Below are 288,358 nucleotides of genomic sequence, written 5' to 3'. Positions count from 1 at the left end.
TATTTGGCCTAAAAGAAATATCAAATTCTTTCATCCTTTCTTCTCTAATAAGCAGGAGAGAGTGTTTGTTATATGCTTTAGGCATACTCATTTGTTTGTTTTGAAAAACATCATAAACCCTGGTCAACTTCTTATTGACTCTATATGTCTTTGAGGAGTTTTTTTACAACATGTAGGAAGATTATTACCTTATTAAAAAGGCTGAGAGCAGACAACTCTGGCTCGATCCCATTTCTTGTCTAAGACAGCTTTGGAGAGTCTCTCACTCAGGACCAAACATGCGGACACGATCTGTGTTGATTCCTTTCTCGCAATCCATGAATGACGATGTAACAAGTACCACCTAAAACAAATCAGAAAGTGAAAAAAAAAAAAAAAATGAATAATACAAAGAATGGGGGTCATCTTAATAATATTACAAATAAAAAAGGGTCCCCTCCTATACATATTTTTTTTAGAAACCCAGGCGCTAAACATAATTATTTTTTTACTCAGCCTGGTGCAAAAGCACAATAGGCCAAGTGTCCTTCTGGCCACCTGTTCCTAGACCTCCACTGGAGGGCAATGGTTATTGACCACCATGATTGGTCAGATGAGATGCATGGAGGTACCAACAGACTGGGGGGGGGGGAAGTGCAAAAGATTAACGTTGGCTAGAACATTCCCACCGAGATACTAACTAAAAAATAGGCCAATGATTCCTTACAATTTACCCAAATTCTCAAAAACTACAGCACGTAAAATAAACAAGTAAAATTTAGGGGAAGCTTTCTACCATCAATAACTTCAAACCATAAGTAAGTTTAAAGGGAATGAAATTGTCAAAGACCAGTCATCTCACTAGCCAACATAATTAAGCATAAAATAACAAAATTTTAATAAATAATAATAAAATTTGAGCTAAATTGGTCATCAAAGTTGAGAGATAATCATGAGAGAAAAAAAAACATCCTTGTTGGATGAATTTATGTGCTTTCAGATAGGAATAAAAAGACTGCTGGTTTAGTGAGAAATTACCTCTTTCTCAAAATCTATGCTACTTCAGTGGGAGCCATTTCTCACATTGTTTTATACTATCAACAGCTCTCTAATGCTCGTTACCAAGTTTTTAAGCTATTTGTTTATAGTAATTACCAAACGTGTACCTTCCCTTTAATGCAAATCTGTGGACATTGTGTTTTGTGTCCTACAAACAGTCTGAACATCAACAATAAATTGCTACACATTGTAACCAGTTTTAAGAACTCTCAAACCCACGATTTGTCGTGAATGTTTCTGGAAAACAAGTAGTTTTTGTAACTCAAGGCAAACAAACCCAGTGGGCCCTAAATAAACTATGAAGAAGCATCACAGGTCATCTACATGTAGCAGTCTTGAAATTTAAGTCTGGAAACATCATGATGAAGATGTGACGTAATGCTTTATTCCATTTTTCTAACAACTGAAACCACCCACCCAGCCAGCCCTGTAAAAAATCATGATCTCTTCAAAACTTTGCCTCCTTGCATAACTATGAGAATGACCCACAGGATGAACTGCATTCCTGGGCCATGACTTAGCTTAATACAGGAAACAACTATAAATACAAAGGAATTATGCAAATGAGACCACTTGTGACTTCTCAAGTTCCAATAAACAATGACCTGGGCAGCTGGACCTGATTGGGGGTCAGGGGTGGAGGGGGCGGGGAGTCAGGGGTGGAGGGGGGGAGTCAGGGGTGGAGGGGGGGGGGAGGTGGCAAAAGATTAAGATTGGCTAGAACTTTCCCACAGATGCAATAAACTTTAATTTGAAATGTAGGACAATGGACGAATTTCTCCATATGGTAAACTCCTCCATGGATGGATTAACAATGGCATGAAAATTTAAGGAACGCTAAAGAATTGGTAAGAAACAAAATCGTGATGATCACAAATTTACATGAAATTTTACACGGTCTAATGATGATAGTAGAAAAATCCCATGAAATATTTCTGTCTGAAATGTCATATTTGATGAGAAATAAAGAACCTAATTTCGCGTTTGGAGTTTATCGCTCAGTGAGCGTTTTATTCATTTTTGTTTTGGCATCGATGCAATGCAAAATTTGTAATCGGTTTTCACTACTCTCTCGTGACCAAGATGGTCGCTCTCGAACTTCTACAGGTTTGTCACTTTAGGCATCGTGGATTACAAAAAAGTGCTTACATTGTCAGCAACTGTTTTGCCAGCAAAACCAAATCTGTAATGTTCCTTTAAGAGAAGAGAATTTACACTAATAAATTTACGGTCCTACTACTTGCGGTCAACTCGCTGTCTTGCCGTCAACTCGCTGTCAACTCATTTTCATGCCGTCAACTCATTAAATATACATGAAAAATCTATAAAAAGGGGGCACGGAAGTGTTAAGTCTGGGCTAAACTACATATTTCTCATGGTTTTCGGTACAAATTCATTCACAAAAACGACTTAGTGTTGATAAAAAAAAAGTACCAATCATTGACATCTTGGGCCAAGACTAATCATTGTGAAAAAGCAAGACGGCGGCCGACAGTTTTTCGGCTTCAAGAATTTTTTTTCACGAGAAAAAAACTCAATTTTGATTCCGAAACGTGACCTAAAACTTACGCGAATGCTCTTTGAGCTGATACTTTACAGTTCTATGCTTCTTTTGTGGATTTGAAATGTATATTGGAGGAGTTGACGGTGAGTTGACGGCGCAAGTGAGTTGACGGCGAGTTGACGGCAAGTAGTAGGACCCTAAATTTACACTCTTATGTATAGAGTAAAGCAATGGTTAGGATAATAGGGGGTTCACCTCTTAGTTAAACGTTAAAATCAAAGGGAACTATAATATAGAAAACAAAACCATACATTTCTGTCTGTCACACTCACACACACGAAAGTTACTAAGATTCTTAAACATTAACACGCATGCGTTTTTACTACAAAAATCACAATAAACACGACGGGGATGAAGGTAGAGTTAGACTCGGCTGACTTAAACAAAAAATTGTGTAGGAAATTAGACCTATCACATTAAGACCAGACAGTTGTACTATTTTAGTATTATTCTGAGGGTTTTTTTTTTTCGAAAGAAAAAATTCACTTCTTCAAAAACTTTAAGCGATATTCAAGATGCCGCAAGTACAATTTTACAGATCGATGAGTAAGAGTCTTTTAAGTGCAGATTCAGGACCACATCTTAGAATAGTCCACCAGCATCACATCTTGAAAATAAAATCAAAAAATTAATGCAGGAGCAAAAGTAACACCAGCACTTTACAGCAAAACACAGTCGACAAACAACGACAAGCAATATAAATAAACAAGCTTACCAAATCCATCATCAGCGACTAGGCCTATATACTTTAAAACATCAGCGAGTACTTTTATGAACCAAACTTGAAAGTGTTCATCAATTGGCTTCGGAGGCTTATAAAATTGAAGACATTTTAGAGGTACATGTACAGCACAATGCAAGTGACCAGACTTGCACTGCTGACCATGGAGCTATACATAGCTCCATGCACCATGCACTGACTACTGGTAGCCACAGTCCCCCTACCTGGACACTATATGAAGCAATGGGACACCAGGGAGTACAGATGGAGGTCTACCATTTGAGAGTTTACTGGTTATTACCATAAATTCCTGAGCAAAATACCACATTGGCTAGGTATGGTGAGAAATCTCAGAAGAGATTTTAAAGGAGCAATACTTTTAAAGGATGAACTACAATGCTGCATGCATAGCATGGTCTGCAATACGCACTGGACATGGTAAAGATTGTAGTATCCTTACACTAACACTGTAAAGTAACCCAATCTATAGACATGTGTTCCTCATCCACATTCCAATGTCATGATCCAACTAATGAATATGCATATAGAGACCACCACCCCACTCAGTGATTGTACCATTGAAACAGTAGCCAATTGATAAACTATATCTTACACTGTATGTGTACTATAAGCAAAACCTGTGAGACACAATAAACCAAGCAAGCATCAAAGCATACAGCTAATGTAGAACTCAACACATTACATAGATTACAATGTTAAAGGAACACGTTGCATTGGATCGGTCGAGTTGGTCTATGAAAAGCGTTTGAAACCATTTGTTACGAATTGCAAATGCCTAGATAGATAATTTAAAAGTAGAATATAATGATCCACACAAACATGCCTCAAAATTGCACGGTTTTCCTTATACGTCGCGAAGAAACACGTTCGGCCATTTATGGGAGTCAACATTTTGACTCCCATTAATGGTCGACCGTGTTAGTGCGCGACGTAAAAGGAAAACCGTGCAATTTCGAGTGATACTTGTGTGGATCATTATATTCTACTTTTAAAATATCTTTCTAACCATATATGCATTTCATAACAAACGGTTTCAACTGCTTTTAAAAGACCAACTCGACCGATCCAATGCAACGTGTTCCTTTAACATTGCTTAATACAAAAAGGTATAGTGATTATGTACTCCATGGCATTTCAGGCAAAAGGCTAGGCCTACAAATTTACATTCAACTTACACAGTTTGAAGATTGATAGTACATGTAGAAGGGTTCCCCTAAAATATTACTAGCTGAGGTGCTGTAGGCCTTGTTCATGAGAAATGAGTACAACAATGGGGGGGGGGGGTCATGAAAATGCAGTTTACATGCTTAAAGGCAGTGGACACCATTGGTAATACTCAAAATAATTATTGGCATACAACCTTCCTTGGTGATAAACATTGTGAGAAATGTCTCCCACTGAAGTGCCATAGTTTTTGAGAAAGAAATAATTTTCCATGAATTTGATTTCGAGACCTCAAGTTTAGAACTTGAGGTCTCAAAATCAACCATCTAAACACACGCAACTTCATGTGACAAGGGTGTTTTCTTCTGTCATTATTATCTCGAAAGTTCAATGACCGATTGAGCTAAAATTTTCAAAGGTTTGTTATTTTATGCAATGTTGATATAATAATATAATATCATAATAATAATAATAATATAATATATATAATGATAATAATAATATAATAATAATAATATCAAAGTCTTATATAGCGCACGTATCTACCAAACAAGGTACTCAAGGCGCTGAGTATATATACAAACTTTCAGAAAGATAGGTTATTGCAGTGATGAATTCTGAGACCCAATTATTTAGCACCTTATCATGGTTTACAAGGTGCTACGACGCATACAGCAGCCACAGCCAGGAACACCGGGGCGAACCCCTTCTCTTTTCGATAAGTGCACTGGGTTCTTTTACATGCGTTACACAACACATGGGACCAACGGCTTTACGTCCCATCCGAAGGACGAAGCAATGGTTAAGTGTCTTGCTCAAGGACACAGTGTCACGGCTGGGGATTCGAACCCACACTCTGCTGTGAAGACTAGTCTTTGACAATTACCAATAGTGTCCACTGGCTTAAATGATTTATTGTAGTGGTAAACTACACATTTTGAAACTACATTTAAATGCAAATTTATAGATAATTGGACACCAACAGAAAGGTAGGGGATACTGAGTTTGAGCATGTTGAGAGTGATTTAAAAACAAAAATTATTTCATAAAACTCTGTCCACACTGTCAAAAAAAAAGATTAATACTTTTGAAGTTAGAAGGCTTCATTCATTTACAATTTAAGTGTTACAAAACCAATACTACCATTCACAAAACTGTCTCTAAAAAGACAAACTTTACAGCAGTTTGCTAGCATGGACTTGGTTCCCTTTCTCCAGTGACTGCTGTTTTTAACAGCAGTGCAAAACCCCAGCCACAAAAAAACCCAAAACAAAACATTGACAGAAAGAAACTCTACCTAACAGAAACTCCCTCCTCCAAGTTTCATTTATCACAAAAAAACAACTTACGTACAAGGGAAAAGTTTCTGTATGGCGCCACCACTTTTTCATTCGATATGAAATAATATAGTATCTAATTTACCTCAATGAGATACCCCTTTTTGTAAAAAAGGGTGAAAAAGTGGTGGCACCACACGGAAAGTTATCCCAATATTACCCGAGTGCACAATGCCTTTGATTCAAATTGTTTTGCAAAAAAGTTTGTTTCATCATGGAGGAAGGAATATTTCTTCTCCTGAAAAAAAAAAAAAAAAAAAAAAAAAAATGAATCAAGTTTCTGTGGCACATTCTTTTTTGTTTGTCGGTTTATTCTTCACGTGTTATAAAAAAAAAATGCAATGTGGGAAGTAGTTTAATTATATTATGTGGTGGTAAATTAAAGTTGATAGATACAAAAATACAAATGACTATGATGAGTGAATGAGGATTATGGAAGGGTAAAAACACAACCAAATTTAATTACCTCACCGTGATCTGCATGCATGTCTTCCTGTAGCTAGCACGGTGTGCCCAGGGCCAGTGTGTGTATAACTTTCTTCAGCCCCTGCTTCACGTCACCCCCAGAGACGAGTCGTGATTCGGCATCCCGTGTTGTCAGTGATCACTGCCAGAACAATTTGACACAAGCATACAGGAGTTTCCTTCCTCCATGGCCCGATCATCATCACCACACTACACCCGCTGAGGTTCTTTTTACCTTGCTCGGCTACGACGAAAAACTGGCTACATTTTATGACATTGTGTGTGTACTAACTACTTATGTGGCATCAAGTGTCACCATGTGTCACGTCTCGAGTCTTCGCATAATGTTATGTTTTTTGGGAATTGAATAGACCTTTTCGCAAATACCGGGGCGCGCGCGTAAAGCTTGGAATTAGGTGCATTGTGGTCTAGCTGGTATCCAAATTTGATCCATATATATCCCACAATGCACCTCATTCAACAGACTGCGCTTGCGCATTGGTATTTGCGATAAGGTCTATAGACCTTTTCGCAAATACCGGGGCGCGCGCGTAACGCTTGGAATTAGGTGCATTGTGGTCTAGCTGGTATCCAAATTTGATTCATATCTATCCCACAATGCACCTCATTCAACAGTCTGCGCTTGCGCATTGGTATTTGCGATAAGGTCTATAGACCTTTTCGCAAATACCGGGGCGCGCGCGTAAAGCTTGGAATTAGGTGCATTGTGGTCTTGCTGGTATCCAAATTTGATCCATATCTATCCCACAATGCACCTCATTCAACAGTCTGCGCTTGCGCATTGGTATTTGCGATAAGGTCTATGATGTGTTCAGTTGAAATTTAGGGCGCCACCTCTTGACACCAAAACGCGGCGTCAAAAGGGGGCGGGAAGCGATATTTTTTTTTCTCGTATCACCGCACGCGGGCCACAATCAAGCGTTCTGAACTGTTGTCAGTTGGTGATGCATAATTATGCATTATGGGTCATGGTAGCAGAAAAGTAGAAAAAAATTGAAAAATTCATATACAAATCGAGATCTAGGCCTATGCGATACCCCATAACAACAACAAAACATAAAAGTCAATTCAAAACAATAATATTCCAGGTATTAATATTATTAGGCTTTAAACTAAATCGGAGTCGTCCATTTGCTGACTTTCGAGGGAATAATTTAAAGCCATAGTGACCTTTTCTTGTGATTGTTATCAACGTTTTGCAGAATTCTATACGCAATATAATGAGTGGGTGCCGCGCGAAGCATCCCGCTATTTTTTATTAGGCCTGTTTTACGGCACAATGAGTATCAGCAGCGGGCCTTAACTTGCAACTAAAACAATATAATACTAGTCATTTCTGATCGGCATGTTTTCAACGTTTATAGAAACAATTTGATCAAACTTTTAAGATAGGCCTGCTCTTCAAAATTTAACATAGTCTTCTGAAGACGAGCAGAGTATACTGTTCGAAACGTAGACCCAACCGGTTCTCCTCAGAGCCAACACTCACCCTAAGAGATTTACACGGCTGTACCCGCAAGTTTACTATTTATTTATAGTTTCTTCTTCTCTACATCATGCAAAGCTTCAAACAATAATTAGTCTCTTTTGTTATTGTGCCAACGCTGGCTTGGCGGCCAGGGCACCATACCCACGAAAAACAGCAAGCTGCCATTATTAGACAATTTCAGATACACGTCCAAAGCCACACCCCAAAGCCAGCGTGGCGGGGAGGAGGATTTCTTCGCTTGAATTTTATGAATGTATACAAATTGAAGTCTCATTGATGTACATAATTGTAAAACTTGCAAAATAGGTGTTGTTTGGAGCATGGATTTTTTCTTATCAATAATAAGCTTGTGGTGGTGTGAAATAAAAACAATTATAATATTATATATATTTTTAAACAGTAAGGGAGCATTTTATTTCCCCCTTTTAGTCAGTCGTACTCAATAAAAACTCATTATTTTTCCCCACATGAGACTAAATTTAAAAAGTCACAGAGGGCAGCAGACTGTTAATTTTACTCCCCAAACCACACTTTAATTTAGAACTGGGGAAAATTACTGTCTAATATTAATTTCAAAATATGGTTACGCCAATAAAATGAGCTCTACCAGGGCCCACTGTTCATAAAGCCTGCAAGGTAAAAACAAAATTGCTAAGCACAAAACTTATTTGCTTTAATAGCAAAAACAGGTTACCAACATACAGTTACCATTGCTGCGACTCCGGGTACCATGCTGTCATTTCTTGCTTAGCCAAGAAATTTCTGAAATTGGTCCCCATGCTGTTTCCTTCGGGATCGGAAGGCGGGGGGGGGGGGGGGTGCAGAGATTTAAGAGAATTTGCCCCACCCCCACTTCTAAAAATTGTTGTAATTGGATACTTTAGGGCATTATGGATAAAATGGTCATTATAAACACGGAGATAAAAATAGCTCAAGAAAAAATCCCCCACCAACCGCCCTCTTTCTTGATCCTTTCTTTCCCACTTCCCTAATCACATTTTATTTTATTTTTTATGACCCAAGCACCCAGATTTACGTGGGCATCGAAACCCATTTCTTTGTTTGTTATTGTCAACTATCCACTAGATAAAGGAAGTGACTGTAAACAAGATCAGACGAGAAGCCAGTGTGACCTTTCCGCCCCGGGTTTTGTCGTGGGCGAGCGGGAATTGCTTTGTGCAGTGCGCCGTCTTTAGACTCCTTTCAACCCATTGATAAAATTGAATTGCAGGACGCTACGTATACATAAACACGTAGTTCTTACGGGTGTGTGGGTTGCTTAGTACCAAGAGAGACTTGTTATTTTAGCATAATTCGATCGGTCATTATTATTGTTGGCCAAAAACATTCATTGCAGCTTTTGAACAAAACACAACAATTACAATTTGGAGGTGTGAATGCGGGGTTAGCCATCATCATTCCCTTTCAACAAAAAAAATGAAGTTAATTTCTTGGAAAAAGTTGGAAATGAAACACCTGAAGGTATATAGAAGGTAAAAACGAACGTCAAAATGATTGATCAGTCATTGCAATAATACTGTGGATCTTCAATAATAATTATTGTGTTGTTTGTTCATTTAAGATAAACCCGTTGGCGAATACAGAGCCATGTGAAATAGGACCTCCGGGACAAAGGCGGCTTTAGCTGAGTGACGGGGACAATTGTTTAGTTTTTTTGTTTGTTCCTTAATTAAAACTTTTCCAAGGAATGTGTAGGTTCACACGCCCTCGTTCAACAACACCCCTCCCCCATTAGCCACCCACTTTTAAAAAATCAACTATGACTGATTTTAAGATTGGACAAAATTAATGGCCACATTTTGTTATAAGTGTTCGTGAATGAGTTCGGGGGGTCTGGCCGCAGAACTTTGAAGGGAAGGCAAGTTATTTTTCACGCTTAACTGACTATAAACTTTTGGTTTATAGAAACCTACAATCAGCCTTCAAAAGTACTTTGAGAAGCATAGAACCCAGTAACGCTTCTCAGATTGTGTGTTCCTATTAGGGATTATTCTGCCTGCCTGACGGACTTTAGGAATTATCTTAAAAAATGCGTAGTTTTATTGTCTATTTTTATTATTATTTAGGATTAACACAATCACGGGGTTCAAAAAAACCAAAGGTATACTTTCCCTTTAAAGCTATTGGATACTTTCGGAACAGATTTTTGTTTTTTCAAGTTCACAGATTTACAAATAACTTACAGGGTTTACAGAAGGTAATGGTGAACGACTTCTCTTCAAATATTATTCCATGAAATGCTTTACTTACTTTTTGAGAAAACATTAAAACAATATCAATTCTCGATATCGAGAATAACGGATTTATTTTAAACACATGCCATGACACGGCAAAACGTGCGGAAACCAAGGGTGGGTTTTCCCGTTATTTTCTCCCGACTCCGATGACCAATTGAGCCTAAATTTTCACAGGTTTGTTATTTTATATATAAGTTGTGATACACGAAGTGTGGGCCTTGGACAATACTGTTTACCGAAAGTGTCCAATGGCTTTAAAGGCAGTGGACACTATTGGTAATTGTCAAAGACTAGCCTTCACAGTTGGTGTGTCTCGACAAATGCACAAAATAATAAACCTGTGAAAATTTGAGCTCAATCGGTCATAAAAGTTGCGAGATAATAATGAAAGAAGAAAACGCCCTTGTCACACGAAGTTATGTGGGTTTAGATTGTTGATTTCGAGACCTCAAGTTCTAAATCTGAGGTCTCGAAATCAAATTCGTGGAAAATTACTTCTTTCTCGAAAACTACATCACTTTAGAGGGAGCCGTTTCTCACAGTGTTTTATATCTATCAACCTCTCCCTGTTACTCGTTACCAAGTAAGGTTTTATGCTAATAATTATTTTGAGTAATTACCAATAGTGTCCACTGCCTTTAAACCAACTGTCCTATCTCGCCATTATGTTGATGGTCTGCATAGTCAATATCTTTGTTCAGGGGTGCCAGTCAGAAAACTTGTGGCTTATTTCATTTCATTTCATTTTATTTGCCAGAGGCTTATTATTTTATATGATTAATCAAGTGTCGATGCTCAGGCCTGGAATTTCATCTGATAACCTGTTGAAAGGGCACTCCCACTGGAAAATCTTAAAGTCAATGGTAAACCTTTGAAGGGGCACCAAGGCCAAGACCAGGGGCACAGGAGGGCGTGGCTTCCGTGGCCCTGAGTAATTCCATTCCTAAATGCTGAAACGTTAATGTCTTTAAATAAATTCAGTCACAAAGAAAACACAGAGAGAAACTGGAAATATCTATTACATACTCAAGTTTTATTTACAACTCGGACTTGAAAAGAATTGACTGAAACAAAGAACAGTATACAATTAAAAAAACATTCTCAAAGAAATTTAGTTACCACGATCTTTAGAGATGACATTCTAAGTCATTTCATATGCCCTTGGGTCAGAGGTCATTAGAGAGAGAGAGAGAGAGGGGGGGGGAGGTGTAAAATACATTGAGTTTTGACCCACATCCAGGGGTGAAAGTCATTACTAACGAAAAAGTCTGAAACTTGAATACAAATTCAAAGGTATGTTGAAATTATGCCACTATGGGAGGGGGTCCTCAAGAGTAGTTCTCACTGTTCAACCTCAACCATGTTGGAAACTTTGGACGGCCCCGATCCCGAGAGCTAAGTCACAACGTCAATTACTGTGGTAATATTAACATTTTAAAATTACATTTTTAAAGTGAAATCCATCCTAAGTATGATACCTACTAACCCATCCCAACCTCTATCCCCTTTCCCCGCCCACAAATCTAGAGATCTATTTACACTGTGCTATATAAGGACAATGTACAACATTGGTTTTTCCATTCATTTTTTCCATCAACCGAGCTATCCAGCACCCTTTAAAAAAAACACAAAGAAAAAACATAGCATTTGAAATGTGTCCAAATGGTTTACTTGAGAAGTACTGAAATTAACAAAAAAGACCAATGCTGCACTTTTCCTTACAAAGACACAACTTTCTTCAAGACACTGGGAGACTTTGAGACGCAATGTCACAGCAGACAGGCCTTCAGGATAAACTTTACAGGTATGATATTTGGTCCTCCAAAACCTCCAAAAATACACCTATGTAAGCTTTAGAAGACTTTATTCGGCTATTTAATAACACTTTTTCAGATTTGTCCAAAGAGCAAACAAAAATGGAAATCAGACCAAAGTAGGAAGAAAACTATGCTTGATTTAAAGGCAGTGGACATTATTGGTAATTACTCAAAATAATTATCAGCATAAAACCTTACTTGGTATAACAAGCAATAGGGAGCTGTTGATAGTATAAAACAGTATGAGAAACAGCTCCCTCTGAAGTAACATAGTTTTTGAGAAAGAAGTAATTTTCCGGGAATTTGATTTCGAGACCTCAGAATTTGATTTTGGGGTCCTGAAATCAAGCATCTGAAGACACACAACTTCATGCGACCATGGTGTGACAAGGGTGTTTATTCCTTCATTATTAGCTTGCAACTTCGATGACCAATCGAGCTCAAATTTTCACAGGTTGGTTATTTTATGCATATGTTGAGATACACCAAGTGAGAAGACTATAGTCTTTGACAATTACCAATAGTGTCCAGAGACTTTAACAGACCCTTCCCATGAAATATGCTAATTACATTCAGACATGCGTACACACACCACTGGATGGAACACGCCAGGGAGAGGTGCACTATGCAGACGCACAAACGCATCTGCATCACGCCCTCATCATCCCCATACAAAAAAGGCACGATGCTCCATCATTTTTTCCCAACCAAAGTGTTAGTGCCAATGCGTGGGTGCAATTTACATATTTCATGGGAAGGGTCTATAGACCTTTTCGCAAATACTCGGTAAGCGTGCTGTAGGCATTGAATGAACTACATGCTGGTCTAGCTAGCGCTCAAGTTTGATCACTAGCTAGACCAGCATGCACCTCACTCAACAGTTACCACTTGCACAATGGGTGCGTTCGTTTAGCTTCCCTGGGTCGACCCCTGTGTGTGGCGTTTTCTTTTTCCAGGACGAACATGTGCAGATAGTTACACACGTTCGTCCTGGAAAAAAAAACGCCACACACCGGGGTCGACCCAGGGAAGCTAAACGAACGCACTCTAGGGTATTTGCGAAAAGGTTTATTGCCCAGTAAAGGCCGAGTCACACTGCAGCGATAACGAAAACGATAACGATCACGACTTATTAAAAGAGATCGCATTCTATTGGTTGAATTACTCCACGCAAAATACGCCCACACTTATTCAAGCAGAGGGCGTGCATTTTTAACATTCTCGTTTTCGTTATCGGGGCCTGTGTGACCGGGCCTTAAGTCTGCTGCCCTCAATCGTCCCAAAAGTCTCCAAAATGACCTAGAAGATTCTAGAAGGCCAACTTCTTCATCAGGAGGTAAACGTGCATGTCTTGCTCCACGCCGTGGAGATTATTAGCATCACCCTGCAGTCTCATCAGCAGACCTCCATAGGATATGTAGGCTGATCTAATACACAGAAAGAAAAAAACAGAAAGAACGAAACTTGTTAATTATCAGAGTAGGATTTTCTCCTGAAGACGAGCAGAGTATACTGTTCAAAAACTACCGGCTCTTTTCACTCCCTCAAAAGAGATTTTATAGCGGTTGTACCTGGTAGTTCACTATTTAATTTATAGATCGTTCTTATTATTCACACCATGTAAAGCTTCAAACATCAGTTAGGATTTGAATTTTTACAAGGAGGGGGAATATAATTAGGTGAGTTTTGACAGTGGTAGCACCACAAGACAGGAGAACATAATGAGCAACAATACACAACTGCCATCATAAATTTGGTTGCAACTACGAAAATCTGCTGTTGCTTTTTTTAATTTTAGTTTTTAAAGACATTTTTTTTGTTTCAATATGTATTCCTTTCAAAAGGAAATATTACTCTAGGATGAACTTCAGTAGGCTTTCATAGTATTTTTGTCTTCTTCATCCTTACCAATCCTGTATACGTTTTGCAACACAAAACCCAATGACCACAGATTTACAGTAAACTTACACCGTTTGAAGATAATGAAAGGTAAAAAGCTTAAGTAAAAAGCTTACCTTAAAATATTACTAGCTGAGGTGCTGTAGTTTTTGAGAAATGAGTAATACAATGGCACGAAAATACAAGCTATAGTAATTTTCGTCTATAGAGACGAAAATTATTTTCGTGACTTGATTTTACTCCTTTCTCAAAAACCACAGCACCTTTTAAGGGAAGCTTTCTAATATCATTATTTTCAAACTGTGTGAGTTCCTTAATACTCTATGGTTTGATGTAAATCTGTACACATTAGGTTTTGTGTCCTACAAAAGTACCCAGACCCTTTAGAAAAGAAAAAACTGCCATGCACTTGCTAGAATGAGGTATCAGCCTAGCAATGTCATTAGTCATCCTTAAAGGAACACATTGCCTTGGATCGGTCGAGTTGGTCTCTGAAAAGCGTTTGTAACCAATTGTTACAAAATGCATATGATTAGAAAGATATTTTAAAAGTAGAATAATGATCCACAGTAAAAGGAAAACCACGCAATTTCGAGGCAAATTTGTGTGGATCATTGTATTCTACTTTTAAATCATCTTTCTAACCATACGCATTTTATAACAAACGGTTACAAACGTTTTTCAAAGACCAACTCGACGGATCCAAGGCAACGTGTTTCTTTAGTTTGCATGCTTAATACATACAGGAATGAGCTGACCACTCAGAACTAGTATGGCATGTACATGTACATAAGATGTACATGTACATCACAGTGACTTTGAGCAGGACAATAACCCCAGTGGACAAGTTGGTACATGTCAGATAATACTTCACTAATGACATGGATACTGCTGGGTCATGCAGAGTTCGAGTAGACATACAGGTATGACATAAATCAAGGGAAATATAACTACAAATATGTACAGTTTATTTCCCCCCCCCCCCCCCCCCCCCGACTTCAAATCACATTCACATAAAGTATTAGGAAACTGATTGTAGAAAAAAAGGTTAATGGCCTGACGTTTTGATCCTTAATAGCAGAGTTTTTCTCGAAGGCTAAAAGTCATGACAAGTCATGAGATAAGTGAGTAAATGAAGGGACAAAACACGTGGCAACTGCCAACACGTGTAGGCCTACAACACTTTTATGGTAGTAAGGATTTATTTGTTACTGTACAAATACTTTGCCTTTTTCCCAGTTTAACTCGAGTGAAACAAGTTGATACTTGCCCACTTGTGGTCCACCGAACTAAGGTACAACAAAAAAAACCTCCACTAAGAAAGAAAAGAATTCCATAGACCCCATGGTTCATGAGGGACATAGTTGGTCGTTGGATACAGCATGGTGGAGTACGATTGGCTTAGGTCAAACAATAGATAACAATTGGACAAACAGATTGCTGACTACCATGATTTAATGACGCTGGGGTCAAGCATCAATACACCAAGCATCAATACACGTGTGTTGAACATTGAACCATGGAACTTCACTAAATGTATGAACGAACGGTGTTATATCACCGGTAATCCCAAGTCAGGCATGTGAGTAACTATCCATGAAAAAAGAGGAAAAGAGACTACCGAGCAAGAAAAAAAAGATGAAAAGATACTATTCCTATACTTTTGTACACAGAAAGTGAAGAAAAAAAAGAGGAAAATCAAAACCCAAAACGAGGAAATCAGCTGAAAAGTGGAAGTCTCACATGCCTGTAATATGGAACATTTGTTTTACCCCAAAACATGGAGCTACTTATTTGAAGGAAAGGTGGAATTATACAGTTTATTTATTACAACATGGACTTTATGTTGTGGACTTTTGACTGGTTGCTTTTTGCGGTTTATCAATTCTTTCCTCAAAACTCTCAATAAAAAGCAATGTTCTAAGAAGAGAGAACTGCCCACCTCAAAATGGAAAACTAGAGCCTACATGTACATGTAGGTTTGGACACAGGGTTGCATCATTGTAGAAAGTTTGGAGTTGAGGAAAATCTCTTTGAAAGCAAAATCAAGTGTCAATGCTCAGGCCAGGAATTTCAACTTTAAACTTGTGGAAAGGGCACTTCCACTGGACATTTTTTAAGTCAATGGTAAACTTTTGAGGGGCACCAAGGCCAAGAGCAGGGGCACCGGAGGGCATGGCTTCCGTGGGTGGCCCTGAGTAATTCCAATAAATATTTGTTTGTGTTTGATATTAATCAGCTCGGACTGACTCATCGGACTGTTGCTACTCGAATCAGAAACAAACACCCTAAACAAGCCAAGCCACCCAAAACAAACATCAACATGGCAACAACAAAACCAGTCAAAGTCACAAGACGGAATATTTCATAGAGTGCTACACGTATGAGGCCATTTCTTCTGTTGCCCTGGTCGTTGCCATGGCACCCTTTCAAACATTCCCAGATTTACAATCTAAGAATAGAATATATAAGTAGGATTTGAAACTTTGCATGGTGGAAATACGATATTGTAAGGTTTACGGTAACACCATGTAATGATAACCTCTAAATGAGATGGTTCTTTTCTGAAGACTGACAAAAATGTTGTAGTTGTTCAAATGATTAAGTGCAAGTTTATATTGCTTATTTCAGTTAGGTAAAATGAAATACATGTACATTGTAAGAAACACTTGGAGTACAATCACACTGAAATACTTTTCTGAAATTAAATTTATAAAAAGTAAGCGCTGAATATTATTAAAACTATTATTTAATATCTTTCCCATCAGAACCAGTCATGATTCAAACTGTCAATACAGCTATCTAAGTAAAATGCTTTAAAAACATGATCAAAAGAATAGGCCTGCATGCAAGTGTTGTTCAGGAAGCTCTCCCAATTGTGACACCTTTGTTGTGTAACAAAAGCCTCATTACTGCATTATGCCACTTTTCTCAAGTGGGTATTCCCCAAGTTGGTATTGCGTTTTATGATGAATTGCCCAATAGCTGAGGGTGGTTAACCCACTGAGTAAATAACTCAACTGACAACAGTTTTATTCTGCAAGGTTTTTATCTTGATGCCGGTGCATAACTTGACCTTGGACATTAAGTATTGGGGAGACCTTTGAACACAAGTATTACGGAAAAATGCTAAGCAAGTTTATTGACACTAAGCAGAAATGATTAACTTAAGTGTGTAGGGCTTAGAACTTTTAAAAAGAGAAAAATAACCAGAAACTTAATTGCCGCTAAAAACACAAATGACTGCCCTAATAAGTAAGTGTAAATATACCAGGCTTATCTTAACAAGGGAAAACTAAACAGTAACCTGAAAAAAATACTAAGCAAATTAAATGCCACTTGAAGCAGGAGTGACTGCCCGAAGGCTGATAGAAAACCATTTTGCTGATTTATCGGAGAGCATACAAAATCAGAATCAGACAGGTAAGAATGTACTTGTATCATGCTTGCTTGAACAGATGAAATCAATCAATCAATTAGAGGGAATTTATATAGCGCCAAAATCAATCAAAGTTAATAAAACTAACACAAAACTTAGAGGACAAAATTGCTAAGCAATTTCACTGCCACTTAGCGTGACAAACACAATCTATGCAATAGGCCGCTCGTTATTCAAGAGAGACACAAACAAAATTCCGAAGCTGACTCATTCTCAGTAGTGACTACATCTGCTTTAGTCATCGTAGCTTGATTTGAATACACGTCATATTACAGAGTCACAGGCACAGTGCTTTATCGTGCCGAGGTACAGTATACAGCAAGGGAAATTAATGTTCAAAGCTTCTAGAACATTCACAAAATAAATCTGGGTATACTGAAGGGCACCGTTATGAGAAAATTGTAAATTTCTACTGGAGCATTTCAAGGGCACCAAGGCAATGACCAGGGGGCAATGAGACAATCACTTTCGTTGCCTCTAAGAAGTATCAGGCCTGGTATACAAGTTAAAAGAAAGAAAGAAGTAAACCAACCGAGAAGGCCCCAATACGGAGCATGGGCAGAAGGAAATGAATAACCAAATTAATAGGAAATTACTCAAACCATCAAGTTGGTCCTGGAAAATGTTTGCATTTTGTTTTGAAGTTAAGGCACTTTGACTGCAAACACAAACTTGCTTTCATTTTCAACATTATATATAAACAAGGTTTACTAAATTTTTTTAGCCTACATTTGAAAAAACACAACACCTTCTTGGTGCTGTTTGGTGACTACAATAAAACTGAGGCATTACGCAGACTGATTAAACTACACAGTCCAGTTACCCAATTGTTTCCATCCACTCTTCTCAAATAGAAATCTGGTTTCTGAGAGATTCCAAGAATAAACACCTACGCCACAAACAATATTTTGCTATTATTACATTATCTTAAAAAAAATGTAATTTGGTGAAATACCTCACACCTTGGGGTAAGATCAACCCACAAGACACCTACATGTACTCGTATCCTTCCCCCTTCTTCACATTTACCCTGTCAACAGAAAACAACCTAGTATGACAACCAGCCTTGTACAGCAAGAAAACAAATCCCAGAGAACCAAAGATTGTTTTATGCCAGGGGTTGATGAATCCATTAATAAGCTAACACCATGTTTGTCTAGTATAATTGTCTCTGCTTCACTGCACATCATCACAAATTACCAGCAATCAAAGGCTAATATTAATAGAAATCACACATACACAAAGCTTCTAAAAGCAATCTAGTGACATTTCCTTTGATGTCATAAATCATTGTATATTTGGAAAAGTCATATTTTCCGAACTAATTTGATAGAGGGTCGACTACCTAAGAGATTGCGACATGCAAGGTTGCCCAACTATAACCCCTTTCTACAAACACAAATCAAAATGAAACAAAGTGATTCAGAAAACCATGATCAAAACCTGGCGGTGAACTTTGCTATTAATCTACATCACAGATGTTGAATGTTGATACTAGTCGATATGCTTGTCTAATTTTGATAAACAAAGTAAATGGTTTCTGCAACTGTGAAATATTATATTATAATCTTAAAAAAGGGCGACGCGTGTTTGTCAGAAATAAACAAGTCCACTTAAAACCAAATTATGCAAAGTGGAATTTAAGTTGATATAGATTCAGATGCATGCAACAAAATGTCCAGAGCAATATTCATTTCTCAGAAAAATGCCGAGAAAAATACAAGTTCAATTGCAGATACATGTATAAATCTTTCCAGAAGTTTGTTTTGGTAAAACATAGCAAGACATACACAGAAAGTTCAAGTGCTTAAAAACAAAGACATTTAAAAAACGTAAAAAGTTCAGAGAGTAGTGTAAACTAGGGTTGTTATGTCGATGTTGAAGATTTTTGCGCTGGTTGAAGGTTAAGACATTAGCTGAAGGTTATGACGTTGGTTGAAGATTATGATGTTATTGAGCAATTAAGATGTGGGTTGAAGGTTATGATGTTGGTTTAAGCCTGTTTGCCCCGTTTTTTTCTCCTCAGTAAAGGGCACCCTACATGAATGAGGAAATTGTAAACTTCTACTTTTTCATTCAGTCGATGCGGAGCATCGGATGATGGCCCTCCAAACACGTTGGTCCTCCATTGCTGTACGTAGCTCTTCCCGACGCAGTCCAGAGTCCCGGCACAAGGTGTCCACATAGGTGGTTTGTGGTCTACCTCGGGAACAGTGACCTTGACCTCGGGAACAGTGACCTTGAGTAGGGGCCCAAAGCACAAGCTTGCTCGCTGCCAGCTCATCATGTCATAAACTTCTACTAGGGCATTTCAAGGGCATCAGGGCAATGATCAGGGGCATGGAGGCAATCGCCTTTGTTGCCTCTGTGAAGTATCAGGCCTGGTTGAAGATTATGATGTTCATAGTTGAAGGTTAAGACATTGGTTGAAGATGTTCATGGTTGAAGGTTATGATGTTAAGATGTGGGTTGAAAGTTATGATGTGGGTTGAAAGTTATGATGTTGGTTGAAGATTAAGATGTTGGTTGAAGATTATGATGTTGGTTGAAGATTATGATGTTTATGGTTGAAGATTACGATGATCTGAAGGTTACACAGTTGGTTGAAGATGAGTGGGGCCACCCTATAGCGGCTTTGTGAGTAGCCAGTTGGTTGAGAGATTATTACGGACAACCAGCTAACCACACTGCCACTACAGAATGGCCAGATCCAACGCCGTTAGTAGTGTCAAACTAAACTACACAAAGTTGAAGACTAATACACGACCTGTATGAGTGTTCAAAACATATATACATAAAAAACATGGTGTGCAATGGTAAAGGCAGTGGACACTACTGGTAATTACTCAAAATAATTATTAGCATAAAACCTTACTTGGTAACGAGTAGGCCCCCTAATGGGGAGAGGTTGAAAAAAAGCATTTTGAGAAACGGCTCCCTCTGATGTGACGGAGTTTTCAAGAAAGAAGTAGTTTTCCGCGAATTTGATTTCGAGACCTCAGATTTAGATGTTGAGGCCTCGAAATCAAGCATCTGAAAGCACACAACTTCGTGTGACAAGGGTGTTTTTTCTTTTCTAGTAATCTCCCAACTTCAACGACCAATTGAGCTCAAATTTTCACAAGTTTGTTATTTTATGCAAATGTTGAGTACACCAAGTGAGAAGACTTGGTTGGTCTTTGAGAATTACCAGTAGTGTCTTGTGTCTTTAAGTACGTAGTTGGGCATAAAATCTGCACGCTGGAGGCAACACCTTAACGTATTTCATATCAATATTTTCCACATTGAAAAAGAAGCTCTACAAAAACTTAGACCATTGCCCACCGTCCAGCCGAAAAAGGTGCTTAGCAAAATTAACTGCCAAGCCTAAATAAGCAGATAATCACTGACAAGCAACCTACATTACAGGGTACTTAGGTTGGTAACTTGGTTCTGTTAGGCAAGTTTTGCTGTTCCAAACCATGCCCGACAGGATTCTGAATTTTTCAAATATCAAAGCCACTGGTACAAATTAGAATTGTCATATAGAGTGCTTAAATTCCCCCAACCGAGAAAACAGAATAAAACAGTAACGCGTTTTTTTATTTTACATGCCAAAAAGGCAATTTCTTAGAATCCTAATTCAGTCTCTTCAACACTAGGCATGCTTGCCTTTGGGAGTATAGTCCCAGTCATCTACACAGACAGCACAGATTGACATGAACACAGTAAAGGGAAACCTTGCCTTTGATCGGGCGAGTTGGTCTATGAAAAGCGTTTGAAACCGTTCGGTATAAAATGCATACATGGTCAGAAAGATGCTTTAAAAGTAGAACATAACGATCTACACAAATATGTATTTGCCTTAAATACTTCGTAAACTAACACGGCACACCATTTTGTGGAGTCAAGTTTTACAAAGGACTGTCAAATTTCGGCTAGATACTTTAATCGTTGTTCATAAAATTTGTTCGTTGAAATTTTTGTTTTTTTAAAAATCAGCAATTAAGTCTCACCAACTTTAAATTAAATTAAGCAATTATTGAAAAGTTCCCGATCAGAGTACATGTTGTAAAAACATTATTAATGTTAAGACATTGGATTAAAGTTCACTGCTACAAGATCTCTTGACAATCTTACTCGAAGTAACACCAATCATAACACATGTACGCTGTATTCAGACGCTAGACACTGTCTGCTCCTTTAAAGAGTTGGGTTCATCTAAAGTTCAGCTATTCTCTGTACGTAGGTACGTATGAATCACCAGTAAAATGCACAAAGCAACAACATCCAAGCCGTGGTCGGTCTTTCCTGCCAATCTGACTCTACAGATCATCTCGTTAAGGATGAGAATAATAAAACCCAAGACACGGGGAGGACACTTTCGGGAAAATGTGGAACGGAGGCGAAGATGTTCGAGGGAAACAGCGGTCATCGTCGTGGGAGGACTGAGTAGGCCTCAAAGACGCGGCGAGAAAGACGACAAGACTGCGTGGATATTAGATAAAAGATGCTTTGAACACGACCACGCAACCGCAGCGAGGATTTACTTTCAGGACAGACGGTCAAGGCAGACGGAGTAAACAAATTCATGTTAATTTGATGTCAGAGTTAAGTAAGATGTCTGGTAGAAGAAGGATGGACGGAGAGACGAACAGGTGGTTGAGAGGATGAGTAAGGGGCAGGGTGAAGATTTCTAAATGATGCTGACTGACAATAATGCTGGAAAGAACTTTGTAAAAATTTATACTTGAGTTCCCAAATGGGTGCTCTTCGGAGGGAGGGGTCTTGCAGACTGACAAACAATGACAATAGAAGGTCAAAGGTCAGACAGAGAATAACAATGTCAGCCAGCAGAAAGTAAAGGAAACAATTATCCTGAACAAATGGACAATGGATTTCCCAAAATTAAAGGGCATTACAATAACCCGACCAAGAAAAGATCCACTGCAGGCCTAACATTTTTGAAAGGAGAATACACCATATTCTTTCAAAATGAAAATTCTTCAGGTTTGTTTTAAAAAGAATTTCAGGTCAAAACAAAGGGCAACAGAGAGCTAGGGCTCTGTTTCTAAGGGGTAAAATGGCCCCTGCTGCTACAGGTAAACTGACCTCTGTTGTTACGAGTACCACAAACTTTGTTGCCAGGTCTGCTTGGTTTTCAGGCTGTAAACAACAGTAGCAGGTAAACAATTTTGTTGACAACAATCAATTACCAAGCCTGTATGTTTCGTTTTTGAAAGGGCAAGGGCACCAAGGCATTACCTCTTTGAAAGGGCAAAACCTAGATGTCAACACTATATGAAGGAATTGTACATTTAAACAGGACCATTTAAAGGGCACCAAGGCAATGACCTAAGGGTATGGAGCCAATAGTCTTTGTTGCCCAGTTAAGTGTCAGGCCTGTATATTACACAATACAAACATGACTCGCAGAGAATGTGGGAACATCCAAAACAAAACCAACAGGGTTTACCGCCAACCCGACACTACTCTTGTTTAGAAAAGTATTAAACTGAAAGTAACACCAAGGAGAAATGGGCCTGGAAAGACAACAATGAGTGTGCACAAATATAAAAAAAAACACACCATATAAAGTATACACCCAGAGCAGGATGTGAAACTGCAACTAAATAATAGCTGATGTCACTACTAGTATCAACATAACAGGAAGTCCCAACAGTAAAACTTTGCTGTATTTATTTATTTTGTTTTAATGCTACGCCCTAGCGAAGTCACCCCATCCCAGTCAATCATTCAGGCTGGTATGAAAAAAGAACTCATCCCAATTTCATAAGGTTGTTTTAAAAACAGAAAATACGGTTTGACAAATTTCTTTGCAAAGGTAAAACCGAGTCGGGCAGCAGCCACAACAATGCAAACTCAATGTAATTTTTTTCACAAATATTTTAAAGCAGCCACTTTATCAACTTGATCCCCGATTACTATGCGAGACATAAATGTCATGACCCACAGGTCACGTACCCAGCTTGTGTCAAAGGTCACGATGATTCACCAATAATGATGATTCTATTGTTTAGTTCAACATCAATAAACCGCGTCAGAGTTTCAGACAAGTAAAAATGCAGATAGTTCTTTTCATGAATCATGCTTGAAAACTTGCTAACGAATCTGTAATGGCTCGTGCTAAATTCATTTGTTGATTCTGGATAGACGATTTGGTTAATCAGCGCTTGTCAAGTTTCCCAGATATCAAATGGCTTGATGAATTATAATATAGCTGTATAATTGACACTAGGCATGCCCTTATCAACTTGAAGCAGGTTGCTTCTACTAATGTGAAAAACATGCGTGACCGTTTAAACTGAAGTTGTGAATGATCATTATCGTCAAACTGGTGTCAGAGGGGAAAAGAAGAGGAATTCAGCTGGTCCAAGAAAAAGTTGCATGCATACACAACCAACCAAATTGAAAAAAAAACCCCAAAAAACAGGAAGAACTTCTGCATTTAACTTTTTTTCTCGAGAGAGACACTTCAGTAGAGAAGGAAGAGGATATATCGGACTTTCCTTAGATGGTGACACTTAAGGATGAAACATTCAGTCTGAATCACTTGCTGACTCATGATGTGGCATGACAACAACTTGCTCTCACTGAAAACGAAAACCCTCGACATGGGTTTAAACAAAGGTCATCATGGCGTGATGGCAAGTCTCTTCCATGTGGTAAATGGCTATACATGTAGATATGGCATATGGGTTATGGCTTATGGCTAGTGAAGCAACAAGATAGGCATTGATAATAGCAAAGCTACATGTAAGCTTGGGCGATATCGATTTATTTTATTCACGATATATCGCCGACAATATATCGCGATATTCGATATAATCGCGATTAATTAAATTTGACATCATCAGTCTTCAAACTCCCAGTGAAAGTTTTGGAAGAGACAGTCATAGCATAAGAGAGGTGTTCTAATGACCTATTCTTCTGGTTTTACTCCAAACCTATGGGTTGCAAGATGTCTCAGCTAGGAAATACATCGCGATATTGCGATACTTAGTCGATATCGCGATATATCGCGATATATCGATATTTAGATTAAAACCAAATTGATCCGATATCGAAATCGTTTCCAAATTAGTATCGCGATATTCGATAATATCGTGGTATCACTCAAGCTTAGCTACATGTACCAATAACAATCTCAACTTTTACTTCTGAAATAATTATTTGATGAATAAACAAGATAAAAAAAACTAGAAGCTGTCAAAACTTTTTGGGTTAGTGCAGGGGTCAATTTGGAAACAGCCAAAAGTAATGTGTTTACAGTTAGAATGGGCCAGCAAGTCAATAAACGTCAACACTCCTTCATATTGGAAAGAAACATCATAAGAACACAAAGTAAACTCTTAGAAACACTTAACTGAACATTAATTTATGAACATACGACGTAAAAAGTTGCATTGCGTATGTCAATAATCCAATATGGTTTGAAAATTTAACCTAACATTTTCCCCAAGAAAACCTCTGCCGACTGATTTACAATATCAAAAATTAGACCATGTGACGTTTTGACTGGTTCCCTGTCCATCGTGTAGCATCCACCAGACATCGCAATGGAACCAGCAGATGTATTCACATTGATTGATGTCACATGAGAACACTCTGTTGGTCCATAGCGCTGTTGGTATTGTCCTCTCTGCTTGTGCTCCTAAACTTTGGAACACTTTACCCAATAAACATCAGATGCTGTAGTGCTCTTCCATTGTTTAAAAACTTGCAGAAAACTCATTTATTTAAATCCTCATACACTTAGCTCGTTACATGTCTTGACAGTAGATTATTCATTGTATAATGTTTTATTGTGTTCTATATTTCTTTTTTTGTACACTTAGCTCGTTACATGTCTCGACAGTAGATTATTCATTGTATAATGTTTTATTGTGTTCTATATTTCTTTTTTTGTTGAATATGTATTGTTTTTTGTTCTGCGCCTTGGAATAGGGTCTTGTACACTAGATAGATGGCGCATTATAAATGCATTATTATTATTATTTATTATTGTAGACCGTGAACCTCTGGCCGTGTCATTGCGGCTATACAGCTATGACTACGGCTGGATCACCTTGTCATCATGCATTGAAGACTAGAATACCCTTGACAACAGCAATAGCTGTAGCCACAACTGTAGCCGAAGCTGCCAATTCAAATATGGCTTCACTCTCGGTAATGTAGTTATCAGAATACTGGCTTACTTCCTACTCTTCAGCGATGACGTTTGATGAACTTGTAATTTATGAAAATGGCTAATAGGCCCAAGATGTATTTTGAAACAATATCAACTATTTTTTTGTTCCTTTCTACTTTACATCTTCCAAGAAAAAGTAATGGCTCAAAGAAATTTTTTGGGGAAAACAAAATCCTGAAAAGATTCTACTTGTTGAGAAAGCAGGACAATGTACATATTTTCATAAAATGAGCCCGAATGCCATCGGAATGAAAATTCTTTGTATATTCCTGGATGTTAAAAGTGCAATCTAAAACTTCCGACTGCATTCCAAATAATATTCACATCGGAATGAATTTTGTTGGGGTATATTCCTGGTAGTCAAAGTGCAATCTAAAACTTCTGACTGCATTCCAAATAATATTCACTTCTGACAAAATGGTTTTATTGGACATATTATTCAGTCATTACCGTCTTTTTGACAAAAAGGCTTTTGGATAAAAATTTCAATTTTTTTGTTCAGGTCGTTACCAAAGTACGACCCTACCTTAAACTTGATCACGAATCTCAGTCATAAATTTGTATGAATGCATTAAACGTGGCCTCTTGAAACGAGAATGAGTCATTAGAAGAAAAACTGACAAACATGCAGTCATGCAGTCAGACACACAACCCAAATTAAATACTTCCTTATCAGACAACTGTGAACAATCCATACCAATTATCCCAACTACTTTATCCTTCGTTACTCATACTTGACATACGTCCAAGGACGCCGGCTCAATATTGGTAAGCATAGACAAATGTGCTTAGCATGAAGTAATCACAAGCCAACCACAATGTGTAGTGTATTATCCTTTATATCATTCATAGCTGACAAATGGGCTGAATGTCCTCAGCACAGAAAAATGTGCTTACCACAATTTATGAGTAACAAGCCAACTATATCGCGCCAATAATCCTAAAACAAACTCACTACCTAATTCTGCTAAGCATGGAATGTTTACAATGCTTCACAATTTAGGCTATAAATTAAAAAAGCAAACAAATAAAATAATGTTTCTAAACAGTAACAGTGTCGAAGGTCTATAAAGTACACACAATTTTATGGGTTAGATTTTAAATGGGTTCTTTACTTGATCCAGTGATAAACTCGTACTGAAGACATTTTCCATTGCAAAATGTTCCACCGATCATAGCAGGTCTGTCCATCATGGGGCTTTTTTTAAATTTTTGTTCTTGACATACGCAAGAAGAAGATGGGGCTGAATCATGATTTGTCATCTTTCTGAATCATTCAAATCGCGACCGTCTAGGGTTTTTCACTTTAATCTAATTACAGTTCAATTTCATTTCTTTCTAAAAATAGTCCCGGCATAAGTGTTTGACACAGCATTTTATTCTACCAATGATTTTGGATATGAGTCAATTTATTCGTGGGTCATTCGACTGCAATTCGTTCAAAAATTTTAAAAACCACTTCAATTATGAGATTTGATCTGTCAAAGTTTGATAAAACTGATATGCCTCATTGATAGATACAAAAAAATAAAAATAAAAATTAAGGTAGAATAAAATAAGTTTGATGCAAAAAAAACCCATAATAAATAGTGGAAGTGAATAAAATGTATATACAAAGGTTTGGATTGAAGCTGTTGGTAAGACTTATTTTGTGGTTGAGAAGTATCCCCAAAATAATGTCCATTCACTTTGTACCCCCTCTGGCACTGTTTATGGGGCAAGTTGAAACATGACTTTACAAGGACAAAACCATTATAAAGTATACCTTTGGTTTTTGGGACTGTTCACTTGTATTAATCCCATATAATTGTAGATATTATACAATAAAAATAGCCTATGATTATTTGAACTGAAAGGAAACAACCTGCCGACACCTATAATAATGTAGTACAAATCTGAGGCTTTTCAAAATGTTCACTTGATTTGATGCAACCATAATCAGCATGTTAAAATTACTATATCCACCTGCTACAAAGTCATCATTACTAAGTGTAAATTAGATTCAGGAAAAGGACATTGGCACTACAAATACAGCATATTCTAAAAAGATGCAACAAATCATTTGAAAGACAATTTGACTTAAAAAACTCCTCAACCACAGAAACAAAACTTGTACAGAAAAGTGCAACTTTAGAAAAAAACGTAATGACAAGAAAGGTCATTTCAAGGTTTCAAAGTTTCTAGGTGGTTTTAACAAAACAGCCTTACAAGAACTCACCAGAGATGACAGTGTAATGTTCCAATAAGCAATGCAAACACGTTGACCATAAAGTCTCCACAAATAACAGGCTGTCGAACCTCTCTCGCTGGCAGAGTCGATACAAGCTATGCATCATCATCATCATCAAAACACACACATGAGACAACCCTCATCATCACAGTGCTAACTCACAATGATTTCACCACGCAGGTTGCTGCTAGCTGCGAACAAGCCATCTGAACATTATGACCAGAAACTTGCCTGGACTTGTCTTTTATGCTGTTTAACTTCCTGCCTGCCCCAACACATACAGCACAATGCTAGTTATTCAGCTTATGCAAATGAGCCTGCGTGAGGTATGAATCACTGAGCTATTACACACAGCCAATCGGTGACCTAGATTCCCACTGTCTGCTTACAAGTGGGACTGGGTCATGAATATGTATGAGGGTAGGGAGACTTGGGAGTCACTGATTGGATAGGGGAAGTTTCTGGGATTGGGCTGGGACGAGGAAGTGGAGTGTGGTTTTTTTAAAAAATAATATTGGAGGAGGAAATGTGGTGCTTGGGTTCTTATCAACTGTGACCAGTATTTTATGCTTTTTATCAAACAAGCACACATTGCAAAGGGACTGTGTCCCATTTCTGAGTTAAATCATTTTACATTTAGGTGAGTCTACTGATATTAGAACAAAAGCGTTACAGGTAATTTTTCTAAGAAAACCCACCAAAATATATATTTTACAGCAATTACTTGTTGCTATTAATCCTAGCACTACAAGTACAGACTCAACTGAAATTAAAACCAAAGAGGTACAGGCAATCGTCCAAAAAAAAACAATAAAAAAAAAACATTAATAAAATATTTTAAGCAAAATTACTTTTTGCTTTTTATCCAAAGCACCTCCAACCACAGATATCATACAGGATTTTAAGAGCTGACGAAAAAGTTGCTGACAGTACTCAAATTTTCAAATCAAATTAAAACAAGCAGTACATGTACATGTATAGGCAATCTTGACCCCAAAAAAGCATATAGATCTGTGTACAGTACAATTTATTTATAGTTTACTCTCAATTACTTTTTGCTTTTAATCCTAGCACAGATGTGTACACACATCAAGCATATCATACAGGATTTGTAAAGAGCTGACAAAAAAAGTTGCAGACAGTGTTCATGTTTGCTGTGACCATCCATACACATCCAATATTAAACTGGTCAGTGAGAATGTTGGTTTATTCTGTTGTACGAGTCAGGGGGAAAAAAAAGGGAAAAGCCATGCACAATTTTCAGTTTGTGAACACATTGTTCTTTTCACAGAAAAAAATGATCCTTCATTAATACCGTATGAACTTAACGACCAATATTGGGGCTGGTATAAGTTTGATAACAAATTCGAATAAAAGTCTAGCAAAGCTCAAGAAAGCAATAAATATACTTACAATCTTGAGGCGGCTTCTGTGTTACTCTCATCTCCTTCAATGCGGTACACGATACCATACATCACATACTCAAAACTGTCTGCTCGAGTAGGCGTCCCGTCGTCAAGGGGTGTGTATTCACCATCATCAGGGCAACCATCTTCCCTTAACGTCGTCGCTAGAACCAGACGGAATTTATCACCTGTTGAAGATGATAATAATTCATGATAATTTGGGAGGCTAGTCATCCAGCTGAGAAGCTGAATTGCGAAGAACGAGGCTAAACGTGTTGGAGATGCAGCTGGCATGCGAGGGCGCCTAAATCAACCAACCAACGGAGCAGAGCCAGACATCGAAAGTGTAGCTTAGGAGAAAACCGTTGCACAAATCTACTCACATATATGAGAGGCGAGCTGAACCGAGAGAAAGCGGCTTCGTGTTTGAGATGCAGCTGGAATGCAAGGGCGCCTACGGCAGCCAGCCACATGAACCCATGAACATAGAGAAGAGCAAGACATAGAAAGTGTAGCTTAAAGACAGTGGACACTATTGGTAATTGTCAAAGACCAGTCTTCTCACTTGGTGTATCTCAACAATATATGCATAAAATTACCAAATTGTGAACATTTCAGCTCAATTGGTCACCGAAGTTGCGAGATAACTATGACAGAAAAAAACAACTTTCAGATGCTTGATTTCGAGACCTCAAATTCAAAATCTGAGGTCTCGAAATCAAATTCATGTAAAATTACTTCTTTCTCGAAAAATATGTCACTTCTCTAGATAGTTCAGTGTTGAAAAACATTTCTGTTGCATATGAAATACAGTAAGTTTGGAATTACACAGAGGCCATCTGGGTGTAATTTCATAGAGCTGCAAAAAAGTTTGCTGCAAAAATTTGCTTAGCATGAAATTTCTTCCTTGATAAAAACATGATTACCAACAAAATTTCCATTTGATGCATATTGCCCGTTATTGGTATTCAGCTGTTGATTGCTTATCCTGAAAATCACGTGGAAATTTGGTTGGCAATCCTGTTTTTATGAAGGCAAAAATTTCATGCTAAGCAAATTTGTGTGCTTAGCAGCTCTATGAAATTGGGCCCTATTGCCTCTGGTCTTGGCCTTGGTGCCCCTTCAAATTTTCCCTGTAGACTTTTCCTATAAGCCTTTTTGAGGTATGACAGTCGTGATAGGAGTGTACTCTTTGGTTTGGGTGCGTATACACAAAAATTTACCCAAACCTTATAGTTTTGTAGCATTGTGTCCGCCATATCTCAAAAAGGCTTAAATATGGAAGTGCCCTTTGCAAAAAAAAAATGACCCTGCCCTTTCAAATATGATTTCCAGACTTGTTACTGCCTTGTACAAAAGCTGGAAGACTAGTGAAATGACTAACTAGTTCCACAGTGGGGAAGGGGTTTTCCCCTGGTGTTTCCGCCAGTGGCTGCTGATTGAAGCCAGCCAGCAACTTGTAAACCAATCAACTAATAAAGGGAAATTCCCTACATTAAATAACAATTTAAGGGGAATAACTCCAGGAAAACTCATTCCACTCTTAAAGTATCCAAAGAACTTTTTTCTCTTTTTCTTCTTCTTTTCTTTCCAGAAATGAAACTCTGTGATAACCCCCCACAAAAAAAGGTGTGAGGGCAAAGATGCATTTATAAACAAATTTATGCTGAGCAATCAAACAGGAAACCAGTCACAAATGGTACACATGACATGACATTTTAGATGGTGCTTTTTCTGTTACAGGTAGGGTAATAGATTGGTATTTACTCCAAAAATTAGTGACGATAAAAACTTGGCCAGAGATGGCCATGGCGAGAGATGCGGTTGGTACTCACTGTCACATCGCTAAACGTGGAATGGATGGATTCAACATTTTTGTTAAAAAACTTGGCAGTTTTTGTCTTTTTCTCTACAAGTAGACTTTGTACTCTGCTGAAACTTTCACAATGTGACTTTTATTGTATCTTTTTTTGTATACCTTTGCCTATAAATAAGTACAGTGAGCAGAAGCACATTGTTTAGGCTTTTTTAATTCAATGAAGTATGTCATTGTGTGGTTGAAATGGACATCCCAAAACAGGGCAACCCTTTTCAGTGTTTGAACATTTTGATTTTTCTTTCAAAATGGTGGGCTGGTGGTTCAAAAGAAATAACTAAAAAATCTGAATTTTAAGAACAAAATTGAAGGCCTATTACATTTACAAAATCTCAAATCCTTTGTTCCGAGGCCCATATTGTTGTAGTAGGAGAGAAGCCTGCAAAAAAAAACTACTCAGGGCTGGTATGAAACAAGGAAGTCCATCAAACAAAAACAACGTCAAGTATCCCTAGAAATCTAGAAGGGAAGGAAAACCACAGGATGTTCATGTCGGACTGATAACAGAAATTGGAAACCTCTGGTTCAGAAAATGAAACTTCTCATATTATGGCTTTTTAGCAAGAACTGTTTCGAGAAATTTACCCAATTTAAATGGCAGCTTCTGCTTGTACGGCTGATAGATGTAACAGTGTGTTTTCCAAGATTATATGTTACATTGATCCAGAATTAGTGGTTGCTGATGAAAAACCAAATACTTATTGAATTTACCCGATCAGTGAGATGATTAGAATAACATTCAACATAATAGGGACAACCTTTTCCATAATCAGTGAGATTTTCACCTTTTGCTGTGTTTTTTTCTTCTTCAAGGCATGAACTCTCACAGAATGAAGCATGTTTTACAGTTCTGATCAATACTACATATAGGTTGCTGTCACTGAGGCGATCAAAGTCAAGTTGGCCAAGTCTCTTGCAGACCTTGAATTTTATTCTTGAAAGGGCACAGCAGTTTCCCTATAGAAGGGGCACTTCTATGAGGACAACTTGAATTTGTATTCGGAACTTTGAAGAGGGCACCGCAGCAAAACCACATGGCACCACTGCAATTGCTGAGGGTGCCATGGATTAATTCGAGGCAGTGCTCTTGCTTCTACACAATGTACACATCAGAACAAGGATAGATTGTAATAGATGTTAAATTTCCATCGGGATAAAGAATATTAATTTTGGTTTTTTACCCATACACCGATGTGTGTCTTAGCACTGTATACTCACTACTTTCCCGAATCTTGTGAAAACAATATCACAGGCATGTTACTCGGGTGGGATTCGAACCCACGGCCCTTGCAAGTACTGATGGATAGATTGGTTTATTTTCACTGAACTTTCTGCAGAATCAGGGAGAAATAGCAGCTCCGCATCTTAGCCACAGAAGGAAAAATAAAAAGGATGCATGTACAATGTACAAGATGGGCGGCCAAAGCAAAGCTTTTTGACCTGAGAGGGAGCCCTCTACAGTGCCGGAATTTTATCTTTAAAAGGGCATGGCCATTTTCATTTTGCAAAGGGCACTTCCATCGGGAAATCTTTAAGTCAATGAGAAACTTTTGACAGGGGCATCCGTGGCCTGAGTGTCATTCCAAGTCTGAGTCTTGTAAGGTATACGTACCAAGATCCACCGGGTACAGCTGGGTGTTCACGTCAAGTAAAAGGTCCATCTTGAAACTTTCACTCTCGCAGTGGAGCCGAGAAACTGTCAAGAAACAAAATACAAAAAAAAGGTGAGATTCGAAAGTTGGTTATCTCGTTTTAAAAGCTACAAAGTCTATGACATTTTAAAAGAAAAAAAAAAACCTTGGGTACGGACAATATTTCTCCTCAAAAGTGAGGAAAATTATACATGTTTACTACCCACAGAACAAAGATATTATAGGCAGGTGTGTTAAAGCCATTGGACACTTTCGGAGCAGAAAAAACGAAGTTCACAGACTTAAAAATAACTTACAGGGTTTACAGAAGGTAATGGTGAAAGACTTCTCTTGAAATATTATTCCATGAAATGCTTTACTTTTTGAGAAAACATTAAAACAATTATCAATACTCAATATTTATTTTAAATACATGTCATGACATGGCGAAACGTGCGTAAACAAGGGTGGATTTTCCCGTTATTTTCTCCTGACTCCGATGACCGATTGAGCCTAAATTTTCACAGGTTTGTTATTTTTTTATATATTAGTTGTGATACACGAAGTGTGGGCCTTTGGACAATACTGTTTACCGAAAGTGTCCAATGGCTTTTAGGCCAATTAACTCAGTTGGTGGGGCACTGGCACATTAACCCAGAGTTAGTAGGTTCATGTCCTGTCATAGTTAAGCTTGGGCGATATCACGATATTATCGAATATCGCGATATTATCGAATATCGCGATATTAATTTGGAAACGATTTCGATATCGGATGGATTTGGTTTTAATCGAAATATCGATATATCGCGATATATCGCGATATATCGCGATATATCGCGATAATCGCGATATATCGCGATAAACGCGATATATTGCGATATCGATTAAATATTGCGATGTATTTGCTAGCTGAGACATCTTGCACCCCATAGGTTTGGAGTAAAACCCAGAAGAATAGGTCATTAGAACACCTCTCTTAAGCTAGGACTGTCTCTTCTACAACTTTCACTTGGAGTTTGAAGACTGATGATGTCAAATTTTAATTAATCGCGATTATATCGAATATCGCGATATAATGTCGGCGATATATCGTGAATAAAATAAATCGATATCGCCCAAGCTTAGTCATAGTTAGGGCCACTGATTTTCCGTTTCAGAAAAGTGCAAATTCCGTTTGGCAAAAACATGAATTCCGTTTCAGGCACAAAAAATTCCGTTTCATGTTTTTTTAATTAGATAAAAGGTTATTTAATACCCAGGGACACACTTATAAAAATCAATTTGAGATAAGTTACACTGCTGACTTCGTAAAATGTTCATTTGAACTGACAAATTTCAAAAAAATACTTTAATTTTTTTTTTTTTTAATCGTGGATTATTTTGTATACTGCTTTTCGATGAAACAAAAACATGTAGTCAGGGTAAAAAGGTTGCACTGTGACTGCAGTATCAATGCACATGATGTGATAGACTTGATTCCAACTCTAAAACTACAGTTGATTCTCTGCATCAGCCACATCATAGGCTAATGACAGGAGTGTATCCACAAGAGGGCGCTGTTTCAGCATGATCAAAGACTTGGGAACAAGTCTATGCCCGTGACCGTTCTCCATCCACAAACAAAATGTCAGCCATTTTGTTTTCGCTTTGGCGACAGAATGTTGACAGTTTACGGTTTTATTTTAGACCTTTCCGAGATGAAAAAACATTGTATGTGTTCTTATAGATCATAGGTAAGCTAGTTTGTGTATTATTGTTGGTAAAAGAGAGGGAGAAAATGCAATTTGGGTGAACAAAAAATGTTAAAAACGTGCCGCGAATAATGCCCTTCGCTGAACCATGTTTACAACGTGTGTACATGGTGTGTGTAAACATGGATGATGGTGTGAAGTAGAACAGAATGATCCACGGTTGCGATCTCGTACTTTTTAATGGTCTGATTTCTGATGCTTTTTTAGTTTAACAAAAAGAATCTTAATAAAGAATGCAATTTCAATAGTTTTGGCGTCAAGAAAATAAAAAAAAAAAAAAAAAAAAATTTCTGAAATCCCGTTTTCCGTTTCAGAGGGCGGATTCCGCGAATTCCGTCCGTTTTCCGCGATCGCGGAAAATCAGTGGCCCTACATAGTCAACAAGCTATGTCCAGCATTGCAGACACACTCAGTTGATTGAGCAACGATAATCCGGAGGTCACAGGTTCATATCCCACTCTGAAAATATTTTCTTTGTTCAACCCCCCCCCCCAAAAAAAAAAAACAGAACCATGAAACAAGGAAGTTCTGAAACCTAAACAGGATGACAGAGTTTTTATTGGACTGTGTGAAATTAGAAACAAATATAACCAAGGTAAAATAACATTGTGATAAAGAATTAAAATGCACACTTGGAGTATTTTACAGACCCAAAGAGTCATCAAGTTACAATCATTAGGATTCTAACTTTCTGGTCATGAAGGTTTTTCAATAGACCATGTGAACCTTGTTTAGAATAAGTGTGACCTTGTACATTCTTTCAGTATTCTGGCAGGCACTGTACTACACTGGTCCTATGGGAAACCTGACATTTTGTGTCATAATTTCCACATAAAACCAAGAGTTAAAAGCTGGACAAGTTTTGAGATGTGCATTCTTTAATCATATCAAAAGTTGATAAGAATGAGACAGTGAAATCTCCATCAATTATAAGATTTGATGTTTTCTTCCATTGAGCTGTGTACAAATCATGCCTGCAGGAAGTCCAGGCTCTGTGGCTCTTTTGTAAACATGTGATGTCACAGGTCACATGTCACAGGTCACATCGTCTATAGAAGAGCACTTTTCAAAATGGAAATGACCTTGACTGCCGTCGATTTCACCAAACTCTTCCTAACTTAGGATTAATCTGAGGACTTCTGACGAGTTAAGTTCCGTAACCAAAGGCATAGGAGGCATTGAACCCATCCTAAATTACGACGAGATAGGATTCATCCTAGCGTTTTGTGAAAACGGCTGCCAGCCTGGGATGGAACAATTTCGGCAAAGAAAGACACAAATAATTGAAACGGTCATAATTTACTTCAAAATTTATTTTTGTAGCACATAGACTTTTCAAGTTTTCCAAAAAATAGAAGTGCCCTTAACAACAGTGGTCTCCATGAACAGTGGCCCATCTGGCCAAGCGCTAGTTAAAACACTTGAGGACCAGTCAAAGTTCTGGCTGGCTAGTTCAGTGTTGAAAGGCATGTCTTTTCAACATGAAATAAGCACTAGTGAAAACACTGTAGAAATGACAAGCTAAACGGCCCTGCTGACTAGTCCCTGAAATGTTAGCAAATGGAAAATTGCCTTGCACTCGAAAAGATGAAAATCCAGGCATTCATTTAACATGACACAAAGAAGAACCAGTAACATGCCTGTGATATTTTTCACAGGACTCGGGGAAAGTACTGAGTATACAGTACTAACACACATCGGTCTATGGGTAAACAACCAAAATTAATAAAGAAGAATCAGTTCAAAAGTAAGACTCCATCATAAAATCCCTTCTTAAAAAGATTTTTTTTTTTTTAAGTAATACTATAACCATCCTGATAAAAAAAAAAAAAAGGAAATAATCTTCCAGCACAGAGTCTTTGTTTTTTTATTCAGACACAATCAGTTTTGGGCAGCTGTCTCTACATGGATGCATAAGGTCTCAGAAACAAAAACTACCAAGGCCAAAAGACCAGGCTGGTTGGAGCTGTGGAAGGGAAAGAGGAAGTCCGTCCAGGCCTCTTTGTTATCTACAAACACCAGGTCTTGTGGTGATACTTCAACCACGCTCCAACTCTCAGGTCACAACTTGTACTTTGCATGTCGATTTTAAAGGGTCTGGGTACTTTTTGTAGGACACAAAACACAATGTCCACAGATTTACATTAAACTTACACAGTTTGAAGATTATGATAGTAGAAAGCTTCCCTTAAAGCCATTTGACACTTTCGGTACAGAATATATTTTTTTTTAAGTTCACAGATTTACAAATAATTTACAGGGTTTACAGAAGGTAATGGTGAAAGACTTCTCTTGAAATGTTATTCCTTGAAATGCTTTACTTTTTGAGAAAACATTTTAAAAAACAATATCAATTCTCGATATCGAGAATAACAGATTTATTTTTAACACATGTCATGACACGGCGAATCGTGCGGAAACAAGGGTGGGTTTTCCCGTTATTTTCTCCCGACTCCGATGATCGATTGAGCCTAAATTTTCACAGGTTTGTTATTTTATATATTAGTTGTGATACATGATGCGTGGGGCCTTGGACAATACTGTTTACTGAAGGTGTCCAATGGCTTTAACATACTACTTCCTGAGGTGCTGTAGTTTTTGAGAAATGAGTAAAACAAGTGACAAAAATAAAGTTTGTCTCAATCCTATAAAGTTGTAGACGCATACCATAAAACTAACATGTGAGAAGTTCATATAAAAACCAAGTGTATGTTTTAAAAAATATTTCTTTTCATTTGTTCTTGCACAAAGGGGGAAGAAATATTGACACTTTGTTATTCTATAAACCTACAGATCAGTAATGGCCGACTCTGAAGTAATTATCAAAATATTCTTTTAAATAAAGATTAATTACCCCCAAACTAATCCGTTGGCTACTCTGCCTAAGGAAATAAAGAAGTGTTTTTCATCATCTAGGGATGAGGAAGTGAGTTTTCACTTTCAACCAGAGTGGCTCCAACAGGCCTCGAATAAATGCGGAAATTGCGTGACTGCAAAACGCCTCTTCACTTTCATTTTATTTCTTTTATGAAACAATTTGTGACCATATTAAACTCGTTTGTATAGTGTTAGTTTTAAGGGTGTGTTCCTTTGTTATCTTTCAACACGTTTGAAACATGATTTCAGTCGGATATATTTCTTCGGAGGATTGGTACTTTGATCAGTGAGCTTTCTTAAATGTGGAAACTACATGTACTCAATTTTTGTAATCCCTTACTTAAGGCACTGGACACCTTTGGTAATTGTCAAAGACCAGTCTTCAGTGGGTGTATCTCCACAATATGCACAAAATAACAAACCTGTGAAAATGTGAACTCAATTGGTCGTTGAAGTTGCGAGAGAAGATTGAAAGAAAAAACACCCTTGCTGCACAAGTTGTGTGCTTTCAGATGCTTCAATTCAAGACCTTAGCCGAGGCCTCGAATTCAATTCAAATATTTTAGTGAGAAATTATTTCTTTCTCAAAAACTACGTTACTTCAGAGGGAGCCGTTTCTCACACTGTTTTATACTATCAACAGCTCTCCATTGCTCGTAACCAAAAGTTTTTATGCTAACAATTATTTTGCATCATTACCAATAGTGTTCAGTGCCTTTAACCTTACACTGCACCCACAATTGTCACTGACTTTGCAATCCTCCCTTTTTACTGTGAATTGCAGATACAGCACATTCCAGAATAAATTGACATTTCTGAGAGAAGATCAAGTGTACTGTACCCATGACCCAATCAAGAAAGTCATAATTTCTACTTGTGCTTTGAAAGCAGTTTTATCCGATAGTCAAATTTTGCTTTCGGTTTGCATCACACCAATTCCATTGCAACCGACAATAGGTGCTGTTTTACAGACCAACCCACGCGGTTCCTACAATCAAAGTAATAGCACATACAGTGGGATTTACCAGGGCCAAACGTGCACATTTAGCATTCCATTAACTCAACCACCTGTGACCAAAACATTGTCTGACAAAAATTGTGCCATACCTGTATTTGACTTGTGAATTCCACACCATATCACTTTTTCTACAACTCATGAGAATGAATGAAAGTCGGGTGTTCTTGTTTTGAAAGCCAAGAACCTCATTGAGGAATTCTTGTTGAGCATACATAGGGGTACTGCTTCTATATGTAGGGTACTGTTTGCCTTCGAGTTTGTAATGTTAGGGTTCAATGTACTTTGAAAGTAAACAAGGGTACGTGTAGCAACATGACAATTTCCTTGGGCTTGGGCCTTCTCTTCAGGGCCCGATTTCATACCTGATGGCTGCAGAAACACACAAAGCAGCTAAGCACGACAAAAACGCTTACGGGGTTACCAGACAAAATACCTCATCACATCATCTGTGACTTGTATCCTGCACAAATCATCACAAGAAGATCTGCTTCAAAAGCGAGTTCAAGTTGTTCAAGCGTTCCTTAAACTCGACCACCTGTGACCACGAACATTGTCCAGAAAGTTTTCCCAAACCTGTATTTGACTTGTGAATTCCACACATGTCACGTTTTCTACAGTCATGAATGAAAACAAAAAAGGGTTGTCTTGTTTTGAAAGCCAAGATCCTCAATAAGAAATTCTTCTTGAGCATACATGGGGGAGTACCTACTAATGTATAGGGTGATCTTTGCCTTTGAGTTCGTAATATTAGGGTTCAATGTGCTTTGAAAGCAACCATGTGTAGTACATTGTAAAACTTTCCACCCGAGTTTGACAATTTTCTTGGCTTGACTGGTATCTTGCACTAATCATCATAAAGAAGATCTGCTTTAAAAGCAAGTTTCAGTTGTTTTGTTTTTGTCACAGACAAATCATTTTGAGAAAACCAAACTCTCCAGAGTGCTGAACTAAGTCGAAAACAGAACATTGTCATTTAGTCGAGTAAGCGGCAATTGTCAACCACACTCAACTTTTTACAGTATTTTTTTTCCCAGTTTGCTATGGCATGCTTATCGGATGAAACATCCTGTTCTACAGGCCTCGCATCACTTGAGCCAACTTTTACAGGCAGCTTGGAGGCAACCAACTGCACGTCTACAGACAAATCCTTTTGAAAAAAAAACATCCTCCAGTTGAGAGCTGAACGAAGTCAAAACAGATATTCAACTTTGTCATTACTTGAAAACGGAAATTGTCAACCACACTCAACTTTGTACAGTGTTTAAAAATTTGCTATGGCACGCTTATACAGAAGATGCATCCTGGTCTACGGACCTTTTCACACAAGGCAACTTTAAAAGAACATGTTGCCGGATCGGACGAGTTGGTCTATAAAAAGCGTTTGAAACGGTTTTGTTCTGAAATGCATATGGTTAGAAAGATGTTTTTAAAAGTAGAATATAATGATCCACACAAGTATCACTCAAAATTGCCTTTTACGTCGCGAACTAACACGGTCGGCCATTTATGGGAGTCAAAAATTTGACTACGAAAAAAGGCCGACCGTGTTAGTCGGCCATTTATGGGAGTCAAAAATTTGACAACCATAAATGGCCGACCGTGTTAGTCGACGAGGTAAAAAGAAAACCACGCAATTTCAAGGCATATTTGTGTAGATCATTGTATTCTACTTTTACAACATCTTTCTACCCATGCATTTTATAACAAACGGTTACAGGACGCTTTTCAAAGACCAACTCGACCGATCCAAGGCAACATGTTCCTTTAACAGGAAACCATTTTGGGGCTGGTAACATGTTCCCACTAACCAAGACTTTTCTGTGCTCAGCAAGTTTTTGCGCTTACACTAACAGGCATTATGAAACTGGACCCTGATCTTGACAGAAATGAACTTTTTAGCAGGCTTGGTCATAGTGAGGACTTATAAAGTTCATGCCCTTTTACAGCATGTCAGGTGACTCATTGCAGAGTTTAGTGGACACTGATGATTCATACATGGTGAATGTTTTATATCTACAGTGTATTTAGAAATGTATACCTGGATACGTAGACTTTAAAGGTGAAAATGGACTGAATTTACCCATTGACCAATGGCCAGAGTCCAGTAATTCTAGCACTTGGCCAGTAACCCCAGAATATTGACCAAGTCCAACTAGGGATTGAACCACCCACTGGACCAGTGGCCAGAGAGTCAAGTAGTTTTAGCACTTGGCCAGTAATCCCACAATTGGGCAAGTCCAACTAGGGATTGAACCAGCCACTGGACCATGGCCAGAGAGTCAAGTAGTTTTAGCACTTGGCCAGTAATCCCACAATTGGCCAAGTCCAGCCAATGATTGAACCACCCACTGGACAACAGGCCAGTGTCCATAATTCTAGTACTTGGCCAGTAACCCCTCAGTCGACCAAGTTCAGCTTGGAACTGAAATATCCGCTAGACCACTGGCCAGAGTCTAGTAATGTTTGCAGTTTAATCAGTTACCACGGTTACCCTTAACCCGAGTGAAAACGACTAGTGAAATGACAAGCCAACTAGTCCTGCTGGCTAGTCACTGAAAAAAGTTATGGGTCAACACTGTGAAGTACCTGTGTACATAATCTCAGAACAATTGCTACCAGAACATACAGTTATTACAAAACCAATTTGATTGTCCCTTCCCTTAAAGGCAATGGACACTATTGGTAATTACTCAAAATATTTTTTAGCATAAAACCTTACTTGGTAACGAGTAATGGGGAGAGGTTGGTAGTATAAAATATTGTGAGAACGGCTCCCTCTAAAGTGGAGTAGTTTTCGAAAAAGAAGTAATTTTCCACGAATTTGATTTCGAGACCTCAGATTTAGAACTTGAGGTCTCGAAATCAAACATCTAAACGCACACAACTTTGTGTGACAAGGGTGTTTATTCTTTCATTATTATTTCCCAAATTTGACGACCGATTGAGCTAAAATTTTCACAGGTTTGTTATTTTATGCATATGTTGAGATATATTAAGTGAGAAGACTGGTCTTTGACAATTACCAATAGTGTCCACTGCCTTTAAAAGAAAGCAACATTTGTATCAGAAGATATCACTACAGAAGATATTTGATTATACTTCCAAAATATTCACAGTAACGCAGGAAATTCAAAAAGGTTTGCACATGTAACAGAACAGATGCATTTCATCATGCTCTTTGTATTCTTTAAGGGTGTGTAATTGTACCTTTCAAGCAGAGCTCCAAACAGAGGGTAGGTAACTAGTATCTTTTCCCCACGTTCATGAGGACTCTAAATCTATCTATTGGTAAATGAAAGCATCACATGACTCAATTGAACCTTGGAGCCACTCTTTAAGTTATAAGAAAAAAGAAAAAAAGAAAACCTTGCAGTCAGCAAGATTTTCAATGACAGCAACACATTTAAAATGATCACACTGTGTCTATACATATAAGCCAATACAATAAGTAATACGGTGCTGCTGTCAAACACGCAACTTTAATCACTAAATGTTTTTGAATGCACATTGTTGATTCACTCGTCACTGACAGATCTCAGTTCTTTTGTAAGTCCAGCTGTGTTTTCCAGTTGATTTGTTGTTAATTGTTTGCTTGTTTGATAATTTGTTTATTACAGTATTTACTTGATCTTTCTTGAGATGTTTGTTTGGGGTGCTGGGGTGTTTGTTTGTTTGTTTGTTTGTTTGTTTCTAATTGTTGTCAGAAGGACTTGGAATGTAATAATAGCCACATTTTTTCATTTAATCCAACCATCAGATTTAAAGGCAGTGGACTCTATTGGTAATTACTCAAAATAATTATTGGCATAAAACCTTACTTGGTAACAAGTTATGGGGAGAGGTTGAGAGTATAAAACATTTTTAGAAACGCCTCCCTCTGAAGTAATGTGGTTTTCGAGAAAGAAGTAATTTTCTACGAATTTAATTTCAAGACCTCAGGCTTAGAATTTGAGGTCCCGAAATCAAGCATCTGAAAGCACGCAACTTCGTGTGACAAGGGTGTTTTTTCTTTTATAGTTATCTCGCAACTTCAACAACCAATTGAGCTCAAGTTTTCACAGGTTTGTTATTTTATGCATGTTGAAATATACCAAGTGAGAAGACTGGTCTTTGACAATTACCAATAGTGTCCAGTGTCTTTAAAACAATATTAGTTATATACCTACATGTACTTGTAAAACCAACTACATGAATCATCCTACCAAGTAGGTGCTGAAGGCACAACAATAAAAAAACAAACTTACAGGTAGTAAAAACATAAAACATTTAAATTAAACTGTGCCGCTGTACAATGTTGGCTAATGTCATGGGGTCAGTTTTAAGGGAGGTTTTGAAAATGTTCAGTGACGAAACAAAGATTGAAAACACACAATGAAAACTCACACAGTTTGTAAAATCAGAGAATTTAGGCCTACACAGATTTCCTATTCAATCATCATCCCCACCCCACCCTACCATCTTATAAATATTACAAATTAACATTAACAGGTACCTTCATGTTGGGACCCTCAGATAACAGCACAACACTCTCTTCATCTGACCACTTCATCCTCATTTTTCAAAAGATCACAATCAACAGCTGCATCTTTAAATCAAGAATCCTTCAGCCTATAGAGTCAACCCATTCTGAACACTTTACCTTGCTCCGCTCGTTGACAACACAGTAATTATAGCCCGGGAGTGAGTTCATCTTTATTAATAGATATGATGTCATTCCCTCGCCACGTGTCTAGTCATTTTTGTAAGAGAGTCAGGCTATTCACTTTATACCCTTTGAAATGAGGAGTGTCCAGTCATACGACATCATGTAAATCAATGTCACTAGTTTTTCCCTGGCTGGGCCAAAGGAATGGAACAAATTACCCAAATTGATCAGGGAATCATCTTCTAACTGCCATTTAAAAAAAAAAAACTCAACACCTACTTTTTCAGTCAGCCTTGTCATTAATCCTTTGTTGTTCTGTTTGTCTTTCTTTCTTTGCTTTGTTCTGGTTTTATTTATTGTCCAGCGTGTTAATCTGTGTTAAAGGCGCTATATAAACACCTATATTATAGTTAAGTACACAATATTTATCAATATAAGGCATCTGAGAAACTTTCCATGAAAAAAAAATACAGGAAAAGAGAAAACCGGGCAAGAAAAAAAAGAGGACAAAATATTCCTATATTTTTGTACACAGAAAATGAAACAAAAAGAGGAAAATCTAAACCCCAAAAGAGGCAATCGCTGAAAAGAGAAAGTCTCACATGCCTGTTAATATAAAAGAAAAGAAAAATGAGTATCTACATGTAGCTTCTCCCTCGGCCATGTCAGCATCCTTTTAAAATAAACCAGGTCAAACAAAATCGGGAAAAAAGTACTCAGTAGGAAGAGTATCATGTAGAGTTTCCAGATTTTGTATTTCCAGATATTTAGAATTGAAATATAGAGGAAAATATTCCATAATAAAACCGCATGGTCAGATGTAAGATTGGTTTATTTCCTGGTAACTTCAAGCAGAATTTTTTTTGGGAGGGGGGGGGGGGTAGCAGACAACCATTTGTGAACCTCATCAAACCTCAAAAGATAACGTTAAAATTGGAACGGTTTGAATTTTCCTTGCCAAGTTTCTCGAGTGTTTGCCATGTCTACTGAGCTACTGAGATAAATGATCTTAAAGGATTTGTAGATCTTAAAGGATTTGTAGATCTTAAAGGATTTGTAGAACTGATAAAATAGTCGCAGGGTTAATACTTTGTGTAATCACCCATGTAAGAGTAACCTACGAAAAAATATATTTTAAAAACAATTGTGATGGTAAGGAGAAAATAGTAAAACACCGTGCGCCATTTTCTCACAACCAAAATCAGGATCCCTGATACAGTTTTCTAAATAATGACCTCATTTCAGAGAGAAACATTTTACAGAACAAACTGTTCCAGTGTGAACTTCATTTAAATATAATTAAAAGACATTTTGTTATCGTTACCCAACATAAATGGGCTTGCCATAGCATCATCACACTCATTGTTTAAAAAAAAAAGTGGCTGTTTTTTTCAAACACAAAAGGTTGCATATTGTGTCCTCACAAAAGGTCACAGCTTTGTAATAACCCATTCCACTTAACATCATCTTTAAAATAATCTAGGGAGTGTCATTTTGGGAGTTGTATTCCACTGTGTGCAAGTAGACTTGAGGTGATGCTGTGTTTAAAGCCATTACACACTTTCGGAACAGAAACAAAAAATAAAAGCTCACAGATTTAGAAATAACTTACAGGGTTTACAGAAGGTAATGGTGAAAGACTTCTCTTGAAATATTATTCCATGAAATGCTTTACTTTTTGAGAAAACATTAAAACAATTATCAATTCTCGATTTCGAGAATTACGGATTTATTTTAAACACTGTCATGACACGGCGAAACACGCGGAAACAAGGGTGGGTTTTCCCGTTATTTTCTCCCGACTCCGATGACCGATTGAGGCTTAATTTTCACAGGTTTTTTTATTTTATATGTAAGTTGTGATACACGAAGTGAGGCCTTTGGACAATACTGTTTACCGAAAGTGTCCAAATCTTAATTTTTTTTTTAAGGGTTTTTAGTCCATGGTTTTTTATTTTTAATTGTTGTCCCTTCCTCTTATCGCTGCGGTGTTTTGTTGTGGGTGTAGTTTTTTTGTTTTCAATACTCTGGTTTTGCTTGTGATTTAATGATTTCTTTTGTGTGATTTAAAAATGTTTCAGTGCAACCACCTTTTTATATTGTATAATTATATTTTTATCGTTGGCAGGGGTCTGGTTTTACACATCATCTGATGACAGTTGTATACTTTTGTTTTAACCTTGATAGCCCCTGTACAACTTGTAACTATTGTGTATGTCTAAAGATTTAAATAAATAAATAAATAAATAAAAAATAATCATATCATTACAGAAAATTTCCATTTCTAGTCATCAGAACATTTCAAGGGGCACCAAGGTTATGATTATGACCAGGGGCCTGGGGGTGGTTGCCTCCCCTACATATGTACACTCTGTGTGAAATTTCAGGTTTCCACTATAGACCGTATTGAAAACACCCTTTGCAGGTATGAAAGTCGCCATCTTGTAGGGCAAACCATATGCGTGTCTAAACGCGTACATCAAAGAAACACGCAGCACGCAGCTTTCCTGGTTAAATTTCTACGGCACAAGCAAGCACGCACACACACACACACGCACACAGACGCCATCTTGTAGAGCAGTTATTTGAACGGTGACATCATATTCAATACGGTCTATACTCTGTAAATATTGTCACCTTCAAAAAAAAGTAAAATAATTTTTGCCTAATTACTGGATTTAAACTCATTTGCTAATAATTCCATCTGAATTACTGTCTTGATGAAAAAAACATAACTGAAGACCCCACAAGTTACCATGCTTAATGTTGAAGCTTGACTGCTACTATACAGTTCCTGACACGACATTCAACGCTAGTCATTATTTTCACTAAAACATATGACAACCTTGTTTTCAAATTTAATATTTTCATCAGTTGATTTGATCACTGCTCAAGTAAGAATCCATCACACCCCTTTAATAATATGTAATTTAAGGTGTGCCCTAACCACAATATGTACGTAATTGAAGAGTTCACATTAAATAGTATTTGTAAATACCATGTTCCATAAGTTATGTTGTCATACATGTACATGAAAAACCACTTAAAGAGAGCTTCGACATACTCAGACTTCCCCCTCAGTTCATAGATCATGAATATTCAGCAGGAAAATATCTGCCCAACAACAGTGCAACTCGGCCAATGGCAGCAGAGTGATGTGTGCCTGGCAACAGCAACCGTACGCAGCCAGCCAATAAGGGGGCTGTTGCTAAGTGGGAAAGTTTTGCTAATTTGCATAATGGCCAGCATGATGAGTATTAGCTTCTATGATTCAGATTCGCCCACTGTTATACGGTGTACGCTTTTTGTGCAACCGACATGTAATGTAGTTTTGTCAACCATTGATCAAGTCTATCATTATATATCCAAGAATGTTATGTGTAAATCTCAGTTGAGAGGCCTGCAAAAGGTCACCGAGGTCAAGTGGTTAGACTGCAGGACTAGCAATCACAAGGTTGTGGGTTCGAATCCCCCAGCTAACCGCTGATTTCACAATGACTTGAACAAATATTGTCTTCTACATGTAGTTAATGAATCACAATTTCTTCATTTGTGTAATTCATAACCAAAGACGTTAAACCAATGTTTTTTACGAGAGAGATTGGCTGTTGCCAGCTTGGTGTTTATATCCCTTTGTGGGAGTTTGCCGAGTTCCCTTGATGATGGGAAGATCATTCAAAAAACAAACAAACAAACAAACAAACCCTGTCATTTGGTGGATGTTAAGTTTGAATCAGAGACACACAATTTATATGATTTAATTACATTACAATACAATACATTACACAAGTAGGCATTTGTATACCGCTATTTCATTTAGATCACAGCGGTTCGATGATACATGTATGTATGACTCAAGAAAAGTAAAGGGAATTAAGGAAAGGGAAAACATTATACCCATAAATTATGTGATGTACGTGTGCTCGGTACAATTTATTCCTACTGCTGAAATATAATTCAAACTGCCTAGTATTATTCCAGCAATCTCGAGCGGTGGTCTATTGGTAAAACACGGGGCAGGTAAAATGCCCAGCTTACTAGCCCGGTGGGGTATTGCGCAAGACCTGGGCCCAATTTTATTGAGCTGGTAAGCACAACAATAAATTTGCTTAGCATGAAATTTCTTCTCATAAAAACAGGCTTACGAACCAAATTTCCATTCGTTGCCTCTAGATTGTTACTGGTATTCAGCTGGTGTTTGCTTATATATACTGAAAATCACATGGACTTGGACATTTGGTTAGTAATCATGTTTTATCGAGGAAGAAATCTCATGCTAAGCAAATTGTTGTGCTTAGCAGCTCTATGAAATTGGGCCCTGGTCATCATCAAGTTCATCAGCCCAGACAATGCAAGGATACAATTCAATTAGGAACATCTTCCTGAGACCACCAAGTCACTTAAACGATCGTGGAACAATAGGAAATTATCAATTCATCCCTTAATTCAAACCACACCGTGTCTGGGAGCAAAGGCTACACACACCCAGTATGTATTTGACAGCTCAAACAGATTTCTGACTCAAGTGACGTTTGAGGCTTTTGCACGGTGTGGGGATAAGGAAGTGACTGTAATGCAGTGAACTTGCTGGTACAGGGGAGGATTTATGAATTCATTCATTCAATGGTTTATTAAATCAGGGAATCAATGTGTGGTGAAGAGGTTTTCAGCTAGTGGTTTAATCACAACGAGGCCTGGTTCTTGATAATTTTACCGAGACGAAGTCGAGGTAAATTATCAAGAACCAGGCCTCGGCGGGTTTAAACCACTAGTTGAAAACCGATTCAACACACTTTGATTCCCATTCATAAATACCTTTTCGGTCAAAAACATCAACACTTTTTGGTCAAAAAGTAAAACAAATGCAAAAATTATAATTGTTCAATGATTTCTTTCTACACAACACCCCTCCAGCTGTGAAATTGTAAAGCCCTCCACCGCCCTCGGGTAAACAACTCCTTATAAGGGAATGCTGTGCGCGTCGCGCGTAATGTGGCACAACTGTTTCAGCCGTTGCTCTCGACCAATAGGAATGAAGAAACTGTTTTATACGAACAGGTGCAAGCTCGCGTGTCACGCCCATGTTTCAACACTTTTTACTGGTCATAAACAAAGGTTTATACACATGACGCGCTCTCCACCAATAGGAATAGCGAAACTGTCTGAGGTATTTAAGAATATCTATTTAATACGCTGCCAGCAGCAGAATTACATGAACAGTTACATAATGAATTGGAGTAAGTAGCAACAACCGTTGGATGGGGGTAGAGGACCAACAATGTCAATGTGAATATGGCTAAATCTAGCGTCAGGTGTTGCAAAGGTACCTATCGGAGTCACTGTGTGACGATGTACCTTGGCACGTTGACACTGGATACAATGTTTGGTCCAAAGTCTTCTACCATCCTCATTAGACCGTGTAAGTTGTATGTAAATCTGTGATCTCCACGATTTTTTTTTCTCACCAATTCTGTAACATAACTTTAAATTTATTTTATCTATTTTGTTTAAAACAATGAGCATTGAGACCAGAAGGGCACACTTACATTTCTGGACTTTTTTCTTTCTTTTCTTTTTGGTCAAACGATCTAAGTGTGACTGCAGCTGCTGAGTACAGTACGCATTTGTTGGAACTGTTGGTTTAAAATATTAGTTTCAGTTGCAGTTCCTACATGATTGTGTACAGTACATTCCTAGATGAAGGGAGTTTTCATATTCAGAACGGATTATATTTAAAAGATATCACTTCCTTGTTTCATGTCTAATCTAAACAAAAACGATTTCAGCACTAGGCCTGCATCATATCATACAGTCCTTTGTTCTTCAACAAGTGGACATGGTTTGAGAGTCTATATTTACCATAGAGCTATATATATTGACTAGAGCGCTAACTTGCTCCGCGTTTTGAAGCCACCCTGAGCGCAGACATGTTTGATGTGTTGCGTGACTACAGAACGATTTTAATTTTAAGAGAACACACATTGCCGTTTTTTTTTTTTCAATTCGGCATGTGCGCTTTTGTACGCGACTGCCCATTCGCGCACGTCCGCGCTACGAAAACCGTAAGTTCGACTTGATTGATGTACTAAAAAAAGTATACGCGCTTTTTAAACATGACGCACATGACGCTCGCAGTTTTGTACGCTCATCAGCAGATTGTGCGTTCACATTTGCTGCATATTTTGGTTAGATGACACATAGAAAAGAACAAACGCACTATCATGCAAATAGCCGTACAAAGTTTCAAGCTTTTGTATTGGTTTGTACATAATCATGGATGCGCCCACACGGCTTCAAAACCTTAGTGCGTGTATAACGGGGTGTTAGCGCTCTAGTCAATCAATATAGCTCTATGATATTTACTAGCTAATTCAACTCTTATTTGAATAGGACCTAAAATACATTTACAACTGAAATACATCAAGTCTCTTTCATGTGTTAATTGTTTAAATACTCCATATTGTGTGCACTGCAAAATTGCAGTCAAAAATTAAGACATGCCAATGTGTTTATTAATAGAGTTTGTAAACGTTTGGTAAGCTGAAAGCATTTTGACAATGATTTCATTTTGAAAATGTTATGCGCAATTATATCAGTTTTATTCCCAATTTGTGAACCAAAGAAGCATTACTGGCAGAAACATTTCTCAGTGGTTTGAACTTTAAAATCAGTCAGCTTTTAGTATGGAACTACATGTACTTTTTAGTTTCCTGTTAATATGGTCATTCCTGCATTTTGTTATCAAAGGTGAAGGGGAAAAACTTTCTTGTCTTTAAGTTTACAAGTTTAACATGGTATTTTGCTCATCTTAACAAATATAAAAATATCTGTGAAAATGTTGATCTGGGCTTACATTTCCCCTTTTATTGGCAGTGGACACTATTGCTTATTACTCAAATTATTTATTAGCATAAAACCTTACTTGGTAACGAGTAATGGGGAGAGGTCGATAGTATAAAATATTGTGAGAAACGGCTCCCTCTGAAGTGACGTATTTTTTGAGAAAGAAGTTATTTTCCACAAATTTTATTTCGAGACCTCAGATTTAGAATTTGAGGTCTCGAAATCAAGCATCTGAAAGCACACAACTTCGTGTGACAAGGGTGTTTCTTCTTCCATTATTACCTCGCAACTTCAACAACCAATTGAGTTCAAATTTTCACAGGTTTGTTATGTTGTGCATGTATAGTGAGATACAACAAGTGAGAAGACTGGGCTTTGACAATTACCAATAGTGTACAGTGTCTTTAATAATACAAGGCACAACATGCTTTCCTTTTGGGGCTAAACGATACTTCTTACTAGTTTCATTTTCAGCTTTTGATTTAAAGCTTGCATTTTGCTGGCATCAGTTTCAACCACTTAACGTACTTTTAGTTTAGATCCAAAGAACTTTATTTGAAACTGAAGATGATATTATCTTTATTTATTGTCCTTTCCTTTTAGCCGACTAATGATTGATATTGATAGTACAATGTTTTTTTCCACTTGAAGTCACAAAGAGTTCAGCCATCGATTTCACAAAACTCTTCCTAACTTAAGACTAATCTTAGGACTTAGGACGAGTCCCAACCCTGCACTGTAGCATGCAGGCCTTAAGATTAATCCTAAGTTAGGACGAGTTACTCGTCCTAACTCGAGATAAGACGAGTCCTAACTCTTTGTGAAATCGACCCCTGTTGTTCATCTACACAGAGAATTGATTATGTAGCTGTGGTTGCAACTAGATGGATTTACAATGAATTGTGAAACTTCAAGCTGGTTCGAAAGTAAAAAAGGAAGAAAATTGTGAGCCTTTGATGTACAACATTATGTGGAATTTCAAGTTTGTTGGTCTCCAAAATTTCCATAAAAGGATCTTGAAAATCAAGTTTTTTGATACTCACAGTGAATGAAGATGTACGTATGTATAATTTACTTGTAGAAGTTTCAGCTTCATGACGAAGTCGTCAAATTTTTGAAGAAAAAAAAATGTTAACACAGCAATTTTGTTCAGGAGAGTCCTGTAAGTATGTTGTACATAATATGCTAAAATAACTTATGTCCCACTGAGACAAAACTTATTTTTATGACTTATTTTTACTCAATTCTCAAAACCCCTTAAAACAGCACCTTACATGTAGCAAGTAATATTCAAAGGGAAGCTTTCTACTATCATTACCTTTAAACCGTGTAAATTTAAAGTAAATCTGTGGTTGTGGACGTTTGTGTTTTGTTTTATACAAAAAGTACCAAAACCTTTTTCAAACCAAAGAATAATCGGCAAAACCAATTTAAATCAAGGGTAACTTTTTAAAACCATAGAAAAAGGTCCTTACTCTATGCTTTAAAACCAAGCTAAGAGGGAACCTTGCAGAAAGTAACTCCACATGGTGTTTGATTTCACTGGTACCAAACCCCTGGGCCTAGACCAGCCAAGGATGGGCCTGGCAGGATGTGGAGTAGTTTATCATCAGGAAACAGCTTTTAAAATGGCCTAGAACAAAGGATGTAACATCCTTTAGAAATTTAATCACCTGGTCTTAAGGAGTGTTTGGGAAAACCATTTCCCCTTTTCCAGATACTAGGGAGTTTTTTTTTCTAGGGGCCTGGATTTTGATTTCTAAAAGGCACGACATCCACGAAGCACAATTACCAGAAAAATCTTGCTTAGGAAAAGAGAAGAAAAAACCCGCTCATGGTACAAAAAAAAGTGACACGACAGGTGTTAGATTCATTAGGACAGTGACTCTCCAGATATGAACAAAACTTGTATCTTTAATTTGTTAAAGAACGTTTGTAAGTTTAAAGACACTGGACACTATTGGTAATTGTCAATGACCAGCCTTCTCATCTCACTTGCTGTATATCAATATATGCATAAAAAAAAAAAAAAAACTGTACAAACTTGAGCTAAATCGGTCATCGAAGTTGCGAGATAATAATGAAAGATAAAAAACCCTTGTCACACGAAGTTGTGTGCTTTCAGATGATTAATTTGTAGACCTCAAATTCTAAATCTGAGGTCTCAAAATCAAATTCGTGGAAAATTACTTCTTTCTCGATAAGTACTCCACTTCAGAGGGAGCCGTTTCTCACAATGTTATTATGCTAACAATTATTTGGAGTAGTTACCAATAGTGTCCACTGCCTTTAATAATTGTTTAAATTCTTTTTTAAGGATTTAGCTCAAAACTTTCTGTCTGAAACACATTCTTCACACAATTTGTTATTTTAATTGCCATACTACCGATTGTAAATAAAAAATAGTAAATACCTATTCAGACGTGACAGAAAAATGTTTATGTTGTCTGCTTTTTTTATTTGTTATTTGTTATTCTTATATTTTTTTTTACAGAGATATTGCCTAACATCACAAGGCCTGACAACCATTCTAAGGTGAGGGCTGCACTTCACTGATTTGGGCTATCAACCCAAATCAACTGTCACCAGGGGCGCAATGCCGCCAACTCCTGAGACTGAAAAAGGGTTACCCCCTACACAGTTGGCAAGGGTGTAGGTTCCAACCACTATGAGCCACTATAGAGCAAAATGCCATTTACCTTCGCAACTTCTAAAACTACTGTCAAAAGGATCTCATTTTTAGGAAGAATTTTGAAATGGTGGCATAAACACCTTTTGAGTAACCGCTGGAAGGACTTCAGGGAAAAGTATCTTCAGTACAAATTCAACAAAATCAAAACGCACGCATCCCTTTATTTTTTCCCCCAGGCAAATATGAAAATATCTGAATACCGGATAATTTATAAAAGTCAAACATTTCTCATTTACATGCATGCATCGGTTTATTAACAGGCCTAGAGTTGCACTGAGGCTAAAGCCTCTGTTGCCCCACGTCTCGGCCTTGGTGATCTTCAAAAGTTTCCAAGAAAGTGCTCCTTGGTTAGTGAAAAAAAAAGGGGCTTAGCCTATCAAAGATAAAATGCCATGCTTACAGTCCTGCATGCCCAATGTGCACAAAATCCCTGACAAATAATTCAATGTTTTCTTGAAAACGTACGCGGCCTTTTTGGACAAATTTGTGTACAAGTTGATTCAATTTCAAATAGGCCTACATGTACATTTAAAAGCAGTTTAAGGCGTTCTTATTTTGAGACGTAATGACTTGTCCTGAAAAAATAATTAAAACCATGTTGTTTTTTTGTAGACCAACAAATTTCTTCCCAAAAAGTCGCCGGTTTCACCAAACTCATCCCAACTTAGGATTAATCCTAGGACTTTGAACGAGTTCAGTTTCGTATCCACATAGACGTTAGGATGCATTGAGCCCGACGGGTAACTCATCCTAACTCAATATAGGATTAATCCTAGCGTTTCGTGAAATCGACTGCAGTACAATTAAATCCTCAAATTTAGGTGTCCTAAACAACTCAAATCATTATCAGCATCAGGCCTACTACTCTATGGAGGCAACGAAGGCGATTGCATCCATGCCCCCTGGTCATTGCCTTGGTGCCCTTTCAAAAACAAAGCATACAGGCCTGCAGCATCTATGGTAGAATACTTGAGCACTGCTTGGTGTGACAATGGATCAAGACACGCCCAATCGGCAAAAACAAGCCTGTCATGGCCATGTGACTTGTCCACGGTGTTCCACTATGATCATGTGATTCACTTGGCACAAGTCCAAGTTCATTTTTAGTTTCCTTGTTCCACTAGCTGTTGGGGCTAGTGGGCAAATACGTGTATGTTTGGATGCTCTTTGGTGAAAATGAACGAAATGTATGCACAGACTTAAAATACATTTAGACCTTTGCACAAAAGACCTCATGTATCGGGTGCCCTCGACCACATTTTAGATTTTCTTCCCCTAGGAGGGTGCCCTCGCCTAAAGTTCAAAAGGAGGTTGTTCATTGGCCAGTCCTGTGCGTGCTGCTGTTCATTGGCCAGTCCTGTGCGTGCTGCATACAAATTTATGCGTCTCCATTGTTTCGTCTCCGTGTTTTACCTCTAAGATTGCTGATTGATAAACTTAATGCATTGAGATTACAAACTATGGGACCTTCAAAAAGAAAATCACATGTAAAGGGTGAAACTTTGCCAAGTTTTTCAAAGCGAAATTTGCATGAAAACATATTTTTTATGGCATGTATGGAGAGTTGTGCATGTGGGGTGGGCCAGGGTAGGGGATTGACAAAGACAGCCACAAATATCTTTTTCCTTATTTCATCTTATTCAACCAGACTGGAGATTAGCCTTTAATAATATTATTATCGATAATTTAAAAACAATGTTCAAAATAAATTATGAAATTGCTTCTCATGATTGGGAAAAATTAGTTGACAAATAAAAGATCAAACAGTACAGGATATTAGAGTTGGTTTCAACTCTGTAATTGTGGTTGTTTGACTATACACTGATAGCAACCAATAAAGCATTGACTGAAATAGCGCCCTCTTGTGGCTTAACAATCAGACAATCATTGACATTCGGTCACTGACTTGGAAATCTTCTTAATTGGTTTGTACACACACCCTATGGCAAATTAGACCCAAACCTCGACAGACCAATCTGATTGGTCAGAATATCACAAAAACCTTTGATATGATTCAAACTTAACCGTTTTACCCTACTCTCTGTATCCTAACTTGCAACATTTGAACAAAAATCTAAACCATTCTTGTTTTTAAATTCAAAATGAATGAAAATTGATGAAGGAAAATTACTCTGAAATTCCATTCAGGCCATTCGTACACTGTATGAAACACAATATTTTGTCGAGTAAGAATCAGTATTTCGTTAGGATGGCCAGTTCTGGCCATTTCTGTGGCATTGTTGTTATATATAGTAAATTTCAGTTGTGGAATAAATGAATCCTGTATGCACAGGAGGCTCAAAATTGAGATCGCTAGTTAGAGCGTAAGCTAGTTAGAGCGTGTGATAGGCAGCCAATCAATGGTGGAAGTTTTGCGAGGCTGATTATAATAAATAACCGCACTGCGCAATCTCTGACTTTAAATCAAGTCTAGTTTCAAGCGAGGGCTGGATAAGAGAGAGTAGCAATACCCAGCCTTAGCCTCTTGAGGGCGGTATTTAACAAACTTGTGGTCACAGACAGAGCTTTTCTGCATAGAGCAGAATTTATCAGTTTTGTTAGCGATAGATAAAATTGAATGCTCAATTTTATCTTTCACAAACCAAATTGATAAATTTTAAATCTTGAAGGTCACAACCGCACAATAATAAACCAACAAAACAAAATATAACCTTTCAAAGCATAGATTTGCTTGGATTTTTGTTAGGCAGAGGTTATTTTTCTTCTACTAGCAGTAAAAGCTGGAACAGCACTGAATATGCATTCAGCAACAGTGACTGTTATGAGAGACTTTTGGGGACAACAAGCCGACAACGCCGACAACAAGTCCAGAGCGCCGACAACAAGTTTTAAATACCTCAAAAACGGCAAATAAACCATAGATATATTATAACTATGTGTGCTTTGTAATATAAACTAAAATTTAATAGAAAACTTCACTAAAAGTGTGAATTTTTAACCAGAAAAAAACTTAACTTGCACGGAAACAGTCGGATGCCATCTTGGCTTAAAAATCGTGTTTGGACCAGTCCATTACGACAAGGGTAGATTTAGCGCTTATCGTCAACATAGGGCAGGCGTCATGTGAAGACCTTCACTGCAGTGTGCACAGTTGAAGGTCTTTACATGACGCCCACCATCTATTAGTAGTCCTGTCTTACCCGCATTGTAATGGACTGGTCCAAACATAGTTTTTTAGCCAAGATGGCGTCCGACCGCTTTCCGTGTAAGTTAAGTTTTTTTTCTGGTTAAAAATTCACACTTTTCGTGACGTTTTTTTCATTAAATTTGTGTTTTTATTACAAAGCACACATAGTTCTAATATATCTATGGTTTATTTGCCGTTTTTGAGGTATTTAAAACTTGTTGTCAGCGTTCTGGACTTATTGTCTGCGTTGTCGGCTCGTTGTCGGCTTTTAGTAGGACATCTTTGTTACTGCTTTCACAAGGCATTCACAGGGCAAAATTCACTATTATATAATGAAAATTGGGTAAAAATAGACAGGCCAATCAAAAATGGTATGGATTAATATAGGCCTACCACAGTACACAGTTATGCAGTATACAGTTATACACCAGAACCAGGAATGAATGAGGACAGACAATGGGCTGGGGATTCCACAAATCGCATCCAATTGATTCAGTAATTTTAAGCGTATACAAACAAATTAATAATCAGCAGAATTTTGAAGTCTGCCACCAAGTGTGAGCGTCTACATACACTTACCTGGGCCATTTCACACCGTTTGTTGATCCGACCAGATAGAAGCAGTGTCCAGAAAAATACACCTTCTTGATCCGACCGATACTCACAGTCTTGGTTATTCAATATTCTACATGATCAAGATGACCGACAAGAAGATGACCGTAGCCGTAGGAATGAGACCATGCCTAGATCGACTCCTCCTCACATTGGAAGATGGGTAGACATCCTTCAATAGACCTTATGCATTGACGTCATCCAGCCGCCATCTTTGAGGTCAAACGGTGAGGAAACAATCGAAACGCACATAGATAGATTGGCCAATGAACAACCTCCTTTTGACCTCAATGCGGGGGCGCCGTACTGAAATGATGTCATGTGCATAAGGTCTATAGAGGTCAATGTTTTTTTACCCATTTTGCCATTATTGGTTGACACTTGACTGACTTGCAAAGCATTTGCAACTCAGTCAAGGCTATATTTGACTTTCATTTTGTTCACTGTTTTGGTTTGTAAATTCATTCATTCACTTACTTGTTTCTAACCAATGTCAATGATCTCATCACTCAGTGAATCATACATATTTCGGTGTCATGATGTAATGGTTGTTGTTGGTACACTGTGCACAATAACATTACAACATGGGATACATGTAGTCAGTGAAAGATTGACAGATTAATTATTGTTTGCACTTCGTTTCAGACCAGTGCAGTGGTGGTAAAAGTGAGTGAAGTGACAATTAAAATTAAATCGTATGATGACTGAATTTAACTGCAGAACTACCGAACAGTGCAGAAATAAAGCAGACAGTGTATGTGTAGTTACTTCGTGTCCAGTTCAGTCCAGGAACGTTTCAGCACCGTGAGAACACCGAGGAATTCTGCCCAGACAAGCCCTGACTTGTCCGCCTACGTTCAGTCATGACACACGCTCCAAGTATTTCCAACATGGCGCCGCCCATGGGCGCACACGAGGATCTTTCAATATATCCGACAATCGCCTAAAACTGACACTTAACCAGGGATTTTTACCGACAGGAATTGAGAGTGATTCAAACACTTACCTCTGTCGAATTTCTTGCCATCTGGATCAATGTCCTTCACGTCGAAAATATCCTCAAAAAGTACACCGGACATGTTATGACTTGCCCGTTCACACAGACCGTAGAACAACTGGTTGTGTGTGAAACACCGGTGTTTCTCGCGATACTTCGCGCGGCTTTACAAGCTTTTGTTGCCTGGACGATTATGTTGGCCACTAGAGGGGGCTATTGCAAACTTGCTCTCAGACGACATCGACACAGCTCAGCTTTCTGCACCCACAATATCAACTGGGTGCCATCCCACTAAATAAACTCGCATATCATACAGTGTAAAATGCTAGGAACAAAAATACACGCAAACAATTAAAAGCCTCCCAGCTGTTTATAGAAAAGGGGAAAGTTTTACATGGACCCTTAAGCATTCCTCCGCTCAATTTAATAATGGGAAGTCGAAAGGCCCGTCGAGTTATTCTTTCTCTTTAATACAAAAAATAGAGGGTCGAAACGTCAGGCCATTGTTTGCATCTATACCCTCGGTCCTTTTGGCTAGTTGTTTGCAACAGCTATATTATTTTTTTCTCTTTAAATATAGGGTGCGTTCGTTTAGCTCCCCTGGGTCTACCCCGGTGTGTGGCGGGTTTTTTTCCAGGACGATTGTGGGTAATTATCTGCACACGTTCGTCCTGGAAAAAAAACTCCACACACCGGGGTCGACCCAGGGAAGCTAAACGAACGCACCAATAAAACACCATACAAGTCAAGTACAAGGTGTAATTGTTTCCAAACATCCGAGGATCAATCTCATGTCAGGACAAATCAGGGTCCCCTCTAAAATACTTGGTGGAGTCATCGAACCCCCAGGCCACACTATTGGGCACATTTTTTATCTCCATCTTGGTCTTTCTCGAAAACTATGGCACTTCAGAGGGAGCTGTTTCTCGCAATGTTTTATACCATCAACCTCTCCACATTACTCGTCACCAAGTAAGGTTTTATGCTAATAAGTATGTTGAGTAATTACCAATAGTGTCCACTGCCTTTAATACAAAAAAATAGAAACGTCAGGCCATTGTTTGCATCTCATCGGTCCTTTTGGTTAGTTGTTTGCAACAGCTATATTATTTTGTTCTCTTTAAATAAAAAACACCATACAAGTACACCGATGTAATTGTTTCCAAACATCCGAGGGGGGGAGGGGGAGGGGGAGGGGGGAGGGGGGAGGGGGGAGGGGGGAGTCAATCTCATGTTAGGACAAATCAGGGTCCCCTCTAAAATACTTGGTGGAGTCATCAACCCCAAGGCCACACTATTCGGCACATACGCTGTATCCCCCATCTTGGGTTCACAAATCTCTCTATTTTAATAATGTTTTGCTGAGGTATACGCTCCTCTTTCTATCTATTTAAAGACAATGGACACTATTGGTAATTGTCAAAGACCAGTCTTCTCACTTGCTGTATCTCAACATATGTATGCATAAAACAACAAACCTGTGAAAATTTGAGCTCAATTGGTCGTCGGAGTTGCGAGATAACCATGACACACAAAAACACCCTTGTCCCACGAAGTTGTGTGCTTTCAGATGCTTGATTTCGAGGTTGACCTCAAAATTGTAAACTTGAGGTCCGAAATCAAACTCGTGGAAAATTACTTGTTTCTCGAAAACTACGTCACTTCAGAGGGAGCCTTTTCTCACAATGTTTTATACTAACAACCTCTCCCCATTTCTCGTTAAGTGAGGTTTTATGATGATAATTATTTTGAGTAATTACCAATAGTGTCCACTGTCTTTAAGTGGTTGCACCCATATAGCTCTATGGTTGCACTCATAGGTCAAGCATCAAGGACTGTATTTCCATTACTTTAATTCCAGACAGTTTTCGTTGAAGAAACATAATTATAAACAGCGCCATCATCGCCCGCAAAGACCTCTTGTAAGAAAAGTCAACACTTAGATTAATAACCTATAACTCAGGCAGCAACCGACCAAAGTGCTGTTGCCATGTGTGTTTGCTTCACGTGTGTTTGCTTGTATTCAGTATAGTAATATCATCCCCTTCCAGCGCTGTCAATACTCACCCCCAAAAAAATTTGATTCTGATTTTAAGGTACATAGAAACGGACTATCCAAACACAATACGGTTTATCTTCTAAGATACTGTTCATCAAAACTGACAAGATCAACTAAGACACGCACGAACTCGCGTTTGATCACGTCTCTGTGTTGTACTTGTAGGTTTACCATTGGATCATGGTCTATACCATTGTATATTTCAAAAGAAAATCACCCGGTGCAACGGTCATACATTGACTTTGTGTTGACAAAGTCATCAAAAAATGGAAAGGAGTTATACTATCAACAGCTCTCCATTTGCTCGTTACCAAGTAAGTTTTTATGCTAACAATCATTTTGACAAATAATTTAATTACAAAAAGTGTCCAGCTATAATGGTGTACACGGGAAACCTAGAGATAATGCTTGCAGGGAAAACCCACACTTGCCTCGAAGGCAATCGAATCGGGTCCCATGGCGAAAAGGGAGGAAAGAACCTAAGCACCTAATCTACGATTTAGTTTTTAATCGGTTAAAGGCAGTGGACACTATTGGTAATTACTCAAAATACTTATTAGCATAAAACCTTACTTGGTAATGGGGAGAGGTTGAAAGTATAAACCATTGTGAGAAACGGCTCCCTCTGAAGTGACGTAGTTTTCGAGAAAGAAGTAATTTTCCACGAATTTGATTTCGATACCTCAAGTTCAGAATTTGAGGTCTCGAAATCAACCATCTAAACACACACAACTTCGTGTGACAAGGGTGTTTTTTTCTTTCATTATTATCTCGCAACTTCGATGACCAATTGAACTCAAATTTTCACAGGTTTGTTATTTTATGCATATGTTGAGATACACCAAGTGAGAAGACTGGTCTTTGACAATATTACCAACAGTGTCCAGTGTCTTGAAGACTTATTTTCCTTTGGCAATAATTGTTATCGTACACAAAGGATTCTTATTTTGGTTTTTGTGTTTACTTTGCACCATTGACAATAACTACGATTATTTGTGTGCATAAAAGATGCTAGCCACCCCTAATTCACTGAAGAGTTTGGACCTTTCGAGACCACGGCTCATGTTTTGGCACTGTGTGTCACGAGAAGATTCTGTCCCCCAAGATGGCGAACTGTGTGGGTGCATTCGTTTAGCTACCCTGGGTCTACCCCGGTGTGTGGCGATTTCTTTTCCCAGGACGAGTGTGTGCAGATAGTTACCCACGTTCGTCCTGGTAAAAAAAACGCCACGCACCGGGGGTCGACCCAGGGGAGCTAAACGAACGCACCCTGTATAAACTTCCTCTGATTAGATAGCGCCCTCATGTGAATCTTCCTCCTTCATGTAAAATAGAGGGGACAGACTCTCAAGCCCCGGGACACAAACCTCTTTTTTTCACGGCCTTCGTGGCTTGGAGAGCGGCGATCCCAAGTGACTGGAACGGGAGACAACGCACGCGAGTGGCTTCGGCACTCAAATCGCCACTCAACTCGCGCACGTGTTCTCCGTTCCAGTCGCTCCGCCGTTTACGTCACGAAGACCTTGACACAAGGCTACTCTGGGACACCGGCTCCGGTAAAAATGTGACAGATAAGATGATGTTCTGTTCCGGACGGAGCACTTGGAGACAAAAAACCCTGAAATCCGTGGACATGACTTCTCATGGCATTTCGAAAAAAGTCCCATGCGTATGACCCCCCCCCCCCCACACCAGATGAGACTCTTTATCATCCAGGGTGTCATAAAACACAGCCAGTTCAGACATTGATTGCACACCGGAAAACACAGACATTTACTACCGTTGAGGCAGGAAGAAGATGTCATCAGTCATGATGTCGAAGCAGGGCTGGTCGTGTTGACGGGCTTCGTTAGTACCCGGGAAACGGATCGAATGACGGCCGCTGCTCCGCTGCGGCGCTCGGTTGAAACTCAACGGATGACAGCTAAATGTTTTCTTTCTTTGTACAGTAATTAGTAGCGGATATCAATTTGGAAATTATTACGAGTGATGGAAGGATGCATTGATTTAAGGATCGAGGTTGAAGGTGATAAAAATAATATGGGAGGTAAATGTGGACACGCGGTTTTTGTGATGTGCGGTCATTCTCTGTGCGGTTAACACACCAAACCGAGGTTGAAAGGGAAAAATATAGTCTGATCCTTTTTTTTTCGCATAAGGAGACGGTATTCAATGACAAGGTTTAACAGTCTGGGTATTATCACCTAGGTGTATTCGTAGCCTTTTGTGTACACGGCCCAATTTCATAGAGCTGCTAAGCACAACAATTTGCTAAGCACGAAATTTCTTCCCCGATATAAACAGGATTACCAGCCAAATTTCCATTTGTTGCATAGTGCTTGTTACTGGTATTCAGCTTTTGTTTGCTTATCCTGAAAATCACATGGAAATTTGGTTGGTAAACCTGTTTTTATCAAGGAAGAAATGTCATGCTAAGCAAATTTTTGTGCTTAGCAGCTCTATGAAATTGGGCCAAGCGTATAGCAATTAGAACGGGAGACCATGTGCGCGAGTCGCGAGTGGCGATCGAATGGCTAAGCGTGCGTGGTCTCCCGTTCCAGTCGCTTGGGGTCGCGGCTCTTTTCAAGCCACCCAGGCCTTTACAAAAGGCTAGTTTATCCGCTGATTATTTCACGAACTTTGATATTTTATGGACAACATCGACACACAACCCTATACTTTGGGTAATTGTCAGAGACATGTGCTCACTTGGTGTATCACACAATACAACAAACCGATGTGAGGGTTACCCTTAATAACTGACTTGAGCGAGCTGTCGACCTATTCACCAGGGGTCACGCTGCCTATGTAATTACTTAAAGGTCTACTCAGTGCACCATGAGGGAGCCCTCCTCCACCAACCCACCCCGATCATTTCGAAGATCTCCCCTCTCTCACATTGCCAAAACATCAAATACATGTGTCTGGTCACAACACTCTTGCTTGTTTGTTTGTTTGCTTGTTTGTTTAGATGATCTTCCGTCAAGGGAATTTGGCAATCGTTGTGTGACTGTGGAGCACAATAAAAGTACATTATGTATCATTACAGAGATAAAGGACAACAAAACCAGTAAATTTTAACAACGAAGAATTTTGTATAACATTTCCATGCGTAGGAGACTGCATGCTTACTTTTGTTCCCGTGTCAAATAATTGAGTTTATTCAATCCGAAACAAACTCCAGACTGCACTGAATTAGGGCCGATTCTGATTTTGTACAAACCGACGATGTATAGAGTGTTGACTTAAATGGTTAAATCAAGTTTGTTCTGGAAAGATTAATTAATTTATCTTTAAGTTATCATCTATAGTGCATGGTGTTTTGCAGCATGTTATCCGGTAACTATTAATTTAAAATATTGTTATTAGAGCACGTTCATGCGTCTTGTAAAATCAACTTTTTAATAAAACAATTTTGATCAAATCAGGTTTTCACGTTCACCATAGAAACTAACAATAATGCGTTCATTTAACTTTGCATAATTATGACGTCATAAGGCCCAAAACAGCACCCTCGTCTGTGGTACGCAGTGAATCCGGGCAAAGGTCACATAGAGCGTGAAGTTCACATATAGAAAATGAAAAATAAATCTTCGCTCTGATTAAAGACATGGACACTTTCGGTAATTGTCAAAGACCAGTCTTCTCACTTGGTGTATCTCAACATAAATTATGCATAAAATAACAAACCTGTGAAAATTTGAGCTCAATCGGTCGTCGAATATAACAATGAAAGAAAAAACACCCTTGTCACACATGGTCACACGAAGTTGTGTGCTTTCAGATGCTTGATTTCGAGACCTCAAAATTCTAAATCTGAGGTTTCGAAATCAAATTCGTGGAAAATTACGTCTTTCTCGAAAACTACATTACTTCAGAGGGAGCCGTTTCTCACAATGTTTTATACTATCAACCTGTACCCATTACTTAATGGTTTATGATCATTGTGGCAATGTTTATCAACATGAAGCAGCGCTAAGTATTAGCTGCCTTGTATCCAGGTGTTTGAAATGAATCACTTTCTCAAACTCCACCAAGTAATGACGAGTCATCGTGTTACCTTGGATCATGTTCCCTGTACACAAAGGGTTTTGGATACTGTGCAATACTCATCGTGTAACCAGACTAATGTTTGACAACCCCGTTTTCTAAAACATGGAAATGCTTTTTCCAGTGAATTAAAGCATATCCTTTTATTTATATCTGTCTTGAGATGATATTCATTGGCATAAGGTGTTGTTTTAATTTTTACAAAATTGTCAAGCCATTATAATAGGTAAGCCCTACACTATTTTTTTTACCAAGACACCGATTGCAAATTGTATTCGACAAACTCAATCACTTTATTCATCATTGACACATCGATTGTTTTTTGATATTATAACATTAATATAACTCCTATACATCAGTGTTTTTCAAAGTGTTGTTCATAAAGCGGACACAAAAATTAATATGTTTAGGCCTACCTTTGATTATGACTATGCACACATGCATTTAAGTTTAAAAGGATCATGGTCTTTTAAAAAGTTTATGGATGAGCTTCAAAATTTCTGTCTGATACTTTATCAAGCTTCTTCTTCTTTGACAAAATGAAAACCACACATGTTAGGTTTCCCCAACCTACACATGTTCACTCACTTTTTTTGTATATCTCTGATTGATGAAGACGGGACGAACTTAAGAATTTGGATTGTTTAAAGACATCGGACACTATTGGTTATTGTCAAAGACCAGTCTTCTCACGTATCTCAACATGCATAGAATAATATATAATAAACCTGTGAAAATTTGAGCTCGAGGTCGTCGGAGTTGCGAGATAACTATGAAAGAAAAAAACACCCTTGTCACACGAAGTTGTGTGCTTTCAGATGCTTGATTTCGAGACCTAAAATTCTAAATCTGAGGTCTCAAAAACAAATTCGTGGAAAATGACTTCTTTCTCGAAAACTACGGCACTTCAGAGGGAGCCGTTTCTCACAATGTATACTATCAACCTCTCCCCATTACTCGTTACCACAAGTAAGGTTTTATGCTAATAATCATTTTGAGTAATTACCAGTAGTGTCCACTGCCTTTAAAGGATTTGGGTACTTTTTCAAAATGTCCATAGATTTACATTAAACTTACAGGGTTTGAAGATAATGATAGTGGAAAGCTTCCCTTCAAATATTACTTACTGAGGTGCTGTAGTTTTTGAGAAATGAGTAAAAAAATGTCATGAAAATACGTTTGTAAATGATTAAAATAATTTTCGTCCCATGAGACGAAAATTATTTTCATGACATTGTTTTACTAATTTCCCCAAAACTACAGCACCTCAGCACGTAATATTTTCAGGGAAGCTTTCTACTATCAGTATCTTCAAACTGTAAGTTTAGTGTAAATCTGTGGACATTGTGTTTTTTGTCCTACACATTAAGTTACATAAACCCTTTAAGGTTGAAACAAACACATAGATAAATAAATCCCTTTGTGTATGCAGCTGCTCAAAATATTACCAGACTCATAATTTTTTTTTTTTTTTTGAGTGGTGGTTGTATAGTTTTCTCTTATTTCATTCATTTTGATAAGAAAAGACATAACCGTCGCCCATGTTACCATGGCAACATACGATGAAGGATTATTCAGAAGAAGATGCCGTTCTTTAGAGACACAATAATTATAAACAACTTTACAAACAGTGGCTGTTGATCATGATCAGTACTTTCATTTGGGACATTTTAATCAGGCCCGAAGTTTTTTTTTAGGCATCTGAGAGCACACAAAATATTGTGGAACAAGAATGTTTGTCTTTCTTTCATTGTTCTGTTGCAACATCGATGACCAATTCAGTCAAAATGTTCACAGATTTGTTATTTTATGCATAGATACACCAAGTGTTTGACAATTAAAAAAGGGGTTCAGTGCCTTATACCGTGAATTTGATTTCGAGACCTCAGATTTGGAATTAATTGAGGTCTCGAAATCATGCATCTGAAAGCACACAACTTCGTGGGACAAGGGTGTTTTTTCTGTCATTATTATCTCGCAACTTCGATGACCGATTGAGCTCAAATTTTCACAGGTTTGTTATTTTGTTTGCATATGTTGATATACAGCAAGTGAGAAAACTGGGCTTTGACAATAACGAATAGTGTCAAGTGTCTTTAACAAAATTGACGAATGGCTGCAACTAACATGCGTATGCCAATTTCACTGAGGCTCATTAAGATGATTAAGATCGAAAAATGGTATAGATAATGTCCTGACGTTTCGACTCAATCAGAGTCTTTCTTTTTGAGATGCCATTTCATTCTTTTTGAGAAAGATTCTGCTAGGATCAATACGTCAGGCCAGTGACTATTAATTGTTGTGATGCATACCATTATGTCCTTTTGGTTGGTAAGCAGTTTGCAACAGCCAACTCTTATTTCTATATTACAATCGAATTAACAACAACTCTCGCGGACTCAACCTTTCCCTCAAAATGACCCAAATTTACAGCAATTTGATGAGTTAATCATGAACAATTGCCTCCAAACATAAGCTTCGATGTTAACTCACCAACCCCATCTCCTTCAACCCAAGATTGAAATGACAAAACTTGCACTTATTGACAACCTTACAACGGACTTTGGATCTCAATTTAGATCTCCTCACAACATCAAATAATAATCAAAACCAGACCCAATCTATTTGTTCCGCCAATAGTTCAATCAATGACAACCGTCGAGGGCTACTTCACCAAATCTTGTCCCCTCGACTCTTGCATCCTCACCATCCTGGTTGCTGAGGTATTTAGACAAAATGTAATCAAAACTACAAACCGAAGTGAAGGGAATGACTTAATTAGGAGGCGATAGCTGACAAGACAGCAACATTTTGTGTGATTAGTGAACAGGTTTGTACAGGTTCTGAGCAAAGTGCAAACGGTAACCAAAGAAACTGCCAACAGTGTTTGAACTTGTGGTTTACTTGTGTCAAATTGAGCGAATCATGGGCTGCGGCTGAGCTAACAATGGTCAAAGCCATAAGCCATTGATAGTGTTAAAGGCAGTGGACACTATTGGTAATTTCTTGAAATAATTATTAAAACCTTTCTTGGTACGAGTAATGGAGAGGGATTGATAGTATAAAACATTGTGAGAAACGGCTGCTTCTGAAGTAATGTATAGTTTTCGAGAAATAGAAGTAATTTTCCACGAATTTGGTTTCGAGACCTCATATTTAGAATTTTAGGTCTCGAAATCAAGCATCTGAAAGCACACAACTTCGTGTGACATGGGCGTTTTTTTTATTTCATTTTATCTTGCAGCTTCGACAACCGATTGAGCTCAAATTTTCACAGGTTTATGATTGTATGCATATGTTGAGATACACCAACTGTGAAGGCTAGTCTTTGCCAATTACCTATAGTGTCCAATGTCTTTAAAACAGTTTTGTTTCGTAGCCAGTTTCTTGAATGTGATGATCTTGATACTCTCGGTCAGTTGCTCAGATTGTTCTGACAATCCTTTTGTTTCAATGAGTGTCAGGGTTATCCTTTCATCTGTAATTACGTGTTTATTTACCTTTTATTGTATGTAACATTTTATCTTTTCATCTTCTCAACTTTTGGAGGTTTTGAGGAAATAAATAAATAAATGATAAAATAACACCGTGACTTGGACACAGTTTAATTTAATCCCGAGTACTAAGTTTACGGAAGCGTATTGGCACCAAATGAATACAACACATACCTCTCTTATCGTGTACTTATATTAGCAACTTGTAAACCTTTATAAGGTGCATACATAATTGGGTCTCATAATTCATCACTTCAATAACATATCTTTCTGAAAGTTTGTGTCTCATAATTCATCACTTCAATACATATCTTTCTGAAAGTTTGTGTCTCATAATTCATCACTTCAATAACATATCTTTCTGAAAGTTTGTGTCTCATAATTCATCACTTCAATAACCTATCTTTCTGAAAGTTTGTGTCTCATAATTCATCACTTCAATAACATATCTTTCTGAAAGTTTGTGTCTCATAATTCATCACTTCAATAACATATCTTTCTGAAAGTTTGTGTCTCATAATTCATCACTTCAATAACATATCTTTCTGAAAGTTTGTGTCTCATAATTCATCACTTCAATAACATATCTTTCTGAAAGTTTGTGTCTCATAATTCATCACTTCAATAACATCTTTCTGAAAGTTTGTATATACTCAGCGCCTTGAATACCTTGTTCAAGGTACGTGCGCTATATTATAACAACGTACAACTTTGATATTATAACAACGTACGCGATAATTCCAAACTTGTATCGCACTGGTACCACGGTTTTGAGACCAAACTGGGCCCAGTTTAATGGCTCTGCTTACCGCCGAATTATGCGCTTATGTTAACCATTCTGCTTACTGTGCAAGCGCCGAATATTTGCGCTATAGCTGTGGTTGCGTTCGATTAGCTTCCCTGGGTCGACCCCGCGGTGCTCACTCGGGTGAGCCCCTGACAAGAGCTAATCGAACGACCACTCACCGCTCTCGTAGTGACGTCATGCACCTGGGGCCAGCCCCAAAGTGACCCACTTCACATGCTCTGGGAACTTGGGGCTGACCCGGGTGAGCCCCTGGAATGACGTCAAAGATGATTAGAACGCACCGGGGGCAGACCCAGGAAAGCTAAACGAACGCACCCATTGTAAGCGAATAATGTCTATACAAACGTACCATGCACACAAACAAAAATTCCATGCCAACTCGTAAAATACAAAATTGCTGTTTTCACTCACACCTGTGTTAGCACTGTATATCTCAGTAATTTTCCCGAGTCCTGAGAAAACATTTCACGGGCATATTACTCGTGAAATACGCTCGAGGTAAGCGCAGAAGTCCTTGATTCCGTAAGCGCTGATTATTTTCTTACGGTAATCACAGCCGTGAAATTTTGCCCAGTTCTCGCTTTGGTCGCGTGTTTATTTGAAGAATTTTTTTTAATCGCGGTGGGGTTCTTTGCCTCTGACTTAAAGAGAAGAAACAAGATTCAAGTACGATACGGCTTAATGAAGCATTCGATGACAAACATTCTATAGGCCCAAATTCATAAAACCTGTGAGCACAGATTAGTAAAATTACTTAGTAGCATGATTATAGCAGTTAGAATTGTTGTGGCTTGAGCCCGACTCAATTTTTGCTTAGTAAAGAAATTTGTCAAACAGTGTTTTCTGCTTATACAGTTTTATGAATTTGGGCCCTGATTTTCAAAGAAGCAAGCTCACATTGCTTCGGACTTTAATTACGTCTGTACGAACGATGATGTGTCCACATCAACTCATCCGGCAGCGCAGAGGTCTAAAAGAGCGTCAATTCAAGTCAATACAGCCACGCCTCTGCGCATACCATCCCGTCCAATAATGCCCAGTGTGATGTGGTGTCATTGTGCACGTGTATAGGTAGCACACACAGTTTGACGTTTGTTAAACAGTGCCCACCCATTGATCAATTCAGCATCATTGAGGTTTCGATAACTCCTTCAAGCCGTTTGTGTTTGCGCTTCATTACAACTCTCTCTTCTTTTCGGCCAAGAAGTGTTTTTGAGCGCGATGTAGCCAAGTGGAATACACTCAGCATCAAAGATCTGTGTTTTGCTTCGCTGTCAAGTTGTGTGGAACACGACTGGATTGGAATAAGAAATTGGTGGCAGACGAAGACTAGACGCACATCTCTTATTTGACGAAAACAAAACCGTGCGTTTTGTAAACCACTTACTTGTCATATTTTGGTTGCATCATGATGCCGTTGTGCTACTTAATGGACCCAGTGGCGGGAACTTAGCTATGAAATCCTACGTTATATCTCCAGTTACTCGTTGAACTTTGAATCATTGACATGGCACGATGAGGAAGACCAAGCTGATGTACAGTTTTCATAATCGTGACAGTAACGAGCACCGATTTTAGTTACGGTTTACATTTTAAAAGTTTCAAAAGAACACGTGCTCGTGCGCTGTGTTCATTTCTACACCAATCTAGTGACTTACTTTGTAAGAGATACACAACGGGTAACCACAATAGTTGTAATGCAAAGGTTTTTAGTTGCACTTTATGTAGTGTGACTCCTATTGGCTGACCGTGAAGCGGTCAAAGTTTTCAAAAAGGCAGAAGTAACTTTGTAAGAACTGCTCCGGTCCACCTTGGCGGTCTCTGCCCCGTAGCACCAGCTACCAACAGCCGTTTAATTGGTTTGCAAACGGTTGCAAACAACCGGGAGATTGTTTGCCTTTCGTACTGGCTTTACATGATTGTGTGGTAGTTAACTGAACTCTTATTTCCGCAATCTTAAAGACAATACCGCTGGGCACGCTTAATTTTGGAGGTTCAGCTCATTACTTTGAACGTATTTTGTGTAATAGGATTCACTCGCTTTTATTTCAACTACATCAGACTTTTACTGTTGTTTGCCGCAAAGGAGATTACTTCTATCGGGAAATTTGACTACAGCTGTGGAAAATATGTAGGAAAACTTCTACTGACATCGCAACATCATCCCAATTTTGGCAACTTCACGGCCAAGATGAAAACATCAATTATTCGTTTTCTTGGGACACTTTTGGTTGTGGTGAGTAAACGTTATTTATGGAAATTATTGCATATTAAGTTTGTTTGACGACAGATGGAATTTTATGACTGGTTGTTAAAAGACAATCTTCTGCTTTTGAAGTCTCTCACCATAGCAATAACACAGCGCAAATAATATACCAAGACGTATACTAACGGGTGGGCCTACTTGAAAAAAAAAAAAGGAAAAAAGAAGAAAAACAAAGAAGAAGCGGTAACATACAGGTTTTTGTCATTTTTTTAAATAGCAATTAATGTAGAACCATTGAATACTCAGTGACAATCAATTATTAGCATTACAAAATGTAAGGTCTGGATTCAGCCGATTTGAGCCCAACATTTGATAGGTTTTTTTTAAATTTCATATTCAAATATGTATAAAATACTTGTTTAAAGGTATTGCAAGAAATACTTTCTTACCCGGGCAAAGATATTGACAAAAATACGGAGACCGCCCACATGGGCAAGAAAGCTCATTTGAAACGTTATTCCAGAGGTCGTTGGTTCAAATACCGCTCTAGAACCTTTACTTTGTTTAAAGGCACTGGACACCTATCAGCGTATCGTATCCATCAGCCATGTATAAACATTCGTGCATGATGTCTCTTATTTAATGTTCGTGGCGTGTGCTAAAGTTATGTACTTATGTTTTACGTTTGGAAACTGCAACTGTCAAAATTCGATGAGAGAAGAAACAAAAAAGAGAATCGGGCCATTTAGGTTTTTTAATTTGTTTTGTTTTGGTTTCTTTTGGTTTGTTTGTTTGTTGTTTTTGGTGATGAGTATAGGTAAACTTCATCTGTACTTTTAAACAACTACACAATGAAATCAAAATGTGAAAATTGCACAAAGTTGTTATAGTTTGCTTGTTTATTTCGAGTTTGCATATCCCCCCCCCCCCATTGAGAACTTGACTTGACTCAAGTCCCCATCCCGTGCCAATCTCAGAAAACTATTGTTTTGTGATGTTCTGCATTCCCCAACCTGTTGCGCACGCGGTACCACGATACATATTGACGGCGACGGGTACGCATGAGAACGGGACTTGAATCAAGTCTAATTGAGAATTCGATCGAGTGGTGTTTTGACGACATTGTTTCGCAGAATATTTCAAGCGGAAGCCTCACTTTGTAGCATTACACAAATTAATGTATCCAACCTTTAAAATGTGTTACACGTTTGCAAAGCAATCACGTAGGCTACGCGATCTATCACTAACCCCCAATAATGAAAAACACAAAAGTCGAAATCGGAGAATCACACACGTCGCGTCAACTGACGCTCTTTGACAGCTAATTCATCAAACGCATTTACAAATCAGAATGTTACAAATGGTACTAAATACCCCCTAGTACTAATTGCCAGGCTAGCTCCATCAACAATCCCCATCAACACTTTCTCAAATAATGCGTCCATGTGAAGACATTTCTTCTGAAAACTTATTTTATGTCACAGGTTTTCAAGGACTAATTTTGTTGTGTCTGTTTTTCTTTGTTTTGTTTTTGTTTTGTTTTTGGTTTTACTGCGCCTTGAACACCCAGCAGGGTGGATATGTGCGCATTACAAGTCTTATTATTATTTATTATTATTATCTTTTGTTCTTTCTATTAGTCCCTGTAACTTAAAATTTTCCCCATCGACTTTGTACACAAAAAGTGTAACTCAAGTAGACTAAGTGAGACTCAATTGGGTGGGGGGGGGGGGGGGGTGTCGTATGCAAGTGTATAGGGTTTATGCTTAGCTTTTGCATGAATGACATGGGAAATGTTCGGCCGTTGGGTATCCGCAATCATAAAATACGTGAATATTCATGCTGCAAATGAGTACGTAGGTTCAGTGCATGCACGCTCATGTACAGTCATGTACAGTCATGTACATGTCCACCGGACGGTTTTTGCATAGCCCGGACACGATTGCATATGCAAAAGTGTCCGGAGCGGACAGTATTGCATGCGGACATAATTGCATCTGACACCGACACAATACAAATATGGTCGTTCTCTTTGCATGTTGTGATAAATTGAAATATAATAAATACACCAAACATCACACATTGAAGAACATTTTGTTTAGAGCAATAAATTCAAGTTCCCGACACAAGCAATCACTTTCGGAAAAGTGCATTTTTGTCGACACAAATCATAACGTTTGAAATGAGAAAACGATGACCTTGTGAGTCACAAAATCATTTTCTCCTTTCCAACTTGATGAACTGAGCTTGCATTTCGTCCTTTCCGTTGCCAAGAATCGTATCGTACAATTCCCCACAGTAAGCATACAGAGAAGAAAATTAAACAACACAGAACACTCTCTTCAATGATCAATCTGACAACCCATTAATCTAAGTTTCGACCTAATGGATTGTACAACTTTAAAGGCCGCGAGTTCAGATTTGTAAACAACGGGAGAAAGTCAAAAAAAGCTCACTGACCGAAAAATCTTGGTTGAGAAAATTCATTCCTTAACCGGAACAGTCGCCATCTACCTGGACGTCCACAACACCCATGACACACACACAAACCGTTGAGTGATGTATTTGTTCATAACTTAACCTCCAAATTTGAAGACATTTTGACAGAGATTGTTGGTTTCTTGAAATAACATTTCGAGGTAACACAATGATTTCGAGGGATGAAAAAATGTGAGTTAACCAAATAAGGTAAAGAAATAAAAATGTTGAAAAACTGTTTTTTAAGGAACGATTATTATTATTATATATTTTGTTTGTACATTTTCAATACAAGTTTTTGTTTACCTGTCCCTTTAGGGACTCCGTTGAATAAGATAGTTTGAATACATTTACTCTTCTAAAAACACAACGTTTTATCACTTTAATGGATATTTCCTGCTCCACGCTTCTCCAATGTTGATTTGAATTCTCATCAATCACCCATTGCCGGTAAAATATGCAGATATCGCGAGTGGAGCTCAATTTAGTTGACAATAAAACCCTTTTCCGTTGATGGTGAACCGCAAGGGGGAATCGTTAATGATTGACGGATTGGTAATAGGTGTGCATCAAGCGATGACAGACGAAAGAAAGTGTATTTACTTGTTTCGGCTTTGCCCAGTGACAAGTCATAAAAACACGCTGTCACCATCTTGGTCATGTTCCCTGTTTCTATAACAGTAATGAATGCTAACACTCATTGCGAAAACATGGCACCAGACTATTATGTCGTCCAGCCTCAGTTTGGTTACAATGAGTTGAAATGGAGCAAAATCAAAATGGCCACAGCGTGATAAAGGTCTTGAAGGACCCTAGTGGAAAACAAAGGATGGTCAGCATTGATGGTTTGGCTTTTCTGGCCTTTCATGTCAATATTAAACTTAAATCTAAAACATTGGGCACAAGTTTTACCCCCGTTTTCAAGTAGTGTTTGGTGACGAAAAATACATCTTAATATTATGATTGATCATCTCTCGTTATCAAATTTTAAAAGCCCACTCTCAGGTAAAATGCGACAACAAATGCAACTCGGTCCAACTTAATTCAATTTTTTATTCACTCTCTAAAAGTTTGAGACTGAAATTCACTCAAACGGTTGAAACTAGGGACAGACTGAAGCAGTGTCTGCACAATGCAAGTTTAACATCTATAATATCGACCACTCGATTAAAGACACTGGACACTATTGGCAATTGTGAAAGACCAGTCTCCTCACTTGGTGTATCTCAACATATGCATAAAATAACAAACCTGTGAAAATTTGAGCTCAATTGGTCGTCGAAGTTGCAAGATAATAATGAAAGAAAAAATACCCTGGTCACACAAAGTTGTGTGCATTCACATGCTTGATTTCGTGACCTCAAATTCTAAATATGAGGTCTCGAAATCAAATTCGTGGAAATTTACTTCTTTCTCAAAAACTAAGTCATTTCAGAGGGAGCCAATTCTCACACCATTTTATACCATCAATCTCTCCCCATTACTCGTTCCCAAGAAGGTTTTATGGTTATAATTATTTTGACTAATTACCAATAGTGTCCACTGCCTTTAAAGTGAATTTCAATCTAAATCTGAGAGATAAATCTTTATTGTTTTATGACTCTTAAGGGCTATTCGAGGTTCTAGCATATTACAGTAAACGATAATGAACCAACGCAATTATGTTTATTGGGCCAACAGTAATATTGACAAAGGGGCTGCGCCATAGTGCAGGCGCTCAAAGAGCCAACATAGGGTGCGTTCGTTTAGCTTCCCTGGGTCATCCCCGGTCTGCCCCGGTGCGTTCGAATAGCTTTTTACGTCATTCCAGGGGCTCACCCAAGTCAGCCCTGGGGTGCGTTTTGGCGACCCCAACCAAAGCCCAACCAACTCAACAAGTCGGTTACCGGTTAGTCTGAACAGCATCGTCACCGCGCTCAACCGAACACGCGAAAACGCTTAACCGATAACCAATGTTTCTGGTTGGGGTCGCCAAAACGTACCCCAGAGTGCCCTGCTTGTGGAGTGGGTCACTTGGGGGCTGGCCCCAGGTAAACGACGTCACTACGAGGGCGGTGAGTGGTCATTCGTTTAGCTCTTGCCAGGGGATCACCCGAGTCAGCACCGCGGGGTAGACACAGGGAAGCTAAACGAACGCACCCATTATTTATTCCGAACCTAGCTTGGAAAATGGCGTATCTTCATTGCTGGTTTACTGCTGTGCAGCCATCACTTGTCTTTTTGGACTCATCTTTTACTAGTGAGGGCGCTGTTATGATATTGTGGCCTGCTCGAAAAGACCTTAAAATATCGCAAATACTCGGTACGTGCGCGGTAGACGTGGAATGAGGTGCATGCTGGTCTAGTTAACGATCAAATTTGATCGCTAGCTAGACCAGCATGCACCTCATTCAACAGTGTTAGCGCTTCCGCGATGGGTATTTTCCAAAATAATTAGCTCGTACTGAGCGATGGTAAAAATGAAATAAACCCATAATTTTTTTTTTTTTTTTTTTTTTTAAATCAGCTTGGTTCCTCCTCGGTCATGGCACGATGCCTACGATGTACTCTATCCGCCATTTTCTCTCATTTCCTCCTACGTACGTAGTATGGACGACGGGTGGTTCTGCGACGGTAATGATGACTTTTGGCACCATCTGCTTTAAGAACGGTCGTCCCTCAATTTCTACGACAGTACTTTTGGGATGAATCTGCGTTGTGCTGCAAGACGATAGTATGTGCGCAAGGAGGGAGAGAGCAGGGATAACGATTGATTGTGTGAATAACGTTTTGCACCAATACTACACTTTTCGTTGTGATGAGGGACATGTAAAATAATTACGCTTTCTAAAAGCTCGCATTTCGAGGCCGAGCCCAACCCGTAGAAAAACCAAACAATGTATTACGCAATCGACCAACGATAGTTGGACCAGTCTAGTCGACTATTCGCGACCATCCACTCGAGGCTGGTCGAGGTTGGTCGCATCGTTGGTTACCAATAGCAATTTGTTATATCACAGTGTGGTGCAGGCAGAGAGGACCAGTTATTCTTAAAAATAGCTGAAAAGAAGTGAGTATGGACTTTTTATGTGTTCACGGCATAGAGCTATGGTTCACGGTCATATTTTTCACATACGGTCGCTAGAAAACGACTAGAGAGTCGTTCGCACTTTCATTTCAGCGCGCATGCGCTTCGTACGTCACGAACTAGCCACTAGTCGACGATTGTACCCTGATCGAACTTGCTCAATGTTGCGCCGGGTAGATCGTCTGTCACTCTTCGTCTTAATCCCAGAGCCACTGAATGGGAGTTTCGTACATCAGACTAAAGTCATACCGTTCGCTTAGGTATAACGTTTCATGCTAGCTACCGACACGGGCAATCACTGCCGAATTAGACATTTAAATTTGACGCAATTTAAAAAGGGCTATGCATATCTATTGTTAATCGGATTATACAATTTTGTTTTCTCTAAAGGTGGATCTTCTCCAAGGCTCGCTAGAAGCCACAAAATGTATGGATGGATTTTCAGAGGAACTGGGTTCCTGTTACTCAATTAGTGTCCACGAGGATACTCTCAGCTGGACTGATGCTGATCAACACTGCCGTTCACTCGGAGCTCATCTCCCGTACATGGGTAGCTCTGAAGAAGGCACGGTTTTGGAGTCTAGGTGGAACGGGGCAAGACTTTGGCTAGGATTGAAGATTAACGAGGTATGAACATTTCTTCCCAGCAAGAATTGGGTTAAAATTTACTGTCGCTGGTCTCCACAGAGCCGCAGCGTCGTGTATTGGGAGAGTGATATGACAACTTGCGAATAGAAGCCCGTTTGTGCCAGAAAAACACATGGGCGAACACGGGGTGCCAGACTAGTCTGTTCATCAGGTTGTGCCGCATTTGGAGGGAAAAATGGCGTCCAGCAACCACGTGACCAAAGAAATCGGGTCCCTCATTGGGTGCGTTCGATTAGCTTCCCCGCGGCGACCCGCGGTGCTAATCGAACTGTCACTCAACCTCTCGTGGTGACGTCATTCATCTGGGGCCAGCCCCAAGTGAAAGTGGAAGTGTCGTGGCCGAGCGGTTAAGATCACCGAATTCAAACTCTGGTGTTTCTGATCAGCAGAGTTTGGGTTCGAATCCCCAGCCGTGACACTTGTGTCCTTAAGCAAGACACTTGACCATTGCTTCGTCCTTCGGATGGGACGTAAAGCCGTTGGTCCCATGTGTTGTGTAACGCATGTGAAAGAACCCAGTGCACTTATCGAAAAGAGAAGGGGTTCGCCCCGGTGTTCCTGGCTGTGGCTGCTTAATGCGCCGCAGCACCTTGTAAACCCTTATAAGGTGCTAACTAATTGGGTCTCAAAATTCATCACTGCAATAACCTATCTTTCTGTAAGTTTGTATATACTCAGCGCCTTGAGTACCTTGTTTGGTAGATACGTGCGCTATACAAGACTTCGATACCACTCCTGAAGCAGGGCATTGGGGGCTGACCCTGGAATGACGTCAAAGCTAGTCGAACGTACCGGGGGCATGCAGACCGGGGTCGACTCAGGGAAGCTAATCTATGGGAACGCACTCTATACACACATCTCTGCCACATAGTTTGTATAGCGCCACAACGCGTGGTACTAACGGGGCAAACAGCGTTATTTGTCCGTCTGTCCCTACCTAGACAGGTCCCCTCCAGGTATTGTGTCATGCTCACACATGTACGTCAGATTTAACCGCCAATCTCTATGTGGTGGAATACCCGAGTAATATGCATATGATTTCAGAAATCGGGAAAGTACCGAGTATACAGTGCTAACTCACGTCGGTGTATATAGGTAGCAACTGAAATGAAATCTTTATCCCCCAATGCAATTTTAAAATCTATTAAATTAATGTCCCCGCATTGGCAATGACGAATTAAAACGGATTTCCCCCATCTTATATTATTACAGACAGCTGATGAGGAGTCTCTCTATTGGGGAGACAACGCTAAGGTGGACGCCAGTTTCTTCGCTAGTTTCAGCCCTGATGATGTTAACAGGTGCGTGGTGTTACGTAAGACGGACATGCGATGGGAGTTGACTGACTGTGGAAACGAAAACCATGTAATCTGTGAAGCTGACTTTGGTGAGTAAATTTATTTGTTTATCTTTGCAAATATGATATTCTACTAAAAAGTGATGGTGCTGAATCAATAAATTAAACAACTTAATAAAATATTAACGACATCAATTCCAAAGAGAACTTACTTTATATCGTTACTAATTGTGCAGAATTGATTCAGCTCCAAAATCTATCAAAGTGGTGGTGCAGAAAAAAATTGAAAGTTAATTAAAATATTATCGACACCACTTTAAACTAGAGTTCACTTTATTGTGATAAGTAATAATGACAAGGTAAAATTAATCTAGCGTCAAATCCGTAGTGCAGAAAAAAAAGAATTCAATGAAATATTATCGACATCACTATTTACTTGAAGTTACTTTTACAAATAATTAATAATGATGGTACCAACATCCATAAAACGAATGGAGGGGGAAAAAACCCCAAAACAAACAATTCGACAAAATTATCGACTCTAATTTCACGAAGAGTTATTTTTTATAAATAGTAATGACGATAAGGCAAAATTGATTCAGCGCCAAAGTAAAAAAAAATAAGCTAGAAGGCACTTTAAAAAAAATAATTTACTGTGGGATTAAGCTAAGTGCTGATAATAAATAATAATACGCAGTCCACAAGAATGCAATGACTAAATTGAAAACATTTACATTTCGTGATACAATTTTTAGATCACAATTAAACAGTTGTGTGTTCAAGCTAATCGAAATACGATCATCTCAAACACAACCAATGAATCTAATCTTCAAATCCAACGGTTTCATATTCTTTATTGAAATTCACTTAATCTCACAGCCGATGACGAAGAAGCTACGTCACAAAGCCCTGTCGTCACCGACCCCCTGGATCACACGTCACGAACTCCTGCAATTTTGATGACGACATCATCACAAGAGGTAAGAAATTGAGATGGGCGTGGCTATAACAGGTGAACTTTGGGTGTGTCATTATAAGTTTATCCTTGAACTATGAACACAGTGACTTTTGATTTCGTCTTCTTACAGACCGACTTCGAGACTTCGACTGAGGAAGAATTTCCTCAGTGTGAAACCTTGGACTGTTTGTTGGATCTCATCAATCAAGACAAAGAGACCGAGGAACTGCTCCAGGTAAGTGGGGGTGGTCGGAGGCCTGGTGGTGGTGTTGTAGTATATAAAGGTTGTTAGAGTTTGACTACTTTATGACTCACCCACACTATATGATGAACGGACTTTTCCTCTCGGCGCTGGAACAGGACTGAAGCACGTTTATATTTCGGGAAAGTTTCGGTTTCTCCGTGTATTCAGACAAACTTGGCAAAACAGACGTACACTGACTTGACGTAACGATGACAATATTAACGACGAAATTATGAACTTGTAACCGTTGAAGATAACTGCTAGTAAAACGCAACGATGAAGCTAAACTTTTGGTTTGTTTTTTTGACATGTAAAACTGCGACAGGAAAAACAATGGCCGCCGTCATAACACACAAAACCAGCGAAAACTATATATACACTACCTGTAGCTTGCAGGGTACCAGTCACTTTTCTCTGGTCTGTGGTGATTGGTTGATTGCTTTAAAGGAGCAGTCACTATAGTGTCATTGGTTATTTTATTTTAAGTTGTTATTATCGCGACGCAAAAAAGCAACCTTTATCCAACCTACATACGTCAAACAACATTACCTTGATACAACGTTACCATACTGATGTTGGATCAACACTGATTATCTCTGCCCGTGCAACGGCAGAGATATTGTCCTTGTGGTGGATATTCTTCTTCTTCTTCTCCTTCTTCTTCAGCTTGCATTTGCAAAACCGTGGCCACATATTGGGCTTGGGCTTAGGCTCCGTCAGTTATTTAGAAAACATGTGCTTTTCTAACGGGGCTTCAAACAGGCAGACGAAGCCCAAGCCGAAGCCCAAGTGACATCCCAAGCTAAAGCCGCGGTTTCGTAAAAAACGGAACCAAAAATTCCAACCTCGTACCTAAAGCTTGTAAGCCGATCAGAATTGCAACGTAAAAATATAACGAGGTTGTTTTATTTACGTGATGAGTGAATCCTCTACGCTGCGCTGCGAGACGATCACCACCGAAGCTTTTCCCCACGTTATTGCAATGGGGAATTTTCCGGTCGCAGTGTGACCTGCACCGTGAACGTTAAAAACACTCTGCCGTGGTCTGGAGCTTATTCACGGCATACGGGTTCGGTGAAAACCCGGAGAGCCAACGGATGTTAACCGTGCTAACCGTGTATGGTTGTTAGTTACATGAGCTTTAGTTTGAGTGAGGAAACTTCGCAATCGTCACCGTTAATCCGTAAGTCAATAGTCATTCAATAACGGAGCATTTTTATAGAAAAATTGTTTTAAATTAGCTTATTAGCTTTTACAGATTATTCTTTTCACAGTGCATCTTAAGAAAAGGTTTTGAATGTTTTTGGAATTTATGTGAGATTCATTACCTTGCCAAATGTCTTTGCAATGAAATATGTTGTAAAACAACTGCATGATACTGTTGGTAACAGTACCAAACTTAAGTGTTTCTTAGTAAAAGTTGGACACTTGATATTAATAGTGTTATCACTTGTCCATGTAATAATAGGCAGCTGACTTTTACCTAATCAAAAAGGTACGGTGGCCCAAAAGGACATCGCATAACTGTAAACTTGTCGGCATACGTATGCCGTGAAAATATTTGGGAATATGTGCGCATGCTTACGTATGCGCTTGCGTATGGTGGGATTTCGTTAAGATATTCGCGAGTAACGTATGCGAATATGTTTGAGTTGTCGAAAATTTTATTATACTTTGTCGCATATGTTTAATTAAAATTTCTAATATATATCTGTGGATTTTTAGCATCCAGTCTGATCGCGACATCATACTTATTCGCGAATAATTTCTTGACACCGCATACGTATGCGCAAACATTTGCGAATAAATTTGTGACATCGCAAACGTATGCAATCAAAAAGGTACGGTGGCCCAAAAGCACATCGCATAACTGTAAACTTGTCGGCATACGTACATGTATGTCGTGAAAATATTTGGGAATATGTGCGCATGCTTACGTATGCGCTTGCGTATGGTCGGATTTCGTATTCGCGAGTAACGTATGCGAATATTGTTCTGTATCACCCCCAAAACACACACAATTTTCATTTCTCCAAGTGCAACATAAACCATGCAGAATATTATGCTCCACCCCCCGCCGGGCAGAGATACCCGTATTTGCTCAAATACAGCTACCGTGCTTTCTAGTTGTAGGTTGTTATTATTTCGATGCAAAAACAACCATTATCAAACGTTTGTACAACATCAAACAACTTAAAATCAACGTCGCAAAATGTGGTTGATTAATACCAACCAATATTTAACGTTGAAACAACGTTGTGTGCCCACTGGGTTGTGATGTTGTCATTAGTCATTCTACCCCTCCTCCTCAAACACAAATTTTCCTCACTGTATATGCTTTTATTCTGGTGTTTTAAAACAATTCCAATCTCGCGGCCCAAGTGCTGCATTACATCTGAATTAACAAAGCTGTAAAAATGCTAACATTCATTAAACGAAGATTATGAAAAGACACATTCAAAAACACACAGTATTAAGAAATTATTATTATTTTAATCAATGATGGGCTGTTTTAGATTATGAGATTTTGTCCCCTCGGACCGAATTACATTGATTTGTCAGTCCAGAGGCAGATGTTCAGAGGAATTGCTAGCCATAAGAATATTCTGTCCAGTCGGTTATTCTAGATTCAGAGTACAAAGAATGGCCCTCTTCCTGGGGTTCAACTGTAATCAGAACTCTAACCAATTTACCATCCATTCCTCCAGTACAAATTGGCGAGCAATGGTATTTCCGTTATTTCTAAAATCGGAACTCCTCCCAATTTGCCATTCTTCTTTTCCCAAAACGAGAGTGGAGACGTACATTATATACCGAGATAACCGATATGTGAATTTGCAAGATTAGCAGTTTACCAGATTGGGCTTAATATGTATTGCATTATTAACATTGGCGAGTTATGGTTTGTGTGGATCATTGTATTTTTCCTTTTTTTTAAACACCTTTCCAACATTATGCATTTTATAACAAACGGTTATGCACGCTTTTTAATATCCAACTCGTCCGATCCAAGGCAACGTGCATGTTCCTTTAAGTGAACGAAATGCAATGCGTTTCCCCAAAATATAGGTATTTAAACTAAAACGTGATACTTTGTTATAGTATGTATGGCTTCTTACAAGTGTCAAATTCAGTATGAAATGCCTTATCTTTGTGATAATTAGACCAAAATGGTGCAATCCCCATAAAAATTCCACACTGTGGGAGTATTTGACTTAGAGTACAACTCAATTTGATCCACTGCTTCATAATGCGAGTATTCTTCTTCGGTGTAGTGCCTCAGCGGATCGTCATTCCCGAGTAATCCTACCTTGACCTCACCGCTCTCGTACGTCACCCAGAAACGATTCGATCCGTCGAACTGAAGGTCCATCTCGTAAACAGGCAAGCCTTTAACTTCAATATCTTTACGTGTAAACTCTGCCAAAAAAAGAAAAAAAAAACCAATAACTGTATAAGAATGGGGTTACCTTGAAGTACTAAAAACAAATTTCAATCGCTCACAAAAAAACAAAAAACAAAAAAACAAAGAGAAGCATTCCTCTCTTTGAGAAATCATTTTAACTACAAGAAAATACTGTTTTTTGTGTGGCTGTAATTAAATGAATAACAAAGATATAACGACGAGTGTGGGTACTCACTAACAACGTAGATCTCGCTCTCTTCTTTCATGAAACGCAGCTGAATATCGTTACTCTCTGGACTTTTAAGAGTAAAATCCAACCTCACGGGGAATGTGATAGTCGTACCTTCCTTTGGGATAGTTTTTATGGTTTTAGATGTTGTTTGAAGAGTGGCACATGCCAGTTGAGAATTGCCACCGAACTCAGCAGTAGGTGCTGTCATTGAGTAAACAAAATATCGTGAAAAATACACTAAGATCAATCAGGGAATCAATGTGTGGTGAAGAGGTTTTCAACTAGTGGTTTAATCCCAACGAGGCCTGGTTCTTAAAAACTTTACCTAGACGAAGTCGAGATAAATTATCAAGAACCAGGCCTCGGTGGGTTTAAACCACTTTGATTCCCATTCATAAATACCTTTTCGGTCAAAAAGTAAAATAAATGCAAAAATTATAATTGTTCAATGATTTCTTTCAATACAACACCCCTCCAGTTTTGACATGGTATTAAGGCCCTCCGCCGCCCTCGGGTAAACAACTCCTTATAAGGGAATGCTGTGCGCGTCGTGCGTATCGCGTGATGTGGCACAACTGTTTCAGCCGTTGCTCTCGACCAATAGGAATGAAGAAACTGTCTTATAAGAACAGGTGCAAGCTCGCGTGTCAACACTTTTTACCGGTCATAAACAAAGGTTTGTACACATCCACGTGACGTGCTCTCCACCAATAGGAGTAGCGAAACTGTCCGACGTATTTATGAATTACAATTTAAGGCACTGGACACGTTTGGTAATTATTAAAATATATATTAGCATTACAACTTAGTTGGTAACGACCAACGGAGAGCTGTTGATAGCATAACATACACATTTTTGAGAAATGGCTCCCTCTGAAGTAACGTAATTTTTGAGAAAGTGATATTTTCTCACTCAAACAATTAAAATACTCCCGCGAAGCCTTACATTTCTACTTGAACGCACACGAAGTGCAACAAGGGTGTTTGTTCATTATTCTCTTGCAACTTCGATGACCAACGTTATTGAGCCCAAATTTTCACATCTTTTTTTACTTTTGCAGTTTGGATACACCAGGTGAGAATAATACAAAACGTGTCAAATGCCTTTAAAATCCATGTACATGTACACTTACCGTTATCAGATTTTGGCCCATCAGTGACGTGATATTGTCCATCAGCTGTTAATGATCGAACAATTACATAAACAATAAACGAGAAGGACAATGTGACCCAATTACAAATTTAATTTGTAGATTGCAATTGAGAGTAGTAAAAAAAAAAATGAACGAATAATTTAACTTTATAAGGAGCAAGTGATTCTTAATTGCCCCCCCCCCCCCATCTGCTTTTTCTCTGTTATTATTGTTATTTTCAGTAAACAGCAAAACAATAAAACAACAGACAATTTTTAATTTTTTTTACTGGTGGATGATTTTTGTGTGCGCCTGGATAGGTATACACATATAAACCAATAAACTGTAAACGAAAGAGGATGTTAGGGTCCCCAGTTGGGTGAAGGTCCCCAGTTGGGTAATAAGGTCCTCGGTTAGAAAGTGTGTTCAATACCAATGGGAGCTGTCACCAAAGTTGTACAAACAATAAAACAGGGGCATTATATTATTCAGAATGGGTTTACAGTGTGAGTTTTTGAATAGAAACATACCAGAAGTGTAGTCTGCTGAAGTCACCGTCTTATCTGGAAAAAGGAAATTAAAACAATTTTTTTATTAGATTGTCAGTCTGACCATTGATCCAGATTTACAAAGAAAAATTCATAATGTTTGCATAAAAGTTCGCTTAAAGGCACTGGCAGGACTCGCTTGGTAATTATCAATAAGACAAGTATTCTCATTTGGTGTCTCCCAAGTTTTGACTTAATTGGTCATTGAAGTTGCAAGTGAATAGTGGAAAGAAAAAACATCCCCGTGGCACAAATTTGTGTGCTTTCAGATGCCTAAATAAAAGGCTCCAGCTGGAGTATTTTATGATTATTTGAGTTGGAAATTCTTTCTCAAAAACTACTTCAGAGGGAGCCGTGGAATTATCAGGTTTTGTTTTACAATATTAACCTCTGTCCACTGCTCGTTATCAAGTTAGTTAACAGTGTCCAGTGAACTGCAGTGTCTTTGAACCTTTTTTAAAACACTGATTACAACTACCAAACTTGGATCAAAGTCAAGATCTGCAGTTGCATTTGAGGGTGAAATACAATAAGAGGAAATAAATCAATACCTTCACGAAAAGGAGCAAAGATAAGGATCAGGGAGTTCAAATTGTCCTTACCAGACTCGGGCTCACCTTGACCATCTGTAGCCACTGGTTTTTCTTGAAAAAAAATACCGTTTTTTAATGGGAGAGCCATTCAGAAAATCGAGTCAGAAATAAAGTTGTAACTCTCTCAGAAAAATGTTTGTTGATTTTGTTGAAGAAAGTATAGTCTGTAGCTGTTGCATTGCGCTGTATAAATGTCATTATTATTATTGCAATAAACTTACTAACCAAAAGGACCGCTGTTTGTATACAAAATGCAAACAAACGGTAACAATGGCCTTACGTTTCACTTGAGATTGAACACAAACAGATTGACTAGAGCAGGAAATGTATTTTTATTAGTTATAGACCATAATAACTTTGTTACAATAAGTGTGACCTTGTGAATTCTCTGAGTATTCTGGTAGGCAATATACTGCACTGATCCTATGGGAAAGTTGACATTTTGTGTCATAATTTCCAGATAAAACCAAGAGTTGTGAAAGTAAAAGCTGGACAAGTTTTGAGATGTGCCCCTTTCATCATATCAAAAGTTGATAAGAATTAGACAGTGCAGTCTCCATAAATAAATATTTTATGTTTCCTTCCGTTGAGCTGTTAAACAAATCTCGCTGCAGGAAGTCCAGGCTTGGTGGCTGCTTTGTAAACATGTGATGTCACCGTCACATCGTCTACATTGTAGTCATATTGCCCCCAATTAATGCCATCGTGCGTTCTTGAGGAACCTGCAAACATGTCAACCAACAACATCTATGTAACGAGACATTTAAGTATTTCAAGAGTCTTACTGTATCTGCATGCATTGTTTTCCTCGATATTGTCCATCTGCAGCCGACCGTCTTCTCCGAACGTTACCTGAAAGGGTAGTTGCCGTGACGTCATCGCCACACCACCTGCAAGAAAATCCGCAGACGATAGGTGGCGCACTATATTATTTCATGAAACAGGAAAGAGTTCCTATCCCATAACGTACGCAACCTCCAAAGTTTTTGAATTCATACATTCAATTGTTTCACTTAATTAAACTATATACGCGGTAGGTCCAATAGGCTGTTTTTGTAATAGTCGGAAAAGTGACGGTAGAAAGAGACCTAGTTTTCGACCTATTTCTGTGGGATGTTCCGAGTGTAATAATTGTTCTCGGGTCATTTTCTCACAGTTCGGGCGTGAGAACAGTAGATTTGTGCCAAGAACACACCGCCCGAACTCAACCTAAAGGTTTCGCCTCAAGTGAAAACGCCCTCAGTGGCAGGGTAGTAGAGCTCAGTAATTACAAAACGGCTAACAATGGGCACCAGTGTTATTTTTAGCATCGTGGCAGGCAGTCGAAATATCGATCCCTCCGAGTGTTTTGTTCCTCATTCCCGCCACGATTCTGAAATCTAAACAATATACCACAGTCTGAGGCCTTGAGCTGTCTAAATAAGATCATGAAACCATTTCCATCGTGTACTTAGGGCTATCTGAGGATAATTTAGTGGTAAAAATCGTAGTTTTCTGGCTGTTTTCGCTCATTATTCATTTTTAACAAATTCAGACCTATGGTGTCAATTGTCAGTGGTAGATAAAACCAACTTAAAAATCACGTTATTTAAACGAAGTAAAGAGTCTTAAATTAACACAGGCAATGCATAGCCGAGTAAACAACATACCTAGATAATAAATATTAAAAAATGACAAACAAACACCCTTGAAGGCTTTGGACACGTTTGGTAATACTTATTGTCAAAGACCAGTATTCTCACTTAGTGTATCCCAACGTATGAATAGACAATTCTTTTAAAATTTGTACTCCATTATATCATATTTGAGAATATGGAATGAGGAAACACCCATTTATGCACAAAATGTGTGTGCTTTCAGATGCCTAGTTAAAGGCTTCAGGCCTGCAGTTTTTTAACATCTGCGTGAGAATTGACCTTTTTCTTAAAAACGTACGTTACTTCAGAGGGAGTTGTTTCTTACAATGTTTTATACAGTTAGTCACTATTTTTGTGTGTCTTGATAGTTTCTCTGATATTTTGCTAGAGTTTATTGATGTCAAGAGTTTTGCATGAGGTTATTGATGTCAAGTTGTAACTGAAATTCAGTAAGTCACTATTCCTGTTTTAACTTACCATTGGTAGGTGAGGGGTAACTTGTCTAAACTCTTGAGGGCGCTATTTAAACAATGAGAGTGACAATAATGCGTAAAGATTAAAGGAGGCATCCCGTGCGTGAGACATCGTAAAAAAATCCACACCTTTACGGTATGGTTGACGGAAACTTGTTGCCGCCAAATGAAAAACCCTCCATCTTATCGTGTGCGTACACGATGAGTCCAAACTTATCGTATACGTACGTGATATCGTATCATGTACGTACACGATAAGATAAATATTTAATTCATTTGGCGGCAACACGCTTCCATAGTGGTTGACTTCAAGAGTGTCAGTTTTTTTGGGGGAGAACGCAATCACTTAAATCGCACAAAGCATAATAGGCTAAATGAAGTAAAACCACAAATGAGGCAATTCATGTCATCTATGCCGCCATCATGATTACAGTATTCGTTGTGTAACAATTCAGGTTTAATTTTGTTGACGTCTTTATTTACGTCACTGGGTACACAACAAAACCTAGACAACAAACTCATTCCAATTATGAAATATTCAGCAGCAAGTGACACTTTGGTTACGAGAAGTAAAACCACAAATGAGGCAATTCATGTCATCTATGCCGCCATCATGGTTACAGTATTCGTTGTGTACCCAGTGACGTAAATAAAGACGTCAACAAAATTAAACCTGAATTGAAATGAATACTAAATCTTACCTTTGATAACGGTTGCTGTGACGAGTAAAACAGCTAGCTCTAAGTAGCTCTGCAGCATCGTTATGGCCTGTTGTTTTCGTGGTCAGTTAAAAGATACTTTCAAATTTTTACGTAGCGAACCTCAAACTGAACTACGCATCTAGGAGCGTTCAACAATTATGAAGCTGAGTCTCTGGTCTCAAGTTGCTCGTGTCTGTTGTTACTACTTCAAACTTGATTCGTGTGCGAAGAAACCAAGGACGAAAATAATCACCTTTACTTTTAGATCCAGTTGGGGATAAACCCTTTGTTTAAAAAAATAGGGTCGCAAGCTGGATCGATGGTTCTTCTTGTGAGAACCGCCCCCTTCTTAATTTCGAATAAGTTTAATATTCGTTTGACTTGCCGCGGCATACGGTAGCTCTACTTCTCCGTAGTGTGGCGATGATTTGAGCACAATACCTGCCGTTTTAATTCCATTCAAGGAAAGCCGTGGAACGAGTGAGCAGCTTTGGGTAGTCTTTAAAAACACGGTCAAATTTTAAACTGGTATTTCCAATCAACACAATTTTATTTATTTCATTAATCTCTTGCAACTTTAACGACCATTTATTTCAAATTTTTCGCAGATTTTTTACTTTATGCATATGTTGAGAAACAACATCAAGTGAGAATACTAGTCTTTGACAATTACCAAAGGTGTCCAGTGCCCAAATGTAAGTTACGGAACGTGTGAGCAGCTTTGGGCAGTCTTCATATTAAAAAAAAAACCGGTCAAATATTAAGCAGGCATTTCATAACAGCAGAACATTATTTTTAATATTATTCTCTTCACTTTTATGACCAATTGATTCAAAATTTTCACATGTTTGTTATATATGTTATGCCAATGTTGGAATACGCCAAGTGAAATGAGAATATACTGGTCTTTTACAATTACCAAACTATGTGTTCAGCTATAGTGCCTTTAAATGTAAGCTGTGGAACGAGTGGTCAGCTTTGGGCAGTCTTCAAGCTGAGTCTCTGGTCTCAAGTTGCTCGTGTCTGTTGTTACTACCTCAAACTTGATTCGTGTGCGAAGAAACCAAGGACGAAAATAATCACCTTTACTTTTAGATCCAGTTGGGGATAAACCCTTTGTTTAAAAAAATAGGGTCGCAAGCTGGATCGATGGTTCTTCTTGTTTGTAAAACAAACTCGTTAGGATACAATTCACTCTGAAGCAACGTAGTTTGCGAAAAAGAGGTAATCTATCACTAAAAATGTTTGAATTTTAGAAAAGACTCCACACACGAAGCCCTTGTCAGGCACCTGAAAGCAACAATTGTGCTTCTTCTTTCACTATTGCAACTTGATGACCAATTGGGCCCAACTTGTCACAGTTTTGTTATTTTATGCATAGGTTGAGATACACCAAGTCAGAATTTGTCTTTGACAATTACCAAAGGTGTGCAGTGCCTTTAAACGCAATAATAATTTGTGCAATACGACTAGTTAATTCACACAAGCTGCACAGTGGTAATACAAGTAACATTTAAAGGACACGTTGCCTTTGATCGGGCGAATTTGCATGGTTTTTCTTTTACTTTGCGAACCAACACGGTCGGCCATTTTATGGAGTCAAAAACTTACTCCACAAAATGGCGTGACGTGTTAGTTCCTGACGTATAAGGAAAACCTTATGCAATTTCGAGGCATATTTATTTTGGGTGGATCATTATATTATTATTTTTTTTAAACATCTCTCTAACCATATTTCATAACAAACGGCTTCAAATCGGACCGATTTGCCTTGATTTGTCAATCCCAGGGCAGATGTTCAGAGGAATTCATAGCCATAAAAATATTCTGTCCAGTCGGTTATTCTAAATTCAGAGTACAAAGGAAGGCTTTGTCCTTGAGGTTCAACTGTAATCGGAACTCCAACCAATTTGTCATCCATTCCTCTTTGACCAAACGGAAAGTGGAGACATATACCTTTATGTACCGAGGTAACCGAGCTGTGGATTTGTACAAGATTTTGTAGGCCTATTGCATGTTAAATATTACAATTGGCGAGTAATGGTATTTCCGTTGTTTCTAAAATCGGAACCCCTACCAATTTGCCATTCTTCTTTGCCCAAACGAGAGTGGAGACGAACTTATACACCGATATAACCGAGATGTGAGTTTGTACCCATAGTGGGCCTAATATGTATTGTTACTGTATTATTAACATTTGAGAGTAATGGTTTTTCCGTTATTTCCAAAATCGTACCCCAATTCAATTCAATTCAATTAAATTCAATTCAATTCAATTCAATTCAATTTTATTTGTCCCACCATGTAGGAAATTCTAGTTGAATACATGCAAAACATAAAGAAAAATAAATAACACACAATCATAAATACACTACTGGAAATATTAATTAATCAATGCCGTACAAAAATAATATAGTTATGATAATAAAAAATAATTTTAGTCCTTTTTAAAATTACATTAAAGTGAATTTAAATGCAATGCGTTTCCCCAAAAAATAGGGCAGTAAATTTTTACTAAAACGTGATATCTGTCATAGTGTGTATGGCTTCTTACAAGTGCCAACTTCAGTATGGAATGACGTATTTTTTTGAATTTAGGCGCAAATGGTGCACGGCTCGTAAAACGTCCACACGGTTTGAGTTTGTGTCTTAGAGTACAACTGAATATAATAAATTTCCTTAACATCATTATCGATGTAGTGCACCAGCGGATCGTTATTCCCTTGTAATCCTACCTTTACCTCACCGTTCTCGTACGTTACCCAGAAGCGATTCGACCCGTCAAACTGAAGGTAGGGCAGGGTTGCAGACGAACCTTCAATTTCAATACCACCACTACGTTTAAACTCTGCCCAAAATGATAAAATACAATAACTGTATAAGAATGGGGTATATAACCTTGAAGTACTGAAACAAAATTCAGTCAATCACCAATAGTAAAAAAGAGATTTTACAAAGGTGGTTGTTGTCAGCATTCCTCTCTCGAAGAAATCATTCTACCGACAACAAAACGTGCTACTGTTTTCAAGGCTGTAATTTAACGAAGAGTGTGTACTCACTAACAACGTAGATCTTGCTCCTTCCTTCCATGAAATGCACCTGAATATCGTTACTTTCTGGATTGTTTAGAGTAAAATCCAACCTCACGGGGAATGTGATAGTCGTACCATCCACCGGAAAGCGGATTTGATTGGATTTACTTGTTTGAAGAGTGGCACATGGCATTTGGGGCACCCCATAGAATTCCGTAGTAGAGGCTGTCAGATGAGTAAACATAATGCTAAAAATCAGTTATTTATAGCTTTTCATGCAGAAACGTATACAGACCATTTTAAAAGATTACCAACCAAATTTCTATTTGATTTTCAGTAATTAGCAATATGCAACAATTGGAAATTATGTTGGTAATCCCGTTTTTATCAAGGATGAAATTTCATGCTAAGCAAATTTGTGTGCTTAGCAGCTCTATGAAATTGGGCCCTGATCTCCAATGCCCAAGGACTTCATGAGAATTAAGAACCATGTAAATGTACACTCACCGTTAGTAGACTTTGACCCATCAGTGGCGTGCTGTTGTTCATCAGTTGATGGTTCATCTGTTTATGAGGAAACAGATACACAATAGTATTAAGCAAAAAGCACATAAATGTGACTTGTTGACAAATTGGATGAAAATAGAGATGTGTAAAATACAAAAAGAAAATAACGACCACTTTATAAGGAGGCAGGATAAGGAAGGAACAAAACTGATTCTTAAGTGTTTTTTCCCCTTTTCCTTTCTGCTTGTTCGCTGTTATTGTTATTTTCAGTAAACAGCAAAACAGTAAAACAACAGACAAATTATTTGTGTGTTATATTAAAGGCAGTGGACACTATTGGTAGTTACTCAAAATAATTATCAGCATAAAATCTTACTGAGTAACGAGTAATGGGGAGAGGTTGATAGTATAAAACATTGTGAAGACGGCTCCCTCGGAAGTGGGGTATTTTTAGAGAAAGACGTAATTTTCCACGAATTTGATTTCGAGACCTCAAGTTTAGAATTTGAGGTCTCGAAATCAAGCATTTAAAAGCACATAACTTCGTGTGACAAGGGTGTATTTTTCTTTCATAGTTATCTCGCGAATTCGACGACCGATTGAGCTCAAATTTTCACAGGTTTGTTATTTTATGCATATGTTGAGATACAGTAACTGTGAAGACTAGTTTTTGACAATTACCACTAGTGTCCACTGTCTTTAATGATCGTAAACTTGAGTAAAACATCCCCGTGATACAAATTTGTGCGCTTTCATAAGCCTAAATAAAAGGCTCCAGCTGGAGTATTTTATGATTATTTGAGTTGGAAATTCTTTCTCAAAAACTACTTCAGAGGGAGCCGTGGAATTCTCACAATTTATTTTACAATATTAACCTCTGTCCACTGCTCGTTATCAAGTTAGTTAACAGTGTCCAGTGAACTGCAGTGTCTTTAAACCTTTTTTAAAACACTGATTTACAACTACCAAACTTGGATCAAAGTCAAGATCTGCAGTTGCATTTGAGGGTGAAATACATTTAGAGGAAATAAATCAATAATTTCACGAAAAGGAGCAAAGATAAGGATCAAGGAGTTTAAATTGTCCTTACCAGACTCGGGCTCATCTTGACCATCTGTAGCCACTGGTTTTTCTGGAAAAAAAGTACCGTTTTTTAATGGGAGAGCCATTCAGAAAATCGAGTCAGAAATAAAGTTGTAACTCTCTCAGAAAAATGTTTGTTGATTTTGTTTGAGAAAGTATAGTCTGTAGCTGTTGCATTGCGCGGTATAAATGTCATTATTATTATTGCAATAAACTTACTAACCAAAAGGACCGCTTTTTGTATACAAAATGCAAACAACGGTAACAATGGCCTTATGTTTCACTTGAGATTGAACACAAACAGATTGACTAGAGCAGGAATTGTATTTTTATTAGTTATAGACCATAATAACTTTGTTACAATAAGTGTGACCTTGTGAATTCTCTGAGTATTCTGGCACGCAATATACTGCACTGATCCTATGGGAAAGTTGACATTTTGTGTCATAATTTCCAGATAAAACCAAGAGTTGTGAAAGTTGTGAACCTGCTGGACAAGTTTTGAGATGTGCCCCTTTCATCATATCAAAAGTTGATGAGGATTAGACAGTGCAGTCTCCATAAATAAAGATTTTATGTTTCCTTCCATTGAGCTGTTAACAAATCGTGCCTGCAGGAAGTCCAGGCTTGGTGGCTGCTTTGTAAACATGTGATGTCACCGTCACATCGTCTACATTGTAGTCATATTGCCCCCAATTAATGCCATCGTGCGTTCTTGAGGAACCTGCAAACATGTCAACCAATAACATCTATGTAACGAGACATTTAAGTATTTCAAGAGTCTTACTGTATCCGCATGCATTGTTTTCCTCGATATTGTCCATCTGCAGCCGACCGTCTTCTCCGAACGTTACCTGAAAGGGTAGTTGCCGTGACGTCATCGCCACACCACCTGCAAGAAAATCCGCAGACGATAGGTGGCTCACTATATTATTTCATGAAACAGGAAAGAGTTCCTGTCCCATAACGTACGCAACCTCCAAAGTTTTTGAATTCATACATTCAATTGTTTCACTTAATTAAACTATATACGCGGTAGGTCAGTCCAATAGGCTGTTTTTGTAATAGTCGGAAAAGTGACGGTAGAAAGAAACCTAATTTTCGACCTATTTCTGTGGGATGTTCCGAGTGTAATAATTGTTCTCGGGTCATTTTCTCACAGTTCGGGCGTGAGAACAGTGGACTTGTGCCAAGAACACACCGCCCGAACTCAACCTAAAGGTTTCGCTTTAAGTGAAAACGCCCTCAGTGGCAGGGTAGTAGAGCTCAGTAATTACAAAACGGCTAACAATGGGCACCAGTGTTATTTTTAGCATCGTGGCAGGCAGTGGAAATATCAATCCCTCCGAGTGTTTTGTTCCTCATTCCCGCTACGATTCTGAAATCTAAACAATATACCACAGTCTGAGGCCTTGAGCTGTCTGAATAAGATCATGAAACCATTTCCATCGTGTACTTAGGGCTATCTGAGGATAATTTAGTGGTAAAAATCGTAGTTTTCTGGCTGTTTTCGCTCATTATTCATTTTTAACAAATTCAGACCTGTGGTGTCAATTGTCAGTGGTAGATAAAACCAACTTAAAAATCACGTTATTTAAACGAAGAAAAATAATAGTCTTAAATTAACACAGGCAATGCATAGCCGAGTAAACAACATACCTAGATAATAAATATTAAAAATGCCAAACAAACACCCTTGAAGGCTTTGGACACGTTTGGTAATACTTATTGTCAAAGACAAGTATTCTCACTTAGTGTATCCCAACGTATAAATAGACAATTCTTTTAAAATGTGTGCTCAATTATATCATATTTGAGAATATGGAATGAGGAAACACCCATTTATGCTTTCAGATGCCTAGTCAAAGGCTTCAGGCCAGACTTTTAATATCTGCGTGAGAATTGACCTTTTTCTTAAAAACTACGTTACTTCAGAGGGAGTTGTTTCTTACAATGTTTTATACTATCAACAGCTCTCCATTGGTCGTGTATCAAGTAACTTTTTATGCTAACAATTATATTGAGTAATTAATATCTGCGTGAGAATTTACCTTTTTCTTAAAAACTACGTTACTTCAGAGGGAGTTGTTTCTTACAATGTTTCATACTATCAACAACTCTCCATTGCTCGTTACCAAGTAAGTTTTTATGCTCACAATTATTTGGAGTAATTACCAATTGTGCTGACGGGTGCGGGTGTTGCGACCGAACATGTCCCTTGCTTTTAATTGACGGTGGACAGTCAAATCGGGTAACTAATGATTGAAATATTGAAAACCTTCTAGCTTTTCTGTGAGCCAGCACCCTTTTAAAAAATAGTTTTACATGATGCAACCTGCTTACACTTACAACCACCTTACCAAGCTTTTTCCATATCCTTTAAGAAAAAAAAGAAGTTACTTACCTCTAAGAAACTGGCCGTTATATCACATAAATAATTTGACGTTCACGAGATACTGGAAATTGAAAAGAATTTGAAGTGACTCACCTTTCACTGCAAGAGTAAAGAGAAAGAGTAACACTCTCCAGTCCTTTAAAGACATTTCAGTCATCATGAAAACAATGTCAGTTATACCGGTTTACAGAGACTTAACAAACCACTAAACAGGACCAAGCAAGTAACTATTCGCCTCTGACTACCACTTGTCAGCCCAAGTGTCTCCATATACTAGAGTAGCTAATGAAGGTCGACATCTGTTTATGAAGCAATCACTGTTCCGTCCCAGTTTTTATGAAAACATAAACCATGGGAACGCTGCCAAATTCATGCGCGAAATTACTTTAGGCGCAGCTAACAATGGTTCAGAAATCGACATGTCTTTTTTAATATCCGGTGGTGACGTCATTTCATGGACAGTTATTAATGGACAGTTGGTTACTGGTCGGCTTTTTTTTCCGTTGATCTAATTTTGAGTAATTATTCTCTTTTTTGAGACAGTTTCTCTTTCTAAAGTGGATGGCATCATGTCCCGAGGATTTATATATGGACAAAAAGAAATCGAAGAACAATAGACACCATCATTTGATATACCGTACTTCTCTTTTAAAGGCAGTGGACACTATTGGTAATTACTCAAAATAATTATTATCATAAAACCTTACTTGATTACGAGTAATGGGGAGAGGTTGATAGTATAAAACATTGTGAGAAACGGCTCCCTCTGAAGTAATGTAGTTTTCGAGAAAGAAGTAATTTTCCACGAATTTGATTTCGATACTTCAGATTTAGAATTTGAGGTCTCGAAATCAAGCATCTGAAAGCACACAACTTTGTGTGACAAGGGTGTTTTTTCTTTCATTATTATCTCGCAACTTCGACGGCCAATTGAGCTCAAATTTTCACAGCTTTGTGATTTTATGCATAAATGTTGAGAAAAACCAACTGTGACAAACAGCAATTGTCTTTGACAATTACCAAAAGTGTCCACTGTCTTTAATACACCGTTCTTCCCTTTTAAATTTTTGCATACACTGCAAAAACTTGTGTGTTAAATTCATTCTTCTTTGTATCTAATGTGACAACACCAACACGGTGTTATTTATCCACATTACTATACCTATGGTGAAATTAAACACCTTGTCGGTGTTGCCCCATATAGATACAAAGAGAATCAATTTAACACCCCAGTTCTTGCAGTAGCCTACTCAGTCATTGTCATTTTCTCTATTAGTTTGTTCGTATTTATGTCAGTTTGTTTCGTCTTTGTATTGTCATAACCATGTACCTTAAATTTATATATTTGTTATGTAAGGCAAGCCGCTACAAGCTACCTGGTGGCTTTATTTTGGGACTTGCCTCAACGCGATTTCCCGCTAGTTTATTCTTATTCTGTCTTTTAATTATATGCATTTTAATGTAGTTCTGTAATTTGTGGAATTGTGAACTGAATGTCACCAGGGTACCTTATCTATCTTTTGCTTACTCCATCATGGCGCGAAGACCTTTACGGTCAGGTTATTTTCGACCCCATCCCCATCGCTTGAGTTTGCTAAAAACTGTTTAATTTTCGAGACTCTTGTTGCAGTAAATTACTAGAATCGTGGTTCAAATTTCAAAAGATACCCAAGGCTTGTTTTTTCCCCCGTACATTTATCGGCCTTTTAAAAGAGTCATCGACCGATAGTACTAATATTAGTTCAGGTTCAGAAGTAGATAAAGTCCCAAGGGAACACTAACTGCAATTTTATGGTGATTAGGTTTTCTTAAAGGAACACGTTGCCTTGGATCGGTCGAGTTGGTCCTTGAAAAGCGTTTGTAACCGTTTGTTATAAAATGCATATGGTTGGAAAGATGTTTTAAAAGTAGAATACAATGATCCCCACAAACACGCCCCGAAATTGCACGGTTTTCCCTTTACCTCGTCGACGAACACGGTCGGCCGTTTATGGGAGTCAAATTTTTGACTCCCAGTCCCATAAATGGCCGACTGTGTTAATTCGCAAAGTAAAATGAAAACCACGCAATTTCGAGGCAAATTTGTGTGGATCATTGTATTCTACTTTTAAAACACCTTTCCAACCATATGCAATTTATAACAAACGGCTATAAACGTTTTTTATAGACCAACTCGTCCGATCCAAGGCAAAGTGTTCTTTTAATGATGAACGCATAATATAATTTGGGGGCTTTTTCCTGACATCAATGATCATAATACTGATTAATTGCTCCTTAGTTTTTGACATTACCATGATGATGACAAAGATTACTGTAAAAGGGAAGTTATTAATGATCTGGATTAAGGATTGCCATGAACTGGAAAAACGAGTAGGCCTTACCAATGATGACTACCTAGTTTTATTTGATGTTACGTTTTTTTCCCACAAGCACGAGGTTTTGAAAGTTTCCTTTACCTATACTAACATACAGTGTATCGCTTTGGGCAGCTAAGCTGTCCATCCGTATAAATTACTTTGAAAAATAAGGAAAAAACTGAACATGTCAGTAGCTTGTCTTCTTCCGTACATGTTCATCTAAAATTAATTAGGAATATTGCAGTAAAACTTTAATAAAGAAAACAGTTATAATGTATTTCAAAGCAAAATATTTGCCAAAAACTAGCTTATGAATAGATTATAGTGAAAGTCCAAAGATACACGACTTACTGTGACTAACGCATATACAGCAAATGAATACTAGTTTAAGAAAATGCTCATTAACTCAATAAATACTACAAATTGTATAATGTTTACTTTCCAATATTTGAGGGGTAGCTAAGTTGAATAAAGACACTGGACATGTTTGATAATAATAATATTGTCAAAGTTAGACCAGTATTCTCACCTGGTGTTTATCAACATACTTGTATAAAAATAATAAATATTTGACAATCTGTTTCAACTGTTAGTCATCGAAGTTGCAAGAGAATAATGAAAGAAAAATAACCATCTTTCGCACAATATTGTGCTTGCCTTCAGATGCCAATAAAATACTTCAGGTCTGGAGTCTTTTTCAGATTCTAAAATATTATTTTAGTGAGAAGTTAACTCTTTCTCAAACAATCTTACTCTAGAGGAAGTTGTTTCTTACAATGTTTTTTGTTTTTTTTAAACAATCAACAGCTATCATGTTTTTAGTAATTACCAGAAGTGTCCAGCGCTTTTAAAATAAACTATTACGAGTGTTTACGACCTTTTGCAATCGACGAAATTTAGCTACAATGACAGTTCAAAGAGTATTGACAGGTTTCAACCCATGTTCATCAAAAATCACTTTACTCCGGAATTCGCAACCTGAAAACCTCTGATAAAGTCACAATTCAGTCTTCTTAGGAGAAACTGCAAATCCCAACCATTCTTTACATTATATCAATCTTCAAAAAAAACAAAAACCTATTTGTTATAACTATGAAAAAAAACACAAATATTTTACAGCAACGTCAGGCGAAAGACCTCTCTGAAAATTGCAGGCAACAATAAAAATCACTTGTATCGAGTGTTAAGGCACAACTATAGTTAAACAGGCAAAACAATAATCATAGTAAATGTTTGCGGTAACACCATGTGATGATTAGCTTTAAATGAGTTGGAGTCAGGATTATACTGATCGAAACGTCAAGTTGAAACCATCGGTTCTTTTCAGAACAACACCAACTCATTTGGAGATTATCATTACATGGTGTTTACCACAAACCTATATCGTATTTCCAAAATTCAAAGTTTCAAATCCTACAGAACAATAATGTATCAGCCATTGCTCGAAAAAGTCCGCCAATTATTAGTAGCTGTGAAATAAAGTGCTCAAAATTAGCCTTTGTCGGGATCTCCCGACAATATATCACGTGACCAATTCTTATATCTTTTATAAGAAACGTTTTAAATTTTTGTCATGGTTCCTGACCATTAAAAGAAAAAGTTAAACTTTTTTCGTTAGAGCGGGTGATACTCTTTGAAATACCATTCACTAAAAAAAATATATTTTTTAATGTTTGGGGCCAAAAATCTGACATAGCATCTTTAAGCCCACATGCTCAACAAGATGTCAATTATCAAAATGATAAGCAATGCAAGTCTACACGGTCAACATGTTGTGCAATATTAAATGATAAAGCAATGAACACCTACGCGCTCAACAAGTCGTACAATATTATACACTGTTATACCTCTGTACGAATTGTGGAGTTTGATTGTGGAGCATGTTACATGGCTTGACGGGCCGGGTTTAACATGAAAAGTGATGTACACCGGTGTACATCACCTTGATCGTTCCCAGGATGGTCGATTTCCAGCGCTGTGTACGAAACAAGCGCGGGTTCGAGGGAATTGTTTCTTGTTCGTCTGCTTATTAAACAATGCATAGTCCGTCGTAACAATGTTTGAAGATGACAACAGAACTTCGAATTTTACAAAGGTATAACAAAACAATTGTTGCACGCTGTGACTGGGGTCCATGGGTTTTGTACACCCTCGAGGGGAAATGGCACCCTCGGCTTCGCTTTGGGTTCCATTTCCCCCCTCGGGTGTACAAAACGCCATGGACCCCGTCACAGCGTGCAACAATTGTATAATGATAAAGCAATGATAAAGCAATGAAAATATACACGTTCAACAAGTTGTACAATATTAAACGATAAAGCAATGGCACCTACGCGCTCAACAAAGTGTCTAATAGGTCTTGTATCAAGTATAAAGCAATTCCGATGTTTAATAATAATAATTTGCAACTTACTAGAAACTTCGATGGAATGATGCTAGCGGGTTTCGACGGGCTGCGGCGTGGAGCTATGTGTCATTAATTCGTTGACGGATCATACAACTTAATTCAACTAAACATTTCTGAACCAAAAATAACGGAAAGAACGAAGACTCAAAACACGTCTTGCCGCTATCGCTTCTTGTGCAGGAATGATTTGAGCCAAGCGCTGCCAATAGTGCTACACCCTTAACGCCTCAGCGAACTGCAAGTATTCTTTATAAATTGAAGTTACTTACAAGGAAAGGAATTCGGTGAATTAAGATAACTACGAAAACAAATGACTGGGTACTCCAAGTCAGTTGGTTACACTACAGTATCATTTCAATGCTTTTAGTTTGGCCGGTGAGGGCGCTCTCAATAGTATTTTATCACTACCGGGGTGTACGCGATTCTTCATACACAGTTTTAGTCGGCGTTCTATCACTTTTGTAGCGCCATAGTTTTAAGTTGCTTAAGAGGGGGATTATAACGGCTCCTTTTAAAAGTCTTATTGTCCATGAGGGATATAATGTCTGTGGTGGTAATGTGTTCCGTCTTTTCATAACTGTTTTGGGGTATGGATGATACCCCCGGAAGTGATACAAATAATTATTGAGAGCACCCTCGGTCAAAAATACGGCGCATTTGTTTTGCTTTTTTAAAATTTTTATTTTAACGAGCGTTGCGTTCCCTTTAGGGTAAAATGTTGCAGGGCTCATAAAATATCCACTCTGTGGGAGATGTTTTCTTAGAGTACAACTGAATATAATCAATTTCCTTAATCTTGGAACCTGTATCATTATCGATGTAGTGCACCAGCGGATCGTTATCCCCGTGTAATCCTACCTTTACCTCACCGTTCTCGTACGTTACCCAGAAGCGATTCGATCCGTCGAACTGAAGATCCATCGGGTATTCAGACGAGTCTTCAATGTTAATACCATCACCACGTCTAAACTCTGCTCAAAATGATACAAATAATAAGAACATTGTTACCCAAATCTTTCGCTTTCTAGGATGAGGGAGAGAGAGTTATACAAAAGTAATTGAAATCTGTATACATTTTCCTCTCTTAAAAATCAATGGGAGACTTTCGGGACGCTTGGTGGCAGCAGACTTACCAGGTAAATTCCATTGTTCTCGGTAATGTGCGAACGCTCAGAACTACGTAAACAATGGAAATTTACCTGGTTAGTCCGCTACCACCTAGCATTTCAAAGTCTCCCATTTAAAGAAGTACGGGATTACTAATACTTCTGCAGTTGATGGCGTGCGTCAAAATTACAATACTTTGACGTCATAATTTTATGTGGGAGTTTGCGTTGTTATACATGGTGCGTTCGTTTAGCTCCCCTGGGTCGACCAGGTGTGTGGCGTTTTTTTTTTTAGGACGAACGTGGGTAATTATCTGCACACGTTCGTCCTGGAAAAAACCCGCCACACACCGGGGTCGACCCAGGGAAGCTATAAACGAACGCACCCACATTCACGCTGCAACAAAGCGGCTCAAAAAAATCGAAATGACTGTTTTTTTTTGTAAACAAATTAAAATCTTTTTATACTTAAATGACTACATTTTCTTATTGATAGGAAACATTTTAATTGAAATTCAGCAAAGATCACGACTTGCCATTTTCGTTCCAAGTTAACGAAAACAGTCAAACTAAATGAGAAGCTACTGTTTTGTGGTTGAAAAGCGTTTGTAAACGTTTTATATAATATGCCTCAAATAATTATGCGCGGTTTTCCTTTTACCTCGTCGACTAACACGGTCGGCCATTTATGGGAGTCCAATTTTTGACTCCCATAAATGGCCGACCGTGGTAGTTCGCAAAGCAACAGGAAATCATTGTATTCTACTTTTAAAACATCTTTCCAACCATATGCATTTTATAACAAACGGTTTCAAACGCCCTTTTTTTAGACCAACTCGTCCGATCCAAGGCAACGTGTTCCTCAAACGAAAACAATCAAATCAAATGAGAAGCTACTGTTTTGTGGTTGACAACGACATTATTTGATAAACACGAGTGTAGGCCTACTCACCAACAGCGTAGATACCGTTATCACCTCCCATGAAGTTTACCGCTATATCGTCACTTTCCGCACTCTTAAGAGTAAAATCCAACCTCACGGGGAAGGTTTTAGTCGAACCATTCACCGGAAAGCGGATTTGATTGGATTTACTTGTTTGAAGAGCGGCACATGGCATTTGGGGCACCTCATAGAATTCCGTAGTAGAGGCTGTCAGATGAGTAAACACAATGCTAGTAATCAGTTATTTGTAGCTTTTCATGCAGAAACGTATACAGACCATTTTAAAATGTGACATCATGGTCCATTCTCGGATATTAAGGACTTTTACGCCACATGCATTGCACTTGTAAGAAAACCGTGAATAGTTTAAATGTTTTTAATAGTGCTACCAACGCTCACTTATTATGGGATTATGTACTTTGCAGAATGCGATAAAGTTGTTCGACAGTTACTATGGCACGGTTTATTTCATCATGTCCCCGCCTCTCTTTGAAATTAATTTAAACAATTAACTATAAAGTTCACCTGTCAAAACAGCCTCAGAGGTGTGTTGTATTTCTTCTGGTGTTATTTCTTTGTCTGAAAAAAAAATTACAAGAAATACTTGGACATTTTTATTGGACTTGTTAAGAAGACTCGCTTTAATCTGCTGAATTTTCTTGGAAAAAGTAAATGTTGTCAGACTATTGGCTCTGGGAAATTAGAATAATGACACAAGAATGGCCAATGTATCCAAACGATATAAATGGATTGTTTGAAGCTGAACTGGTTCTTGAGTAATATCTAAGATGGCCATATTGAAGACTGGAGTCCTCAAGACGTGGTCTGAAGTCAAGAAAACGCAATTTTTCTTCATGAACAAGCATGGTTTGTGGAGTTTAACAGCTTTTCTAGTTTACAAAAAAATTGAGTCAAGATGAAAATCATGCAAGGAAAAAGTTCCCAAACAAGAAGGAGATGAAGATATTGTTTAGACAAGTATAATTCGATTTTTTTTACCGTGCCCGCATAGCGTCCTTTTTTCGAAATCCTCCATGCGCAGCCGACCGTCCTCTCCAAATGTGACTTGAAAAGGTGTTACCAGTGACGTCATTGTCACGCCACCTGGAGGGAAATTCAGTTAGTCACTATTTCTGTGTCTTGATAGTTTCTCTGATATTTTGCTAGAGTTTATTGATGTCAAGAGTTTTGCATGAGGTTATTGGTGTCAAGTTGTAACTGAAATTCAGTAAGTCACTGTTCCTGATTTAACTTACCATTGGAAGGTGAGGGGTAACTTGTCTAAACTCTTGAGGGCGCTATTTAAACAATGAGAGTGACAATAATGCGTAAAGATTAAAGAAGGCATTCCGTGCGTGACATTGTAAACAAATCCACACCTTTACGGTATGGTTGACGGAAACTTGTTGCCGCCGAATAAAAAACCCTCCATCTTATCGTGTACGTACACGATGAGTCCAAACTTATTGTATACGTACGTGATAACGTATGATGTACGTACACGATAGGATATATTTAATTCATTTGGCGGCAACACGCTTCCATAGTGGTTGACTTCAAGAGTGTCAGTTTTTTTTTGGAGAACGCAATCACTTAAATCGCACAAAGCATAATAATAGGCTAAATGTAGACCATTCTGACTATAAGTAAAACAGTTTTAGGCGGAAAATAATTTTTAGAAGGCCCCATATTTTTCTCTTTGTAGACGCTGCGCAACTTTACTTGACACCAAATACGCACACGTTACACGACAATTTCCAATCATCAGTTTTATAAGAGCGTGTTATACATGGTGCTCTATGGTCTGAACTATCTTTGCAACACCACGACTCACTCTCTTCATCCAAATAAACTACAAGGGCACTGCTAACAGCTATTGTACAAGTATGCGGAAGAAGCCATTTTGGTAAATTTCACCAAGTTTTGACGCCATGGGTTAAGTAACTGCTGGGCATTCTGGAAGAGCTGGTCATTGCTGGATTTTTGTAGTAGAAAAACCCCGATGGTAACAAGATAATTTGCTAAATGTTGTTGCAGAACTTGGCATTTTGTTTCCCTTTTTTTTTAAACTACAAACGTACGCCCAATCAGTCAACCATGGCTTCACGCAGTATTGTTAAAATTCCATTTCATAATTCACGCTTTAATTACAATATTAGGATTTTAAATTAACTAGACTGACATCATTTTATTCAGAACAAAACCTAGACAACAAACTCATTCCAATTATGAAATATTCAGCAGCAAGTAACACTTTGGTTACGAGAAGTAAAACCACAAATGAGGCAATTCATGTCATTAATGCCGCCATCATGATTACAGTATTCGTTGTGTAACAATTCAGGTTTAATTATGTTGACGTCTTTATTTACGTCACTGGGTACACAACAAAACCTAGACAACAAACTCATTCCAATTATGAAATATTCAGCAGCAAGTGACACTTTGGTTACGAGAAGTAAAACCACAAATGAGGCAATTCATGTCATCAATGCCGCCATCATGATTACAGTATTCGTTGTGTACCCAGTGACGTAAATAAAGACGTCAACAAAATTAAACCTGAATTGAAATGAATACTAAATCTTACCTTTGATAACGGTTGCTGTGACGAGTAAAACAGCTAGTTCTAAGTAGCTCTGCAGCATCGTTATGGCCTGTTGTTTTCGTGGTCAGTTAAAAGATACTTTCAAATTTGTACGTAGCGAACCTCAAACTGAACTACGCTTCTAGGAGCGTTGAACAATTATGAAGCTGAGTCTCTGGTCTCAAGTTGATTTCATAACAGCAGAACATTATTTCTAATATTATTCTCTTCACTTTTATGACCAATTGATTAAAATTTTTCACATGTTTGTTATAAAATGTTATGCCAATGTTGGAATACGCCAAGTGAAATGAGAATATACTGGTCTTTTACAATTACCAAAATATGTGTTCAGCTATAGTGCCTTTAAATGTAAGCTGTGGAACGTGTGGTCAGCTTTGGGCAGTCTTCAAGCTGAGTCTCTTGTCTCAAGTTGCTCGTGTCTGTTGTTGCTACTTCAAACTTGATTCGTGTGCGAAGAAACCAAGGACGAAAAATAATCACCTTTACTTTTAGATCCAGTTGGGGATAAACCCTTTGTTTAAAAAAATAGGGTCGCAAGCTGGATCGATGGTTCTTCTTGTGAGAACCACCCCCTTCTTAATTTCGAATAAGTTTAATATTCGTTTGACATGCCGCGGCGGACGGTAGCTCTACTTCTCCGTAGTGTGGCGATGATTTGAGCACAATATACCTGCCGTTTTAATTCCATTCAAGGAAAGCCGTGGAACGAGTGAGCAGCTTTGGGTAATCTTTAAAAACACGGTCAAATTTTAAACTGGTATTTCCAATCAACACAATTTTATTTATTTCATTAATCTCTTGCAACTTTGACGACCATTTAATTCAAAATTTTCGCAGATTTTTTACTTTATGCATATGTTGAGAAACAACATCAAGTGAGAATACTAGACTTTGACAATTACCAAAGGTGTCCAGTGCCCAAATGTAAGTTACGGAACGTGTGAGCAACTTTGGGCAGTCTTCATATTAAAAAGAAAAACCGGTCAAATATTAAGCAGGCATTTCATAACAGCAGAACATTATTTCTAAAATTATTCTCTTCACTTTTATGACCAAAAATTTTTTCACAGGTTTGTTATATATGTTATGCCAATGTTGGAATACGCCAAGTGAAATGAGAATATACTGGTCTTTTACAATTACCAATATATGTGTTCAGCTATATTGCCTTTAAATGTAAGCTGTGGAACGTGTGGTCAGCTTTGGGCAGTCTTCATAAACACGGCCAATTTTTTGTGTTTTTTGTTTTTTTTGCAACGCTCAAATTTTAAGTTGCTTTCATAACAGCAGAATATTATTTCTATTATTATACTCTTGCAACTTTTTTGACGAACCGAGTCAAATTTTTTGACGATTTTTTACTTTATGCTTATGTTGGCATACATCACCAAGTGGAACAAACTGGTCTTAGACAAAATTCAAAATACATACACAGTTTAAAGGTAAACGGTGTAGCGTTTGGGCAGCTTTGGGTAATGTTCATAGACACGGACACATTTTAAGCTGGCATTTCATAACAGCAGATTATTACAGCATGTATACTTATGTTAAGAACTTTTTTTTTGTTCAAGTAATTTTAGATTTCTTCTTAAAGCGATGAACACTTGTTTGGTAATTACTCATCATATATTTTAGCTAACTACAGTAGCGAGTAACGGAGAGCTCTTGGTAGTAAAACAAACTCGTTAGGATACAATTCACTCTGAAGCAACGTAGTTTGCGAAAAAGAGGTAATTTATCACTATAAATGTTTGAATTGTAGAAAAAACTCCACACATAAAGCCATTGTCAGGCACCTGAAAGCAACAATTGTGCTTCTTCTTTCACTATTGCAACTTCGATGACCAATTGGGCCCAACTTGTCACAGTTTTGTTACTTTATGCATAGGTTGAGATACACCAAGTCAGAATTTGTCTTTGACAATTACCAAAGGTGTGCAGTGCCTTTAAACGCAATATTTGTGCAATACGACTAGTTAATTCACACAAGCTGCACAGTGGTAATACAAGTAACATTTAAAGGACACGTTGCCTTTGATCGGGCGAATTTGCATGGTTTTTCTTTTACTTTGCGAACCAACACGGTCGGCCATTTTATGGAGTCAAAAACCTACTCCACAAAATGGCGTGACGTGTTAGTTCCTGACGTATAAGGAAAACCTTATGCAATTTCGAGGCATATTTATTTTGTGTGGATCATTATATTATATATTTTTTTAAACATCTCTCTAACCATATTTCATAATAAACGGCTTCAAATGCTTTTTATAGACCATTTCGCCCGATCAAAGCAACGTGTCCCTTTAATGCTAGGGTTTCAATTAACAGTTCAAATAAAGGTAACTCATTATGGTGTTAACACACAACTTACTGTCAGTTTAAGAAAACGACCATGAAATAAGAATAATATTAAGCAGAATCTCCTTAATTTAGTACGTTTGAATAATGCACTTCATGGCACTTTCAAGCTCATTGCTGTAAATTATATCTAAACACTGCATTAGTAGGTCTGACCCATGCGTCAGGCTGACCTGGCAACTGGTCCAACAGAATTATATTTTGATCAATATGCTGCGTCAGTTTGATCCCTTTTTGTGTCCTTTCTAACACCGATTCCAGGCCATACTGACCCAGAAAATGGTCAGACCACATAGGACCTGTATCAATGTAAACTCTGACTCCGGATTGTATAATGTTTAGTATACTGATTATACTGTGTTAGGCTTTGTTGAATCTTTCTGTTCATCCTATGATGTCTTCAGCTAAATCCCCCCCCCCCAAATCCCAAGGCGAAACAGAGGTCTGCTCTTTGGCCTCGATCACAATGCTAGTGATGATTGAACCATCATCACTACACTGACACTCTAGAGAAGGGGCTTTACCCACCCTGCCGAGTTGCAATATGGCTTTTTTTATTGTCACCAAGTAGTGTGTGGTGTCACCGAAATCTTCAGGCAGGTCGTGTACTTCCCTGACTCCCCCGATGATGTGCATAAGATGTGCACTGAAATCTAGCCCTGTAGTTTAGACAGAATAAAGACTTGAAAACTATCTTTAAACAACCCCTGTCTTCGTAGGTTGTATCTAAATTTCATACAAAGTTTACCCTCTACAATTTTTACAAATCGCTGTTTTAGGGAGGTTAATGATTAGTAATTAAACATTTCATTGTGTTGTGTTCGAAGATGAACAAACAAAATGGAGCAAGGATTGGTTTTTATCCAAGCTTAAGCGTTACACGACGATTTCGTGGCATTTGTTTTTAAATAAGGGAATCAATGTGTGGTGAAGAGGTTTTCAACAGTGGCTTAATCCCAACGAGGCCTGGTTCTGGATAATTTTACCGAGACGAAGTCGAGGTATTAACTATCAAGAACCTGGCCTCGGCGGGTTTAAACCACTAGTTGAAAACCGATTCAACACACTTTGATTCCCACTCATAAATACTTTTTCGGTCAAAAACATCAACACTTTTTGGTCAAAAAGTAAAATAAATGCAAACATTATAATTGTTCAATGATTTCTTTCAACACAACACCCATCCAGCTATGAAATGGTAAGCCCTCCGCCGCCCTCGAGTATAAACAACTCCTTGTACGCGCGTCGCGCGTATCGCGTGATGTGGCACAACTGTTCCAGCCGTTGCTCTCGACCAATAGGAATGACGAAACTGTCTTATAAGCACAGGTGCAAGCTCGCGTGTCACGCCCATGTTTCAACACTTTTTACTGGTCGTAAACAAAGGTTTATACACACCCACGTGACGCGCTCTCCACCAATAGGAATAGCGAAACTGCCTGAGGTATTTATGAATGAAATGTACATGTGTTAATCTAACCACGTATAAGTTAAACAAACCTTGATGAATGACGTAAAAACTAAAATACCTCATTATCAAGGTTTTACTTTAAATACAAGGACCAACATTTGTCCCTGACCATGATCGGGTATAATGCCAGAGTAAGAACTCACCTACAACGCACAGTTTCTGATTGTTGCTGTTGAATGTGGTGAGCCTCATATCATTTATATTGATCAAGTTCTGAAGGCTGATTTCCAACATTACAGGGTAAGATGAAAATGTTTGTCCATTTGGAGGAATGTGCTTAGCTTCTCCATCTTGTAAAATGACAGCTTCAGAAACTGATGCTTCAGGAGTGGTGCTCGGTGTATCTTAAATCAAATAAAGGTGACTTAATAATAATATTAGTAAGCAGATTTGTATAGCGCCATTCCATCTTGATCATGGCGCTCAGCAACAACAGGTAATGAAAACCAGATACAATTAAAGAGTAACTGGAAACAGGTGGGTGTTAAAGTGGTTTTTGAATGACGAAACAGTGTCCAGTGTTCTGATGCGAGATGGTATACTGTTCCACAGTTTCGGGCCGGCAGTTGTGAAGGCTTTGTCCGTGAAGTATAGTGAGTAAATACAAAATACAAGAAAAAGAGACAAAATAGCAAGAGTAACCACAAAAGGGCTAATAATAATTTGGACATGTGAAAAGAATGCACAACACAAATGGCAGTTGAAGGCAAGGTCATTAGAGGACAGAGAGACCCACATGATGCTTCCCAACCAAACGGTGCAAGGATTGCATCTTGCAGGACTGCAAAGCTACAATCCCGGCCATATCTCGTTGGGCCCCCCTGCCCCCTTTCAATGTTGGTTCCATTTGCCGACTGTGTTCCGAATTACAGTCAACATTGAGCGGGGGCGGGGGGGGGGGGGGGCAAGTGTTTTGAATGTGAATGTGAATGGGAAGTGCACAGGGAACTGTTGTATCAGGAAAGGGTGGCCCAAGCATTTTGGCCGGGATTGTAGATCTATAACCATACTGACTGATGCAAGACAGGCCATAGATAGACTAATCTGGCACACCATCATCATACAGAAGCCATCACAAGGCATACGTCAAGACATAATATAGTATATGTATTATAATTAGGGCACATACCTACCAATAAGGTAGGCCTACTGAAAGTGGTTGAACAATGTTGAATGATGAGACCAGTTCATGCAGAATCTTTCTATCGTTTACAAGTTGCCCTAGGCGCATCCAGCAGCCACTGTCGGACACACCGGGGGGAACCCTTCTACTCCCAGCGGACAACCGCCGGATAAAAAACCGGCGGTTATCCGGCAGTTGAGGAAGGATATCTACCCCGAGTGTAACTGGATTCTTTTAAGTGCATGGGGCCCACGGCTTTACGTCTGATCCGATTTGAATGAAGCGAGTGTGAGGTTCTTGCCTGGAGTACACGGGTGTCACGAACGGGACTCGAACCCACACTCTGGTGATCAGAAACACCACCGACTGCGTCCGGTTCGCCGAACCGCTCGGCCGGCCATGACATCCCATAATTACATACGAAATATAAAGGCACGTATATACCTCAACATGAGGTAAGAGACTTCTATGCTTTTTCACAATTTTCATAACAATTTTTGTTAGAAAGGGAGTGGATTACATTACTGAACTTGACTCTGCGTCCCCTCCTTAATTGTTGTATGTTGTAAACACGTATAAAAAGGAATCAAGAGAAATCAGCGTCTTTACATTATGCAATTAGTTCACTTTGTAAGGAAATGTAATAAAGCTTACAAACAGAAGAGGATCAAAACATGAGTTCGTACCTTTGATGCAGTCCTTCTCAGTCCAGCCTTCTGGATGGCCGTCATTACCAAACGTTACTTCACGAGGCTTTGCCTGTCGCTTTGTGTTAACCCCGCCGGGACGAAACTCCGTGCATTCACACGGGTTTTGATCAGGCAGTAACTTGAGAGGTGGTGCACCCTTGATAGAGTTTGCTTCATCACCGACATAACATACGCATGCGTCGGCTGTGGATGTGAAAGAAGAAGGAAGACATGGTCATACATTTCAATAAGGTCCATGGTGTGTTTGTATCGCAAGATAAAGGTTTCATGACAATTGCAATTTGTTTACCAATACAAAGAAGGTGTAAACACGTCTACATCGTTTTAATGTACTACTGAATTGGTGAGGATAAAAACATCATTGTTTAATTAAAGTTTAACATTATTTTCTTAAAAAATGTCCTTTTGAAAAAGCCTTCAAAAACAAAACTTTACACAACCTGAAAAATAAAATGCAATTTTCCCCTAACACACAATATCAGGTTTTATATTTCACGTGTATGGTTCATCACACATTATAAACACTGCCCGCGACTATTTTGGTCCGCCCTACAAATTCTTGGTAATCTTTTGAAACTCTTCTTCGTTACCTTTCCTGAGAAAATAATAAGTTCAGTATCTTACCTTCCATTGTAATTGAAGCAACAAGTAGAAACACCAGAATAGACAACTGGTGGAACTCCATGGTTCTAGCAATGAATGCCAGCGCGCAAGCGCGCAACATTTCCAAACCAATTGCAGATCCGATAATTTACATATGCAACAGGTGCTTCGGGAAATATTTCAGACCAAACCTTAGCCCATCAATCGTTCTCCGAAGACTGGTGGAAAAAACAGGTCCTTTCTTGGTGGTGGTCCTCAGTGGTTTGATCACTTTCACTTGGAGCTGCCGTGTAAACTACTCTATGCTGATGACCTGGTACTGAAATTGTGTAATTTTCTTTTAGCGGCATCTGGGGCAAACAATTAGGGTCAAAGTAATTAAATTAAGTGCTGTTGTTGATAAGCGTTTCCATCGCAACCGGATACAAATTTTTCGCCATATTAGACTTGATCTAAAGAAACTACGAGGACGCGAATTTAGCTTGGTTTTAACCAAATTAAAAAATCTATATAGTAAAAAACACGTGCTGAACAAAACTTTAAGATCTACTACCAACTATACAGGGAACCAGGTTAACAAACGCCTGTTATAAATAACCCATGATATACACGCTGGTAACCTTGTTGGCTAAAAGCATATACCGGTGTTGCTCGTCTGTCGTCTAAATATTAATTTGATTATTCCAGGGCGTTTGCTTTTGTTGACCTTTAATTAACTTAATGGCAGCTCCATTATGGTACGATGATGTAAGGCGTACCGTGTCACAGAAAACCTCAACATGGGTTGTTGTGTTTTGTACGGAAACAGTTTATTCATAGTGTGTCTTGGCTTACTTTACAACAGAATTTACAGTTCCTGGTGATTAAAGGGTTTGGGTACTCTTTGTACGAGACAAACCACATAATTTACACTAAATTTACACTAAACTTACACATTTTTAAGATAATGAGTTTAGAAAGCTTCCCTTAAAATATTACTTGCTGAGGTAGCTTGTACAACCTATTTAAGTATACTGGTATTTACGCGACTTTTTCCAAAACTTAAAGACTAATGAAGCTGAAACTTCTACATAATGAAAATAACATACCTCTTTTACTCATTGTGAGTTAAAACTCACAGTGAGTATAGGGATTCATGTCATGGCAAAGAACTTGATCTATGAAAGGTATCAAAACCCTTTTGGAACAGGCCTTAAATACCCACAATAGACATAACACAGGCGATATATGCAGAGACTCTCTGGATGTAAAAGGGAACTATTTTATTACCAAAATAAGCAAGCGAGCAAAATGATAGGGGAGAAACACCCTTAGCCATGGCGTAAAGTAGTCCGGGCTTCCTTGTCAACATTATTGACAGTATCTCTGCGCGACACAGTTCAATACTTTGCAAAGAGCAAATCAAAACAGCAAGTCTCAAGGGTTGATTATACGTTTGTGTTTTTGTACGAAGGATTTTGTGGAAACCAACTGTAGATGTCACAGGGTGTATTTATTATTTTGTTTACGTTATTAACGTTCCATCGAAAGTTATCATACGTTATTAAACATTGTAATCATTATTGTCAATCGGTTGAAACGATTCCACGCAATCAGAAATGAGCACCCTGACAACACCAATATTTTAATTACGTATCTAGCATATCAGTGGAAGCTACCGTTATTAAGGCAATTGATTGAGTTCAACACTGCCATTTTAATTCAATCAAAAGAAATGTTAGCTGTGGAACGTGCAACGGATGTGATTAGTCTTCGTTACAAGGTGACAGTGGATTCAAAATTGGCACTTTAATGACAAACACGAACAACTTTAGCTGCACCCATAGCAAAAAAGCCGAATCAAGATTTGAGCTTCTTTAGAATCCATTACATGATAAAAATAAAAATAAACTTTCGCCATGAGCTATTAGTAAAAGCATGAGTTGTAAACCTACAATGAAAATAAGACAAGATACATCAAATTAAATTACTCAATGTTCATTAATGAAACTTAAAACAAGTTATAAATCTGAATTGACAAAGTTGAACAATCACTCAAATGAAATGACCTTCAAGAACAATAATTGATATCTCAACAGGTTCACTCCCAAAAAATGTCTAAAACTGTACGAACAATGACAAATATCACAATTCAATCACTTATAAAGCAAATTGCGAACCAAAGTGTAGCGCCTATCAGCAATTCTTTGTTTCGATCTAAATAATATAACAAGTGCTGGTGAATATACAGTACAATACAATATAATGCTGAGAGTAAACGGCTTTAAACTCCATAATGTTTAGTGTGCACTACATGATTAGATACGTGTGTTCAACATGTAAACTTTGTCTATCAATATTACCTCTGCGCTGAGTACAAACTGTCAGAAAGATAGGTTATTTTTTATTACCAATTGAAATTATTTAGCACCTTGTAAGGGTTTTACAAGGTGCTATTGCGCATACAGCAGCCACAGCACTGAACACCGGGCGAACCCCTTCTCTTTTCGGGGTTCTTTTAAATGCGTTACACAACACATGGGACCAACGGCTTTACGTCCCATCAGAAGGACGAAGCAATGATTAAGTGTCTTGTTTAAAGTCACCTGGAAATATAATTTTGTTTCTTCAAACATTAGAGTATATGTTTCTGAACAATAAAATTTGGTTTTTGGTAATTGTTTTTAACGATTTATATGTACAAAAAAAAAGTTGTGTGGGGTGACTCCGCCTACCCCTTTTGTGACGTCAATCGTGGCAGACTTTGCCCTTTGCCTCGATCGAACATCGAACACACGTACGTTTAAGTTCATTCAAGTCCTAGTCGTAAGTTTGTACGTTTCGAAAAAGGTTTTTTTTTCTTGCATTTTTTCCGACAATGTCGACCAGGTGTATTGCTGCTTGATGCAGCAAAACAACTAAAGATTGGGTCAGTTTTCAAGTCTTTTCCAGCGCTGTGCAGCAAACACGAGCCGTCGTGCTTCGAGAATCCGGAATACACTACATATTTTGACACGAAGAGAACAGTTATTTTCTAAAACATGACGCCATCCCAACAATTTTTCCAGCTGGTGGGGAAGTCGAAGAAGGTACCCGAAAGACGTAACGAACCTAAAGGAGCATTTGCCTAACGTGAACAAAAATCAGGTATCGGGTCGGGCTTATTTTCAAATTTGTAAATAACATGGAACTAATTTTTTTAAACATTAGTTAAAGATGATATGTCAGATTTTTTGCCGACTTGACCCAAAAATTTTGATTTAAAATTCAATAGGTATTTTGATGGGGGTCGAGAAAGTGACAAGCTTTCATTTTAGCCATTGCTCGAAAAAGTCCACCATATATTAGTAGCAGTGAAATAAAGTGCTCAAAACTAGTTTTTGTCGGGATCCCGACAATATATTACGTGACCAATTCTTAGATGTTTTATAAGAAACGTTTAAATTTTTTTCATGATTCCTGACCATTAAAAGTAAAGCCTTTTTTTTGTTAGAAATACCCAAAAAAATTGTTTTTAATGTTTGTGGCCAAAAATCTGACATAGCATCTTTAATTGTTTATTCATATTCCACTCATCAAAACAAGAGTGACCAAAGCTTTATTTTGACAAAATACCACTTCCTAACTAAGTTTAAGAACACAAAACGAACGGCTGGGGATTCGAACTCAAATGCTGATCAGAAACGCCAGCATTTTAATTCGGTGCTCTTAACCGCTCGGCCACGACACTTCCAAACTAATCGGATTGTATTTGTTACTTAAATGTTTAACATATTGCTAAGGATTGAAACTAGTATGCTAATATTACTACTTGCTACCCTTTCGGACACTTGCAAACAGACACCCGGGTAGTCAGCACATTTACTTCAGCAGCGAGACGGATTTCTTAAACGGGAGTATTGCAGTTTTGTTACTCAAATATTAAATGATGTCAGACCTGAAGCCCTTTTTTTTTTTCTTTTTAGATATCTGAGAGCACACAATGTTTTGCAACAAGTTTTTTTCCTTTCATGTTGTAGAAGACCAATTGAGCCCAAATATTACAGCCCGCTTGTTTTCATGCATGTTGAATACACCAAGTGTGACTAGGCCTACTGATCTTCGCCATTACCAAAGGTGTCCAGTGCCTTTATTTTTATTTATTTAAAATCAGTTTGTAGAAAAAATCGAAACGTCAGGAGGGCAGGTCCCATATAATACTAAAGTTGTGCCAGACTGGGTCCAAAGGCTACATCGGGTTATTTTCTCATTGATCGATTGATACTCAAGGACAGCATTGGCTTCTCCAAGTCTACCGAATTCCAGTTTGTATTGACTGATTGTTACCCAGTAGTGTGTGGAACCATCAAAAACATCTTGAAAGTCTTTTGTTTGTGTGATGATGCCGTCTTTCTTGATGCGCATCTGATCTAAGTTGCCGTCCAGTTCTACAATGTACGATAGAAACTATGTTACACACACAAACCAAAACAACAACAACAACAACAACAACAACAAACAATTAATATTTCAGTAGGATTTGAAACTTTGCATGGTGGAAATACGATATACAATGTAGTGAGGTTTGCGGTAACACCATGTTATGGTAATCTCAATTTATTTCAATTCAATTCAATTCTTTATTCATCATGCCCAGCATGAAAATCACTTTCTCGATTTGCACATTAAATTAATAAATGAGTTGGGGTGGGGGTGGTTCTGAATCGAATAATTGTTTTCAACTCGACGTTTCGATGAATATGCTTTGGTCGTCATCTTCTATGGTTCATTTCAGAACCACTCCAACTCATTAAGAGATTATCATTACATGGAGTGACCGCAAAACTTTTACTATATAATAATAATTTTGATTTGGTTGATTGGTCTTGTGTACTGAACTTAGGTTTTGTTTGGGAAAGCAACATAATGTGCGGGTTCTGAACGGGAGAGTTTGGAAACATTATTTTGGGGCAACAATTATATTTTGGTTATTGCCTTTACCGACTACTTTCACACAAAACAACACTGTCTTATAACAAAAGTTTGCTTAAAGGCAGTGGACACTATTGGTAATTACTTAAAATAATTATTAGCATAAAATCTAACTTGGTAACGAGAAATGGGGAGCTGTTGATAGTATAAAACATTGTGAGAAACGGCTCCCTCTGAAGTAACGATCTTGATTTCGAACCTCAGAATTAGATTTTGAGGTCTCGAAATTAAGCATCTGAAAGCACACAACTTCGTGTGACAAGGGTGTTTTTCCCCCCATTGTTATCTCGCAACTTCGACGAACAACTGAGCTCAACTTTTCATATGCATATGTTGAGATACACAAAGTGAGAACACTGGTCTTTGACAATTACCAATAGTGTGTCCAGTGTCTTTAAAATGTGTATATAGGTATGCATGCATAAAAACAATAAAAATTAACATAACTTGTGGGGGGAAAATGGATACCAGACTTACTCACCAAAAGTGCATTGATAAATGTTTTGTATGTTGAAAGAGTCAATCTCCACTCTATCTTTGGTTGAGCTCTGCAGAGTGAACTCAAGCTTAACGGGGTACGACTGAAATGATTGTCCATAAGGAGGAAAGGCTAGTCCTTGCTTACTGTTCAAGGAATATGTGTCACAGGGTGGTGAGGTATAAGTGGTCTGCCTCTCTGATGGGTCGAAGAAGAAACATAAATCAAAACAGTTGGGTAACTTCAATTACCACTTGAAAGAAGAGATGAGATTATGTTTGTATTAGGCCCTAGCTGTTGCAACCTGCTTACCAACCAAAAGGAACCATGGTATAAATGAAAAAAAAAAAATAATAAAAAATAGGAAATGGCCTTCTAGAAAGACTCCAGGCTCTAGGATGAAGACGTCAGGTCATTAACTATGTTTTTTTTTTTTTTTTAAAGAAAACGGAATGTGAAAATGCGTGCAGATTATAGTCAAATTGAGGCATGAGAAATATAACAAAATAAGTGACAAAATAGGAGCAATTTTGTGGTCATACCTTTGACGCAGTCCTTGTCAGTCCAGCCTTGTGGATGACCGTCATTACCAAACGTTACTTCACGAGGCTTTGCCTGTCGCTTTGTGTTAACCCCGCCGGGACGAAACTCCGTGCATTCACACGGGTTTTGATCAGGCAGTAACTTCAGAAGTGGTTCGCCCTTGATAGAGCTGGCTTCATCACCGATATAACATACGCGTGCGTTAACTGCGTGATAAAAAAAACAATCAATTATAAAATAATATTTCACAGGTAATTTCGAATATATGCACTGGACACTATTAGCAATGTCTCAAAACAATTGTTAGCGTAAAAAAACACTTGGTAGCGAGCAATGGAGAGCTGTTGATAACATAGAACATTGTGGGAAACGACTCCCTCTGAAGTTTTTGAGAAAGAGGTATAATGCCTCACTTAGATAATATTCAAAGGCTTCAGGCCTGAAACCTTTTATTGGGCATCTGGTGTTTTTCCTTCATTATTTTCTTTCAATTTCGAGTTGAGTCAAATTTTTTGACAAAAAATTGTTATTTTATGCCTATTTTTGGATACACCAAGTGAGAGTCCTGGTCTTTGACAATTAATACCAAAGGTGTCCAGTGCCTTTCAGAGTGTTGTTAGATCCTTACCCGCAAGGTTAATATTATAACGTACAGTACTCCGTGGTTGCCTTAACAGTGTTACGTACGACCAACTCACAAGGTTAAACCCCATAGTCGTAACGCACGGCAGACTAATAAAACGATGGAATTACCAAAACAATAAGAAAACGAAATTAACTGACAAAGACAACGGTTGAAACATTGTGTGTATGATAACAATTAGTTCAGTGGATAATTTTCCGCACGTCGCCACCAATTTGCCCGCCGTTAATTAACTCCAAAACCACTGAATTTGTTTCTTACCTGAGAAGAAGGGTTACCGGATAACATATACATCCAGAAAAAAAGAGAGAAAAATAACAGTTTGTAAACAATTGTCAAAATTGGGCCGTTTTTGACTCGCAGTGACATCGAACTCCGCCATGTTTATGATGTTTGTGTGTGTGAGTGTTGTTGTTCAACGCTCCAATCATGGCGGTCGTCGTCCATGCGCAAAGGAAACAAAAACAAAAAACGGCCGGAAATTGGTGGCGAGGTCGTTAAATTTTTCCGTGGTAGCCTTCGGTAGTACATCACAGTTAAGGTAGTCCGAGACCCTCAATACCACGTCCAGCCAGTAGCGCCGTCAGACCCCACGGTAGAAGCAGTGAACATCACATCCCCGAGGTTTTCACCGGTCAGCATCCCGCCCCGAGGTTCCCAGAATCGAAGGAGGGTGCGGCTATGGCATGCGTTAGCTTTCATACCACATAATTTGTCAAGCATGAACACGTCTTGAAAGGAAACAAGTGCGCCATTATCAAAGCACACAGGTGGGGAAAGTAAATAAAGGAAGATACGGCTCAGCAAACACACACGCTGGCTACAGGTTTAAAGGTACAAACTGTGACCATAAAACAACAGGCCCTAGATGATTGATAGGTACATACTTCAGCACGGACATTTAATAATGTGCATATGTATTTTCTTGAAAAGGGTAAATTTTTAGTGTGTATTTTTGTATAACATATTTTTAAACACGCAAAACCAAAATGCATTTCACTGTAATTTTATTTTACATAATGACATTAAAACATTAATAATAGAAAAAAATTACTAATAATCATTATCATAACCTCCTATCCCATCCATTGTTCCAATATGAGCCGGCTGATAAAAGCTTGAAGGATGTAATTTCAATTGAGCAACAACTGCTGTCATTCCCATCCTTCAACCATATTTTAGTTTTCACCATATAGACGAGAGAGGGCGGTCTATGAACAAAATTCCATGTTTTGTTGTAGTCCATTGTCTAAGTGTGAAGCACTGCAGCTGTTGAAAACATACATACAATTTAAAAAAAAAACAATTCCCTTTAAAGGAAGGCAGTTGTAGAGATAGGAACTTAAAAGAGTTCCAATCTGAGATTGTGAAATGTTTCTGAAATTGTTTATTCCAAACACGGCGTTTTGTTTCTGGGCAGACATAACCGCTAAAGATTTTCGGCAATTAAATAAATAACGCTATGAAATAGAAATTTTCACATGGCAATTTTATTGCATATAAACATGGCATTAAAATAATATAATATAATAATTCCAAAATCCAAATGATTACTTCTCCTTTATAGGTGTAGTTTAAAGCTAGGGTTAACCCGATCTGAATACGTGCATGTTTTAATAGTGCGACTTCACTGTTGAAAACATGTAACACTTAAACAATTACTATATCCAATGTGATAGGCCCCTAATACATCAGAAGCACTTTTGGTCATACAAATTAAATAGAGCAATTTGTATGTTATTATATGAAATTTTATTACCAGAAGCAATGGTCACTTTTAAGCAATTGCGTACGGTGAATGATCATGGTACAATTTGTTCTTCATATTTATTTCTATATTCAAAAGTTATTTCCCAAATAAAAAATACATTCGCCAAAAATGGGAAGGGAAAAGGTGACGCAAAAACAGAACAATAATAACAATAAAGACACTGAAACAATTTGATAATATTGTCAAAGACACTTAGTGTCTCAACATAAGTATGCATAAAATAACAAACCTGTGAAAATTTGAGCTCAATATTGGTCGTCGAAGTTGCGAGATAACAATGAAAGAAAAAACACGCCCTGTCATGCTTTCACTTCAGATGCTTGATTTCGGGACCTCAAAATTTAATTCTGAGATCTCGAAATCAATATTTTAGTGGAAAATTACTTTTATTTATCGAAAACTACGTTACATCAGAGGGTGCCGTTTCTCACAATATTTTATACTATCAACAGCTCTCCATTTCTTGTTACCAGGTAAGTTTTATGCTAAGACTTATTTTCAGTAATTACCAATAGTTTCCACTGAATACATATTATAACGTAACCCCTTCAACTAACACGATAGAAGCTTGGTGGCCGGCTTTTATTGATGGATCGTTTAATTAATCAATGCTAGCCGAAGCTGCTAAGATCATTACCGCACAAGGTTGATATGTTAACGTTGCGGTGATTTGGGTTGCATAAACGGGTCCTAATATTGATCAATACATACTTAAGTGGGAGGTTTTATTTTATCAGGAGCGAATATAATTATTATCATAACCACCTTCGTTGTCTGCAACCACCAGTCTCTTCATATTTTTCCAATATGAACCGGCAATTAAAAACATGAAAGATTTAAATACAAGAACAACGGTTGTCATTTCCATCCTTATTGTGATTTGTTTCACCATTTGAACGAGAGAGGGCGGTCTATTAAACAAGCAAAACATGTTTTTTTTTTAGATAGATAGATAGTTTATTAGTCATGTCTCTCAGTCATGTCTCTTATTACCCTGAGAGAAAATAAATCTGACATTACAGTGAAAACTAATAATTATTTCAGATTGTCTTTAAAGGAAGGGTTTATCTTTGGGTTTTACTCTAAAATAAATAAACATAAAAACTGACGTGGTAGAAACAATGCAGATGTTTATAATACCACAATTTGCGAAATAATTCCCTTCAAACTAATAATGTGCTTTTAAGAGTTAATGTCTATGTCATCATAATATGGAATTAAAACAGTCACACAGTAAAAAAAAAAAACAATACTTTGCTTTAAAGTGTATTGTTGAAAACCAAAGCCCAATCTGAATGAGATAGAAACGTCGAGACCACACCGGCTCTTTTCAGAGCCAACACTCACTCATAAGAGATTTACACATGGTTGTACCCGCAAGTTTAATATTTATTTATTCTTCTTACTTGCCACATGCATTTTAGGAGATCGGTGCGACTTGAGCCTAAACATTTCAAAATTTACATAACCCAATTTTAAAAACACCAGAAAAACTTTTGGTAAGACAAAGTATCGACAATTTGTTAATGCATTTATAAGTTGTTGAAAGGAGCAACGATCACTGATGGAAATCATGGTGATTTATCATTGTACAGATTCACGGTCACATTTACTTGTAGTAAAAATTGTTCTTCCCCTTTAAAGACACTGGACACTTTTTGTAATTGTCAAAGACCAGTCTTCTCACTTGGTGTATCTCAACATATGCATAAATTAACAAACCTGTGAAAATTTGAGCTCAATTGGTTGTCGAAGTTGCGAGATATTAATGAAAGAAAAAACACCCTTGTCACACGAAGTTGTGTGCTTTCAGATGCTTGATTTCGAGACCACAAATTCTAAATCTAAGGTCTCGAAATCAAATTCGTGGAAAATTACTACTTTCTCGAAAACTAAGTCATTTCAGAGGGAGCCAATTCTCACACCATTTTATGCTATCAATCTCTCCCCATTACTCGTTACCAAGTAAGGCCGCTTTATGCTAATAATTGTTTAGAGCAATTACCCATAGTGTCCAATGCCTTTAAAGTGCATTTTTTTTTCGTCAGAACATTTCCTACCTTTCATTGCGCTTGGTGCCACAAGTAGGACTACAAACGGAAGAAATACCTTGTTGAACGTCATGATTTTATAGAAGGCGACAGCCGACGATTTAAGTCAACGTGAGTTAACCCCATACACCCAGGTGTCCGTTTTAGTGATATGTTAACTGGCGCTCGATGGATATCGTTAAGGTTGTTGCTTTTGAAGCAATTACTTGATGCAGTGAACAAAAATCACAATGCTAGTTCGAGATAACCAAGTTTCACGTTTACTTGCCACATAACTGCTCAACCGGAATGTTTAATTGCGGTGTTCACAGCCCCCTAAACACTGAAGTAACTGCGTCAGAATATAAAAACGGGCAGTCGGTGATGAGGCAAACTGCACATACTCGAACGTATACACGCTGTAAATAGTGTTGCCATAACTACAACACAACAACAGACGATCATTAAGATACGACAACATCAGAAAGCTCCTGTTTATCGTTAATACTTGGTTCGTGCTGCGATGCACAACGGGCGAGTTTGGTAAACCTCCATTTTAAAATCCTAATAAAAATCTTCTCGTAACGGAAGTTTGACACGGCTGGAATCAATTGTTCTCATAATATATTTAAAATGTCATCATTGAAGTTATCGTGGACTGGATTAACTATTTTGTTTAATGCAAATTACCTTCTTATTACCATATTATTACAAGGAGCCTTACGGGCATTGTGACCAGTGGGCCTACATTTTTCTGCTCTCGCACTTTGATTCATAATCCACTTCAATCCTATACTGATTCTGTTCACATCCTCACTCTTATTGAACCACTGGTCACTGCGTCTTTCACAGCACATCATCCCAGTTAAGCTTTTATTTACTAGCTGCAAAGGGATTACTTCATCAAGTACCAAGTACCATAATTGACATTATTACAATAGCCAAGCTATTGACGATGTGACCTCTGACGTCACACGAAAACCATAACATGATTCACGCGCATACCGCCGGGCAAAACCTTTGTGCTTTGGCAGCCAGCTAGAAAGTGTACGCAATCTTACTATGACTACGCAACTCAGTGCCCGGCGAAACATGACGTATATAGTGTTTTGTCAACAGAGGGCGGTTTGAATGTAAACATAGGTCACATCGTCTATATAAGTATAATCAATAGTATTGTAGCTTTTTTCTTCAGAGTAAAACATTTTCAATGTTTTATGGACGATCTTTCAAATGGTAAACTAAAAGAATGCCAATTGTCGTAGTACAATTAAATTGAAAATATATATAGTGTTCGATAAGATTTAAACAGGGGCCCAACAAGTTCATAACATTACAATGAAGCCTTTGTTGATACTATTGAATCGATGTTAAAAAACTAATTTTGAGTTTGCAATGTGATTCAACCTATGCAACCAGTACTCTGACGAAATCAGCACTGAATGTTACGTCGGTTTATAATTGTAAATCAATACAGAGACTTTGACATTCTTGGCAGGGAAGATAGATTTAAGTTTTTGATAGACCATTCCGATGAAGATATAATTAATTGCGTTGCCAAGTACGTCTTTTTATTTACCGTTTTAAAATTAGATTAAACTGCGTGACAAAAGGCTTTACCAATGTATGTTTTTGTGTACGGCTGCTTCACTAATTGTTTAAACTTCATTTCAGCCACATCCAACAGCGCAAGCTACAATGACAGGATGGTTAAAAGCATTAAATTGCATAAAATAGCACAATTTTGTTTTCCGTTCATTATTACACTGTTGTACTCTCCCTTGTTTTCGTTAACAGCATCCCCTACACCGGGATGCTTTGTCTAAAACTGTGTACACGATCAGTGAGTCGATGGGCTACTGGTAAAAACATCAGTCAGAAAATCATTATGAAAATAAATTTATAAATTGGCAAAGTTATACAATCACTGATATATAAAATTCTTTTTAAGTACAGTTTAATATCTCAGCGGTTTCACCAAATTGTCTAAAACCGTTTGTATGATCATCTACAAAGTACAACACATTAATCAATACGTAAGTGTATTTTCTATCACTTGGTCAGAACATTTAACTACAATTGCAAAGGGTGTACTCTTAAAATTATTCAAAGCATAAATAAATTCCTAATAACAGCGCTACTTCTCTGTAATGATGGCAAGTGCCGATGGGGCAGTCTCCCCAAATGGAGAACTGTGTTCAAACTTCTTCTGATAGCGCCCTCCTCCTCCTAATTTCCGGCGGAAAGAATTCACTAGGACTCCGGTATGGACATATAGTAATAACAGTGTATCGCACGTGTCTTGTCAATTACGATTACTATATATACGATACCGATATACTACAACAAATTCAATTCTTAAGCATAAATCCGATTGTTTATATTTTAAACGCACACTACAAATATTGAACTTGAACGTGTGGTACTCATTGTAAATTTGAAATACACTCAGAAGTCTTGATTTTTCTAATGAACTATTATCTCAAGTTCCATTACTTAAAGGATGACCACAAAAACGTTTGTAAGAGTTAAAAACACATCCACAAACTATCACAATGAAATCACTAAGAAAGCGAGCCAAAGTGTAACGCCTAAACTGGTGTATACGCCATCGAACTAGATTTGCAAGGTTTTAAATTGAAAGCAGCAACAAATTTCCCAGCAGAAAACAACATAATTAGTGTTCTTTTAAAGGCCGTGGACACTATTGGTAATTGTCAAAGACTAGCCTTCACAGTTGGTGTTTCTCACCATATGCATAAAATAACCAACCTGTGAACATTTGAGCCAATCGGTCATCAAAGTTGTGAGATAATAATGAAAGAAGAAAACACCATTGTCACACAAAGTTGTGTGCGTTTAGATGGTTGATTTCGAGACATCAAATTCTAAATCTGAGGTCTCGAAATAAAATTTGTGGAAAATTACTTCTTTCTCGAAAACTATGGCACTTCAGAGGGAGCCGTTTCCCACGATGTTTTATACCATCAGCTCTCCCCATTACTCGTCACCAAGAAAGTTTTTATGGTAATAATTATTTTGAGTAATCACCAATAGTGTCCACTGCCTTTAAAGACAGCTCTTACAAACGTTTTTTTAAAGAAAAATTAGAACAAACACTTGACAAATATTTTTTGGTAATTTTGTAGTTACCATAAAAAACTTACTTGAATGATCAACGGAGTACCAATGATATAAACATTGTCAGAAACGTTGCACTCTGAAGTAACGTAGTTTTATGAGAATGATGTATTTTGTCCACTCAATTATTTAATTCAGGTAAAATACTTCAGGCCTGAAGCCTTCACTAGGCACCTGAAACCACGTAAATTATGTCAAACATTTGTGTGCTCTTGCTGCACTATGTTTGTATTACACCAAGTGAGAATACTTGTCTTTGACAAAAGGTGTCTGGTGCCTCTAAAAGAAGGGAATCAGCCCGGTCTTGAATGAAACCGATGGGGGGTCTCACGCCCTCTCCGTTATGACAATTTTTTTTAATCAACACATCAATGCTTTTGTCAAAAAGCGAATGGGATTTTTGTAAAAAAAAAAATCTTTGACGACCAATTTTAATCAACGAACCCCACCAAACAGGGAGCTCCAAATTACGCATAAGCAATTTGATGAAATTCATACGAGCTGCATTAATGACCTTATGGTCCTGAACAAAGGAAATAATTTACTGAAAGTCTGCAGATTCAACCTCAGCCGGGCAGGTCCCGTAGAATACTACAGTCGTGCCATACAGGGTATAAATGCTAACCCCGGTTATTATCTCACTCATCGATTGGTATTTAAGGGCGCTGGTTTCTCCCAGTCTACCGAATTCAATTTTGTATTGATTGATTGTCAGCCAGTAGTGTGTAGAGCCATCGAAAGCATCTTGAAAGTCTACTGTTTGAGTGGTTCTGAAGTTACTGTTGCGCATCTGATCTGCAAAGATGTCCAGTTCTAAAAAACACAATACAATTTTGTATTACACACACAACCCGAACAAAACAAGAAATGTGTCAATATTAAAGTCACCTGGAAGTGGTATTTTTTCAAATTAAAGCTTGTGTCACTAAAATATGTGTTTTGATGAGTGGAATGTGAATAAACAGTTAACTAAGGTTTTAAAAAATCAGTTCTTATGTTATTTACAAATCTAGGAGTAAACCCCGACCCGAGAGGGCGCTGTTCGTGACGTCAATCGAGGCAGACTTTGCCTGTAATGCGTAGAGTAAACACAATTGCAAAGTACTGTACGGACCAAGTCGTGAATTTTTTTTTCCCGGCAATGCCGACCAGGTGTATTGCTGCGGAATGCAGAATAACACTTTTTGAAATGTACCAACTCACGATTTGGTCGTACATGTACTTTGCACGTGTGTTTACTATACGCATTGCAGGCAAAGTCTGCCTCGATTGACGTCACAAAAGGGGTAGGCGGAGTCAGCCCCCCAAACAACTTTATATATTTTTTATACATATAAATCGTGAAAAACAATTACTAAACAAAAAATTAATTGTTTTATTGTTCGTAAGCATATACTCTTATGTTTGAAAGAAAAAAAATATATATTTCCAGGTGACTTTAATAATAATACCAAAACCTGAATAATCGTATTGACATCCTCTTTAGACCTTGATTATGGTAAAGCCATCTTGAATTTATCCTATTGATATCAATGTTACCAAACTGAGGCTGGAAGAACAAAATAGTCTGGTTCCTATTTGCAAAATGATTATTAGCATTCATTATTGTTGTTCGATACGAGGTACATTACCAAGTTTTTTTTTATAGTTTAGAGCCTTTAATTTGTGTTTATTTGCAAAGTGATAACGATTGCGTTTGAAGCGCTTTACTAAAAAGAAGTACAATTAAGTAATTTAAATTTGGCTACCAAAGCTATTCGAATTAAAAACAAACAATTTTCTTTTATTGACAACAGCAGTGACCAAAGGTGTGGCAGTTTGGTCGTATTTTTAATAAGTGTTTGAATTTTGAACTCAACAACGGCTTGTTCACACTGTCCAAAATATCGGGGTCGGAACCGGTTCCAAACCGGAGATTTTGTTCAACCCGTTTCACACTGTAAAATTTTCAATCCGCTTCCGATCCGGGTAGCATGCTCTAGCGTGGTTGAAATCAACCCTGTCAGGGACCAGGGTTGAAAATTTCAATCGGGATCGAAATTGCATTTTTTTCCGGTGTGAATCTATATACGGTTCACGCATTAGCCGGTTCACGTAAAGACCAAGGCCCAATTTCATAGAGCTGCTGAAGCACAAAATTTTGCTTAAGCAAAAAATTCATTTCTTAGTAAAATCAGATTACCGGCCAAGACTCTACTCAATTGTTATGCTAAGTAAACAACAGCTAAATACTAGTCAAAAGCAATGTATATGGCATGAAATTTTGGCCAGTAACGTGTAAAATAAGCGAGCTATTTTCGTGCTTAAGCAACTTTTTCGCTTAAGCAGCTCTATAAAATTGGCCCAAGTAAGAATGTTGCTTTACTCTGATCCGTGTTGAAAAGAAGTGAGGTTGAACCGGAGAGGACACGGGTTAGGTTTCAACGCGGTTCGAAATTGAGCTAGTGTGAAAAGGCCTCAAGTTCCTGGAATTCACACGATCAACGCAATCCTGACTTACCAAAACGGCAGAGAAGATAATTATCCATGCTGAAGGAGTCTATCTCCACCACGTCATTGTTGTTCAAGCTTTGTAGCGTAAACTCAAGCGTAACTGGGTACGGCTGAGATGACACCACTAATGGTGAAATGCTCAGTTCTTTATAACTTTGCAAGGAATACGTGGCACACGGTGACGTTATGTTACCACTTGTCTGCATCTCTAATGAGGGAAAACAACATAATCAGTTGCTAAATTTGCATCGCGGAAAAATAGTTCATTTTATCATACATTATTCATTGGTCACAAAACACACCTTGGCTAGTTCTGTCATGTTGGATGGGCTTTCTAAACCCAATCCAGTTGGTCCTTTTATGACTTCGCACATTTTTCCAGGGTTTCCCCCGGGTGTCCTTTTGCAAGGGGCAGGGTTCCCTTATTCAACAAATTAAATGCAGTTACGTAAAACAACACCGTCGCCATGCTGCATTTGTGCGGGAACTTCACTTCGGTTTAGCTTCGAGCCAAGTCAACACCAAAATTTTGCGAGAGAATAATACAAGTTTAGTTTAACTCTAGTGTGTTTAATAGCACTCAGTACTTTCCCGAGTTATGTGAATAAAATCACAGGCATATTACTCGAGTTGGTAAGACACTGCTTTATAACACCAAAGGTCGTGGGTTTAACTTGACCCACCCGAGTAATATGCCCTGTGATTTTTTTTCCACAGACCTCGGGAAAGTGGTGAGTGATATACAGTGCTATAACACACATGGGCGTAGGGAAAAATCCGAAATTACTTTTTTCAGGTTGCGTTTTGATTACCAAAGACTACATACTTGGAAATTGCTGCAAAATGAAGCATCAGAAATAAAAATGTATACAAAATGAACAAAACAAAATTAAAATAATTATATGATTTGATGAGTTCGATACCTTGGATACAGTCCTTGTCAGTCCAGCCTTCTGGATGACCGTCATTACCAAACGTTACTTCACGAGGCTTTGCCTGTCGCTTTGTGTTAACCCCACCGGGACGAAACTCCGTACATTCACACGGGTTTTGATCAGGCAGTAACTTCAGAGATGGTTCACCCTTGATAGAGTTTGCTTCATCACCGACATAACATACGAAGGCGCCGGCTGTGAGGTTAAACGGAAACAGTAATTTCCCCGTCATCTCAATTACATTATCCGTCGTCTCAAATACATTATTATTGTTCTATATATTGATGCATTTATATATTTAATTATGTTTAAATTGCGTTGAACCTATATATCATCAGTCAATATACCTTTTTTAAACGAACACAGTGATGTACATTGTATACAATCAGCAATTTCAAGAGAAACTAATCGTCATTTCAAATTGAAATAAAAAATGATGAACAATTTTTTTTTTAGGAACATTTACTTAGTGAAATGTTTTATATTTGAATGAAGTGCGTGATCAAATTTACCAAACTTAAGGCAGACAGTGAACACCGTCTATTTAGGCTATAAAACATACACAAAAATAAAGAAACAAAAAAGGGAAAAACGTAAATCCCCGTAAATTGGTAAGTATGTAAAAACATGGTACAACAATTGTTAACAAATAAACCCGATTACGTATCGTCTTTTTACATTTGAATATGAACAATATCTGACATTACACTGTGAAAATGACTAAATGGTACCACAGTGTTAGCTCAATTTAAATATTTTACTAGAACTAAGTACGTGCTATCATTCAAGAGATTGATGTACCTTTAACTATTTTAAAAATTGCGTTACCAAATATTTAAAAAATATCACAACACGTCAAAATATCGACAAGAAAAAAGAAAGAAAAATAGTTTTAATGTATTATAATCATGTTATATTATTACAAGAACAAAGGTAACTGGAGACCATAGCGAGTGGCGAATGATCATGGTACATAATTTCGTTCAGATCAATGTACATGTAGTCAAATTTGGTATCCCCTTTTAAAAAATTACTTTCCCTTGTGTGTTAGAACATGCCTTACCTTTCATTACGATTGACGCAACAAGTAGCATTGCAAACGCGAGACATATCACATTGAACATCATGCTGATAAAAGGCGAACCTACTATACTAGGTGTCTGTTTTCTACAGCGTTCGCCGGGTTGACTAAGGTTGTTGATTCTGAAAGCAGAGCTCGAAGTGAAAAAGTTAACAATTTAACAGTTGCCAGTTCACTAAGTTTCACATTATCTGCTAAAACAACAGAAATTTAGTTGCGCATCCGCTGTGTTGGGTTGAAGTATTTACTGCTCTTACACGCTGAAATGATTGCATCAAAACTAAAACGACGATCGTATACGTTCAGCGAGAAGGCGTGCGCCCAAGTGTGAATACTCCGTAATTGGCATTGCCACAGCAAAATCATAACAATTGAGGTTTAATAAGACAAACTGAAGTCAATGCCAGGACCAAGCACGCTTGCTACCAAGTCCTAATATCAAAACGTTTCTCTGATTGAGTATTCATTGCTGAATACACACGTAATTAAACTAGAATTGTAGAGGAACTAACACTCAAAGGGGAACAACTCGTAAAGCTGATTGGCTGTGCCATAACTATAACATCAGGCTGTCGTTCAGCTATAGACTGATGGAAGTACCAGCCTGGAACAAAGGGTTAATTGAGAAACCAATATTTGGGAAGAGTTAAGTTGTTTCCATTTTTCGTTTAAGTGAACTTACACACTGTTGGTAGGAACTGTACTGGTTCTTTTTTAACTTGGTGGTCGACTGGTTTTCGATGCTTGTAGAATCTCATTTGATACCAGTAAGTTGTGATTTTATAGCCTCATATATCAACAAGTCCTTTGCATGACCTAAATCCCGTTGTTAGTCATCACCCTCATCAGCTCCGTGGAAATGTCAACAGACAAACTTGACTGGTGCATGTTATCGTTCATCCTATGGTCTGTCATCTTTTGCAAGGAATATCAATTCCTACCTTCAGCTCCACTGAGTTTCTGCATTTCTATGTTTTCTTCCTTGTAGCCCTTTACGTAGAGTGGCTTGTTTTGATGAGCGAACTTGCATAAAAAGTATAAAAATCATCATCGTCAATAAAAACCAAAACCAAAACAAATATATAGCGTTCTGTTTAAGTCAGATGAAGAAAACGTCCCTCCAAAATATTGTATGTGCATCGTATCTGTGCAATGAATAATAAACAAAAACCTGAGCAAATAATTGTGTTCCTGTATCTCTTTAATCTTGTTAAATTATGACAAACACAATGATGTTAAAAGAGGACCCACTGGTGGAATGCACCCTCTGAGCATTAAACTGTGCATGCTCTATAATTTATGCAACGCTGTAATGAGTTGTTTTTCAGAAAATACTATAATTACAAAAATAATCACGAAAAAATAGTGCAACAAATGGTTGTAATTCAGCAAAACCTCTTGAGAGGGCAAGTCCTCCCAACTTGTCCCCTCTCATATTTTTTGTCATACACCCCACCTCCCCAAAACAAATAATATCATCAATACTAATAATACTAGTTCCATGGTAACGAGCCTGAATAAGCCTCATTTCATCGCCTTCTTTATGTGATGTACTTTTTATATAAAAATAATCTCGCAAGATGATCATTTACAATTTCTTCGTGTGAATGGGAAACATAGTGTTAAAACATCAAAATTAGCACATCAAGCCGTAACTAATGTCTACTCGAAATGTCTCCACCCAAACTAAACACGCCAGCCCAGCAATTAAAAAAGCACCCACTTACAGATGTATTGTAGGACTTGCAACATCGTACAAAACTACTGTACCAGTTAACATAACAATAGTAACAATAATAACTAGACATAAAGTGTTTGTCAACAAACAAAGGCTATTCCGTATTGTTTTTTTTCCTCGATTAAGCGCGTCCAAGTTTTAGAGTAGGTCTGACTTCGCGATAGTACACCCTTCATTTTTGACAAGCACTTCATTGTCTTGCACGTACCGAAACCTAAACTCAACCTTGTTTTGATTCCAACCATAAAACTTAAAAAGCGCGTTTTTACCTCAAATAGCCTAAAAACAAAGTCGAAAGCAGAAATTGTGTTTTAAGACACTGGACACTATTGGTAATTGTCAAAGACCAGTCTTCTCACTTGCTGTATCTCAACATAACATCATCACAAACCTGTGAAAATTTGAGCTAAATCGGTCATCGAAATTGCGAGATAATAATGAAAGACAAACACCCTTGTCACTCAAAGTTGTGTGCTTTCTGATGCTTGATTTCGAGACCTCAAGTTCTAAATCTGAGGTCTCGAAATCAAATTCGTGGAAAAATACGTCTTAATCGAAAACTACGTCACTTCAGAGGGAGCCGTTTCTCACAATGTTTTATACCATCAACCTCTCCCCATTACTCGTTACCAAGTAAGGTTTTATGCAAATCGTCATTTTGAGTGATTACCAATAGTGTCCACTGCCTTTAAGAAACATTACAGGGTACCAGGTCACAAACGGTTGATATGAGCTTTGTCGCTGGTTTCCGCAGAAGTCGTTGATGATGCATATACTGCATAACAAAGCTCGATATTGGTCCCATTTTTCCCACAAATATAAATTAAATTGTTCGTGTATTAAAAACTCGAATATGGACGGTTGCTGGTGTAAACAACAGGCAATAAACCTGTCGCTCAATTAGACTTCATCAAAAGACACCGCGAGGCCACATCCATACGAAGCTTTACCTATAGTTCTAGTTTAATCAAATTATTAAGCAGAACACTGTGCTTATCAGAAAAAAAATACAGGGCACCATGTCACGAACGCTTGGTATGAGCTTTTTCGCTGGTACCGTTTATTTCTGCTGCTCGTTGTTGCTACAGTGACAAATCTAGGGTGTTAATATTGACACCATGTGTCTGGTCGCATATAGATATCGAAGAGAGAGTCAAAATGTACAGCATATAGAGCGTTAAGATAGCACCTAAACAGCAAATACTAACTATCAAGTTGGGGGGTATCTTTCTTAGATCAAATTTGTGCCCATAAAATGAATCCCTAAACAATCACTGTGAACGAAGATGTAATGTAATCAACTTTACCTGTAGAATTTTAAGCTTCGTTGGTAGTCAAGATTATGAGACGAAAGTGAAAATGACAGAACAATGTTTTCAGTAGAGTCCCGTTATTAAATCAGTTATACATGCTTAACATGGCGTCTCAGTGAGACGACAATTATTTTCGTGAAACTGTTTTACTCATTTTCCAAACCCTACTGCACCCTATAGCAAGTCATCTTAAGGGAAGCTTTCTATGGCAAGCAACAGAAAACATTCGCAAAGTCAGAGTGGACTGGGGTGAAAAGGAATTAATCGTCAGCAACTATTACAATCTCAGCGTCAGGGCAGGTCACATAGAATGCCACAGTCAAAGTTGACTCGGACCAAATGGCAATGTTGTCAACAATTATTTGAGTTTGACACTCATGGGATTTGGTTTTTCCAATTCTACCGAAATCCAGTTTGTATTGATTGATTGTAACCCAGTAGTGTGTGGAACCATCAAAAGCATCTTGAAAGTTTCTTGTGGTAGCGTCATCTCCAACGATGCGCATCTCATTTAAACCGGCGTCCAGATCTAAAATAAACACAATAGACAGCTTCAGGGTCTGGTTGGAAAGTACTTGGAACGTGAGTTCCAGTAATGAGGTTATTTGTACAATTTGTGACAGGTCTCCTGCTCATTTCCGCTTAGCAGGAACATGTTAAGCAATTATTTGCTGCCGATAACCAACTCGACGAGTTTGGGCACATGTGACGACACACTTGTAACTTAGAACGAGACGTTGATGACTCTTTTGGTTGATTTAGTTTGGGACACTACATCTTTGGCAGCACAGGCTGTTTGAACAATTTCAATTTTAATTGTTCAAACAGCCTGTGCTGCCAAAGACGTAGTGTCCCAAACTAAATCAAAGTCTTATATAACGCACGTATCTACCAAACAAAGTACTCAAGGCGCTGAGTATATACAAACTTTCAGAAAGATAGGTTATTGAAGTGAGAATTCTGAGACCCAAATATGTAGAACCTTGTAAGGGTTTACAAGGTGCTACGACGCATACAGCAGCCACAGCCAGGAACACCGGGGCGAACTCCTTCTCTTTTCGAAAAGTGCACTGGGTTCTTTTACATGCGATACACAACACATGGGACCAACGGCTTTACGTCCCATCCGAAGGACGAAGCAATGGTTTAAGTGTCTGCTTAAGGACACAAGTGTCACGGCTGGGGATTTTAACCCACACTCTGCTGATCAGAAACACCAGAGTTTGCCCTTAACCGCTCGGCCACGACACTTCAATGCTTATCCATGCATATATGCTTTATCCCAATGGAGTGGAGATGGGTTAAAGAGTGACACAGTTGAATAAAACATCTACAAAATTAAATGTCCAAATGTCATATTATGTTTGGTAATCGTTCCCTCAGAACGTGTTTGTTTAAAGACTTGAACACACTTTACGGATAAACAGTAAATTGCTTAAGTGTTTGATATAATTAGAAAAACTGTAATTTAAACGGTGCATAAGTGTTTGCTATAATTAGAAAAAATGTAATTTGGAAGCAGTTATATTTTGATAATATATTTTTTGGCTGAAGCATCTTAGCTTGTTTTTTTTGTGTTTTTGTTTATTAAACTCTGAAATCTCTAGTTATCTTCCATGTTTTCTATTTTTAGATATTCCCATAAAAAAAACACGAATTACACCCAATGTTTTAAGAATCAAAACATTGCTAACTTACCAACAGTGCAAATACCGATGGAATTATTGTAAGAGGTCATCCGCACCAGATTACTTGTTGAGCTTTGCAGTGTGAACTCAAGTCTAACAGGGTATGACTGAAATGGTTCTCCAAAGGGAGGAATGTTCAGTTATGCGTCCGTTGTGAAAGACCAGGAGCCGCAAGGAGACATTGTATCACTGGGCTTTGTCTCTAGTAAGGGAGAAACAAAAATAGTATTCTAATATTTAAAAAAAAATCAATTACAAAACAATATTTGTAAGATTTAAGATCGATAAGTGTTCAATTGATATGAGAACACAATATCGGGCATATTTAAGGGGTGAGAGAAAATCAAATGAATCAATAAATAAAAAGGGCCGAAAGGCGTAGGAAAGAAAAACAAAATATTATACAAGAAAAAAAAATCGGTCATCCCTACAATTAATGAAAAAAAATAAGTGTGGTGTCTGTTTGATTATAAATCAATAACAAATTTGAATTGATCGCCGTGAATTGAGTTACTGACCAGAGATATGGTTGGTACCCGGTTTGGTCTTTCTAAATGCGGATGGATTTGACGTTCTTGATAAAAACAAAACTAAGCATTTTGTGCTGTTTCTCAATGTGTAGTCAATGCACACTGCAAACAAACTTTTTGTTAGCAAAAACACAACCTGTAATGTTCCTTTAATAACAAAAGTTGAATAAATCGTCTATCAATCATGAAAAGAGAAAAGCAAACTTGAGGGTCATACCTTTGATGCAGTCCTTGTCAGTCCAGCCTTCTGGATGACCGTCATTACCAAACGTTACTTCACGAGGCTTTGCCTGTCGCTTTGTGTTAACCCCACCGGGACGAAACTCCGTGCATTCACACGGGTTTTGATCAGGCAGTAACTTCAGAGGTGGTTCACCCTTGATAGAGTTTGCTTCATCACCGACATAACATACGCATGCGTCGGCTAAAAATCATAACGAAAAGGAGATGAAAATCAATTTGAACGAATCCTCAGTAAAGGTCAAAAAGATATTTCAGTTTGACAAACTGTATGTGTTCACCTCACGTACGTTTGACAATATTTGTTTGAATATCCCGGTAATAACAGTTAATGTCCAGTTTTTTTTTAGTTCAGCATAATGTATGAATTGAACATAGGGCCCTATACGAAAATTCGGCTCTGGACTCGGCTTCAGGCTCCGTTATCTCGTCTGAAGCCCTGACTGAGAGCTTGCGCAAAGCACGCGCATTGCAAACCCCGGGCCAAACTAGCTATAGAACCGAATCCCGAGCCGAAGCCGTGGTTTCGTGAAGGGCTTTTACGTTTTTCATAAATAAGGAGACAATTACACCAAAGATGGCAATCATGCAGCTACAATAAAGAAAATAAAACAGTATTACTATTAACAGAATGAAAAGTAGTTCTTACCAATAATGAAGTATGCAGTGGCCAGTAAAACTGCAGTTAAGGGAGAAATAAGCTGCGACATTGAAGCGATACCTTAACCGTCAGTCGTGAATCAGTTTGCGAAGAGCAAATCAAAACAACAAGTCTCGTGAGTGGAGATGTTTACCAAGTTGTGATGTTCAACAGCCATCAACGTCAGAAGGCTCGTGTTTATCGGTAATACTTGGTTCGTGCAAAGACCAACCAAGGACAAAAATAATAAGTTTCCTTCCGTTTTAAAATCCTATTGAAAAGATATTAATTATTAAAACCCTTTGCGTAACGAAGGTGGTCTACGACCGGCATCGATTTTTCCCATTAAATTGAAGTGTAAAAAAAAAACCTTATTTAAAACAGTTTTTATAACTGCAACCTTTCAACGTCAGAATGATCGTGTTTATCGTTGATTCGAGTGAAGACCAACTAAGGTCAAAATTAGTATCCCTCTGTTTTGAAATCATACGAGCAGTGAGTCAAGTGCTACACGAATAAAACAAACATCTATCAGAAACCCAATGCAGTTAAGTTGAGACATTAGTTTTAATATTGCTTGAAGGATCCTAACCATTATACTTACAATATCATTTTACAATTTTGTACAAGCATTTACATGCAACAATTAAATTACAATCCTCACCGGGCTCACAACAACTTAATTGCCGTGTCTATAAAACTTGTTTTATGAACAGTAAGTTAAAACAAAACCATCAGCCACATTTAGATGCAACGTGAAATTCAGCAACACCTATCTGAAACGCTCCAAAAAGAATATATACCTGTATACAACTAACCTGAAGCAAAAACAGTCAAGTTATTATAACTAGTGGCTTTTATACTTTCCAATGTGGAGTGGGCAAGTGGGACAAAGACATAATATAGAGGGGTTGATATGTAAGAACCATTAAATTGTGCACTATTTCAGTCTCATTTAGAGGGCAGGGAGAGGGTTCTCAGCGGGGGGGGGGGGGGGGGTTCTGACCCATATGATGCAAAGGTTCATATGACGTCTGTGCCTCCGCTCGTGACAGCATTGTATAACATCATTACAAAGTAAAGTTACATCTCACGATTTATAATATTATCACAAAAATATTAGATGAGATTTAACATGATGAGGTTCGAGGAATCCTCCGAGATTAATAAAAACTTCCTTCGCAAAATGATGCTGTAGGCCTACATTTAACTGTTTGAAGTCCATTTTAAGAAAGCTTAGCTATTCTTATTAAGCTTTTTTATAGCTGCAATTATGAAGGCAAAGTAGTAAAAAAAATATATGGAGAAACAGGCAAAACTGTGGAGTTGTGTAACATTTGTGCTGATTGCCAAATAAAACTAGTTGCCGATCGATAGCTACGGGAAATGAAACTACTTGAAGGATTGTACCTGACCTTGGCAGGACGAGACACACTCATCTTCAATTGCTGTGAAAAGACTGCAAAGTCCATCTTGGGAATGCCAAGCTTAAATTCGTAATAATTGTAAGAACTATCGTAAAAATAATTATAATTAAAAACTACTTTTTTAATTCAGTAAATAAATAAATTTAATTAAATAAAACACTGCACAAATTATTGGGTTAAATTGATTTTATTGGTATCATCATGTGACCATATCCACACGGTATCAGTTATCCCAAGTATTTGGTAAACTTTGTTGGCGTATTTCCAGCTACGAAAGGAATCAATTTAACACTGGAGTTTTTGCAGTGAACCGGTACGTGATGACGTCACATTGCAACGGTGTTTGTTGACAAGGTATTATTTTTAAATCAGATTGTAATGCAATCGATAGCATCCAAATTATTAAATTTCCGCAAAACATTTGCAAAATCCAAAGTAAACTGGGATGCCCAAAAAAATGTGATCAACTAGAATGCTGGGGCACTATAAGTTCTAAAACCCAGTGTCAGGGCAGGTCCCATAGAAAGCTACAGTCATAATATCCGATTCGGACCTAATGGTAATTTCGTCAATGGTCTTATTTGTTTGACACTCAAGGGACTTGGTTTCTCCCAGTCTACCGAATTCCATTTTGTCTTGATTGATTGTAACTAAGTAGTGTGTGGAGCCATCAAAGGTATCTTGAAAGTTCTGTATGGTAGCGTTGCTTCCCCTTATGCCCATTTGGTGAGATCCGGCGTCCAGATCTAAAATAAACAATGAATGATAGAATCAGGTTCTCGTTGGATAGTACTTGCGTTGCAGGACCTCATTCGAGGCCCATTGTCATAGAGCTGCAAAGGTAGCTAAGTAAAAATAATTTCATCTTCCAAGTTACTTTCCTTTACGTTCGTTTTAAGTTTAACGTTTTTTCTTGCATTTTATCATGTTTTGATGTTCTTGTTGTTTGGTATGTAATATCACCTTTGTTCATTGTCTTTTAACTAGCCTCTTTTATCCTTAATGTATTGTTCTAACAGAATGTGTTAATGTTCCATTGAATTTGTTTGTACTTTGTTTTTACTGGTGACGAATAAACGGAGTCTTAGAGCTCCACTCAAAAGAAAAAAGAAAAGAAAAACAAATTATAAAAATGTTGCAACAACAATTAGGATACTGTTCATGAGGTGACATGTAATATTTTTGACATATACCCTGCTCATTTCCTATTCAGCAGGACAATGTAAGCAATTATTTGCTGCCGATAAGCAACTCGACGATTTGGGCCCATGTAACTTTCAGTTATGGTTGAATTGATTGGTACACCACACACTTGGCAGTACATGCAAAAAAAAACCTCAATACCACGTCTACATTGTCCAAATGTCATGTGTTTTATAACCGTTCTCTCAGAACGTGTTTCTTTTACAAATACTTTACCAAACTTTACGGCTAAACAATAAATTGCTATAATTGAAACAACAAATTGTAGTTTGGAAACAGTTATATTTTAATAATATATTTTCGCTTAAAGGCGGTGGACACTATTGGTAGTTGTCAAAGCCCAATCTTCTCGCTTGGTGTATCTCAACATATGCATAAAATAATGAACCTGTGAAAATTTGAGCTCAATTAGTCGTCGAAGTTGCGAGATAATAATAGAAGAAAGAACACCCTTGTCACAACACGAAGTTGTGTGCTTTCAGATGCTTGATTTCGAGACCTCAAATTCTAAATCTGAGGTTTCGAAATCAAATTCGTGGAAAATTATTTCTTTCTACAAAACTACATCAATGCAGAGGGAACCGTTTCTCACAATGTTTTATACTATCAACCTCTCCCCATTACTCGTAACCAAGTAGGTTTTGACGCGAAAAAAATATTTTGAGCTATTATCAATAGTGTCCACTGCCTTTAAGCACATTGCCATTCTATTTACATTCTATGTTTTAAGAATCAAAACAATGCTAACTTACCAACAGTACAAATACGGATGGAATTGCTGTAAGGAATTATCCGAACCAGATCATCAGTTGAGCTATGCAGTGTGAACTCAAGTGTAACAGGGATCAACTGAAATGATTCTCTATATATAGGAATGTTCAGCTCTTCGTTCGTTGTGAAAGACCAGGGGCCGCAAGGTGACGTGGTGTGACTTGGTGTTGTCTCTAGTCAGGGAGAAACAAAAATATATAATATTGAACAATTTCAAAGACAAAACATTATTAAAGTGTAAGATTTAAGTTCGGTAAGCATTCAAGTGAATTAGAAAACAATTGGGCATATTTTGAGGGGTAAGAGAACATGAATCAATAAGTAAACGGGCCCGAAAGGCGGACGGAAAGAAATACAAAATATTAAACAATAGAAAAAAGGTTCGGTCATTATACTTGATGAAAATAGATAAGTGGGGTGTCTGTTTCACTATAAATCAATAACAAATTTGAATTGATCGCCGTCAAGTGTTGTAGGGGATTCACATTCCCGTAAATTATTGGGCTCTTTAAATGCGGATGGGCTTGACGTTCTTGAAAAAATGTGGAAAATGGGAATCAATGTGTGTTGAATCAGTTTTTAACTAGTGGTTTTAACCCAACGAGGCCTGGTTCTTGATAATTTTACCGAGACGATGTCGAGGTAAATTATCAAGAGTCAGGCCTCGGCGGGTTTAAACCACTAGTTGAAAACCCATTCAACATACTTTGATTCCCATTCATAAACACCTTTTCGGTCAAAAAAACATCAACACTTGTTGGTCAAAAAGTAAAATAAATGCAAACATTATAACGGTTCAATGATTTCTTTCAACACAACACCCCTCCAGCTATGAAATTGTAAAGCCCTCGGGTAAACAACTCCTTATAAGGGAATGCTGTGCGCGTCGCGCGTATCGCGTGATGTGGCAAAACTACTGTCCCGGATTTTTGGGTCTGGGAACCAGACTATCCCGGCCGTTGCTCTCGACCAATAGGAATGAAGAAATCGTTTTATAATCACAAGCTCGCGTGTCACGCCCATGTTTGGTTTCAACACTTTTTACTCAATGTACACTGCCAACAAACGTTTTGAAAAGAGAATAAACATTTGGTCGTACCTTTGATGCAGTCCTTCTCGGTCCAGCCTTCTGGATGACCGTCATTACCAAACGTTACTTCACGAGGCTTTGCCTGTCGCTTTGTGTTAACCCCACCGGGACGAAACTCCGTACATTCACACGGGTTTTGATCAGGCAGTAACTTCAGAGGTGGTTCACCCTTGATAGAGTTTGCTTCATCACCGACATAACAAACGCATGCGTCGGCTAAAAAGGATGAGAGTGAGATCATATCATTTTGAATTCAATTTGTTCGTTTATATAGTCTAAGCCAAAGCCAAGAGGATAATTCAGTGTGACGAAATGTATATGAGTTAATTCCAAGTCTCTTTTGTTGTTCGACCGGTTCAATAGACATTTTATCATGCTGTTGCCATTTTGAATTTCTCCCATTGATATCAACGTTATCAAACCAAGGCTTGAAGAATGAAAGAGTCTGGTTCCTGTTTGCAAAATGATTATTGGCATTCATTATTGTTATTCGATAAGTGGCACATGACCAAGATGGATGTAGCACGATAAAGGTCTGTTTAGCATAATGTATAAATTAAACTAGGGCTCTGGATTTGGCTTCAGGCTTTGCTGTCTCGTCTGAAGCCCCGACTCCGAGTGCGTGCGCAAAGCACACGCAATCGCCAAAACAACCGCGGGCCAAGCTAGCTTAAACCAAATACTAAGCCGATCAATGGTTTCGTAAAGGGCAGATGTGTTTTTCGAAAATAAGGAGCAATATTACCCAAAAGATGGCAATCAGACAGATAAAAGAATGAAAATTTAAATAAAATATTAACATCATGAAGTTAGTAGTTCTTACCAATAAGGAAGTAGGCAGTGGCCAGTAAAACTGCAGTTAAGGGAGAAATAAGCTGCGACATTGTAGTAGCGATACTTTCAAAACCGTCAGTCGTGATTCAGTTTGCGAAGAACAAATCAAAACAGCAAGTCTCGAGTGGAGATGTTTACCAAGTCGTGGTGCTCAACAGCAGCCATCAACGTCTAAATGATCGTGTTTACCGTAATACTCCATTCGTGTAAGGACCAGCGAAGGTCATAAATAAGTATCCTTCCGTTTTAAAATCCTATTTAAAAAAATATTAAAAACCCTTTGCGTAACGATGGTGGTCCACGGCTGACATCGATTTTTCTATTCTATTGGGAGGCAAGAAAAAAAACCTTCCTTGTAAAATAGAAGAACAGTTTAATTATCGCTAGTTGTGGTACTGCAGCCTTTCAACGTCAGAAGGCTCGTGTTTATCGTTAGATATTTGGTTCGTGCAAAGACAAACCAAGGACAAATTAGTATCCCTTTGTTTTGAAATCCTATTAAAAAAATACTGAAAAGAAACTACGTATTACGAAAGTGGGCTAGGGCTGAGTTTCACGTTGAATATTTCGTGGGCTGACTTCTTTAAGTTTTTTATTACCTTCTTATTCATTTGACGTCCATTATGACGATGTCCAAGTGATACTTATGTATTATAGTCAATGTTAAGTCATGTTGACTGTCGAAAAGAAAATAATGTACAATTTCTTTTGACTTAAACTGTAAACCAGATAAATTTTAGTTACTGGTGCTTCACCATGGTGAAATAAATTTTTCGAAAACCATTATGAAATAATGACAACGTCAAAATATTTTGCGCAATATTTATGCTGATATAATTATAAATCTAAATTTACAAACTTATATTAAAAAATTTACAAGAATTTTTATAAAATGACTTTTAAATTAGTTTTATATTTTAACTGTTTCACAAAATTGCTTTGTCTACAAGTTTGTGCGTCTTGCGATTATGTTATTTTGTTAGACTTTTGAAAAAGTCGTCAAATGTCAACTGTTTGACAAAAATGCTTTGTTTGAGACCGTTTTAGTACACGATCGTTATTTGTTGAGATATCAAAATTAATTGTGTTGAGGATCATAACAAAATGATACAAGCAATTACATAAATCGATTAAACTACTCTATCAGCAGGTTCACCAAAACACCATAATGCTGTGCCTATGAAAATTGTTTTATTTAACAGAAATTTAAAACCAAATCAACATTTTACGATGCGATGTTAAATTCCTTTAACAGCAACGCCTATCTGGAACGACCCAAAAAACATTTAACCAGAAAAAAACCCAATCAAATTATATAACAAGTGCATGCCTTATACTATTCCAATGGCGATGGGGCAAGTGGGACACATACACCATTAGAGGGGTTGATTTATCAAACCATAAACTTGTGAAAATTGTTCAGTCTCAAGGGTGGGGATTCTAAAGGGGAGTGGCAATAGTTCTGAGCGAGATATGCAAAGGGTTCATATGGCGCACCACCCCCGCTGGTTACGAACCCTTTATAACATCGTGGCAAAGGAGCGTAATATCAAAACATTACGGAATTGGTTTTGCTAGCAAAAGGTTTGCTGGCAGTGTAAGCACTTCATCTCATCCACCATATACATAAACTGACAAACCTGTAGAAGTTTGAGATCGATCGGCCATCTGGGTCACGAGAAAATAGTGAAAACCGATTACACATTTTGTGCATTGCATCGATGCCAAAACAAAAATGAATACAACGCTCACTGGGCGATAAACTCCAAACGCAAAATTAGATTATTTGTTTCTCATCTTAATTTGAAATTTCAAACAGAAATATTTCAAGGGATGTTTTCTACTATACCATCATCATTAGACCGTGTTAGTTTTTTTGTAAATCTGTGATCTTCACGAATTTTGTTTCTTACCAATTCTGTAACGTTCCTTTAAGGGTTCGTAGTATACCATAATACTTGATTATTTTCAACACACAAAGGAATCCCCTGAAGTGTATAACACACGGGTGCGTAGTTGAACATTTATCTTAACAACACCTATGCGTCCAGATGTTATTAAGAAAGGAATAATTGTTTGTCAATAAAACAACCAAGATGTGATGCTCAACATCAGCCTTTCAACGTCAGAATGATCGTGTTTATCGTTAATACTTGGTTCGTGCAAAGACCAACCAAGGACATAAATAAGTATATCCCTCCCTTTTAAAATCCTATTCATAAAAATAAAACTTGCATAGCATAATTTGGCAACGGCTTGAATGGAACTTTGCCCATCAAGGAGGTAACAAAATGTTTCTAAATAAAATAAAAGTTAAATTTTCACCATAACATGTGACGCTAATCAGCATCCCTACAACGTCAGGGTGCTCGTGTGTGTCATTGATGCTTGATTCGTGCAAAGACCAACGAAGGACAATATCAATCCGTTTAAAATCCTTCAAAAAAAGAAGGGAGGAAAAACCCTTTGCGTAACTATAGTTGGCCGCGGCTCAAGTCGATTTTTCAGTTTGACAGTTTGACGTTGAAGATATCGTGGGCTGACTTCATTGACATGCTAATTACCTTCTTATTAGGAGCGCCAATATTACAATGTCAAAGCGCTAAGTAAATTTATGTTTATTGTCAGTAAAAGTAAATAAAATGCCATAAATTTTAAACATTCTGGTTTGAAATAAATCATTTAGGGAAAAACTCAATCCAAGAATATTTCGGTTGTTCTACATAGTAGTATATTGCTCATGAATGGTAAACTCTTATATAGTTGCATAGTTGTATAATAACGTGAAAATAATTAAGACATTTTATTAAATATTTGTGTCAGTAATGTTTTATTTATCTAAACAGGTGTCTAGGAGCTCATCAGTTTACAATGAAATTATAGTAATTGAGTTATTGCATCGATTTGTAATAAAGTAAAGCAATGTGATTCAGTCCAATCTGCAACCAACACTCTGTCAACACCCGTACTTTAATTACCAGTATAGCTATACCATTTCAATTGCTGCTACCGTAACTATGGCAATGGATTGGGTTTAATACTGCCATTTTTAATTGCTCGGCAAATTGAGTTTATTGCTGAAAGAGTTATAAAAATCAATTTACAATGTTGAACAAGCATTAACATACGATTAAACTACGATTCTCAGCCAAACATCGTGTTGTGTCCATACAACGTTTGGTTCGAACAGCCTTAGATCAAACTAAATCAACAGCTGCATTTAAATTCCTAAAATAATAGCATCACCTAGAACGACCCAAAGAGTACACAAAGATAATAGAGGGGTTAATAAATCGAGCCATTAATTTGTGCAATTTTGTTCAGCCTCATTTGGAGGGCAGGGGAGGAATAAAAAGGGGAGTGGCAAGAGTTCTGAGCGAGGGATGCAAGGGGGTCATAAAGCGCCCCTATCCCCCGCTGGTTACAGAACACTGTATAACATCATTACAAAGTAAAACGTTTTATATAACAACATAGACGAGGTTCAACTGCTTCTGAGGAATCATCCGAAATTAATAAAAAAACTGGTGCAAAAGTTGAATTTCTATACTTACAACAACAAGCGTCCAGTGGTTGTTTAAAAATGAATGATTGTTTGTAATTAACAAACACATCAACAAAATCCCAGTATTTTGTCGCTAATTGGCCGAGCCAAAGTCTTTCGAAAACTGGGGTACATAATGGAACTAAGACTCTCGGTTTTTGAATAAATTCCTTCAAAAAGTTATGTTGTGCAAAAAGAACCTTATTTTCAATTCAATCTACATGTACTTTAGTACAGCTATATAGCTTTTCGTACGATTACGGCTAAGTCAAAAACCATTAAAATTTGATTATGTCTTAACTAAATTGTTTCTCATGACATCAAAAGAATACTAGTCAACTATTAGTGCGAGTTGACACAGTACACCGCCACTTTTATATCTAACCCATAAAAAAAAGGTTTGCAAACGTTTCAAAAAGATTACAAAATACAGTCGATTATAATGAACTGAACATCTATATATGGATCAATGAGCAAAACATTGACAAAGTGTAAAGATTAGGTGCTGATTGCCAAATAAAACTAATTGCCGATTGGCGACGACTATAAAGAATATAACTTGCAAGACGAGACACACTCAGCTTCAAGTGCTGTGAAAGACTGCCAAGTTCATTTTGGACATGAGATGCTGAAACTTTCAAGCATATGCTAAGACTATAGCGTCGAAAAAGTTATTGCAAAACTACCGTAACAGCAAATTTAATTAGAAAGTACTCAACTTATTAAATTAAATTAATAAATCACCAAATAAATAAATGCAACTAAATAAAATGAAAAACGCTGCAAAAATAAGTTGTGTTAAATTGATTTTATTTGTATCATCCTGCGACCATATCATCACATGACGTCAGTTTAATATCCAATTCTTTGGTAAACATAGTTTGTGTATAATAGCCATATCCGGCTACAAAAAGAATCAATTGAACACTGGAGTTTTCGCAGTGACCCGGTACGTGATGACGTCACGTTGCAATTGTGTTTTTGACCAGGTATTCTTTTTACAATCAGATTGTAATGCAATCGATATAAAATTCATAACATTATAATTCCGCCCTCTATGGCAAGTAATTGACAACTTTTGAAAAGCCAGAGTGGATTGGGACCGTGACGCATTGTCCTCAACTATGAGATATCTAAAAATACATTAAGGAACTTATGTCAAACAACCCAGCGTCAGGACAGGTCCCATAGAATGCTACAGTCATATCAGACTGGGACCAAATGGTAACGTCGTCAATGTTCTTATTATTTCGACACTCAATAAGCGACTCGGTTTCTCCCAGTCTACCAAATTCCAGTTTGTATTGATTGATTGTAACCCAGTAGTGTGTGGAGCCATCAAAGGCATCTTGAAAGTCTTTTGTGGGATAGAATTCTTCAAAGATGCGCGTCTCCTGTTTCACAGCGTCCAGTTCTACAACATACAAGAAAACACATAAATCAAGGTCTGGCGAAAAAATACTTGGGGTTGGTTCCAATCCAAGATAAAACTTCATAAACATTTGGGCACAAGTTTCTAAAAACAAGCTTCATTCACTAATGACCATTCAAAAAAGGGTGATCAGGATTTGCACTTCTTCACATCCCCGAGATTGAATAATTATTATCATTATTATTGGTATAATTATTGTTGTTTAATTATTATTCTCATCATTGTTGTCTTAATCATGTCTGTCTTTGTTCTAATTGTCTGTCCGTACGTTCTTGTCCCCGTTTATGTTATATTAATTGTCTGTCCCCTGGCATCCCTACATAAGCATCGGCTTCCAGATGATGCCTCCATACTTTATTTAGTTATTTTTCTCTGTCTCATTAAATAGCTTAGTTTATTTGTTTACACTGTTTCATGAAATATGTAAATAAATGTAATAAGTCTGAATGAATAAAGCTGTTTAAGCACCAACAGCAGTTTAGCACAATGAAGTAGCGCTAACTTGCAAAATAAGGGTTACCGGCCAAACTACCATGTCACAACTGGTATAGGCATACGGCTCATTTCTGCTTAGCAGGAAATTGTTTAGCAACATGACGAAATTGGGACGAGTTGACGACGTTTTGTATCGTAGAACAAGACATTGATGGTTATTGGGATTGATTTGGTTTCAGCAGGCTAAACTCACAAGGGAGCTGAGATTGCTTAAAAAATTAAAAGCTCAATAGCACATAATACGCTTTTTAGAGACCAACTCGTCCGATTCAAGGCAACGTGTTCCTTTAAAGGCAGTGGACACTATTGGTAATTGTCAAAGACTAGCCTTCACAGTTGGTGTTTCTCAACATATGCATAAAATAACAAACCTGTGAAAATTTGAGCTCAATCGGTCATCGAACTTGCGAGATAATAATGAAAGAAAAAAAACACCCTTGACACACGAAGTTGTGTGCGTTTAAACGGTTGATTTAGAGACCTCAAGCTCTAAATCTGAGGTCTCGAAATCAACTCAATCAAAAAAAAAATTCGCAGTTATTGGTGCCATATCAAAGGTCAGTCCATAAGCTATCCGTACACCTAAACCTTTCCCTACAGAATCATTTACTTTTTATTCGGCAGTCATTTCAAAAGGTGTATAGTTTTTTTTGAGACACACGGTATAGTGTTTAAGTAGGGTTTGAAACTTTGCATGATGGTGGAAATACGATAGAGAAAAAGGTTTGCGGTAACACCATTTAATGACTATCTCTAATAAGTTTGGGTGGTTCTGAAAAGAACCGTTGGTTTCAACTCAACAAACGGTTCTTTTCAGAACCACCCAACTCATTAGAGATAGTCATTACATGGTGTTACCGAAAACCTTTCTATTATAGTGTTGAAGTAATTCTGAAGTAGAGAATCCGGCGCGTCATGTTACATCATTTTTAAACAAACATTTGTCATCTGCGTTCTGTACAAGGATTGAAGGAATTTGAAGTTGAAGATCGTTAGCGTACAAAACAATAAGCAGGGGGCCGTGTACAGAGCCCTGTGGCACTCCTGAACCGACCGGTAGCCAGTCTGAAGTAAAGCCTTTGTAGACAACTCGTTGCAGGCGGTTTGTTACAAACGACTCAATCCAGTCAAGAGCAGCACCCTTAATATTGTAGCAAAGTTGGAGTTTCTTAACAAGAATATTGTGGCTTATAGTGTCATGCAAACGACTAAAGTCTAAGGAGACAACATCCATTGGTACTCGTGCGTCCAAAGATTGAAGCCATTGAGTACTAGCTGACAGCAATGCTGTAGAAAAAGACCTTCCAGGAATGAACCCATGTTGCTGGTCAGCTATCAAGTCCGTTGTTTTGACAGTGGTCGAGAACTTGACGACATAAGATTTTTTCAGGGCAGTTTTTAAAACTATTTTTCCAGGGGCAATTGCCACTTACTCTCCGGCTGAAACAGAGTTACCCCCTTTACAGTACGGATGTAGGCTTGGGTATGATCCATCAGAAGCCTGGCGGGTAAGCACTACCTACCAACTTTACGAACCAACCATGGTTAGGCGTCTTGCTTAAGGACACAAGTGTCACGACCTAATTTAAATTTTACTAAAAATATAAAAAACACCACTTTGGTAAATTTGTATTTCCAGACGATAAAGCACTTTCCTGTATAGTTGTTTTAAAATTGAACTCTAAAAATCTATGATTATCTTCCATGTTATTTACTTTGCAGAATAAACCATGATTTAAATCCAATGTTTTAAGAATCAAAACAATGCTAACTTACCAACAATGCAAAGAGGGTTCATGTTGTTGTAAGAGGTTATGTCCACCTGATCACTGGTAGAGCCGTGCAGTGTGAACTCAAGTGTAACAGGGTATGACTGAAATGATTCTCCAATTGGAGGAATGTTCAATAATACGTCCGTTGTTAAGGACCAGGGGTCGCAAGGTGGCATGGAAGTTGTATCTAGTAAGGGAGAACAAACAATTATTGTTATTACATAACGTCTCTAAGATGTAAACATTATTTTGTAGAATTTTACTTCGTTATATATAATATATATAATAGTTTCGCTATTCCCATTGGTGGAGAGCGCGTCACGTGGGGGTGATTTAACGGTTGAATGACCAGCTGGAGCCGTTTATAACCGGTTGTTTTCGGATACGTTTAGATGCATATTACATACGCGCACGAATGCATATCCGAAAACCGTCACAGTCATAAAAATGCAACACACGTACAGAGCTCAAGGACGTCGAAAAACGGATAAGTTTTACAGAGTTTCATACTTCATTACGCCTTTTAACCATAAAGGTACTTATGAATGGGAATAAAAGAGCAGTTACTTGTTCTTAAACTGAAGGCGAGGGCCTTTATCGCACGGCCACGACCCTGCTGGTTTTGAACGGCAGTTTAAGAACTCGTCGCAACCCTTTTATTCCTTTATTAATATGGCACGATGGGTTTCTTTCGAAAAAAAAAACGAAAAAAAATACTACTTACCACTCTGGGCATCATCTTGCTGTTGACGAGTTGGCGTTGCTGCTTCTGTAGGAGTTAACCGGAAAATGAAACAATTATTGACACAAACCCAAAACGAGTTATCGAATCGTCCATCTTGCAAAGATAGCAACAAACATGAGGTCATACCTTTGATGCAGTCCTTCTCAATCCAGCCTTCTGGATGACCGTCATTACCAAACGTTACTTCACGAGGCTTTGCCTGTCGCTTTGTGTTAACCCCACCGGGACGAAACTCCGTGCATTCACACGGGTTTTGATCAGGCAGTAACTTCAGAGGTGGTTCACCCTTGACAGAGTTTGCTTCCTGGCCGACATAACATACGCATGCGTAAACTGTGTGATAAAGAAGTGGAATTCCTGTTAAACAATTTCACCCAGTCGACTATAGTGATATTCATGTCAAGCCCTTAATAATCAGTGAATCAAATATCCCATGATTTGCAGTTGTAAAGGAAGTCAGGGAATAACAAGACTTGTAAACTTTGGAACACTAGGTAGCAGCAGATTTACCAGGTAAATCCATTGTCGGTTTTGTGCACATGCTCAGAACGTAATAAACAATGGCAATTTACCTGGTTATCAAGTCTGCTGCCATCTAGCGTCAACAAAACTTTCACGTTAATTTTGGTACTATCAGTTTTTACAAACTGCTGACCACCATTGACCTCTTGCACGCGGAACGCAGTCCCGCAAAATGCTCGACTTATACCAGTTCCATCAATGTCGCTGTGTGCATGTTAAAGACACTGGACACTATTGGTAATTGTCAAAGACCAGTCTTCTCACTTGGTGTATCTCAACATATGCACAAAATAACAAACCTGTGAAAATTTGAACTCAATTCCTCAAGTTGCGAGATAATAATGAAAGAAAAAACACCCTCCCCACACGAAGTTGTGTGCTTTCAGATGCTTGATTCCGAGACCTCAAATTCTAAATCTGAGGTCTCGAAATCAAATTTGTGGAAAATCGCTTCTTTCTCGAAAACTACTCCACTACAGAGGGAGATGTTTCTCACAATGTTTTATACTATCAACCTCTCCCCATTACTCGTTACCAAATTATGTTTTATGCTCATAAATATTTTGAGTAATTACCAATAGTGTCCACTGCCTTTTACACCCAGTTTGGCGACAAGAGAAATGCGTGTTGCATCGGATCAATAGGGCATACGTCATGTAAAGACAGTAAAAAGAAGTTGAGAGGGATGTTGCTCTCAATAAAATAAAAGGGAAATGATTAAATAAAATAATTAAACTTGAACCCGCCACATGTTTATAAACCGGTCGAAGTAATTACGAAAATAGAAGAAACGTGTATAAATTTATACCAAAATAGCCGACTATGATTTCAAACAAAGTATAATAGTGATCGTTGTCAATATTATTTTGAGATTTGTAAATTAATTTGTTGCTTTAATTATTTTTTCTCTTTTTATTTGTTTTGAGGGGAGGCGTTGTTTTTTCAAACGCAACACATTTGTGATAAAACGACTCTTTTTTATTGAAGAATCAAAACTTACCTTCCATTCCGACTGAAGCAACAAATACAAACATAAGAAGTGTCTCGTGAAGCGACATGTTCGCAGCAAATCTTTCCTTCACGTTGATAAATATACCTCAAGATCCGCGCGTTATTTAACTAGTGCTTCAAGGAACAACAATCATACAGTTATTTTATCTCTTGCCTATCCAACAACTTCGACACAAAACAGAATTGAACTTTGGTGGTTTTTCTACCACTTTCGGTTGCAGTGTTTGCTGTTCCCCTTCAAACCAGAGTTTCATCGACACTTTAAATGGCACCGAGGCGAGCAACTGCGCGCGAGTCAATTAGGACGCGTACGGTCGCTAGTGTAAACAACCGTTGCCATCACAACATCACAAACCTGTCGCTCAATTAAACTTTATCAAAAGACACAGCTAGGCCGAAGCTCCGAAGCCAACCTGGTTCTAATTTAATGAAAACATCTAGCAGAAAACTGTGCTTACCATAAACTACAAGAAATTATGTCGGGAACCATGTCACAACCGCTTAATACTACCCGAGCTTTTTCGCTGGTAACCTTATTCTGCTTAGCAGCATTAATTCATGCTTACTGCATTATGCAGGTCGGTCAGTTGGAAAATTGACTTTTCGAGCCATTCAAGGATACCTTGGATCAAATTTCATATAAAAACAACACACCGTAGCTCTACGATACGTAATGCAGTGTATCTTGTGTAATTATTCTGCTCTAAAAACAGCAAGGATGAATTGGATTTTACCAAACGGTTGGTCTTAAAATCATACAGTGAGGGACCTGTTTTGATTGCAACACCCTCTTATTACACGTTGACAGCACATGCACAACCTTTCGTACACATACATGATAAAAGGGATTCTGAATCTGCTTTTTAAAAGAAAAAAATTCCCTATTGTTTTTCCCATTGTGTGTTGTTAGCTTGTTCATGCATCGCTTGGGTTATCTTTAAGCTTATGCTACTTGTTTGCTTAATTAATTTAATTATAATTGGCTTCATCTACCATTGACAGTTCACAAACTGAGGTTGTGCACAAAAGATGCTGGCAAAATTTAGTCCTGCATTTTCTAACCAAATTGCTGAAACCTGTTGATTTATACGATCTCGTGGACATGACATGGTCCATGGTTTATCATGGCATACTGACTAGAATACGATGTGATTAAAGGGATACGATGTGATTAAAGGGACACGTTGCATTGGTATTGGTTTGAAAACGCGTTTGTTGTGAAGGTTATAGGCCGACTTTTGGACAAGTCGTTTAATGTCAACTGATCAATCAAAATGCCCTGTCTGAGACTATTTTAATACACGATCGGTGAGTCAAGGGCTACTGGTAAAAAACATCGATCAGAAATCAATTGAAATTAATTTAGACATCCAGTATAATTTACTTGAAAAATCACAACAATAAAACGTATAAATATCAATGACAAAAGTTGTACAAGCATTGACATAAACAAAACAATTGAACTTCGATAATTGTAGTATCTATCCAATAAAACTGGTCCTAAGCAGGATCCCTGAGGAACACCACAGTTGATATTAAACTTCTCTGATAAGGTACCTTGAATGGATACACGTTGACTTCTATCTGACAAATAGGACGAAAACCAATCAAGGGCCTTGCCAGTGACTCCACATTAGGCTGAAGACGTTTCAATAAAATGTCATGATCAACAGTATCGAACGCTGCACTAAGGTCTAAAAGGACAAGCAGAATAACATGTTGGGAATTCATCCTCATCAGTAAATCAATAAGAGCAGTCTCTGTACTGCGATGCTTCCGGTAAGATGATAACCGGAAACATGGAATGTTTTGACATGTGACTATAAAGTTGGTCACAAAAAGCCCTCTCAGTTACTTTAGAAATAAATTGTAAGTTACTGATTAGTCGGTAGTTTTCTAATTTCATATCAAGATTGTTTTTTGGTTTTTTTTAATAAAGGGCATATAAAAGCTTCTTTCCAGTTAGTAGGAAATGTACCAGAAACTACATGTTTTTTTTTTTCCGGGGATGATCTATCAATCTAAAACCAGGTGGAGTTGCTTCAACCTTGTGGGCAACATCCATATCTGAAAACCAAGTCTCTGTTAGGGCAAACAAATCCTTACTATTAATATAGCATAAGAAACAAAATTAGCTGCTTTATTTTTAAGAGATCTAGTATATAAGCAACATAGTTTAAACAGTTCATCGGAGGGATCAGCAGGATGTACAACAATATGTTTAAGGACGGGAGTGCGGTTTTCCAAAGCTCTCTCATTATGAACATAATCAAGCCGGTGGTCAATTTGAACAGGAATTTTACACTTAAAGTGACAGTGACCCGCTCTATTACCCCTGAACCGAAGAATTCCATTCGCTTTTAGAATAGAAAGCATTCCAGGCTGAATGGAGTGACAAGAAGTCTTACGGATGTTAACAAGCTGACCACGGGAATACATTATAGTTGAAATATTAGAAATGATAGAATGCGAACTATCTGAATGTATAAAATGCAACTCGTCATTACTAGTAGATCCAATACGTGGGCCTGGGTTAACAGAAATATCCATAAATATTGTTATGTCATGTGAAGGGTCATGACCAGGAATAATTAGAGTAGTTTGGCCATGTTTGGACCATTAAGACTAATGGAACTTTTGAGAAATTAAATCCAGTACGGCACAGCTGTAATGTTACCCCATGACAGGCTGAAAGTGGCACAACATAAATTAGTCAGACACATGTACTGGTCTGAAGACACAAAATACTCATTTCTGACAGTCTCAGCATCAGGAAAGATTTGAACCCGTTGTGACTTATGTATGATAAAAAGCAGATGTAAAAACACCAACAGACGAGAACGGGCACCAAAAGGCAACCACCATGATGAACACACGTTACAAAATAGTGAACTCGACCGGACACAAAAACCACATCAAAAACATCAAAATAACAAGCAAAACTAATCGGATAAAGCACCAAAATATATCACACAAAAGCACAGAAAACTTACCAAACACGTCAACAACAAATATAAAGACGATGCCAAAAACTCAGCAAAGATTTAACGGATAAAAAATAATAAGCAAACACTGGTAGAGAAAATAAACAGTGGCGGCTACAGAACAGCGCCCTCAACGTTATTGGCAAGCAACAGACAACATTTTTGTAAAGCCAGAGTGGATTGGGATGCAAAGGAACCGTCCTCAACTAAGAAGACAATGGATGATCGAAGTCATAAAACTCAGCGTCAGGGCAGGTCCCATAGAATGCTATAGTCATATCAGACTGGGACCAAATGATAATGTTTTCAATAATCCTATCAGATTGACACTCAAGGGACTTGGTTTCTCCAAGTCTACCGAATTCCAGTTTGTGTTGATTGATTAAAACCCAGTAGTGTGTGGAACCATCAAAAACATCTGGAAAGTATTGATTGGTAGCTTCGTCTTCGATACGCATCGTCTGTAAATCGGCGTCCAGTTCTAATTGTAGACAAGAAAACATAGGATTTAAATGCTTGAAGTTTTTTTTTGTAATTAATAATTCATGGCTTTATCATACTTAATGGCATAAAGACTGCCGAGTCGTGTTTGCTTTATAACAACGGACAAATCTAATTAAATGTGAAACTTTCATATTTACAGTTGGGCTAAATACCTTTTCGGTCAAAAACATCATAACTTTTTGGTCAAAAAGTAAAATAAATGCAAAAATTATAATTTTTTAACGATTTCTTTCAATACAACACCCCTCCAGCTATGAAATGGTAAAGCCCTCCGCCGCCTCGCGCGTATCGCGTGATGTGGCACAACTGTTTCAGCTGTTGCTCTCGACCAATAGGAATGAAGAAACTGTCTTATAAGAACAGGTGCAAGGTCGCGTGTCACGCCCATGAATTAAACCTTTTTACCGGTCATAAACAAAGGTTTATACACACCCACGTGACGCGGTTTCAACCAATAGGAATAACGAAACTGTCCGAGGTATTTATAAATACTAAATTATATGTTTGAAACGTCAACATTTTTTATTTTTAAAAACGAATCTTTTAATTCATGATCTTCAACAATCCAGTTGAATACATTTAATGATTTATGTGGCTAGTTTAGGCTTTAGACTAGACTGTATGCATGCGTGAAAGTAATTAGCTTCCTGGAAAAAGCATATAACTCACAAAAACACATGGTTGCTTTCTGACCTACAAACTGCCATATCAAGAGACAGATTGTGTATCATCAACATCATTATTTTGTTAAACTAAGTTAATTGTAAAATTTTGTATTTTACACAGAAGGGTATCGAGCTCAGTAATGAGATACTTGAGAAGGAATCAAACACCGATCCGGAGAGCAATCCTCAGGTAGGGAAGATGCTCTATGCAACTTGAAAATGCTCTACGCAATTTGAAGATGCTCTATGCAACTTGAAGATGCTCTATGCAACTTGAAGATGCTCTATGCAACTTGAAGATGCTCTATGCAACTTGAAGATGCTCTATGCAACTTGAAGATGCTCTACGCAACTTGAAGATGCTCTACGCAACTTGAAGATGCTCTATGCAACTTGAAGATGCTCTATGCAACTTGAAGATGCTCTATGCAACTTGAAGATGCTCTATGCAACTTGAAGATGCTCTATGCAACTTGAAGATGCTCTATGCAACTTGAAGATGCTCTATGCAACTTGAAGATGCTCTACGCAACTTGAAGATGCTCTATGCAACTTGAAGATGCTCTATGCAACTTGAAGATGCTCTACGCAACTTGAAAATGCTCTATGCAACTTGAAAATGCTCTATGCAACTTGAAGATGCTCTACGCAACTTGAAGATGCTCTATGCAACTTGAAGATGCTCTATGCAACTTGAAGATGCTCTATGCAACTTGAAGATGCTCTATGCAACTTGAAGATGCTCTATGCAACTTGAAGGTGCTCTATGCAACTTGCATTACTCTCGCTCGCATAATAGACAGGTGCATATTTTCTTGCTTATGGCGGGTTTTGCATCTGAATCATAATGGACTTTATCAATCCCGTATTTTAGCACGTCTGTTTCATGCAGTCCACCTTTTAAAGGCAGTGGACACTATTGGTAATTACTCAAAATATTTATTAGCATAAAACCTTAACTTGCTAAGTTGATAGTATAAAACATTTTGAGAAACAGCTCCCTGTGAAATAACATAGTTTTTGAGAAAGAAGTAATTTTCCACGAGTTTGATTTCGAGACCTCATATATGTAGAATTTGAGGTCTCGAAATCAACCATCTAAAAGCACACAACTTCGTGTGACAAGGATGTTTTTTTTCGTTTATTATTATCTCGCAACTTCGACGACCAATTATGCTCAAATGTTCACAGGTTTGTTATTTTATGCATATGTTGAGATACACCAAGTGAGAAGACTGGTCTTTGACAATTACCAATAGTGTCCAATGTCTTTAAGGGATATACCGTGTGTCGTATCATCACTGGTCTTCTTTATTGATGTTTAAGTGTCAAACCCTTATCGATAAGCAGTTATCTTAGAAGCTCTAAAAAACTCTCTTATATTATTTGACTGGCTTTTATTTAGAAACTGACCCAACTATTCTGCTCATGCAGTTTTGTTTTATTAATGTAGAAGTGCTACCACTATATTCCTTCTTTTATCTCTCTCATTTTTCTCAAACTGAACAACCAACTGTTGTGTCTCTACCTTGATACTTACTTTGTTTCCAGGTTGATGGTTCAGAGGTCATAGAGGTCATGCAATTTATGGACGAGTTACTACCATTGCTGTTAGGCAGTTTTGGTACCAACACTTCGGTTGTTTCACACAAGAGCAGAAACATGGGTATGCATTTTGCTTATTTTTTTTACTTAAAATGCTTTTCTTAAATTTAAGACATGACAACGGTTTTGTATATGTTAGGCTACTCTATAACAATAGTAAAATGCTGAGGACACTTGTGAACGGCCTGTATTGTATTTTCTCAAACTGAACAAATCTTTTTTTCTTCTCAATTTTTTGAGGTTTTGAGGAAATAAATAAATAAACAAATAAAATAAGTGTACCAACAATTTCATATATCTGTGAAGTTGAAGAATATAGAACAATCCTAGAAATCCTACGATCTCAAATGTCCTGTCATATTTCTCAATTTCAAAGTGTTATGTATGCATTGATTCAATGACGTGTCTGGCTTCCCGTTTTAGTTGTTGAAGCTCGGACCTTCAGTGGACAGTGCGGTTCAATCAGCACTGCATCAAGTAACGGGTTACCCCATAACGTAGATCTCTGCCTGGATAATGAAAAGGGTAAGAATCTGGTTTTTATACCAAACTTTAATTCGGCAAATCTGGACATTTTGAGTTCTGCATGGTACCGATGTTCATTACCCATTCGACATATATACGGCGTGCAAGCATCACAAATCATTTCTGGAGCTTAGAACCTAAATCACAGTGTAACACTGTGTGGATTAACACACGTCTACACAATGGGGGCGTTCGTTTAGCTGAGGTGCATGCCGTCACCACGAGAGGGCGAGTGCGATCGTTCGTTAGCTCTTGTCAGGGGCTCACACGAGTGAGCACTGCGGGGTCGACCCAGCGAAGCTTACCGAACGCACCCAGTATTTCCACCAAAGTTGAAGTTATGTTTCGCAAGTGCACAGAACAAAGAATATCTACAAACGCGCCCTTGTTGGTTCTAACAATGGACCAAAACGGACCCACAAGGAAATTCTTTCAAATTCTTTGTTCAACCTGGACTCCAAATTCTTTAGAAAGGGGAATAATAGAACAACGATAGAAGGACCCCACATACTTGGATCCTTAAGGTTGTGTGTGGATGTTTGTGGGAACCGGGTGTGTTGGTGCTTCTTTGTATTTTGTATACAATTAATGGAGCATCCCCAAACACTGGAAGAACAATGAGAACTTTTACATTTTTGGGAGTCGATAACCCCACGTGTGTGGATGTGGGTCAGGGGTCAAAAGTGTTTCATATTGGTTCAACTGACAAAGATCTTGACTGACCAGGTTTGGGTTATGCCATAAAAACCGTACCGTTGACCCTAGGGTATAGGGGTCTGAGGATTGGGACCTTTTAACTGAACCCGGGGATAAACAAAAAAATAGATTCATATTTTTATTTTTATTCGAAATTTTAAAGACTTTTGCAAAATAAAGTATGATAAGGTCTTCCTTGAAATGCTTAATTTTATTTACTTATTTTCTACAGGTGGGCGCTTGGGGATGGGTCTTTCGTGCGTTAGGGACGTTAACATCATCTATCCGTTTGGCGCCAAAACGAATGAGTCCTACATGCCGCTTGGGAGCTGTATCTTAACACTCAACGTCATCAGGGATGGAAGTGCGCCCTCTAAGTCAGAAAACCTGACGGCAACCATGACAATTGCTACGAGAAAGGTAAAAGATATGTTCATATTAATGTTTGTTTTGACTAGATTCGCTTGAATCCATTCATTATTCAGGCAACTGAGCATCTTTTACCATTCAGTTTTTTTTTATATTTAAAGTTAATTGTGTTTTCTTCTTGTTACCCTGCGAAAAGGAACATTGTTGCGAACCGTTCGATCAAATTCAGCCATAACACATAGGCCTAACCCTCGACTAGTAAAGGCCCAAGCTTTGAGATAGTTTGGTCATCCATGGTGTTTACTTCACCAACAGGTCGCGTCGCCAACTAGTCGCCATGACCTTGTTAAGTTTGCCGGAAACAGACTTCATTGGCATTCAACAACCCCCCCCAAAAAAAAAAGAAAAAAAAAAAAAAAAAAACGAAAACGAAAAAAAAACAACGGAAAAAAAAACCGAAAAAAAAGACAGAAAAAAACCCACATACATAATTTCGCCTGTGAATGTTGTACGTACAGAATTTCATACGTACAAAACTTCATAGATACAGTCTGCAGCAAATACAACGTATCAATCTATCACCAGGCTACAACAAAGTCTTTCTGAGTTGGAATTACCTTGGGACCACCCCAACAGACTAAGATGTCTTTAAATTCAAAGATATAGCTCCTCTCTAAAACAGTTTAAGTATAATTTGAAGACACATCTTTATGTAAAATAACTTTAAGATTCATTGTATGCATTCATGTAGTTCTTTCTGTATTTTCAGTAGTATCTGTACTCTGGCTTCACTCTTTCACTTTTCAAATTAAAGCACTTTGGGACTTAATTATAATTTAACGTTATATTAAAACTTTCATTATTATTATTATTATTAATTGAAATTGTTTTCCATTTAGACGCATTGCCTTTGGATTGATGATTCTTTTAGGAGCCTCGGATTTTAATTAATAAGGATGTAAAGTTTATATTTTACATACATTTCGCAAGCCGGAATTTAAAAGAACAAAGAAAGTGTAAACAGAAAGATACATTGGTAAATTTCATATAATTTAAATTTTACCTTTAATAATAAGTTCATGTTATTATTTTTGTGTTATTCTTTTAACTTGTGCAGATGGATACCACAAACGATGGGAGTCGCACTTGCTCGTTTTGGACAGCAGCTACAAAGTAACTTACTTTTCAGTTGCATTAATAATAATAATAATAATAATAATAATAATAATATAATAATATCGAAGTCTAGCGCACGTTCCAAACAGGGTAATCAAAATTCCCTTTTTGGAATCTTTCTGATTATTTAAGGAAACATTTGCAACATATCTCTAAACAAATATTCAATTGATGTTATTCATTGTTACAGTAAATGTATTGGTTTGAAGTTCTCATGAAAATATTGTTTGAGTTGTTTGCTTACTTTCTAACTTCGTTAAATGCGACCCTGCACGGTCAAAGTCTTGAACACCGGCGGGCCATCCAACGCTTGTCACTGCTTTACAAATCCGTTCACAAGCTTACTGCCATAGACACTGATTCATACCAGACCAAATCGCACACGGGAAGGGTTGGAACTAGACAACAGGCTGCAACTGCCTTAATCAAGCCTTCTGCAAACAAAGACTGTTACAAATTCTCCTTCCTCCCAAGATCCTTTGCAGAATGTAACAAACTACCACAGGATATTTGCGACGCACCAACTATTAGTATTTTTAAGAGTAAACTTCAAGCTATGGATATGGGTAACATCATCAGGGGGGCTCACTTCATGTAAATCATTGCTGCTCAGTCACCTGCACGTGTACATCCCGCCCGATATGTGGATATTGTGCAGTATACCACCAGAACCAGAACCAGAACCAGAACCAGAACCAGAACCGATACAATTCTACTTTCACTGCATCCCTATGTTGTGTGCCGAGTATTAACAAGACCAGCACAACTAAATCATGAAAACTATAATCACCAACCTCAGAACAATAAACCAGCTTTTATCACACGTCAAACAATACAACTTAAAGGCAGTGGACACTATTGGTAAAATACTCAAAATAATTATTAGCATAAAACCTTAGTTGGTAACGAGTAATGGGGAGAGATTGATAGTATAAAACAGTGTGAGAAACGGCTCCCTATGATGAAGTAATGTAGTTTTCGAGAACGAAGTAATTTTCCACGAATTTGGTTTCGAGACCTCAGATTTAGAATTTGAGGTCTTGAAATCAAGCATACGAAAGCACACAACTTCGTGTGGCAAGGATATTTTTTTCTTTCATAGATATCTCGCAACTTCGACGACCAATTGAGCTCAAATTTTAACAGGTTTGTTATTTTATGCATATGTTGAAATACACCAAACGAGAAGAACGGTCTTTGGCAGTTACCAATGGTGTCCAGAGTCTTTAAACGGACTGGGCTGCTTGACAAACATTCCGCAGAAGTTTAGCGCGACAAAAACTAAACGATTTGCAGAGTTCGGTTGAAAAAATGAAATACTTTAACAGTGTTATAAGAGACGTTCATACGCAGTGGTTTTTACTCATAACATTTGAGCCATATCATGACTCGTTTTATGTAGCTGAATTTGCAAGGAATTAAGTCATAAATTGTACATGTAAAAGTGGTTTTAAAATTAGATTTAGCTTGCCTCCGGAAATTTTAAGAGAGTGTCTCGTCCGTTTACAGTGACTCGGATGGCTATTGGTCAGATGAAGGATGTAAGAGGGCGTTTATGAATGACACTCACGTGACATGCTCCTGTGATCACCTGACTAATTTTGCGGTTCTTGTGCAGCTGTCACCGGCAAAACAGGTACATTTATTCAAGTGTTTTCCTCTTTTTTAAGAACTTCATTGTTTTCCTAACTGTTAATAGAACAAAAACATTTTGTTTGATTGTTCTGATCCACTGCCTCCCAGAAAAAGTGTGAGGGAAAAACAAACCTTGCAGTGCAACCCCTATAAGATTTCCTGGAAAAAAAAGTAAATATATATGTATAATAGTTTAAATGGCATTAACGAGATTATTCTTTTCTTGATTTCTCCTTAGTCATTATCAGCGACTGACGTGAGGATTTTGGATAATCTGACACTAGCTGGCGGTATCATCTCAATTACATGTCTCTGCCTGACGCTGACACTATATGCCTGTCTTACGTAAGATTAAGATAATTTATTATTATTCATTCGGCATTACAACAAGACCAATACAAAATGCAAGAATAGCATCTTTATATCTTCTAAGTAATTGTATATTGTCTAATTCTAGCCATAACTGTTTATGTTTTTTTATGAGCTGTCCAACTTAGGTAATTGCCTATTGATGATGATTAAAGTTTGTTAAATTTAATTGAACTGAATTGAAGAATAGTAAGCCAATGACACATGACTGGAATTCAAAAAATAACTAAATAACTATGGGTGCGTTCGATTAGCTTCCCCGGGTCGACCCCGGTGTGTGGCGTTTTTTTTTCCCAGGACGAACGTGTGCAGATAATTACCCACGTTCTTCCTGGAAAAAACCCCGCCACACACGGGGTCGACCCGGGGAAGCTAATCGAACGCACCCATTGATGACTCGGAAGCCTTTAAGTCCAATGCCACTGGCTGGCTACATTAAAATATGTATAAAAAAAATATATACCAGAACGTCAAGATTACAAGAGACGACTGCAAATGTGTTTATTTCAGATAAAGACTCTTTTTAGGAAAACAAAGTTAAAATTTTGGTGATGTTCAAATAAAATGATGGTGTGATAATTTGTCTATATTGAATGTCTTAATTTTTGTTGTTAATTTGTTTTTCTTTGAAGGGTTTTTAGAAACCAGACGATTATTATTCACGGCAATTTAGCAGTCAGCATCCTTGTTTCCCAGATCATCTTCCTCACTGGTATCGACGTGAAAAACCAGGTAAATAATAACCTCACTTTTGTTTCCTTCTTACACAATGAGGAACTTTTCGGACTCTAGGTGGCAGCAGACTTACTAGTTAAATCCATTGTTCTTAGTTATAGTGCGCGTGCTTACAACAACCTACCAATGAAAACTTTTAAGTCTGCTGCCAGCTAGAATTTCAAAGTCTACTAACATTGTTAGACAAGATTATTTACATGAATATTTTGTAAGTGGTCCAGTCAGAATACATAATTAGGCATGTAGGTGTTAAAAATTGTAAGTAAACGATTTGTCCACAAAGACAACGTTTCAATCTTTTTACAATATTAATAATTTTTGGGTTAGCCAGCGAGGCTAGGGCCTGCCGCATTTTTAGGTGATTGGCTCCAGAAATGTGTAAAAATTACAAAGAAATGGGTCAAATCAGTTATGCATAATTGAAGCTAAAAATGCCAGGTTTTTACCGGGGCCTACGTGTGGCATTCCTGCAACACAACGAACCTTTCGTTGCTTTCTTTGAAGTCTGAAACATGAGCTATTTTTTTCACAGAATAGTGAGTTAATTAAAAACCTACAGGATGGAAACATCTGATTAAAAAAAATAACGATTCAGAAAAGTATTTTATTAAGAACTATCTAATGTGTTTGTGTCACAGGTTACTTGCAAAGCCGTCGCAGCACTCCTGCATTATTTCCTCCTCTCGTCTTTCTCATGGATGATGCTAGAGGGCGCTAATCTCTACTTGAAGGCAACCAGTGTTTTCCGAACCACAATTCACATGGGCATGCTGTTTGTGATTGGATGGGGTAAGATAGGATGAAAGGTCTACATTCTCCTATAGACGAGCAGAGTGTGTACTGTTCGAAACGTTGAGACCACACCGGCTCTTTTCAGAGCTGACATTCCCTCAAAATAGATAACATAAATAGTTGTACCCGCAAAGTTACTGTTTAGATAGTTCGTTCAGTTAATCATCCATCCCCCACACAAAATGCTTAAATGCTTTTACTTGCACAGTATGCGTATCTTTTTAGGCCTTGAGTTTATGTCTGCACCTGCTAGTTTGCACCTCAACCAATGTGCGAGTATACTCCAGAGGGGGTTTCTGCACAGTATAGGAATATGATGAGATGACGAGTTACTTCTTATTCGTCTATATTCGAGCTCTAATAAAGCGATTGGTCATTCTACATACATAGACCACGCCTACTTGCAAGGTCAAAAGTTCAAACTCTGAGAGTTGCTTCCATTCCATTTTGGGCTACTATCGACCTTTCAATTGTTGATAAACAAACCGTGCTGGTTGGCATGTATAGACGGCCGAATGATAGCAAAACATAAATCGTGTTAACAGATGTTTTAACCAAATTAAACATTTTCTGAAATGTCAATGTAATAAAATAACTCAAATAAATGATTGAAAGTTATAAAGGGCGAACCTTGAACCTTGACCCTTGAACACTAAGATCTCAAACAATTTTCCCATTAGTATAAGTATACATTGATAATTTACAACAACTGTTTTTACCAACACACGCCGAAAATACTTTTCGATTGACATAAAAATTATGTTTAACGTCTTACAAAAATATTTTAAATTATGTGTCCTAGTTTTTCCACTTATCGTCGTTGGGATAACTCTTGCAGCCAAGTTCAGCTCCTACACATCCAGTCTCAGGTAGGTTTTCAAATGTTCATAATGGTTATGCCCTCACTTAATTCAATTATGGAAACGGTCAACAGAGTTGCAGTCAACTAAGAAATAAACCCTGCTCAGCAAGATTGCCAGCAACACTCTGAAAACTATCGGGTCATATCTGACCCGGATTCCGGATCCCAGGGAATCTGACCCATCAGAGGGGACCCAGAAGTATGACCCGGACTCCGGATCCCAGGGAATCTGACCCATCAGAGGGGACCCAGAAGTATGACCCGGATTCCGGATCCCAGGGAATCTGGCCCATCAGAGGGGACCCAGAAGTGGTAAAAAATTCAATAGGATTTTAGCTCAGACTATGCGTCAGTTTGACCCTTTGTAGATCATTTTGACTAGAGTCAGACTTCGGGTCATATCGGGCCGTCATACTGACTCGTTATAATTGGTCTTGTCCCCAAAGGACACGGGTCCGGGTCATGTCTGCAAATAGAGAAAAAAAACTTGCTTCGGAGATGGCTTTTTTGTGGTTAAAGTAATTAAAATCGAATCATTGTTTAAAATATTTTGCAGTTGCTGGCTCAACAACCAAAACGGTGTCATCTGGGCCTTCGTAGCGCCAGTCATATTTGTCACTGCGGTAAGTTAAACCTTTTCCATTCTTTATGAAAAAAAAATTATATCCATGAAACCATTTACCATTTAATGATCGAAACGTCACATCACCTTTATCAATGCATAAAAACTCATGACATAAATTTACCTTAGTGCTACACTGCAAACCATTATGGTAGAATCTATAATTTTGAAGAACAAAAACAAACAATGCAAGATACAATAAAGAATCACTTTCAGAAACACTTTCTGAATCACTTTCAGAAACAGGAGAGATGGTCACGCATTGTAATTAACATTATTATAGACCTGTAACTCTTTAAACTTTGTTAAAAAGTTCCAATTGATAATTTTCCCCTTTTTTCCATTTTCAGTGCAATACCTGCGTGCTTGTTCGCGTCATCAGAGTATTCCTGTCACTTGAGGCACTGGCTAACAAATCAGATACCAAGAAGATAGTGTAAGTATAAAATGTCTGAAATAAGTACACTCTCGATGTCTGAAACAGTTGGAGCGGCCGGACGCGCTAGAGGTCAAAAGATCGACTAATGCAGTCGTTCGGAACGAATCTTGAGGGCTTGGTTGCAGACGTCGATCTTTTCAACGGCCGAAACTAATTTAAATGTTAGGTTAAGTTCGCCTGTCTGAAACAAAACATGTACTGTGTCGACCTAGCTGTCGCTCCTAATCTTGGTTAGAGGCGCGCCGGTCTGAAACGGGTGTTAAGTACTTGACTAAAAATGAGAAAAATAATCACAAGGCAATCTTTGTTGCTATTTTTTTTTTTTTTTTTTTTTAGAGCTGGAGCCCGTGCAATTGTTCTTCTGACGCCACTTTTGGGGATCACGTGGTTGATCGGACTAATGAATATTAATGGGTCTGTTGCTGCTCTCTCCTACGTCTTTGTTATCCTGAATTCGTCCCAGGTTTGAATTTCACTCACTTCATTTCATAATAAAATGTTTAATTTTGAACAACCATTTTTGTGTATAAGACTGTAAAGTATAAAATAAAAATTGCTTCTGCTTTTTTTTTTAAAGTTATTTATCTATTATAAGCTCATGTATTTTTTTTTTTTATCTTGGGCAGGGCGTATGGATCTTCATTCTCCACTGCGTTCTGAACGAAGAAGTAAGTTTTTTGTTTGTTTTTGTTGTTTTTAATTATTTAATTTCTGAAGTTGTTTGATATCTCAATTGTATCTGGCTATCGGGACGCTCGGGTTGCCATACACGTATTAGCACATACAGGGCATCAACAGCAAGGCAATGCAAAAAGCGTTTTTATTGAACACACACCATTGTCTAAACACACCTCATTACTGCAGCAAAATAATGGATACTGGAATTACAATGACATATTCGAAGTTATATACCACCTCAAAAACAAAACTTAGGAGAAAATCCAGAGCTGGTATCACTCGTCTATTTGTCAACATTTTCTACCCCAGGCACTTTAGACAATCTTCTCAACTAATAAAGTCACCTGGAAATAATTTCAAACAGTATGTTTCTGAACAATAAAATAGTTTTTTGAGTAATTGTTTTTAAGGATTTATATGTTAAAAAAAAAATAATAAATTGTGTGGAGAGTGACTCCGCCTACCCCTTTTGTGACGTCAATCGAGGCAGACTTTGCCTTGATCGAACATCGAACACACGTACGTGCAAGTACATTTAAGTCCTCGTCGTGAGTTTTACGAGTCTTGCATTTTTCTGGCAATATCGACCAAGTGTATTGTTGCTGGATGCAGCAAAACCACTAAAGATCAGTTTGCAAAGTGGTGCGGTATGACGCCTATTCCAGCGCTGTGCAGCAAACACTTCGAGCCGTCGTGCTTCGAGAATTCGGAATACACTACACACTTTGACATGAAGAGAAAAGTTCTTTTCTAAAACATGATGCCATCCCAACTTTTCCAGCTAGTGGGGAAGTCGAAGAAGGTACCTGAAAGACCATAGAGTAAGGACAGAGAGAAAGACGTAACGAACCTAAAGGAGCATTTGCCTATAACGTGAAAAAAATCAGGTATTGTTTTAACTTTGAGGGCATGTTTTAAGCTTGCGCCATGCGTCACTATCTTGTGTTGGCACTGCATGCGATTCATCGCGCCTCGATTGACGTCACAACAGCGCCCTCTAAATAACATTGACACTAATTTGTTTTAAACCTTATAATTGTTTATTCACATTCCACTCATCAAAACACATATTTTAGTGACAAAAGCTTTATTTTGACAAAATACCACTTCCAGGTGACTTTAAGTTCATCTGGATGGGAACCAACTCTTCCTCGTGGAAGAGATACGTTTCAAACAGTTTTCATCAGCGATCTAGAAGTTTTGTTTTGTTCTTGTTTTTGTTGTATTTTCCTTGTTTTACATAATTATTATAATTTGTTTCTCACCTTTGTTGACCTTAATTTTTAAAGGTCGGCAAAGCGTTCAAGTTGAAGTGGACGAAGCTCCGTAAACTCCATTCATGTAAGGTCAACCCGAACATAGACTCATCAAGCAAGTCTGGTAGAGATTCACAGGCAAGAAATTCATCCAGGAAGAAAAGTGAGAGCAAAACAGTTAATTTTAGACTAGTGACCCAATCTCAAAGAGCTGCTTAATAACAGCAAAAGACGCCAACAAAGAAACAAGCAGGACATTGTTTTATGACATTACCCTATTCCGGAAAGCATCATTATTTTTGTTATACTTTGCTACTTTTCTGTGCTTCAAAAGCAGCTCCGGTCCATGAAACTGACCCGTTATGTAAATATTTAACTTTATGTGATTCTTTCGTAGTGATCATCAACATACAAGTAGTTTGTATGTACGTATGGCTAGGCCTAAAAACTGCTCCAAATTCGTTCTACCGCGAATATCAGTAGTAATTACGTGAATACTCTAGTGAGGAACACGTTATTAAAACAAATCAAAAGATGGGCCTGCATTCACATTTCAAACATGTCATTTCATTGCTTCAAATTTTAAGTCGATATTGTTTATGTTTTGTTATGATTTTTTTGGGGACCAAAAGCAAACTTCACATTAATTTTGGGCGGAAAATAAGCTCAAAAAGAACCGCAAACTTGTGGTGATCTATGTGGTTTGGTACTTACCATGAAAATGTCAATAACTGTCACAGCTTTTTGTTTTCATCTTCCAGAACTCGCGTGGGCGCCTTCGACATCAACCAACAAAACTGCAGTAGTGTCATCGGTGGAAAATATATAAAGAGCGCCACCAATCGACGGTGCCAGTCAAAATAAAGTGATCAATAACTTCATAAAGACAACTACATGTATTTTAAAAATACTTACTTGCTTAAAAAGAGAAATCTTGCGCAAATTGTTTCAAATCTCCAAAATATGTAATCTCAATATTAATGATAAATATATTATTCAAATCTTTGTAGAATTATTATTTGATTCGTAAAACATTTTGGTAGCATGCAAGCTTGATTTTTCAGAAAAAAAAAATCGGAATAAAATTGTTCTCTAGTCATTAGTCAATTAGTTTATTTGTTCGGCATGTAGGCATATGGGACGCTCAGACCTTATGCATTGACGTCATCCAGCGACCATCTTAGTGGAAACACGGTGACGAAACAATCGAAATGCACAGATTTGTACGCGCGGCGCACAGGATTGGCCAATGAACAACCTCCCTTTGACCTCTAGGTGAGGGCGCCCTACTGAAATGACGTTATGTGCACAAGGTCTATTGAAGGATGAACGAAGTGGAGAAAGTTTTTTATCATTCGAACATTAAGAAAAAAACCTGACACTTAGCAGTGTCACAAATTTTGGGTTCTTTAAAAGAAACTTTCATGATGTTGAAGAATTACATCTGTTTGAGAAAAAATAACTTTGGTACAAGAAACACACAACATAAGAATTGGTCACGTGATATATTGTCGGGATCCCGACAAAAACTAATTTTGAGCACTTTATTTCACTGCTACTAATAATTGGCGGACTTTTTCGAGCAATGGCTCAAATGAAAGCTTGTAACTTTCTCGACCCCCCATCAAAATACCTATTGAATTTTAAATCAAAAATTTTGGGTCAAATCGGCAAAAAATCTTACATAGCATGTTTAAAATTGAGCGTTTTGCACAAACACGGGTTTTTGACATCGTTGGATTATAAATCCCAATCATTGTAGGGTACACTCTTACAAAGACATTTTTTATTTCGACCTTTGCCCAGAGCTCTGTTCGAAGTTGAAGTACTGTCTTATGTTCACTACTTCGCAACATTGAGGACAGACCCAGGTCAAAGCCGGAGCCTAAGCAACTGCCCAAGCCGGTAGTCGGAGCCTAGCTTTGCAATACACCCAATATTATGTAAAAAAACACAATATATAAACGATGTGACCTCTGACGTCACACGAAAACCATAACATGATTCGCGCGCATACCGCCGGGCAAAACCTTTGCGTTTTGGCAGCCAGCTAGAAAGTGTACGCAAGCTTACTTTGCCTACGCAACTCAGTGCCGGGCGAAACATGACTTATGTTAGTGTTTTGTCAACAGAGGGCGGTTTGAATGTAAACATAGGTCACATCGTCTATAAGCTCACTACCAAGAAATTGGGAAAAATCACTAACAAAATAGAGAGGGAAAAAACACAAGAACGTGGCCTACATTTCAATATATGTTCACACATGAATGACCTCCATGGTTCACACTTTCACTATATTATGTTTAGTTAGATGTAGGCCCCATTTAAATTAAATTTTGATTCTTAAAAAAAAAAATTAAGCAAGAAAAACTGTAAATAGAGAAAGAGTAACATATTTTTAACCAGTCGTGAATATTCAAATTGTAAATCGAATATTTAATTTATAAATTCATAAATCTGTTTCAAAAAAATGTTAGAATGTCTTAGTAAGCAAAATGTACTTATTTAGAAGTCATGGTACTTCAGTACTCATTAAACTTGTGAAATTGTTGTGGTTGTATGTGAAATTGTGTTGCCGTCAATAAAAAGTATATTTTCAAAAACAGACACTTTGTTACAATTCATACATTTTTCATTGAGAATATGGAATTAGCTGTTGCAAACTGCTCGAAACCAAAAGGACCTATGGTATGAATGCAAACAAAATAGTTTTATATTCTTGAGTCAATCTTTTGGTATCAAAATTTCTCGACATACTGTTATATATTTCTAATCAATAAAGGCACTTCAGACAGAAATAATGTTGCAAGATATTTACTACCATAAAACTATTACTATTATCATTTTTTTTAACAAGTAGGCTTTCCAAAATAGACACAAACTTTTGTCAGAGTCATTGCCAAAGAGAAGAAATCTCCCCATTATTGTTCAGAATTTGCAAGTGATCCTATGGTATTTTCCTGTTGAAGAAAACTCCAAAATTAGTTCATTACAGTTATAGCCTGCTCAAAAACGCTGTATTGGTGTAAATATTAATAAAACAAGTTCATATGTACTGCATTTTATAACTATGTATGTGCCCTGGTAACGGGGCCAAGAACCTTCAATTAATATTTGTCGGCTTCCTGGGGAGAAGACAGCCAGAGGCTGCCGAGTGCTTCTAAGGCTTTTTCAAATACGAGTTCAACCAGTCTACCCTTGCAGGTACGGACCATTTATAGCCTTGCAGTGGGTGAAGAGATGCAATTATGGTAAGCAACTGGCTCAAAGACAAAAGTGTCATGACTGGGATTCGAATCCACAACCCGATGACTTAACCGCCAGCTTGAATTCGATGCTCTAAAACCACAAGGTCATGACATACTGTATTGTCAGAAAATATTTGCGCATCTCCAGTAGAGTAAAGCATTCAAACCTTAAAAGACTTGCAGAAGCCTGCAGTTCTCTTTGAAGAAGATTCAGATGATTAAAAAAAAGTTGTATTGTTATAATTGTTTTGTTGGCATGGTAAGTGTCAGTGAAGATGTTTTACTGTTGAACTTGGCTGAGGAGTCGTCTTCTAAAACTGCTTCAGGTAGCGGTAGATGAAGCTCATACTTCAATGGAACCAGCAGTGATATTTCTTCCTATTCAAAATAACAAGGAAAATAGGAATAAATTGTTATAATAGAGAGCAAAATCAATTGATAAGAAAACATTCCTGAAGGCATTGGACACTGTTGGTAATTACTCAAAATAATTGTTAGCATAAAAACTAACTTGGTAATGAGCAATGGAGAGCTGTTGGTAGTATAACAAACTTCAGGAGGGTAGTTTTTGAGAAAGAGGTACTTCCTCACTCAAATAGAAAAAAAAACAACTTCAGGCCTGAAGCCTTTTATATGCATCTGAAAGCACACAAATTTGTGCAACAAGGGTGTTTCTTTCATTACTCTCTTGCAACTTTTGATGACCAATTAAATGTAGTTCATCTGATAGGAGTGTTGATTAAGATTTGTACCCATAATAATAATGTTGGAAGCGCTTTGAAACGCCCTTCGGGTGTGAAAAGCGCTATATAAAAACTGGTTGTTATTATTGTTATTTTCAATGAGATCAATATTCTCTCAGAGCTTCAAACTAAAACATTGCAAATCTTGAACATTTCAAACATTTCAAACTTTGTACTTTCATTTTCTGTTCTCATTTCATTTCTGGTCTTGTTAAAAAGTTCCTGTCCATTTCCCCAAAAATCTAGCTCAGATGAGACATGATTTTTTTAATTTTATTTGTTATTAATGGTTTGTTTATTTCATCAATATTCATAACACTAGCAGTAAAAAAAACCCACTTAATTGTGGTCTTAAATTTACAATTTGGCAGTTAAAGGCAGTGGACACTATTGGTAATTATTCAAAATAATTATATGCATTAAACCTTTCTTGGTAACGAGAAATGGGGAGAGGTTGATAGAATAAAACATTGTAAGAAACGCCTCCCTTTGAAGTAATGTTTGATTCCGAGACCTCAGATTTAGAATTTGAGGTCTCGAAATCAAGCATCTGAAACACAAAACTTCGTGTGAAAAGTTTTTTTTTTTCTCCGTTCATTATTATCTCGCAACTTCGACGACCGATTGAGCTCAAATTTTCACAAGTTTGTTATTTTATGCATATGTTGAGATACACCAATGGTGAAGGCTAGTCTTTGACAATTACCAATAGTGCCCAGTGTCTTTAATACAATAAAAGGTTATGAATGGTTTTGACATACCTCTGCAATGTTTAGTTCACACTCTTGGACGGATTGGACATCAGGGAGAGATATTCTGACCACACACCTCCGACACCGTTTGCCGTCCGCTTCTCTCATCAAAACTTCAAACTCGGGACAGCTCAGTTTCTCATCAACGCTCCCGATCTCTTCAATCAAACCACTCTTAGGCTTCTCATTCCCGTTCAACTGTAACGACACTTCAGGCTTATTGTTGTTGGAGGATTCCGATTGGTCATCAGATACTCTCAGCCGGCTCAGTAGCGAATCAGGTGTCAGCTTACTCAGGTTTTCCATCGTCTTGTCCCGTTCATCTTCTTTCTGATCGGACTTCTGTTTTGTGTTGAAGAAGTTCTTTAAGTTACTTGCATCTCCTTTAAACTTCACATTCTGGCAGATCTGGAAGTTTTGTGAGAGGTGAAGTTTCTTCTGCTCCTTGAGATACTTGATGGCGAGATCGATGAGAAGATCTTGCTCTTCTGCATTTTTGGCACATTCTGCCAGGACGTCTGGGTTGACGGCAACACGTACCACCTTGTAGGGACCTAAAAAGATTTAAGTAAAACAAATTTACTGCTATTTCTTTGAAAGTCAATCAACAGCTCTTTGTCAAGCACACTGGACTGAAGCTCTGGTGTTTCTGATCATCAGAGTGTGGGTTTGAGTCCTGCAGCTGATTTCACAAAACACTAGGATTAATCATATCTCGAGTTAGGACGAGTTATGGGTTCAATGCGTCCTAACGTCTATGGATACAGAAATTAACTCATCCTAAGTCCTAAGATTAATCCTAAGTTAGGAAGATATTGGTGAAATCGACGGCTGGTCTTGACACTTGTGTCCTTATGTGACAAATCATTATTATTGGTGTTTCCTTTGTACAGAACGTAAACCCATAGGGTCCCGTGCATTTAGTATTGCACATATAAACGAATCCAGTTGGATTTGCCCCAATGGAGTGGCTACACTAAGAGCCTGCCGTCGATTTCACAAAACTCTTCCTAACTTAAGACTAATCTTAGGACTTAGGACGAGTCCCAACCCTGCACTGTAGCATGCAGACCTTAAGATTAATCGTAAGTTAGGACGAGTTACTCGTCCTAACTCGAGAAAAGACGAGTCCTAACTCTTTGTGAAATCGACGGCTCGCTGGTAGAGCAGAATGAATGCACTGCCTTCCCACTTTCTCAAAAAGCATTCATGTTCATAATACATGTAAGTGTCATGACCGGGATTCGAACCCACACTCTGCTGCTGACTGCACCAGAGCTTGGGTCCGGTGAACTAGACCACTCGGCCACAACATTCTATACTAAATGTAGGATTAAAGGGAAGGTACACGTTTGGTAATTGTCAAAGACCAGTCTTCTCACTTGGTGTATCTCAACATAAGCATAAAATAACAAGCCTGTGAAAATTTGGGCTCAATCAGTCATCGAAGTTGCGAGAAAAATAATGAAACAAAAAACAACCTTGTTAGACGAATTTGTGTGCTTTCAGATAGGAATAAAAGACTTCTAGCTAGAAGTCTTTTATTATTTTAGTGAGAAAATACCTCTTTCTCAAAAACTACGTTACTGCAGAGGGAGCTGTTTCTCACAATGTTTTATACTGCTCTCCAATGCTAGTTACCAAGTCGGTTTTAAAGTTAATATTTGTTTTGAGTAATTACCAAACGTGTACCTTCCCTTTAAGCCATAGCTACATGTATGGCTAGATGACTGCATCCATTAGCCACTTAAGCCAACAGCCAGAGTCACAGTCACTCATTTGAATAATTGTGTTTACTCCTTACCAGTTTCATCTTCTTCATCTTCTACTGGACCAGCTGAGACAGCGATCGGGTCAGTAGACGTCTTGGGCTTAGGAATTCTAGCCCAGCTGCAGATATTCATGTAGAGAGTCTCCTTCTTTGGCTTCTAAAAGAATAATGAAATGGAACATTACAGAATTGGTTTTTGCAAACAAAATAGTTGCTGGCAGTGTAAGCACTTTATGTAATCCACCCTAAACATAAATTGTCAAACCTGTCGAAGTTTGAGATCTATCGGCCATCTGGGTCACGAGAGAATAGTGAAAAACCGATTACAAATTTTGCATTGCATCGATGCCAAAACAAAAATGAATAAAACGCTCACTGAGCGATAAACTCCAAATGCGAAATTACACTATGTATTTCTCGTGAAATATGACACTTCAGACAGAAATATTTCAAGGGATGTTTTCTACTATCATCATCATTAGACCGTGTAAGTTTTATGTAAATCTGTGATCATCACAAATTTTGTTTCTTACCAATTCTGTAACCTTCAAATTGTACAACTTTATTTCATGAAAATCTGTTGATTGTTTGTTTGTATTTTGTTTGTTTTCTGCTCTCGCTCGCTTCTTCTCAGTGCACATTTGACAAGATGGAATATTTTTGATATCTTCTTTGACCATGTCAAAACCCCAAAATGAAGTACAGTGTACATGTAGATCTAAAAATGATAAGGAACCAAATAAAAAAAAATAAAATAAAAAAACTTGCCTCAAAGCCATTGGACCCTTTCGGTACAGAAAAACAAATAAAAGTTCACAGATTTACAAATAACTTACAGGGTTTACAGAAGGTTGTGGTGAAAGACTTCTCTTGAAATATTAGTCCATGAAATGCTTTACTTTTTGAGAAAACAGTAAAACAACATCAATTCTCGATAGAAAGAATTACGGATTTATTTTAAACACATGTCATAACACGGCGAAACGGATACAAGGATGGGTTTTCCCGTTATTTTCTCCTGACCCTGATGACCGATTGAGCCTAAATTTCCACAGGTTTGTTATTTTATATAAAAGTTGTGATACACGAAGTGTGGGCCTTGGAAAATATTGTTTACCGAAAGGGTCCAATGGCTTTAATACATGATGTTTGTCTGTGAAGACTGCGAAAGAGCTGTAATTGCCTCTTCAGTTTGCCCAAATATGCCACAATCATACATTTTTTTAACAGTCAACTAAATTATGACGAACTTTGTTCTTTTTCGGAATTGGTAACTTTGTGGACAAGGCACAAGTTATTCCTGTGCATGCTCTCATGTGATTTACTGTTCTAACGATATTGATGGCTTCCGACTACTGTTCCATTTATGAATACAAAGGCGGCAGTGGCTAAAATTGCCGAAGTCTCCTGCGGAGCAACAGTCTTGCGAGATATATTGTAGAAAGAGTGACATCACCACGACATACATTTAAAGACACTGGACACTATTGGTAAAACATTGTGAGAAACGGCTCCCTCTGAAGTACGATAGTTTTTGAGAAAGAGGTAGTTTCTCACTGAAATAATTAAAGACCTGACGGCTTTTATTATGCATCTGAAAGCACACAAATTTGTGCAAAAAGGGAAGGGTGTTTTTTTCTCACAATATCTTTTGCACTTTCAATGAACAATTGTTTCAAAATTTGCACAGTGTTAATTTATGCATGTTGGGATACACCATCAGGATACACCAAGTGAGGATACTGGTCTTTGACAATTACCAAAGGTGTCCTGGGGTGGATTTCACAAAGAGTTAAGACCGGTCATATCTTGAGTTAGGACGAGTTACTCGTCCTACTTAGGCGACCCTTAAGTTTTTAATATCTCTAAGGAGTCCTAAGTTAGGACTAGTTTAGGACTAGTCCTAACTCATTGTGAAATGGACCCCTGGGTCTTTAGCAACTTGTCCACAAGTCTATTTAAAAGATGAGACATTGACTAACCAAAAAACGTGTCTTGACACACATCCAGGGTTTGGCTGCTTCCGTTTCAGTCTTCCCTTTCGATAGATTCTTCTCTATGAACTTCTGGTAGCCATCGGGGTTGGAGTCAGCCAGCTCGTCAAGCATCGACCAGATGGTCTGAGCTTGCTTCATCATGTCATCTTCCCCTGTTGCCATGGTAACTGGTTAACGGTGTACTTCTGGTCTGTACAAATACAATTTGATAACAAATGTGTGGACAGCTTCAATACACAAGAGTCCATAGGCTGCAAAAACAATCTGTCAGGACCCCTCCTCTAAATCTTAAATGTGCAGCTATGAGCAGCTACCTAGCAAAAAAACAAAGATATGCACATGATCACGAAGGTATAAGCTTTCAGAAAATATGAGTTTTGTATAGGTTTTGAGAAATTGAGGATTTTTGATGTAAATTTATGTGTAAAACCTCAACTTTTTGTAACAAAATAAAATGAACGATATCAAAACAGTTTAAAATATCAATCAAATTCTATTAAATTTGGTACCTATCAACTCCTCAGACCTTCCTCTACACAAATATCAACATATCCCACGTGACCTTAGGCTATCGAGGCCACAAGGGGGCTCACTTTAAAAAACCCATTTTCGACACAAAGTCGATTGAGTTGTCCCGCGACCAAAAATGGGCTCTCTGAAACGCGCTAATTTTCTTATTTTCAACTCTGTGTTTTTCATTTAAAATTCCAATCAATCGAGAAAAAACTGCTCAATTGTGAAGGGAAATGTCTTCAGCTAACCACAGATGATTTTGTACATCAAAATTCGCACTTAAATGATGTCTTTTGGGTGATTTTTCACAAGCACTTTTCGTGTACAAACAGATACAAATTACGATTGAGGCCTTTCCGTCGACCTCCCTACCATAATGCACTGCCTAAAAAATAATTTAACTATATGTGCGCTATTTCTTTAACATTTACAGTAGTTGGTAGCTGTTAAATATAACTTAGAAGTTACAAATAATTACCTTTTTTAATTAAGGATTTAATTTAGCCAGGTTCACACCTTGCCCTTCGTCGACATTGTGTACACACAGCAACCGAATAAAAACTACACCAATACGGTAGAATCCATCCAGTAGAGGGTAAACCACTTAAATTGAATGCTGCCACCAATTGTTTGTGTTCCTTTGGTTTTGTTTTGTTATTTTTTGGTTTGGGGGGGGGGGGGGGGGCGGGGGGGGTAAGTTTGTCCTTTTTTCATTTTTGTTTTTACACTAATTGCAAATGTTTATGAATCTCAAACTTGAGACATGAAATCTCATAAGGGCTAGGGTCTGATTGATTCTAAATAGTTATAAGATTTTTACGAGATTTAGCCAGCCAGTCCAATATTATTATTGTCCCTCTCTTCCAAACACGTCCACAGAGGGAAATAACACCTCCCTGTACTGCATGGGTTCGTGGCGTGTAGAGTACACGGCGTCTGACTAGAGAGGGCGCTACATAAGGCGTGCGTTTCTTCTCAGCTCATCTTCTTCAGTAATTCATTCGTAGTGCAAGAGATGAAACAAGATCAACATTTCCAGTTTAAGGTAAGACCGTGATCATGTACAAACTTTAATTAAACTTTTGAAAGGCAAATACGGATAGTGAACTGAACTAAAGGTAAGTGAAAACGTGAGAAACTCCAAATAAAACGTAAGTTATTTCTTAACATTTTTAAATTTAAAACCAAAAAATTACATTAATTAAATAAAGGGAGGACCTGCTGCAGTACAGCACCTGACATTAAGTCATTTAAGGCTGCGCTAGACTCTATCAACATCCACCACGCGGCAGAAAAAGCGCATAACAACAACTAGTTGTTTGTCAAACTGCGTTGCGTTTAGACCCCTACGACATACAACAACGTGTTTGTACGTAGACCAACTAACTACAGATACAGTATACTTACTTGACATTTGCATCCTCACACGAAACTGAGTGTGCAGAGCTCCAGTTTGAAGACATGCAAATGTCAAAATTGTTAAAAATAAATATAGAGCCCCAGTTACTGCAGGTCTACACAAACATAGTAAAAAAATAGTAGCCTGTCATCATCAACACGATCAATCCAAAGCTGCGGAAGCATAGGCCCTGCCTAAAAGTTAAACCAATTTTCTTTATCCACGGTGAAGGTGCAAATACTACTCAAATTCTACACTCAGTTACTTATTAATTTTGCATACTGTCCAGCTAATAATAATAATTATTAATGTTTATCAACAGACAAACAATAAATCAACAAAGTGCCACCATGGCAGAATCGTCTCCTCAAATGACGCAAGAAATAGCCAGGAAACTCTTCAGTGAGGGCGCTACACTCATCTTTCTCAATGTCCCCCTCGGCACCGAGTTTGGCATTGACTACAACACATGGAACACAGCTGAGAATTTCAAGGGTGTGAAGATGATCCCGCCGGGGGTACACTTTGTGTACTACAGCGCTGTCAATGTGAGAGATCGAAGTACTGCGCCAAGGATGGGGTTCTTCCACTGCTTCCAGAAAGAAGAGATGATGATGTTGAGCTGGAGCAAACGAGACGAAGACGCAGTAGAGCATCACTTGGAGGACGCTGAGAAGGCAGAGTACAGGGGACGACTCAGAGAGTTTGATCCATTCCTCGGGTCTTATCCATACGAAAGCTTAAAGAAATGGGTGTCGTTGACGAGCCACATCACTGAGAACTTGGTCAAGGCGTGGATGCCCTCTTGTGGTAAGATCTTCTCAGCGCCTCAGTTGATTGCGGATGATAAGACAGCAACGACGGCGGAGAGGGCTGAACTTGCCGAGAGCCAGCGGAAAACAGCTGAGGACTCTAGTGCCACGGCAGAGGATCTTCTCCCCAGAATGCACTGCAAACCAGGCACTGAAATCAGGTTCAGTGCGATCCCGAAGAAGAATTACCCAGACGGGGCGAGCCCTGCCGACGTCACCAAATACTGCATGGATCTTAGTTACACGCTGAAAACAATGCTACGGACTCATTACCCAGACAACGCAAACGGTATCTTGGCAGAGATTCAATTTGCCTTTGTGTGCTTTCTGATCGGACAGGTTTACGATGGATTCGAACAGTGGAAGCAACTCGTCCACATTCTCTGCGCCTCTGAGGAAGCCTTGTCGACCCATCAAGACCTCTACAGTAACTTGATCAGTATGCTGCACTTTCAGCTCAAAGAAGTACCAGCTGACTTCTTCATCGACATCGTCTCAAGAGACAATTTTTTAACGTCTACACTTCAAGGTTTCTTTGCAAACTTACAGGCGTCGGACGTGTCAGAACAGTTGAAGAACAAGGGGAGGAAGTTTAAGGACAGTTTGACAAAGAGGTTTAAGTGGGACTTTGAAGCAATGCCAGATGAAGAAGCGCCTGTTATTGTGCAACTCTGAGAATGAATAAACTTCTGGGTCATTATTTGAGGGCCCAACACACAGCGCTGCTGCTACTCCAAAAGTTACCAGCCCAAACACTCCTCAATGAGTTTTGGCCGGTGACCTAACAACTAATTAAAATACTATTTGTGGCCGATTACCTAAATGTTTGGCTTATGTTTTATTTTAAAAGAAAACCTTTCTGCTTTAAAAATCAGGGCCCAATTTCATAGAGCTGCTTAACGGTAAGCAAATTTGTGTGCTTCACTGTACAGCAGAAACGTTTCCTAAGGTGCAAGCGTATTTCACAGGTTAGTAAGAATATTAGCAACCATCCTGCACGTTCCCATGGATTTGTTTTGTTACGTCATTAATTTTTGTTGCAATAATCACTGGAAGGTTAGCACGCCTCTTCGTGTGCTTTTAAAGATAAGGAGCGCTATGAAATGGAAATTGCAAATTACTAAGCAGCTCTATGAAGTTGGGCCCAGCTCTTGGCTCTATAATTAACTTGGATAACGGTGAAGCGTAAACCAGTGCTGAAAGACTGCAGTTTAATCGGACATTTCCGTTGGGGGGGGGGGGCTGTTTAATGTAGGCCCGATTGTACCATTATTTGTGCATTTTCCAGTCTCAGGGCGAGGGTTGGCAAGGGGTTCCAAGTGAGAGGGGGCTACTGTACCCCACTCTGGTTTACCAACTACAGAAAAACCACATAACTTGATAATAAAATGACAGGTACACAGTCCAACGTTTCAAGGCATTTGTTCATTTAGATTTTATTTTCTAATAATAAGCACATAATAGTAATAGAATAAATGTAATATAATTGTTACTTACATTCACAGTAGCAATGTAAATTTGACACAAGTTATAATAATAATTGTAGGCTTACATAATTGCATTTAGTTGATTTGATTTGATGTAAGTGACCCTCCTACTCTTACACTTGTGACCATTTTCCAGCGAGGACACCAAACATTTTGAAACAGAATAAAGTCGGCACGGATTGTGGATTGTCACACAACTTCATGTACATGTACACAGTACATATATTTGTGGAGTGTGTATTCGTTCACAACATAATATTCAATTGCCGGCTGGCATAGTTATCAGTGGACACACTTAAATGGTCAGACAGTAGGAGGGTTGACTGTGTAATGTTTGCAATCATATCGCAGGCTGGCATAATTTCATTCAAATGAATGGTGAGAAAGTAGGAGGGTTAAGACACAATATACACAAAAACAAGTAGCTTTTAAATTTGGGCCCTTTTTTTTGCAAGATCTACAAAACAATGCTGTTTTCTCAGTAAGTTATAACATAATTAGTTTTGAAAATTATAGTGAAAGGTTTGCGGTAACACCATGTAGTGATAATCTCTAAATGAGTTGGGGTGGTGTGGTTCTGAAAAGAACCCGATAGTTTCAACTCGACGTTTCGATTAGTATGCTTTGATCGTCTTTTTCTTTTCTCCAGAAGATGATCGGAGCATACTGAACTAAACGTCGATCAGAACCACCCCAACTCGTTTAGAGATTATCATTACATGGTGTTACCGCAAACCTTTTTACTATATCCTTTTTCCACCATGCAAAGTTTCCTATCCTACCTAATTATTTTTCAGTATCTGCCGCCAGTTCCACCCCCATTTCAATAATTGCCATTTTACATTATTTACATATATAGTACTAGAGCATAATTTTCTTTAAGCGAACGGATCGACAAAATAACAGATTTTAAAAAACCAAATCAAAAAATACTTCTGAAAATGAGAAATATTCATAGATTAAACTAATACATGTAGTATTTATATTTACAATACAATGCAATAGCTTCCTTATTTTAAACAATAATTAGGAAACTATGGAACCATTTAGTTTACAAAAGAAAAATGAAAAATTGTGTTTCGTTCCCGCAAGAACTGCTTCATACTCACAAGCTACATTTGTAAGAAAAATATGACAAAGATTCAGTAATATTTCATTCAACCCCAAAACAAAGTTTTACCCTATCTTAGGTAAACAACAATTTATAATTCATATTCAATGCTTTGTTACAAGGAAATATGCAGATAATATTCTGTGACAGTCACCCAATTATTTTGAGAAAAAAAAAAACACAGACAAACAACCCAAACAAATGTGACTAAGATAGGATACAACTCTAAAAAAATTAAAAAGATTATAATAAATAATCTCAAAAAATGTTTATACTTTGTAATCGACAAAAAACCAGCTTTCATTTAAATCTACAGAATTTGAACTAAACTCTCCCCCTACAACCCTGTTGCTACAAACTAAATGAAAACAATAAATATTTTCTCAAAACATAATTCTCATTATCTATTAACTTAAAGGTAGGAACGTTGTTTGGCTTTTTGTCGACAAAATGCTGGTTATTTGGGTCAAATTATCAAGAAAGATACAAAAAAAGTCACAGGTGAATGTTTCAGTGGCTGTTTGTTGAAAAAACAACAGCAAACTGTTAAAACGTTGAATCCATCCACTCAAAGCATAGTGGCGTACCAATCGCATCGTCTTGGAGGGGCAGCATTCAAACAGGACAAAGGAAATTATCAAAGCACAGCACCACAGCAATTAGCCTTTTTGAGGTATGGCGGACGCAATAGGAGTGTACTGTTTGGTTTGGGTGGTTACACACAAATTCACCCAAACCTTATAGCGTCGTAGCATTGTGTTCGCCATATCTCAAAAAGGCTTATTGATGTAGGTGCCGTGGGTTGATTTGAGGCTTGTTACAATATTTCATTTTGGGGGTCAATTCCAAACAATGATCCTACCTATAACGTCTGTGATTTTCAACACATTAAAGTTTGTTTAAAGGAACATTACAGAATTGGTTTTGCTAGCCAAAAAGTGGCTGGCAGTGTAAGCACTTCGTGTAATCCACCATATACATATACTGACAAACCTGTAGAAGTTTGAGATCGATCGGCCATCTGGGTCAGGAGAGAATAGTGAAAAAAAAAAAGATTTTTGTTTCTTACTAATTCTGTAACGTTCCTTTAAGTCTTTGTGAAAGTCTTGAACTGAGGACTCAGTTCCTTAATTGAACTTGTTCCTTTGGTAAATTTTGGTCAACAAAAATTTTCATGGAGATGCTTAAAGGCAGTGGACACTATTGGTAATTGTCAAAGAACAGTCTTCTCACTTGTTGTATCTCAACATATGCATAAAATAACAAACCTGTGAAAATTTTAGCTCAATCGGTCATCGAACTTCCGAGATAATAATGAAAGAAAAAACACCCTTGTCACACGAAAGTTGTGTGCGTTTAGATAGTTGATTTCGAGACCTCAAGTTCTAAACTTGAGGTCTTGAAATCAAATTTGTGGAAAATTACTTCTCTCTCGAAAACTATGGCACTTCAGAGGGAGCCATTTCTCACAATGTTTTATACAATCAACCTCTCCCCATTACTGGTCACAAAGAAAGGTTTTATGCTAATAATTATTTTGAGTGATTACCGATAGTGTCCACTGCTTTTAAGCAGAACAAAATATGCAAAATTTATTAACAAGTTTCACCTACAAAAAATAATAATAGCTGGGAACCAGTATTCAAACAATATGAATGACATGCTATTTTGACTGTTAGTCTTTTACGTTTCTAATGCAATTTTGTGTGCTTTAAAAGCAGCTATATGAAGTTGCTTTATCAGCATGACAAAAACTGACCATTTTATTTAAAGTGCTTTTAAGATTATAAGTTCATTCAAAGAGTACAATACGTATTACATTACTGCTACACAAATTGTCAAAAAATCTGAAAATAGAAATTGCTGTAAATATTGAGAGTATAAAAAGACATAGACACTTTGTGCGAAATAACACCACGATAGCTCACGAGAGAAACCATTTACTTTTAATAGCGCCATGGTTCATCTGCGCCTGATTTCATTGAGGCAAACAAAGGATAAACATTGCTTAAAGGATTGGGGTACTTTTTGTGTAAACACAAAACACAATGTCCAAAGATTTACATTAAACTTACACTGTTAGAAGATAATGATATTAGTAGTTTTTGAGAAATGAGAGCGACAATGTTACGGAAATTATATCGTGACTAATTGTTATACTCATTTCTCAAAAACTACATCACCTCAGTAAGTAATATTTTAAGGGAAGCTTTCTACCATCATTATCCTCAAACTGTGGAAGTTTGATGTAAATCTGTGGACACTGTGTTTTGTGTCGTGCCAAAAGTACCCAGCCCCTTTAAGCCATGTCTAAATGAAGTGGCTGCGGCTTCAGCATCATATAAACAAGCATTAAAAGCATAGAATGACCATAGAAACATCCGTTAACAATAAGCCATAGCCATAACCACCAATTTAAACCCAGCCTGAGAAGATACAAGGATACTAGCTAAATGTTTCACTCAATCTTAAGGTTTTATGACTGGTCCCCTGTAAGTTTATGACTTTCTGCTTAACTCTTTCAGTGCCACGCTCAAACATGTACGATCTGTTTGATGTTTTTTTAATCAGCCATATAAATTGTACATGTACAGTCTTTCCTGTGACTCAAAAAGTGTCATAAATTGTACAAGTGTGGAAGTGTCGTGGCCGAGCGGTTAAGATCACCGAATTCAAACTCTGGTGTTTCTGATCAGCAGAGTGTGGGTTCGAATCCCCAGCCGTGACACTTGTGTTCTTAAGCAAGACACTTCACCATTGCTTCGTCCTTCGGATGGGACGTAAAGCCGGTGGTCCCATGTGTTGTGTAATGCATGTAAAAGAACCCAGTGCACTTATCGAAAAGAGAAGGGGTTCGCCCCGATGTTCCTGGCTGTGGCTGCTGTATGCGCCGTAGCACCTTTTAAACCCTTATAAGGTGCTAAATAATTGGGTCTCAAAATTCATCACTTCAATAACATATTTTTCTGAAAGTTTGTATATACTCAGCGCCTTGAATACCTTGTTTGGTAGATACGTGCGCTACTATATAAGACTTTGATATTATTATTATTATTACTACAAACGACCCATAGTTATCACGAGAGGGCATTATCGCTAAACAAATACTACTAACTTTGGGATGTACCTTGGCAAATCAAATCAGCAAGATACATTTTGTTTTGTGAGAAAGACTTGTTGAAATTTGGGTGACACATATTTTTGGAAAAACCTAAAAAAAAACTGGGCATTTTTGGCTCAAAATTCAAACAAAAAGCGTGCACTGAAAGAGTTAATATGATGAAACATCACAGTTGCGATAACAAAAACAAATACTGTTTCTTAGATTAAAGACACTGGACACTATTGGTAATTGTCAAAAACCAGTCTTCTCACTTGGTGTATATCAACATATGCATAAAATAACAAACCTGTGAAAATTTGAGCTCAACTGGTCATCGAAGTTATCATAATGAATGAAAAAACACTCTTGTCACACGAAGTTGTGTGCTTTCAGATGCTTGATTTCGAGACCTCAAATTCTAAATCTGAGGTCTTGAAATCAAATTCTTGGAAAACTACTTCTTTCTAAAAAAAATTACCTCATTCTCAAACTATTTGTTACTTTAGAGGGAGCTGTTTCTCACATTGTTTTATACTGTCAACCTCTCCCCATTACTCATAACCGAGTGAGGTTTTATGCTAATATTGACTTTGAGTAACTACCAATAGTGTCCACTGCCTTTAAGAAAACGGGTCAGACTACTTTGCCTTCGGTTTGGGTTCAAGGGGAGGATTCAAGATTGTAGTAGAGGTCAAAGGTCACAACTTATTTGTGTGTAAAGCGAGGAATCTCAGTTTTCAAAATCAGAATCTGAATCAAGTTAAAAATTATCCGGGCCCAATTTCATAGAGCTGCTAAGCACAAAAATTTGCAGAGCATGAAATATTTGCATTGATGAAAATAGGATTTCCCAACCAAATTTGTATTTGATTGTCAAGATATAGGCAAACAACAGCTGAATACCAGTCAAAAGCAAATGCAACAAATGGAAATTTGGTTGGTAATCCTGTTTTAATCAAGGAAGAAATTTCTACGAAATTGGGCCCAGATGCATTCCTCCGTTTCTCAAATTACATACAGTTCATTGCAATGTTTAGTACCCTTGTATTTAGTTTAGAAAACATAGATATATACTATAGGAAAAGCACAGTGTGGATTATATATTTATACATATTTTTTACACGATACACAAAATGCAGTTTCGTACAGAGGAAAAAACCCTGTACACATGTATGTTTAAAGTCGACTGCCCAAACTGAGTTTCTCTGTCGTTTTCAGTTTCATGTAAAACTATACTTACATTCTTGTATTATACTTTTATTTATTTTTTACGTCTAAGTGCTTAGTGTGCATTAATGCAGCATTTATTGCAAATTAATTAATTCACAATAAAATCTTAAGTAAACTTTACACAATTTTCTTAATTGTCTTAATTGAAACAGGCAAAATAAACAAATACTATTTACAGATCAACTTGAAGTGCGATTATCTGGGTAAAATAATAACTTTGTTTCACTAATACTTCTTACTTATTCTTTTAAGGACTCTGTGAAGAAAATAGTAAACGAAACGACAAGAGTTTTCTTGTATCAACAGTGACCACAGACCTGAGGCCAGGGATTTTAGTATTGGGCCAGTAAACTAATGACCAGACAAGTCCAGCAGTCTTGTTTTTTAATTGTAGAGTAGTATCTGGGGTGTCGTGGCCGATTGGATAAGAGCACCGAACTCAAGCTCTGGTGTTTCTGTTCAGTAGAGTGTGGGTCCGAATCCCGATCGTGACACTTGTGTCCCTGACCAAGACACTTAACCAGTTAACTAAAATTGCTTCTCTCCACCCAGGGATAAATGGGTACCTATGAGGGAAGAGATGGTTCTTGTGATTGGTTTAGCGGAGTAGCGCATAAATTATAGTGAGCACAGGCTGTATACTCCCCAGGGAGCTGAGATGGTTTAAGGAATGAGTTAAGGCCCAGTGACCAGGGGTAATTATGTCGGAAGCGCTTTGAGACACCCCTCGGGCGTAAAAATCGCTATATAAAAACAGGTTATTATTATTATTATTAGTTTTTTTCAATTGTGATCTGTATTGAAGCTTACACAACCATGGTACACAAAAATGACATAATTGTTCTCTTAGTGTTTGTTCAAACAAAGACAAGTTTTCATTTGATTTGATTGATTAGATTAGATTGATTGGTGTGGTTGTGATGAAGCCAAGGACTATCAGAAAAGCCATTTTCATCACTATACCAGCCAAGAACCCAATGGAGAGAAGCAAGGAAGGAAGTTTCACTTTAAAGCCATTGGACCCTTTCGGTAAACAGTGTTGTCCGAGGCCCACACTTTGTGTACCACAACTTCTACATCAAATAACAAACCTGTGAAAATTTAGGCTCAATCGGTCGTCGGAGTCGGGAGAAAACAACGGAAAAACCCACCCTTGTTTCCGCGCGTTTTGCTGTGTCATGACATGTGTTTAAAATAAATCCGTAATTCTCGTTAACGAGAATTTATATTGTTTTGCTGTTTTCTCAAAAAGTAAAGCATTTCATGGACTAATATTTCAGGAGAAGTCTTTCACCATTGCCTTCTGTAAACCCTGTAAGTTATGTGTAAATCTGTGAACTTTTATTTTTTTTTCTGAACCGAAAGGGTCCAATGGCTTTAAGGTGGGAGGAAAACTCCAGAGAAATATTCCAGGGAAAACCCACACAGTCAAATAAGAACTGAAACCCGATCCATGTAGTGCCCTCGGAGTGATTCAAACCGGGGTCCTAGAGGTACTAGAAGGGGAGGAAAGATAATAATAATAATAATAATGACCTCTTCTATAGCGCCAGTATCCACAAAAAAGTGCTCATGGTGCTTGCTCCAATAAAAACGTTCCCCCTTGGTTTTTCTCCAGCAGTGCAAAGATCCAGCAGTGCAAAGATACCACAACGCGAACCAGACTACCAGTTTATAAGTAAAATATTGCAGACTTTTTCTTCTTCTCATTTTGGTTCTCGTCCTTACCTTAAAAAAAAAAAATTCTGGCCCAATACTAAAACATTCTGAGCTACAAGCCATTTGGTCTTCTTCACAAATCCATTTTAGGATTCAAATTGGTTTTTTTTGTTTTTTCCATTTACAATGGAAGCGCAGCACAAAGTCAGAACCTAACTATGACCTATACTTTGACCTCTGACCTCAAGGTCAGGATCACAGACTTTATCTACCACCCATAGAGGCCAGCCTCCAGGTTGACTGCATAGTACTGTAATGTACTAAGACTGAATTGATCTTTTTTTAAACATTCTAACAAACACACATTTGTTAGGGTCTTGTATATTGTGGAGAGACAAAAAAAAAACACTTTTGTAAAATACCAAAGAAATAGTACACAGGAGAACGCTGAGCTCAATTGTCATCATCATCTCCTGTGCACGCCCTCTATGTCAGCTGTGGACATAGAGTATCAATATAGAAATAGAACACAGAGAATGCAGAAATAGAACACAGAGAACTCCATGAGGGACATAGAGTATCAAAAGTCTTATCTCCAGCAATTCGGTTTAAAATATAAAAGGCTGTTTTTTTTGTCTCGATTTGAAAAATTCAAGCAACATGTACAAAAAACGAAATCGTTTGCGCAAATCTAGGCTTTTTTTTTAACTGAGTAGAACTTGCTTTATAATGACCCTTTGCATATGACGTCACAAGCCCACACAACAGCGCCCTCATCGAGGTCAATGAAGAGCTATTATTGGCTAAGAGTCAGGAGTCCTGTGCGCAGCGCGTCCACGTTTCTATTGTTTGACAGCAACGATGGCGGTCAATGCAGGGGGTCTATTGGTTTTTGCCTGTATTATGCTGAGCTAAGATTTACATGGAGCTGGTCGGAGCTGAGAAACCTTGAAGAATCTTCCGGGCCATCTTGAGGTCATTTTGAGAGATGTCAAGAGCTTTAGCGATATCCTCTTTCCTAAACCCTTCTAGGACCAGCGTTCCGATCATCCCTTCCAGGCTGTTGGGATCGGGGCAGCTGACCTTCATTGGCTGGAGCATTCCATTTGTTGGTGGGGAGGGTGCTTGTCGTTGGCTGAAAGAATGCGGGTCGGCTGCCGGAGGGCGGGGCTGGGTCGGAAGGGGTGGAGCATGACTAGATTGCTGTGGAAAGAATAGGGTCAAGATTAATATCTTAATATGGGTAGGCATTGCATGGCAATACACTGCAGAGGCAGAATCATTCAAGCACCTGGGCTGGATTTCACAAAGAGTTAAAGGCAGTGGACACTATTGGTAATTGTCAAAGACTAGCCACCACAGTTGTTGTATTTCAACATATGCACAAAATAACCAACCTGTGAAAATTTGAGCTCAATCGGTCATCGAACTTGCGAGATAATAATGAAAGAAAAAAACACCCTTGTCATACGAAGTTGTGTGCGTTTACATGGTTGATTTCGAAACCTCAAGTTCTAAATCTGAAGTCTCGAAATCAAATTCGCGGAAAATTACTTCTTTCACGAAAACTATTGCACTTCAGAGGGAGCTGTCTCTCGCAATGTTTTATACTATCAACCTCTCCCCATTACTTGTAATTAAAAAAGGTTTTAGGCTAATAATTATTTTGGGTAATTACCAATAGTGTCCACTGCCTTTAAGACTAGTCTTATCTTGAGTTAGGACGAGTTACTCACCCTATAACTTTCTAGGACTAGCATAAGTTTTTAATATCTAAGACTAGCCTTAAGACTAGTCTTATCTTGAGTTAGGACGAGTTACTCATCCTATAACTTTCTAGCACTAGCCTTAAGTTTTTAATATCCTAGGACTAGTCCCAAGTTAAAGGAACACACTGCCTTGGATCAGTCGAGTTGGTCTTTGAAAAGCGTTTGTAACCGTTTTTTTTATAAAATGCATATGGGTAGAAAGATAATGTGAAAGTAGAATACAATGACCTACACAAACATGCCTCGAAATTGCACGGTTTTCCTTTTACCTCGTAGACTAACACGGTCGGCCATTTATGGGAGTCAAATTTTTGACCGTGTTAGTTCGCACAGTAAAAGGAAAACCACGCAATTTTGAGGCAAACTTGTGCGGATCATTGTATTATACTTTTAAAACATCTCTCTAAACCATATGCATTTTATAACAAACGGTTACAAACGCTTTTTATAGACCAACTCGTCCGATCCAAGGCAACGTGTTCCTTTAAGGCTAGTCCTAACTCTTTGTGAAATTGACCTCAGGTTGGTCAAGATCTATAGGAAATCTTGAATTGAGCAAATGGCTTCACCAAGAAAGGTTGACAGACTCTGGAACCTAGCTAGGAAGCGTGGACATTGGAGATCAACGCGACGGACCCCAGCTGTCTATGCAAAGTAAGTGAGTGATTGCATAGTGAGATAAATCTATCAATGTAGATTTGGTTTGCGGTAACACTATGTGTATATATCGTCTTTGTCGTGTAGAATTTGATCTTCGCTTGTGTTGCTTTTTGTACTATTTATTACTGCGACCGCAGAATACATTTCAGAATTAAGAGGACTACTTAGTTCTGAAACAAACTGTCCTGCTTATAACAAGTACATGTACACCTTTGGAGATAGGAAACCAGCAGGGACTACTACTTTCACTATTCAAGATAACATGCATGATATTCAAGATAACAGGCATGATATTCAAGATAACAGGCATGATATTCAAGATAACATGCATGATATTCAAGATAACAGGCATGATATTCAAGATAACAGGCATGATATTCAAGATAACAGGCATGATATTCAAGATAACAGGCATGATATTCAAGATAACAGGCATGATATTCAAGATAACAGGCATGATATTCAAGATAACAGGCATGATATTCAAGATAACAAGCATGATATGCAAGATAACAGGCATGATATTCAAGATAACATGCATGATATTTAAGATAACATGCATGATATTCAAGATAACAGGCATGATATTCAAGATAACAGGCATGATATTCAAGATAACAGGCATGATATTCAAGATAACAGGCATGATATTCAAGATAACAGGCATGATATTCAAGATAACAGGCATGATATTCACGATAACAGGCATGATATTCAAGATAACAGGCATGATATTCAAGATAACAGGCATGATATTCAAGATAACAGGCATGATATTCAAGATAACAGGCATGATATTCAAGATAACAGGCATGATATTCACGATAACAGGCATGATATTCAAGATAACAGGCATGATATTCAAGATAACAGGCATGATATTCAAGATAACAGGCATGATATTCAAGATAACAGGCATGATATTCAAGATAACAGGCATGATATTCAAGATAACAGGCATGATATTCAAGATAACAGGCATGATATTCGGCACATGGAAAAAAGTGGAAAGATTTGATTGAGTACAAGGGCTGACGTTCAGTATAGGCTTGATTAAGGGAATCAATGTGTGATGAAGAGGTTTTCAACTAGTGGTTTAATACCGGGACGAAGTCGAGGTAAATTATCAAGAACCAGGCCTCGGCGGGTTTAAACCACTAGTTGAAAACCGATTCAACACACTTTGATTCCCATTCATAAATACCTTTTCGATCAAAAAATATCAACACTTATGATCAAAAAGTAAAATAAATGCAAAAATTTTAATTATTCAATGATTCCCTTCAACACAACACCCCTCCAGCTATGAAATGTTAAGTCCCAGTCAAGGCCCTCGGGTAAACAACTCCTTATAAGGGAATGCTGTGCGCTTCGCGCGTATCGGGTGATGTGGCACAACTATTTCAACCGTTGCTCTCGACCAATAGGAATGAAGAAACTGTCTTAAAAGCACAGGTACAAGTTCGCGTGCGATGCCTATGTTTCAACACTTTTTACTGGCCATAAACAAAGGTTTATACACATCCACGTGACGCGCTCTCCACCAACATTGACCAATATGAATAGCGAAACTGTCCAAGGTATTTATGAATGTACTTTTAAGGCTACTTAAATAAACAAAAATCCAGATGGCTCAAGAGTTAAAATCAGATTAACGTAGGAAGAGTATCATGTCCGAGATCTATATTCAAGATTATTAATCAATTACTGTTTTCTTTTCTGTGTTAAATGTTAATGTATTTTTCATTGTTTAACTTCCTTGTTTTCTTTCTTTCTCATATTCTGTAGGGTTGGTGGAGACCTATGTTAGGTTTAGAAAGAGGTGTATATGTCAAAGAACAATAACAAATCAAGCTTTTTATTTCGCTCCCTTTTTCTTTTTTTCTTTCTTTCTCATATTCTGTGGGGTTGGATAGGGTTGGGAAAGAGAAGTGTTCAGTTTAATAATAGGTATACTATGTATAAGACGAAATACCAAATAAAGCCTAATTGTTTAAACTTACTTGTGATCTAGAACCGACGGGTGGTAAAGGAGGAATGTCATAGTCTTCTGGTGTTTCTCGGACTGTAAGAGAAAAGCATTGACAGTTAAGTTTGGATTTGGATATATATTCTAAACACTCTTTAGTGCCAAACGAGAAGAGATGAAGACAATGAAGAAATTTAAGTTGTACGTAGATGTAGGAGGAAAACCAGAGAGTATACTCCAGGGAAAACCCAAGCAGTTGGTGGGGATCGACTGACAATGAATAAATTTGAGTTTTAGATGTACATATGAGGGAAACCACATAGAGTATATCCCAGGGAAAACCCAAGCAGTTGGTGGGGATCGACTGACAATGAAGAAATTTGAGTTTAAGATGTACATATGAGGAAAACCACAGAGAGTATATCCCAGGGAAAACCCAAGCAGTTGGTGGGGATCGACTGACAATGAAGAAATTTGAGTTTTAGATGTACATATGAGGAAAACCACAGAGAATATACTCCAGGGGAAAACCCAAGCAGTTGGTGGGGATCGATTGACAATGAAGAAATTTGAGTTTAAGATGTACATATGAGGAAAACCACAGAGAGTATATCCCAGGGAAAACCAAAGCAGTCAGGCAGGGAAAACCCAATCCACATACATGTAGTGCCCCTAATGGGATTCAAACCAGGGTCCCAGAGGTGGAAGGCGAGGCAAGACACCACTACACCGACCTCGTTACTTTTCTAAAATTATTTACTTTATTGTTAGCATGAAAGTTCATCTGTGTCAGTAGTTAGATACAATTTGGTTTAACTCTTGATCACTGAAAATAATTTCATACCTGAAATTTTCGACCGACACTTAGGTCTTCATCAGCAGGATTGACTTGGTTATTATTATTATTTGTCAGCTGACTATTATGGGATTTACTTGGAGCTACTTACCTGGTGTTCTTGGTTGTTGAGTTGCTGATTGGACTTGGGAGTTAGTGGGCATGTGTAGGCGTAAAGGAGGAATATCGTATTCATCAGATGGTGAAGCTCTCTCGCCTAAACACACAATAGTTCAAATCAAACTTCAGTTAAAGGCACTGGACACTATTGGTGATTACTCACAATAGCTGTTAGCATTAAAACTTACTTGGTAACGTGCAACAAAGAGCTGTTGATAGCATAAAGCATTGTGATAAACAGCTCCCTCTGAAGTAACAGAGTCTTTGAGAAAGAAGTAATTTTCCACTAAAATATTTGAATTTGATTTCGAGACCTCAGAATTAGATTTTGAGGTCCCGAAATCAAGCATCTGAAAGCACACAACTTAGTGTGACAAGGGTGTTTTTTTTCCCAGTATTATCGCGCAACTTTGACGACCAATTGAGTTAAAATTTTCACAGGTTTGTTATTTTGTGCATAATGTTGAGATACACCAAGTGATAAGACTGGTCTTTGTCAATTACCAAAGGTGTCAAGTGTCTTTAAAGAAACATCCACAACCAGTAGATTTTCACATCAATTGAAATTATGAAATTTGATATACCCAGAAAGGCAACTTTGTCAATCCACACAATGAAAAAACAAAATACTGAAACACACTCAAAAGTTGGTGCTGTGTTTGAAAGTTATGTAGCAGGTACAATCATAGGTAAATCTCTTTTAGGAGTGTTCGCTCTTTGCTTCTACCCGTAAGTTTACTTCTTGTAGTTACTTCTTATCAAAAAGCTTGCATTTTACAAATCTGAAATTATAAAACTGCTTAAAATTTCTTTTTCATGGTATTCAATACATGTAAATGGATTACAAAAAATGTAATAAAAAATTAATAAATATATCAAACATTTCAAACTGATCTTCTGTTAAAAGTTTGACTAAAATAAATTTCATCTTCTTCATTTCTTGAAACATTTCTACAACTAGACATTGGGTCAATGCAGATCCAATAGACTTTGTCTTGGCTAAAAAAACACACGTTGTCATAATGTAAATGTGGTTGATGCCCGGTTCATACTCCAAGTGAAATGTAAAAGCTAAGCAAACCTTCTCACAGCACAGTCAGAAAACATGAAAAAAACTTTCTCTCCATATCGTCATTTACGTAAAGTGAAAACTGGGCTTAAAGGGGCACCATCGCCACGATCGAAACAGGCCTGTGGATGTTCATGAAATTATGAACTCCACCAAGTGACTGCACGCGAGCGCCCTCAGTCCGTATCTACAGAGGATGCGCACAAGTTGGTGAGAGTTCATAATTCCATGTACAGCCGCAGGCCTGCTTTGCTCATGATGATAGTGCCCGGCCATTTAACACATACAGACTAGTTATCATCATCTTAAGTTCATCAATTAAACTGACGGGTCTGTATCCTCCTATATACTGTATAAAAAAACAATGGGGGCCTAAAATATCAACAAGCTGCTATCTTGTTGCTTGGCCTGTTTGCAGTCAAAGTATGGTCGTGTCCGAACTGGCGACTTCGGCTACAGCTACGGCTAGATCGCACACGTACAGTGCATGCCTATTCTTCAACACTGCCATGACTGCAGTCGCGCTGATCTAGCCGTAGCTGTGGCCGAAGTCACCATTTCGAACTCGGCTTAATAGATTGTCAGGCCAAGTCCACCTTGATGCCTTTGGCAGTGGCTACAACCGTTATTCTCCAATGCTGTAGTTGTATCCAAGAGCCATAGCCACAGCCAAAGTCACTTAATTCAGATGTGGCATATCACTGGTCAGTCAGCAGGAAATGTGTATCAAATGACAGAGCAAAAGCCACAGCTGTAACCTAAGCCTTGGTTTGGGATAGGCCAACGATACTTAATTAAGAAAACACGATGACGTCACCAGCATTGGGTTTCAAAACCCAAGCTACTCCACGCTTAACAGCCTCTGAACTTTCCGCTCATCTGCTGCTAAATACACTAGCTGCAAGACATGCAAGACCACAACCCAAGTCTTGTGCAAAGTACCTGACCTCTCACCCCTGACCTCATGACCCCACCAGGTTGCAAAGTGATATACCATAGAATCACAGAGGGAGGAAACTGAAAGCTGGAATTTCTAAATGCAGACCACTTCCATAAAGCAGCCCAGCAGAAACAAATTGCCTAATATCAACTGCTTTAGAGTTTGCATAGGCTACTCACCGAACCTGCTTAGAGAAAGTATGTACTTTGACTGGAAGTCTGTCTGATAGTGCTAAGCGAAATTTATTTTTCTCAACTAAATTTCTGCTTAGCTGCTCTGTGAAAGTTGCCAGATGTGTGTATGATGGTGAGGTTTAGTAAAAACAGAGTCATTGTCAGCAGTCTTTTCAGTATCTCCATTGTGAGAAGAGGGTTTAGATTAGGGTAGTATACCCCAACTGGGGTAGGTTAGTGTTGGTGATTCAAATACAAAAGACATCAGTTACCCAATTGGGGGAATATATATATCCTAATTGGATGGAAAGGGTGCCAGTTGGGCAGAAGTGTATATACCCCAATAGAGGTAGTTTGGGTGATGACAATGACCCTGAGTGAGTTAGTAAATCTGCAACCACGTCACCTCAAACAAGCATCTACATGAACTGATGAATGGCTTTGGTCTGGTGCCTTCAATCAAAAATCCATTCACTATCAGCATATGATATTGACAGGGCACCAGACAGACTGAGGCTCTGTCTGAATTGCCGGCTACAGCTTTGGCTACAGCTGGATCACCATTAGCAACAGCCAAAGCCAGAGCCATTAATGCAAACATGGACTTCCGATGAAGCTAAATAAAACCTTTCCCACTACAACCTCAACATCTAAGGGCAAAAGTCCATGTGTCTGTTGTGTGTTAGGCATAACGAACGATACCTAAAAGATAAATTGTACACGGCATTTGCTGAGCACTGTACATGTAGGGTCACTGGTGCTTTTTTTTTATGGTTTCATAAAATTGCTTTTGTATTTAGAGCTCCTTGTTAATGGAGTTTATTGATTAAGAGCGATCTCCAAAAAAGTGTGTTGGAAACATTCAACTTCAAAGAATAACCCTGTTTTGTTGGTTTTGATTTAGTTTTTTTCAAATTTACACTTCTTGTTCATGTAACGCCCTTTTAGTCATTACGAGTACTATACGTGTATACACACAGTGGTAACAGACTCATGGATGTTTGACTGAAAAAGGACTTCAGGGATGGGATGGGGAACACTATAAAGACAGGGGGTTCTAAATACTTACTGTGAAAACGAAAGCCAGGGCCCAATTTCAAAAAGCTGCTTAAGACGGCAGCTGCTAAGCACAGATGATACATGTGACAAGGTATTTTAGCTGGTTACCAATATTATGGTGAGCAAAATTGTTATGTACTTAAACAACTCTTTGAAATTGGCCCAGTTGAAATTAACAGGGACACATGGACTGGGTCAAAGTTCACACAGGTGTCAGGGAGCGTCTCAAAAGTCTGAACAGTACGAGTCTTTTAAATGAATCGGATAAGTGTTCCAGCACGTACTCATGGACCCTTCCGTTGTAACCGCCCGAGCGTTTTTTTTTGTGGAACCTTTCAGCTACTCATGCGCACATTCACTTGCATAAAAATGCTCCCGTACTTCGGCACAATAATGCGGTCAAGTGGAACACTCCGGTGGTCCAATGGATTTGTGGCGTACACCCACGAGAATGTTCTGCGACTAGAACCTTAGATTTTTGAGACGCTCCCTTGAATAGACACCAGCTTTGGCTCAAAAATGTTCTCTTATTATCAATAAAAACACAAACAACCGGAATAGGAAGGTTTGACAATCTGATACAGACATGACAGACATAACATAAAACTACTGCTGTTAACAATTACATTATGTGACACCCCACACCAAAATCAGCCACAATTTGTGTGTGTTTTTACATTAAGATGGGAGGCAACTTTCTCAGGGGAAAACAAAAATGTGTTTAAATTTTTACTTTAATTTGTGTGCAAATAATATTACAAAGTTTGCTGAAAATTTCTGAGGGCCAAAACAAACAAATTCAGAAATAAGCTTGAAGCAGGAAGAATATGATGCTTGATTTTAATAATTCAGAATTCCACCAATTCCCCCCCAAAAAGTTGAAGGAACTACTCTATTTACGCTGCTGAATTGTGTGCAGGAACATCAATGGCAGGATTAAAAACACCAGGAAAAAAAGGAGAAGAAAGAACAAAGACATGTGCCTACAAAAACAAAATCACAAATCTCTGCAATCAAATTATTAAGCAACCAAACCACCACAAGATGTAACAGCATTTTCAAGGGTTACCATGGAATAGTTTTTTTCTCAATGAATAATTCAAGTGGCTATAATATTATAATTAAGGCCTGGTCACACAGGCCCCGATAACAAGAACAAAAACAAGAACGATAAAAATGCACGCCCTTGATTTGTTAAAATGCTCAACGCAGAGCACAACCATGCTCATTCAACCAATCGAGGGCGTGCATTTTTATTGTTCTCATTTTCGTTCTCGTTATCGGGGCAAATGTGACCGGGCGTTCAGTCATTAATTTTGCTGCATTTTTGTTATGAATATATACTGTGCAGAGCAAATTTCTCACACATAAAAAAGAAACAATTTGTTCTTCAATAAATAAATTTGCCATGGCAACCCTAGGACGAAAATGAAAATATCAAGTGAACTTCATGTCCAAGTTCTACAAAATGAGTCTTTGATCCGTGTTCATTCGATATTCAAATAAGTATTTTCATATTTGTTAGGATTTGAAACTAAAACTTCCTAGGATAAAGATGTATAGATTTTTTTGTTTCTGCCACAATTCCAAAAATGTTCTGCAATTATTGGATGAACACATGAAATAACAATTTGACGCAACACGGGACTGTGTGTGTCTTATGGGTAGGTAAATCCGTTTAAAAAATTTACTGGAAAAACCCACCAAAAAGGTTGACTTACGAGACTCCTTTTTTTTTTTTTTTTTTAGTTTGCATTTCTCTGAAAGACAAGGGCTCGATTTCACAAATCACTAAGACTCATCTTAAAGGGTCTAGGAACTTTTTGTACATGTAGGACACAAAACACAATGTCCACAGATTAACATTAAACTCACACAGTTTGAAGATAATGCTGGTAGAAAGCTTCCCTGAAACTATTTCTCTTACTGAAGTTTTGTAGTTTTTGAGAAATGGGTAAAACAAGTCACAAAAATAATTTTCACCTCAGGAGATGAAAAATATTTTAGCATGTAAATAGTAGTTTAGTAACAGTTTTTACTCATTTCTCAAAAACTACAGCACCTCAGCAAAAGGTAAGCTTTCTACTACCATTATCTTCAAACAGTGTAAGCGTAATGTAAATCTGTGGACATTGTGTTTTGTGTTACAAAAATTACCCAAATCCTTTAAGATGAGTTGTCAACAATTACCATAGTGACTTGAAACTTAACATCAAACTTTGCTTAGCAGTTAAGAGTGATGCGTAGTTAAGATCAATCTCAGCTCTTTGTGAAATCGAGCCTAAGACGTCGGACCCTTTTTGGGGGTCTAGTAGCGTTTGAACACTTGACTCTTGTTGTAGACCATGGATCACAAATGAGATGAAATGAAAGGAGGGAAAGCGTACCTAGAGCTTTGGTTAAGGGCGGTACATTTTCGTAGGCAACGTGCTGCTCCAGCTGGGAAGCAAGAGGGGGCACCGGGTGATGCTTCATGGGGTGCAGAGGCGAGGGTAGATTATGGTACTCCTGATTATTTACATACAGAACACCGCCCTCTGCAGGCTGCTGGAGATGCAAGGCCGAGAACGGGTCACAAAGCATGGTATCCAGCGCCTCGGCACTACGCACCAGGGGTTTCCCCTTAAGCCCGGCGAGGGTGTCGGGGCTGGTGTCGCTGAGAGAAAGTCGGAAAGGATTGGTGAGGGAGTCACAGGAGGACCAACCAGGGGCTGTGGAAAGACCCGTCAACTGGGCATTGCTTAGCTTCTCATAGAGAAGGTTTGTGTGACCCATGGCAGCGGGGCTGCATGTGGTCAAGCTGTTGTCACCTTTTACGGGCATGGAGAGCGAGATCAGATCGGTTGATGTTGTTGTTGCTGGGGGCGTTAAGCGGGCCCTAGGTCCACTGTGCGGAGGAGGAGGATGATCGTAGAGACTGTCTGGTGTCTGTAACGGCTTGGCAACTGGAGAAAGGAAAGGAAAAGACACATTAAAAAAAGACAAAAAAAAAATTAGCAGAAATTTAAGCAATAGCTTACTTCCTTTTCCTACTTTTTTATACGCTATTTAGGAGAGTTGCAAGAGACTTTTTTATGCAAGTACGATGTGACAATGATATAATTTCTTCTACGATCAGGACATCTGCGTGCATGTTAGTGAAAAAAAGATGCAAAAAATGCCATTTTTAATTTATGCAAATTATGCATGTTTACCTAATTCCCATTTTTAACTCTTTTTGATATGTTGTTTGGGAGGGTTCCAAGAGACATTTGCCGACAATATAATTTTGGTTGTAATTTTGTCTAGGTCAAGCCATTTCTTTGCATAGATTGTCTAGACTACAGGTCTTTGACCATCGCACCTGATTTGTGGTTTTCAACCTTGATATAAGACTCTCCATCACTCCGGTCATCCAAGTACCGGCGCGGAGGAAGGGTCGGGAAGGAGGGTTTACTCCCTCCCCCTGTAGCGCCCTCGGTGTCGTTACCAGCGCCCATCGATGAACGAGGCGATTTTGGCGATGAGCAGGGAGAGACGTTAGGGGACGGCCGACGAGGGGGAAGAGCTGGGAGGTTGCCGGTGCCTGGCCTCTTGGGCTCGGCTCGGGGCGGCTTCTGTGGTGCAGCATAGACTGGTTCTGGTGGAAGCTTTTGGTGTGAAAGAAAGAAAAAAAAGGTTTATTAGCAACAATTGACTTTAAAAATAAATTTATGCATGAAAATTACCCTGGAAGTGATACAAATATGTTTGAAAGCGCCCTCACGCGGTAAAAAATACGGCGCATTATAAAAAGCCACTTTAGACCTTTTCCAGGGTGCAGCCATCTTGGATTTCTCCCATTGATATCAATGTTACCAAACCGAGGCTGGAAGAACAAAATAGTCTGGTTCCTAACTAAAAAAATTGATAACTAGCATTCATTATTGTTGTTCAATACGAGGAACATGACCAAGATGGAGGCAGCATGATAAATGTTTATTATTATTTGTTATTACTTACCTCTAGACACTCATCATCATCGTCGTCGAAATCAAAGTCGTGTTTCTCCATCGCTTCGTTATGTCTCTCATCCCTACTAGGGTTATTAAAGGGGTCAATCACAATGATCTCAGTTCCTTTGATCTCACAACGACAGAATGGGCAGCCCTGGCCGTCACTGTCCTATAATACAACAAGACAAATGGGAACATCTTACAAGACTGTGAAAGACTTTACAAATTACGCAGTCAGTTTCGCTTGTGGTTTATAACTTGAAAGATAAAAACAGGACACCAGTCAAAAACTTGCATGCCTGTATTCAAGGGTTTTGTAGATCATGTTTTTGGCTATGACATGAATCCCTACTCACTGAGAATGAAGACGTTTGTAACATAATTTACCTGTAGAAGTTTCAGCTTTTGAAAGAAAAAAACAAAAGGTGAAAATCACAGGGTGATGTTTTCAGGAGAAAACATAAATCCGTAGTATGCTAAAATAGACACTCAGACGAAAGTTGTTTTTGTAAAATTGTTTTACTCATTCGTCAAAAATTACACCATCTTAGTGCCTAATATTTTAAGGGAAGCTTTCTACATGTACATGTACCATAATTAGGCCTATCTTTAAAATAAACCCTTCAAGTTTAATGCAAATCACTGGACGCTTGTGCTTTGTGTCAATTTAAAAGTACCCAAACCCTTGACGGTTTATTATTTGAAAGATAAGAACAGGACATCAGCCAAAAAATTGCATGTTTGTTTTTATAACATAACATCAAGTACACATGTAGGATTAAACAACCTGCAGGCCTGATACGTCACGGAGGCAACGATGGCGATTGCCTCCATGCCCCCTGGCCATTGCCTTGGTGCTCTTTTCAGATTTGGGGGTGAAAGTTTTTCGGTGATTTTATACTTTCGGATGATACAGAAGATACTACTGAAGACATTTTATCAGTGCAGACTGAATACATTCGCAAAAGTTTGAGATTCATTAAGAATTTCTTGAGTTTGTGTTTTTGGTCAAAAATCCCCCAAAAAATCTGTGATGCCGGCATGGGTAGATTTTCCCGATTTGGGGTGAACAATTTTTCGGCGATTTTATGCTTTCAAATGATACAAAAGATACTACTGAAGACATTTTATCAATGCGGACTGGGTATATTAGCAAAAGTTCGAGATTTATTAAGAATTTTGTGAGCTTGTGTTTTGGTCAAAGAGTGCCCTTTACCAAGGAGAAGATGCCTTGGTGCCTGAACCTGTGTAACTGCCATAAAGTTAGGGGATAACACCAAAGTTTTTTATACAACCTGGGAAGCGGAGGCAGAGGGATCACGTTGCCTTGGATCGGTCGAGTTTGCAACCTTTTTTTTTTTTTTATAAAATGCATATGGGTAAAAAGATAGTGTAAAAAATTGCACGGTTTTCTTTTTACCTCATCGACTAACATGGTCGGCCATTTACGGGAGTCATATTTTTGACTCCCATAAACGGCCGACGGTGTTAGCTCGCACAGTAAAAGGAAAACCACGCAATTTCGAGGCAAACTTGTGTGGATCATTGTATTCTACTTTTAAAACATCTTTCCAACCAATATGCATGTTATAAAAAAAGGGTTACAAACGCTTTTTGAAGACCAACTCGTCCGATCCAAGGCAACGTGTTCCTTTAAGGGGATGCAACTTTTCATTTTTGTCAGATGTTAAAAGGCAACTTTAAGTTATTTCTACTCTAAGCATAGAAGCTCCATAAAATGGGGGATTTATACAAAACTATCAATCTCTTTTTGTTGGGTGAACAATTTGAAAACTATTCTTGATCTTTGCTCTCAATAAACAATCTGGATAAGTTCTATAAAAGAGAACAATAAATTTCAATATTGAACATGCATACACAACCATATCTTTTTATGGTCTTTAATATTTAGTATGAGGACTTTATGCGTGTTTAACCTTTTTAGAGCAGCTTTTAAAGAAATTTATGTATTGTACCAGTCCAATTCAACCTATTGGCTGCCATACTGTACTGTACATTCGTTGTAATGTTGGTGTTTATGAAATAAACCAATACATCTCTACAATAAACAGACATTTTTTGTCAAAGTAACGTGTCAAACCACTTTGGTTGTCCACAGCGACGCAAGCACAGATGAAACTACATGTATACAAGAATTAAAAATCCGGTAAATTTAATAACTGTTGACTTTTGCTTTGCCCTTCTTTAAGTGTAGGATGTCATCAGAGTCAGCAATGCCAACAGAGTTGACTTTATTTCATAAAGTTGTTCAGCAGGGAAAACTGCTTAAAACTTGGGCGAAGTCCGAACTGGCGACTTCGGCTACAGTTACAGCTAGATCAGGGCGTCTGCCAGTGTTGAAGAAAAGGCAGACGCGCACAATCTAGACATATGTACATTAGCTTTAGCAGAAGTCGCTGCTTCGGACACAGCCGTAGTTGCAAGTAAACCAAAATGGGGGTACCAGTCACAGGTTATGCAAAATGTTCAATAATACTTTGGCTGGTAATCTATTGACATGTAGAACTGCTAAGCAAAAATTTCTCCGCTGAGCAAAATGAATCATTACTTGGTTATCGCCAAATCAGGAAATAAATAAATTCATCTGTCCTGAATATTCTAACTGCGAACACACTTAAGCTAAAATGTGTGGATTTTTTTTTAAAAACAAAAACAGACTGCAGAACTTACCTTATTCGCGTTCATTCGTGTCTGTTACCATGGCAATAAAGGCATGGATTATGCAACAGAGAAAACGGAGGGAGGAGAGACATGGAGATTTGGAGAGAAATAAGAAATTAAACAAAATCAGATTTGTCATTGGCAGATAACAAAACATAAGCAGCACTAACTTAAATTTCTTAAAGACACTGGACACTTGGTAATTGTCAAAGACTAGTCTTCACAGTTGGTGTATCTCAACATATGCATAAAATAAGAAACTTGTGAAAATTATAGCTCAATCGGTCCTTGAAGTTGCGAGATAATAATGAAGAAAAAAAACACCCAGTCGCACCATGGTCACACAAAGTTGTGTGCTTTCAGATGCTTGATTTCGAGACCTCAAATTCTAAGTCTGAGGTCTCAAAATAAAATTTGTGGAAAATGACTTCTTTCTCAAAAACTACACGTACGTCACTTCAGAGGGAGCCGTTTCTCACAATGTTTTATACTATCAACCTCTCCCCATTACTCGTAATCAAGAAAGGTTTTATGATAATAATTATTTTGAGTAACTACCAATAGTGTCCACTGCCTTTAATACACATTTTCCTTCGTGAAAAATTAAGAAAATTTAATGGTTGCCCTGGGGCAACCAACAACTGAAAATCAGAATGCTTGCAAGTGAGTTTGGTTGCACGAACATAATAAAATGCCTTTTGCAATGCTCTTTATAGGAGAGTGATTAATAAATGATCTTTGAAGCTTTCTGAAGCAATTTGCTAATCAACAACAGAGATGCATACTATACATGTATACTTTTTATATATTCATAAAGTTTTATGTAGAAAAATCGAACGATCTTTCGAATACTAAGCCCAAGTTCTTTTTTTCTTTTAATAGTTGGCTGACGGTCAACAACAATTTGATCACAGGTTGCCAAGATGATTTTTTCCTTTTGGCCCATCTGGGCAACCATGAATTTGCACCTTACATTTTCCAATGCAAACATTAAGATGAAAACAAAAATAGTTTCAAGGAAAATGTTATCCTAAGCTACCCTAGCTTTTTGTTTTCAACTTTTGTTTGTTTAAAAGCAACTTAAAATATATAAATCAACACAAAAAAAAACAGATCATCAAATGATCATGCATCTAGACTTTATTTGTACATTACCTGCCAATAGTTAATTTTGCACCCTACATTTTACAATGCAAATTTTAAGATGAAAATAAACAGTTTCAAGAAAATGGCACGTAAAAGTAACCATAGCTTTTTGTTTTCATTTTTTATTTATTAGCAAATTAAACACAATTACCTGCCAAGCATTCAAGCACGAAGAGCAGAGTAAATGTCCGCACGGCTCCAGGCGAATGTCTTTGTTATTCTCCGTGCAAATCTTACAGAGCTGAAAGGTGGAGCCCATCTCGCAGTAGAGGGCGTACTGATCTTGCGACACGTGGATGTGCTCCTCAAGAGGTTTAGTATTGATGGAAGTTAGGTCTGGGTTATCATCGTCCCCGTCCGGAAATAGATAGCTGGAAAAGAAAATGGCCGCTCAGTATACCATTAACCCTCCTACAAGTACTCTTATTATCATTTTTTATGTGGATATATTCCTCAAGAGGTTTAGTGCTGATGGAAGTTAGGTCCGGATTATCGTCGTCCCCGTCCGGGAATAGATAGCTGGAAAAGAAAATACCCACTCAGTACATGGATATGGTTAACCCTCCTACTGTTACTATCATTTTTTCATGTGGACGTGTTCCTCCAGAGGCTTACATGTAATTGATGGCAGTAAGGTCTGGATTGTCGTTGTCCCCGTCTGGGAATTCATAGATACATGCAGCTGCAAAAACAAATGCCCTCTCAGTACATGATTAACCCTCCTACTGCTACTATCATTTCTTATGTGGATCCATGTGTTCCTCAAGAGGCTATTACATTATTATTAATGGAATTTAGGTCTCGATTATCATCGTCCCTGTCCGGGAGTAGATAGCTGGAAAAGAAAATTGCCACTCAGTATACGATTAACCCACCTACTGTTACTATCATTCTCCAGCGAGTTAAAGGGAAGGTACACATTTGGTAATTATTAAAAACAAATATTAACCTCAAAACTGACTTGGTAACGAGCATTGGAGAGCTGTTGATAGTATAAAACATTGTGGAAAACGACTCCCTCTCAAGTAACGTAGTTTTTGAGAAAGAGGTAATTTCTCACTAAAATATTAAAAGACTTCTAGCTAGAAGTCTTTTATTCCTATCTGAAAGCAAACAAATTCGTCCAACAAGGGTGTTTTTTCTTTCATCATTTTCTCGCAACTTCGATGACCAATTGAGCCCAAATTTTCACGGGCTTGTTATTTTATGCTTATGATGGGATACACCAAGTGAGAACACTGGTCTTTGACAATTACCTAATGTATACAGTGCCTTTAAACAACTATTTAAACTTGTGCAATGAGTCAATATGCATGACCCATGAGCATAATTTTGTGCCTTTTGCTACCGTCCACTTTCTTACAAAATCCTCTACTCTGTTTGGTAACCTAGTTTTTTTTTGTGTCTAGATTGGTGTGCCTGGACACATGCTCAAGAGCAGACAATATGAAAGAACAGTACTAAATTCATCAAAATACTCTACTCTATGGTACATGTTTTTAAACTCAACGCCCAAATGTTTGGACTATGATAAAATTGAGATGCCTGGCACAATGATTTGTAAGCAATTGCTATAACTATTGGCCTGCAATTTAAGTCACAAAACTTTGTGAATAAGATTTTAGGGGATTTGGGACTGTGGGGTTAAAATTCAAAGGCTAATGGATAGACCCCCCACCCCTGCATAGACAGTCATTTCTGAGGCAAAATGATGCAAACACGCACACACATATTCGTACACGCCACACACAACTCTCAGCCAATGATTTTCTTTGACCTCAGTGAGGGCGCTGTTTCACTATTTGTATTATTGTCTACTAAACGCGAGATCTGAAACAAAACTTACAACTTCTCCCTATTTCCGTCAATGAGGGCCTCGCATAGTGACTTATTCTGGGGTATGGTTTGAAGAATGCTTCCTTCTTGAGTGACGTAACCGATCGCCCACTGACCAAGACGAGTGCAACTCAGTCTGAAGATGTAACTGTAGAAAGAAACATAGTGGAAAGTATAAAGACAGTGGACATCTTCGGTAATTGTCAAAGACTCAGTCTTCTCACTTGGTGTATCTCAACATGCACAAATAACATACCTGCGAAAATTTGAACTCAATGGGAGACTTTCTGGGACGATAGAGGGCAGCAGACTTACCGGGTAAATCCATTGTTCTCAGAATTATGCGCATGTTCAGAACTACGTAAACAATGGAAATTTACCCGGTATGTCTGCTGCCACCTAGCGTTGGAAAGTCTCCTATTGGTCGTCGAAGAAGTTGTGAGATAATAACGGAAGAAAAAAACACCATTGTCACACAAAGTGGTGTGCTTTCAGATGCTTGATTTCGATTCAAGACCTCAAAATCTAACTCTGAGATCTTAAAATCAAATTCATGGAAAATTACTTCTTTCTCAAAAACCACGTTACTTCAGAGGGAGCATTTTCTCATGCTCATTACCAAGTTAGTTTTAATGCTAACAATTATTTTGAGTAATAACCACTGCCTTTAAAATTCATTTAAATTACCCATGTAAAAACTCCGTTTTGAAAATTTAAATATGATAAGAGTTCTGAATTCAGAACAGTAATCAAAGGCCCTCTGTATTTGGTACACCCCCATACCACAGGCCCCAGACTAACAGTTTTACATAGTAAAAAGTGGACCAGTAACCTTTAGACCGGACCAGTCCCACCAGCGAAATAAAAATGGAACAAGTGTAAGTCAAGACTAGGACTGGAACCTGCACCCTGCTATTTAGAAACACCAAAACTTGAGTACAGTGCGCTAGACCTCTCTGCCACTACACGCCACATTCAATATGTAGAACACCAAATAACAACATCCCATAATGCTCAATTGTGTCAATTTGTCAGTAGCTAATCATACAAAAGAGGAAAACTGTTAAACTTTCAAATTCTGAAAAAAAAAAAAAAAAAAAAAAAAAAAAAAAAATGAGTTTGATTTTTTTCTTAAACTGACTCGCCCACACACAGTTTTGAAATGGAAGTGAAATTTGTACCCGGTTCCGATTTTTGTTCCATGTTAATTTATGATTACATTGTAAAAAGCACTTGTTATTACAATGTACATGTAGTAGTAAGCTTGGGCGATATCGATTTATTTTATTCACGATATATCGCCGACAATATATCGCGATATTTGATATAATCGCGATTAATGAAATTTGACATCATCAGTCTTAAAACTCCAAGTGAAAGTTGTAGAAGAGACAGTCCTATCATAAGAGAGGTGTTCTAATGACCTATTCTTCTGGGTTTACACCAAACCTATGGGGTGCAAGATGTCTCAGCTAGCAAATACATCGCGATATTTAATCAATATATCGATATATCGATATTTCGATTAAAACCAAATCCATCCGATATCGAAATCGTGTCCAAATTAATATCGCGTTATTCGATAATATCGTGATATCGCCCAAGCTTATGTAGTAGGCCTAGGGTGTCGTTCATACAGTCATGACAGTATACAACAAGCATGACAAGTAAAATGTACAGTGTACAGTATGCTTTTGAATGGATGAACATTACAGTAGACCCCCTATCATAGTACATGTACCGTCCATTGTGCAGGTGTTCAATGGCTCTGTCATAGAATTTTTTGTTATCACAACACTCACTTCCCCCTTCGAGTTTTCTTCTTTCCTTTTTTTCTGCTCGTACACAATACCCACAGTAAATGTACATACATTACTGGCGTATGCAAGTCATACATTCTCTCTAACAAAAATTCCAGGAAGTGAATTGACCCAGATTAGAAATGGAACTCTCCTCAATTCTGGCTATGATGATGAATGAGTTTCCAACATGATATTATCAAGCAGAATGACACCAAAAAAACACGAACCAAAATAAACTATTGTGCACATTCGCAACATTAGAAAGAAATGCATCAAACTCTTGCGTAAGAGCTATTATATTAAAGGAACACGTTGCCTTGGATTGGACGAGTTGGTCAATAAAAAGCGTTTTCTAACCATTTTTTATAAAAATGAATGGTTGGAAAGATGTTTTAAAAGGTAGAATAAAATGATTTACACGTATGCATACTTGCTTCGAAATTACGTGGTTTTCCTTTAACATTGTGAACTAACACGGTTGGCCATTTATGGGAGTCAAAAATTTGACTTCCCATATAAAAAATAAATGGCCAACCGTGTTTGACGACGAGGTAAGAGGAAAACCACGCAATTTCGAGTGATACTTGTGTGGATCATTACACATGTATTCTACTTTTAAAATATCTTTCTAATCATGTATTTTATAACAAACGGTTACAAACGCTTTTCAAAGACTACATGTAACTCGACTGATCCAAGGCAACGTGTTCCTTTAAGAGACGATTTGACACAGACACAATTAATTGTTTGCCAGCAGAAACTGGTGTTTATCTTCATACTGTACCCTGTAACTGTCAGGCATTGTATTTGCAATATATTTCTCCAGGAACATATTGTCATTAGCCATCGCAACAAGGAAATGGTTCACTTTTGTTTGCATGTAGTGTACAGTCAGTGTAAGCCTGTGCAACGGCACAAGTTATAACCCTGCGTTTATGCATGATTAGATACGTACTTGTATGAAGTACACATGGATACAATTTGTCCATGTCCATGTTCATACTGTAAATATCACTGTGACAGTAAATGATCAAGTTTAAAAGGTAGGGTCATCGGTTGTTTTTTGAAAAAAGCAATACTGATTTAATAGACTTATACGACTGTAGGACAACTTATCCAGATAGATGGGCCCTACAAATGTACATGTACATTGTACGTGTACAATGTACAATAAAGATCACCTGTGAACATTTCAGCTGAAAACAGTGTCTGTTGTTAAAGAAAACAGCAAATAAACTGTAGGCCTAGTGTGTTCAAAAACATTGACAGTCTATGCTTACATGTAGCGAGGTGAGGAATGGACCCTTCCCATGAAATATGCTAGTAACATTCACGCATGCGTAGACCCTGTTGGTTGGCAAACGCCATAGAGTTGGGCACTAAGCAGACGCGCAATCGCGTCTGCATCACGCACCCATTAGCCGTGTATAAAACAGCGCGATGTTCCCTCATTTTGCCAACCACGTTAGTGCGCACGCCCTATGTGCAATTTACATATTTCATGGGAAGGGTCTTTTAACCCCTTGGGGAAAAATCCACGCAGCCAGGTAGGGACTGAAAAACCCATCATGAAAGGCTCGTACAAGCTCGAACAGGGGTTCACAGAGGTGAAAGGCATGGAGAGAAACCACTGAGCAAACCTGACTGCCTCCAACTAGCCCATTACTTCCTGTGGCTCTTTTTGAAACGACGGCTTCGGCTTTGGATTCGGCTCAGGCTAGCTTGGCCCCACCGGTTGATTTGACAATTGCGCATGCTTTGCATATACGCGCCTCAGAGCTTCAGACGCGAGAACGGAGCCTCAAGCCGCATCCAAAGCCGAAGCCGCGTTTGGAAGAGGACCTACAGGTATGTAAGATAACAATACGTGTGGAAGAAAAAGTGTTGTGGCCGAGTGGTTAAGCTCACCAAATTCAAACTCTGGTGTTTCTGATCAGCAGAGTGTGGGTTCAAATCCCAAGCCGTGACACTTGTGTCCTTTTAAGTAACACAACCATTGCTTCGTCCTGCGGATGGGACGTAAAGCAGTTGGTCCCATATGTTGTGTAATGCATCTAAAAGAACAATGTGAACTTATCGAAAAGAGAAGGGGTTCGCCCCGGTGTTCCTGGGTGCTGCTGTATGCGCGTAGCACCTTGTAAACCCTTATAAGGTGCTAACTAATTGGGTCTTAAAATTCATCACTGCAATAACCTACCTTTCTGAAAGTTTGTACGTATACTCAGCGCCTTGATTACCTTGTTTGGTAGATACGTGCGCTATAAGACTTCGATATTATTAATATGTTTACCACAGGTCCCTGTATTTAAATTTACCTTCCTGGTTTATCCATGTACGACTGCAACCGGTTCTTCACCTCATCGTACGTCATGAAAGACATGTAGCCCTTGTGATTAACGGCGAGGCAGTTCCAGTTGCGTACGATGGTGTTCCACGGCTGGAACAGCCGGGTGAAGACGTCAAACTCAAAGTTGGAGACGTAGTCGTTGCACGTCAGATCGATGGTGGTCTTGAGGGCGTAGGCCTCCAGTCCTTTCTGGAAACTGTGAACTTCATACAGGCTCTGACTGAACGCCTTCCACGACACGATCGTACTGGTGGGGAGAAAGTAAAGTTTATAAGACATGAGTTAAGTTCCATTGACATGATTGATATCATTTGTGATAAAAGGTAAAAAACAGGAATATAGAATGAAGTCAAAAGATCAATTTCAATCTGGACCTGAAATCATAGAGAGTTCACAAAGTTCCTAAGCACAACATCATGCTTACAAGGTTGCCAGCCTAAATGTATCAAGTCAGCATTCATGTCGCACAGGTAACCTGCTTATTTTTGCTAAACCTACATGTACCAAAAATTCTCTGCCATTGCTTCTGCTTCAAAAGAGTAGCTTCATGTACAATGTACATATCTGGACTAAGTTCGAGCTCTGTAATTTCTTTCTAAAAATCAGACCAATGAAATTAGCCCTGGCAGAAAGCTTTTAAAGGGCAGGTACACGTTTGGTAATTGTCAAAGACCAGTCTGCTAACTTGGTGTATCCCATCATAACCACAAAATAACAAGCCTGTGAAAATTTGGGCTCAATTGGTTATCGAATTTGCGAGAAAATGATGAAAGAAAAAACACCCTTGTTGGACGAATTCCTGTGCTTTCAGATAAGAATAAAAGACTTCTAGTCGTTTCCCACAATGGTTATACTATCAACAGCTCTCCAATGCTCGTTACCAAGTCAGTTTTTAAGTTAATATTTGTTATGAGTAATTACCAAACATGTACCTTCCCTTTAAATTAAGTTTAGTTAAAGCAGCTGCCAACTTATCCTCAAAGTGTACTATTTTTTAGAACTCCCCAAAACACTGAAATGAATGAGTATCAGGGTCCCAAATTGTGAACCCTCAGGCCCAGGGCCAGTGATTTTAGCCTTGGGTTAGTAACCTCAAGGTCAGCTGTTAAGGTCTTTTCAATTGAGTACCTCACTGTGTAGTATGTTAATATAACAACAATTTATGTTTAGTATCACAGTAAACTTTCCTGTCAGGCAATAAGATGAATCTTAAAAATAAAAATAATAATAATAACTGTACATGTACAGTTTTTGTTTACTACAAAAACAAGGTGTTCGTGGTGAGTGAGTGAATGAATTGGTGACAACATTTTACCTCATCAATCCAATGACTGGTTAAGGAGTTATGATTTTTTTACAAATTAAACACCAACTTCCAATTTGCATCGGATAAAAGGTCAAATAGCGGTTACTTTTTATGTAGCGCGTGATAAGTTTATTAAGACCTTTTAAATGATGGATGGGTTGTAAAAATCCAATATTTGGTTTAGAAGTTATGATTTTTTCAAATATAAAGTTTCAACTTCCGTTTTGAACCGGAAGGTACTGTCAAATGAGGTCACACTTGGTAGCGTTGGTGATGTCTTTTGAGTTCTTTCTTTTGACGTATAGATGATAAAAACCAAATCATGTGGTTTAGGATTTTTTTTATTTTTCAAACATTATATATCAGTTTCCAACTTTAACTGGAAGTCAAGGTCAAACAGGGTCGCATATTGTATAGCACGTGATAAGTCTATTAAGACCTTTCAGATGATGCATAGATTGAAAAAATCCAATGTACGGTTCAGATGTTATGATTTTTTTCAAATATTAAACATCCGGTTTGAACCGGAAGACAATTTTGTCAGGTCACAAACTATAGCGTTAGTAATGTTTTTCAAAGCCTTATCTGACGACGTTCAGATAATAAACAACTAATTTCTGGTTCTGGGGTAATATTTTTTTAAATAATTAACTGCATATTCCTGTTTAACTGGAGGTCAAGGTTTAATAGTCAATGTTGTGTATCGTTTCTTAAGTTGTTACATACCTACCCAATGACGTATAAATATATAAAAAATCAAATGTGTGGTTGTGAAATTATTTTTCTTTGACCAATTATTTTCAACCTCTGGTTTGAACAAGAAGCCAAGTTTAAACTGATTTCATTTGTGTAGATCCTGACTAGTTCATTAAAACCTTTCAGCTGATGTATGACTTGTAAACATTTTATAATTATGTGATGGACTATCTGAAGGTGTATAATGTATCTTATAACATCAATGCATATGTATTCCTACTTGTAGTTTTGGTGCAAGACGTTGTTCATTATTACTCAACTACTGTGATTCACCGCGATTCACTCAGCGCTCGATGTTACATAGCGTGCGTTGTTGATCAAAATGGGGTAAACGCGTGGGTCAACAGGTGCTTTGACGTCCCTTTTCGACTGATTTAAAGGTCCAAATTTTGTTATTTCTGTGCAAAAGATTGAGCGGGATTGCTGTTTTACAATCTGAAACAAAAATTACGTTGAAATGATCAGTAGTTTTAAAAACATGAATACGATAAGATTTTATGAAATTTTCAAATTTTGTTTTGCACTAGAAGTATTAAAAATATTTTACGTGTTCTGTGAAGCATTTGTCCAACTTTTAATGATCTATCCGATGATGTGTAGATTGTCAAAATCCGATTCATAGTTTTTGAGTTATGATTTTTACAAATATTAAACTTTGATCTAACGTAATTCAATTCCCGATGACGTCATAATGACGTAATTAAGTATGTGTTGTCTTGATACTGAGGTTCAACTATCTGTTGAGTTTCAACATTCCATTCAATCTCAATCTTGAGTTATTCCGTAGAAAAGCTCGAAAGTTGTTTTTTGACGAAAAAAACCCGAAGGTGAACTTCGACCCAGGGTAACGACCCGGATGCTAAGGTCGTACGATTTTGGCGTTAACTTTTCAAATGTTGCCCCAGTCTTGGTCTATCAGATGCGAAAACTTTGAACATCATAGCTTTCATATTCGTTGAGATACAGCAAAACGAAAATGGTCCCTTTTCAACTTTAAAAACCCTGTAATTTGACACCTAATGACGTCATCATGACGTAATGAAAACTGTGCCGTCTTCGTATTGAGGTTCAATTGTCTGGTGAGTTTCAAGGTTCAGTTTGGCTTGAATCTTGAGTTATGCTGTAGATAAGAGTTGACGGGAAGAAGAAGGAAGATGGAGAAGAAAAAAAAAACCAGAGCAATAACAATAGGTGTTCGTGCATCAGCACGCACACCTAATAACAGTATTTATAACGTGCCAAATTGCCAAGGGATACAAGGCGCTGAGAAAGAAGGGGGAAATGACAGAACAAAGCAGCCAGCTACAAAGAAAGGTGGGTTTTGAGGGCACGCTTGAAGGCTGGTGTTTGGTTAGGGTAGGTAAAGAATTCCATCTTGTGCTAGTCATTCAGCATGTTCAATTAGAACTGTTTGTAAATAATAATAATAACAAATTCTTATATCTAGCGCATTTCACAATAACCGGATCAACGCTCTTTACATTAGTGCCCTGGTCATGGGGCCAATAACATCCCCGTAATGTTTCTCAGCTCCCTGGGAGTATACAGCCCTGAGCTGCCTGTAAAGCGCTTATGGCTTTTTCATACACAATATCAACCTCTACCCTCGCAGGTACCCATTTATACCCCTGGGTGAAGAGAAGCAATTATAGTAAAGTATCTTGTTCAAGGACACAAGTGTCACGACCGGGATTCGAACCCACACTCCGGTGAATCAGCATCCGAACTTGAATTCGATGCTCTTAACCACTCGGCCATGACACTGTGTATAGATTCTGTTTTCCATTTTGATATGATCTTGAAAAACTGATGTACAGTCCTGGGCTAGATTTCACAAAAATTTATAATTGATATACAATGTTGTGAGAGTCAATCTTAATCATAAGCAAAGTGTGATGCCCCAATACAAATTACCACTGGCATTTGACAACCCATCTTAAGACTTCTTTAGTGCTTTGTCAAAAAAACTATCAGCAGTTTTGTGGATCTTTCCTCCCAAACAAACTTGAGCTCTTTAAATGCAGTGCACACTATTGGTAATTACTCAAATTATAGCATAAAACCTTACTTGGTGACGAGTAATGGGGAGAGGTTGATAGTATAAAACATTGTGAGAAACAGCTCCCTCTGAAGTGACATAGTTTTTGAGAAAGAAGTTATTTTCCACGAACTTGATTTCGAGACCTTTATATTAAAATTTGAGGTCTCAAAATCAACCATCTAAAAGCACACAATTTCGTGTGACAAGGGTGTTTTTTCTTTAATTATTATCTCGCAACTTCGACGACCAATTGAGCTCAAATTTTCACAGGTTTATTATTTTATGCATATATTCCCAATATTTGATTACGCGTGAGACTTGCAACCTCGTTGGCATAGGAGGGATATTGGAACTGCGGGTTAATTCAAGACAAACTCAGTTTGAACCCTAACAAAACAGTGCACCCAAAATGGAAACATGAGCGTGATGAACGTGATGAAGCCAAAAGAAACAATGCTGACTCATCTTGATGAGATTTTATTTATAAGTTGTAACAGGAAACGATTAAGTTCGATCAATTACAAAGATTTGCAGAACTTTTCTTGAACATGTACAAAACAGTTTATCAACTTTGGATCTTTTGGAGGCAATTAAAATGTTTTTTTTTGTACAGCATTGCTTTAGGTAAGGGGGTAAGATATTATGAGTTCAGACTCACTTCAAACAGAAACATGGTTGGTCTGAATTGGCATTTCTGAGGGTATTTCTCAGTGCGTAGCTATGATCCAACCACAGATGATACATAATACGGAACTAGAAAACGGCTTACATCTGAATCTCTTTAGAAGATTTTGTTATATGAAACTTGTGACCAAGCTTTCAAATTGAACCAATGTCCACATCAAAAGGCCCATTAAATAATATTGTTATTTGTTTTTAAAATTAGACAAACTTAAAGGTTTACTTTTCCCTCTACTACGTAGGCCAATACCAATACTGAATCACCTTAAAATGTATGCAAATATTTTCTTTTTTCATCTGTTCATTGTATTTTATAACTCATGAATGTAAAAAAACAACAACATTATAGTCTGCTTAAAAGATAATGCACCAGAAAGTATCCATTGTGCATAATTATAATAGCAGAGGATGACACCGAGGTAGCAATGTCTTAAAGGGCACTAATTACTATTGGTAACTAATCAAATAAATTGGTAGCATTTAAAATTTACGAAGTAACGAGCAAGGGAGAGCTGTAGTATAAAAAATTGTGAGAAACGGCTGCCTCTGAAGAAACATCGTTTTTGAGAAAGAAGTAAATTCTCACTTACATATTAAAATACCTCAGCTGAAGTCTTGTATTGTGTATCTGAAAGCATACATTTGTGCAACAAGGGCATTTTTTCCGTCATTATTCTCTCGCAAATTCGATGACCCATTAAGCAGTAAGGGGCCTAAGTCAAAATTTTCACAGTTGTTATTTTAAATTTATGTATGCATGGGCAGGGATACACCACATGAGAACACTGTTCTTTGACAAGTACCAAAGGTGTCCAGTGCCTTTAAGTGATGCATGGCCCAGCGCCTCTGTCGTTATAAAACCAGACTGTCAAAACCTGTTCCAATTAATTTACGCACATTAACGACAGACGTTGAGATGAGTAGCATAAGAGATTCTTTCATTATCAGGATGTCAAACCCTCTCAATTATGTCTTTTCATTATACGGAAACGAACCAAAATGATTTAAAGAGACTGTAGGATGATAAAAAAAAAAAAAAATTATCAAGGGCTTTTCGGTCATACATTACATTAAAACAAATGAACACATTTTACCCCATTTTCGATCATTTTGCCATTTGTTCTAAGAATATTATTTTATCTAGACAAAGTTACCTGTTGGTTTTTAAAACTGAATTGTTTTAATTATATACATGTGCATATAAACTGTAGTTAAATTTACATATACATGTAGTACAAAACTAGATTGAACAGTCCGTTTCGAAACGTGGAAGCGTATTTTTTAAGATGAATCAGAATTTTGAGAAAAATAAGGGGTCTCACTCGTAACATTTGTGTTTGTGCTACAGTACATGTTACATTTGTGACCTTCAGAAGCTCATTGTCTATTCAAAATTTTGCTGTGTGGACCAAATTCATTCAAAAAAACATGAAGATAACGTTAGAAAATATTCTGAAGACCTTGTTCAATTCAGCTTGCTTTGGCCAAACTTCAAACAAATTTGTTCAGAATGCCCTCCATTGTCTGATTGTTTTGAAAAAAATAATTGTGAGAATGCGAGTGCATTCTTCGTTTTGTTTGTCATGTTTGTACTTTGTATTCATGAATTAAACTGTGTTTATAATATGAAGATAACGTTAGAAAATATTCTGAAGACCTTGTTCAATTCAGCTTGCTTTGGCCAAACTTCACACAAATTTGTTCAGAATGCCCTCCATTGTCTGATTGTTTTGAAAAAAAAAATTGTGAGAATGCGAGTGCATTCTTCGTTTTGTTTGTCATGTTTGTACTTTGTATTCATGAATTAAACTGTGTTTATAATATGACAAAACTCCTGATTGGAAACAAACAAGTGAGCCAATACCACTCCGCACTTAAAGACGTTGGCCACTATTGTTAATTACTGAAAATAATAAAAGCAAAAAAACCTTACTTGGTAACGTCTAGCTGTTGATAGTATCAAACATTGTGAGAAATAGCTCCCTCTGAAGTAACGTTTTTTTTTAGAAAGAAGTTACTCGGGTGGGATTCGAACCCACGACCCTTGCAACTCTAGAGCAGTTTCTTACCACCTAGATTACCGACTACCGAGGTTGCACGGTAGCTAGAGGCAGTTCGAATCCTATGTTTTGGCAGCGGGTACCGCAACGATAAGAGATGCATCAGGGATAAAGAATATTAATTTTGGTTTTTACCCATACACCGATGTGTGTTAGCACTGTATACTCTGTACTTTCCCGAGTGAAAACATATCACAGCATGTTACTCGGTTGGGATTCGAACCCACGACCCTGTGCCATGTGGTGCATTGATGATGGCTTTTTTTTGGTGGGATTTGAACCCACGACCCTGTGCCATGTGGTGCATTGATGATGGTTTTTTTTGGTGGGATTCGAACCCACGACCCTGTGCCATGTGGTGCATTGATGATGGCTTTGTTTGCTAAAGTAGTGGAATGTTTGTCTGACAGCCGAGTGTTTTGAGCAAAAGTAACGTCATTAAGTGCGAAGTGCTTGTCTCACACGTAACCACATCATGTCAGCCAATTCAGCGAATCACGGACAACATTCTCAACTAGAGAAATTTAAGAAAGCCATGTTTTCCTAATTTTAATTTGAAAACAATAAAAGTTATGATCATGATTATACTGACCAGTACTTCAGGTTATCGTGGTATTTAAAAATAAAATACACTGACCCTGCCCTGGGGCTTAGTTGTATAAAAAAAAAAAAACATTACTACTTTCTTAACACTCAACACAACCACTAAATAAAGCAGTCCCATCAATCAGGAAATACAACTATGGTTTCTTAATCTTCTTAGTCTTACAGTTTACAGAAAATTGAGTGAAAAAGTAGCAGTCTGACTCTGATATATCCAGATTATGATGTGTTTATCCTCATAATCCTACCTAATCCCAACCTAATCTTATCTGTATGTTATCTTTTGTTAATTTGAAAGACAAATAATTTAATCCATGAAACTGATTTATAAACAAAATGGGTGCCCCTTCATTCTAAACAACATGTTAAGTTTTCTCAAGTGGCCACACATATAACCCAAATCCATACATGTACAAACACAAAATAAGTCAAACCATGGCCATAATCAACATGGGTGGTACAGCAAAAACAAGAACAGTGCCACCAGCCAAGTGTGTATTCTGAATCCATTCTCACGTACCACACACACACATTCATCCCGTTGTCAATTTCCGGGATACCTTCTGTCACTTTTTATATTTTCAGCGGACCAACTTCCTCCATATTTGGTACACGATACAACCACAAATGGCTAGCAGAGAAAAAAATACACGATTTACATTTTGTTTTCTTACCTAGTACCAAAGTTCTTCTTCCAGTATTTTGCAGCATCTTGCTTGGTAATTCGGAAGGACTCACCGGTGAAAACCCCGTTCGGGAAAATCGCCTTCAACTCGGCAAGGTTGTGGCTGAAGATGAGAGACAGCCGGTTCAGCTCCCTCCGTCCAGCCGAATTCTCGTCGAACATTTTCTCCTTGTGTACCTTGAACAGCTGTATGGTTTGTCTGGCTTTCTTCATGATGTTGTCAACGAAGATTCGGAAGTATAAATTGTCATTTAGTTCGTGTAGTTTGTCGGGGTCACCCTCGTGTTTAGACCAAATCTGCCGTAGTTGGTGATAGGTCTCGGGAAGAATATCCAAAATGTACGGCGGACTGTTTTTCAGTTTCATCTTCGCTTGCTGGCACAATCTCATCACCTTTTCCATCAACTTCCACGTCTTTTCCAGGGTTTTCCGATCAACGGCTGGTCTCGGTGCGGCCATAAGGTCCGCAACTCGAGAGAAAAACCCGGGTTTTCGCCCAGCGGGTTGGGCCATTTTGATGTAAAATCACAGAATTGGTTTTAGCATGCAGTACGTACAGTACATTTTTACAATTTTACTCCCGATCCATCGCTTCCGCATAATTTTTCTCGCAACATTTCACCTCAATAACCGCTTGTCATTTATTTTTAACTCCCACAATGCATTGTAATGAATACTTTAAAAACCTAAAAATTACATTTTTATCAATAAATTTGATAAAATAATTTTAGTTTTACTACGAATGGCTCATTTAAAATCTATTTTACACAAATACTTTTAATTAAAATAGGTTTGTAGCCAGATATATATTTAATTGCAAGGGTTCAAGTGGTGAGGCAGTTCTTGAAAATGTCAAGATTACTTCCGGTACACGAACACGTCATCCAGCAATATGGCGGAGAACGAAAGTGACGATAACAGTTGGTAAGATAAAAATTAGCCAAACCAAAGTTTGTCAGGGGAAATATGCAATCAAAAAACGGTGATAGATATTTGAGATAGTTTCCTTTCTGCTGATGGTTTCAAATAATTAAATACATCAGTTGATTTCGCAGAATAGTGATTTGATCTTAACGTAATGTGGGCAGGGCAGTTGTCTCTATTCGTTTGTGTTATAAATTTGTCGCCCCATTTTTGTATGCGTATCGAACTAGTTATCTGCCAAATCGCCCCACTATTTCATAACATTGGCCCAATTCAACAATTGCAAATTGTCTCGGAGTCTCATCTGTGCATCATGAAATTTCCACCTCAAAGATCTCTACAGACTTTCTGAAGATTGGTTTAAAGAGTAGAGTGGAAACATTTTTTATTTACCACCTTCTTCAGAACAGAAGTTCGGAACTGTCATTTTGTCAATTGCAGTCCTGTCTTTCATGTCGAGTGTCGGCGAACCGCCGAAGTGACCATACATGGTGACACTGGTGAGTGGTGGCAGGCAGCTGCTGAGCTGAGTCACTGACTGACAGTACAGTGACAGTGACAGACAATGCCATCAGTTTTATGATGACAGGCTCAGCTAACCTCAGAATTCTGTGATAACGTTCACCATTCTTCACAATCACAAAAACAAGACAATACTGTGCAACTGCAAGTGCCAAATTTCTGCGCTAGCTGTGTAGTAAGTGGAGAATAAGAGTGTTGCGGAGTACGCAGCTGCACTAGCAAATAATTCCTTTCTGAATCTAAGTTCTATCCTATCCTGTGAGTGTGAAACACGCTTGACATAATTAAGCTGTTCCTACATTAGTACGTTCTCTTTTATCAAATTTAACTATTGAAGAAGATGTCAAATCAAGCTGAATCTGATCTTGTAATGTTAGTGAAAGTTATTTTGGGTTTTAAAGAGTTCCAAAAATAAATGTGTTTGTATCGTGTACAAATCTTTTCCTTATCAGCTCTTGTGCAATTTCAAAAGAATGCCTCTTGAATTTAATTGCGTAGTTTGTTTTCTGTTATTTCTGTCTATTACACTCAATTTTTATTTTGTTTCTTTCATCATTTTAGGCACACAGAACTTGAGGCCGCCCTTCTTGAAGGATGTGACTTTGGAACGCTGAGAAATATTTGTCAGGGACGACAAATACCCAACCAGTACAGCACAACCTGTTGGAAGGTGAAAACCAAAACTTAAAAGTCTATCAATCAATGCCCGGTTCGGGGTTCTCAACAGACTAGCTTGCCAATATGCGTGAATTGTGGTTTGTGGCTAATACGCAGTTTTTACTAATAGTAGACAATGCACACCGGGCCAGTGTTACGCGTGAGCCCTGTATCACTTCAGAGTATCTTCAAGAACTCATTCAAACCATCTCGTAATCTTTGCTCTGCCTCTTTCATCACAATTCCAAATACAATCACACGTACAAAGACTTGCGGTTATCGCTCTTTCCCACACTCATCACCGTCCTGTACTCTGGAACTCTCTGCCAAACCACATCAAAACTGCCAAGACTGAAGATCAGTTCGAATCTCTGTTGAAAACCCATTTAAATTCAAAGTAGTCCTCAATTGCCTCTGCTGCTTTGGTGTTTATGCTTCAATTTGTTAGATTTGTAGTTTGGCATTTTGTATTGAATTTTCTTGTTAAGCGATTTGAGACTATTTAGTGTGAAGCGTTATTTAAAAGCTGTGCTTCTGAAAACAACCAGTGGTTGGACCCGTTGTTATAGGATTGACGGTATCCATCCTTGAACCGCCACTAGTTCCGTATTTCTAATCTTTACACCATTTTTGTTGCTTCTAGATTTGTTTGAATGTTGTGGGTAAAGGAGACGCTTTGGCCTCCTTTGATGGGATCTTTGATCTACCAGAGCAGGTCCAAATCAGAAATGACAGCAAAGAATTCATTGGTGAGTTTAATTAAGGGAATAAAAGGGTACCAACGAGTTCTTCAACGTACGTTTAAAGCCGGCAGGGTCGACGACCGTGTGAGGGCCTTTATCGCATGACACGACCCTGCAAGGTTTTAAACGGACGTTGAAGAACGAGTCACTACTCTTTTATTCCCATTCATAAATGCCCTTCTGTTAAAAAACGTAAACATATACAATTATAGATACTTTAACAATTGAAAATTCGTGGTTTGAAAAAAAACCGTCAATTCGGATACGGCCTAATGTGAATGACCCCCCAAAAAACTAACAAACGTCTATAATTCAGACATGATATAAGAACCGTTTATTATTATTATTATTATTTCGTTTTTAACAAATTTTCCTCAGAGAAATTTGACAACTCGGATGAAGAGAAGCTGTCACTCTCCAGCGATCTGGAGTCTGTCATCACATTCTTCTGCAAGTCGAAAAGCGCAACGTATGCGCACAACAATGGCTGGCTGGACGTGTTGGGACCCTTGGTGGCGCTTCGCATGGAGCGTGCTGACCTTTACAACTGCTTCTATGCTGTCATGAGTAAATATGTACCAAGGTAAATAAAGAATTTGAATTATAACAAACAGAAATTTCAAATTGGCTTTGGTAGTGCATTCTGCTCTACCAGCCAGGCTCCTTGTGGTTTATTAACCCATGCCTACATCCTTATGGACTGTGAAGGGGGTAACCCTGTTTTAGCCCCAGGAGTAGGTGGCAACGTGCCCCTTGTCTTGCTTGTGGCAGTTGATTTAGGTCGATGGGCTAAATTGGTTAAGTGTAGCCCCAACCTTGTGATGTCCAACAATATTTGTTCAAACAAAATATAAAACATATTCCAGGGAAAAGCCACGCATGAGGTAGGGACTGAAAACTCAATCGACATAGTGCCCTTGGCAGGATTGGAATGTCTACATGTCGAAGGTGAGGCCCAACCCGACTGCCCTCAATTCATAATGGAATATCACACAAGAATAATTTACTTGACTTTCCTCTTTTCTTAATTTGCTTACACAGAGATACATCTAAAGATAGTAAGATGTTCCAACTCTTCAGGCTACTCCTTATGTACCATGAACCTCAACTCTGCAATTTTCTTGACACTAAGAAGATATTCCCAGATGCTTACACATCAGTTTGGGTAAGGACCAACAATATACCGGGTCACCTTGATTATCAAAGAACAACCTTTAACATTCCAGGGTATTTTCAGGCAGGCAAAATACTATCTAACAGTCATTTGGGGAAGTTTTAAAGTTTACTTGATAACACATCCAACATCACAATTAGCACCAACAACAGATTGAAATGGAAACAAGAAGAAATGCTCAGTTTAAGATGAGGGAGGAAAACCCCAATGGAGGAACCCCACAAAATCTGGGACTGAAAACCCTAATCCACATGCACGGCTCAAGGGCTGATTTCACAAAGCAATATAATTCATCGTAAGACAAGTTGTCAGTTTCACCATAGTGCTTTACATTGTGACATCACACTTTACTAAGCAACTACAATTGATTTGCAGCTACGATCATTCTTTGCTTTTTGTGAACTAGGCCCCTGGTCTGAGGCGGGATTCGAACTGGGATCCACAGAGGTGAAAAGGCAGGCCAAGAAACCACTGAGCCAACCTGATCCTCTTTGAACAGCAGTGGTCTCTATTAGTCATATGGCAAACTGCTAGTTTAAACCCCTGAGGGCCTGTCAAGATTCATACGAAGGATTGAAAAAGTTGTTGTGTCTTTGTTTTTTGCAGTTTTCGAGTTTGTTCTCCAGCAACTGCTCTCTGGAAGTGTTACAAATCATGTGGAGTCTTTACTTCCTCCAAGCAGACTCCTTCCTCTCCTTCTTCTTAGGACTTATCATATTAGTAAATGCCAAGTAAGTGTCTTCTTTTGTGTCTCCCACTGCTCCCCTGACTGCTCCTTAAACATGGGCACTGCCGTCGATTTCCGTCGAAACTCTTCCTAACTTAGGATTAATCTAAGGACTGAGGACGAGTTAAGTTCCAAAGACGTAGGACGCATTGTACCCATCCTAAGTAAGGACAGGTTACTCGTCCTTACTCGAGATAGGATTAAACACAGCGTTTTGTGAAATCGCCCCCTGGACACGCTTGGTAATTACTTAAAATACTTGTTAGCATAAAAACTTACTTGGTAACGTGCAACGGAGAGCTGTTGATAGTATAAAACATTGTGAGAATTGGCTCCCTCTGAAGTAAAATAGTTTTGAGAAAGAGGTAATTTCTCACTCAAATAATTCAAGACGAAGCATTTTGTTATGCATCTGAAAGCACACAAATTTGTGCAACAAGGTTTTTTTTCTTCTTTCATTATTCTCTTTCTTGCAACTTCGATGACCACTTGAATCCAAATTCTCACAGATTTGTTATTTTATGAATATGTTTGGATGCACCAAGTGAGAAGAATGTACTTTGACAAATTATCAAAGGGTGTCCAGTGACTTTAGACCTTATCCTCCCAAATCCTTCTATATCCTCTATGTCAAAGTGAAGGATTCAGAATGACTGAGGATTGTAGACCCAAATAACAAGTGCTACTCACTGGGTCAGGCATACCAATCTTACCCAAGTCCCAAATATGTTGGTATTAAGTGACCATAGAGTGGATGATAGTGGATGATTGAGGATTGTAGACCCAAGTAACAATTGCTTATCACTGGGCCAGGCATACTAATCTTATCCAAGTTCAAATACATTAATAAGTCTTTGTTACAAATCAAAACTGTATCTTGCTGATTTGTGTTTCCTTGGTACATCCCAAAGTCAATAGTATTTCTTGAGTGATAATGTCCTCTTGTGATAACACACAATACTATGACAATTTTTGAGAACATAAAAAAGATTGTACCTGTACAATAATGGTGCTTTCAGAATACATAAAACAAATCGTTCATGTATGACCTTGGCCCTGAAAGAGATAAAATAGTCCTTTTCTCTCTTTGGTTGCAGGGAACACATTCTCACAGAGTTAGAAAACGAAGATAGAGAGACGATAATCGACACTCTAGCAACCTTTCCCAATCAATTAGAAGCAGACGATGTAGGAGATTTCTTCAGCCTTGCCCAGTATTACGCCTCCAAAACACCCCAGTCATTTAGAAGAGTAAGTCAGATTGTTCTCCAATTGAAGCCTGGTTCATACCTCCTGCGAATGCGACTTCAAGGCTAATTCTGTTGACGCAATAATCTGTGCTGTTTTTCCAGTTGTGACGCAAGAAAATTTGCTCCATACAAAGCATTTGCAGGAAGTAACGGATTTAACAGTGATGTAATGTTACAGACTTTTATCTGAACACAAGTCGCTGGACACACAAGGCCTGAAGGTCACTTCAAGGTGTGGGCTACAATTATTTTTTTCCAGAGGCCATTGCCACCTACTCCTAGGTCTGAAACAGGGTTACCCCTTTTACAGTCCATACGGGACGGATGTAGGCTTGGGTAGCATCAATCCGAAGCCTGGCCGGTAGAGCCTTAGTTTTACGTAGCAAGTGTCACGACCAGGATTCGAACCCACACTCTGCAGATCAAACACCAGAGCTTGAATTGGGTGCTCTTAACCGCTCGGCCATGACACGCCGAAAATGTAGTGACAAAAAATGTAGTATTTTTTTCCTGATGTAAAGAAATATTTTAAGGGAAGCTTTCTGCCATCATAAATTTTAAACTGGTAAGTTTAATGTTGATCAGTGGAGGTTTGTGTTTATTGTCGTACACAAAGAACCCAAATCCTTCTTCTTTTAGCCGGTTAATATTAGTAATTTTTCCTCTGTTTGTTTCCCTTTTTACTAATTTTTTGTTTGCAGGATTATCAAGCTATTTATGGAAGCAGTTTAAGTAATTCAAAGGATGTCAGTCCAAACCTGTCTGGTGCCCTGGGTCTACAAGTCAACCCGTCTGAATTGTTACAAGCTATCCAGCACGGACTGGTAAGAACCAGACTGAACCAGCTTAAACCAGTTTGGTCCTGTTTGTAGTTGGGGCTTAATATTGGAATTGGTACACATTAATATATGCAGTAAGGAGACTGGGGCCAATTTTAAAGAGCTACTTGAGCCCTCAAAGTAACTAAGCACAACAAAATTATGCTTTTAAGTATTGTTTGAAGCTTTGCATGGGTTGGAGAAATAGGAAGAAACTAAAAATTAATAAACTTGCAGGTACAACCATGTGTAAATCTCTTTTGTTTGAGTGTTGGCTCAGAGAATGGCCAATTTGGTCTTGACGTTTCAAACAGTATACTCCGCTCGTCTTCAGGAAAATAATGCTTGCCAGAATAAGATTACAGCCAAACTGCCATGCCACATGTACAATTTGTGACTTGTATCCTACTTATTTCCGCTTAGCACAAATTTGTTAAGCAAGTTTACTGCTTAAGCAGCTATATGAAATTTGGCTGTGGTTAGAACCAGATAAAACCAGTTTGATCCTGTTTGTAATATCATGATTTGGTGCTGAACATTTAAAGAGTAAAAAATATATCCAGTATTCAGTGGCAAAAACCAGATTAAGCTGGTTTGTTCCTGTTTGTAATGAAAAATGTTGCGAAAATTTCTTAAATAAAAACAGATCATTCAAGTTACCAGATAACGCACATTATAAGTTCAGTATTCATTTCCACTATGCGACACAGCCTAACAGTCCAAGTTTAAACAAACTAGAACAATTTACAAACTTCAACTTGTAGGAAGTAATCGTTGAACTTTGATCCAAGACAACAGATCTTTCTATATTTTTTGTTTTGTTATTTTAGAATGAGAGTGTGAGTTATTTTGTAGTGGATTGTCGCCCAGCAGAGCAGTATAACAGATGCCACCTTGCCACAGCATTTCACTTGGATGCTAACTTGGTGAGTATGTGACTTATGTGACACTTGTGTCCTTAAGCAAGACACGTAACCGTTGCTTCGTCCTTCGGATGGGACGTAAAGCCGTTAGACTGTAAAGGGGGTAACCCTGTTTCAGCCCTTGGAGTAGGTGGCAACGGCCCCTGGAAAAAAAATAATTGTAGCCCACACCTTGAAGTGTCCTTCAGGTTTTTAAAGTACTGGTGCTATGCTAAAGACAAACTCCACCAAGGCTCCAAGCAGGATTTGAACCTTCGTTCTAGAGGAGATTGTGCCAGTCTCGCGCATATTCAAACGTTTTTGGCACTACTTCGTTCCCATGTACATTGTTTTAACGCTTTTAAAGCCATTATACACTTTCGGAACAGAAGAAAAAATAAAAGCTCACAGATTTACAAATAACTTACAGGGTTTACAGAAGGTAATGGTGAAAGACTTCTCTTGGAATATTAATCCATGAAATGCTTTACTTTTTGAGAAAACAGTAAAACAATTATCAATTCTCGATAGCGAGAATTACGGATTTATTTTAAACACATGTCATTACACGGCGAAACGTGCGGAAACAAGGGTGGGTTTTTCCGTTATTTTCTCCCGACTCCGATGACCGATTGAGCCTAAATTTTCACAGGTTTGTTATTTTATATATAAGTTGTGATACACGAAGTGTGGGCCTTTGGACAATACTGTTTCCAATGGCTTTAAGAAACAAAATGGGTTCTGGTGGTCGGGTACACGTGCTACATGTATAAACTGTTGGATCACAGAGCCTATCTATTAACAAGAGGCTACACACCCGGCCAAAATGCTTGGGCCATTCGTTCCCAACGTTACAAAAAACATTCCCTGTCCACTTCCTCCTGACAAAAAGCATTCTCTCCACCGTCACCCGTTCCCACCCTCAATGTTGATTGGAATGCAGAAGATTGTGCAATGAGAACCAACATTGAAAGGGAACACAGGGCCCAACAAGATATGGCCGGGATTGTAGGATGATGTGAAGTCATGTATTTTCAATGGAAAATGTATCTGTTCAGGGGAGTTTAAAAAAAATGTGTACGCACTTGTAGACAAAGAATGTTCTTAACAATATAACAGTGATAAGATAAAGAATAAACAATTGACATAGTTAGGTGCCAATGCTTTTTTAATTTTTGTATATCATCTTGCTGTAGATGTTACAACAGCCCACAGAGTTTGCTAGTGCCGTTAAGGCCTTGTTTACCACACAGCGGCAGGCCATAGCGGCTGAATCGCAAGCAGCCGGGGAACATCTTTGCTTCTTAGGAAGTGGTAGGGAAGAGGAAGATCAGTATCTACATATGGTTGTCGCTAACTTCTTACAAGTGAGTCTCTCGGGGATTAGATTCCTCCGTTTTTAACTGGAATTCCTTTTTCTTTCTTTTGTAACCAACTAAAAAACAAACTAGTTAATTAAAAAAAAATAATTAAAAATTAAATAACTTTTTTTTATAACTTTGATCAATGCCGTATAGAACACCCCAGATTGCAGAGTAGGGCTTCCACAAAAAGAGATAAATGTATGTTTGCAGGCTTCGTACCTACAAGCTTGCACGCTTTGCGCTAGCCAGCTTTCACGCTTTTGCGCTAGCCAGCTTTCACGCTTTGCGCTAGCCAGCTTTCACACTTTGCGCTAGCCAGCTTTCACGCTTTGCGCTAGCCAGCTTTCACGCTTTGCGCTAGCCAGCTTTCACGCTTTGCGGTCGCAAGCTTTCATGCTTTGCGCTCATAGTTCCAGAATTGCAAAGGACGTGGCATATGAAGACAACTTCACAAACATAAAAAAAAAACGGTGACAATCTTGAAATATGTAACTTTATTTTTATTTTTGTAATCAACAGAAAAAGACTCAGTACGTTAGTATAGTTGCAGGAGGATTTACAGGTAAGTGTGTTTTAAATATCTAACACTTATTATTGGCAGTTGATGAATTTGCAGGAAAGATGAACTATACATCTGAACTATGTATATTCTACTCAAAGACAGCAGACAATGTGGTGTCACCGCAAACCCCATTCATATCAAGGGCTATGACACAAGTTGCAATTTACAAGCAACCAGTTCAAAGCAATCTCAAAGGAGAACAGCCTTTAAGTTTTTTAATTCTTCATATAACTTTGAGACATCATTAGAAAAGTAACTCTTGGTTTACCAAAAGTGTACCTTTTGCCACAAGAACTTGCCCAGTGTGACCAGTCGTCGATTTCACCAAAATCTTCCTTACTTAGGATAAATCTTAGGACTTATGGCGAGTTTAGTTCCATATCCATAGACGTTAGGACGCATTGAACCGGCTGCAGGTCCCTACTCAATTAATTTTCAAAGTAGCACCATAAGTATTTCTTGATTCTGTTTATAAGCTGTTGGAACTTCTATACATGTTTAGTGCTTAAATTCTCAGAATCAAATTACTTTTATTTTACAGCATTATTAAAGTTAATAGAAAAAGAAACCTCATCAGGTTCGGCAGATCCGTCCCTAAAGGCTTGTATCATCTCCCAGCCAGAGAGGGCGGGCTCCGATGACAGTGGGGTGAGTACTCTTTTAATTTTATAAAGTCTTTAAATGTGAGTGTTTGTCGTTGAGCAGCACTGTGCGCCGACCTTGAGATGGGGGATAGTAAACATTAATATTTGGTGAAGTTATCTTTCTGCTTTTAACCGGAAATCAATTTATTTTTTCCTACCCCATCACAAACCACATGGAATACCCCAGAATATAGAGTAGGGCTTTCAAAACCAAAGATAAATGTATGTAAGCTGGCTTGGTACCCGCAAGCTTTCGCACTCGCATGATTTCATGCTTTGCGCTCTCAAGCTTTGCATTGCTTTGCACTCATAGTTCAATATTTTTACAACAGCCTATCACATCCCATTTAAATCGATAGGCTTTCATCAAACCTAGTCACAGCTCACGCTTGTGCCAACCAGGACAGTGCATGAAAGAGTTAATTTAAAGTTTGCAGAAATGTTGAATTTGGTCACAACATCTGTTAACACGATTGAATGTTTTGCTAACATTCAGAAATCCATGCCAACCAGTGCAGTTTATTTCTAATAACTATTTATTCAGCATTAATTTTCCCTTGTGTAAGGGTTTTTTTTTTTTTTTTAGTTGTACTTCTTTCATGGCATGTTGTCTATTGTACTTTTTACATCTTTCTTATTTTATTCTCTTGGTGTGATTTGTTTTTTTGTTCTCCAAAAGTGATATGTTTGGCTTTTTGAGATTTTTTTTAGCATACCTACATGTATGTGAGTTTTGAAGTTGTAGATTGTGTACTTTCATTGACTTAAACTTTTGGGACGTAAACTTTTGGGTCTGTGTTTACTTTAATATTTAACCAAAAAGAATCAAACAAAACCTTGGGGATAATTCTGTCCATGTAGTCACCCTTGCATGCTCCTTCCATGTTGCAATTAGAAAGTTGCATGACTGGTTGATGTCGTGCTCTAGGCAAGTCAGAAATAAGATAGTTTTAGGTTTCTTCAGAATCTTCTGTCTTTTTGTCCCTCCTTGTGTTTCGAGCGCTCTCTCTTCACTGCATGTTAGTTTTAGTACACCATTTCTCTATTATGTCATTTGCTGAATAGAAACACTAGAGCTTGAGTTCGATGCTCGTATCCTCTGGGCCAAAAGTCTACAGAATCCCCTGGATTAATATCGTGCTCTGGGCTAGTAAAATCTTTCTAGGTTTACTTCAGACTCTCCTGTGTCTTTGTCTCTCTTTGGCTCTCTCTTCACTGCATGTTAGTTTTAGTACACCATTTCTCTATTCTGTCATTTGATAGATTGGTGATTCTCCGCAGAAATTCTCAGAGAAAGGAGCAGCTTTGATGGGACGTCTGACCTCGACGCTGAAGACCAAGTCCGCTACGGTCAAGGAACGCGTCGTGGAGTTTATCAAGAATGAGAACATGAGCGAGGAGAGGTAAGAGGTTTTTTTTTTTTTTTTTTTTTTTTTTTAGGGTTGGGGTCAGAATCTCCTGAGATTTAGGGTTAAGCTCAGGACAAATTTAGGAATGACATTTGTCGGGGTATAGTAATTCAAAAGGGAGATAAAAGGAACATTACAGATTTGGTTTTGCTACGCAAAACAGTTTTGCTGGCAGTGTAAGCACTTTATGTAATCAACCTTATACATAAACTGACTAACCTGTAGAACTATGGTCCAACAACTACGGTCACACTGGTCTCTGACACATTGACCTCTGACACACGACACATTGACCCCTGACCTTTTGTTTTGACCTCTCCGCAGACATGTGAGCAGTCTTGATACAGGAAAGAGATATAGGGGGAACAAGGTGCAGAATGTATTCAGCATCGGGGATGAGGACGACGAGCAAGGTCAGAGCCATTTGCATATCAGTCCTTTGCATATACTTTTCATTTTAATATTTTAATTTGCATATTTACATTTGCATACACACAATTTACATAACTTTAAATTTGTAGCAAGAGTGCTATTCATACAGCTTAGGTTGCATACATTGACACCTCAGTGAGGCCACTCACTCTTGTATGCCCAAGTTACGGTGTCGAGCTTATTGCATGCAAAAAGTACCCTCACTCCCTACAACCATTACTTAGCTTAATTTATCTAAAAAGCAAATATTCATGCGGATTTATTGCATACAGAGATACATGTACTTGATTTCAGAGATTTTTATGTACAATAAATGTTGAAATCTAGCCACATTTTTAAAAAAGTTTCATGCTGAAACAGAGTTCAAAACCTCTGCGTAAAAAATGTACGAATGAAATGAAAAAGCAGTTTTGATTTGACACTACCTTTTTCAAAAACTTTTTTATTTATTTTTTTTTTTAAATTTATGTTAATGCTCATATTTCATCATTGATGCAAGAAAACTAGACGCAGGCAATTGAATAAGATTAAACTGTAATTGTGATGCAAGACATTCCTTGATGAAAGCGCCCTCAAGCGATCAAAAAATGGCCAAACATGTTGTGCTGTCGGGGGTTCTATGAGAAGCTGTCGATAGTATAAAACATTGTGAAGCTCTATGAACTTGGGCCCTGGTTACCAGCCAAAATACCACACAGTGCATACTTTTTGTGACTAATATTTTAGGAAGTCAAGTTTCTGTTGTAATTTTCTGTTGATGTTCTGGTTGTGTTTCTGATTTCCAGATAGTTTAGGTAGTGCCGCCTCATCGGATGAAGAGAGGAAAGAGATGGTGAAGACGGACACCTGGCTGAATAAACCGGACATCCTTTCAGCGTATCAATGCCAAGAAGTCAAGGATAACGGCCACACATACCCAAGGTAAGTCTCAGATCTCAGGCTAACTCCTACCTGGTTACCAGACCTTGAAGAAGCTGAAATAATAATAATAATAGTGGCTTCTTATAGCGTCCATATCCTTCAATCAGTGATGCTTAAAGGCAGTGGACACTATTGGTAATTACTCAAAATATTTATTAGCATAAAACCTTACTTAGTAACGAGTAATGGTGGTGAGGTTGATAGTATAAAACATTGTGAGAAACGGCTCCCTCTGAAGTGGAGTAGTTTTCGAGAAAGAAGTAATTTTCCACAAATGATCTCGAGACCTCGGATTTAGAAATTGAGGTCTCGAAATCAAGCATCTGAAAGCACACAACTTCGTGTGAGAAGGCTGTTTTATTCTTTCAGTATTATCTTGCAACTTTGACAACCGATTGAGCTCAAATTTTCGCAGGTTTGTTATTTTATGCGTATGTTGAGATACCCCAACTGTGAAGACTATTCTTTGACAATTAGCAATAGTGTCCAGTGTCTTTAAGGCGCATTAACATTGAGTATTTTCATGCAATTTGTGATTGGTATCCTGCTCGTTTCTGCTTAGCAGACATTTTTTAAGTAATATTTTCTGCTTGAGCAACTCTTTAAAATTGGGCCCTGGTTTAATAACAGCCAAAACACCATGTAGTGTATACTGTTTGTGACTGGTTCCCTGCTATTACAGGAGATTTTGTTAAAGACACTGGACACTATTGGTAATTGTCAAGAACCAGTTATCTCATTTGGTGCATCCCAACATATGCACAGAATAACAAATCTGTGAAAATTTGGGCTCAATTGGTCGGCGAAGTTGCAAGAGAATAATGGAAGGAAAAAACAGCCTTGTTGCATAAACTTGTGTACTTTCAGATGCATAATAAAAGACTTTAGATGAGGTATTTTATTATTTTGAGTGAGAAATAACCCCTCTCTCAAAAACTATGTTACTTCAGAGGGAGCCGTTTTTAAAATTTTTTGTTTTACTATCAACAGCTTTCTCATTGCTCGTTACCAAATCGTTTTTGTGCTGACAATTGTTTTGAGTAATTACCAATAGTGTTCAGTGCCTTTAAGCGACATTTTGTGCAGAACAGCTTTATGACATTGGACCCTGGACCCTAGGGGGTGGCTTACTGTGCATTGTTTACCTTACAAGATTAGTAACAAATCTAGAGACAGTTAGTGTTAATCTCAGCAAATAATGTTTAGTTTGTGAGTTAAGCAAACGGAAATGATGGCTATCAGAGACAGTTCAATAGCCTAAATGCTTCACGTTTTTTAAGGACACTGTAAGACATTGTCTTTTCGCTTACCAGAGAGGATTTAACTGAGCAAAAAATGTCCATTATTTACTTCCCCAGCAATCTCCTGATCACCAAGACGCATCTCTACGTCTTACGAGACAAAGCAGACAGCAAAGGGTTTTCGTACATCGTCGCCCGACGCGCCCTCTCCGACGTCGTCCGCATCACGTCCAAGAAACGCTGCTCGGAGCTGATCACCTTCCGCTACGGCAAGTATAACGGGGAGGACACAGAGCTCTACGCCGTCGATCGGCTCTACCTCCCCGAGGCGAGTGAGGCCACAAAACTAGTCAAGAGACTCATCATGGACGTACTGGAACCCAAAGGGAATAACACAAGCCCCGACCCAGTCACGTAGTCTTTGACCTTTGATCTCTCTTCAGGTCAAAGGTGAAAGTGTAAAGATTCCGATCGACCCTCTTGCGAACCAAAGGTTTGGTGGATGGACAGTGGTATAGGTTCTTGGGCCCAATTTTTGTGTGAAAAAAATGCTTAATATATTCGAATGAAAAACAATTTTATCAAAGCAATATTCCTGACTGTCATGACTGTTGCTGCTGCAGCCATTGACCATAGCCATTGACCATAGCGATATTATCAAACACCCAGGCTTGTCTGGTGTCGCTCTTTTGTACTTAACTTTTTCTAGCAAACAAAAATCTGAACAAATATTATGAAGAGAAACAGAAGCAACCCACGCACCCAATGCTAGCTTGGAAGGTATGGTGTTTTTGTGGCAGTCTATGGTACCAGTGTATTAGAAGAACCCTTGCAATATGCGCAGCCTACTCACATGTGCCTATCCTTGGGCTATCATATTCAAACATGCACAAAAGAGAGTTGACACCCAAAATCACACGCATTGTTTGGAGGCGCATTCTGTATTTGTGTACGAAATCAATAGCTCTCCTTTGCATAACGCGAAAGGCTACAGGCACTTTTTACGAACAGAGAACACCTATTGTCCATTGATTTGATCTGAGAGTGTGACGTCTGATGCAATGGGTCTATAGGGGGTTCAGAAATTAATCAAGCCAAAGAAGGTTAGCGGACAAAATACATGTACCATGTCGTTAGCATTAGGTCTTGAGTGGTTTCTTGCTTATTTATTACCTCGAAGCAGAATTTTGTTAAGCATTTTTTTCTGCTAGAGCAGCTCTATGAAATAGGACCGCTAGTGCTCAGAAAGAAAGTGGTTTATCCTAATCTGCTTCACTGTGTATGTAGCTACTAAGCGTGAACGGTAATTAGTAAGCAAATTGAAAGCAGTTATGATGAAGGCCCTATGGTGGCCACAAGATGCCATCAATACTATAATCAAATCGACCGTATGGTTGTTCCATAACAGCCACCGTACATAATCTTTTTATTTATTGAACCAAAGTCAACATTCCACTTATAGACTTTGATTTGTGGGTGAGTATTCTTGCTTTGCATTAGAGTAGTGCCTAGAATGTTCCCCAGTCTTAGAATACTGGTGTCTCTTTCCACTGAAGTCATTTTTAAAATGATGTCTTAAAAACAGTTACTCAAAACCTATTTGGCAATTGGTATGGCACCCTGAAGTATCGGTCATAGCTATAAACCAAAGAATGTAAGACAACAAAGCACCAGATTGATGTCGTTTTGTGTAGCCTCCTAGAAATGTTTAGTTCAGTTGGCATTTTTCAACCAAAACTAAGATGGAAGAAAGTTTTGCGAATCTTGTAAAGAAGGCTTTGGTTTAGTCGGCCTTTTCAAGATTGAAAATTATATTTAAAACTATTTAGTTCAATCTCACAAAACTGATATCAAAGAGACCCCCCTTCGACAAAGGTCACATCGCTGTCTTGGAGTCATTACCATGTTCTCCTCAGAGGTATGGTCAGAACTCTTGAGAGTTTCTTGGTTTTAATTATTCATTAATCAAATGTTCGCACAATGTAAAGTTTGTATTCCCACCTCGTCACCGGTCGAATTACCGTATCTTTAAATTCTCTCAACATCAACCAATAAATATTTTCTTGAGTGTGATATTTTAAAGAGAGGAAAACAAAAGTTAACTGCAGAAAAGACAGTATCAGACCCAGGATGCATATTTTCCCAATGAGCATTTCGAGAATTTAATTATTGAAATGATTGTAAAGATAATGAAACCAAAAGAAGCAACAACCTCTTTTATGTTTAAAATTATACAATTCCTTCTGAAAATGTCTCATTTGTTTTTGTTTTTGTCACAAATTTCACAACATATTCAGATTGGAAATTTTTGTTAATGAGTCCTAAAAGATCTGTCAGTTCAAAGAGTTGTTGTTTTCAATTGTCAATTGATTTTTTGTTTGTGATGAATTCTCAAAGAAAAAGTAGTAATATAATGTTTTGTACATGTATATGATCTCAATTTATAAATTTATTTATGTTTAATTTATTCATCATATTCAAATTTGTGTTGACTATTAATATTAATATTTGTACCGTTTCAAAATTATTTGTTTCTGTTTTGGTTTTGTACACATGCAGATCAGGGTGTAACCTTTTTATTTGTACCTTTATTTAAGTTGATTTAAGTCAATTGGTATTTGCTTAACAGCAATTATTTTGTGTTATTCATTGATTTATTTATCAAGGACAAATCGTAATTTTTTGTTGAGGTTTTGAAGATGGGTTAATGTTCCTGATTTTAATCTCTCTGGTACTTTATTCTCGGGAGGGCAAAGGGCTTGTTCTGGAATACTTCAAGGGGCACTAAGGTAATGACAGGGCACCTAGGCAATGACTAGGGGCATTAGGGCAAAGATCAGGGGCACCTATAGGCAATGACTAGGGGCATAAAGGCAAAGACAGGGGGCACCTAGGCAATGGCTAGGGGTACCTAAGCAATCACCAGGGGCACCAAGGCAATGATCTAGTGACATGAGGGGAAGAGGTTAAGGGCACCAAGGTAATAACTGGGGCACCCGGGTTATGACTAGGGGCACCAAGGCAATGACCAATGGCACCAAAGGCAATGGCCAGGGCACCAAGGCAAAGACTAGGGCACCAAGGTAATGATCATGGGGCACTTGGGCAAATTCCAGTGGCCTAGTTCTCCGTGCCTCCTTAAAGTAACGGCACTGTCCTGATTTCTGTGTAATGCACTGCACAATCAGAGTTATTCTACTGATATTAAATTCATTAACTTCTGTGCCCATTTATCGCTTGTCTTCTTGCTAAATAGCCCGCCCGTCTCCATTAATTTTGTTCTTTATTTATTTCAACAACAGTGATACAAATTCAAGAACTGAATCAAACTCTTAATATATTTGCTCATTAAAAAAAAATAAGTAGTTTTCATCATTATTGTGAGAAACATGAATTTAAAATAGAGGAAAATGCATCATAAATCCATGTCTGTCACGAAAACAGAAGATGGGATCTTTCTACACTTGTATTTATCATCCTCTGAAACATTTCCAAAACTGTTTTTTAAGCTCTAGATAGTATTGAAGTAGTTATAAAATGGTGTAAAAAGATAATAATTTCACCTGGCCGATAGTAATGACAGTAAAGTTAGTACAATATTGGACAATAGATATTCACTTTGGTTTGTACAGGAGTGCCTTTTGGCGACCCAACTAGAAACATTGGTCATCGTTTTCGCGTGTTCGATTGAGCTTGGTGACAATGCTGTTCAGACCGTGCCAACCGGTAACCGACTTGTTGAGTCGATTGGGCTTTGGTTGGGGTCTCCAAAACGCACTCCAGCAATGTGCTAATAAAAAGTAGGATTCGCTGTTAAAACGTATGTGAATGCCCAATATCGATATAGCAAAATAGACATTCATCCAACGTCCAATATCAAAGGAGGAAGTGTACATTCACAGTACAAGTTAATACGAATGTCCAACTAGTAAGTAGACATTCACGGTACAAACCTATGTGAATGTCGAATATCAAAGTAGGAAGTAGACATTCACAGTACATCGTGTACATACCTAGATGTGAATGTCCAATATCAAGTAGGAAGTGTACATTCACAGTACAAGTTTATGCGAATGTCCAATTAGTAAGTAGACATTCACGGTACAAACCTATGTGAATGTCCAATATCAAAGTAGGAAGTAGACATTCACAGTACATCATGTTCATACCTATATGTGAATGTCCAATATCAAAGTAGGAAGTGTACATTCATAGTACAAGTTTATGCGAATGTCCAACTAGTAAGTAGACATTCACGGTACAAAACTGTGTGAATGTCCAATATCAAAGTAGGAAGTGTACATTCACAGTACAAGTTTATGCGAATGTCCAACTAGTAAGTAGACATTCACGGTACAAAACTGTGTGAATGTCCAATATCAAAGTAGTAAGTGTACATTCACAGTACAAGTTTATGCGAATGTCCAATATCAAAGTAGTACGTAGACATTCACAGTACATCGTGTACATACCTAGATGTGAATGTCCAATATCAAACTAACTTTTACTGCCATCCGATAGTACGGTCTTGTACATACTAGACTTATCTAAAGTGCATGTATTTATAAATATAAAAAAAATGTGCTGAATTGTATGTATTATATAAAAAAAAAAAGATTAAAAAAACAATTCCATCAAAATTCTGGTTGTACAATATTAATTAAAATCCTGCCAAATATATTAAATTAAAAAGCTGACATTATTTTTTATTATGAATTGCTTTTTTGTGAATTATTGTACAGTTTAGTAGAAGTTCTTGCAGGATTTTAAATTGGAAGGAATGATGGACTGATGTTGCTATTTGTTTTTTATTTTGCATGCTTGTATTTCTTGTAAATTGTAGTTTATACTTTTGTTGTAATCATGATTTTGGTCATAAATATTTATTGCTAAGACTAAAAGAATATTTGACTGATTGGATTTGTGTTAATTTCCATGTAAATGATAATGTGAATTATGACATCACCATGGTTACAAACAGAGCTACCTGTAGGCACAAAGTGTTAACAAGATTAATGCTTATTTAAAAATGAAATGATATTATTTTGTTAGGCAGTATGAAATAAAATTTGTCAGGTAATTGGCTGTGCACAATTTTGTAAGAAATGGGTAATTAAATGATTTATTATGTTTATATGTTTTTGTTTTGACATTTATTTGAATTTATTATTATTATCATTATTGTTATTATAATGTTGATGTTGTCGTTGTTTTTGTTGTTGTGGTGGTTTTTGGGGTTTTTTTTTTCGGGGGTGGGGTGGTATTAAAAATAAACATCTTTAAAGCTATCCCATTTGTTGCCATACATATGTACAAACTTGATGCCCCTGTGATGGTTTCAAGGCTTAGTGAAATAATAATTCATGACTTATTGAATTTTGACCTTTTTTAAAGGTTTATGATTTGTAAATGTTTTTTTTCTTCAAGTTCAGATGTCATAATGTGTACATTTTAAAACTGCAAAGTGCATTCATACACAAAGTGGAATAAAAAAACAAGCAATTACAATCATTTGGTTGTGTGTTAAACTTTGATTGATCAAATGTGGCAGATAAGTGATGGGATATACATAACCTTAAGGTGTTTGAGGGTTACATTGTCACAAGGGAGTTGATTCGTGGTAGAAATATGGGTCAGAGACAAGAGCATTTGGAGGTATTTTGGTAAACATTCCATTCTGGTCATCATTTTGTCCACAACATATCCTCCAGTCAGATCTACTGAACTCTGACATCGCCATGGAAATAAAGAATTCTGAATATGGGTCATAATCTTCCTTTGAACCTCCTGTCTCTTACATTGGTCTACGGACTCACAACATCACAAATAAAGAACTAGGGTAGTGGGCCCAGGGTCTCCCGGGGTCTAGAGGATGCAGCCCCCTGAACCTCCTGGGTGTTACATTTTAGAGGATTTACAGACTCGCTACTACATTGCAATGAATACAGAACTGGGGGAGTGGGTTTGGGTCTCACAGGGTGTGGGTCTCCCCTTGGTCTAGGGGATGCAGCCCCCTGAACCTCCTGGGTGTTACATTTTAGAGGATTTACAGACTCGCTACTACATTGCAATGAATACAGAACTGGGGGAGTGGGTCTGGGTCTCCCCTTGGTCTAGAGGATGCAGCCCCCTGAACCTCCTGGGTGTTACATTTTAGAAGATTTACAGACTCTCTTTATGTCCAGGAATACAGAACTGGGGGAGTGGGTCTGGGTATCCCCTTGGTCTAGAGGATGCAGCCCCCTGAACCACCTGGGTGTTACATTTTAGAGGATTTACAGACTATCTACATCACAATACAAAATAGAAAATGTCAGCTTTTTCCTCTTGCTTCCTTTGACAACTTCCATTCCACAAGAAAAGAAGAAGTTTTTGTAAAAAGGAATGACAATTTAATAAATGAAGTAGAGAAAAACTAAATCTCATACCGGTAACTGATTCCTCAGCCTTGTTCGAATTAGCCGCTACAGCTACGGCTACGGCTAGAATATATGTCGTCCTTTAACAAACAAAACAAATCCCTCATAAAAAAAATATCAAATACTCTGGAGATTGCAATGTGAAATGTTTATGACTGTCCTACTCACTACTTCTCTAAGTTTGACTTAAATATATCGTGTCAGGGCATTCCATCCTTAATATGTGGATTACAACATGGCTACAGGCAACTTCAAATCAAAGACAATTTCACACCGGGTCAAACCGTTGACCCGGTGTCAGGTATTGAGCAGGTTTAATATCAAAGAGAAACATGTGCGACAGACAGTACAGTCCACCCCAGTCCATCCTTAGATCCATCTAACTCAAAAACTGTATTCTCTTTGAGTTCTTGAAGGCTTTGATAAGATGACCAAATCAAAAAGGTGATGACTAGAGCAAGCTAGTCGAAACGTTAAGACCCATTCAAGAACCAACTCCGCGGCAGTGCAGTTAAATACGATCATATAATCTTAGACAGTAGTCCCAGCCAATTTTCTATACCTTCCGCCCGAGTAGTAGTTAAAAAGCAGCACAGTTCTTTTCAGAACTGAGAAGTCTCCCGAATCTACTCCGCGGTAGTAGAATAAAGAAAGACAGCTCTGTAAGAACAAACTTTACCTGGCAAGTAGATACACACATGGTGTTACCACAAACCAAATATATATTGATACCTCACCATGCAATGCCTCAAATCCTATATAAAATGCGAATTGTTCTGAATAGAGGCTTGTTGGACTGGGTTCCCCTTATTCTGAACCCAAAACCTCATGGTAATTGGGGAGGTTTACAGATTTTGTGCATCAAAGATGCAAGGTAAACAAAACAATCAGACAATCACACAAAGATACATGTATTTGGCTGCTTGTATTATCAACCAGCAAACATTTTTAATAACTAGCAAGTACTGTAAATAAGTATAAATTACAAATATATACATCGATTAAATGAGCGTTATAACAAGCAAACATTTGAGAGAATCACGCAACATTCTACAAAGCCAAATCAACAACTCCTGAGCCCAATTTGTATAGAACTGCTAAGCAGAAACAAAATTATGCTTACAATAATAAGGTTACCAGCCAAACTTCCATGTCACGTGTACAGTTTGTGACTGGTATTCTGCTCCTTATTGCTAAGCGGGGATTAATAAGCAGTATTTTCTGCTTAAGGAGCTCTATGAAATTGGGATCAGTCTGAGAGACTTTAATGTGCCGTCATTACTGGGGTTTACACTTGGCCTTGGTGCCCCTTCTCAACACTTTACCAAAGACTCTAAGATTTTCCTGTGGAAGTGCCCTTTGCAAAATGAAAATGATCTTGCCCTCTCAAAGATGAAATTCCAGGCTTGAAGTCGTGACCCAGCAATGGGAAAAAAAACAGTATTCTCTCAGAATTAACGAATGTCATCAAAGACGGAGGAACTTTCATAATGAAAACTGCGTAAAACTTTGTATTTTCTTCAAAAGAAATCTTAACTTCTAACTTTTAACTGGGTAGACATACATAATTTCCAAAAGTTGAAAGTACAATTCTTGTTCAGCTTAAAAATGTTTTTTTTCTATGTATAACAAGTTGATCTTTACTCTCAAGCATTTAACATTAAAGAACCCATTTTGATATGTATAATCTATTAACAATTAAACACACACATCACTACAAAACAAATTAAATAAAAGGAGTACTTAACTATAATATTGGTGAAAATAAATTTGAAACAGATGAATAATAATGTGGTGATGAATAAACAAACAAACAGATCCATTAAAAAAGCTTGATTGTGTATCTTCATGACTACTATGTTAGTTAACTAGTAATTTTAAAACAAATATATAAATTGTTTTTCAATTTATAGACATTGTGCTATTATATACCAGGGCTGGATGGATTTCACAAAGCACTAAGATTCATCTTAAGATGAGTTGCCAGTTTTGCCGTATTGATTTGAATCGTGGCATCATCACATTCTGCTTAGCAATTAAGATTGATACACAGTTAAGATCGATCTTAGCTCTTTGTGAAATTGTACCCAGATATCTGCTTTTTATAATGCAACTACCAAACCAAATGAACAAAGAAATTTGGAAAACTGTGGTTTGATTTTCCCTTTTACAGATCCACTGCAATTTGAGTCAAAAAGAAGATTTGCAACAATATCAAATTTGGGGAATTTGGGGAATTTTTGTTGGGAACCACAGACCGATTTTGCCGATAGTTACCATAGACATAAAAATCATGGAACGGGAACAAGAACAAAGCCATCTAAAAACTCAACAGGAATATACGACCACAGAAATAATATCAAAATATAATTACAGAATAGTTATCAAAAAATTAATGATTATTTACACGTGCACAAAATTAAATGATTGTTTTTAAAATAACACAGTATGTAGATGTACAAAGGCAGCAAGAGACGCTACGTCCCATAAAGTCTGGAATCTTATTTCCTAAAGATAGATACTTCTCGAGGATTTTGCCTGCAAGCGTTTCATTTTTTTTTGTTTGGCTGTGAAAAAGTTACTGTCCAATGAAGCAATGTACATTACACATTTTGGTTTAGTGGTTACAAGGCTGCATCTGAAGCAAAGGCTTTGGGCCTGGCTATGGCTACATCTGTTGGCTGCAACATCATTGGGAACAGATTTCGCCACCCATAGCCACAGATGAAGCCATTAAAGAACTTGCATACTTTTTCTAACACAAAACACACTGTCCACAGATTTACATTGAACTCACACAGTTTGAAGATTATGATAGTAGAAAGCTTCCCTTAAAATATTACTTGCTGAGGTGCTGTAGTTTTTAAGAAACGAGGAAAACAAATCCCCAAAATACGTTTTACATGCTAGAATAATTTTCAAGACTTTTGTTTTACTCAATTCTCAAAATCTACAGCACCTCAGTTTTCTATCATCGTTATGTTCAAACTATCCGAGTTTAATGTAAATCTGTGGACATTGTGTTTTGTGTACTACAAAAAGTAACCAGACCCTTTCCTTTGGTTTTTCTTCTGAAAAGTTTAAAGCGGCAACAAGAGAGAGCAAGCATTGAGATTCTTTTATTTACAACTTTGTAGATACACTACCTTTCAAATCTGATTTTTACAGAGAGAGTTTTGATTAAAGCCGTGTTTGGTTGGTTGGTTTTCGTATTATTGTATATTTGTTTTATTTTATCAGTTTTTGATAATTTTATAGGAAGAATTGTGGTGAAGAACGTTAGTAAAAGCTGGACCTTCTAGTATGATCTGATTTCTGTGTTCCTCTAAATCTACTTTCAAGAGGCTAGAAACAAGACAGGATCCGGTCTTGTTGGGCGTCTGTCGTGTAGGGTGGAGGACGAGGGGAGTGGGTGGTGATGGTGTCAGTTGGTGAGGGGTGAGGTGTCAGAGGGTAACGACTGGGTGAATGTTAGGGGGGAAGTGTTCTTGATGTGCCTATTTGGAATTTCCGGATCTGTCTTGTACAAAATGTATGTGTGAATATTTAGGACTATACAAAACTCTCTAAAAATAACTCATTTCCCTTTAATTTTTACACTTTTAAAATTTCTTATGGTAAAAATAGTTTTGGCAAAGACAATTATGCCAGAAATTTTTCTCAATTTTTTTTTGTCGTCTTTTATGTAGAATCATGAAGGGAGGAAATGGGTCATTCCACAAGCATTAACATTTTCCCCTTTTTTTCTTCCAAATATGGCAAAATACTTATATATTTATACACATATTTATGTATTTTAGCTGCTTTTTATGGTAATTTTCTTGGGCTGTGTTATTTTATCACATGACACAGTGCTACCCGAATCAATTTGCTGCTTTTCATAAATGGCATTCATGCATAATTCATGATGCAGCATGCATATTCATAATCTACAATATCAGCTGACAGCTTTTGACCAATCACAACTCCACAAAGATTGCTCCCACAGACAAGACTTTTGTATGCTAGAACGATGAAGCCTATCGACCAATAACAGCGTAGCAAATCACATGACCCTGATGATAATGTTTACACCTTCCTACACAAAGCTGTCATGGTCAATATCCATGACACAACCCAGTCATGTGACCATCATCTAATTTGAATATTCATACAATCTTTTATACATTATGTTAAGAGAAAAATTGAACACCTTTGAACGAGAACTTTTAAACGAATTAGAAATGAAGTAATTGAGGTCCATCATATCCAATCATACTCAGCACCAAATAACGAAAGCAGTTCAAATCTCAAATCCTTCCATGAAGTTTTAAATCCAACACGTATCCAACTTTAAAGACAGTGGACACTATTGGTAATTGTCAAAGACCAGCCTTCTCACTTGCTGTATCTCAACATATGCATAAAATAACAAACCTGTGCAAATTTGAGCTCAATCGGGTCATCGAAAGTGGGAGATAATAATGAAAGAAAAAGCACCCTTGTCACACAAAGTTGTGAGCTTTCAGATGCTTGATTTCGAGACCTTGAGTCCTAATTCTGGCCTTGAAATCAAATTCATGGAAAAATACTTCTTTCTCAAAAACTATGTTACTTTGGAGGTAGCCGTTTCTCACAATGTTTTATACAACCAACCTCTCCCCATTACTCATTACCAAGTAAGGTTTTTATGCTTATAATTATTTTGAGTAATTACCAAGTGTCCACTGCCTTTAAATCATCCAAAATAACCTCTAGTCAATCCCACCAATCTCTTATGTAGTTGCAGGAAATGATTGCAAAATTGAAAGGTTCTGTACACAAAACGTTTTTCGTTGACTGTTTATAAACGATCAAATTGTGTTACTTTTTTAAACTGAGAGAATTTTTTGGTAATTTTGTAAAAAATTGAGTAATATATACATCCGAGTATTTGCAATTGATTTACTGTGACCATTAAATACTAAATAATAGTTAAATTAATTGCAGTGTCAGCATTTGAGGACTGTGGTGACTTTTAATATTTGACTATTGGTGAGCTATAACTCTACTATAAGTTGACTATTAGTGAGCTATAACTTTATTATAAGTTGAATATTATAGAGCTATAACTCTACTATATGTTGACTATTAGTGAGCTATAACTCAAGTTGACTATTAGTGAGGTATAACCCTACTATCAGCTACAACTCGTAAGTTGAGTACAGTTGGTCTTTTAATCAGCTATTTGACTTATTATTCCACCGTTAAATAAAATAGAAAATGGCTATCAAAGAAATATCATAAATCAAAAGAAATAAGTATATGGGAGATTTTATAGACAAGGACACAATGTTTCTAAATAAAATGTAATTTTAAAAAACTAATAATTAGAGTAATAAAGTTAGAAAAAGATTAAGTGTTTTTTGTTAGTCTAAGGCGGGCTCATTGTATACACTTTATTTACATTTTGCGTTATTTGTTTGTATTATTTAAGAAAAGGACCAGAGTTTAGTGTCCTTTTAAGGCAGTGTGATCCTCATAATTAAAAAAGTCGCAAGTATTTTTTATTTTTTTGTTCATTTTTTTTAACAATCAATGTCGTCTTAATTGTACAAGAAACATTTTGAGGTCGAACGAGAAAAACTTGTACATATGTAAACAAAACCAAATGATTGATAAATAAATAACCAATCCGGAAATACATTTTGCACTGCTGACCAATTCTTTAAGTGAACTTTCCGAAAATGAGATGAGAGATGTTTGACAACACAAGAATATTTCTTCTTATTTTTAACAGAAAAAAGGGGGGAGCCTCTTTTTGACTTTTGACGAATACTTTATCAATATATTGTGATGAATAATTCATGAGCAAACTGTAATGAATAATTCATCAATTGGGAATGACAATGACAAACAGAACTCTGCTAGTTCATGAAGATTATTGATACTAAACTCAGTCCATGTCCATCAACACCCATCTCTACCACTTTCAGCCTCTAACACCAACCTTAGGCCGTGTCCGAACTGGCGACTTCGGCTACAGCTACGGCTAGATCAGCGCGTCTGTCAGTGTTAAAGATTAGATAGACGCGCACGATCTAGCCATAACTGTAGCCGAAGCCGCCGTTTCATACACAGCCTTATAGGCTCTTTCTAAACCACAGTTTAGGCTTCATCTCCAATTTCATGCTCCGTTTGATGTTGGAAACACAGTGCCAAATGTACACTGCTCCAAAATTACCCAAGCTGGAGCCCAAGGCCAAATTCCATAGAGCTGCTTACAGGCTCAAGCACAAAACGTAGCTAAGCACAACCAAATTATGCTTACTAGAACAAGGTAACCAGCCACGATACTATGTCTCATGTACAATTTGTGACTGGTACCCTGCTTATTTCTGCTAAGCAAACGATTATCGAGCAATATTGTCTGCTTAAGCAGGTCTATGTAATTGGGCGAAGGTTTGGGAAAAGGCTTCGGTGACCAAAGACCCAAACAATTGAACTTTCTTTTGAGGTAGTATGCAAAGCCGGCTGATTCTTGGTGGGTTTTGGGCGGTAGGACTGGACTTTGAGGGAAAGTTGTATTTAAAATCATTCCAATCTTAACGCAGACCATAATCAACACTAACCATGAGCAACATTGCAACATGTCACCTCACTCTGCTTGAACACCCCTACAAACTAAAAATCTTCCAACCTAAACAGTTAACACAAATCCCAACAACGGAACCTTCCATTCTAAAAAAAAGAAAAAGAAGTTCAACAAACAGAATCAAAATTTTCAAGCAACTTTTTTTTCTTACTGCAAAATCCACTCCCCTTTCAAACCACCAGCTGCAAAAATGGTCCCTTCCATATTCAATACAAACAAAAGAACTCTTCACTTGATAAGAGGGGTGTGTTAGACTAGGATGGACGCGTACTGTGTTGGCTCTTCCTCTGGATAATGGATTTGTCCGTGCCCATTGGTGTCTCCCTGCCGATTCTGAAACTCTAGATCAGCGTAGTTTACACCGCTTTCGCCTCCACCGTCCTAAAAGAGAAAGAAAAAGAAAAAAACTTAAAAATTAGCAGCTGAAATAACGCGATAAATTACAACAATCTGAAAGGGTCTGGGTACTTTTTGTCGGACAAAAAACACAATGTCCATATAGACAAATATTATTTTGGTGACTTGTTTTACTTTTTTCTCAAAAACTACAGCACCTGTGAGAGGTTAATGTAAATCTGTGTGCATTATTTTTTGGTATCCTACAAAAATGTACCCACACCCTTAAAACGAAGTAAGTAAGGTTTGCGGTGACAACATGTAAACATCTCTTACCTGTACATCTGTGCTAACTGAAATCGGTGTAAAGGATAAAACCAAATGTAGTACACGCTGGTGTTTTGGTAACACTGAATGATATTCTTTATCCCTGATACAAGTTTGGATTTGATTGGAAACAAGTACTATGTAAAATGGATTGGAATTCTTACCAAAAAAAAAAAATATATATATTTTTCTTATGAGTGATAACTATAGTGCTTAGTATTAGTGGGTAGAAACCTGTGTCAAGTATCGGTTATTGTTAAATAAAACAAAATTCAAACTTAATTTAATGAAATCAAGCAATTGCAAAAAAAAAAAATTCTCAAATCAATAATTATGTATTGCTACAGTGTATGTTTATAAAGAAAAGTAGAGATTTCAAATAAACAAATTCATAAAAATAGGCTTTTCAAATGTTCAATTCTTTTGTTAAGTCAACCAACCAATCAATCAACAAACAAAAGTTCAACCAAGAATTTTCTGGGGAGAAAAATGTTTTACATGTAAAACAAACGTTACACAAAATTGTATCAGGGTAAAATGCAAATAGTGAAATAATCAGCTGTTTTCAAGTCTACGACAAATTTTCAAATAAAAAATACTCAGTGGTAGGGAGGTTTATACCAATCTTGGCAGTCTTCGTTTTGGACAATTCACAACATAAAGCGTCACCAAGAGCTTGCCCTAAAGAAATCATCTTCCATAATTCAAATTTCAGCAATTGAAAATATAACAACCTTCACATTAAATCTGGTGACAAAAGGTTGAGATATATCATAATTCTATTTCAGTTACTGTTATTATATATTTCTGATGAGATCAAAGATACCTCATGAAGTGAACTTACATGTAAAACTCTTCCTAACTTAAGACTAATCTTAAGAACTTAAAATGTGTCCCAACCCTGCGCTGCTGCATGCAGACCTTAAGATTAATCCTAAGTTAGGACGAGTTACTCGTCCTAACACTAGCTAAGACGAGTCCTAACTCTTTGTGAAATCGACCCCCAGAAACACTAGGGTTACTTTCACCCGTACTCAGCAATGACAATTTGTTTTTATTTGTGCACTACCAGCCCAATTCTGGTACACGGGACCGACACTGGACTCTAGCTCTGGTGATCAGCAGGGTATGGGTTCCAGGCCCGGTCTTGACCCTTGTAACCCCTGGACTCTAGCTCTGGTGATCAGCAGGGTATGGGTTCCAGGCCCGGTCTTGACCCTTGTAACCACTGGACTCTAGCTCTGGTGATCAGCAGGGTATGGGTTCCAGGCCCGGTCTTGACCCTTGTAACCACTGGACTCTAGCTCTGGTGATCAGCAGGGTATGGGTTCCAGGCCCGGTCTTGACCCTTGTAACCACTGGACTCTAGCTCTGGTGATCAGCAGGGTATGGGTTCCAGGCCCGGTCTTGACCCTTGTAACCACTGGGCTCTAGCTCTGGTGATCAGCAGGGTATGGGTTCCAGGCCCGGTCTTGACCCTTGTAACCACTGGGCTCTAGCTCTGGTGATCAGCAGGGTATGGGTTCCAGGCCCGGTCTTGACCCTTGTAACCATTACGGGACGTAAAGCAGTTGGTTCTGTGTGTTGCGTAATGCACCTCAAAGAACCCAGTTACATTAAACACACAGAGAAAGGGTTTGCCGCAGTGCTTCTGGCAGTGGCTGGTAAAAAGCGCCACAGCAAAAGCCATGTTAACCCTTACAAGGTGCTACATGTACATAAATGGATCTCATAATTAAACAAATTCAAAACCTGTCCAGAAATACATAATGATATTAGTGCTATGAGACACCTGTAGATAAAGCATTATTATCCCGACGTTTTATTATTATTCAAATTCAATAGAACCTTTCCACAACAAACTCTTGGTGGCGCAAAATATTCTAACTAGTATTGGGTGCGTTCGTTTAGCTCCCCTGGGTCGACCCGTGTTTTTTTTCCAGGACAAACGTGTGCAGATAATCACCCACGTTCGTCCTGGAAAAAAAAAAACGCCACACACCGGGGTTGACCCAGGGAAGCTAAACGAACGCACCCATCATTATCATTAATATATTCTAATTCCCCCTCATCGGGGTCAGGGCAGAGTAGTTATAGCTTTAATCATGTAATCATGTAGTTCTTTGCAATTTTTAATAACAATTTAACAATTACAACAACATTATTTTCACAAAGCAAAAAGTTGAAACGTCATGCAGTACACCAAGTTCACAACCATATCCATAGCCACAAAAATATGCAAATGGGTAATATAAACAAGCATGACAGGTAAATGATGTCCACACATGCAGGGAAACAGGTAGGTGGAAGAAAGAAGGCATTTATAAGCAACAAATTTAAAACCATCTTCTGTGTATGGATGTTGTTGTTTTTTTGTTTGCAAAGGAGCTTAAGGCAAACTGTTTTGCATGGCACATAGATTTTCAATAAGCCCCAAAGGAAGCATCAGCTTAATTTGCAGAAAATATGGCAGCGGCAACGATCCAAAACTGACCACTACAAGCACTGACTACTTTTGACCAGTGCCCTAGAGATCTCTGTTAACTAGGACAAGTTGAAGAACAAAAGTAGGCATTGTAAGACTGACTATTAAAGCCACATTAAATAGTCAACCCTCCTACTACACTATCTGACAATTCAATATTATCCCACTGCAGAATGATTAATAAAATATGCCACAAGGATCAACAAACAAAGCTCACAGTCACTTACAAGGCTAGCGAGAAATTTGGTGCTTGCACATAGGCGGTGAATCGTGATTGTAAGCGCAGAATTCGGCGATAAGCAGAGCCACGAAATTGGGGTCAGATTGTTTAATTTTTCGTTTCTATTCTATTTTAAACAAATGGTTTCTTTTTTATCTAGTTTTAAGGTTTTCCTCCCACATCTGAAACTGCACAATTTCTTCACTGTCTTCTCCAAACAGTTTTTATGGTCAGGTTTCTGTCTCGGTTTCCGCAAGGCATTTTCAAGGGTGCCCTTGGTTGTGTTGTCAGATTAATTAAAACATTAAAATTACAACGCTATCTACATGTGATGAACAATGTACATGCTTGTGATTCAAGCATTAAAGTTACTCAAACTTTGAAGTATTAAAGTAACTTTGCCTTATACGTTTTAATCAAACTTTTTATAACAATTTCCAGTTACACTCAACTTCTCTTAAAATAATTGACAAATTTTTTTCCCCTCATTTTGTAATAGTTTGTGGTAATTGTGGTCTGCTAATTGAAAGATGTCTTCAAAGATGACAAGAATAAATAAAAGTATTCAAACTTTGAAGTGTTAAAGTATCTTTGCCATTTCTAACTTTTCGATCTTGTTTTTTTTTTTTCCCACAATTTTCAGTTGCTCTTTACTTTTCTAAACATAGTTGATAACTTTTTTTTTATTGTTTGTGGCAAAGGGGAAATTGTAAGGTTCTATATCTGCTAATTGAAAGACATCATCATAGACGATGAGGAATAAGTGTTAAAGTTTTACAGTACCTTTGCAATAACTTTTTGATAAAACTTGTAATTACAATTTATTGTTGCACTTTACTTTTTGAACCCCCACAGTAAATAATTTGTGGTGAATAGGAAACTGAAGGGCTCCAGATCTGCTAACTGAAAGACGTCTTCAAAGACAATGAGGAATAAGTCTTAGTATTCACACTTTAAAATATTAGTATCTTTGCCATTTTGAACCTTGTTAATCACAATTTTCAGTTGCACTTTACTTTTCTAAACATAGTTGATAACATTTTGTTAATTGTTTGTGGCAAAGGGGAAATTGTAAGGTTCTATATCTGCTAATTGAAATTGAAAGACATCATCATATACGATGAGGAACAAGTGTTAAAGTATTACAGTACCTTTGCAATAACTTTTTGATAAAATCCCCCCCCCCCCACAGTAAAAAATTAACGTGTCACCTGTTCGGAGCTAAGAGAGAAAGAGGGCGATTGCGCATGGCGTTCGCGCCGTCGTGCACTGGGCGATGGAGGGCGCTGTTGCACTTGTTGTAAAAAGTCTTAGTGTTACCTAGCGGCGCATAGGGAATATGCAATTGTAGTAATTTGCTCTACAGGTAAGTAGAGTGACGTAGACCTTATAATTACAATTTATTGTTGCACTTTACTTTTTGAACCCCCACAGTAAATAATTTGTGGTGAATAGGAAACTGAAGGGCTCCAGATCTGCTAACTGAAAGACGTCTTCAAAGACAATGAGGAATAAGTCTTAGTATTCAAACTTTAAAATATTAGTATCTTTGCCATTTTGAACCTCGTTAATCACAATTTTCAGTTGCACTTTACTTTTCTAAACATAATATGTGATTACTTCTTTCCCCATGGTAAATAATTTGTGGTGAATAGCAAACTGAAGGGCTCCAGATCTGCTAATTGTAAGACGTCTCTTCAAAGATGAAGAGTAAAAGTCAACCTACCTGGTTTCTCCCATCGGGGTATTCAGCAGGGTAACCCCTGTTGCCTTCGACGGGGGAGCCCCCGCTTTGCCTTGGGGCAGCGTCGTTCCCGGGCTGCTTTTTCGAGTTACCCGTGGAACTGCGGGGAATCCTTGGTTTTTTGGGTTCGTCATCGTACTTGTGGACGCTCTGGCGCACTTCGGGTTGGTTGCGAATCATATCAGCGTTTGAGGCTGAAGGCTGCTTCTTTGGTATCGTGCCGCTATGGTTGGTTGGGGGTGGACGAACAGATAACAGGCAGAAGGGGAAAAAGGATAAGCACAGGGGAGAAATAATAAATAAATAAAAGTGGGGGGGGGGGAACGGAATAAACCAAACGGCAAGGGATAGAAAAATAACATCTGCTTTTGACTATGAAAACAAAAGTTCTGGCTTGAATACTTTTAGGGACAACTACCAGGGAGCTGAGGTTTGAGACAACAGCTGGGACACCATACAGCCAAGAAAAGGATCAATACATTTGTTGATCAATTCTCAGTTTTGTTGTTCATACATTTGATCAGTGATTTAAAAAAAATAATCAGTGTACCAGTTCAAATATCCAGGGTTTTTATAATTTTTGTAGGTCAAGTTTTTGGCCATGAAATGCATCCCAGTGCTCACTGTGAATTGAGATGTATGTAATATAATTTACTTGTGAATGAAAATAACAGAGCAATGTTTTCAGGCGAGTCGCGTAAATCCGTTGTATGTACATGCTTAAACAAATCCGTCTCACTGAGATTCGGCAGTTCGTTACCCACATCCCGCAACTTTTTAAGTTTTGCAGAAATGGAAAACTGCACTTGAATTTGTGGCTGCTTTGTAGAGTGTTTTTTTAATTTTCAATTGAATTATATATTTTGTACAAAATTGGTTACTAAAAATAAAATAAAATGTAAACTTCCATGTCTGTGTAAACTTATAGAAACAAATTAATGTTTTTTCTTTGTAAGGTGCTGTTATTTTTTTGGGTCAGGTTTGTTAATTGTTTTTATTTTAATACATTTGATATATTTTGGACAAAAAAAATTATCATTTGTTTTTACTTTGTAGGTTACTTTAAACTTTTCAGAATTCTGGTTTGTTTTGATTACATGTAATTTCTATTTTCTGGGCAAAGACGTTTTATTTCCTTTATATATAGTCATCCCTTTCCTTTACTTTCAGGAGGTTTTGAGCTAAAAGGCTGGAGCAAAAAGATTGAAAATCAATATAGAGCCGCTGGACTATTCATTCTTTTTTTTTTTTTTTGGGGGGGGGGGGGGCACATTCTATGTCATATTACACATGTATAGTGTCTGTGTTTATTCAAACTGAATGCGCCTTGTCCGTGTATCCCTGATGGATTCTGGTATTTCATGCTCAGATTATTCCTAGCCATGTGGGAGAATAAATCAAAACTACAAGTTTGGATCTGTCTGAATTGACTATCAATGTTCATGTGTACCCCATTTACTGTAAAGGCACTGGACACTATTGGTAATTACTCCAAATAATTGTTAGCATAAAAACTTACTTGGTAACAAGCAATGGAGAGATGTTGATAGTGTAAAACATTGTGAATAACAGCTCCCTCTGAAGTAACGTAGTTTGCGAGAAAGAGGTTATTTTCTATTAAGATATTTGAATTTGATTTCGAGACCTCTGAAACAGATGTTGAGGTCCCAAAATCAAGCATCTGCAAGCACACAACTTCCGCAGCAATGGTGTTTTTCTTCCATTATTATCTCGCAACTTGGACGACCAATTGAGTTCAAATTTTCAAAGGTTTGTTATTTTGTGCGTATGTTGAGATACACCAAGTGAGAAGACTGCACAGTGGTTTAAGACCCAGACATCAGGTCCGATTTTTTTTTCTGAGATAACTACATATCTTTGGTGACTTGAACAAGAAGAACTAATTTGTTGAAGAATTTTTATTTTTTTGAAATTTATGACCCTGGTTTTTTAAGGATTTGTAGTTCGTATATTGGGACATACGTTTATATTCAGCAAAAATCACAAACCCTTATGTTAAAAAAAATACCAGGGTAGGCATATACAAATTGTTTGAGAAAACAAATATTGTTTTTAAATTACCTGTATAAGTGACCTTTCGCACTGTAGAAAATTAAATACGGACCGAAGTTTTGATGATACGGCAAAAATGCTTTGAAATCTTCGACTAAAATGTCAAAAAATGCTACTTATAAAAAAAAAATACCGCCACACATCTTTAAAATAAGCCATTAAGGGCCTGGACGAAATGCTACAAATATGTAATAGATTAGTAAAGTAACCATTCGTTGTGGCTAGAAATTCACGGTAAATTAGCGAAAATGAGTTTTTATTCCTGAAAATGAGAATTTTCAAAAAAGCAATTGTTTACATCGCAAAATTAAGGAAAATAAACAAAAATCAAATCGTTGGATATTTTCCCAATCGGGCACCAACGGCCAACATATTTTTTGTATTTGTTTCCATAAAATGATAGAGTGACTACTTAGCTTTGAAAATAAAATAGCGCCGAAATCCCGCAAGATCGCCTTCACTCCCAAAAAATAAGTTTTCAGAACGCTGTTTTTAACCAAAAACATCGTGTACATTAACATTACACACGGAAGATATAGCGCCCTCTGTTGACTTCAAAACCACATCATAAAAATTGTCACAATAATTCGTGAATCACGACACGGATTGATAAATTGTGGATTATTTTAATGGACAACCACGTTTTATCTACCTAAAGATGACATTGAGACATGCTTGAGATATTATAAAGGTATTTTTGACCGATTATGAAGGTATTTTGACCGATTATTGTACAGAAACTTGTCGATGTCGGGGTCACATAGGGTTTTAAACCACTGTGGACTGGTCTTTGACAATTACCAAACGTGTCCAGAATCTTTAACTTAAAAGTAGGGTCATGGATTGGTAAGAACTTCAAAAATTAATGTTTCTCAGATTTAACTTTTTTAGGGACTTTTTTGTGGGCACTGGTTTGCTTCCTAATTGGACAATATCATACCAGACGGCAGTACTTTAAAGGAAATATTTCGCAGGAAAAATTCAGATTTATCAAGCGGTCTCAATTATTACCAGTCAGGTGCCATACCGAAACCTGGGAGTACTCATTTAACGACACCCCCCCCCCCTCCAACCCCAACCACAACTAACCCCAATCTTTCTAAATTTGTTGTCTTAAAGGAATTTGATTGATGCATGCACTTTGTGATTGTCAGAAAGAATTGGTAAAATAACTGCAACGAGGTGCTTTGTCTTCTGGCAACTTAAAGGCAGTGGACACTATTGGTAACTACTAAAAATAATTTTTAGCATAAAACCTTACTTGGTAACGAGTAATGGGGAGAGGTTTATAGTATAAAACATTGTGAGAAAAAGGCTCCCTCTGAAGTTAAGTATTTTTCGAGAAAGAAGTATTTTTCCAGAAACTTGATTTCGAGACCTCAGATTTAGAATTTGAGGTCTTGAAATCAAGCATCTGAAAGCACACAACTTTGTGTGGGTGTTTTTTTTTCTTTCATAGTTATCTTACAGCTTCAAGGACCAATTGAGCTCAAATTTTCACAGGTTTGTTATTTTATGCATATATGTTGAGATACACCAAGTAAGAAGACTGGTCTTTGACAACTACCAATAGTGTCCAATGTCTTTTAAAAAAAAGACCGATAAAACATGACTGATTCTATTCTACTAAACAAGTTGTCGGTAATTTTATGTACATGTACGATGATAAAATTAATTTAAGTTTTTCGTTAATATGGTAGCTAAAAGTGAGTTTGGCTCTTTAAACAAGGATTACAGCAACTACTTGCAAAGGAAGGGCTGATGTCCGTAATACAAGAAATCGAACCGATCTTACATGATAATTTTGACTTGACTTTTTTATATGAAGATGTCCCTGTAATGACGTGATCTATAAAAAGGAAGGTTAGTTAAAAAAAACCAGGGAATTCAAACAATATTGACAAGTGTGTTAACTGAACCCGTTACTTAAACCACAAGCTTCATTCAACAACACCATGCTTACAACATATAACAATCATCATAATGCGCCATACATTGCAAGCACAACACACTTTTTGAAAGCATGAAAGCAAAAAGCTTTGTCCCGCTGGCCGATTTTCTAATTCTATATTTTACTTGTAATTTTTAAGGTTTATTTTTTACTAAGTAGAGGCCATTCGAAGGGATGAATAACAACAGTTCATTGTCATTATCTAAAGTATTTATAGAGGATTGGTACGAATAATAAAGCAGGGCTGTTTTCTAGTTCTAGTAGAACTTGTAATTTGTTTAAGTTCTCTTTTTTTTTTAAATTAAATTTATTGCATTGTCTGAGTATACTTAAGTTATTTACAGAGGATTGGTAAGAACAAAAATTAATTGTTAAATTTGAGTCTGAAAGATTACTGATCATGAAATCCATACCAGAACCATTTTTCCATGAAATGTTTCACTGTTTAACTTTAGTCAGAAAACTTACTAATTATGAAGTTCATACTAAGACCATTTTTTTTTTTTTTTGGGGGGGGGGGGGTGAATTATATCCCTCTGAAATGAAGTCGTATTTATTCGAAAGAAGAAAAAAAAAACGTATTGGAAAACCTTAAACAAACGAAATAGCTGCTTTCAGACAATGTGTTTACACATATTACATGCCGGACATTATGCATGTGTTTTTACTATTTTCTTTCGGCTCACACAATTCATTTAGGCCCACAGGTTTTTATTTATTTTTTATTTATTATTGATATCCAACAGCGGAGAGCCGCCACTTACAGTTTTGTTTTTTTCATGTTTAAGTTGATCACACCAAAAACGAACACTGTCTGCGACTATTTTGTCAGCTCTACCAATCCTGTATAATGCCTTTAGTAGTGCGAGTTGAATGGAAAGCTGAATGACCGGATAGCGTTTTTTTTTATTCCCACAACCAAAACACTTTCCCGAAAGGAAATAACTGTGTGATTGGCACTTCCCAGTTTGGACAGAAATAACGATGGGAATTTTCCAGTGTATTCAAGAAAGGCTCAGGTGCAAAAGTAATGATTTAATAAAAAGTGGGTGAAAAATGATCAAACAGAAGAAAATTCAACTGAGACAAGACTCTTGGGTGATTGAATAGCATTTCAATGCAAAACTTGATAGCCACATGAAACAACGAAATGACACTTTCCCACGTGTAACACCGAGTAATCTTTTCAGAAAACATTTGGAAATGATTTTGAGGACATTCGATAACGCCCATACTTACCCGGAGCCAGTCTTGGAAGGAGCGAAGCAGAACTTTTCTGGAACAAGAAAAAGTAACCATAATCAAAACCACAAAGAGAATATATGATTTTGGATTCCTGAAAATGGTCATCCAGGCACCTCAACAAGCTCACCTCAGGGACCTGGGCCCAATTTCATAGAGCTGCTTAAGCACACAATTTTGCTTAAGCCAAAAAATCCTTGCTTCGTAAAATCAGATTACCAGCTAATACTCCACTCAATTGTTATGCTAAGTAAACAATAGCTAAATACCAGTCACAAGCAATGTATGTGGCATGAAATTTTTGCCAGTAACATGTGTAAAATAAGCAAGCTATTTTCGTGCTTAAGCAAATTTTTTGCTTAAGCAGCTCTATGAAATTGGCCCCCTTGGCCTAGTTCCATGGCTCTGCTTACCGCCAAAATCTGCACTTACAATCACCATTCTCTACTTACGTGCAAGCGCCGAATTTCTGCGCTAGCCTTGTAAGAGTAGAATGACCATCGTGGATAACACATGTATAAGCCAAAATTTCCTGCTAACCAGTGAAATATGTTTGGCGCAAGCACAGAGCTCCCTACTTCGGCCAGCTTACAGTAAGCAGAGCCATGAAATTGGGCCCTCTTTGGTTACCAAATCACTGTGGTACATTGGGAAAACAGACTACACGTAGATTAGAGTTCTCATGAGAGTGGAGACAAAATTCTCAAATCTCACGTTAAAATGGTGTGCGTGGCCCCTACACCCTTCCACTGCAAAATTTGTCAACATTAGAAATTTACAATTTACTCATATAGGGTGCCCTTTACCGAGGAGAAAATGCCTTGGTGCCCTTTGCCCTTTCAAAAAGTAGCGCACAGTCTTGAAACTTACTTTGTTTATAGCAGAGGACTATACAGATGATGGCTACGAGGACTGCTATGGGTATAATCACTGCAAGAGCTATGACTGCTGGATTCGTTTGTGGTGCTGTGGACAACAAAGACAAGAAAAAGGAACCATTGTTTAAATAAAATAATAATAGTAGCTTCTTGTATAGCGCTCAAATCCGTCACTCAGTGATGCTCAAGGCGCTTCAACAATCGGAGTTTTCCAACAAGATGGAACAACTGAAATCAGCTGAACTGCCTTTTCTGTAGGTTTTCAGAGACAGTTTTTTTTAATGGCTTCATTTCAGAGGATTTTACTGAAGGAAAAAAAAACACTAAAACTTCATAATCAGTAGCTTTCAGACTGTAATGAAACAATGATGTTTTTATACTAATACTAATCCTGTAAAATACGTTTTTAACAAAGAAAAAAAATGTTCTTTTTTTTGAGAAAACATTATTATATGTCATCTTGGTTTGATTTTTGTTTCCGGATTTATTGATTTATTATTTTATATTAAACAAATATGAAACTGTAAGTGAGGATCTCATAACACTTTGTTATTAGAATAATAAATAAATTATTCATTTCATTCATTTATCAATTTCACGATAAAGAAGAAAACATATACATACACACAGGAGAGAAAACGAAAAAAAAGTTACGCACCCCGATGGATTTAAAAAAAAAGAAACTAAATTACTATCAAGACAATCTCCTGACAAAACATGGCTTTCACTTTCAGTACAAAAATAGGAGAACTTTGTAATTAAAACTTTAAAAGCTCACATGGGCATTTTAAAATAAAAAACTTGGTAAAAGAGAGATTCTAAATAATAACTATTGCCGACATCAGATTAAAGAATAGATAAATGGATTTGATAACCTACAGGTACTAGAGCACCATTAGTAACTCATCTGTTTTCTAGAAATTTGTTGAAGTGAAACATTGATTGTTTAAAACGATGCCAATCTGCTCCAGTGATTCTACTCAGCGATATTCAGATCCGCACATCATTTTTTTTTCATTACAAGATGTATTTGTAATAGATGTTCAATTTGCATCAGGGATAAAGAATATTAATTTTGGTTTTACCCATACACCAATGTGTGTATCAATGTAAGCACTGTATACTCAGTACTTCCCCCGAGTCCTGTGAAAACAAAAATCACGGGCATTTTACTCGGGTGGGAGTGTAGAGTGGTTCGCCACAGGAATCATTAAAGGCACAGTTTGATGAACCAATTCCAGGGGTTATGAGTGAGCAAGGCGTACCCAGGGAAAATGGCAAGATCAACCACCCCCTGGGAACGAGGTTGATCAGGGCAGATCCTGTTAACGGCATTTGGTAATTGTCAAAGACCAGTTTTCTCACTTGGTGTATCCCAACATTTGCATAAAATAAAGAAAAAAATGAAAGAAAAAAACACCAGTGTTGCATTACTTTGTGTGCTTTTGGTGGCCAATAAACGACCTCAGCTCTTTCTCAAACACTGTTACTACAGAGGGAGCCGTTTCTCACAATGTTTTATACTATCAGCAGCTCTCCATTGCTTGTTACCACAGTATGTTTTTATGCTAATAATTATTCAGAGTAATTGCTAAAAGTGTTCAGTGCTTTAAAGCCATTTCATCATACATACATACATACATGTAGGATCTTCAGCCATTCACAGTGCACTGACTGAGCTCGCTACCATTGCTCTACATCCACTCTGCCTTACTTATGTTACACTGAAACACTATCCCAACAGTGGTAATAAAATGATGAGCTGCGATTCTGGTCGACACTCGTTGCGGCCCCCCCCCCCCCCCCCTCCCCTCGGTCCTTCGATCAATTTGAACTCTCATTGCGCTCCATCTAGGGTGGTTACTTTATGTGATATGATTATTAAATATAAATACTCATTAATATGATTTATTCCTTCTAGTTTGTGTGCCTTCAATTATTTCAGTCTATTCTTTGCATTGTTCCTCCATGGAGCTACCTCCATGGTTCCTCTGAGCGCCTCGGGACCCTCAAATGTACTTTTCCCAAACAAAAAACACAATGTCCACAGATTTACATTAAACTTACACAGTTTGAAGATTATGATAGTAGAAAGCTTCCCTTACTTACTGAGGTGCTGTGGTGTTTGAGAAATGAGTAAAAGTAATAATTTTCGTCTCAGTTTTAGCATGTAAAATTGTATTAGCCAGTTATGCTATGGTTTTGGTATAATATCATAACTGGTTAAGGGGATTTTACATGCTAAAAATAATTTTGGTCTCATGAGACCAAAATTATGTTGTGACTTGTTTTACTCATTTCTCAAAAACTACACAATCTTAGTTAGTTATATTTGAAGGGAATCTTTCCACTATCATTATCTTCAAACTCTGTAACTCTGTAAGTTTAATGTAAATCTGTGGACATTTTGCAAAAGTACCCGAATCCTTTAAGTCAACATGTACGTACATAAATATGGATGTACATACATATAAGCAGGTAGATGGTTAGTGTTGTGTTTTGTTGATATAGAGGAAGGTGCTGAACGCATCCTTGTCCTGTGACGACCGGCCGTGCCCCATTTACCTTCAACTCATGACCACATCATCACCATGGAAACGGAATAATCAGCCCGGGCCTCCGAATACTCACTTCAGTGCCTAGCCCAGAGTCTTGTCATTTTAGAATTGGGACAACGACCTCAAAACCAAACAAGTACAGCCAGGGTTTGAAAATACCAACTGGTTCCAATACGAACTGGTTCCCTGTGTCTGAGTACTACATGATTGTACTTAACAACGCAAAATACATCAAAGACCTGAGTTTGGCTTGTGTAACTTAACTATGAGACAAAAGATTTTAAAATAGCCACTTGCCCTACCTCACAAATTTTCTGAACGCTTAACTCAAATAATATTCTTGGTGTATTTCTGCCAGGCCTTTTTCATTGTGTTTACATCGTGTGTTCAAATTGTGTTTTCTATTATAATGTTTTCAACAATTGTGAATTTTGTCGCAATTCAACAGTATGCTGCGATGACATTTTAAAATAAATAAACCATTATATTTTTTTTTTTCTTCAAAGGATCACTTGCTCGCTAGCAATATTAACTATTGCTTACATTTATAAAACCATAGATCCATATGGGTTTTTAGTAGATTTCAACAGTTAAACTATTTTTGTTTTCTCCAAAATTTTGTGTTTCTTGTCAGATGCGTTAACTCAAGATCAAAATGCACTTTGGTGTGCAACTTACCAAAGTGACAGGCACTTTCCTATTGTGGGTGGGGCTTCAAACGAAGTAGATCTATCTATTGCATATGTATGTAAACTCATTCAAGGTCTATGCATAATAACGTAAATTACAAACAGCACTTTCAATTCATGCACCTGCAAGACAGCTAGCACAAACGTTACACACAGAAATTAAACCACTGCTCAAAAACTTGTTATAAAAAAACCTGTTTAAAAAAAAAAACCTGTTAGGACAACCATTAGGAGCTGATGCCATTCAGAACAGGTGGAAAGGCACATCATGAAGGAACATGGTAACTGCTGGGGGGACTAATGAGGAATTTGGGATGGAATGCCTGCTACTGGTGTTAGTTTAAAGCGGTATGATGAGAAGGGGGGTGGTTAGGATGTAATGGGTGTGTTAGCAAATGAGTATGAAAAGGAAGATGTATCTGACTGTCTGTCTGTTTATGATCTCCCTATCAAGGGAACTCGGCAAACTCCCACATCGGGATATAACTGCCAGGCTGGCAACAGCCAATCTCTATCATACAAACATGAGTATGAATTGCACAAATCTAGAAACGTTTTACCAGTAACTGAACGACACTCTTCCTGTTAGGCCAAGTAAAAAAAGAAACATGTTTAGCGTCCCCGCCCGCTTCCTTTTTATAGGCCGCCTCCTTTTTTATTTTATTTTTTATTTTGTTTTTTTATGCACATTTTCTTTTCTTTTTTTATTATTTTTTTATTATTTTAAATAGGGTTATTTTAAATGATCTCAGCAAAAACAATCTGACTAAATTGTTTCATTTATGTTTTGTGTATTTCAGCAGTAGAAAAAACAATGGGTATTTGACATTTTAACAAAGAATGGCGGCCATTTTGAAATAAAAAATAAACAATAAAAAGCCACTCTTCCCCCTTTTTTTGAAAAACCCGGACGTGAAACATGTGATTGCAAGTCCCGCAGTCTTACCACTAAACCACAGCGACTGTAGTTGGTTTCTTGTTTCTATTCAGCTCTCTTTAAATAGCAACAAAGTGTTTTTAAGCTTTTGTATTCACACAAATTGGAAAGTAGTTATTTCTAATACCATTTCTTTTCTTAACTGTTTCTTGTGGAATGCCCAATATTCTTAAAATAGTGAAAAAGTGACAACCAAAAGCTACAAACATGGTGAATGAGCAGCAGCCGATTTCAGGAAATGTTATGCCATGGCGTTAAGTCCACTTCCACAACATTTATGTGGTGAGTCAACTTGCGCACTATTTATGGCGTAAGTTACGCCGCAAAGTTAAGATCGATTTCACAAAAGTTATACTTGGTCAGAATGACAGCTATTTTCTTTCATTTTTTGTTTAATTGACTGCAGATAAAGTGAAACATAAATGTGTAATGTGGTGTGCATGAAACTAAAAAAGGCACATGTAAACAAAAAGCTGCTGCTTAAATTGCCTACCTATTCAAACATTTAAGGGCAATACATTCCCCCAGTCAACCATAACGATTAGTTTAACTTTAACCATCAGACTAAAGACAAACAAATTGTTTTCTAATTAATTTTGTTTCCAATGTTTCCCTATTTGAAAGAATGATGAGTTTAGCCCAGTCCATACATCCTGTGAATGCTTCTTTCATGCGAAGCAAATAGTACGTCACAGCTCTGTTTTCGCTGTTTATGTTTCGCAAGGGTTGAGCCACCCCAGCTCTTCCAAATTGTTCGTTGCAAATTTTGTATGTCCAAATTCACATCGCATTTCATTCGCAGGAAGTATGAATGGGGCTTAAGTAGGATTTTGAATTTATGTCTGCCCTAGACCTTATCGCAAATATTTAGTACAAGTAGGTAAGGCGTGGAAAAAGGTGCATGCTTATAGCTAGCGATCATGTTTGATAGCTAGCTAGACCAGCTTGCACCTCAGTTAGCGCTTGCACAGTGCATATTTGCGAAAAGTTCTACACGTACATGTACGTGTACGCCTAGATCAGTGCAAAGGGCACTCCCGCAATGCAACGCACAGAATGGATGATGATTATGGGGCAAAGAACACCAGAAATGGCAAAAAAAGGAATGTGCATGAAAAACCACATCATGAAAAATGATGATAAAACAATAAATTGCAAGATCGAAAGGAAAATGAAAAAGAATATGATGCAAAAAAAGTGTGAGACTAAAGACATTCCCATCCCAGAAACCCTGAACATAAAGAGGACATACCAGTTCCGCCTTTCTTAGTGGTTGTGGGCTTGCTAGTGGTCGTAGGTGACATGGTTGTAGCGCCTATAGAAATACCAAGAGTCATACACACACAAAAAAAAGGCATGGCAGTGATTAATTAAAAAAACAAAACAAGCAAGCAATATGGTTAGAAGAGTGAGCATTATTGGGGAGGAATTCCATTTCAAAATTCTATAATTATTTTTGTTATTGTTTCCGTTTATATGTTCTGAAAATCTGACCAAAGAAACAATTCTTGTTGACTTTTTATTTGTTTTGAAATGAAATAAAGTTGGAAAAACATTTGAATGCCAGTAATGAAAATCTTTCAAAAGTTATATATCGCATCAACTATTTATCATTTCTAAGGAACACGAATCGAAACTGGTATTAGAATACTATATTTTTTTTTTTTTAATTAGGTTTCTTTATTCTCGTTTTATCTATTTGTTATTTCTAAAGTTTTCAATACTTCCCATAAAAATAAAACATTAAATTAAAATTCAACCCTGAATGCAGTGGGAAAAAAAAAACAATCCAGACTAGGCGCTAAAATAAAAAAAAAAATTCATAATTGCAAAACAAAGTATGAGAAAACTTTCAAGCGAACAAGACAGTCGGTTTTTACCGTTGTTAGTTTTCAATTGCAGTAAAAAATAAAAAGTGCTGATCATCTGCAAAATTCTGACAAACCTTTTACTTCAAATTGTTTACAAACTGCTCAGTTATTATGGACATTGTGAGGTACATTTTGACTGTGCATGGTGATGTGCGCTGGCTTCACAATCAGGGGAGGGGAGCTGCAACGAGGCATTTTGTGATAATGGGTGGGGCTCAGCAAATTTGTTTTTGGGGAGACATTTACATGTATAAACAATAAAGTACTGCTTTTACAAGATTTGACATTTAATTGTTGTGGTACATGTACATTGTGACTTAAGTGCGGTGGAATTTGGTGGCTTTCTTTTACATACAAAGTGTATACCATTGGTGGACATGAGTGAAAGGGCACACTCTAAAAGTTAATTAGTAGCGGCGACCTCAGATGACAACATCAAGATAACCCAATGGGATCAATTCTAATGAGGTCACATGAGGTCACTGTTACCACTAACTCTTTAGTGTCTACCGCCCTCAAGTGCTCAACAACCACATTATTTCTTTAAGTCACCGGGAAAGTCTTCATGAATATTCTAGCTCAAGATTGGGTTGAACAACAACAAATGACCAGGGCCCATATTCATGGCTCTGCTTACCGTAAGCAAGGAATCGCCTTTTCTTGTGTTCGTTGTGTTAATTATTTAATTCTTTAGGCTTATCTGTTTATTTATTGTTTATTTTTGTCCAATGATTTTCAACCGGCATCAAAGCTTTCCAAACTATGAATTTGTGGGTTGGAATAAATTCTTAATTGTTTTGGGGTCCAAACATTTAAAACCAGCATTAGAATTTTTCAGGAAATCTACAATGTGGCTGCAGCAAAGCTAAGCTTTCATAGATTTATAATACCTGGGGCCAATTCATAGAGCTGTTTAAGAAGACAATAATGCTAAACAATGTTCTGCTAAGCGCAACTAAAAGGATACCAGTCAAAGACAGTGCATGGGACTTGGTCTTTTGGCCGATTAGTAAGCATAATCTGTGTTAATGCTTGTTGTTTGAATCTTGCAATCATGAATTTTTTGTACAACAATCTGGATATTTAGGAAGACGAAACAGGGAAAAAGTCTCCATTCATCTTGGAGACTCCCAAATTTGTTGATCAGAAAATGGAAAGATTGATAGTTAGGGGGGTCCCTTTCTGCAGACTTGAGGACAGTTGGCAGCTCTGTTCCAGACCAAAAATGAGCTCAAAAAAATTATGCTTACCATAAAAAGGTTACCAAGCAAATAGCATGTTACATTACATTTGTGACTGGTATCCTGCTCATTTAAGCAATATTTCCTGCTTGAGTAATGTAACTCTACAATTGGGCTTAAATAGATTGCATGGGAATATTAGCAAGGAATAAAAGCTGGACCTTTGCCCCAAGTACACACACATTGAAGGCAGATCTATTTTGTACAATATGAAGGGGAAACCCCCTTGATCTACCCAATGATACTCATGACCAGCGCAATGACCCATGACATTTCAAACTGTATGCTTTATTTTGCACAGGGAGAGATCAGAACACAGAACAGAGCATACTTTTGGAAGTCCACTTGCGCATTATAGCCTACATGTATAATTACAAATGTTGCGTACCACTAGCACAAGAAATCTTGCACAAGTGGACTTAAACAGTTGGGTAAAATTTTGTGAAATCGGTTGCTCTTTCTTTTTAGAGTGCATCATAATGCTGGACAAAACTGGTCAAAAGAAATGTACTTATAACAGCTTTTATTGAAGGAACTTTGCAAGGTTTGAGAAAACTGAACGCCAAAACATTCAACATTTTCTTAAAGAAACCTGTGCGGTATAACTACACCTCCGGTTCTAAAGTTGGCTTTAAGAGATCCTTGCTACCATGATTGAATAGCGCAATTTGCTTCAGGGCAAAAAAAGAGATCTCAAATGGAGCGTGATATAGAAGCTGTACCAGGAACCAAAAGGGCAGAAGTTGATGTTGAAGAGAGTTGTCAGGAAAAATGAGATGAATCAGAAAAACAAATTTCAGTCACAAGAGGCTCAAACAAGGTTCAGTTAAGTTCCAGAATTAAAGGCACTGGACACGTTTGGCAATTGTCAAAGACCAGTATTCTCACTTGGTGTATCTCAACCTTTGAGTGCATAACATGTGAAAATAAAGTTTGGACTCAATTGGTAGTTGAAATTGCAAAGGAATAAGGAAAGAACAAAACACCCTTGTCGCAAAAAATTGTTTGCTTTCAGATGCCTACAAAAGGCTTCGGGCCTGAAGTCTTTTAATATTTTGAGTGAGAAAGTACCCTTTTTCAAAAACTACGTTTAATTCAGAGGGAGCCGTTTCTCACATTGCTTGATACTATCAAAAGTTCTCCATTGTAAATATTAATGCTAACAATTTGTCTCAGTAATTACCAATAGTGTTCAGTGCCTTAAAGTACTTACCATACATCGAAGGATACTACAAAATGCTTTTTTTTAAATTTCAAAACAACTTCTTCAAAAAAACCATGCGCATAACCCAAACCAAACATTTCATGCTCAAATTCAAAACTTATAAAAACACAAAGTATTAAATTTTAAAACATTCTGCTAATAAATTTACATCCCAATACATGCAAACCTAGAATGTTATCTTTAAAGAGGGCAAGGCCATCATTTTGCAAAGAGCACTTCCATTGGGAAATCCTCAAGTCTATAAATCATTTAATTTTGAAATATGGTTCACACAGTTATGACACTACACCTGGGCCTCAGGGTTAGATATATTTGTCTGTATAGCCTAACAGTACATGTATGTACACGTACTACACGTACACCCGCACCAAACAGTGCACTCCTATGAAGAGTCCACCCACCATACATTGTACCTAAAAGGTAAATTTAATATTTTAAGGGGCACTTAGAATTCTAAGTCCGTGGGCGGCAGAGGCGATCAACAGCGTACTGTAATATCAGGCGTGGTATTTGATCCTTTGAGATAAGTAGGATAATGATAATGAGCATAATTGGCTGACCTGTACTTGGTCATGGATTTTTTTTGAAAGACTTTTTATGCCATTTACAGATGACAGTTTTTTCTGTTTTTTTCCAAGGGGCAACAAACATCAGAATTCAAGTAGAAAAAATAACATGCCTGAATTATAACAAAAAGTGTGTACACCTTGTAGGCCTGTAATTGCACTGTATGCTGTACGCATACACACATTTATGTACATGTATGTACATGTACATGTAGATGTACTCTGTACAACATCCCCTGTCATGATTTTTTAATCATTAATTTATACAGATACACAATAAGCTTGGGCGATATCACGATACTATCGAATATCGCGATATTAATTTGGAAACGATTTCGATATCGGATGGATTTGGTTTTAATCAAAATATCAATATATCGCGATATATCGCGATATATCGATTAAATATCGCGATGTATTTGCTAGCTGAGACATCTTGCACCCCATAGGTTTGGAGTAAAACCAGAAGAATAGGTCATTAGAACACCTCTCTTAAGCTATGACTGTTTCTTCTACAACTTTCACTTGGAGTTTGAAGACTGATGATGTCAAATTTCATTAATCGCGATTATATCGAATATCGCGATATATTGTCGGCGATATATCGTGAATAAAATAAATCGATATCGCCCAAGCTTAATACACACAGGTGCATTTACTCTGTACGTACTAAAAGTATGTGTACATTGTACAGCTACAGCCACCAACAATACTTTCCGGATAAAACAAAAAACATGGCTGCCTTCGCCGATGGAGGAAACGACAAACCAACATTGAACTGATTTAAAAGCATTTAACTTCCATGGGGTTTTCCCGTATCCTACAATGCATACAGAAAACAAAATAATGAAAAGCCAGGTATTTTTTTATCTCGGCTTAAAATCCACACAGGCATGATGTTTGGTCCTTGGAAAGAAATAGGCAGTGTTATTGAGTACAACGGATGACCTACATGTACATGTACATGTACGTAAATGATGTGGGTTGTTTCAAATTTATGGCAAACAACAAATTGGGAAACAAGTAACCAAGAACAAGAAACCAATCCGGGCGCGCACCTGGCGCACAAGTGTTGAGCATCGCGCCCCATTTCCTGCAGTGTCTTCAGTTCCTAGATTATGCACAAAAAGACACTGCAGTTGTTACTTTTTTCGTTAGAGGGCGCTACCAATTTTGTTTCGTCGGATTGGTCTATAGAAAGAATACGATCCCTGATCAACTTCCTTGGGGAAAATATTTATGTAAAGTGGAATTGAAAGTACTCAGGATTGCAGGATATGGAGAATAATAATCCATTGACCTCATACGCAATCCATGAAACACTAACGCTACAATGAGAACTGGTTCTAGTGTATTTTATGTGGGTAGAAATGTGCTGGTAGTGTGGTCTCCGAAGGAAACTCAAAAAGCTGTCAATATTTGCATGAGGCGGAATTTTGTACAACAACAGCCAGGAAGATATTTAGACATTGAACATATTAAGGGAAAAGTGTCCATATTCATCAGAAAGATTTTCAAAATTTGGTCTTTCAGTTTTGGAATTTCACCTTTAAAAGGGCAAGGCCATTTTCATTTTGCAAAGGGAACTTTCATTGGATAATCTTAAAGCCAATGGGAAACTTTTGATGGGGCAATAAGGCCAAGACCAGGGGCAATAAGGCCAAGACCAGGGGCAATGGAGGCCATGGCCTGGTAGTTCCAGGCCTGGGCCCAATTTCATGGCTCTGCTTACCGCTGAATTCTGCGTTTACGATCGCGATTCTCCACTTACGTGCAAGCGCCAAATTTCTGCGCTAGCCTAGTAAGCGTAGAATGCCTAGTAACATGAAGTATGCACGCCCAGAAGCCCAAATTCGCCGCTAACCTGTGAAATACGCCGATTCTGTGCTTACGGTAAGCAGAGCCATGAAATTGGGCCCAGGTCTTTAGAACATTCATTCATCTATTTATTCATTTTTATTTAAAACCAACTGGCGGCACAAAGCTGAATTATGTGGCTCTACAAAAGGTACAGATATTGTTAAAAATTAAACAGAAAACAAATATTAAAATAGTCCACCGCAGTTTTGGGTACAGATATTACATTGTACATTGTTGTAACAAAGATGACAATAATAGAAATATATAAATTTCATAGGGGCCTAAACTATGGAAAGATTTGTTTATTTTCAGGGAACCTTCTGCAGAATCAGGAAGAGTTGGCAGCTTTGCTTGTAGTTTGTACATTGTACAAGTATACATGTACCTGATTGTACATTATATACCTGGGCCCAATTTCATAAAGCCTGTAAGCACATAAATTTGCTTAGCATGACATTTCTTCCTTCATAAAAACAGGATTACCAACCAAATTTCCACGTGATTTTCAGGATAAGCAAACAACAGCTGAATGCCAGTAACAAGCAATATGCAACAAATTAAAACTCGGTTGGTAATCTTGTTTTTATCAAGGAGGAAATTTCATGCTAAGCAATTTTTTGTGCTTGGCAGCTTCATGAAATTGGGCCCTGTATGTCTACAATGTGCAAAGCACTCAGGGTCCACATAAACAAAACAGAACATGATAAATGTACAGGTGTAATATGTATGCCTGGCGTACACTGCTGTGAACAGGACAAATTCATTGTTATGATTTAGTGTCAGACAGTCAGCTTAATGAGTGTTTGTATACATGATCTGCATGACACATGGGTGGGATATGTTTACAATGAGTCACGTGGTCGCCCGTGTAGGAAGAGGACACACCCAAAATTGTCAACACACTGCACATGAGTATAGAGCCATACGTACGTGTAACAATCAATTGAAGCATAGAGCTAGGAGTAGGCCTACATTGATACATACTACACTACATACATGTAATAACACACACAACACATGTGCATCTTATCTTTAATCTACGATCTACAAAGGATGTTACATCACTTCAGGATGTATTGCACAGGTTTTATTTTTGCAACCATTGTCTGTGTTAGGTCCCCTGTGTCCACTAACCATCATGAATACAGATTCTTACCATGGATCTTTATCACACCAAATGCCAGACAAAAAAAACCAGTGGACCAGTCAAACTTGGTCAAAGTGGTCAAACTGTCAAGTTAAGTGTTTTCAAACACAGTGGTGTCATATTTCATACAATAATGTACCTTTTAAGTGGAAAGAAAAAAAAAAATTGATTGCTGGCTATTCACCACGAGCATGTACATGTAGCAGTAAGCTTGGGCGATATCACGATATTATCGAATATCGCGATATTAATTTGGAAACGATTTCGATATCGGATGGGTTTGGTTTTAATCGAAATATCGATATATCGTGATATATTGCGATAATCGCGATAATCGCGATGTATCGCAATATCGATTAAATATCGCGATGTATTTGCTAGCTGAGACATCTTGCACCCCATAGGTTTGGAGTAAAACCAGAAGAATAGGTCATTAGAACACCTCTCTTAAGCTATGACTGTCTCTTCTACAACTTTCACTTGGAGTTTGAAGACTGATGATGTCAAATTTCATTAATCGCGATTGTATCGAATATCGCGATATACTGTCGGCGATATATCGTGAATAAAATAAATTGATATCGCCCAAGCCTATGTAGCAGTCTTTCTGCAGGAAGGCCCTCTGCTCATGGTCAAAAACGTCAGGCCACTAAATCAGGCACGATACAAAAAATTAAAAGTATGACAGTTTTATTGAGTACAAGGGGTTGCCCTCCATGTACATTTAGGTTTTAAAAAAACTGTTCAGGCCATTGACAGTGTTCATCCAATTTTTCTGAATTTTGTCCAAAAAACAAAAATAAAATCGGAAATCAGACTAAAGTGGGGGGGGGGGGATATCAAGCCTACTAAATATATTATTATGGTTTATTTATTGACTGCACTGGCGGCCAAGCAGGCCGAAACAGTACATTTACAAGTAAAAAGAGTTTGTTTAAAAAAATATATAAATAGTATAAATAAATATGTAAATATTATATAATAATGAATAGGGTAGATGGCCTTAGCTTTCGATCCAATCCGGACCTTCTTCAGAGGCATAAGACAAGTACAAACAAATACATATCCATTTATAGAAAAAGAGAGGGGGAAAGGGATTAAGGAAAGGATCCAGAAAGAAGCGGGAAAATAACAGCCAATCAAAGTTCCTATTTCAGAAACAATATTGGGGGCTATGAACCAATAAGAGTGAAGTGGCGAGGACAAAGGATGTTTCGAATGAAAGGAAGGGTTACTGGACCATAAAAGTGGTAAATGTATTGTTCGACAACAATGCAGGGAGACATGAAAGGGTAGGATTAGAGAGCAAGTTGCATCATATTATATAATATATATAAATATGTAATTATTTTAAAATTAATTGCAAGAACAACCCAAAAGCACATTTAAAAGCTTGAATCAACACTGGTGGTCAGGCAGAACGTATTACAAGTAAAACTGGTACATATAGAACAAAATTTACCAACTGAAAATTCTTTGTTTTACATTAGGCCCATACCACAGGTCCAATGGTTGGTAGCTGTCAGTTTGTAACACTTTACAGCTCATTCTACTATCTACTATAGTATTAAATCAAAAAGTATGTCACATAAATCTGATCTACTTGTAATAATCTCTAATATTACATCAGCAGACATTGTACTGACTTGAGTCATGGCCACTTCCAAACAGTTGCATTCCTGTTTTTGTCTGTCATCAGCAAGTTGTATTTATTGTGTGTCTGATCTGGTGATTGTTCCTGCTACAAAGGGCTCATTGTTGTGGTCAGGGTTTGTCCTGTCACTTTGGTGTATACACAGTACTGTAAACTGGCACATAATTAGTCAGCTTGTTAATCTTTGAAAACCATGGGGGGGGGGGGGCACAAAGAATCTACTGGACCACCACAAGGTGGAATCCAGTCATTTTTACAATTTAATCTATAATAAGGATAGCCATGTTATTCTGACAAACAAACAAAATTAATGATAGCGCTTAATATAGACTAACTAATATTAGAACAACTGCATTAACTTTTGCAGCAAAACAAATGCTCATAATGCAGTTTTTTCTAGTATAGTCTTGTTGCTGCTTGTTGCTGCGAAAGCTCAATGTAGTTTTTCTAGTGCTATCATTTCCAAGGACTGCACCTGTAATTTACACAAACTCTAAATGTTTTCAATTCAAGTCCGAACATTTTCACTTTGTGAAATTTAGGGCCCATCTTAACTTAGTCCAGTGTACATTGTAGAGTATTATCATAAGAATTAATTTTTTGATTTGGCAAATACACGTAAGATACATGTACTACATACGGGATGACTAACCTAATTGTTTCATACAGGAAACCAATGTCTATCTGGATTCTGGAACAGCTTCTTTTTATGTGGGTGGGTAATTTTGTTTGTAACATATACATGTATGATGTGTAGTAGTCTATGAATGAGCCTGCAACATTGCATACCTAAAAGTCAAGTCAAGCTTGAGCCCACCTTTAGCTTGGTTCAATTGTTTAAAGGGGACACCCTCACTGTTCCAGTAGATTGCATCTTGACATAACTGGGAGTCAAGTCATCAATGATCAGTAGGCATTATATGTATGTATCCCCATCAAGCTTGAGCCCACCTTTAGCTTGATTCAATTGTTTAAAGGGGACACCCTCGCTGTTCCAGTAGATTGCATCTTGCATACCTGGGAGTCAAGTCATCAATGATCAGTAGGCATTACATGTATGTATCCCCATAGACCTACATGTACATGTTTTGCCATTGCCTACAAAATGATGTATCAAACATGTACCATGGAGGAAGTAAACAGGGCTCAGACATTTACACATGGTTGCCCCTTTGAAGTGACTCATCTGTTTGGATTAATAAAGGCAACACCTCTTTAAACTGGTATCTAGTACAGTGTTGAATCATAGAGAATAGACTTTTCTCTTTGGTTGAATTGACTCTTTATTCTATGGTTGAATTGGATCTTTATGAGGTCATGACTTCATTATAGGCATCTATGGGTTCGTGAACTGAGATGAAGGCTATACATTACGACCATGTTTATCTACATGTATATAGGGTTTGCCCTTAGTTTTTTCATAGAGCAAGGAACTTGTTCTATGGTTTTTTTCAGCGACAAGCCAGCAGGTTCAGTTACATGTAGCTTGTCATTTCACTAGTTTGTCAGGTTATTCACAAGTCCATTTGATACAAATTAGCTGGGTTGTTCTAAAAAACCCTCGACCCCCTCGACCCACGACCCCCTCGACCACTCGACTTTTGTGCGATCTTTTTTTCTGTACACCGAAATTGCCACAGTTCACAACCTCGGCCAAATCACGCACACAATTTTGTATGCTGACGTCGACTACCATGCCTCGCACATCACAACACAGCGTACGAGACAGACCATACACACGTAGTATGCACGAAGCAAATTCGCGTGATTGGCTGCTGAGATCGGGCCTGTGGCAGTTGTGATGTACAGATAAAAAACCGCGGCATTTCCCTGCGTATCTCTTGGCCAATCCGAGATTATTATCCCAACTGGGAACCTGCGTTTACCGCCCGAGTACGATTACGGCCCACTCATTACGTGATGATCAGGCAGAGCCATTTCCGGCCGATCGCTCCCGTCCTGTGTACTATTCCTCCATGGTGTACTACCATACTACTAGAAGCCGAGGGCAAGGTTGTAGACCCGACCGACCAAATGGCCCACACGTGTTTTGGGGGTCCCAATCGGTGTACACGTGACGTGCGGAAGCGGAGAGTAAATACTCCCAATTCTGTGTGGCTGGTGCAGATAAATATAACCGCAGTCTCAGACTTGAAATCAAGTCTAGTCGTGGAAGGAAGTTGCGTCACGGATCACACACTGTGAATTCTAAATCGGGGACTTAATTCTTACTCGGCCGTAAAGCAACATTTTATGAATTCGGAATTGGGACATTCTTGGAACACGGGGCGGACGTCGAGGGGTCGTGGGTCGTGGGGGTCGAGTTTTTTTTTTAGAACAACCCAAATTAGCTAGAGGTGTGTTAAAATTCTGTAGCCAGCCAGACCCCTTTAGAGAGAATTTTGACTGACAAGCTGTCGATTTCATAAAACTCATCCTAACTTAGGATTAATCAAGGACTTAGGATGAGTTAAGTTCCCTATCTGAAGACGTCTGACTCATTGAACCCATCCTACATGTAAGTTAGGACGGGTTATTCATCCTAGCTCGAGATAGGATTAATCCTAGCGTTTTGTGAAATCGGCCGCAGTAAAGTTGCCCAGCGGAACCACGCTGCATGGAGAAAGTTTGTTACATGGCTAGCAGGGTTTGCCCTATACTTTTTCAGTGACAAGCCAGCATGACCTGTTACACAATGTGGAGCTTATCATTTCACTGGTCCCCAAGTTTTGTTCACAGATGTTTTATTAAAAACGTTGCTTTAAAAATTGTCATGCCAAATGTAATTTGAACAAATATAAAGATGTTTACATGTACATGTAGAGATGCGACTTCAAGAATAACCTAGCTAGCTGGACTAGTCAGAGAGAATTCTGGCTGGTCCTGGAAGTTTTAACTGGCATTTGGCCAGCGGACCACTGTAGGGGAGAACACTGGGCCACTAGTGTAGCAACTGTACCTGTAGACCTACTACATGTAACAGTCATACTGTGTACACAATACACAAGAACTATAGATTGTCAAGTCACACTCTAATGTAGTATTTTACACAATGACAATGCAAAGTAATATCAACTTGTTGGTTTCGAAGAAGTTGATGACAGGATGCAAAGATATAAAAAACAACTTGCTCTTTCCATTAGACTGAGTTGGCCTGAATAAGATTTATTTCCATTGTAATGTGTATGTTCAGGTGTAGAAAAATGTAATAGGCACTTTGATAATATACTCAGCACTTGCAGATGTTCGGGCCTACATTTACATGGAAAATATTAATTTGTCAATTCGATCCCATACCTTTTCTTTGACAATCTTGTCTGAGCAAAAGATTGTCAAATATTGTGGTCATTTTCTGCCACTATGGGAATTTTGGTCTAAGCCATTATGCGGCCTGATATGGTCTCTAAAAATCTCCCTTTACACAATCCTCTTCACTTGATGTATTTAAGCCTACATTATCAAAGTTAAAAAACCCATTTGCTTACAATTAATTCTTCCCAATGTCATGAATGTAGTTTTAAACGTTATATGTGTATTTGCTTTAACTCTGCATTTTTCACTAAAAATTCAAAGTTATTGCGCAACATGTCTTATTACACAGCACATACACATGTAGGCCTACACACCCTATTGGAATGAATCAAGTGTATTTACTTCCTCCATACTAAGAACTCAATCATTATTTACAGTTGGCTGACTATGGTATGGTATTGTATTGGTTTGAAGGTCTTTTATCACTACATACATGAGCCATCTGACCTGACTAGACTGGTTGTACCATAGAGAAAGCTATATGTACACACATTACATGCATTATGTGTAGTGTGGGGTGGTTGTTTTCTTTCTTGGATACCAACACAACAGAATAGAGATTTGGATAACCTCCGCTGACCTCTGATGATAGAACTTCACACATGATACTTCTGGGCCCAATTTCATAGCGCTGCTTAACGGTAAGCAAATTTGCGTGCTTACTGTAGCAGAACAAAATTGCTTAAGCCTTAGCGTATTTCACAGGTTAGCAGAAAAATTGGGCGGCCATATTGCACAGGTTAGCAGAAAAATTGGGCGACCATATTATGTGTTTACCGTGGATTTGCATTGTGACGTAATTTTTGTGTGTGTGGTAAGCACCGGAAGGTTAGCATGACTTTTCGTGTGCTTATGGTTAGCAGCGCTATGAAATAGAAATTGCACAGTAAGCGCAACATCGGTCGCTAAGCAGCGCTATGAAATTGGGCCTGATCAGTGAGGAAGGGTACGACATTTAGTTGAGGTCTCGAATACAATTCAAATATTTCAGTGAGAAATTACTGCTTTCTCAAAAAAATACATTACTTCAGAGGGAGCCGTTTCTCGAAAAGTTTTATACTATCAATAGTACTCCATTGCTCTTTACCAAGTAAGTTGTTATTGCTAACAGTTATTATGAGTAATAACCAATACATGTAAGTCTAAGTCCTACTATGGACCGAAAAATTCCTACTTTCAAGCATCAAAAGGGTACACATGGTACTCATTTCCTCATGAATTTGTTGTTTGCGTACGAGTAAAAACCAGTAGCCTGAATATGTAGGCCTGGATCAGGGGTAATGTGCATTTTAATGTTGTGTTTATTCACAGTGCAGGTCCATTATGCATGTGACCCCAGCTGTCTGAATGCTTTGTAAAGTGTGTTTACCTGTGATAAAAGAGCAGGCGAGATATGAATGTCAGAAAATATGAATATTTGTGATGTCACGCATAATGAGATTGTTACCATGACGCTTTTAGACAACGGTAGATGTGATGTGCTGATCATCAAGCAACTGTTTACTTTATGTAGGCCTACATGTACCTTGGTAATACAAAATAAATATCATACATGTACAGTAACCCAACATTACTTAGCCACGGTGTTTACAAAAAAGTAAGTTTGTGCATTCAAGAGGAAATAAAAAGCACTGTACTGTACTACATACACAGGTTTTGTGGTACATGTTGCGAAATTACTACCAGGGGGATCTTGAGATCAAATTCCCCAAAACCATTATTTTGAAACCATTCAGAATGCCTAAGTACCACATTTAAGAGTGTTTTTAAAACCAAAGATGAGCAACAACAGCGTTCGACCTTGACGGTCGTCTGCTTGCCAAATGTCAGTGGAAACCGCGGCGGACCAGCTGAAACACCTTGCCAAGTGGTCCGGCTGACCAGTCAAAAATCTTCACAGCGGTACAACAGAACTATGGCTATTTATTTATTGAAAAAAAAAGTTGACAAAAAGTTATAGGCAGTGGACACTATTGGTAATCACTCAAAGAATTATTAGCATCAAACCTTACATAGTAAGGAGTAATGGGAAGAGGTTGATAGTATAAGCCAATGTGAGAAACGGCTCCCTCTAAAGTGACGTAGTTTTCGAGAAAGAAGTAATTTTCCACGAATTTGCTTTCGAGACCTCAGGTTTCGAGACCTCAAGTTTAGAATTTGAGGTCTCGAATTCAAGCATCCGAAAGCACACAACATCGTGTGACAAGGGTGTTTTTACTTTCATTATTATCTTGCAACTTCGTCGACCGATTGAGCTCAAATTTTCACAGGTTTGTTATTTTATGCATATGTTGAGATACACCAAGTGAGAAGACTGGTCTTAGACAATTACCAATAGTGTCCAGTGTCTTTAAGGGCAACCCCTGAACAAGTAAAAACATTCAGAGGACATTGTTTTTTAAAGGCAGTGGACACTTATATTGGTAATTGTCAAAGACTAGCCTTCACAGTTGGTGTATCTCAACATATGCATAAAATACCAAACCTGTGAAAATTTGAGCTCAAACGGTCATCGAACTTGCGAGATAATAATGAGAGAAAAAACACCCTTGCTGTCACACGAAGTTGTGTGCGTTTAGATAGTTGATTTCGAGACCTCAAGTTCTAAATCTGAGATCTCAAAATCAAATTCTTGGAAATATACTTATTTCTCAAAAACTATGGCACTTCAGAGGGAGCCGTTTCTCACAATGTTTTATACCATCAACCTCTCCCCATTACTTGTCACAAAGAAAGGTTTTATGCCAATAATTATTTTGAGTAACTGCCAATAGTGTCCACTACCTTTAAGCCAAAGAGCAAGAATCTCTCAGCGTTTTTTACGCAAAAGTTAGGTCCAGAATGCCTTACAGTTCTGAACATTCTCGGAGAGCCCCCTAATATACTTTGTGGGATTTACTGCTTGATCATGATTAAAAAATTGAACAATGTGTATTGTTAAACTACCGTTAACAACAACAAACGTAGTTATTTGACCGTGCTCTTTGGCACAAGGAAGTGTTTAGAAAAATTCTTCATTATGTACAGAACAGTTTAAAGAACATTTGGACATGTTCTATGGAGGACTCCATGTTTTGAATGTACTTTACTGCAGCTATTGCTATTGATGCAAACAAGCACTGCATTTTAAGAGGCAATTCTGGTTTCACAACAAACTTCTCTTTCAGGCCTGATACCCAAAATCTATCGCCATCCATCCATCCCAACATAGTCTTTGTTCAGCCTACATGTACTTGTAACATTGTTAAGGGCCATAATATAAAATAAATTAATTGTGCATTCATAAATACCCCAGACAGTTTCTCTACTCCTATTGGTGGAGAGCGCGTGGGTGTGCATAAACCTTTTGTTTATGCACACTGGAGCTGTTTAAAACAAGCTGGCTTCTGCGTGTCGGGCGCGCAAGACTATCACGCGGAACGCAATTCATAGCTATCAGCGTGCAATCTAAGCGCGCGCACGTACACACAACCCGCGCGCGCACGTACACACAACACACGCGCCTCGAAACAGATTCTTCACAAGGGAAGAATGGGAATGGGAATTATGAATCATGAATGGGAATTACCGTGCGATAATTGCCGTGCCGTGCGATAAAGGCCCTCGCCTTCCGCTCGGGCCGTTATCGCACGACCGCCGACCCTGCCGGCTTTAAACGTACGTTGAAAAACTTGTCGCTACCCCTTTATTCCCTTATTGTTTGCATTTTTCTGTTGCCCCCCCCCCCCCACCCAACCTTTCTTTCAGGACGACTGTCCAAATGGATGCAGAGATGCAGTTGCAGATGTACATGTATGACCTCTAGTTGTGATCGTTAGTGTAAGAAAGATGGTAACTACATGTACTGTACAAGGCAACAATAAATTTACAGTTACAGTTGAAAAGGGCAAGTCAACAACATTAAAAAATATCCATATGTACATAGAAAAACATGCTGGGCGGACCACACCAAAACGTCACTAAGAAAACACCATTTAGATGCACAGGATCTCTGATTAAATGCATTCATACATTGTCTCGTCATACTCTTCACAAATACACCTACAATTCAGATCGAAAACATTATTTGATTGTGCTCTACACATGTACATGTTATGAACATGAGGAATACATGCTGGGTGGATCACACCAAAAGGTCACTAAGAAAACACCACTTTAAAAGGCTTCGGATCTCTGATTACATGCATTCAAAACATTGTCTCGTCAAGCTTTGCACAGTTTTTACCACAGAACGACAACATCACTTGACACGTTGGGTACATGTACTCTACAGGCTCCACAAACACTACCTACATGTACATGTACTGTATGAGTACATGATGTGCATTCCAATCCAACATTGCATCGTCACACTTGTACAATTACACTCTACAATTCAGAATGAAAATTTAAACTACACACTTGACGCCTGTAAGCACAGAATTCTATCAAACTGGACCCAACAAATTGGTTTCTACGATTGCATCGTTGCTAATTTTTATATATTTATATTTTAATGAAACTGATTATAATTTTGTTAGTGCTCAGTCAAATTGGACAGCAAAGTTTTGCTTAAAAAAGGCTGCCAGCCTAAGTAGGTACCAGTCCATTACAACTATTGTGACATTGTGTCCTTCTCTTTTTTGCTTAGCAGGAAATTATTAAGCATTAGCTTAGCACTTGGTCCCTTGGTCATGTACACTGTATTAAAACACTGATTCTGTAGTTATTTTAATGATAATTAACACCATTGTCAAAGTCAATGACAAACATTTAACATTCTAAACCTGGAACAGGAAACTCCCAAGAAAAAAAAACTGAAACTTGAAAATGAAATGTTAATGAAACTATGAAAATATTAAATGAAGCAAGACTAGTCTTGGCAAGTTTGAAAATGACAGGGGCATTTATAAACAAGAAAGCAACTTGAGTTTTGAAAGCATAATCAGAATAAAAAAACTCTTTATGAGGGAAAACGAAACAACTAAGGGACGTACCAGTGGTTGGCATTTCTGTTGTTGTAGATGCTTCTGTATGGACATCAAGAAATTTTTAAAATGAGTGGAGAATATGAAATGAGGAAAAGGAAAGAAATTAAGTTTATCAACGTGGTGATGAACAAGGTTCTGGTAAATGAAACAAAGTACAACTGCAAGTCAATAATATTTCTGGCAAGGAAATCATGGATGCCACGAACCACAGCCCATGCCCAGCCTGAGGAAACCTGCTATACAGAACATGTAGGCCTACAGTCAGGCATGTAAACAAGAAACACTTGGGATTAGTGTCTTCGCATGGATTAGTGATCAGCTTACATGGCCTGATTGAAGGGTATTACTTAAAGTGGACAACTCACACATCCTACCATGAATCAACTACCCTTAATCATGGAGGTACATGTACATGTAGGAATGCCTTACCATGTATGCCTCTAAAATATGGCATTTAAATATAACTTCTGTTCTCCGCAATAGACCTATTATGCATTGACGTCATCCAGCCGCCATCTTAGAGGTAAAACGGTGACCAAACAATCGAAACGCACATTGTACGCGCGGCGCACAGGATTGGCCAATGAACAACCTCCTTTTGACCTCTAGGTGAGGGGGCCCTACTGAAATGACGCCACGTGCATAAGGTTTATGTGTAACGCGTCATCGCGGGCCATTTTGAACAAGTGTCTGCACTACTGCTGAATCAAGATTCTTTTTCATACAGTACATTCCCTGTACACAAGACAATAAATTTGATGCTTTTAGAACAATATTGACATTCGTTTTTAACCAGCATTGAAGCCAAGGTACTTTGAACAACAGGTACAGAGCCTGCCAGTTTTGACACGTAGCCTAACTACGATCAATACAAATTGTTATTTAAAAATAACAAGCAAACTTTCATCTCTTATGATATGCACATTGTACAAGCATGGAGGAATAAATTACAAGGTAGCCTACATTTTAAGTAAACCGTGTCCTTGAAAGAATTTAGAGTGGCAGTTCCTTTTTGACATTTGTTTGTTACGACTTAGCTAAATGGACCACAGGCCCGAGGTCAGTGATTTTAACATGGGGCCAGTACATAAAACAACCAAACTCAAAACCAGACTGTTGGCTAGTATTCTATTTTTAAGAACAAGGCAATGTTTCTTTTAGTGGTAAAAGGAAGCTCTACAAGAAAAATTATAATAATGTTTCAAGGGGCTCCTTAGCAATGACTAAGGGCACTAAAGTAATGACTAGGGGCAACAAGGCAATGACTAAGGGCACTAAAGTAATGACTAGGGGCAACAAGGCAATGACTAAGGGCACTAAAGTAATGACTAGGGGCAACAAGGCAATGACTAAGGGCACTAGAGTAATGACTAGGGGCAACAAGGCAATGACTAAGGGCACTAAAGCAATGACTAGGGGCAACAAGGCAATGACTAGGGGCATCGAGGCAATGATCAGGGGCACCAAGGCAATGACGTAGGGAGGCATCAAGGCAAAGGCTGGGGCACCAAGGCAAATACCTGGGCATACATGAACATACATGTAGGGCAATGGCCAAGGACACCAATGCAATGACCAGGGGGGCACAAGGCAATGGTCATTGGGCAAAATGGCAATGAGCATTTCGGCATGACTCTATGAGTTATCAGGTCGGAAACTGATTGTGTCACTATTGATTGAAACCAGGAATCTAGGACTATGATAAGGAATTTCAGCAGCGTCAAAATATCTTAGAAAAATAGATAAGAGTAGATCTATAAATAGTTCAAATATTTTCTTTTGGGATCAGATACACTTGGCACTTCAAGGTTCCAACAAACAGGTTCCAGAGCCAAGAAATTTGTTATTTTTGTTAAGAGTACTTGGTTATCTTAAAGGAACATTATGGAATAGTAGTAAGAAGAAAAAATGTGAAGATCACAGATTTGCATGAAACTTACAACGTTCTAGAGACAATGGTAGTAGAAACCATTCCAACGAATAGTTCTGTCTGAAATGTCATATTTGATTAGAAATAAATAATATAATTTGGCATTTGGAGTTTATCCCTCAGTAAGCATTTTATTCTTCGTTCTTTGCAACGGTCTTATGCAAAAATGTGTAATCGGTTTTCTACTATTTTCTCGTGACCAAGTGGGCCAATACATGTAGATCTCAAACTTCTACAGGTTTGTCAGTTTATGTATAATGTTTTGTTGGCAAAATCCAAATCTGTAAATGTTCCTTTAAATGTCAACTGATTGGGGATACACAGTACAACGATTTTATAAACCGACCAACAAATAGATTCAGTTGGTTACTCATCATAATATACCCATGTACAGTACATATAGCTGTCCCAACCACTGTACCAATAATAGATTGATTCGTACAGTGCACTGTCCTACATGTCCAATGCACAGGCTACTCCCCCATGGGCCTCCCTAGTTATTGAATTGCATCGCTAGCTTCACAGCGTAGTCGTGACGATCAGCGATTTATGCCGCGGCTCACTAAATCAGCCTTAATGAAAGTGCAGTTTCTCTAAGGTTACATGTATTTGTATGGGTTGAGAACACTACGCCAATCATAAACACGTTGTAAATCTTACTACAGAACACACAAATTGTACTAAACTTTGGAGTTAACTTTTGTTTAAGACACATTGTTGGGATGCATGCTGTTGCCTGATTTTTGTTTTATTTTTACATTAATTTTAATTATCCTATCTTTCTTTAGCAAATGAAGTTATCAAAAATAAGTGCAAGGTAATTTACGTAAATTTGTAAACTTTCTACCTACAATAATATTAATGCAAGGCAAAATTGATTGCATATAAATTTTCAAGAACTAAAATGTGTGTTTGTTAATTATCTTGCATTACAAAAATCTCAAATTCACATTTTTTCCAATTTTTTTTTTTATTAAAACAGGGTTTTATAATGTTAAGAATAACAATATTCATTTGCAATACATACACAATTGTACACTAAGTGTACATTGTGTTTGAAAATTGCTAATGAAAGTTGAACCTTTCGTAAACAGTAAGGGAGGATGTATGTAAAAGGTCGGGGAATTGTCCCGTACGCACGTCAGCCCATCCCAGCATCTTTAGATGGGGTGCTGCCACAGTTGGGACGAAGTGAATTTACCTGTATGCATTGACTTCAATCCTCCATTACGATGAATGTATGCAGGCCTGACACTTCACGGAGGCAACGAAGGCGATTGCCTCCGTTGCCCCTTGCCATTGCCTTGGTGCCCTTGAAATGCTCCAGTAGAAATTTACAATTTCCTCATAGGGTGCCCTTTGCCAAAGAAAAAATGCCTTAGTGCCCTTGCCCTTTCAAAAACGAAGCATACGGGCCTGTGTATGCACTGTATAATGGATTCCAATACAAGTGTGTAGTGTGCACGTACATTGTATGTTAAAGTGCAGTTTTGGAGAATGCGTAAATAAAGTGCTTTTCACAAAATGGTGTATAAGTAAACCAACACAAGTTGTCTTTAAATCCAAACATGTGAACTATTTTATGATGAACTGTCAGTGCTTCCAGTCAGCCATGATATTTGGTCACTTTTTACTGAGTACAAGGGCTGACCTACAACTGTACATGTGATGGTTAGGCCTACATTGTACATGTATGCTCTTTTGATTTTTAAGACTAACATGTAATTCTGATTTTGCTGAGATTTCTGATGAAAAAAAAATCTGAAACCTGATTACTGTTTTGCATATAATAGAACCTTCTTCTTCTTTTTTTGTTTTTGGAGGGGGGGTGTATTTTCATTGTGTGTTTTATTGTTTGTTTGTTTGTTTGTTTGTTTGTTTGTTTGTTTGTTTGTTTGTTTGTTTGTTTGTTTAATCACAGAAGGAAAGAAACAAGCTTGGGTCATAAGGAAGTATTTTTTTCTCCTAATCATCTTTACATGAATGCAGTAATTTGTTAACTGTACAGGGGCAGGATTTCACAACGTGTAACCTAAATCATCTTCAGACGAGTTCTAATTACTCAATTGCCATAGTAATTTGTATTGTGACAATACAAGTTTGTTAAACAATAAATATTGATACACATTGTGTATCAATAGGCTTGCGGTTGGCCAACTCTACTGTTACTCGCATTAAAATCGGAGTTTTAGTCCTAACAAGTTGTAAGTTATGATGCTTTGTGACTTTTAGTTTACATCTAATTAATAACTAGACAGTTGTTCAACTTAAATTATCAAGTCCTAAAAAACTTATGAAGAAAAGTTGGCTTCTTACATGCACGTTTCTTAGATCAACGTAACATTGTCACAGTTTCAACCACTCAATGTAACAGTAGTTAAATGTAACAGAGAATTAACAGAGTAACAATAACTCAATTTACATCAAACTGTGTAAAAGAGTTACCAAAAGCGCACAAATATCCACGGGTTTCTGGTTGATAAAACAGTGCCTAATTGTACTGCTTCAGAAAGCTGTCTTGTGCTTCCACAAAAATTTAATCATAGCATGTCAAAATCTCCTCACTACAGCTGTAGCCTGAACAGACCCAATTTTGATTTGATGTATGATCATACATGTATGTGTCGACATAAGTACTTTCATGTTATTTAGTCTAACACAAAGTCATGTCAGATAACCCAATCAGTCTGATGAAATAGCAATGTAAAGCCCTGTTCCTATTCCACTGCCACGTGGACAGTTTTCATGACTGGATGTGGTGTAATTCCATCGTGCGTTCCCACCTGGACTTATATCCCGCGACAATTGCATAGAATTTTACAGCATGGTCAGGATACATGTAGGTTTAAAGCCTGGAGCTGTTCTCATTGGACTTTTAGCGGCCCTGTTGCATGTCAGTGTAAGTTACCGTGGCTGCGCGGAAGTCTCCCACGACCTCTTTCAGCCCGTGAGTTTAACATCACGGTCGTGATAAATTGACATCCAGGGCAGTTTACCTTGCATCCCCATTTGATGTATTTGTTATTCTACAGAAAAGTTACTATGCTTTTAACAAAATTGTCCGATGGCGATGGAAACAGGGCTACAGGCAGACAAGACCTATTTATGTGCTCAGAACAGCCTCCTATTAAATACATGTAATAACATAATCTAAACACAAGCCAAAGTAATTCACACTGTTGTGGTAAAATGGTAAACCGCTCTTTTTTGCTCTGTAAGTAAATTTACTAAACATCTGCCAAGCTTTACAAAATTGGGCAAAGGAATCTGAGAAAACGGACTTCGGGATTTTTAAAATTTAAGATCTTGCAACAAGTAACTACACCCATAAACTGAAGGATTGAAACACTTTGTAAAAATGACTTACCTGGACACAGAGGATCTGCTAGTGAGCCAGATGCTGTTCCTATCGTATTGGTAGCGGTACACTTGACTGTTGTGCAGCCATACATCTCAGGGTCATATTTCAATGTCTTCCCGATGGATGTCTCTGTGTCATTCAGAGTGATGACATACATGTTGTTAGCTACGGTTGGGTTAGCAGTGGATGAACAGGTAATTGTACCTTGACTATACTCTACCGTTACATCAACTGGGGCAACTGTGGAAACAATCAAGAAAACATACATGTAGTTTGTTTGATGTTTTGATTAATACAAACCAGTGGAAATATAGAATAACAAGTTTCTAATTTGATGAAAGAAAAAACAACCCATTCATTCTATTTTGTTTTCATACAATAATGAGTTTCTACACTATTTGCTAAATTTGACATAATGCAAGCCCACATATTTATATGGCTTTAGAATTATTGTAATCATTAAAAATCTTGATCAAACAAATTTTATGTAACTGCCTTTTAAGGTTTATTCCTTGACATCTGTGACATTTCGTCCATTCGGATTTTGTGGGATAGTCTCAAATTAAGAGTTTCTAAGTTTGCACGAGGAGTTACTTCACGTCCAACATGAATAGAAATTCAACACAGAGTTCATGCAAGCTGAGACCAAACTGTCATATTTTTTCTCAACTTTTACGGTTTCTGACTGTACATTGTATTTAAGGGAAACTTATTTCTGAATGTGAATAAAAGAGTGGTGACTCAGACTTAACTTGTCGGATAAAACCTTGCAGACTCATGTCTGTGCGATTGGACATCACTTTCAGTTTGGTCCTTCATCACACGGGCAACGACCCTGACAGTTTTAAACAAACATTTAAGACCTCCTCGCTAATCTTGTATTCCGTTACAAAATTACTAACTTCCATTACTCTATAAAAGTGACTTACACTGCACATTGAGGGTGACTGATTGTGATTGAGGTGTTGCAGCTTCCTGTCCTGTTGTTTCACATCTAAACTGACGACCATTATCATTGCTAGTTGGAGTGTATAGGAGAGTGCTAATAGTATCAGTTGTATTTCCATTGACACTTTCTGTCTCAGTATCACCAGAGAGACTGGTCCCATCATTGGTCCAGTCTATTCCTACACGTGGTCTGGCACCAAAGGCGGTGCAGACGAGTGTTTGTTCCTCACCAGCCACCACATCAACGGGTGAACCGGATGCTCCATTTACTGTGATTGTCACACTTGTTACTTGAGCTGTAACATTAAAAGATTAGTTGGAAATTAGATTTACTTAACATGTTTGAGTTCATATTATGTTGTTTCAAATTATCATGATTTTTGCAATTATTTTTTGAGAGGGAACATCTGGAAAACCTTCAAGTTAACGGGGCACCTAAGCCAAGACCAGAGGCGCTCGAGACCATAATATCCTCTGTGGCTTCTGTGTAAATCACGGCCTGGTATACAATAGGTCTTTTTTTTATGCACAAAATTTTCCTTTGTAAAGTGTGCACTGGGGATGAGAAAGGTACTGTTGGCACAGAGTGCAATAACAAGAAATGTAACAGTTACTAACTTGGACTTCACAATCTCTTTCTATTTATTACAATTATTTGCTCTATGTTTAAACATGGAGCAATGGTTTAAAATACTAACCTTCCACAGTAAGTGTTGCCGGATCAGATATATCAGCATTAATCTGACATTCATATGTCCCTTCATCTTCGTACTGAGCGTTTGCTATCTGAAGATCCATCTGACCATTCACAGTATCAGCATTCAAGATAGCAAAGTTAGAGTATTTGGGAGCAGGGTTAAATACACCATCTTTTGTAGCAATGTTTGCTCCATCATCTAACCAACTAGAGAAACCTATAGTGACTCCTGCTCCTGCACGGCATGTCAGCGTCGCAGTTTGGCCTTCTACAACCACTTCATTCGAAGGTCCAGTAAAAACTCCTTTTACACCTATAGAAATAAAATTATATACCAGCACATGCATGTATTTTACGTTAGTACACCACAACCAAGAGATCTTAATAGTAAACCTAACATTTAACTCAGAAAATTTTCTTAAGCTTGGATTCATGTACTCCTCTTAAAGGCAGTGGACACTATTGGTAACTCAAAATATTTATTAGCATAAAACCCTCTTGGTAAGGAGTAATGGAGAGCGGTTGATAGTATAAAACAATGTGAGAAACGGCTCCCTCCACTGAAGTGACGTAGTTTTCGAGAAAGAAGTAATTTTCCACAAATTTGATTTCGAGACCTCAGATTAAGAATTTGAGGTCTCGAAATCAAGCATCTGAAAGCACACAACTTCGTGTTACAAGGGTGTTTTTTCTTTCATATCTCCTAACTTCGACGATCGATTGAGCTCAAATTTTCACAGGTTTGTTATTTTATGCATAGTTTGAGATACACCAACTATGAAGACTAGTCTTTGAAAATTATCAATAGTGTCCAGTGTCTTTAAAAAAAATTACTGACCTTAAATTGGAAAATACATGTAGATGTTTGTATATATTACATATTTTTAATGTCAGAATGGAACATGAAAAACAAGTACATTTGCATGTGTACAGGCCTAAAATAAATACGGCACCAACAACAATTGCCATGGTTCCCAATGCTTCTGCTGTGGTACCCTTGCAAAGTCCCAAACAAAGTTAAATTGTTCTCATAGAAATTGAAGTGCCCCTCCCCTAAAGGAAAATTGTTGTGCCCAAAGACTGTGTATAGGGTGTACAATATTACTGAAAAAATAAAATTGAGACCTGTGTTAACTAATAATGCCCCCCCCCCCCAAAAAAAAAAAAAAAAACATACTTATTTGTTTTACTATGTGTTGACATTGCATGTGCTGCTATCTTTTTATGTCTCAAATTAGCCACGGTGATACTTGTGCGTGTATTAATGTAGTTCAATTGCCTTGTTAAGCGCATGCACAAGTATTTCACATGAAACAACACAGTGTACAGTTTCCTGTTTTACACTGCAGTTTTCGATCACAATGCAAAGATGATTTTACGAAATCTCTACAAATTTGTTTGTCTCAACTTACTTAGTGGGTAGAAGAGCAGGACAAAGCACCACATCATCCTCAATCCTGTCATTTTGCTTTCTTACAGGTGTTCTCCGTTCAGAGAAGAAAGTATAAAATCCTTAAGAAGATACAGTGTCAATAATAGCTGGAAATGTTTACACCTGCAAAAGAGAAAAAAGATGAACAGTTGGCCTATTACCTAAGTTGCATGAACTGAAATACACAATGCAACAATGTTTGTAACTTTTAAGTAATTGAAATAAGGACAGGACATTTCCTAAATGTTCAGCTTCCGTATTATATGGCAATATTTAGAATTCAAGTTGGGGAAAATTTCATGCAGAAAACTTTGTGCTAATCTGAGAAAAATTTGCGAAGTTATTCACAGTTTTTCAATACAATGGTTATGTCTACTCAAACAAACATGACAAAATGGGGCAGTTTCACTTCCATTAACCTCAATGGCAACTTGTTGTATGAAAAACAACCTACACAAAACATGGATCGGATAGACGAACGAATGCAGATAATTTTCCACGTTCGTCCTGGGAAAAAAATAATATGCGCACGATCGTCACTTGTCGTGACTTCGCGATGCGTTCAGCAGTTCGGGGACAACCGGCATTCTTAGTGTAGTGGTAAAACGGAATAGATGGGGACTGAATTACGGTAATAATTTATTTTTTTACAATTTTTGAGATTGCAGATTGGATTTTTTGGACCTCGTCCTAGGTCTATGAGAGTTCAAAGAACAAGTAGAGCCCAATTTTGGCGAGATTTGTTTTAAAAAAGAGAGATTTTACCTCATACCGTTTATACAGTACACGTGCATTAACATGTACACAATCATGTACAGTGCTCTACGTGTGTGACATGTAGTTCAACAGTACACGTGCATACATGTACGTACATGGTGTACTCACTCACAATCATGTACAGTGCATTGTCCTATAAGCATGTGATGACCGCACATGTGTGCACAGTTGCCGGGCTACACACTGCACCCTACGCATTGCCACGATCTTTTGAACTACACGTCACACGCGTGGAGCCAAAGCTCCGCCCCACGCAGGTTCGACATTTGAACCTGTGAATTTCGCTCTGGTTCTGTAAGTTTTTGTCCATTTTTCTTTGAAATATTTCCTCAATGGTGTTTTGTTTTGAGTATTATGGCAGGCTGCATTAGACATTGCGGATTAAGTTCGTACCCTCAGAATTTGTGTCATGATTTTTGAAAGTGGTAAAAATGGGGCAAATCGGGTGACTAGCTGTCAAAATTGTACGTGTTGGACCAGATCAACCGTTTCCGCTCGAAACAATCTCGTAACCCTCCGGCCTGGCGGCCATCGGGAGGAGGGTAACATTATCGCAACTAATCACGTACGTGCATCGCTCATTCAAAAATGTTTTGTGATGTATCGTAGGAGGTCCTGTTTTCAAGGTGTCCCTAAAATCGTGGCAAATCTTTTACCACTCTGTGCACAATGTAAACAGTCCCTAGATAACAACATTTTGGTTTTATTTGCCTCTCCCTTGACCAAAACTTAGAAACACGTAAGGCTCCATTGGTTATTTGCACTTGTAAATGCAAAAACTTTGGTATTTTAGGCATTTATACAAGGTACAAAAATATGTCATAATGTTGAGGCCATATAAAAAAAAAGGCCACCGAAAAAGTTTCATCAGAAACTATTTCAATTCACAATTCACGATGATCAAATCATGTGACTGAACATTCTGCTGAGCATTCTGGAAAAAAAATACAGAGGCTTAATAAGGAAGCCATGTGCCTTATATTATTTTCATTATTTTCTAATATTTTTTGTTTAACCCTCATTATATCAATATTATTATAAATATTAAAATTTAAACATCGGCTTGGTGATTCAACTATCACTTTTTATTCATACGCTTTGTTATAAATATTTTTTAAGGGGACAAAATATATGTAAAAATAAATAAAAATCAGATTTGAAAGCTTATGTGTGAGTTATTATACACATTTTTTACTTTTTTTATTGGGAAAGTTTCCGTATGGCCCCACCACTTTTTCATTCGAAATAATCTAATATAGTATCTAATTTACCTGATTGATATATCCCTTTTTGTAAAAATGAGTGAAAAAGTGGTGGCGCCATACGGAAAGTTATCCTTTTTATTTTTTGCAAATTACCATGGTAATTTTTAAAATGTCATCTAGGCCCAACAAATATTTTGAATAAAATGAAGACAACTGCTGGCTATACATGTAAGTATATATAGAGTCATACACAGAGTCTCACAGAACACTTGTAGTCACTGCAGATGTTTCTCCCACGTATGGCTACACAGGGAAACCATTCTTTCTCGTTAACCTTGAAAACAGGAAAAACTCAAAACAAATGGGACCAGTCTAGTTTATTGCTCCATGGTTGAAGTCATCGAAAATCAATGTCATGGGGGGTGAATGTGGTGTGAAAATTTCAATATCCATCAAGTTTTAATTTATGTTTGTATATTAAAAAATACTAATCATATAATCTTTTTTTTTCCCAATTCAAAGAAAAAAGCATATACGGTGAAAACTGGTAAGAGGAGGATACAAAATATAAATTACATGTAGGCCCTACCTTGTAATGTTGAATGTGCAATGCACCGTTTGTTGGGTTGGGTCAAAAAGTCACGGGGAGAACAGAATCAATGCAAGTTCCACTTGATGTCCTTCTCAGAAGATTGTTTGTACATCCATGGTGTCAACATATACATCATTCCGCTGCATGTTATTTTAAAGAACTAGCCGTAGGAAGAGAGAACAAAAATGTTTTACGAATAAACCGAATCGAAACCACACGTACTGCGCTGACCTCTGAACGGACAGAAATGAGTTTCCGCCTTTTTTTTTTTTTACGTTTTTGCGTCCTCCTTCCCGGGGCCGACTCTCCGTGTCATACATCCACCTCGTTTCCAATAATACATTAAATTTCGTTTCGGATATCGTTCACATCTACTATTACAGTAATAACTTAATTTTTTGTTTTATAATTACTTATTTATTATTCGCAAAACCACATTGTGTTCACATTTTTACTTTTTGTATCAATATTGTCATTTTTTTTTTATCAGAACGAAAGTTGGTTTTTAATTGGTACGACACAAGAGGGCGCTAGCTCTGCTTCACGCACTTCACGCATAGAGCCATATTATTGGGATACGCAGATGTACGAATGTTTTAAGTAGGGTTTTAAACTTTGCATGGGGAAATACGATTTGGAAAGGTTTGCAGTAGCTATCTCTAATGAGTTGGGGTGTTTCTGAAAAGAATCGTTGGTTTAACCATGGAGGAACTTTACTCGACGTTTCGATCAAGTATGCTCTGATCGATCGTCTTCTGGAGAAAGCAGAAGAGATTTTTTTAGGTGATCGATTTCCTCGCCGCGCGTTTTTTGTTTGTTTTCCTCTTTTTTTCCAAGCATTATTTTTTACCGCAGAAGTCCTAGATGATCTTTTTCTTTAATATTTTTTGGAACGTCACATTCGCAACTTTTGCCAATGGTTGGAAAAATTATGGGCGACCTTAAAGGCTATGTAAGTTATTAGTAACTATGTCTATAATATTTACAAATTGAACCTAATAATGCGGCCAATAAACTAATTAACTACAGGGAGGATTCGTTGCCACCCATAAGAAATCTAAATTTAGGCATACTTGATGATTCTAAGTATAAGGCCAACTAAATAAAAAATACCAGTTGATCGTCCCCGCCCGCATCCTTTTTTGGGGGCCACATCCTGTTTTGTTCACATGATTTATTTGTTTTCGATTTATTTTTTTAATCCATCTTTTCATAAGGGCTTGCCTAGGAGCTTTTCCAGAATCTAACGTGATGCTGTCGAAGACTTGTAACTGCTGTTTCAGAAAACAATATTAGTGAATGCCTACCAGCAAATCTTTTTAGTATTATCCGACCCTGTAATAGTGCAGATAAAGACAGATTAGTGTTAGTGTTAACACAGGTCCTCGATCAACTAATAGGTATACAATAAGTTCAAACTGATTCAAACTGAAGAATTGGTGGCCTGTTTGATTTGAAACACTAAGCGGCCATCTTAAACAAAAATTAATAGTAAATCATAAATAACAAAGGGCCCTCATCCTCGTCTTTTTCGAAAAATCCGGACGATCAACTTGTATTTTTTTTAATTTGACCTAATGGTGGATCTGTCAACCCAGTTTTTGTTCTCA

At 37.9% G+C, this 288,358-nt stretch overlaps 11 protein-coding genes and 1 long non-coding RNA gene across 20 annotated transcripts in view; 4 read left to right on the top strand and 8 right to left on the bottom strand.

Annotated features, from left to right (window-relative positions):
- LOC117301448 overlaps positions 1 to 317 on the bottom strand; it is a 2,721-nt gene extending 2,404 nt beyond the window's left edge. Inside the window, exon 1 of the long non-coding RNA XR_004520313.1 lies at positions 189 to 317. This is a non-coding gene — a long non-coding RNA (uncharacterized LOC117301448). The remainder of the gene's footprint in view (positions 1 to 188) is intronic.
- Positions 318 to 13,130: 12,813 nt separating this feature from the next.
- On the bottom strand, positions 13,131 to 57,301 carry LOC117301527 (DNA-directed RNA polymerases I, II, and III subunit RPABC3-like). Of its 2 annotated transcripts, XM_033785548.1 has the most exons (4): positions 57,160 to 57,301; positions 32,549 to 32,632; positions 29,068 to 29,248; positions 13,131 to 13,322 (listed from the first exon to the last, which is right to left on the bottom strand). In XM_033785548.1, exons 1-4 carry the CDS (start codon positions 57,230 to 57,232, stop codon positions 13,205 to 13,207), a joined length of 456 nt encoding a protein of 151 aa, XP_033641439.1. In that variant the 5' UTR covers positions 57,233 to 57,301; the 3' UTR covers positions 13,131 to 13,204. The 2 variants fall into 2 exon arrangements, 1 of the variants encoding a protein (XP_033641439.1); XR_004520327.1 differs by lacking the exons at positions 29,068 to 29,248; positions 32,549 to 32,632; positions 57,160 to 57,301 and adding an exon at positions 27,643 to 27,885 and having other exon boundaries at positions 13,235 to 13,322.
- Positions 57,302 to 69,402: 12,101 nt separating this feature from the next.
- LOC117301614 (snaclec agkicetin-C subunit alpha-like) lies at positions 69,403 to 78,577 on the top strand. Its single transcript, XM_033785636.1, has 5 exons — positions 69,403 to 69,797; positions 75,703 to 75,939; positions 77,173 to 77,347; positions 78,137 to 78,237; positions 78,346 to 78,577. Exons 1-5 carry the CDS (start codon positions 69,753 to 69,755, stop codon positions 78,505 to 78,507), a joined length of 720 nt encoding a protein of 239 aa, XP_033641527.1. The 5' UTR covers positions 69,403 to 69,752; the 3' UTR covers positions 78,508 to 78,577.
- A 35,256-nt stretch (positions 78,578 to 113,833) lies between these two features.
- Positions 113,834 to 120,651, bottom strand: LOC117301483. Of its 2 annotated transcripts, XM_033785505.1 has the most exons (4): positions 120,334 to 120,651; positions 115,859 to 116,065; positions 115,320 to 115,514; positions 113,834 to 114,294 (listed from the first exon to the last, which is right to left on the bottom strand). In XM_033785505.1, exons 1-4 carry the CDS (start codon positions 120,395 to 120,397, stop codon positions 114,017 to 114,019), a joined length of 744 nt encoding a protein of 247 aa, XP_033641396.1. In that variant the 5' UTR covers positions 120,398 to 120,651; the 3' UTR covers positions 113,834 to 114,016. The 2 variants fall into 2 exon arrangements, 1 of the variants encoding a protein (XP_033641396.1); XR_004520320.1 differs by lacking the exons at positions 113,834 to 114,294; positions 120,334 to 120,651 and adding an exon at positions 116,764 to 117,167 and having other exon boundaries at positions 115,482 to 115,514.
- A 14,588-nt stretch (positions 120,652 to 135,239) lies between these two features.
- On the bottom strand, positions 135,240 to 139,503 carry LOC117301482. Its single transcript, XM_033785504.1, has 4 exons — positions 139,417 to 139,503; positions 138,603 to 138,809; positions 137,485 to 137,676; positions 135,240 to 136,275 (listed from the first exon to the last, which is right to left on the bottom strand). Exons 1-4 carry the CDS (start codon positions 139,475 to 139,477, stop codon positions 136,022 to 136,024), a joined length of 714 nt encoding a protein of 237 aa, XP_033641395.1. The 5' UTR covers positions 139,478 to 139,503; the 3' UTR covers positions 135,240 to 136,021.
- A 7,883-nt stretch (positions 139,504 to 147,386) lies between these two features.
- LOC117301751 lies at positions 147,387 to 152,055 on the bottom strand. Its single transcript, XM_033785774.1, has 5 exons — positions 151,942 to 152,055; positions 150,506 to 150,642; positions 148,938 to 149,062; positions 147,542 to 147,748; positions 147,387 to 147,439 (listed from the first exon to the last, which is right to left on the bottom strand). The coding sequence occupies exons 3-5, from the start codon at positions 148,993 to 148,995 to the stop codon at positions 147,387 to 147,389; spliced, it is 318 nt and encodes a 105-aa protein (XP_033641665.1). The 5' UTR covers positions 148,996 to 149,062; positions 150,506 to 150,642; positions 151,942 to 152,055.
- Positions 150,719 to 166,080, top strand: LOC117301750 (adhesion G-protein coupled receptor D1-like). Its single transcript, XM_033785773.1, has 17 exons — positions 150,719 to 150,727; positions 153,223 to 153,291; positions 154,653 to 154,767; positions 155,130 to 155,231; positions 156,160 to 156,347; positions 157,414 to 157,469; positions 158,982 to 159,108; positions 159,346 to 159,452; positions 160,109 to 160,208; positions 160,850 to 161,000; positions 161,806 to 161,872; positions 162,422 to 162,488; positions 162,838 to 162,923; positions 163,263 to 163,389; positions 163,553 to 163,594; positions 164,894 to 165,023; positions 165,622 to 166,080. Exons 1-17 carry the CDS (start codon positions 150,719 to 150,721, stop codon positions 165,687 to 165,689), a joined length of 1,611 nt encoding a protein of 536 aa, XP_033641664.1. The 3' UTR covers positions 165,690 to 166,080.
- An 800-nt stretch (positions 166,081 to 166,880) lies between these two features.
- On the bottom strand, positions 166,881 to 174,417 carry LOC117301245 (PIH1 domain-containing protein 2-like). The gene is made up of 5 exons (XM_033785114.1): positions 174,363 to 174,417; positions 173,357 to 173,561; positions 171,408 to 171,531; positions 169,613 to 170,157; positions 166,881 to 168,486 (listed from the first exon to the last, which is right to left on the bottom strand). The coding sequence occupies exons 2-5, from the start codon at positions 173,531 to 173,533 to the stop codon at positions 168,346 to 168,348; spliced, it is 987 nt and encodes a 328-aa protein (XP_033641005.1). The 5' UTR covers positions 173,534 to 173,561; positions 174,363 to 174,417; the 3' UTR covers positions 166,881 to 168,345.
- Positions 174,418 to 174,580: 163 nt separating this feature from the next.
- On the top strand, positions 174,581 to 178,176 carry LOC117301848 (protein AAR2 homolog). Its single transcript, XM_033785841.1, has 2 exons — positions 174,581 to 174,929; positions 175,606 to 178,176. Exon 2 carries the CDS (start codon positions 175,634 to 175,636, stop codon positions 176,768 to 176,770), a length of 1,137 nt encoding a protein of 378 aa, XP_033641732.1. The 5' UTR covers positions 174,581 to 174,929; positions 175,606 to 175,633; the 3' UTR covers positions 176,771 to 178,176.
- Positions 178,177 to 184,382: 6,206 nt separating this feature from the next.
- Positions 184,383 to 215,775, bottom strand: LOC117301445 (E3 ubiquitin-protein ligase CBL-B-like). 3 transcript variants are annotated; one of them, XM_033785434.1, is made up of 11 exons: positions 215,188 to 215,775; positions 207,035 to 207,313; positions 202,928 to 203,065; positions 201,233 to 201,452; positions 199,945 to 199,965; positions 197,261 to 197,422; positions 196,623 to 196,908; positions 195,667 to 196,224; positions 190,031 to 190,135; positions 189,118 to 189,179; positions 184,383 to 185,888 (listed from the first exon to the last, which is right to left on the bottom strand). In XM_033785434.1, the coding sequence occupies exons 1-11, from the start codon at positions 215,709 to 215,711 to the stop codon at positions 185,604 to 185,606; spliced, it is 2,640 nt and encodes an 879-aa protein (XP_033641325.1). In that variant the 5' UTR covers positions 215,712 to 215,775; the 3' UTR covers positions 184,383 to 185,603. The 3 variants fall into 3 exon arrangements, with proteins under 3 accessions (XP_033641325.1, XP_033641327.1, XP_033641326.1); XM_033785436.1 differs by having other exon boundaries at positions 196,090 to 196,224; XM_033785435.1 differs by lacking the exon at positions 199,945 to 199,965.
- A 308-nt stretch (positions 215,776 to 216,083) lies between these two features.
- Positions 216,084 to 231,858, top strand: LOC117301332 (TBC1 domain family member 23-like). Of its 2 annotated transcripts, none has more exons than XM_033785237.1 (16): positions 216,084 to 216,122; positions 217,206 to 217,314; positions 217,945 to 218,050; positions 218,423 to 218,627; positions 219,086 to 219,209; positions 219,825 to 219,949; positions 221,043 to 221,196; positions 221,897 to 222,019; positions 222,844 to 222,939; positions 224,112 to 224,282; positions 224,799 to 224,841; positions 225,383 to 225,489; positions 226,767 to 226,888; positions 227,219 to 227,307; positions 228,112 to 228,247; positions 229,606 to 231,858. In XM_033785237.1, the coding sequence occupies exons 1-16, from the start codon at positions 216,091 to 216,093 to the stop codon at positions 229,904 to 229,906; spliced, it is 2,043 nt and encodes a 680-aa protein (XP_033641128.1). In that variant the 5' UTR covers positions 216,084 to 216,090; the 3' UTR covers positions 229,907 to 231,858. The 2 variants fall into 2 exon arrangements, with proteins under 2 accessions (XP_033641128.1, XP_033641127.1); XM_033785236.1 differs by having other exon boundaries at positions 226,749 to 226,888.
- An 8,694-nt stretch (positions 231,859 to 240,552) lies between these two features.
- On the bottom strand, positions 240,553 to 287,007 carry LOC117301333 (kin of IRRE-like protein 2). Of its 4 annotated transcripts, XM_033785239.1 has the most exons (11): positions 286,746 to 287,006; positions 284,155 to 284,297; positions 282,744 to 283,055; positions 282,027 to 282,341; positions 281,104 to 281,337; positions 275,813 to 275,845; positions 259,213 to 259,275; positions 253,769 to 253,864; positions 252,896 to 252,932; positions 247,615 to 247,855; positions 240,553 to 242,901 (listed from the first exon to the last, which is right to left on the bottom strand). In XM_033785239.1, the coding sequence occupies exons 2-11, from the start codon at positions 284,204 to 284,206 to the stop codon at positions 242,770 to 242,772; spliced, it is 1,515 nt and encodes a 504-aa protein (XP_033641130.1). In that variant the 5' UTR covers positions 284,207 to 284,297; positions 286,746 to 287,006; the 3' UTR covers positions 240,553 to 242,769. The 4 variants fall into 4 exon arrangements, with proteins under 4 accessions (XP_033641130.1, XP_033641131.1, XP_033641132.1 ...); XM_033785240.1 differs by lacking the exon at positions 275,813 to 275,845; XM_033785242.1 differs by lacking the exon at positions 247,615 to 247,855 and having other exon boundaries at positions 242,779 to 242,901; positions 286,746 to 287,007.
- Between the last annotated feature and the right edge of the window lie 1,351 nt (positions 287,008 to 288,358).

The sequence above is a fragment of the Asterias rubens genome, chromosome 17, assembly GCF_902459465.1.
Source record: "Asterias rubens chromosome 17, eAstRub1.3, whole genome shotgun sequence".
NCBI classification, from domain to species: domain Eukaryota; kingdom Metazoa; phylum Echinodermata; class Asteroidea; order Forcipulatida; family Asteriidae; genus Asterias; species Asterias rubens.
The sequence above is the reverse complement of the archived record's forward strand: the minus strand, read 5'-3'. Positions and strand labels throughout refer to the sequence as shown.

What these genes read in the sequence shown, in the direction of transcription:
- LOC117301527 (XM_033785548.1), bottom strand. Translation starts at nt 57,232, where the DNA reads ATGTCCGGTGTACTTTTTGAGGATATTTTCGACGTGAAGGACATTGAT. An exon ending in GCTGTACCCGGTGGATCTTG is followed by an intron (nt 29,249 to 32,548) that starts GTACGTATACCT and finishes CATCTTCAACAG; the next exon opens with GTGATAAATTCCGTCTGGTT. An exon ending in ACAGAAGCCGCCTCAAGATT is followed by an intron (nt 13,323 to 29,067) that starts GTAAGTATATTT and finishes TCTGTGTATTAG; the next exon opens with ATCAGCCTACATATCCTATG.
- LOC117301614 (XM_033785636.1), top strand. Translation starts at nt 69,753, where the DNA reads ATGAAAACATCAATTATTCGTTTTCTTGGGACACTTTTGGTTGTG. An exon ending in TTGGGACACTTTTGGTTGTG is followed by an intron (nt 69,798 to 75,702) that starts GTGAGTAAACGT and finishes TTTTCTCTAAAG; the next exon opens with GTGGATCTTCTCCAAGGCTC. An exon ending in TAGGATTGAAGATTAACGAG is followed by an intron (nt 75,940 to 77,172) that starts GTATGAACATTT and finishes ATATTATTACAG; the next exon opens with ACAGCTGATGAGGAGTCTCT.
- LOC117301483 (XM_033785505.1), bottom strand. Translation starts at nt 120,397, where the DNA reads ATGACGTTCAACAAGGTATTTCTTCCGTTTGTAGTCCTACTTGTGGCA. An exon ending in GGCACCAAGCGCAATGAAAG is followed by an intron (nt 116,066 to 120,333) that starts GTAGGAAATGTT and finishes TTTATCACGCAG; the next exon opens with TTAACGCACGCGTATGTTAT. An exon ending in CATTTATCAATGCACTTTTG is followed by an intron (nt 114,295 to 115,319) that starts GTGAGTAAGTCT and finishes CGTACATTGTAG; the next exon opens with AACTGGACGGCAACTTAGAT.
- LOC117301482 (XM_033785504.1), bottom strand. Translation starts at nt 139,477, where the DNA reads ATGTCGCAGCTTATTTCTCCCTTAACTGCAGTTTTACTGGCCACTGCC. An exon ending in CACTGCCTACTTCCTTATTG is followed by an intron (nt 138,810 to 139,416) that starts GTAAGAACTACT and finishes CATCCTTTTTAG; the next exon opens with CCGACGCATGCGTTTGTTAT. An exon ending in CATCCGTATTTGTACTGTTG is followed by an intron (nt 136,276 to 137,484) that starts GTAAGTTAGCAT and finishes TGTTTATTTTAG; the next exon opens with ATCTGGACGCCGGATCTCAC.
- LOC117301751 (XM_033785774.1), bottom strand. Translation starts at nt 148,995, where the DNA reads ATGTCGCTTCACGAGACACTTCTTATGTTTGTATTTGTTGCTTCAGTC. An exon ending in TGCTTCAGTCGGAATGGAAG is followed by an intron (nt 147,749 to 148,937) that starts GTAAGTTTTGAT and finishes TTTATCACACAG; the next exon opens with TTTACGCATGCGTATGTTAT. An exon ending in TGAGAAGGACTGCATCAAAG is followed by an intron (nt 147,440 to 147,541) that starts GTATGACCTCAT and finishes TAACTCCTACAG; the next exon opens with AAGCAGCAACGCCAACTCGT.
- LOC117301750 (XM_033785773.1), top strand. An exon ending in TTATCCTGAATTCGTCCCAG is followed by an intron (nt 163,390 to 163,552) that starts GTTTGAATTTCA and finishes TATCTTGGGCAG; the next exon opens with GGCGTATGGATCTTCATTCT. An exon ending in AAATTCATCCAGGAAGAAAA is followed by an intron (nt 165,024 to 165,621) that starts GTGAGAGCAAAA and finishes TTCATCTTCCAG; the next exon opens with AACTCGCGTGGGCGCCTTCG.
- LOC117301245 (XM_033785114.1), bottom strand. Translation starts at nt 173,533, where the DNA reads ATGGCAACAGGGGAAGATGACATGATGAAGCAAGCTCAGACCATCTGG. An exon ending in GTGTCAAGACACGTTTTTTG is followed by an intron (nt 171,532 to 173,356) that starts GTTAGTCAATGT and finishes TTATTCTTTTAG; the next exon opens with AAGCCAAAGAAGGAGACTCT. An exon ending in GTGAACTAAACATTGCAGAG is followed by an intron (nt 168,487 to 169,612) that starts GTATGTCAAAAC and finishes TATTTTGAATAG; the next exon opens with GAAGAAATATCACTGCTGGT.
- LOC117301848 (XM_033785841.1), top strand. Translation starts at nt 175,634, where the DNA reads ATGGCAGAATCGTCTCCTCAAATGACGCAAGAAATAGCCAGGAAACTC.
- LOC117301445 (XM_033785434.1), bottom strand. Translation starts at nt 215,711, where the DNA reads ATGGCCCAACCCGCTGGGCGAAAACCCGGGTTTTTCTCTCGAGTTGCG. An exon ending in ATGATGATGAGTGTCTAGAG is followed by an intron (nt 196,909 to 197,260) that starts GTAAGTAATAAC and finishes TCACACCAAAAG; the next exon opens with CTTCCACCAGAACCAGTCTA. An exon ending in GGTTGAAAACCACAAATCAG is followed by an intron (nt 196,225 to 196,622) that starts GTGCGATGGTCA and finishes TCCTTTCTCCAG; the next exon opens with TTGCCAAGCCGTTACAGACA.
- LOC117301332 (XM_033785236.1), top strand. Translation starts at nt 216,091, where the DNA reads ATGGCGGAGAACGAAAGTGACGATAACAGTTG. An exon ending in TGACAGCAAAGAATTCATTG is followed by an intron (nt 218,051 to 218,422) that starts GTGAGTTTAATT and finishes AATTTTCCTCAG; the next exon opens with AGAAATTTGACAACTCGGAT. An exon ending in GGATGAGGACGACGAGCAAG is followed by an intron (nt 227,308 to 228,111) that starts GTCAGAGCCATT and finishes TCTGATTTCCAG; the next exon opens with ATAGTTTAGGTAGTGCCGCC.
- LOC117301333 (XM_033785239.1), bottom strand. Translation starts at nt 284,206, where the DNA reads ATGACAGGATTGAGGATGATGTGGTGCTTTGTCCTGCTCTTCTACCCA. An exon ending in GGCAACACTTACTGTGGAAG is followed by an intron (nt 282,342 to 282,743) that starts GTTAGTATTTTA and finishes TTAATGTTACAG; the next exon opens with CTCAAGTAACAAGTGTGACA. An exon ending in AACAGAAATGCCAACCACTG is followed by an intron (nt 259,276 to 275,812) that starts GTACGTCCCTTA and finishes GTATTTCTATAG; the next exon opens with GCGCTACAACCATGTCACCT.